This window comes from Stegodyphus dumicola, chromosome 2 (assembly GCF_044657685.1).
Source record: "Stegodyphus dumicola isolate Sdum_Otavi_A_Nest chromosome 2, ASM4465768v1".
In the NCBI taxonomy this organism is placed as follows: Eukaryota; Metazoa; Arthropoda; class Arachnida; order Araneae; family Eresidae; genus Stegodyphus; species Stegodyphus dumicola.
This window is the reverse complement of record NC_140769.1, coordinates 129,335,959-129,624,316: the sequence shown is the minus strand read 5'-3', so window position 1 is coordinate 129,624,316 and position 288,358 is coordinate 129,335,959.

Here is a 288,358-nt window from a genome sequence, read left to right as displayed (position 1 = left end):
CCTCTTAACACACCCTAATTTCAACTCTAAACCCTGAGGTACTATTCTAAAAGTGGCTAACTCTAAAGTGTAGCGTCAGAGAGCCTAACTACATCATTCAACCTTTAACACATATTCGCCATGCTTTAGTCTTCTTACAGTCACACGAATAAAAAAAAAATTTAACATTCACTTTTACCATATCACGGTATTTCTTAACATTTAAAATAACAGTTCACATTGTATATAAGAACATATTAACATGCCGTTAATTTTACACATTTGAAAACATACATTAGTAGTACATTGTTAACTTCTATTCTTTTCAAAGCAAGTGCCAATTCTTTCTACATTGAAATACTACATTTCAAAAAGTCTTTCAGACTAAAACATCTTTCTTGCCAGAATCTTTTAAATAAAATTTTATACAATAACTTTTACAATATTCAAGTATTTACACATTCCTATTATACATTAATTTTAGTTTTACTCGCGAGTAATTGAAAAACATAATACCAAAATAGGTAACAACTCATTTCTCGCCTTTTTGGCGATAAAGGTAGAACTCACATGAGGTAAAACGTCTTGAATTCTGCCACTTGCAGTAAGAATGAAAGATTAACTTAAGGTTTCAAAGTAAAATAAAGTTTTACTTATCTTTGTGATGTTCGGACATCCTTTTTTCTGCCCAGTCCTGGAAGGTAGCGAAGATTACGGTTTGGTTTATCTTCCTTCTTGTGCGGGTTTGCCCTTCAATTTCTTCTTCCATGAGCTTTCTTTTCCCTCCAGTTCGGTCACCCTTGAATACCTTCTTTTTCGCCTCTGCCTGTGGTCTTCGCCGTTTGATGGCAGCTGGTCTTGGCGGAACCGGGAAACTTCTTTCGTGTTCCTGCTTGGACCTCGTTGCTGGCCGTTCAAATTTTCCTTGTAACTTTTCCTCCGCCGTTGATGGCCCTTCCGCAGTTCGGCGATATTTGCTGCGGAGAGTCCTGTCGGATGAGTAGATCTTCCGTTTTAGAGCCGGGTTATAGTTGCCGTCATTTCTCCTGGTTCTCTTCACATACGTCGTCCTTCTCCCTTCTTCATTCTGGGGGTGTTCGTGAACTCTCTTTTCTGGACGGTGGAACGGCTTCTTTTTCTTGCTACCTTCAATTTTTCCGCGGGGAAATTTTCTTTTCACTTGCTCCTGCCTCTTAATGGCTTGCCCTTGTACTTGTCGTTTTTCCACCTCTGGAGCTTGTGCCTACGGTGTCTGCCGTGCCGGATTCTGCAAAAGATCTGAAAATATTTGCATTTTATTACGATCGAAGTAGGGTTTGATTTGATCAATGTTTGCGGAGCAGGTTTCACCATTTCTGGCTTTTAACACTACTACAGCGTGAGTAATTTTTCTATAACATATGGTCCTTCAAATCGTGGAAAAAATTTGGCAGTCTTATCTTCTGGTGCTGAAGAAAGTGAATGCTTAATTTTTAAAACTTCATCCCCTACTTTATAAGTTACTCCCCGTCGTTTCAAATCATAATAGAGCTTCTGTTTTCTTTGTGCTACTTCCGTATTCTTCTTTGCTTCCTTAATTAGTTTTTAATCTCTGTGCTACTTCAGTATTCTTTTTTGCTTCTTTAATTAATTTTTCTATATCACCCATTTTAAATTCTGGGGCTCTTTTTTGCACATAAAATAATTTATCTAATATATATCTGTTATAATCTTTCTGCCTAGAAATAACTCAGCAGGAGTTTTGCCCGTTGTATCATGTTTTGCGGTCCTAAGGGCGAAAGCAAATTCATTGACATAGTTATCCCAGCTTTTATGAAACTTTTTAACATAACTACGGATAATTTTCACTATATTTCTATTGACCCGTTCCGCTATATTTGATTGCGGCCGATACGGGACCATTTTTAAATGACGTATGCCCAGTTTTTGGCACATGTCTTCAAATATATTACTTACAAATTGAGGACCATTATCCGATATAACTTTTAGGGGCGCCCCGTATTTTAAAATGTATTTATTTAAAATAGAATCAGTAACTAATTTCGCGGAGGCTCGTTTTAAGGGAACAATTTCGGTCCATTTTCTAAAATGATCAACTATAACAAGGAGATAGCGACTTTTATTTAACTGACTTTTTGGGAAAGGGCCCAATAAATCGATGCCAATTATTTAATTTGGAAATTCGGATTTAATACTATTTAGAAACACGGCCGGGCGGAAATTAATATAATTAACTGCTTGACATGTTGGGCAGGACTGGACATACGGTCTTGTTAACTTTTGCAGTTCAGGAAAGTAGACTGCCTCGCGTACGCGTTGGATAGTTTTTCGAATACCAGCATGAGAAGCTAAAGGGCTGTCATGGAGCTCCTGCAGGATATTTAATCTAAGACTAGCTGGGATAACAGGTCGAAATTCGTTGTTGGAATTCGTAGATTTTGCATAAAATAATAGACCATCTATTAGTTCGTAATGGGCCGCCCTATTTCTTATCGCCACAATATCTTGGTGGCTAAAATTTTCAGGATCCTTTAAATACTCATAAATGCTTCCAAACTCAGGATCCTTACCCAGTTCGGTTATTACAGTTTCTCGGGAATTTATTGTACATGCTGTGAGCATTGCCACCTTTACGGTATTACCTTGTTCATCTATTTTAATTCTTGATAGGGCATCTGCTACGATATTTTCCTTTCCGGGGGTATGCTTGATTACCAGATTATATTCTTGCAGCTTGAGTGCCCATCTTATTAACCTTGGGGATCAATTTTTCCCTGAGTACAATCTAGTTACCGCCGCATGATCAGAGTACACTGTTATCGGCGCCCTTCCAAAATAGACTCGGAACTTTTGCACTGCTAACAGAACTGCAAGTGCCTCTCTCTCGGTCGCGGAATAGTTTCTTTGTGTTTGATTTAAAGTTCGGCTAAAAAATGCCACGGGCTGCTGATTTTGCGAAAGTACCGCTCCTACCGCATAATCCGAAGCATCCGCTGAAATTTCTAAATTCTCATCCTTTTCAGGAAATTTCAACACAGGGGCTTGCGTTAATGCTTGTTTTAATTTTTCGAAAGCACTATTGGCTTCGGCCGTCCACGAGAATCTTGCCTTTTTCCTTTTTAATTTTAACAATGGCTCAGCGATAGTCGCAAAATCTTTTATAAAGGACCTATAATATGAACAAAGTCCTAGAAAAGAAGAGAGCTTCTTTGCCGTGTTTGGAGTCGGATACTTTTGTACAGCGATTATTTTTGATTCGTTTGTCTCGATTCCTTTTTGAGATATTTTGTAACCTAAATATTTTAATTCAGGGGCTGCAAATTTGCACTTTTCGACATTAACTTTTAAACCGGCCTCATTTAATAAAGAAAACACCTGTCTTAAATCCTGTACATGTTGGTCGAGATTATCACTAGCAATAATGATATCGTCTAAATAGATAAATGTGGACTTTCCAAGAACAGGTCTTAACACAATGTCCATGCATCGCTGAAATGTTGCCGGGGACCCTGAGAGGCCAAACGGCATACGCAATAATGCATAAGTGCCAGACTTGGTTATAAAAGCAGTCTTAGGCACGTCCTCAGGCCTAACCCCTATTTGAAAATAACCAGTCGTTAAGTCTAAAGTCGTCATGTATTTGGTGGATTTTATGTTCCTTAGAATTTCTTCAATGATCGGTAACGGATATACCGGATATTTAGTTATGGAGTTTAATTTACGGTAATCAATAGCGAATCTCCACCTTTTTGGATGTGTCAATGGATAGTCATTATTTTTCTCACATAAAACCACCGGGCTAGCATAACTACTTGAGATGGGCGTTATGATCTTTTTACGTAGCATATCGGTGATATGCCATTCTATAATTTTTTCCTTATTCTTATCATACCGGTATGGTTTTTGGCGAACTGGCATTGCATCTCTGGTGTCAATACTATGGTTAGTAACCTGAGTAAATCCTGGAATATCACTAAATAACGAAGCAAATTCACTTACCACTTGTCGGATTCTTCCCTGCTCGTCATTAGGGAGGTGGTCAAGTTTTAACATCGGCGGTTCAGTCTTTTCTGCACGAACTGGTTTCATTGTCAGCTTAAGGGACGCTTCATTAAAATCCAGTGTTGCTTGTGCTTCTGAAAGAAAATCTATTCCTAAAATTATATGTGCTTGCAGATTCTTTACTATAAAAAACATCACCTTTACTTGTTCGTCCTTGATACGGATATACAACGGTACTTTACCTATGCACTTACATTTTTCTCCTTGCGCCGCTAACACTGTCGTATTATCCGAATTATATATGCGGTATTTGCGAAAATGCTTCCTAAAAAAATCTTCTGCCACACAGGAACACTGCGCGCCAGTATCCAGGAGTGCGGTGGCTGGGATATTATTCACCAACACTTCAATCTTCGGAAGAGTCAAATTTTTCACCATTACTGTATTTAACTTGTAGGAAGAGGGGTTTTCGTGGCCTTCGGATTTCCGCACCCTCCCGTCAGCAGAAATCCGTTTTAGTTTAAATCCTTTTTTGTTTCCATGCTTTCCTTCTTTTTCCACTGGTCTTGAGACTTTTTTCCTGGGTTGCTATTGAACTGTCGACGTTCGCCGGCTGTTTTTGAATGCTCGGGTTTCCTTGCCCACTGATTCGCTTTGCCTCCGTAGCCGTGTGCTTGAGGTTGCTGTAGTCTTGGCGCACCAAATTCGTTTCGCTGTTGATATTGGCGTCTTCTTTCAACGTCCGCCGTTCTTCTATTTTCAAATTGGATTGCTAGCTCAAATAACCTTTCCAGTGTAGTCGGATTTCTTAATTCAATAAAGTCTTGCACTTGGGTCAGTAACCTCGGCAAAATCACTTGAATTATTTCAGGATCCGTACGGTTTCCATACAAGAGTTTGAAGACGTGAATTTTTCTTAAAATAAAGCTTGAGAGGTTTTCGATTCTTTGTTGATATATACTAAAAAGTTCCGTTTCTAATTTCGCACGATCCCTTACAACAGGGAAGGCTTTTAGTAGGGCAGTCTTGAAATTTTCGTAAGTACAGGTGGGACTTCCTGCTTGACCCAAGAGACTTCTGCCTATACTAGACTAGAAGAGAAACACGCTAATGTGACAATCAAAATCGTAAAAAACAACCTTATATTTAGCGTAGATATAATGAAACACTCAATCGATTTCGAGGGCAGCTAAAGGTCCCTCCTGTTCAGGAGAAAGAAATACATAGAAAGAAGAAAATAGGAATCACAGAAACACGTGGTGCTTATCAGCACTGCACGTGGTTATAACTAGATTTTTAATCAGAGTTGCACTGGCCGCCTACTTTTACTGAGCCAGGCTGTCTGATCAAGCATAAAGAAATATTAGCGAAGTTAAAATAGGGAGCGAGGGGCAAATGCACATTACGCTCAAAATCTGAACTTCAAATAATGGAAAGCAACCACTGAACGGATTTTTATACCCTCTGGTAGTACCATTGCATCGCTGGTGTCAATACTATGGTTAGTAACCTGAGTAAATCCTGGAATATCACTAAATAACGAAGCAAATTCACTTACCACTTGTAGGTGGTAAAGTACTTGTAGGTGTAGGTGGTAGGTGGATTCCAATAGGAATCTTTCGGAGGATCAGTTGAAAGTATTAAAATATAATTTCAACTTTTCAAAGACATCTAAACCTTCAATTCCTCAAATCATCGCCCCTATAGAGAAAGCCTTTAAATTCTCCAAAATTTCGGAAACGCAGAAGGATACAATCCGCCACCTAATTACTCATAACGTTAATTTTAACAATAAATCTTTGGGTTCTAATCTTAGCAAAAAGGAAAATGAGATCTTACGTGAAATTCATTCTGATACTAATATCATTATCTCTAAAGCTGATAAGGGCGGACAGATCGTTGTTATGGACAAACACACATATATTAATGGAGTCTCTAAATTGATAAATGAAGGCCCATACTGCTCGATCCCTAAAGATCCTTCAACTTCGGACCTCATGAAAGTAAAAAGTGCTATTAAATCTTCCCACATTCTGCCAACTCAGTTGAAGAAATCACTTATTCCGCCTATTACTAATTGCGCTAGACTTTATGCTCTTCCAAAAGTCCACAAAACCGGTATTCCTTTTCGACCAATTGTTTCCAACATAGGTACTGCTTCATATCCTTTGGCCAAATATTTAGTTTCGAGATTTTCTCCTCTACTTGATAACAATATTCACACTGTAAAAAATTCTGTTGAAGTCATTGATAAACTTAAAAATATTTCCCCACTTCGTTCCATTATGGTTTCATTTGATGTCAAATCATTGTTTACTAATGTTCCGGTCGAAGGAGCACTAAATTGTCTTGAAACTAGGCTTCGGGAATTTCACTTCACACATACTGAAATTAATGAGTTGGTTTCGCTTACTAAAGTTTCTCTAAGTCAAACCCACTTTGTTTTCCAAAATGCATATTTTCGTCAAGTTGAAGGATTGGCTATGGGTAATCCTCTCAGTCCGGTACTTGCTGACATTTATATGGACTATTTTGAGATGAAATTATTTGATAAATTATCTTTTCGTCTTTGGATTCGGTATGTTGACGACACTTTCGCACTTTTTGACGGTTATAAAGAGGATTTATCCGAGATTCTATCTATTAAGAATTCAATTGATCCAGCCATCCAATTCACTCTTGAAATTGAATCCAACAATTCCCTCCCCTTCCTCGATATTCTTATAATCCGCAATGAAACCGATTTTAGCACCACTGTGTACCGTAAACCCTTTGCAGTTTGCTTACCACCCCATGCCAAGTCATGCCACCCTGTGAAGCAAAAAAATGGCTTCTTTTTACTATTATGTTTTCCGCGCGCTAAAAGTTTGTTCCTCTGAATCTTTGCTTACCAATGAACTTAATTATTTGAGAGCAGTTGCGATTGACCGTGGATTTTCTCCCGTGATTATTGATAAAGCCGTCAAAAAATTTTCAGATTCCCATCAAAGAAGACATTCCACTGTTAGAAATAATATCAATGACCTTGTCGTGCTTCCATTTTATCCTTCTGTTAGCTATAAAATTGCACGGATTCTCCAGAAATTCAATTTTCAAGTCGGTTTCTCCCCTATTAATAAAATTCACCCTTCGATTCTAAAAGATTGCGTTTCTGTCTTGAATTCTTGGGGAATTTATAGTATATCATGTCAGTGTGGTTTAAGATATATTGGCCAAACAAAAAGAGGGTTGAAGTTTCGTATCAAGGAACATGAATCTTATGTCAAAAAAGGGGAAATTAACAAGTCTTCAATAGCGTATCATAGCTGGACTTTTAACCATAATTTTGATTTTGGGTCTGCAAAAATCATCCAAAAGGCTTCTTCCATAGGCGAATTGGATTTTCTTGAGGCTTTTCACATTCACAAAGATTTTGAAAGTTTAGTTAATGATTTGAAGTCCAATCCAGTCCTTCCTAATGCCTTTAAAATTCTACTATCTTAATTCAATTATTTTTGCCGATAGATGGCGGTACCTCCTCGCACTTGGTACTACCAGAGGGTATAAAAATCCGTTCAGTGGTTGCTTTCCATTATTTGAAGTTCAGATTTTGAGCGTAATGTGCATTTGCCCCTCGCTCCCTATTTTAACTTCGCTAATATTTCTTTATGCTTGATCAGACAGCCTGGCTCAGTAAAAGTAGGCGGCCAGTGCAACTCTGATTAAAAATCTAGTTATAACCACGTGCAGTGCTGATAAGCACCACGTGTTTCTGTGATTCCTATTTTCTTCTTTCTATGTATTTCTTTCTTCTGATGAGGAGGGACCTTTAGCTGCCCTCGAAATCGATTGAGTGTTTCATTATATCTACGCTAAATATAAGGTTGTTTTTTACGATTTTGATTCTGCCTATACATTTGAACCAGTTAAGCGCTTGGCCCCTCAAAGCGCTGGTAGCTAAGGTAAAATTTTGAAGCTCGTGCACGGGGTAGAGCATGAAGTGGTCATCCAATTTTTCCAAAAAACTGGTTACCGGTGAGTTTCCATTAAATGTTGCTTCTGGTTTCATCGAAGCGCGCATGGTCTGGACGATGTAACCAAATCCTTCCAGGGCGGCAGCTGGCATTTCTGGATTTTGAGCCGTTTCTGCAGGCAGCACAGGTTCTTCTTGAAACTCGGCCATGGTTATTCTTCTTCGTTGGGCGCCACTATCAGGATAAATGTTCCTTCTAACCTTCTTCGGGAACATGCAAGGACCTGACTCGGAACAGAGAGCTTACTAAAGCTATGTTCAGAACTGTGGGAAGTAAACAGGATACACAAGAAGGGTATACAAAACCCTTTATTTTTCTCTATTTACAGTGACTTCCGTACTTCGGAATACACCGACCCGCTACTTGGGGTCAAAACGTAAAAGTATAAAAATAAAACTAAACTCTAATTTAACTTTAGAATAATAAACGTGGAAGATTGGCCTTATATTAACAGGAAGCGTATGTAGTACAGAGAACTGTGAACACTACAATACGTTTAAATTTATCAAGAGGATTGAAACCTCTGGCCTGGAAGGCAAACAGCAACTGCGTAACTTCTAAGGCAAGCGACCTGCTTCGACTCACTGCTTCCTCTCTCTCGCTTCGCAAAAAGCCCCAACTTAAATACTTGGCGTTCGCCAGACAAACTTTGCATAAAAACCTTAACGCTTATAATTCTGGCCGGAAGTAGAAAATAAGAAGTGATAGTAAAGATTTAAAATAAAATAAACGTTAGTAAAACTTAAGATCCTTACAAGATTAAATATTATTTAAAGCAACGGCTTTGAATGTTTTATAGATATAGATATAAAGCCTTTGTCAGGGTATCGCAGCTTTATTTTCTCTCTCTTAGCTCTGCCAGTTACTATTCCGGCATTATCCATTTTGCTATCGGAGTATACATCCCGCCATCGCAAATTTTTTAGGCAGCACTTAATTAGGCAAATTTGAGTTGTCTCAGGCTACGAATTCTTTTCAGACTATATTTCAATGCTGTTAGTTAATATTCGTAAGGGTTGGAGTCTGATTTGTATGTACAATGTTATATATGTCTTAATCTTATGTTTTTAGAGTTATTTCTAAATGTTGTGGATTCCTTGGCAGGAAATTTTGAGAAAATTGGGGTTGAGCGGTAACATGCAGACGGCAGAAAAACTTAATAATTATATTGTGAATAAAGGATACTTTCGCTTCTGTGTATGTTGCAGAAAGAGACAGAGAATGCTTTCTGTTTTCTTAAGAAGTTTGCAAGATATGGGAAGCATGCTGGAAACAGACGTGCGCTTTAAATAAGACTTCTTACGAGTGAATTATCTGAAAGCCTTGAAGGGAAGGTTAACATTTATTTCGTTTTAGGTGGTAAACGGATGAAGCAGATTTGAAGTTTTTATTCGCGGCTTGGCTTGGAGCAAAATTGTTTTAAATGGTTCTTGGATTATCAAGCAAACAGAACAGTAGACAAACTTACTGTTTTTTCTTGAGAAACGTTTTGTTGGGGTTGTGAAAATGTTCTGAGACCTTCCCTTGCGAACGTGGTGAGAAAGAAATATTTGTGGCGCCTAATTTTAATTCCTACATAATTATAGTTAGTTTGGAAAGGGTTGTGGCAGACCGCGACTGATCAATTAATTTCAAGTAAGGAGTGGCTCAGAAGATGGCTCTTAAAAATAATTGATGCTTAATAAATTTTAAGAAATATTTAAGAAATGACTGAGCGTTGAATGTTTCTGCTCTGCACTAATGAAGAGCTTCAGCATTATGAACGTTTAAGGAAATAGCTGAGAGAGAAGGACTCCAAACATCCGCAAAGGAAGTGCTCCTGGTTTAAGGACACTTAAGGAAAAGCTGAGAGATAAATCTCCGTGACTAAATTTTGGCAACATTTTTGTGTATACGAAGGATTATAAAGAAACGGTTCTAGCTAGCTACTTAGAATATTGGCTTCCTGCTGTTATGAAAAGCAAGGATTTTGGCAAGGCTCCTACCTACAAAGTATAATAAAGAGTTCCATAGGAGTTCAGACATTTTTGAATGTCATTATGTATTAAGTAGTTTTGTCCGAAGATTAGGATAAAGTCCTTATTTATAAGTTTATGGGGAATTTGATATGTTAACCTGGTATTCAGGGATTTTGACCCTATGAGTTAACATACATGTGTGTGCTCCTTTTATTATTGAGTCATATAAATTTTAAATGCATTTTATTTGACTCTTGCACAATATGTATGAGTTGAAATCTTCTTGAACATATGTTCGTGTGCAAAATTAACCCTCTAACCGGCAAGACCGTATATATATACGGGTTAGAATATTTTTTGCGATATCTGTAAGAAAGTATATATGCGTGCATATTAAAACATGTCAAAGATAATAAGGCAGTATATTAAAAGTACACAAATCCAGGTATAAAATAGCAGGAGAGTTTTTAAATTAAAATACAAAAAATAATTTGTTCTTATAGTAAGTTGTTTTGGAAAATTTATGCTTTCTTAGCAAAAACCCTGGCCAGTCAGAGGATTAAGAAACTTTGCACATCAAATCGAATTTATGGAAAACTAATAGACAGATTTTAATGAAATTTGGTATGAATATGCATTTGTAACATAGAAAGAGATGTACCATACAAAATCCATTTCATGTACGCATGGTTATCAGTAAAGCTTAGTGTAAGATTATCCGAAATCCACGTTGTGATATCCAACTGAACGGGTCTAATATGGTGTATAGTCTTCTCCCACAGCCTGACAGACGTTATGACAATGTACCAGTACGTTATGGCAACGTACTGGAAAGGAGGCAGCTGAGGCTTCCATGTGGTAATCACTTTGGCCACGCCTGCAGCAAGGCAGTTTTTAGCATCGTGACGGTTTTCGGAGGAGGTTGGCGAGATGAAATGGCTTTTTTTACGACTACTCTATATGGATCCACTTTCCTGAAATTGTTGCCACTACGTTGTAAATTGCAGGCGGCGCCCGGCGTTACATTTAGCTCTATGATAACCTGCGCTTGTTAATGGCTTACATCCCTGCCGCCTATTACCCCTCACCTTCCTCATCCATTTGTTCGCGGCTACTCATTTTACCTGATACTTTATAAAATTTGCCTAACTCTTGCGGAAAACACGGCGAATGTCGTGAAAATGCATGAGAATACACATCGCCGAAAACCTCTCGCGCACTTATATTCTCTCCACATTCTCAGCTCCGAAGAAATAAACATCTATGCTCACGTATTCGACTCTGAATATTTGTACATAATTTACCGGCGTCATAACTAGTTCTTTTGGTTCAATACTTTTTGTAAAAATAGACATAATTCACAAATTCGTTTAATTTTGAGGTATTTAATTTATGAGGGTATTTAATTTATGAGGGTATTTAATTTAAACCTTTGAAATTCTATAGTTGAAGAATATATTAGAATAATTATATAATACTTCAAAGAGAATAACAAAAAATAAGTTATAGTTCTCTGACAATTAATCAGAAATATTTAAGATTTATGCGAATCATCCTCGTAGCTAGAATTATTAACAAACTGTGATTAGAATATAGCGTAACTAATGCTTTTATGTAGTCAAGCATAAATGGGAGGGGGCGACACAAATGAAACTTTTAAGTTTCGAGCTTCCAGTTCATGCTTTCAGAAGCGTAAAACATCCAATATCCGCTGGTTAAATAAAGCACTGAATCACTTTCGAAACGAAGATCCTGTTTTCCAATCATAGCTCATAGCTTTATCCCGCAATTTCTAATGCATCCAATAACCTACTACAAAGCATATAATACACACGCGTAATGTAAGTGGAAGATGAAAAAACTGAATCACACAGAGTTTAAGAATCTAGACGTAAGTTAATTTACTGCCGTTGTTGTTTCTCGTAGATAATCGTGCTCCATTTTTTCCAATAATAAGTACGCGGCGAACCAGAATAAATGTCATTATTGGTTTAACACGAAAGTCGACAGTTTTCATTGTTTTTTTTCGGAGTCCTTGCGTCATGGCAATCGATGTTAATTAATTCGCCTTCATTAATCAACGTTCTTTTTTTCACCTTGCAAAAATGTGTATTTTTCATTTTCCACTTTCATTGAAAGAATTTTTATTGTCTTCCGCTGGGACAAGTTTTGCGTCGATTGAGCTGGTAAAATATTTCTGTGGGAAGTCTGAAATCCTACTGGAGTTTCCTTTAAATCCCTTAAGTCTTCCATTTAGATTTTTCGCCAAATGCAATGAACCATAGTATTTGTGTTAAATCAGAAAACGGATTCTGATTTAATATGATTATTATCAAATGGCGTTTATCTTACTTCCCTGTGTCAAATAGGGTGGATCATAGTTAGCGCTGTAACTGGAAAAATTAGTAATATTTCTTTTAAAATTATTTAATTTTAAAACTCTTAACTTTAAATGCATAAATTGCGTCTTCAAAGTAATATAATGTAAATGCCGGGTATTAGTAATCTCGACCTGACGTGGTTTTTCTCAAGAAATTATTTATAAGGTTTATTAGAATTTCGGGGAATTATTCTTGGATAACTTGCCGAATACTGGCTTGAAAGTGTTGTATGGGGTTATTTCTGGACAATCTTCATTTAAGTAACACCATAGAAAATTTCTCCTGCTTTGAAATTAGTGATCGTAATTACCAATTCAGATTCAAAATTAGAAAAGTATGCGATTATTGAAAATTTCCCTCAAGAATGTCATATTGTTCCTTGAGAAAGCTACACCAATCGGAAAGTTATTGGAGCATTAGACGCCTTTCGCACATTAAAGAAGGTGTGGTATACTTATTGCGAAGAGAGCTGATTTTCAAAGAAAATTTTAACAATTTTCTTTCTTTGATAAGTGATGAGCATTTCTATCACTAAATATCCATGTGTTGGTTATACAGTCCTTAGAAAGAAAATAATAAAAACAATAGCAGGAAAAGGTACGTAATTTGAATATTTATATCATAACGCTAACTATACACAACCTTATACAACCTAGGTTTAGCAATGAAACACTGCTTATCTGAAACAATTGGTATTAAACTATGACGAGTTATGCACTTTCTCGGTCAGGTTAACTGCTCTGCCTTTGACAGCTAAATGTAGAAATGTCCTAAGCGAATCTGTTTGTCACGACACATTAACAAACTTGTGTATGTAAACATTATTTGTATCATTTTTATATATTTGTATGTATAATATGCATAACCATCGATATGCAAAATGTACTCAAAATGATAAATACATACAAAAGACCAAGCAGAATTTTCTTAACGAGTCGTAGTGAACGCTAAACAATGAGCAAAGACTCTTTCCTCAATGCAGAAGTTTGAGCATTCCTCACTACTATTGATTAAGATCAGGAAACAAAATTGATAAATTATAGATCAGGAAATTGGTGTTCTCATGAAAATATGAAACGATTTATCTGACCTATAAAAAGGGTATGTATTGAATATCGGATCGAGATGGGCAGCATTTCTGAAACTGCATAATATGTGATTTAATCGCGTGCAACTGCGGTGAAAGCGGAGTATGAATAACAAAATGGCGCTGTGGCACATTATGAAAATTGCGGAGAATCACGAACTATACATGAAAAGATCAACTGTGCATACGGTACTGCGTTCTGGTCCATCTTATGCTACAGTGCAGTAAAGTGTATTACGTAAGCAAAAGAGAGAGAACCACAGCCTTGTCCCAAACGAGAGTTCAGCAAAACTGAAAATATTCAGAAAGTTTTGCTTTCTGAATTGCAGACAGATGGTGCTACGTTAAAGATCATTAATAATTGAACAAGGGTTGAAATTTGCACAGGAACAGTGAACTTTCGTTTAACAGTGAATTTTCGTTGATTGGAAAAAGTGCTTTTCTGAGGAATCACGTTTTTGTTCACGTTTTTAAAGATAGGTGGAAGTTGACGCATTAGGGCAAACAAATATAAAAAAGCAAACTCCTCAATCATTTTTAGACGAGTACAAGTTAACAGAGATGAAGTTGTGATTTGGGCAATGTTTACGTGCCATTCTCGGGTCCTTTAATCTTTGTAGATATCACTGTAGAAGTGCGCATCAACCCTTGCAGTCCACGTACACCCATAAAGCCATCATTTTACTCTGCAAATGATGGGATCTTCCAATAATAACTTATGACGAGCTGCACAGCTACAGATGTACGTGAGTGTTTACAAGAGCTCAAAAAAGCATTCCCTGATCATACATTTCTCAAGTTTGAAGCCCATCTAGAATCTGCGAGCCCACCTCCGTCGGTTTGTTTGCTTTATGAGTCCTCCGCTAAGCACACTCCTGCATCTGTCAACTGCACTGCAATCAACATAGCTCCATATCTTAATCAACAGTTTCCAGCTCTTAATTGAGTTCTTCCTAGCTCATCTAGCTCATGTTCGCTTTACACACAGTGGTTATTATGCTTATTAACAAGTGGGCACATTAATGTGGCTCGACTATGTAAGCATCAGCGCATTTTATTTCAAAGAGTAGAACATAGGTTTTACAAAAACAAGTGTGCTGATCAAATTCTATAATCAGTTAATCGCATTTAAAGGAATCTAACTTTGTATTATTTTATTAATGTAATTTGCATTCAATAGATTTACAACAGTAAACCGTATTTTCCAGAGTTAATCATTGTTGCGTTTTCTTTCTGAGCTTTAAATGTATGAACGTATTATGAATTAATATGTGGTTCTTAAATGCACAATGGTGATTTTGATAAGAGTTAGCATGCCTTAGTAACTTTGGGATGTGAGTAAACACCACTTCAAGCATGTTAATAATAGTTAAAATTTCGTAGAGATGAAATTGAGAATAGCGTAACAATGAGAGACATTCACTCGCGAAAATTACTTATATCAATAATATGAATCTCAGAATGTAAACAGTAGAAAGTTCTTCCTGCCGTTTGCGTAACTACAGATTATTCGCAATCAGTTGGTAATTAATATGATTAAAGTACACATATAAACGGCTTCCTTATTTTAAAATAGAGAGAATTACATTCCCTCTGACCACATTATCGATTTTGAAATGTGTTTAAACGCAACTGACTGTTCAGTGATTCAACAAATAATCAAATCCATTTTATATGCAATTTAACATACCCTCAAGTAAAACTTAAACACTGATTACTGTCCATGTATCTTTATAGCTATAGATATATGTGAATAGAGATACTAATCCAACATTATCTGTCATTAGATTTTGTCTCTGCTCGTTATTCATTCATTAATTCACATTCTATAGGAAAAGAAATGCCGAATGTATATATACATGCAAAATTTGAACTTGCTTATGGTTTGATGCTATGCTTTTGCAATTTTTACACGACTTACTTCGGCCTGCAAAGGTTGGACTAATGAAAAATCGACAACTGATTGCTTTTCTGACATTATTTTAATTTTTAAACTTTAATTTGCGTCTTTTTTGCTTTAGAAAAAGGCTTATTTATGTACTTTTTCCTTTGCACCAACTCCTGATGACGATGCAGCAAAAGATGCAAATTTAGTATGTTTTCGTATTTCGTAGGTTTGGCATGTTTTGGCTCCTTTACCTTGCAGTTTGTAACTGTGCGTCTGATGTTTTTTTCATTTAGTTTATTCTGAAATGAAAATGCGATGAATTTTAAGGATATTATTTATTTAAATTTATTTTGCATTTTATATATGCCACATTTTCTGAGCACAGTCGTGATAGCTGGAACTCTCAACAGTTTTCGATGTCCGCCATGGCTGTGGTTAAGGCATATAGATGAAGATAATAAAACATGAACTTGAAAAATTTGCAGTCTTTATTTCCACATATATAAAATCATCTGCATACATGTTTATCCAATCATAATAAATTCCGATATATTTCTATGATTCAATCATAATGTAATATGATACATTTCTATTCTTAAAAGTTAAGAAGCAGGCAGTTTGTGAAGCAAGGCGTTATTAGCAAGGTGAGAGCTAGCCGAAGAAGTGACGTAACTAACTGCCAGAAGTTTTATACCAGAGTGGGTTCGATTTTAGAGATAAGTTTTGATTACCCTTTTCAAGCAGCGTTACGTAACGTTGAAAAATCTCGAATTTGGGAAAACAGATGAATTTAGGAGGAGATCACCAATTATTTTTTTAAAGCAGAAATCGTATTTTATTATATCTTAGACACACATATATATATTCCACAGTTTAAAAATTGCAAGGTTAAGAATTATTAAAGTCTAGCATTATGCTCCGAAATTAATTAAATATTCAAGAGATAATTGATATAATAAATCATTCAAAAATGGCAAGTTTCTTCAGTAAGTCTCACTGTTTTTGATTTAATCAATAATTAATTTGTTAAACCATATATTGATTCTATATATATATGTTTACAAACAGAACACAATAAGATAGAGTAGCATATAAGAGAATAAGATGAATAGTTAGTTACTAAATCTGCAAGCTGCCTAATACGAAGAAAACAAATATAAAGCTAAATAAATAATTAACCCTGCAACAGAATCCTGGAACAGAATAAAAATAAAAACAAAAGCAAATCTTCTAAATAACAGATGTTGATTATTCTTTGGTCTTTATCAAGAGAGAGCCAAGGGAATTATAGAGCCTTGTTTCTGAATTATATCTGGATGAATTGCAATAAAGGAGTAATTAACATAATAATTAATTTCTTTCGCAAATGTCTCGACTATTACGTTTCCCAGTTGACCAGTGTTAGCTTTAATCTAAATATGTTTGGTATCAAGTTGTGGATTTGATCTGCTTAAACAACTAGCATTTATAATAATTAGTGAGAAGTGAATTGGGTTTTGAATGGCATAGATAGGAAAAAGTCTATCCGATTAGATCTCGTAGATTATGAATAGTTCACCTTTTATCGATTTTCTCCTAGCATTGAGTCTTAACTGAAAACCACAGCTTCATATTAGCATTAAAAATGATTCTGAGTGCATACTTGTTTAATGTGGATTCAAGAGTTTGGATAAAATAAACGAAATACATACGCGCCGCTTCTCGATTATAATTTCACTACGAGGGATAAATATTTTCGATCATTTATTCAGTGATGGTTTAGTAAATTTAATTAAAATTACCTGGTTCAATAAATTTAACTTTTTACATTTACGTTATCGAGCGAGATAAAGACAATTAGCTAGTCAGATTTCTTTTAATAATTAATTGAAAGGAAACTAATATCAAACAACAACGAGTAAGAAACTACAGGTGTAATTAACATATTTTTCGGGGGCATACATTTTATATTAATAGCAAATGCAATCACCTCTAGGATGTACGGCAGGTGAAAGAAAAAAATAAACACTTTAATTCTTTTCAGTTATATACATGTAATTTTTTAGGGTAATTGTTCTTCTGGTGTTACAGTTATTTTCAGGCAGCATCTGTTTAATCAATTACTTATTAAAACAATTTATATATTTTGTTCAGATGAGGTTTTCTGTGCTATATACATGTTATTTAATAGCGTTATGGATATAATCGCACACTCAGTATTTTTATGTAATGTTGTTCCATGTTTAAAAGTAATATATAAAACATGTATAGCTTATCTTTCGGCCTGCTAAACTTCACCAAGACGGGACTAGCGAATTAGGCGAGCTACACATATATGTATAAATAAGGACACAGGTAATCGAATTAAAGCTAGCAGGGATGTAGCAGATAATCGTGAATGCACTAATTGCTAGCAGTTGTTTTTGTTGCATCAAATATTTCATGTTGCTGTTGTAGCTCTTTTGTTACATTATATTTCGTGCGGAATGGCACAGCTAGTGCGGGACTATAAAGTATTTATCCTGCCTTCTTAGCAGGCCTTCGTGGTATAGCGGTCAGCACACTGGGCTTGTATTCGAAAGGTCCGTGGTTCGAGTCTCGGTGAGGGCATTGCTCATTCTTCACAACTCCTGCTTAAAAAAACCCTAATGCCTCTACAGTGGCTTCTGAACTAAAAAAGTGAATCGCTTTCGAACAATCGCCAAATGCTGGTGGTGGACAATGATTCTCCACCACCAGCATTTGGCGATTGGGTCCCCAATCGCCGAAAGGGGGAGTATATAAGGTATTTCTCTCGCCTTCTTAGCATGCCTTAGTAGAGTAGTGGTCAGCTCACTCGGCGCGTACTGCTCACTGCTCATTTTTCACAGCTCCTGCTTCAAAACAAACCTAATGTCTCTACAAGACAAACAATGAATATCTAGTGTCCTGCCCACTTCTACTTGTACATGTAAATGTGTTGCCAATTTTTTAATGTCCGTTGAGTGAAACTTGTGAACATGTCTTCTTAAAAGTCCTTTCCAGCACCTGAAGTTGTTTATATATTTCGGTACTGGATGGGATTCTATATTGTATTAATGTTTTATAATAATAATTTTAGGCCAAGTTACAACTTTGTGTTTGGCGATGATTTTAGTCAAAACTCCATCTGTCAATTGTACTCCAAACACAAGGCTGTTGTTTTGCCTAATCTTATGTTTTTAGTTTTGTGTTTCTCTTATCTCTAACGTTTTGTTATTATCCAGGGCTGAAATGAGAACCTTGGAAAAAGGACTGCATATGATTTGCGGGTCGCGAATTTGATATGTCTGCCTTGAATGAAGAAATGTCATATTTGCAATTTCAGAAACTACTTTCCTCCTCATCTGTTAAAAATATGCACTTTAAATTTTATCTAAATTAAATAAAACTTTTATATTATATGAGAATAAATTTTTGAAATTTGAGTTATATGAAAATATTGTACATTGCATAATGAAAAATGCACGCTTTTAAAAAAAACAAATTGTAAAAAATAAGCTTTTTTACAGAGAATTTATTTTAATATACATTAAAACTCGCTTAGAATGCTCAAGACTTTCCAAAGAATCACAGTTTGCCCTTTTCTGACATATATTGGGTCCAGTACCTATAGGTATAAATGGCATTTTTAAATTTCCAATTTTTGTAAATGCAAGTAAAGGTTACATTGAAAAATCCGTGAATCAGAGAACTGAAAAACCGAATAGTTTCTAACAGAAGATTTATGAATGTTTTTTGATTTCTTCTTGAATGATATAAATGTGTTTGAAATGACATTAGAATTTCTTAAACTGTCGAAATTGAAAAATTAATCTTTCCTTATAAAATATCTACATAAACTCCTTAGATATCTTGTTCTTCATAAAGCTTTGAACTATTTATTATTTCAGAATTACATAACGAAAATAATTTCAGTTCACTACATGAACACTACCCATTTTGCTTCATGAAGACATCTTTTCCCTTTGGCTTGGAAGCTGACTAGCGTCCTAGTCATTACGATCACTAATCACTGATAGTTCGACTCGCATTCGAATCCTGGCGAACGAATTGGCTACAAGATTATTTTCGTGGATTTCTGCATGTGTAACGAAAATATGAAGCAATTTCTCTTAAAAAGCTCTCCCCATGAAGACATTCCTTCATATAGATATATAGCCCTCCTGCGTTTTGTCATTTTAACATAGGCAAACAAACTTAAGAATCGTCTGATTTATTGTATTCTATTATAAGAGCAGGAAACCAGTTCACTAAGTCCATTCAGCCCGTTAAACATTTGCAGATAGAATAGGAATTCACATTTTCTCACTTTAAAATCAAAGGATCTAAAAGTGAAAGACTAAAAGTGTTTGCTCTGTAGATCTTGCTTCGATCTCAGCGAAAGCAAATCAGTCTCCCCAGTCACGTTATATTTACACTTATTCAAAGGGTGAGATAAGAAAACTTCAGTTTGTAAAGATTTTTTGGAAGCAGGAGATGTGAAAAAATGAGCAATGGCCTCGCCGGGACTCGAACCACGAACCTCTCGAATACACGCCGAGCATGCTGACCATTACACTGCGAAGGCGGGGGAAATAACTTATATACTCTCCCTTTTAATAAGCAAATGGGGTTTTAGGGGACCCAATCGCCAAATACTGGTGGTGAAGGATCATCGTTCACCACCTTTTAGTTCGGGCGCCACTGTAAAGACATTAGATTATTTTGAAGCAGGAGAGAGGAAAAATGAGCAACGCTCTCTCCGAGATTCGAACCACGGATCTCTCGAATACGCGCCGAGCTTGCTGACCACTACACTACGAAGGCATGCTAAGAAGGCGGGAGAAATACCTTATAAGTCAACTTATAAGGTATTTCTCTTAGAAGGTATTCTTCTTATACGGTATATGAAAAAAGCGATTAAAAATTAATATGTTAATGTCATTCAGAATGTGGTAGTTAAAACGCACAGTATCTGTTAACAAAAGGGAATGATAAATTCAATACATGATTTTCCAACGATCCCTAGAGAGGGTAAAGTGTCGAACTTTCTATAGAAATAGATGGATTTCTATGATAGACTTGAGAATTCTCAAGACTGTTGTATCATAAAAGACGTAGGTATAGAAAGCAAGACCTAGAACGATATATTTTTTCGTTGACCTGCGAATAGACCAACTAGAGATAATATTTTGAGATCTCGCAACAGGGCGCGTCTCAGAAAAGGTGTTCGGAATCTTAATCTAAAGTAGGAGCTGAAAGATCGAAGGAGATTTGACAGTACCTGAGAAAGGGGAATAAAAAGTGAAGACATTCACCGGAGTGAAGAATTCCCGAATTACTTTGTCTCTTTTTTCAGCTTGACATGCAGTACTGAATAAGGATCAACTTTCCCCTCTTAAAACTGACTCATTTCAAGTTCTTGTCATTCTACTGAAAACTAATAATTTGTCATTTCAAATATGGGTGGGATAAGGAAAATAGTCAGGATATCGAAATACTTTTAATCCATTCCTATATTTCTGCATAAGTGCATTTTATTTTGTATATTATTTATTAATTTTGTTAGCTGAACATGTTTTGAAGATTCTATAGAATGTGTATTTTGTATCAAAACTAGTTCCTTCTGATCGAAATACAAATATTCAATGCACAGTATAAGAGTGTTAGAAATTTCTTCTTATAATAGATTGTAAATTTATATAAAGCTAAGAACAGAAAAAAAATGTGTTTTAACCCTCTCACTGCATACTTTTTTTTATCAAAATAGGTTCAAAAATTTCTTATTTTTTATTACACATTTCAAATCTACATACATTTTAGAGTTAAAATATATAGAAAAATTTTTTGTCAAAGAGTTTTTTTTTTTTTTTTTTTTCAATATAGAATTAGATCATAGAAAAAGATTGTCAGAATACTGAAACTGAAGAATTATGATATAAAAGAAAAATTTTAAAAATTAATATTGGTTAAATTATGATTTATTTTATAAAATACAAAGCTAAAAAATATATACTAATGAAAATATTTGCATAATATAATATTTTCCATATCAATTTTGCACCACTGTTTTCAATAGAAACTGAATTTTCAGATTCATCACTATCTGCAAAGGAATCCGAGAAATTCTCATCAGTTTCGCTATAACTGTCTTCAATATACTTGAAATGAGAGTCAAAACTACTATCAGTGTCGGAAATATCATCAGGAATATAGGTTATATCACTCGCGAAACGCTTCCTGCCAGACATCTTTGAACTCTGAAAAGTGCTCGTGATTCTTATATATTTGGCAGAAATGTGGACAACTAACGCCATCTATTAGCCCACATCTAAATAAATTAAAACTTCACAGAAAAGTTGAAAAGAAACCTTGAACGGAGAAAGAGCGGTTTGCACAGTTAAATAGACGGCAAAAATTCATCCTCTCGGAAATCGCGGGTTGCGCAGATTTTGCTACTTCTACGTTGCCCGTAGAAATCGCGGGATGCGCAGCGAGAGGATTAAAAGCATCATCATCTTCCTGGAGGCAGAAGCCAAAACATGTGCGAAGATTGCTCTTTTAGCTAGTGTTTAGCAATAAATAAATAAATAAAAAAATTTAGCTTTAATTTTGTATAAGTCTGGATATCTCAAAACAGTAAAAACAAATTTAAAAATGCTTCCAGCGATTCAAATTCAGAATTAAGCAAAATTCAGCTTTTTGTTTTTCATCTGTTACTTTTGGTGGCACAGATTTTTTTCTTTCCAAAATGAAAAATCTTCTGAAGGTCTTTTTGCTACTTAAGGAAGAGGAACACCATATTTTCAAATCTCTTCAAAATAGTTTCCTTTCCTTGAAGAAAAGGAACACAATGAATTTTGATCATGGAATGCATAAAATATTTCTGTAAAGCCAGTTAAATAAAATTTATTTAGTTCTGAATATATCCTATTTACTCTAAAATAAGGTCCATGAAGTACAAGTTTCTTCTCCATTTTATTTTAAGAAATAAAAATCTAGGTGAATAATTAGAGACAACGTGGTTTTTATTATACTTCATTTTTTTATGATTAGAATTACAGGCAAGGTGGTAGGGTTAATAAAATATTCAAGAATCTTAAGAACTGATAAGCGAATAATCGCTTGAGTTCGTGTGACAGGAAACGACAAGATGGAAGGATAAATAACTCTTTATTATTCAAATAAGATTTAACAGAACTCCGTCTTGGAGTGTACAATAAAAGCCGTTACTTGGGCTTGAACTTAAGAGACTAAGAATTAAACTAAACCTAATCTAAACTAAAGAGATATAGCCGAAGCTATCAAGATTCTACCAGAGTTGGCCCCTTAATGTTAATAGATTGAGAAGCTATCAAGGGCCTAAAGTACGGCCGAGCGTAATAAAGGCTTATAAGAGAGTATCCTAAAAAGGCGGACGCGTGCAGACAAGATACTTGGTAACTTTCTCTCTAAGACCGAAGAATTTCGCGGTTGAATATCGCTCTTCCTCATTATGTATTCAGACGTGATTCTAAAAGTACGTTCTGGCCGGAAGTAGTAAGTTGACGTTAAGAATTGGTAGGAAAGGAACTTAAAATTTAATTGTTAATAAATTAACATAATCCTTATAGCATGCTTATTTTTCTTTTTTTTCCACCGACAGCGGAGCAGCCGGACCACTGGGGCAGTTAGCATATTGACTAGGTCCTTCCGGTGAAAGCCTTAACTTTGCTATAAAAGTTTCTGGATTGCAGGGTCTCCAGGAAGAGGGGCAAATAAACTATTTTGTTTCAATCCTTTTCAAAAGTCCACAAAACGTTTTGGTCTGTTTCGTGCAAGACTAGTGCTTAATGAGAGCTGAAAGGTGCAAAAAGAGTATTGGATGAGTCAATGATTTGGACAATAATAAGAACATTTGCAGTTTCTACATGTACAGAGTTGGAGATGGAAACATATAATTATTTTCCACAACGGGAACAATTAATGAGTTCTTTAGATAGTTACAATAGAGGTAAAAGTATGACTGAGTTACATGGCTATAGTTGGTACAATCTACTATATAATACATTGAGTGAGACAGTGAGCATTTAACAGAGTTACTGATGCAAAAAGAAAAAAAAATAATACATTAAGTGATACAGTAATGTATTATTTTTTCTTTACAATTCCTTAAAGTTTAAAGTTGCAAGTTTACAGTAATGCATTATTTTTTCTATTCAATTGTTTAAATTTGCAAGTTTAAAGTTAGAGTACATGACGTTAATTAAAAGATAATTAGCATATTTATATATATACATCCAGACATACCTATTATCTGATTGTAACGAAAGTTTTACTCCTAATCGAAAAAAAAAAAAAAAAATAGAAGCAGTACTTTTAGTGCGGGTAGCACTAAAAGCACCTAATTTTATGATTTACTGCCAACGTTTTGGTAGGTTTTTCAAAGCCTTCATCCTAGAAACTTTGTGCTCGCGTGTCCAAAAACGGATCACTCTCATTTCAAAGGCCCTATGCAAAGTGGTAGATAACACCATCAAGATGTAGCCGTAGGTGTGAATAAAGGCAGATGTCCGAAAGATTGGCCTAGGGGCTATATAGTGGTTGTGGCAAAAGATCTCATTCAAGTACGTGTAGAGTACAGTCGGTGAATGCAGACACACGTGGGCTTGATGAAACTGTTACTTTCTTGCGCCGGAGTTCATTTCAACAATTTCCTTGATAATAGCATCAATACGGACTAGCATATCGCTGTACACTACTGTCAAGGGCTTTACCTTTTCTCAGATATTCTTTGTGTATGATAGCACGGCAATCCCACCGGATACAAAACATGATCCTTTTGTTAGTTAAATTGTGTTTTGAGACGCTGTGCGCAGGCTTACCGTGCGCAGGCCAAACCCCATTTCGGCCTGTGTTGTTGAAGTAAATCCACTTTTCATCACAAGGAACGATCCAGTCCAGAATTTTGTCCTTGCGTTGATATTCGAGAAGACTACTGCAGGCCCGAACACGTGTTCCCTTTCTGCTTGAGTCAGGTCATGCGGCACTCAGCGGCTGAACTTGAACGTCAAGTTTATGCGATTAATGGACATGAGACTAACGTCTAACTTCTTAGCAGGCTCTAGAGTAATTGCATACTGATCTTCTTCCACAAGTTCTCTCAAGCTGGCCTTATTAACATCAGCAGGTCACAGTCCTTGTTTTTGAACTTTCGGTACTAAACCTTCACAACTTCATAATTATACAGCATTAGTACCTCATGATTTGGTGACATTCTGTAGCTGACATTTTGCAACAGAACTGGTTCTAATCTAATGATGATTCTAATCTGGTAGCTTAATAGTTCCATTACAGACACCTTGTACTGATAACATATATGATAACGGTATTTTTTACAATTTTCACAGCACATTGTTCTAAAGCAAATCTCTTTCTTTCAAACGTCAAAAATTGTTTGACAAACTATGATCAAACGGTGGTGTGCCTGCAGCGGACGTGGTCAGAGCGGACACTTCGGAACTCATCGTGGTTAGCTAGGACACACCTTTTCCCTATCTTAGAACAGATAAATGGTGCAGATAAATAAGTAAATGAATACTTTTAAAATCACAAGTAATAATTTAAAACAGTATTTTATGTGGTAAATCTCTTTCAAGTGGGACAACCTATTGTTTTCATCGAAGTTTTCTGCTTTTGAGCTCGGTTATCGAATTACAAGGATAAATACATTTTTGCCAATCAAATTTAATTATTTATATTTAAATTGTTATGATATTATAGTACAAATGCGTTTTAAACATAGCGAAATGTAATAAAAATAAAAGCTTTTAGAGAAATATTTAAAAATTAATAGTAAGTAACAGTATAATAAAGGGTATGAACAAATTTCAGGGATTTTGTGGAAAACTGTATTTTAGAGTCAAATAAATGTTAGAACGGGTGCAGTTGCCATAAAATTAATTAGTTTCACTAATGTAAGTAAAAATAAATACTAGAAGTAAAATATACAAAACAGATATAAGTAAATAAAAGAAAAATAAATAAATACTAACTACCCTTTATTATAAAGGCATAAATATCATTTACTATTGGATTTAGTCCAACCTAGTTTTTAAACTTTGTAGATTTTAGACATTTTTCTGAATTATTTGATGTTTCGAATTCTTTTAGACTGTTTCAATTCTTTCATCCAATTTTACATATGCGTTTTTCCTTTTTATTCTAAGGTCGCCTAATTCTCTGGCTTTCAAAATAAAAGACACTTTTTGTGTTTCTTCTTTTAGTATTTTAACTAATAAGTGCACATTAGGCTGGTTTCTGCCAGTGATTGCTTTTAATTTTGAATTCTACCCTTCAACAGAATTATTTGTCGTATGACGCTGTCCATAATCATTCCATACTTTAATGGGCATATTTGGATTGTCCATCAACTGCTCGGCAAAATAATCAATGAATGTGGTAAGTTTGTCAATGCTAAAAGCTTTTTCCCATACATGCAAGCATTATCTATGTGTTCTATTGGCAAGTAAGCTAAGGCAGAAATCCTTTTACAGGCATTTCTTATAACACTGCAATGTACGTTGGTTGTTTCGTTTCAGGAAGAAATGCAAAAACTGCTGGATAAACGTTGCTCTCAGTTGCTAAACTCCTTAAGTCGACGTGTATTGAATATATTTGAGCAAACTGTTTCGGACAGCTTTTAAATGTTTCCATCTAAAAAGATCTTTCCATTTTCCAAAAGATACAGAGATTCATCTCCTCCAAATACTAAAATCCTGTTTTCTTAGAAGCCTAAGCAAAGAAAGTTTTCTCTATTATAAAGCCTAAATCTCTCGTTTGCAAACTGAATGTCGATGGCATTTTGGGTAGCTCCCAAAGCCGTACTCCTTTCCTTACATAAAACAGTCTTGGGATTCGAGAACGTCAGTATTTTAGTAACGAAATTATAATCTTTTTGATATAACTCTGAAATTTCTTCTCGAAATATCTGAGGAACAAAAACTGATATTTCTTCTCGGACTCCTTTTCTACAAGTCTCTAACTTCGATCTCAGTAATGCTGGGCACGCAGGAATGTTCAGTTTTCTTCAGTACTTCATATTGAAAATTTGTCTTTACATTTCCTTTACAACCACGTGTCTTTTCTTTTACAGATACTCAACACGTTCCTAATTTATTTTTTCGGTGTAAACGGTGTGGGTAATCATCTACAACTAAACATTCGTTTCCTTTTTTTGCAGAGAATAATTTTGTTGAAATGGCTATGGGTTCCCTCTCAGATTTTTTCGACGCTATAAAACGACATACACACTTCGTACACTTCGTACATAGGATCGAACATATACTGAGAAAATGAGAAAAACCTTTTCTCTTGAAAGCATCAGCTTATCATTACATCAGGTGCAAAGCTCGAAACCACACAATATATGACATGTGACTGATTAGGGAAACAACACAATAGGTGCAAGAATGCCCGCTCTGCCCACGCAGCTACCCTCACGTGTCCGTTATAGCCACTGTCCACTCTGACTACGTAACCGATCAAACACGCAAACGTGAACTGTTTGCACAGACGATATTTGCAGCGGTGGGAAACTTTCCTTAAAATCTGATAAACCAAAAATACATGTTTATCTATATTTATCTTATTTTCAGGCTCAGAAGTAACCGTTATAATGAATGCAGAAGTAAAATTGAATCGCTGAGCTATACGTGTTTGTTATATTTAGCACTAGTTATGGAATTTATACATATGATACCTTCTCAGGTAGGCTTGATCACTTACTTATGTTACTTACTTATTATTATAACTTATTTATTATTACATATTTATTACTTAATTAACGGTATATTTATGTTAATTACTCAGTTGTTATGATATGGATCTTTACTATTGACTTTTTCCTTCCATATTCCTCATGAGAATGTAAGTTTGCTTTTAGTATAAAAGCTGAAGTGGTGTGACCACTAAAACCAGTAGCAGAGCAGTTTAAAATAAAGACTTTATTTTATTAAAAATATTTTACATACTACAATTGATGTTATTATTTAAATATCGAAATACACGAGGTAAAATATTAAAATATTATTTCTGATTAAATCATATTTTTACCCAAGATATTAGGTCCAAATCTGGTTTATGAGTATTTATTCTGTTAATGGACTCCATTAAGCTTTAAAATTAAAAGAATTACCTACCTGTAGATGATTTGATCTATTTCTATCTATGCTTCATATACTACTGCTATAACTGCGTTTTTAAAGTTTGCAAAACAGAGTGGTAAGAATTATTCTGAGAGCTCCTTGGTGCATTAAGATCATATTTATTAAGTTGCAAGTTTTAGTCTTCGTTGTTAACATGCTCTGCAATAAGACCTACTTGAAAGTCTGTGCTGCAGCTTCTTGCAAATACTGGATGATGAATACAACAAGGGAAGGGTGTAAAAGAGCTTTATATTGAACTCAGTTATTTACAGATGGCACGGACATATGCGCTTACAGAATAAACAAACACTTGTGGTGAGAAACGTAATGATAATATAATAAACTAAATTTACAGGCAACTAATACAGACACCGGCATGATAATGATTTCGGCGGCAAAAATGCGAAGCCGATATTGAAATTTCAAACAACTGGGAGCAATAACAACGTGAGCACTCAATAGCGGTAACACGTTCTGAATAATCTTTTCGCTACTTCAGTTTAAATAGCATTCAGGTTCACCCTAAATCGTTTACATACTGGCAAGGAAACGCGAGGGACATCAGAAAAGACAGGAAAGGCTAACAAATTAAAATAATTGTTAGTAAAAATGATAGAAATCAGACAGAGTCCTGCATCGAGATCTATATATTGAGTAACTGTGTTCTTGTGACTTAACTCACTTGTCTGACTGTAACATTAAAACAAGCCCACGGAATTCCTCGTGACAAGCAGTGCAAGACTGCGCCTATCGTTGGCTAGAGCTTTGGCAGGTGGCAGTACGGCTTTGCTCAGTACCGCCCCAATTCTGACGGACAGCACGCAGGGGTGATGTGTCTGAGGATCTCCCCCCCTCTTACCCTACCATCAGCCTTTCGAGAGGATTTTCAGCTTGCAGCATATTTAGAGTGCCTCCATGCAGCACAGACAATATATATTTACAAACATCTATGTCTTCTCCGGGATTCAAGCCCAGGCCCTTGGGTACATATTAAATCTACTACACTCCATAGTTTCGTCTCCATGGCATTGAACTGAGATTCACAGCTCTAATGTGTAGTCTAAAGGATTATGATTTCGTAACTGAATAACAGTAAAAGCAGCATAGAACTATTCAACATAATTAGAAGATAACAAACGTAGCAGATTTCGACCGTAATTAGGGGGTTCAATTGAAGGGATACTACTAAAAGCCACCTTTAGTTAGTTTTATGTTACAGAATATTTGGTTAACAAGGTGTCATCACCGATTTCTGACACTATGACTTCCATTATGTATACGTTAATAGCTCGTATTCCGGAAGATGGTAACAATTTAAGATTCTATACATTGATTTTACAAATATTAGTTTAATACTTGAAAATACATTTAAACTTACTACAACACATGTATAATAAAGAGCTTATTGAAAAATGCAAACGAATTTGTTTTTCATTTTCTGCGCAAAAGAAATAAAGAGAAATGACTCTATTTGAGATCTGAAATAACTGAAAATAAGTTACCGCAATAAAAGCGAAATTAAACATTTTATACCCTTCTTTTATTTCTGAGACTGTAATTAATATTAAATGCGGAATTCAAAAGGATATACAAGAAATATTTCATTTTTCTCTAAACGAAAATGAATAACTTTTCTCCAAATGAAATATGCTTGAAGATATTTCACCTGAGTATATTCTTCTCGTTTTTCCAACATGTAACATAAATAAAAGCCAACTTCCATTAGAAAATTAACCTCGCAAGCCATAAATTTTAAGGTAGATAACCTTCGTGTACTCTGTCCTAATAAATAAGTCAAAAGAGACTTCATCTCATATTCTTTCTCCCACGTTAAACAAGCATTTCTCGCATTGTGAGCATTTTCCTCTTGTCCCTTGAGGGACTTCTTTTTCTGGCCCGAATAGAGATGAATCAGCTGAGACGAGGGTTCTTCACGTAACATGTGCTGCAAATCGTATTTGCGATGAAAAGAAATTGCGCTGACGATGATGCTAGACTGCAGAGTATATTTGCTAATTGGACGAAAGTGTTGCCATTTTAGGAAAATAAATCATTTAATATCCGTTGCTTCTCTTTCAAATTTAGCGATTTTCTTTAGTAAGATAATAAATTAAAATTTTCTTTAATCTTTACTTCCTTTTCTGGAAGTTTAACTTCCTTATAGATATGAGCGTGTTTGAGAATGCACAAATCAGGCAAAATTGTTTTTAATTTCGATTTAGATTTTATAGATCCTGGAAAAAATTGGCAATAGGCTCTCTCTTTTAGTTAAAGAGCCACTGATGTTTAATGCGTAGGATAACTAGCCGAAGTGTGATCATGTTACAGAATAAACAAAACAAACACAAGATTTTACACACAAATATGTTTTATTTTAATTTATTTTCACTCCAAAGAAGCAAGTTGCCCTGAAGGACTGTTAATTTCGTTTTGGCAATTTGCGTTAAAAACTTTAAAAGACTGTATATCTTTTCAAATCGTTTCCACCATATATTATCGCTCTGTCTTATATTTAAAGAAATTAAATAATGAAAAATCTGCATAAATGTATGTATGTTTCTCGCATTGTGACAAAACAACGGTACCTAGAGCCATCAAAATTTGAATAACGTAATCTTCCATAAAATATGGGCATGTGGAAGCCCTAATTTGAATTTGAAGTTTGTTTTATTATCGATTTTAGATTTTGTAACAGTTCAAAGAATTTTTGATTAAAAAACTAAACGATTTCAAAGCAAGCAATGGCAGCGCTGTACAAAAAAAAAAAAAAAAAAAAAAAAAAAAAAAAAAAAAAAAAATGTCTCCAGCGCACGAGACCTTGTATTGGAAATTCTAAAGATATGCTCTTTTTAAAATTAATTTGCAATATTGCTGTTGAACTGAATTTTTTAGTTAGAGTGCATGATTTTATAGTTTGAGTACATGATAGTTGATAAATAAAGGTCACACACAAAACGTTTAAAAACGTCTCGTTGGACGTAATTTAAAATCTGGAACCTTTCAGATTTTTTTATATATTACATTTATTCATTCAAAGTGACCCTATGTAAAATTGGGATGTGAGAGATAAGATACCTAATTTAAAATGTCTGCAGTTATATTCCTAATAAATATTAGATCTATAAATGAATTGCCAAGCGTATTAGGAGAGTTAATTTGCACCATACTGAGTTAAAAAATTATGTTTCATACAATCAAATGTTTTTTTATTTGGTTTGACGTTCCTATTGAAATCTCCCATCATAATAATAGGAACATTTGTATCTACAGTAAACCTTTCGTCGATCAACAAAGTAGTCCCAGAATATTTCATCAGGGCACTAAACAGGAACATCTTCAAGTCTTCTGATTTAACAGTTGAATGACTATACTCGGTTGCTTGGCTGTTCATTAAAAATTTCATTAACCATACAAATATTGCCTACTTCTGAATAGTATACTCTCTTACGCTGCTTAACAGTAAATTCTGTTATTACGCAGTGTGCTATACTATTCAAATTTATATAAATTCACAACACCAGTACCTTAGGAAAATGAAATAAAGTACAGCAAACACCACCCGAACAAACCGACTGTTTATGCGCGACTGGTTTACCAGACGACTTTGCCACTCACACGCGGTTACTCATGAACACGAAGCTTTGACTTCACCCAAATTTTGCTATTTCTGACGCCTTGCTGTGCGTACACGCTATGTGCAATTAAATTTTCTTTTGTGTTTGCTAATGTGCCATTTCTTTTATCTAATTATGTATTTAAATTGATTTTAACATTTGTACTTTCGAACATACAAACATTCTCGCACGCTTCAATTACTCGTAAAGTCTACATTTTTTGCTTTCACATCAGATCATAATAGAGAACGTAATCCTACGCTAAGAATTGAAAACGAATTCAAACTAGGAGAAAAATTAACTTGATGTTTAGCTGTATTGCTTTTAAGTTTTGAAAAGATTTCTCCTATTATTTTTGTTTTATAATTTATCTTATATTATTTTAAATCTTCAGAATAAAAATGCTACTATTTACTTTTAGAGTGCTATCCTTTCTTACTGTACCGAATTTTATTTCTTCTCTTAAAAAAAACCTGTTAATTCATACGATATACATTTACATACTTTGATGAGTGTCAAATTATCATACAGTGCCTGATACTTCAGAATTTGCTTCTACTGTATTCCTCAGCAAAATTTTTATTACATTTTTATTATGATAACGTTTCATTGATATTTTACATTTATTCCGAACTTCTTGCAGTTATTGCTAATTTGATTGATTTAAAAGTCTTTAATATGAATAACACGTAATTGAAAAGGTCTCCTGAGTTGATTTCTTACTAAAAGATAACTGCATTCTTGTTTCTGTTGAAAAGGTCTTTTTTGACAATTTAATTAAATCTGAAGTGTAAAAATATTTATTTAGAATTATTTTAATAGGAAAACAATCATGCTTCATTATAAATTGGTTAATGAGTTTAGTGCTACAATAAAGCATTAAAGCTACAATAAAGCAAGTTTTAAACTAAAAAGTATAAACAGAAAAGTGAAAAAAAAAAAGAGTTTGAAGACTTACTCAAAATAGACATAGAAAATGTTTTATATATTCTAATGAGCGAGTCTGAATGCATAAACATATTTAAGTAAAATTAAGAAGCATAAATTAGAGTTTATCTTTACATTATTAAAAAACACTTCAAAATTGCAAATGGCTCAAAATCGAGTACAGCGGTACAGAAATCCAGAAAATAAGTGTATAATGCCAGAGTATTTATCTGAATGGATGTTATAAGTATATATGTGGATGAGATAAAAAAAACAGAAAAGCACATCTGATTTCAAGGACAAACATATAGGACTGATATAGGACAAACATAGGACTTATTCAAACAAGGACATCGCATTTCTTGATTTCAAAGGTACAAAGGAAATTCTTAAGAACAGATTCAATACTGTAAGCGTTTGAGGTCACACTAAAATCAGCGTTGAATATAAAACCCATTAATCAAGAAACTGAGTACTGAGGCTTGTAATTAATTGTTGTTTCCTCCTGAATGAAAAAGATCTCGATCGAGACTATGAATAAATCACAGCCCCGAGATAGTAAGCGCTTACCATTGCTTACAGCCTTGGGCATTATGCTGGTGAGAGTTCGAATTTTGACCATCTTGTCTAAGATTTGAAGCAGAATAGTCCGGGTAGAGGATCCGAGAGTCTTGTACCTCTTTTTCTTTACCAAAACTTTCTCAACAATACGTTTAACTCAACAACATTTCAAGTGCCCATGTCAGACAGAGATTGCACATTTACTATAAGCATCCATGCATTCTTCGGAATTTTCTCCCGGGACCTAGTCTATGACAGCCGGCTTACCTATCTCGATACTAACAGAGTGGCTTGTTATTAGTTGTAATGTAAAAACATTCAAATAAAAAAGATGACATGGTGAATTTTATGAAGGAAAAATACATGTTTTATAATTACACCCACACTTTCGCCATATTTTGCTACTAATAGTGTTCAAGATAGTCCCAAAAGGTTTAATTTAGCTGAAAAAAATAAAGCATGGTAAAGATCACAATAACATGAGTTTTCACTAATTTTTAAATATCGGTTGAAAATTTCTTCAATGCCATAAAGTAAAATCTCGAAAATCGCAAACATTCAGAAAGAAAAATGCTTAATAAAAATTATTAAAAAGATAAAAATGCTTAAAATTATTAAAAAGATAAAAATGCTATTAAAAAGATAAAAATGTTTAATAAAAATAGAGGATTTCATTTTATTACTTCCTGAACAAAATGACGAAATTAACTCTGCTTTAGGTTTTTCAAATGATAATACACTGAATGCAATGTTTAGCATTGATTAATAAAAATGAAAATGCTATGCTAAAAATTTTAAAAGTACAGAAATTTTCTGTTTCTAAAATATTATAGTAGAATGCAGTATTTTGATGAGACACGAAATATTATAATTGTTTCTTATGGCTTTATTCGAAAATCAATCCATTAACATCAAGCCATTGGCCAAAGAACAAATTATTAAATTCAAAATGGCATCACCAAAATATTGAAAACACTTTAAAAATACAACACTAAAATTCACGTTTTTACGATACCAATGAAGACATAAAAATTTAACAGTTAAAATCTTAAAAATCGTCATTGATTAGAGGAGAAGCAAGTGTGCTTAAGCCGCCTTTCCTGCCCCTAAGATCCTTGGTTATCCAGTACAGCAGAGAAACATCACCACTTTGTTGTTGTGACTTAGGGCCAAGGTCTGGACAGATGAGCAAGTGCCGCTTATTCGTAGTGCCTGTTTTACAAATAGAGAATTGGCTGTTAGTCAGTATGTCTTCTGCTGAGATGTTTGGCTAAGCAATCGTGCCCTGCCAGTCTGAAATTAGTCATAGTCTCTTTATGTGCCCTGGGACTGAACTCATTCCAGGCATTCCTGATGCCTTTCCAGAGTTTACATTTCGATTTAATTGATAGTTCTATATTGTATAAGCAGAATTTGCCCTATTCAAACCGGCAAAATTCGGTTTGAATTCGTCAAATTTTCTCGTTTTAAATATAACCCTATTTCTTTCAGCAGAGCAGGCTCCCAACTCATATTAAATTGAGAGCAATAATTTTTTTTCTTTCACCTCCATTTTAACTTCTTTTTCACTTTATTTCATTTAGTTGCTTTTTTCATTTCAGAAAATAAATAGGAACTTTCTTTGGGGTATTTCTACTTTGAGCTTGATTTTATTTCCTATCTTTTCTTTCGTCAGACTATTTTTTCTTACATACGAGTATAAGTTTCTCAGTTTTTCTCTGTTTTGCACAATTTTGCATTCTTATCCAATGCGCATATTTTCTTTTTCAAAACGTTGCAGTGAAAACTCTGATGGCCTGTTCCTGCTAATATTTTCCCAAAGATATCTCAAATCCAATACTTCTGAAGGTAGTTTTGGAAATGAGTAGGAAGTTTTACGATATTAAGTAACGCTGAATTTATTTCACTAAAAGGTTTGTTTAACGAAAAAAAAGGTTTGCGAGGATTTATCTATTTATTTTTATCTAATAGTTAATTTTAAGTTTAATTACTTTTTTGTCCCTCTCTTTTTACCCATACTTTTCATTCCAGAATGCAAGTGAGATAACGAGCTATTATTCAGATTAAGAGAGAAAGAAGAGAAGTGCTATTTAAGTGAAGGTTTCGCAGGTAATTTTAGAGCGTGTTCTGCCAATTCCAGGCCACGTTATTCCCTGACTATTATCGATTTGATTCTATGGCGTTGATTGTTTCTAGCTATTTGCCTTGTCTCGCCGGTTTTCTACAAACCAGATCCTTTCCTGCGCGTTACTTTATTCTGTGAGCCTTTAGTCTAAGCTAATACATTTGATTTAGTTCAGCATTACTATACCAGAAGTGTTGGCTTGTGTAAACAAGGGTTGGGACATTGTTATTTCTTTTGTGTTCAAATAAAAGTGTCTGTGTACACCCTTCTACTGATTTTTGTTTCTGTACTTCACAAGAATTGAAAATAATTCTTCAACAGTCCTTTTTTTAAGTCTTAGTTCATGCTCCCAAAGAACACTAAACTTAGTTGTTAACAATCTGTGGACAGTTAAAATGCTGAAATGAAGAATAACAAATTAGAATAAAATATAAAAAAGGTTTTTAAAAAGCATAATTCTATTTAAGGGCATACTGTAAGATATAAAAATCATTTTCTTAGCTCTCATAATATCCTTAATTATGCAAGATTAAAAATGAAATCGTAAAGCTCTTACAAGCGGCTCATTTTAAATGAAAATTATCAAAATAATTAAGCGAACTATGCTTAAATATCCTCATTTGTGTCATTTCTTATGGCTTTCTTGAACTCCTTAAAATTATGGTTATATCATAATGAAATTAATATATGAAAATTCCACGCTTTTGTTTCTAGCTATATTCTACTAAAATTATTATGACAGCTAATCATTTTGACATTTTTATTTCATTAGAAGATCACTGAATTTGGACGAAGAAAAATTATTTTCTACTCTATTGAGCAACGAAGGGGGCATGACATCATTCCCCGCTTTTAAAAATCTTCCGAGTAAAGATGGCAGAAATTTTCATTCAGTTTATTTTAAATTTTTGAGTTATTTACAAGTCCTATCTCATCATCCAATAAAATCATGAGGCTTTCTACAATGGAGACTTTAAAATCTAAATCTATTAATTTTAAAACCGACCGTTATAAAGAATTTAGCAAATTTATAAATAAACATGATATATAATATCTATTTGCCTGTTTTGTAAATAAATATAAATAGACAGGTTTTTGAAAAACAGGAGCTATTGAAAAAAAAAAAAATCTGAAAGTTTTGATATTTTAACAGTCGCCCAAAGGAGTTGTTTCAAAGTTTAATTTGCTTTATCAGTAGAAATTATCGACAGCGATGACCCAGGTGGAATAGCGAAACATTCTTAGGACGCTAGATGCACATGCATTTAGATTATGATAGAAATGTTATATATCTTCTTTATTTTTAAAAATTATGTAAAGCAATTAGTACAAAAAGAAATATTTTCTAAAATTTTTTAAAAAGATTATCCTATCTAATTATCCTATCCTGCCTATAGCGAAAGGGTGTACTACCTAAAACTGCCTAGGGAAGTAAAATTGTCTCATGTTAATTGGAAGATAAATTAATTCGGTTAAAAAATTTCTTCTAAAGGGCAATAAAATTTAAAATAACACAATAACTGGAGTAACAAATAAAAAATAAAAACGATTAATTACCCTATGTTTAATGTTTCAAACAAAAATTTCAAGGGGTTCGTAGTTAAAACATTAAACCATGGACGATTAATCAGTTACCAACACATAGTTTATTCTTCCTGGCATTATGCGTCTCAAACTGCTGTTAGTTAACTGTTCGCGAGTGCAAAATAATATTTCGAATAGTCTTGTAATGCCAACGAACTAGACACTACTGCTACCCCGAAGCACTACTGCTGACGCTGTTAGTTACAAGCAACGAATAAAAGTAAATTTAAAATCGAACTAAATTGAATTGAAAAAATACAGAAACATAATATACAGAAAGAAAAATTTAGCAAAACTATGCACATATACATTCGAAAACGTCATTTGTTTCGAACAATTACGAAAACGTACAAACGAGCCCTATACACATCATTAAAAGAGTTACGCTTAAGAATACAAAGATCTAAACGTTTAATTTAAAACATAAACAGCAATTTCTGAAATTTCTTCATGAAATTATGTATATATATATATATATATATACACATATATATATAATGTAGTTCTACAAAAAATATTTAGTGTTTTCAATTTTGCTATCTGAAATTAACGTATATTTACTTAAATGAATCAGATTAGAAAGTAAAAAAAAAAAATATATTCTTAAGAACTGAATTTACAGCTCTTAAATAGCTTAATTTATTAATCAATAAGAGACAGAGTAAACTGGAAAGCTAAGTAGCTTATATTTGGCCGAATCGCAAAAGAATTGAATGAAAAGTAAAATAACAGAAATCGTTTTGCAAACTTTTAACCGTTTGGGGATAAAAGCTTAATTTAAAACATTTTTGCTTCTATATCTACCCTATGTAATAAGATTTAAATCACTATGTTAGTTAATCAAATGTGTGTGAAAAATATGCATTATTAAAACAAAATCTATATTTAATAAAAATTCGGTCAAGTTCAGGTTCGAAAAATTTGAAGAAAACCAAGTGGGTCAAAATAAGTTTCAGGATTTGACCCAAACTGAAAAATCAGTTAATCAACATATAAATTACCCAAGTCAAATAAAAACTTATATTTAATGTAACTATGCATTTAAATGTTTGAAACTGATGTATAAATTGATAATTAAATAATTTTCTTTTGATCGCATATTTTCATAAAAAATATTAATTAATAATTTACTCTTACGAATTTTGAATTATGTTCTTGAACCGCATCAAGAAATGCAAACCTATGCCGGAGAAAAACCTATGCCGGTGTTGCATGCGTACGGGTTTGCAATAGATTGAATGCATACAGGTCCGATTATAAATTCATATTTTTTTATCAAAAGAAGTATTTCAGAGTTCTGGAATTTTTAACAGAAATTACTGGTACAGTTGTTCACAGTATCACATGGTACAATCAGTAGTTACATTTAAACTACTAAGAACGTTAAACACAACGAATGCAAAGCGAATCTAAAGGCAAAAGCTAATCCGCTCTCACGCTGAACTAACAACTGGCAAAAATAACTACAGCAACTAAAAGCAGATGCTCTCTCGCTGGCCTTAAATACTTTTCACCCAGCCGCCAAGAGATTTCTAGTACTTTTCTGCATCTCCAAATTACTGGAAGGCAATACGAGGATCTAATTACGGCTACAACTAACATAGTAAATCAGATACAATTACAGTACAATACATTTATACAATAGTGTACAATAGTGTACCTACAATATCGCCAACTTTGGCTGATTTTGGCGATTTCCTCGGCTGATTGGGCGACAAATAAGTGGCTAAACTATTGCCAGCTTGGCGATATCTCGCCAAATTACCGAGATACTCATTTACTCAATGTTAAATGCACTTGCCATTTGCACTTGACACGGAGAAGAGTATTCTTATTTTTTCAGCATTGTTATCTCTTTTAGATACTTCTTATGTTACATTATAAGGTATTTCTCCCGCCGTCTTGGCATGCTTTTGTGGTATGGTGGTCTGCACGCTGGGCGCATATTCCAGATTTCAGTGGTTCGATTCCCGGCGGATGCGTTGCTAATTTATCATCTTTTTTGTCTCCAAAAAATATCTAATGTCTCTACAAGATTAACCAGAAAAAGACAACCATTGCACCAAAATCATCTATCTGTGTACAAATTCATAACCATACTTTTAAAGTCTGAAAATTTTCAATCTTATGTTCATGAGTGACTTGCCAAAGGAGTTCATTGTTCGTATTATTTGAAAAGAACTGCGAATATAGCAAGCGGAATATACCAAAAAATATCGGTAGGTAAAATAAATGAAATTTAATTTCTTATATAGTTATTATTATGGTTCTCAAAATTATTAAACATTGTTTAAGCCTAATATAGCATTGAAATGCAACTATGATTGAAATGGTCACCAATTTATGTAAATTAGATCGATGTCGGTGTCAATTAAAGCTGATAAAGTCCAACTTCATGAATATAAATGCGTTCAAACTAATTGATTTCATTAACATTTCATGAGCGCAATGAATGACTGCATTTGTTTAAGCCTTTAATTACACAAGACGACTATTAGATTTATGATGGATTTTCAGTGAATTTAGCAGTATTAAGTTAAAATTTAAAAATGTCATAAATTGAAATGTGCTTGCACAGTTGTTTTTCAATAAATAAACTGAATTTTATACATCTCCCATGCATTTACTTGTATCAGGAATTAAAGTATGTAGCAAAATACTTAAATTAGTTCTTAGCAGGTTTATTAAGAATGTTAAATCTACAGATAAAAATATGAACACAGAGAAGAAAGTTTCGTTTTGCATCTAATTTAATATTCTAAATGACTCCAGGTATACACTGAGGATTTTGGTTAGTTTTTTTTTTCTTTAGTGATCTCACGTATAAAGACTGGAGTCATTAGGATGTTTTTTAAAGGAAAAGATGTGAAAAATGAGCAATGCCCTCGCCGGGACTCGAATAAGTGTGGGGTGCGCTACCGTTACACCACGAAGGCATGCAGAAAAGAGGGAGAAAATACTACATTACAAGTCTTTGGTTAGTCTTGTCCGTTATTAACCTCAAGTATACAATATCCCTATTTAAAGGAAACCGGGAAGACAGAAAAATCCCAGTTTACGAAATCCATATGATTATGGGCTATTGTCCATCACACCTCTGCAGTTGTTGGGGAGAGGAAACTAGAAAAATAAAGCGAGCACAAGCTGGAATTCGGACTACGGTTATTTCAGCGGCTAAATGGGTATTATAACGCTTATAACATGAGAGCACATACAAGGGAGTAAGATGATTTTATAATGATGTAATTTCTTACATTACCTCCTTTAAAGGATTACAGAAGTAAGACACAAGACCAACTCAATCAAATCTTGGTGATGCGGAGTTATTTTCTTCCATAGTTTACTTCTGTAACCAGTGTCGAAACTATTAGATTTCGTTCGAAGTCAAAAAACGGTGAAGAGATTAATTTGAATTATTGATTTCAATCATGGGTCTTCCGGTTGTTAGCTGATTGTGTTAACCTCTTCACACTACTACACTACGCTACGAATGCGACAATTCAGTATAATATGTTGCTGAATTATTATATTGTATTCAAAATTATCCCAGACGCAGTGATCTTCTTGGGGCGGAAGGGATTTAATTGAATCGCTCTACCTCCTCTTGATAGCACTGAATCATGTTTTAATTGTATTCCTTTTTCTGTAGACTTTACATTTTTGTATTTCATATATATGTAGTTTCCGGAATTCTTCCGGTTTGGGGAACATTAGTTGATATTTTTATGGGGAACTATTGATTTTATTGGTTTCCCTGGGTTTGAACTTCGTTTCTATCGTGTTTTTGTGAATTTGGTTCTAAATTCCTTACTTTCTGTCAATAATTGTATATATATATATATATATATATATATGTATGTGTGTGTATATATATAGTATATATATATATATATATATATATATATACATATATATATTGTAATGTATTTTGCAGTAATTGACGAAACAGGCAATCTTCTTATTAGAACATAAATTTTATTTCTAGTTCACGGAGATAGATAATTTTATACAATTCTTAAGTGACAAAATTTTTATACTACTACTAGCTGGTAAAAACTTCAGAAATCTAATCTTTTTAAAACAATATCTCACGCTGCTGAGTAACGGTTTAATACAAATATGGCGTTGCCACTTCAACAATAATTATATTTATTTATTAAATAACAAAATATTACAATATATATATATATATATATATATATATTATATATATATATTATATAGTATAGATGATTACGATGCTCTGTTCGTAAATCATCTGTGAGCAAATATCTTGAGAAATTATCCGTTCTCATAAGCGAAGTTAGACATCGCAATGTCTAGCTGTGTGTACTAACCAATACACAAGAAGTGTGGGAGAAATGCCTTTAATTCTTTATATGATAATAATAAACTTGGGATATGCTTAGAAGTTTTAAAATACAACAGTAAGGTTAGAGGCAAACAAACGCAGATGATTAAATTGTGCCCATCAAGTGGCCTAATGCACACATTCGCCACGTCGCAGTAAAAAAAAGTACTAAAATTCGGGACAATAAAATAAAATTTGCTTGTGTCACATAACAGCTTTGATAAAATTATTAGAATACGAATCAGTAATGTCATTATTGTTGTATAGTAAGTTTGACCAGTTTTAAATTTTAAAGAGTAAAAGAAAATGCAGTCAGATTTTTTTGTATAATTTGATAAAATCCTTTCCTATTCTAGAAATATTTCCAAGGTAAAATGAATTTTTATTTTCCTTTTAAAATACATTTCGTTGTGGCCGAATACATCCAGGACTTCATGACTGATGGACAGCTTCATACTGCATACATTTAGATATAAGAGAAATTTTGCATAAAGCCATAGTATTTTGAAGTCTACCGTTGCGAAAACGGGTAACTACAGCAACTGTCAAGCACACGTAGTTTTCGAAAGTAACTTAGATTCTTGGTTTGAAAAAAGAAACTCTTTCCGTAAAGTACGCGCTCTCGGTGCGCTAGAGTGCTCCCTCTAACAAGCGGAAGTAGTGAACTTTCTAAGGTAACATCTGAAGTTAGGAGAAATAAATCATACAATTCAAGTTCTATTTTCTTGGTCAAGATTACAGCAACCAAGGAAGCAAGTGATGCTATTTTCAGTTTCGCACTTACTTGCCTCCAAATAAATTTTAAACATAGTATTTATGTTAGTCTAAGAGGAATAAAAGTCTCCTTGGATTTCAGGGAAGTACATTTTTGTCTTGTCAAATAAATAAATAAAAAAAAAAATATAAAAATAAATAAATTAATTCAAAATAAAAATAAATAAAAAAAGCAAATAAATAAATAAATAACATTAAAAATAAATTAATAAATAAAATAATATGGAACGGTGAAAACTGTTGTTCCAATTTTAAAATTTTTATTGTTTTCTTTGCTGCAAATTAGAATTTTAAAGAAATTTTTAGCCGAAACATTGGTTGGTTTATTCCTAAAAGAATAATATTTTCTAATCACAGGTGAATAAATATTGTTGCAATGTTCATTTGTTCCGATTCTTACTTTAAATGATTTCTTTTTATTTTATATTATTGTGGTGTGATACTTGAACTATTTTATATGTATGGATTGATTATTCCAAAAAAGCCACATGTAACAACAAATATTGTTGCATTTTACGGATTCCTGCGTTTGGAGTGATTAATAACAACACTTGATGAAGAATAAAAACATGAATTTATTGGCCAGTATTACACAGGAGAGTTCCAAAAACACGTTTACAGACTTCAGAAAACTACGATAAACAAGGTGAAACAATCAGCAAACACAGCTGAATCAATAAGTCCTCAGGCTACAACGGTGAAGATATCTTCGTGGCAAAGCTCTAAAGTACAGCTCCCGACTCGGTTCTGTCGCTCTGAAGGTAATCTCCGACTTTACTACTGAACTCAAGATACTCCTCTACTCCACCTACAAGCAGGATATATACAGCTTTTGGCCTGCCTTCCAGAACATTCTTGGGAAAACCGGTAAGAATTCGTTCTGGAACGTTCTCACTCAGTCTATGGCACTTCGTCAGTTTAAAGCCGAAGCGGCGATTTCGAAACAAATCTGGCAACCCTGCCTTTCTCTTCCACTTTCTGGGAACTCTAATCCTCACTTTGCAGGGAAGTTGTCTTATCGCAGCTGGGCATTAGATAACAATATATTTCAATAAAATGGAAATTTCTTGCTTGTAAAAAAGCGATCATGTGTCATTAAAACGAATGTCCATGTGTCCTCACGTGAATGAGTGATTGATCATTTGGTAGGGGTCACACCTTCTTAGAAAAAAAATGGGGTAATTTATACTTATGTGTTTCATTATATATTATGTTAACTAAACAATATTTGAAATGAATAATGAATTTTGTAGTTTTTTCATTATTTATGGTTAGAATACAGATCTATATACATTCGTTTTGCTTTAAACTTAGTCTTTCAAATCTGTATACAGAAATTAAGTGCACAACTTTATCAATAAATACAAATTTAAAATTCTGAAAATTCTAAACTAAAAATACTATTTTATTTTTTAAAAACAAAACAGAAATATTCAGAGTCTTACAGTATTACTAATAAGTATAATAGACCAAACTTAGGAAATGCTGAGAATAGCAGTTTGCATTTCGTGACAATTTCATTCATAACATTTGTCACATAATTTTACTGACATATTACAATGTTCTATCTAAACTATCAGAAGCAACCAAATAAGAGAAAAAAATAACAGGTACGAAGTGTGACATTTTGCAATCACCCTCAACTCTAAAACAAGGCTTATATAGAGAGCAGAACGCGTCCAAAATACGAGGGCTATTCATAAAGTAAATTACGTTTTTCAGTTGCGCGGCGAGACATAGTGCTGGTATCCCCATCTTGGTGTTGGAGTATCTATTGAATTCTTACGCATCCAGTTGTAATCGTTAACGGCACGTATTGTCTTTGCTTTGTTCACTGTGAACCTTTAAAATATGTGCGACAAATAGAAAACCCCGCCAGCTGTGAAGTGCGATCAGTGATTAGATTTTTGTTTGCAAAAAACTAAGACGAATTGAAATTTAACGGGACCTTTTTACGGTGTATGGAAAGAACGTAATGAGTGAAGCCGGAGTGAGACAATAGTGCCTCATGTTTAAGAATGATTGCACAAATTTTCTCGAGGAAGCGCGAAGTGACCGGCCGAGCATTTCGTACAGAAAATCGAAAAGATTCAAGAACTCCGCCACTTCACAATTTCCGAGCTCTCACTAGAGTTTCTTCAATTTTCAGGAACTTTGCTGTTTGGTGATGTGACACAAGATCATCTAGGCTATCACAAGTTTTGTGCCAGATGGGTACCAAAGGTCTTCTCAGGAAACCACAAAAAACAGCATTTTTTACATTTCTGTAGGCGTACCGCGAACAGTGAATCACTTCTCGATTGTGACGTAACAGAGACGAGACTTAAGTAAAGTTCGTCTCTTGTGAGACACTTGTGTGTGCCTGGCCTGCAACACAGAGTTCGACGAAGACGAGGATCTGCATGCAGGCGTCCTTGCATGGTTAAAGTCTCAGGCGGCAGCATTCCATGAACATGGAATTAACAAACTCGTGTACCAAAAGTGTCTTAATTTATACGAAGATTGTGTAGAAAAATAGCTGAATAATGTGCCTTTCAAATGTAAGTAATAAAAATGTTTACTTTCATTTTTTTATTATAAAACGTAAGTTACTTTCTGAATAGCCTACGTACTTGTAGTCATAGATTAGCAAACATAATGCATCTGTGAGATTTTAGACAATCTGTCGTCAACATAGTTGACGTATCCTATCCTACAAATTAAACATATGGCCATGCACGGTATGGTAATGTGATGTTAGATGTTATGCTTTCGGCTGCGAGCAAAGTTGATGTGTGCACCACTAGTAAGTAACGGCGTTAGACTTACATACTACAGAAGCGCTAATTACACTCGTGTGGAAAATGAAGATAATTTGTAAATTATGTCTGTTTTTACGTAATATTGTGATTTAAAGACACTAATTATGCAGCTGAGCTGTATGCTGCGACTGGAACCCGAATTTCACAGGCTACAGGTGCCCGGAGTAAACGCAAAAAGTAAAGGAAAAAAAATATGATACATATAACAAGCCACTCAACCTGCTAGGGGGATAACTTCTGTTGTAAGTTGTGAGGTTTATTTATTTATTTTTGCCTAATAGATAATTTTTAGTACTTTCCTATCATTCTCTTTTCACCCACGCTTTTCATGCCAGAGTTTAAATGAGATAGAGAGCGTTTATTCAGATTCAGGTAGAAATAAGTGCTACTTAAGCAAGAGTTTCGGAAGTTAGTGTTAGAGGTTGTGTGCCTATTCCAGGCCACGTTGTGCCGTTATTGTTAGAGATTTGATTCTGTGGTTTTGAGTACTTCTAGCCATTTGGCTTTGATTAACCGGTTTCCCTACAATTCAGAGCGTTTCCTGCGCGTTAAAGTACACTATGAGCCTTAGTCTAATCTACCACATTTGAAATTGTTCCACGTTACGTATTTCCGCTAAGCCAGAGGTGCTTGGCTTGGGTAAACCCAATCTGGGTAATTGGTTAATTTTCTGTTTGAATAAAAGTCTTATACACCCTTCTTCAGACATTGATTTGTTTCACAAGGCTAGAAGATAATTCTTCACTAGACTTTTTAAAGTCTATAGTGAAGAATAGACTTTAATACAAACACGTAATTTTTATCGTTACAAATTTATATCTTAATGTTTATTATTAAATTTACTAGAAGAATTTCTTAAAAGACGAAAGATGAATATATATTCTAAGTTTTACTTTCAAAGGAGTCGTTACGTAGCAATGTAACAAGAGCCTTTAAATTTATTGTATCAACAATGTCAGAATCTTTTGTTTTACACATCTCTTCTCATCATAAAACTCTCATGAAAGATTCAGAATTTTAGTCTCTCTTTTTATGGTCTTCATCTAACTTTAAGTAACAGTTCCGCAAAGGTGACCTGAACATTCTTTAGGTGTTACAAGGCGTGGCAACATTACTTCTTATCGGAATGGAAATTATCAAAGTTCGTCCATCGGGTGTGGTCTCCAAAAGTTTGGATCTCTTGCATATTTGTACCACCTTTTCAATCGATGCTTCTTTTAAAGCTCGTTTTTGTTACAATGTTATGATTATTTAAGCTGAAAGTTATGATCAAAATGAGATTAATAATTTAATATGAGAAAAGGCCACATATCTTTATTAATGATGCGTACTAATACTTCATAATTATTTACTGGGCTTGTTTTGAAATATTCTAGCAAACTACTGTAATCATTTTAGAGATATTTGTGAATTTTAAAGAGTTTTAACCCTTTGTTGCATCATGTCCACTCTAGTAGACAAAAGTTTAAATTTGTTTATTCTTATGTACCTTATATCTTATATATGTACCTGTATGTTTATTCTTAACAGATTCCATTCCTGTGTTTATTCATTCTTTATTGTTAGAACGTTCAACTGTCGATCATAGATGGCTGTACAGCATCACTAAGTAAAGCATTGCTATTTAGAAAATGGCTGCTACTTCTGTTTCCAAGTTAGTACAATTTCTCATAGTAAACATTATATACTATTGCTTACATTTTCTTATACTGGCATTTTTTATTCATACTTAGTAATTTTAGACATTTTATTTTAAATGTCAGTTTGAGCAAACTGTAGTGTGGGTAGGTAAAGATCTACCGAAAAGAGTGAATTGAAACCCAAATGTACTGCTCATTAAGCCAAAACACCATTGGAAATGTTTGTGTTTGGCAAGGAATTTCTAAAATATTTGACATTTGAATCCAATAGGTACAGGTTACAAAATCGTAGCAAAATGAATTCAATCACAATCGACGAAATGAAGGTATTTTGGGGGATCTGTACGTACATGTCTGTTGTAGAGTTACCATTTAGAAGATGGTAATGATCACTCCAAACATGGCAGGAAATGATTTCAAATGCAATCACCGTAAATCGTTGGGAAGAGATTTGTATGCATGTACGTATATGCATGCTGTCCACTGTTGTGGACAAACTGTAGCAATTATTTAAAACGAAATTTGAATAAAATTAATTTTTTTTATTATTATTAAGGTCATTTTAAGTAGAAAAAATACAAACATTTTCGTTTAACTTCTCTAAATTATTTGTATGCAACAAAGTGTTAATCTGTTGCAGGATACGCATTTTTTCCGAATGTGTAAATCTTATGCAATTATAAAATGTTTTGCACTGAAGGGAAACAATTTCAGTAGAATCCCATGCTTTACGAATTAATATGCGCAGAGGTGATTAGAACAATACTTATATTTTATGAAAGACTTTTTTTCCATAGGATTTATATTCCATAATTTAAAGTTGAAATATATATATATATATATATACATATAATATTGCTTAGGGAAATTAAGTATTACATTACGTTTATATCTACGATTCTTAAGTTCTTGAAGTCCTTCTTGGATCTTATGATTTCGAAACTGTGCAGAATAAATTCAACTATAACGTGTCTCCATTTTTAACAGTTAAATTTAAGTTTCAGTGGAAAATCATGGAGTAACAATTGGTTGCTTGGCACCTTTATAAGGTATTTCTTCCGCCTTCTTAGCATGCCTTCGTGGTGTAGTGGTCAGCATGATCGATGCATATTCGAGAGGTCTGTGGTTCGAGTCCTGGCGAGGGTATTGCTCTTTTTTCACCTCACCTTCTTCCAAACACCTAATGTCTCTATACCTTTACCTATTATTTTATGTAAGTAAAATCTCAGCAACGGACTAGTTTACTGACTGAAGGTATGTTTTTCAAAATTTGTCAACTAAACGGAATTTTTGGCCGACTTTTATCGCTTTTATAATAAGCAAATTTTCATTCAATTTTTTCTCTTAATGTGTAAATCTTTTTATATTAAAATACCGTATTTCTATTTAATTGTTTTCTTAATATTTAATAATAATTTTTATTATTATACATATTTCATTAACTTTGGGGAGAGGCCCAGTCATTAATTTTCAGATTGGTGTAATGTGACCCAATACTGGAGCAGTTTGTAATGAATATTATTTTTGAATTATAATATCTTATATTTAATGGATTTTATAAGAAATGTTTTATAAAATTCATTCAGCTTTATGACAATTAAAATAAGAAACAGGATACATGATCGTCTAAGTGACTCACTACTAAGACGGCAAAAATGTTTAGTCTTCCTGATATGGTTTATAATATTTCAGTGTAGGACAATGGACCAAAATAAGAGCAAAATTATACTGAAGGACAATCAAGAGCAATAATGGATGCTGAGAAAGATAAAGCGGTCCATTCAATAATTAATACATGAAAGATTAGAAACATTTTGCAGAAGAAACTGCAAAATGCAAAATTAGTCATATGAAAAAAGAATCTGGACGCAAAAAAAGACAAAAAGAAACTGTAAAAAGGTGAAAAAAGGAGCTGAATTTGTAAAACGGAAAAAGGATAAGAAATTAGTATTGTTTTATAGATTTCTTTTAGAAGGTTCAAGAAATTAGTACTGTTCAATAATTCAAAACTATATCATAAACTGGGTTTTATGTTTCACAAGAAGCACTTAAGCCTAGTTTAGCAGAATAACCGACCAAAAGTTAAGTTAATTTCTCATGAGAATTCAATTGTCAGGAAGGAAAATAATCTGAGAAATTTTCAAAAGATTATATTGGTGTTAGAATGCAGACTCGTAAAAATTCAACTATGACTATTAAAGGAGTGACAGATAAAGTATAAACAATGCTTTTCTAGAGGTTGGCACTTATTTAAAATGCGGCAAACTTCAAGATGCTTCATGTAATCTGAAAATGGTTTTATCAGTAATAAGACTCCTTTTTAAATTATCGGGCTAAAATAAGATAAAAATAGTGCTTACTATTGCAGGAGTTGGTGAAAATTTTAAATTGACTTTTCCTTCATTAGCCAGCTCAGCTGCCGAACTTGCACGAATAACGGTGTCTTATAACAAAACAGGACTAATATTTTGTGATTTAATTATGGTGATAAACTTAGAAACTCTTATCCTACCATTCTTCAGAGAAGATTTAGTTGAACCTGATGACAAAGAATACAGCGGAAATGTTGAAGTGGTTCAACTATGCAAGAAAGAAAATTTGCTTATGTTAAAAATTCAGTGCCTCCAGTGTCACTGAACAATTATAAAATTTATTGTGTAACTACAGTTTTTTATTATTTTGTATGTGTAGCAGTGAATGATATATATGCCGATGAATGATGATATATTTGCCGCCCAGACGGTATAGTGGGTTAGGGGGCCTACTGCGGTACCGAAGGGCCCGGTTTTGAATCTCGGAAAAGGCATGGGTGTTTGTAAATTTATAGTGTCTTTGCAGCATGAGTGCAATCTAAATGTATGGCGAGCCGAAAGTCGTCTCGAGAGGTTGGCGGTAAGAGGAGAGAGGTGTAAGACCCTCGGACTCGTCCGAACCCCAGGGTGCTCTCCATCAACATCGGGGTTGGAACTGAGCGAAGTCGTACTATCATCTGCATGGTGTTCAAAGCTCGTGCCAACGACAGGCGCAATCTTGCACTTCTTGTCACGATGAATTTCGTAGGCTTGTTCTGATGTTACTGTCAGAGAAATGAGATATGTCACAACAATATAGTCACAACAACGCATGATGATATGTGTTTTGTTATCGTTTTTATAATGATATGTGTTTATGAAATGTAAATGTTATCTTTTCAAATTTTATGCATTTAAGTGGTCTTCATCAAGTATGCGTACCACAGGCACATCAGACATGTGGAACCTTCACTACTAGAATGTAAATAAATTTAAAACGTTAATATTTTTATAAAACTTTGAGCAATTTATGTATGATTCGATGCGATAGTTATAAAAAACAATTATTTAAATAACGATATAAGATATACTAGAATTCTCAAAAGTTTCGACCATAACTATCTGAAGCTATCGAATGGCTTCCAACCGTTAACGTTACCTTATATTGACTCAAATAAGAAAAATGAAAAGTCATCAGACTTCCATCCCTGCTAGTTTCTTTACAGATTACAATGTTAATATCGTGTCTTTTATCTTTTCAGCTATATACAAAATTTTCAAGTTAAAGAATGTGCCTTTGCGATAGATTTCCGTACAGCATTAAATTTTCTGTCTACACATTCAACAAGCTGTTCGTAACTGAGCCAATAAAAATGTTAATCTAATTTCAGAAGAGTTTATGCTATCCTCCACTCTGATAAATTAGGTTGGACAATTCGGTTTGCATGTTCTTGAGTTTTTCGGTTTTGGTATTATTAATTTTATTGAAAATGATTCGGTTATTCCTAGCAGAGTACATTTAAGGGTGTTTTCTAATGTATTGCATGAGAGTTTTCAGCTGCCTAAGTACTATTTATTCGAGAATATGATTTCACATGTAAGGCTTTTATGCAGTAATACCTCTATTTTTAGAAATTCAATTAAGTAGCTACATTATCTGGGCTAGAACTAAGTTACGTTGGGTTAGAGAAAATGGCGTCTTAAAATTCATTGATTCCCTTTCCTATCTAGTGAGCATCTATACGATCAATCTGTTCATGAAGACAGTTGTAGGAGATTTCATAATTTGTCCGAACACCCATTTCTTAGATCCACCAAAAGTTGTGGTCTATATAAGGCAAAAAATGTCGTCTATATAAACAATGTGTCATAATAAACACATTGTTTTAACCAGGCAAAGAAAATAATAACCTCTTTTGTTGTAGTCGCGACTAATCTTGTTTACCTGGCAGTAATATCTGCACAAGCGGACTAAATTCATTATGGCCAGGAGTGCAAGATTGCGCATGTCGTTGGCAAGAGCCTTGAGCACTATATAGGTGACAGTAAAATTTTGTAGAATCGGAACTTACTGTCTAGGAATATGATGTCTGTAAACTTACTTCCGATGTGGCTGTCTAGGGGCTAATAAACTAGTCCGATTTATGTAAAACTTGAATATTTAATGAAACATGAATAGTTGCAACAAACTACAAAGTAATTACATACGTAGAAGGAAATAGATGAGATTATTTACAAATGAAGAGAAGGAATAGTCTTTAATATGCAAACATCTTTTAATCGCGTCATCGTCTTAATGGCGGAATCGTCTGCCTTCTATCATCGGAAAAGTAAAAGATTTATTTTCACAGCTTGTCGCGTCATCATAATTATAATGAACGATGCCATCCCACAAATGCTCGCCCATCCTGATGGAATGCGGCCTCGCATTCTCGTAGCACCACCATCTACATCTAGGGATCTGAAAAATAAAATTAAAAAAAAAAAAAAAAAAAGTTTTTAGTTACTATTGAGGGAAAAGTCGTCTTAAAAGGTTTATTTCAGCCATCTTTTCTCATCATCTTAACATCTACAGAAATAACGGCTTTATCTCTTCTTCAATGCTCTTTCAGTGTTCGTTCATCTTTAACAGTCTATCTGAATACATACATTTCACAAACACGTCTTCATTGATGTTGTCTGGTACAATTCGTCTGGATTCGTCTTTACATGCGTCTTAATATCGTCTGAATGCGTCTTCTTAGATACCGTCTGGATACGTCTTCTGAATGCGTCTTAGATATCTTCAAGATTCGTCATTCGAATGCGTCTTCTCAAAATCTTCTTCTTTAAGCCGTCTTCCTTCATACATTTCATCCTTAGACATCATCTTCAGTCTTCTTAAATTAGTTCACGTCTTTAAAACAATAGTCCATAGTCAAATCGGGAGAAATTTGTCTAGTCGAGAAAAAGTCTAAATCAGGAATAATCAAAATCGTTATTTCATTATCAAAGATTTTCGATTTTTTTCCTGGGTCTTCTGAATCTGCATTTCCGCTTCTTTTTTCTCACCGTCTTTAATTTCCTTTGTTACGTCTTTGCTTTCCGTATCAGCGTCGTTGTGATAAGGTTTTCTGACTGACTTCTCCTTTTCAATCTTCTCTTCTTCTTCGGTGGTCTCTGTAGTTTCTTCGTCTCCAGTGGCATCTTTTGCTTCTCTATTTCAAGGTATTTTACTGAAATTGTTCTAGTAGAATTTACATTTGATTCATCATTTTTAGCAACTGACTCTTCTTCGGAAAAATGATTCTCTTCAGAATCTCCTTCTGCAGTGTCGTTTCTCCTCGTTGGCTTCGAAGCTAATTGTATTGTGCTTGAGTTTCCTTTTTGCACTAATTCATCTTCAATAGCATCATTTTCATTTACAGCAGAATCTGCATCATTCGGGACATCATCAGAATTCACAATCAGGAAATCATTGCCACTTGCTTTGATTTTGGATGAGGTATCCAGTTTGATCACATTCTGTACTGTAACAGGAACTATACTAACAGGATCAGTTTCTGGCTTTGGAAGTAAAAAATCATAATTAACAACTTTTTCAAATCCTTCTTCAGAACCATTTCCATTGCAATAAGCATTTTTTTTGCTCTTCAGAATCATTCTTAGATTTCTTGTTTTCCGCGATAAAACAAATATTTGATCTAAATGAAGAACCATCAATTTGGAATTCACCTTCAAATCTCTCTATAGGTTTTTTGCCAAATTCCGTTAACTGCAGCTCTGCCGACTTAAGTTCAGAAGAACCTATCTTCTTATGTATATCTTCTGGGATTAGCGTTACTTGACTACCAGTATCTATTAAAGCATCAATTTGCAAATTACCAAAATTAACAGTTTTATGCATTTCTTTCTGACAAATCTGAGTTATTCGTGTTACCGTTTTGGCATCTTGGACATTTTTAGAAGATGTTTTGGAACAATCTACGGCTTTGTGTCCAAACAAATCGCATTTAAAATACTTAAATCCTTTACTCTTATTGTTACAGAAATTCGATTTATGGCCTAAATTTCCACAATTATAATAACACCTTGGCTCTTTAATCTTACTAGGTACAGCGCGTGTTTTATTTTGTGTGATAGTACTTGAATAACCCTTATTTTTCGTATCTGGAACGCGAATTTTCTCATAAATTTTTAATTTCTCTTTGAATTCAGAAATAGTTTTACACCCGTACAAAACAATTTTGTTACTACTCTAATCTGATATCCCACTGATTACATAATCAAGAATTGATGAATCATCAACAGAACTGCGACTGGCTATTTCACGCATGGCAATTAAATATTCGGAAAGTGATTCACCAGGTTTTAAGTGTCGTTTTTGTAACAAATTATGAAGTTGTGTTTATTTTAGAACCAAATTCAGATAAAAGATTTTCTTTTAATTTGTCCCATGATATTATACCTTTCAAAGACCTAATAAATACTTTAGCAGAACCAGTAAGCAATTTTTTAGCAAACACAATTTTCTGTAATTCCGATAACTTAAATAATTTAAAAGTTTCTTCTAAATCACCAATGAAGGATTCAACTGGATATGTATCAGTGTCACTGAATTCAGAAACAGTTTCTAAAATATCACGAAAATGTAAGGAAATATTGCTAGGCATTATAATGTTTTCATTCACTGAGTTATTTATGGGAGGTGATTCTGACTGAACAGAATTAATATCATCATTTTTATCAGAATCATAAGCACTTTCGTTTTCAGATAACTCATCATCGTCATCACTTTCGGATTTTAAAAGCTTAAAATCATAAAGACTATTCAATATTAAATCACAGTTTTGATCAGGATTTGAATCATAATTAAGATATAACAAATTACACACAGAAATAAAATCATTTGCAGTAAGAGTGTTAAGTAATTTTTGTTTTGTTTCTTCAATATTAAAATCAGATGGAAAACCACAAAAGTTACGCAATCTAGCTCTATTTTTTCGATCACCCAAAGTTCCAAACACAATTTGATGCAAAAGTTTAATTGACTTAGTAGGCCCAGTCTTTAAAGAATTTGAAATTCTAGGAATAGAATTTAAGGTAGTCATCTTAATTCACAGTATCATAGAACACTATTCTTAGAAGTAACAATGTGGAAATAATCGAAACAAAACTTACTTCTCTTATTTTGTAATATTCATAATGCTTCTTCCTAGGCTCATCGCGGCCTGAGTGCCCAAATCTGTAGAATCGGAACTTACTGTCTAGGAATATGATGTCTGTAAACTTACTTCCGATGTGGCTGTCTAGGGGCTAATAAACTAGTCTGATTTATGTAAAACTTGAATATTTAATGAAACATGAATAGTTGCAACAAACTACAAAATAATTACATACGTAGAAGGAAATAGATGAGATTATTTACAAATGAAGAGAAGGAATAGTCTTTAATATGCAAACATCTTTTAATCGCGTCATCGTCTTAATGGCGGAATCGTATGCCTTCTATCATCAGAAAAGTAAAAGATTTATTTTCACAGCTTGTCGCGTCATCATAATTATAATGAACGATGCCATCCCACAATTTTGCTGAGTTCCACCCTCCAATTCTGATGGAGAGCATCCTGGGGTGACTTATCCGAAAGTTTCCCAACCCTGTTCCCTTACCATCAACCTCTCGAGAGGAATTTCGTCTCACTGCATATTTGATACCCCATGCCACACAGACACTATACATTTACGAACATCCATGCCATCTCCTGGATTCGGACCCGGGTCCTTCGGTACGGTAGTCAGCGTTACGAACCATTGTTCCGGCTGGGCGGCTTATTTCTTTTAATGAGCATAATTAGTAGTAACTTATATTTTACTTTAGTTTCGTTTTGTTTTTATTTCATTTATTGCGTCAAAGTTCGTAAGGTCTATTTTTTATGGGTAAATTTTCGACAGGTAAATGTATCTTCATGGAGAACTTTCGAAAGGACATTGGTTCATTTTTACCAAAGTCATGGGTAAAGCCTTGAATGTGCCAACACACAGTCCGTTCTTCGGATTTCCAACCTCTGTTGGATCAGAGGTCTTATATACTTGGTAACATATGTATGCAATTTTTAATACTTCTCCAACGAATTTAGTTACTTAAAATAACTTGGATTTAAATATAGCATGAAGGTCTTAAAGCCAAGAAATAATTCGGGATTCTAAGAAAATCAGGTAATATTGTGGGTTATGAAAATGCATTTAAAGATTCCGATGATGATGTAGATAATTTGAAGATATTGTATAATATTATTGAAAGGTTAGATATATCGAATAATCTGTCAGTAAAAATAATAACGATAGTGTAAAAGCAAAGGCGATGATTTTAGATAATAATTTAGCTGTATATAACTATAATAATGTAAGAAATTCGAGTGTATCAGTCACAAGAAAAGGTTTGAGAAGGTGTTTTAAAATATTGCTTTAGAATTTGAAATTTATTCTTTGTAGATCAAACTTTCTTAGCTGGCAGATTATTGAGCAATTATTCGTCATTGTAATTCTGAAGTTATTATGTATTAATTTATGTTAGGAATATTAAGTAATTTTTCTGCAGTTTCAAGAATACAAATATATGCTGCTGAAATAATTTTGAATTAAAATAAAAATATTTCCTTACTTTTATATAAAATATAGAATTACATTCATTCAAATTATTTATCCAATGACAGAAGTGATGTTAAATACTTACCCAAAGCAACTTTGAAAAATATGAGTAATGGAATATGGATAAGTATAGCTTATAGATAAGAGGAAAATTGCAAAGCGTTCTTACAGCAAATTGCAATGTCTACTTATTCGCTAATGAAAGAGCCATGTATCTATAAAATCCACTTATCTGAGCTTTGAATAAAGAAACCTGAATTTGTTTTTGATATTTAGGTCATAAGCCTAATGCGAGGTCTTATTAAAATATCATTTTAGATAAGCAAACATGTATATCTAATGATAATATAACGGATTTTCTCTAATTGATTAAACATTATCTTGGTGCATTTTATGAGTATCTACGTTTAAACACTGAGAATTATTCTTACAGTAAAACAAACATTACTGTAACAATATATTCCCAGTGTTTAAACCTAGGCGCACATAAAACGCACCACGATAATATTTAATTATTAGCGCATAATATTTATGTAAAAGCTGCAGCATGTGCATCAGTATACAATTATTAGATTGTGTAAAATGTTTAAATATCAGTTTAAAATTCTCAAATTTCAGTGTACAGCACCAACAAAAGTTTCTATTAAGCTCCAGACGCCACGCTTTCTTTCCTAACTATACGGAGTTCATCTTTCGTTAACCATATTCATTTGTAAATGATATAATAGGATCAGCTGTATATTCTCTTTGACATATTTCATGAGAGGCACCTGCATAGAAATCCCGAAAAAGCCAACAGGAAGAAGTTTCAGCGTACCCAGGTACTAATATTAAATCACTCATAAGACGCTTTTAAAAGACAACAAAAATTTATTAAAAGATAAATCGTACTTGTACCTTAAAAGACCTATTCGTAACTTATTCATAAACATATATACCATAACAGGCGTTCTTATTGCATCGTACCTTTATATATTGATCGTACATCTTTTTTGAATATAAAATAGAATGACAAGCAGGATTAGGCATGAGCATTTCTCAACTGATATTCTGTCTAATATCAATAAATAATTTACAATCATGGTTTCATGCTTACCCTAATGGAAAATATGAATTCTTAGGATGGTTTAAAAGTTTTCAAAGTAAAAAATTAACCTTTCAAAGTAATATAGAAGTAAGAAATGATGAAATAAAGATCATGACAGAATAAAAAACAGATAACATCAATAAAAGAACAGCAGAAATGCTTCGCTGCCCACAGTGAAATGCAATACATCAATCGAAATCAATAGAAAAGTTATCTCGCAGTGATTTGTGATACACACGTGAAATCATTGTTGAAAACCGACAACAACGAGTTGAAAACCGACAACAACGAGTATCGATTTGCTTTTCTATGTTCACAAAAACAAAATGGAGTCTTTTTAGGCATATTGGGGTTGGAGTTGAGAAATGTTTTTATGTTAATGCTCCTCGAAAGGACACAAAATAGAAGACAAAGCTCCCAGAAAAACCAGGAGTGGGTTGAAAGAAGATTCTGGCTCTAGGTATGGTGAGATACGAAAGACGCGGATCATTTTGAATGTGTTTTACTTATTAGAAAGTAATCAAATCTGTTGTCCTCAGATAATCTGAATGGTCTTTTACCAGCATGCGGCCACAGTTGATCAAAAAAACGTTATGTGATTCTTCACCAGCAACACATTAAATTACGTAGTACACGTGTATCTCAGTATAACTTAAAGAACGAAGAATTCTCAGTCTAATATTCTGTTTCCTACCCAAATTTAGCTATTTAAATCACTGCACCGTTTTCGCTCGACAAAATCTTCCACAGTAAACATGAAGTCGATTATGTAAAAATGGACATATATTTCGAAGTCAATAGAAATTTTTGGAAATTTGCTGAAAGATGGAGAGAAGTCATAGAAGGTGATGGATATTATGTTAATAAATAACCTTTATGCATCAAGACTAAGACCAAATCTAAAATTTGCTGTTTCAATCTCGTATTACATTCCGATCAATATAATACAACAATTAGGATGATTTATATCGTATATATACTTCGTATATTTATATCGTATATATATCGTATATATTCTCGTATATTTAAACATAGTACGTAATTTAAATAAAAATAAATACCGATTCTTGGTGAAAAATCCCTGGTGTACACGCTTGCTACAGAATTATTGGTAACAACATAATACTGCATGTCTTAAAATCTTCATTTAATGAAATCGTTATTTATCATCATTTTTAATTAATCATTATTTACCTTAAATTCGTATTTAATGTTTATATTTATCATAAAAATTTACATCGTTCTAAATTTTAAAATTTTTTTGAATCATAATTATGTTGCTGAGATATGCATGCAGTTTGCATTTTACTTTGATTATATTATTAAAGATCGTAACTAGTTTCAGTAACAAATATTTTGGTATAAAGCCCTGCTCATATTTAAGAAAATAATTTCTTTAAAATAAAATTTTTTGAATTACAGTAGATCCTTCTCTGACGTTATAAAAATATTTAAAATCTAGAAATCCGAAGTTATTAAAAACTGCATGATTTGAATACTTAAAAAAGCAAATCGTTTCTGAAGTTAATCCAATGTATATAATAGCATGTATAAAGAAAGGAAAACTGATAAACCTCATGTTTCAAGAAAACTGCTGTGTTTCAAGTTGTAACTATTTATTAATTAAAAAAAATTCGCAAAACTTTCCCAAAGATATATTCATCGACACTAGTGACAGTGTCGTGCTAGAGCTTTCATCAAATTATAGGGCAATTAAATTTTAATAATAAATTTACTTTCATGCATAAATTACTCAAATTAGTAAAACGTCATAAAATTTTTCGAAAAGGTTTTATGAATTTTAATTGCAAATTATACAATATAAGCACTTTTCACTAGCATTACCTAATTACAAATAGAAAACTTCATAAAAGAAATAAAAAACTATTTCCAGCATTTAAAAAAATGAAAAATGCAAAACAAATTTTATAAAAAGTGCAAAAATTGAACACAAATAAAAAAATGTCTGTTCTGGACACCACATGACTTCCTTACATTATTTACGTTTGATCCCTCTCGTCAAAAGGACACTGAAAATGCAGAAACTGACTTAATTCACCATTCTTCTGAGCTTCAGATGTAAGCAAATAGCGGTTCATTAGGCTTAACTCGCCAATAATGCTTTTAAATTATTGATAATTCCACAAATATTGTATGTAGACTAACTAAAGGCATAAAAACCTTAACCGAAGCATAAAAACCACATAATTCAACCACTTTTAAAGCAAAAGATGCACAATTTGCCAATATATAGGAATAGGAAAACTAAGCCAACCGATCCAGGTAACAGAGTGGGAATGTATACATATATATGTATGTTTAACATATATATAAACAACATATTGTATAACAAACATATATATATATATATTCCATTCATTATAATATAAACCATTCATAAAAAGCAAATTTAAAGTTAATTAAATTTTAAATGAAATTGAATTACAAATAAATGATTAATTATTGCTGCGAACTAATCTACAATATCACTTAAATTCTGAGAACATGTGTAAATCAAGTGCAAGTATAAAAATCTATGAATAAATATATAATAATATAATTCAATACATTTTTTAATCCTTAAAATTATTAAAAATTATAAAAGTGAATCATTGTTGTGCAGGCAGGAGACAGACTTATCAAGGGGAAGTTGTTTCCAAACCTAACTCTTCAATTATTCAATTCGTGTTTCGTAGACAATAGAAAATGTAGGCAAGGGTAAAAGGAAAATTCATGACCAAAAGTAAAACCAAATGTTGTGAATTACTAAAAAGAAATTTATACAAGTGTAATTTAGAGAAATTAGCAAGTAAAGACTAGAATTAAAATCAAAGTCAATTAAAAGTAGAAAATCAATTTTTTTAGAAAACCAAAGTAATTTAGAAACTTTTGCCTATAAAAAAACTTCCCCGACACGAATTATGCAAATAAATCAAAAAGAAACTAGATACTATTTATATTAAAAGAAATAGGTACGATTTATAAAAATACATAAACTATACAAAAATAATACTAAAAAGGCAAGTAAATAATAAGTTTTAATTTAACTTATTATTTATTATTATTAACAACTTTATTTGTATCTGCAGAGTGGAGCAGCATGCGAAACTAAGTGATGATAAGTAGTGTGTTTCTTCTAACTTTATAAAAGAGGGCACTAATATAATGTTAAGTTTTTTGAAGTAAAATTACTATATTCTTTTGAAACAATATATGTATGTTTATATATGATTGGTGCAGCCGATTCCGACAAAAAGGAAGGTGTAAAACTACATGTTATGGCAGTCCCATACATAAAGCTTCAACGTTCAACGGCTGCTTATTCTTGAGTTATACGAGATACTTATATACGTGCATATGTACGTACTGAAGTCAAGGAAAGAAAATATCTTCTGAATCCATTTTAAATCCATTTAAAAATCTTTTCGCAAAAACACTCCTTTATTCTGTCCGTACGTACAGATGTCACGCAAAAACATAGTTATGTGATTGTTAAAAAAAAGAGTGTCTCAGGATGTGGAACACTTTATTTTTTAATGCCCTACGTTTGGTTTCATTAGATTATGCTTACAGAACGACTTGAAAATGTTCAGAGTGACCTTGGCCAGTGAACTTATTTGTTTTCACGAAGTCCAGACTGCTGTTCTCTGCTTTTGTTCGTTTTATTTACGCATCTAACTTTTAATGTTTTAGTTAAATTACTTCTGTAAGCCCTCTGTTGTACATATGTGGTGCACGGGGAGCCTGTATGTTTTCAAAGAAAAAAAATGGCTTCGAGGATGATTGAAATGTGTATTTTCTTTAAAATATGTTACCCGAAAATTTTCGCGATTACAGTGCTTCCTTTACTTCGTACAAGGAAATAAGAATAACTTTTATAAGTAAACTTTCTCCCTTCTAAGAATCGTCTGAAAATGTTTTTGTTATTATGTTTCAGTTATTTCAGCTTTTTAAAATAACATTCGCCAGTATGGGAAAATATTAGATTTATTTAGAATTAAATATAATTGAAAATGTATATAAACAGACACATTTTAAATCACATAATTAGGAAACATAGGGTTTGAATGGCAAGCTAGAGGAACTCTGGATTAACCTCTAATTGCAGTAGTATGGTTGAAATGGCTTACAATAATGCCTTTCATTCGCTTTTTAAATTTAAAGGCGTACCTCCAGAAACTCCAAGCAGAAAGTGAATGAAATTAACATTATTAAATATTTAATTAGAGCTTAGTATTAAATATGAATAAAGATAAAGTCGCTTCTCCGTGTTGTGCTTATCTGCAGTCGAATGATTTAATCCACTGAAAGTTGCTTTTAATATTTCAGGTAGTGCAGATTTCTCTTTCCACTGGCAGACAGCTGCATTGGCCATTCATAATTTCATATCCTGAAACAATATCAATAATTATTCCTTAATAATTTCTTCACGAACTTTTCGCCTAGACAGAACGTTTCCCATATCCTACTACGAATGATATCCGACACGACATGCCGAATGAATACAAGTCAAATAATGCAATATGTCTCCAGCTTTCGGACTCACGGAAGCTCAGTTTTGGAAGGATTCATTTTTAAGGAAAACGAAACAAAGAGTTTGCCATTATGAAAATGAGGAAAAATATTTGGATTTTCGAAAAAATGCATTCCATGCATCGTAGAGGTTACTTTATATTTATAAGAGTTTAAACATGCTTTACGGTCTATTCTCATCTCCCATCTACTATTCCCTAGCAGAATGAGTTTTTAGCATCGCGTTGTATGCAAGTGAGTTAGAAGGAGTATTTAAGGATGGTTTAGATTACTTCATGAAGAGCAAGCTTAGGAGTCCTTAGTGGGGTGTGTTTGCCGCGAGGATTCTTCTTTATTAGATTTACTACGCTCGGCCGTATTGTACGTGCATGTTTGTAATCGCCGGCTAGGCCAACTACGTTAGTTAGTTGTGTCTAGCTTCGGCTAAGACAGTTTAGTTTAGTATTAGATTAGTTTCTTATTTTTCTTATCTTGATTTGAAGCTCGAGTGGAGGCTTCCATGTATGCCCGAGAAGGGGCCGTCTGTAAATATATCAACGAGTGAATAAAGGGTATTTTAACCCTTCTATGGACTTTGTAGTTATCTAGTTGATTTCAGCGAACCACAGTTCAATCAGTTTCTCTACATTCAGCATAAACCAAGCAATGAGGAACATAATAACATTAAAACAGAACCTCCGAAAGTTTTCTCATTTTGACTTTAAGCCCCATCATAACACACCTAAATGGTTCCGTCAAACTGTCAAAACTGTTGTAATATCGACCATGATTACATTCTCTACATCTAAAACAAATTTTACAACATACTTGCGAAAAATTATAAAGTACGCATTTTCTCCAAATGGATATCTTAGTGGTTCATTTTTCTATACCTAATTTTGTAGTTTCATTTGGCGAATCCTTGTTTAGTCTACAACTAGCATTGTACTTGTGAGAAAGAAAGGGATATGAAGACCGTAACAAAATGGCAAATTGATTTCAACAGAAGCAGAAGGTATTTAACTCATGATTTTCAGAACTAATCTTAGAATATTATGAATCTCGCGCCATCCAAAGGGGATAGTGATTGGTGACTTCGATTACCGTGAGGAAGGGCTGGGGTTCGAATCCCGGAGAAGGCATGGATGTTTGTAAATGGATACTGTCTTTGTGGCATGGAGACACTCTAACTATATGGCGAGTCGAAAGCCTTTCTTGTGATTTCGGGGTATGAGAAGAGGGGTGGGTGTGGTGTATTTAATTATGGCAAAGCACACCAGGGTATCTGCCTAAGGGGAGGGATGCCTTCGTGGAGAACTTTCTAAGAGAAACTGGCTTGTATACACGTTACACAAGATTAAAACGACGAAAAAAACCCATGCAGCCATCCTGTTCGCGGGATTCGAACGAAAGAGGGGTGGGAGACCCTCGGACCAGCCTACTGGGTACTCTGCCTCAAAAGTGGTGTGGAGCTGGAGCAAAATCGTTCTGTCACATATATGCTGCCTAAGGCTCTTGCCAACGAGAGACTTAATGTTGTACTCCTTGTCACTATAAATTTCGTGGGCTTGTTCTGATGATGAGGTCAAACAAGGCAGATCAGTAACAACGCAGATCTAATCTTAAATTGGGAGATTCTCCAAACTGGATCTCAGCTGAACCTTCCATTGTAATCTTCTAACTAACGTTAAGGTATATGGTTGGGGTTCATGGTATGTGGCATATGGTCTTCTCTTTAAATCCTGCAAATTTTAGAAATGCATGCTAAATATTTAAACTCAATCACATCTGATGGATTCCCTTTCAAGATCAAAGGCCTTTATAAGATTTGTTTTTAAATTTAAATATTGGGCATTTGATTCGTCTCGCACTCATGCCCTCAGCTTTTCCCATTTTTGTATTATATCAATAGCTTCAGGATTCGGCTTTTAAAGGGTGGCAACAATTTATCTCTGGTTGCAAAATTACCAAAGAACTGAAGATTTACGAGACGAAGAGTCCAGGTATCTGTTAATAGGCTTAAGTAAATCCATGTAGATTTTGAAATTTTCAACTTCTGCCTGTTTTATGAAATTTTTCTCGTAGAATGTTGTGAAATTTCTGCTTCAGTTTAGTATTATATAAATTGCTGTTCTTCCTTTGCTGTTCTCATTCAACGTAAAAGATAGGTCGAACAGATAGAATGATTTCCAAATTCATTCGGCCCATGCATTATTATGGCATAAGAATAGCTATACCTTACTTCATGTCTCTGTGTATTTCAGTACAATTCATAAGAGCATAATATTACTTCTTTGTACGAAGTAAACGAAGTATTGTATCGCCAAAAATTTCGGGTATTATATTTCAACGAAAATATTCATTTTGACCGTTCTCGAATCCATTCAAACTATGTTTTTACGTGACATCTGCACATACAGAAAGAAAAAAGAACTTTCCCCCCCCAAAAAAAATTGAAAAATGGATACAAAAGGATTTTTTTTCGTGACGTCTGTACGTACGGCTGTAGGTATCCCGCATAGCAAGAAAACAAGTAGCCTCAAAACGTTGAAGTTTTCTATATGGAACTGATATAACATGTAGTTGTACACCTCCCTTTTTTTGTTGCAATGGGCAGCACCAAAAAGTATACATGCACACACACATATAAACTCTATTACCTGCCTCAACGAGCTCATTTTTACTTCCGTACGAAGTAAAAAGAAAGTATTGTAATCGCGAAAAGTTTCAGGCAGCATATTTCAACGAAAATATCTATTTTGACCGCTATCGAATGCAATTTAACGATGGTTTTGCGCTGTACGTAAGGACAGAATAAAAGACTCGTTTCCTCCAAAAAATTATAAAACTGCTTTGAAATGAATTCTGAAGAGAATTTTTCGTGGCGTCTATACGAACGTATGCACGTACGTACGTACATATCTCGCATAACTCAAAAACGAGTAGCCTCAGAACGTTGAAATTTTGTATATAGGGACTGCTATAACATGTAGATGTGCACCTCGTATTTTGGTTGCAATAGGCCTCACCAAACGTATATAAATATATTTATATATATATCCACTCTGTTACCCGGCTCAGTGATCTCAGTTTCTTTACTCTTATATGTTTGTAAATTGTACATTTTTTGCTTTAAAAATGATTGAATTATGTTGTTTTTATCTTCCGATTAAGGTTTTTATGCCTTTAGTAAATCTTTATGCAATAATTTTAGAATTATCAACAGTTTTAAAGTTGTTTAAGTGCCGCTAAGCCTTTCTTTTTATGGCCGACATTGATTACTTACATTTGAAACAGCAGACTAGTGGACTTTTTGCCAATCTAGAGAAACTTAACTTCGCGACAACAAAGATAACGCCTTCATTTATTATTGCCAATTAAATCATGCTTAATCCTTTCTGGAATTTTTTCGAGGAAATAAGTGTTTAAGATTTACTTCGTAATTTTTAATATAGATATTTTGAGTTTTTATGTATTTTTGCCTTCTCGCGAAGTGAGAACTGAATTAATTGAATGAGAAATACTCAATCGTCTGTGAAAAACTGTTTCTCTCTTTTTTTTTTTTTTTTTTTGCTTAATTTCTTTTATACATCATTCTAGCTTTATTATATTATTTGAATAGAACATGTGGCAACGATTAGATAATTCTATTCTTTAAATGATATAAATTTTGGGTGCTACTTTGGTAGACGATTGCACGAATTTTGGCGATTCTTTGGCGATTTTCTTTTGGCGAGTAATACAACTAATGGTAAACCCATTGCTGGATAAGTTATTTATGATAACCGATACTCATACTCATTTTATTTAAAAAATAATATGTTTTATTGTGCATAAATTTTATTTACACTTGCCTGCCATCTTAAAAAACGACATTTTCAACAAAAAATTAATCCATTACTTTTAACGATATTTATTTTTTTTAAAGTTTCGAATACTTTACTATGCGTAAAAACAGCGGTTTTCAAGATAGCTGACGTTTGTGAAAATCGCGCCAACAATTGCGCCAACGTAAATCGCCAAAAATCCGTGCAACCGTCTACCAAAATAGTACCAAATTTTGTGCATTATGAGTTATAATATGAACGAAATATAATACTATTAAGTGAATCTAGCGCCAGAGTGTCGCTATGATAAACAAATACTAGAGTGAATTTTAAAATATGCATTTATTCTATTGTGGTTTATGCGCTGTCGGCGAAGTGGATTTAATTCAATCCAATAAGTTTAAATGAAATACAAGAAAACAATGCGTATAATGCAATAGCTATAGGATTATCAACAATTTAAAAGTTGCTTAAGTGCCACCAAGCCTAATGAAACCTCCATTTGTTTACATTTGAAAATTCTTAGTAGAATAGAGAATAAAATTAGTTTCTGCAGCTTCAGTGTTTTTTTACCGAGTGGGACAAAAAGTAAACTTTCAGTTTTGTGCACCGAAAAATCTGCCTTCTTGTTCGCTGGCCAAATTACTTGTTTTTGCTTAGAAACTGTAGTTTTAACTGTAATGTTTTTTTAAATGTGTTTGATGATTTATATCTTTCTGTATTTTAAAAATTTGATGAAGATGTTTTGAATTTCATGTATTTTTGCTTGCTGCGAAGTGAGAATTGAATTAACAGAATGAGAAATATATCTCTAATGAAATTCGAGGAAATAAGTTCAAATGAAATGCACTAAAAGTATGTAAAATTTAATAGGCCGTACAATAGAATGTGTCCGCATCAGTTTTTTTAGATAGCAATTATCTCACTAAGCTTGGAAAAGTTATTGGTAGGCATCCCATTGGCATTTCTAGAGTCAGCCACTAATGTCTCAAATAATTGTTTGGAAACAGAAATTATTTACCTAAGTACATTTAAACTATGTAAGATTATTTTTAAAACTGCTATACAAAAATTTCTGTTGATTAATCACATTTGCTTGCTTCTTTCGGTGTGAAATTATCTTCCAAGGGATGCATTTGACATAGATGAAAACTTTAAAATATCTGCTTAAATACTATAGAGTACACATCTATTTTGTTTAGAGTACTTGAAATTAATTCATTTGTTATATTAAATATGAATGCCTATTAAAATGAAAATTTATTATTTCAAAGTATTTGTAATTTATCCAATAGAATAGCTCTGTTTTTTGGCAGAATTTTCAAGTTTTTGTACTTAAGATGTAAAGAATTGTTCTTCCAAAGTGGTGTTCCTAGTTTTCCGAGAAAGAAAAAGTTTTGCAAACTAAGATATTGAAATATTTTCTTTTGTTGCAGAGGGAATTCTCGCAATTCTCCCACTTCTGCTTTGCTTTTATCTTTATGGTATAGGTACGTTTTGTCTGTGTGTCTGCAAGAACTGAATCCCTGTATTTGTTTTCTTTTTTTCCTTGTGATTTGAAAAAAAAATGTTTCGTTTATCTTGTTGATTTATTTTCTTCCTGGATACTACGTTTTCCAAGAGGATTTGAGAAGTAAGACTGATGATTTGAAGCACTGCAGATATTTTCAATCTATATTTTAGCTGTAATATAAGATTAAATGCACTTGTTTCTGAAACAAGATTTAAAAAAGTAATTGATAAAACATCCACAGAATTCAAAGTATTACTAAATAATCACTTGAATCACTGCAGGTACTTTCAGTTTATATTTTAATTGAAATATAGGATTAAATGTAATTGTTTCTAAAGCATAGTTTCAAAAAGTAATTGATAAAAGAGCAAAAGAATTCGAAGTATTACTAAATAATCACTTGAAACACTGCAGATATTTTCAATCTGTATTTTAACTGTAACATAAGATTAAATAGACTTGTTTCTAAAACAAGATTTAAAAAAGTGATTCATAAAACAGATACAGAATTAGAAGTATTACTAAATATTTCCAACATATATCTTTAACATGTATAAAAAAAAACAAGCATGTGCTTTAAAATCTGTGAGAACATTCTGTTTTCATCTGTGTCAAGAAATTAAGAATTTTTGTCTAAAAATTTAAAAATATTCACTTGAAATATTTAATACCAAAATATTATCATAATTAAATTACGGAAATCTTTCATATTTAGTAATCATAAAAAAAATTTGCAACTACTCGGTGGGATACCTCAAATCTAGGTTATTCTAGTATGTTAGATTATGATAAAGCTTAATTTTATTGCTTTTGTTATGCACTGAGTTGGCAGAAGCGTATCATTTAACTACATAAAGCTACATAAAGTAAAATGTTTAAATCTTGTGGCAATAATCATACTTTCACAGCAATAGAGAATGTCTTAAGAAATGATTACAAATATATAAACTTTGTTGTTTTATGAACTGAACTAAACGTGACCATGATTTTAACAGTCTGATGAAAATATTAATTTTATGTTATGACGGTAACGATACACTGCATTTGCAAAATTTAGGAGTATTTGACTGATTTAAGCGACTTTCTGGTCTACATAGCTAATGACAGATGTATAATCTCCTCCGCTTCACTAGATATGAGAGGTGTTTGCAACGTTTGGAACTATTTCATGGAACAAAACATTTATTGCGAATGAAACAGTAACATTCCAGAAGAACAGAATACATAAATATTGAGTAATTTTGAACCATTCTAATTCCTTCTAACTCATTGCAAATTTACTGGCCGCCTACTTTTACTGAGCCAGGCTATCTGATCGAGCATGAAAAATTAGCGAAGTTAAAATAGGGAGCGAGGAGCAAATGCACCTTACGCTCAAAATCTGAACTTCAAATAATGGAAAGCAACCACTGAACGGATTTTTATACTCTCTGGTAGTGATTTAGATATATTTAGATGGTGGAGAATCATCATCCAAAACCCTTTTAGCTCGGGCGCCACTGTAGAGACATTAGAATATTTCGAAGCAGAAGTGGTGAAAAATGAGCAACGCTTTCGCTGGGACATGAGCCACGGGCGTCTCGAATACGCGCCGAGCGGGCTGACCATTACACTACGAAAGCATGCTAAGAAGGCGGGAGCAATAACTTATAACTTAAAGCTCACAATTTTGAACAACTAGAAGTAACACTACCTTCAGCTGTCAGCATCATTTATTTCAAATAAAAAAAAAAAGATAATATTTCAATTAAATGGATAGAGACCTTTGAAAAATACAGTGTAATGAATTTCACACTTTTCTTTCTATAACAGAGCCGAGACATTTTTTCAAACTTTCTCTCAGGATATGATGTTGGTCAGTGGATAATTTGGCGCAAAAGTTAAAAGTTATCACATTCTGTAAATCTTACTAGACGCTTCATGTTCTATAATAAGAATTTTTTTCTTCAACAAACTTGTCGGTATTTAAAAACACAATTATTTACATGAGTGGAGTCTAGTTTCTTTTAAACTTAATCTCCTTTTATAAAACGACGATTGGAAAAAAACAAAAAATGAAGTGGGGGTTTAAGTTTTAAAAATCTAAATTCAATTAATAATAACGTAAACATTATATGAAAACATAGTAATCGTACCCGTAACTTAAATGACTGGAAAGCAAAGTAGTGAAACGGGTATACCACGCTTAAAGGTTAAAAATTTAAAACCGTTAAAATCGCTAATACCATAAAATATGATAATGATAATTCTGATGACGCAAAAAGAAAAAAAAAACGAGTACATTTAGTCTTGAGCAGCTTAAGCACATTATGTTAAAAAAAAATTCCTTGTGCACGATTAAAAGAATTTGCACATTATATCGAATTATAAGAAACCTAATAGTCATGTTTTCATGAAATTTGGTATGACTACAGTATATTTATAAGCAAGAGAAAGACAGAATATATATCTATATATAATGGGACAATTCTATTTCTCCCGTTCAACAGGGCCAATTAACAAAATTTAACTTGCGTTTTTCATGTCTCGAAGGCGCAACTAAGGATATATATTAGATTTATATATAGCAATTTTCTAGCATAGGTATTTTGACACAAAATCGGACTTTTTCTGAAATAACATACCAATTGTTTTTACATATTTCGATTCTACGGCTTAAATTATGTCAGACTCCCAAGTTTTGTAAAAATCGTACGAATAGTTTTTAAAAAATTAGCTCTCAAAATTTTAACTCCTCAATGTTAATTGAATTTGGCATATATTTATTAATATCTCTATTTTTATTCTTCCTTTTCAAAAATTTTTGAATTATAACCTATAAAATTTTTATCATCATCTTAAAGTAGAGGTAGTAATAAGCATACCTGCAAAAAATTAGAGTTTTGTATTTAAACTTTCCTAGGATATACGTGAATTTACAAATTGGCGCGTTTTGAAATTTGGCATCTATGTTATAAGCGATAATAACACCACATGTGTTTTACGCACTTTGTTAATATTGTTTGAAATAATGAACAATGACTTTTTTCACCGCTCGTTTACAATATAAAAAATCTGATATGTACACCACATGACTTCCTTGTACGGAATATTAAATTATACGCATTTTTTCTTGCATTTCATTTAAACTTATTGGATTGATAAATCTACTTCGATATCTCATAAACAACAATAGAATAAATGCCCTCTTTAAAATTCACTATATATGTTTACCATAGCGACACTCTGGCGCTAGGTTTACTTAACAGCGTTATATTTCGTTCATATTATAACTCAGAATGCACAAAATTGATATCATTGGAAGAATTATCTAATCATTGCCACATGATCTATTCAAATACTATAATAAATCTAAAACGATGTATAAAAGAAATTAAGCAAATAAAACAAAAAAGAAACTGGTTTTTCACAGACGATTCAGTATTTCTCATACAATTAATTCAGTTCTCACTTCGCAACAAGGCAAAAATACATAAAAACTCAAATATCTATATTAAAAATTACGAAGTAAATCTTAAACACTTATTTCCTCGAAAAAATTCCAGAAAGGATTAAGCATGATTTAATTCGCAATAATAAATGAAGGCGTTATCTTTGTTGTTGCGAAGCTTAGTCTCTCTAGATTGGCAACAAAACTATTATTCTGCGGTTTCAAATGTAAACAAATATTTCCGCCATGTTATTTAAATATTAGGCTTAAACGCACTTATTCAGCTTTTAAATTGTTGATAATTCTACAAATATTGCTTGCAGATTTCCTTAAGGCATAAAAACCTTAACCGGAAGATAAGAACAACATAATTAAATCATTTTTGCAAATGATGTACAATTTACAAACATATAAGCGTAAAGAAACTGAGATCACTGAGCCGGGTAACAGAGTGGATATATATATATATATATATACTTATATACGTTTGGTGCGGCCGATTGCAACCAAAATATGAGATGCACATCTACATGTTATAGCAGTCCTATATACTAAATTTCAACGTTCTGAGGCTAATCGTTTTTGAGTTATGCGAGATACATACGTGCGTACGTACAGAGACCACGAAACATGCTCTTCAGAATTCATTTTAAAGTAGTTTTATAATTTTTGGAGGAACAGAGGCTTGTTTTCTGTCCTTACGTACAGATGTCACGCAAAAACATCATTAAATTGCATTCGATAGCGGTCAAAATGCATATTTTCGTTGAACGAAAATATGATGCCTGAACTTTTCGCGATTATAATACTTCCTTTTTACTTCGTGCAAGGAAGTAAAAAGGCGAGGAAATAGGTTGCTACAAATTAAGAAGTTCGACAAGTGAATTAATCTTGGCGCAAACTGAAAAAAATGCTCTAGCATAATTTTTTGAATTTGTCTGCAAACGTCTCACCAAATTTTACAAAATTTAATATTTACGCTTAATTTGAGTCGTAGAACAGAAATATGGAAAAACATTGGCATGTCATATCAGAAAAAGTCCGATTTCGTGTCAAAATAACTATGTTAAAATAGAGCTATATATATAACTAATATACATCCCAAGTCGCTCTTCCGTCAATCGGCCTAGTAGAACGGGAGATATAAACTTTATATAATTATTATATTAATTTCAAAACTGATATATTTGAAATTTATGTCATTTATAGCGCACAATAAATGAAAAAAACATGTTCACTTCAGTATATGTGAAGAAATTATGCGAGATCAAAGACAACCTAAGAAAATGAAATTGTCTATTTGCTTCGTCTGCTTTAAACATCACTGTCAGTTTAGAAAATATCTTCGAATTTATTGGTTTCCCAAACAAGGGGAAGAAATTTTTTTTTCTGCCGAAACTAACATTAAAATGAATTGACAAATTACAATTTTAAATGCCGCTAAATTATAAAATGGAATTTAAGTACATCTTTTAAACTTTACGTAGTACACCTTTTCGAGGACAAAAACTTACATTTTTAAACAAGAGAAAAAATTAAATCTTTTAAGGAATCATTTCAAAAAGAATTCGTTAAATTGTCAAAATTAACGACCCATACCTCAATGATTTAAACCCTCGTAATACCAATAATTTAAGAAGTTTTTCTCAGTATTATTAACAGGAAGAATAATTCAGCTTAATGCATCAAACTGATAACAAAGCTTTTATTATTATTATAGTTTATGCTTTCCTTATACACTGATGAGAACAAAAACAACAAAAACAAAAAATATTTGTATTAAAAATGTTTAAAGGATTTTTAAATAGGTCATTGTTTGCAATGATGAATAGCATACAAAACACAGTTGATAGTTAGAAAATATTGCTGTTAGTTTACCAAAATCAACATATTTTGAAACATAAGAGAGTGAAAATGCCGCGATGAAAATTTATTTTGAGGCGGCTCAACTCAGAACCGAAATTCTAAAGACAGCTGAAAAGACTTACTTCTCTTGTCCTCTATCCTCAATATTCAGACATTGGTACTATGTCCTCTTGATCGTTAATATCCCGCAGCGGTTGCCACCATTAAATATTTCAAATGATCCATCAAGTTCCTCGAAAAGATCTGAGAGGAAGATGAAGTGACCGAGACAAAGACGGCCGTCTTAGTTTTAGCTTACACATTGAAGTGAAGGGATGCTTTGAATATTTATTATCGACATGTGCCCAACTTGTCAGGGTAAACATGTTCGTGAACTTATTATTCATTAGATTCGCATAAAAATTATCCCTTCGCAAGATTCTGTCAACATGTGTTTGTTTTCAAGAATGTTGTTTCTTAGCTTCAGATAGGGAAAGGGATAGGGGCAGTTTTAAGTAACTGAATTCGATGCGTCAGAATAAATTCTCATTCTTAAAACATGTTTCTTGAGTAATTAGATGTATACTATTAAGTGTTTGATAAAGGAATTGCAAATTAATAACAAATTACATAGATTTTAATAGCATTCTTCAACTAAGAGTTTTAAATTTCGCTTAAGAAGTATTTTTCTTTTCTTTAATAAATACGTCCTGGGAATTTAATATATATATCACGGTTAAAGCATGTTAGGAAGTTTCTGAAATTATTTGTATTTAATTGGATGACAAAAAAGAGAAATTTAAAGGCAAAAAAACAAGCGTAACAAATTAGAATAGTAAACTAGCTTATATAAATGATAATGTACATAAATTAGAATATAAAGTGCACCAAAACATGAAACCGAAGCTAAGGAGTCTCATGTGGTCCATCAATTCTGTTTCAGGAGCATCAAAACGATTAATAAAGCATATAATTATTATTAACTATTGAACTAACTTCTTAATACGTGTATGTTTTCATGCAATTTTCTTATGAAACATACATTCGCAAGGGCACTGTCTAGAGTCAAATGAAGAAATGGATATTGAGAGTGGAAAACTAATGCCAGAAGAAAAAATATGACCTATATTGAGTTAATGCATCAGAAGATTTAAAGCAATAATTAGAAATACATACATGTAATAAGCAATATTTTCATTTACAAAGTTGGTTAAACCAGCACGTGTTAACAGATAGACATAGGCACGTAATTCGCATGAGCTAGGCTTTAGAATAGAAAAAATAAAAAATAAATAAACAAGCAATAATAATAATAAAATGAAAAGTAAGGTTTAAAATAAATGTTTACTCATACACAGTATATAAGGTATTATTTTTAAATAACATAAATAAATATCATCACACCTCTGGATAAAGTCATAAAATTAAGTTCGTATAAGGCTGTATCAAAGTGTAGTGGGTGCGAGCTATGTATACATGATAACCATGCATTTATACACTACCCGACACTGAAAATGCAACACCAAGAAGGAGTAACCCGAAAAGTATGCAAATTTCAGAGTAGAAGCACGCCATCGAATTATGCGAATGATGTGAAATGCGCAGCTCTCCAGCGCACTTTGAAGAAGATATAAAGGGAGGAACCTGTAGATTGTTTAATTTTCGTGTCGTTATTTCTTCTAGAAAAATCATTGTAGAAAATTTGTTCTTGTCTCAGAGGACGGGTGTAATAGCAGAGAATGCCAGGTCGTTGTCAACGGAGGCAGTTCCAGCAGACACACGATTTTACGAGGTGCATGGTGACTGTATAAGGTATTTCTCCCACCTCCCTAGCGTGCCTTCGTGGTGTAACGGTAGCACGCTGGGCCGGTATCCAGAGGTCCGTGGTTCGGTTCCCGGCGAAGACGGTTGCATATTTTTCATCTTTTCTGCTTCCAATTAACCTAATGACTCTACAAGTCGATACAGATAGACATAGGCACGTAATTCGCATGAGCTAGGCTTTAGAATAGAAAAAATAAAAAATAAATAAACAAGCAATAATAATAATAAAATGAAAAGTAAGGTTTAAAATAAATGTTTACTCATACACAGTATATAAGGTATTATTTTTAAATAACATAAATAAATATCATCACACCTCTGGATAAAGTCATAAAATTAAGTTCGTATAAGGCAATGACTCTACAAGTCGCGAGAGAAGCCATCTTTTGCTCTCCACTCATAAATTACTCATAATCCATTAACCTAATGACTCTACAAGTCGCGAGAGAAGCCATCTTTTGCTCTCCACTCATAAATCAGAAATCACTTCCTATGTTTATAAAGAGAAGCGAGGGAAGGGGAGTATCGTCCATTCCACTCAGCAGCTGCTGGCGCCGGTTAAAGAAAACAAAACTACTAATTGCTCTTTGTAATGTAATACATCCAAACATGTTACTGAAGACTGTGAATCACTGACAGTTGATGAGAAGAGAAATTTATTACGTAAACATGCCCGATGTTACCTTTGTCTGAAATTAAACCACCACCTAAAGCAGTGTCGAAGCGATCTCGTCTGCTCCAAGTGCAAAGGTCGACATAACCGTTCAATATGCTTTCGCGCTGAGAAAGAACTAAATGAAAAAAATAAAAGTATAGAAGATTCGCATGTTCTTTCAGCATTCCCACGCAACAAAATTAAAACTATTTCGCTTCAAACGTGTTGCGTAACACTTCGAACGAATACGCAGTCGGTTTCAATTAGGGCTCTACTGGATTCAGGCAGTATGCGTTCCTTCCTAAGAAAAGAAATCGCGGATAAATTGAAGCTTCCTGTTATTCGAACAGAGACTCTTTCGGTATTTACGTTTGGAAATAAAACACCCATTAGAAAAACATTTGACGTTGTTAAGATAAAATTACAGAACAAGGAAACACCGAATTTGAAAATCGAAATTGAAGCTCTCGTGACTGAACAAATTTCAAGTTATGATTTACCACCTCCTAATCTGGATAGACACATTTTAGGCAAACAGTTAGAAGGTTTACAACTCGCAGATTCTTGGGATTGCAAAGAAAAAATTACTCTTTTGATAGGAGCTGATCATTATTATGATGTAGTAACTGGGAAACTTAAGCGTTTAAACAAACATTTAGTAGCTGCTGAAACGTTATTCGGTTGGTCTCTGCTAGGTTACACTAAATTTACAACACGCACGTCCACAGCCTTTAATATCACAGTTGAGGAAGATATAATATCTGATCAGATAAAGAAATTTTGGGAGCTTGAAAGTTTAGGAATTAAACCTGAAAATGAATCATCCGACCCATTAGACAATACCATAATGGAAAAATTCGAATCGGAAATTTTATACAGAAATTCTCGTTACAAGGTTAGGCTGCCATGGAAGTCTGATAGACAATATGAGTTACATGACAATAAAGCGATTGCGCTGAAACGATTTGAGAAACTTGTAAAGCGATTTCAGAATAACCCTGAACTCTTTTATTCGTACCAAACAGTTCTAGAAGATTATTTACAACAAAACATCATTGAACCAGTTCCAGACACTGTTGATAGTGAATCTCAAATCACATTTTATTTGCCTCACAGAGAAATCGTTCGTAGTGATCGAACTACTAGTAAACTACGTATCGTATTCGTCTTCACATGGACCTGGTGAAGTCTCGTTAAATGACTGCTTGCATATTGGTCCAAATTTGTATCCTGACATTCTTGAACTTCTGTTGGCCTTCAGGCTTCATCCTGTAGCATTCACAAGTGACATAAAACAGGCTTTTCTTCAGATAGAAGTAGATGAGAAGGACAGAGATGTAACGCGTTTTCTGTTTACTAAAAACCCATTCGATGATCCACAAAATTTTATAATTTATCGGTTCACACGTGTGTTATTTGGCGTAAACAGCAGTCCGTTTTTTTGGCTGCAACCATTAAACACCATTTGAAATAATATGAGAAAACCTACCCTGCCACTTGCGAATTTCTAAATGATCACATTTATGTAGATGACATCATTGGAGGACACCAAAACGTTGAACTTTCTTTCAATCCCAGTTCAGAATGCGTTAAAATTTTTAGAGATGCTAGTATGATTCTACATAAATGGCACACTAATTCTCAAGAACTGCGAGAATTATGGATTAAAGAAGGCATTGAATCCGAGGAATCTCCTCATGTTTCGGAAGCTAAAAATCCTCCATTGAAAGTGTTAGGAGTCGCTTGGGACAACCAAGGTGACATAATTTACTTTGATGTAAAAAATTTGATAACATTTCTCTCAAAACAAGTTAATACTAAACGTTTTGTCCTACAAGCAATAGGACGGATTTTTGATCCTATAGGTCTATTATCACCGTTTGTACTTAGAGTCAAAATCTTATTGCAGCAAATTTGGACACTTGCTTTAGATTGGGATGATGAACTACCAGAAAATTAATGTTCTGTATGGAAAACATGGTGCAAAGAAGTTTCCAATTTGGACGAAATCGGTATTCCACGATATTATTTTTCTGCAATCGGTAAGAGTGATGTGGAAAGAATTGAACTGCATTGTTTTTCTGACGCTAGCAAAAAGGCGTATAGTACAGTAGCGTATCTGCGTATAATTTTTAGCAATGAACAAATATTTACGGCTTTTGTTGCTTCAAAGACTAGAGTAGCGCCTTTAAAACCGCTCACCTTACCTAGGTTGGAACTAATAGGAGCTCTTTTATCCGCTAAATTAGGCACTAGCATCACTAAAGTTTTGAAGTTACAACTTTCTTGTTTTTTCTGGACTGATTCGAAAATCACACTTTTCTGGATAAAAGGCTGCGCAAAGAAATTTAAGCTTTTCTTTAAAAATCGTATTCAGGAAATACAAAATTTGACATCCCCAGAAAGTTGGCATTATTGCCCCGGGAAATGTAATCCCGCTGAATTGGCTTCGAGAGGAGCTAAACTTCACGAGTTGAAAAACAATCCTATCGGGTTTCAAGGACCAAAATGGCTTAGAATGTCAATTGTGGCCTCGACAGAATGAAGAGAAACCTGTCATTGAAGAAGAATTAGAATATCGTAAGAACATTAATGGTATTTATGAATTTGTGTGCACGGCAGTTGAAGAAAGGGTAATAGACATCTCAAAATATAGTAATTTAGAAAATTGTTGAGAATAACTGGTTGGATGAAGCGATTCACAAACCATTTGACAGGTCCATTAACGACTGAAGAAATAGTGGATGCCGAAAATTATTGGATTCGATTTGAACAAGAACGTTTCTATCCCGAAGAAATTGAGTCTCTGAAGAAAGCGAATAAAGTCGAAAAGAAATCATCCTTATATCTTTTTAACCCATTTTTAGACCAGAACGGGATACTGAGATCAGGTGGAAGATTAGAACATTCTAGTTTGTCACATGATGAAAAACATCCGGCAATTCTTTCAAGAGACTCCTGGCTAACGAATTTAATAGTAGAAAGTGCACATGTTAAAATGATGCATGGAGGAGTAGCAACGACCTTAGCTGAAATTCGAAGTCGCTTTTGGATCCCAAAAGGACGTCAATTTGTCAAAAAAATAATAAACAAGTGGATTATTTGTAAAAGATATTCATCGAAATCTGCTGACCAGACCACTCCTCAACTTCCAGAAGACAGAATCAATGAGATACCACCATTCTACGTGTCTGGCATCGATTTTGATGGACCGATTTACGTAAAAAACATCGAAGGAAGTCAAAAAGCCTATGTAACATTATTTACATGCGCTATCACTAGAGCCATACATCTGGAACTTGTACCGAATCTCTCTACAGATTCTTTCTTGATGGCATTCAAAAGATTCACATCTAGGAGAGGCAATTGTCGAGTAATTTATTCGGACAACGCGAAAACTTTTAAAAAGTGAGAAAAGGAACTCGAACATTTCTCTAAACTATTGTCGAATGAGAAATTTCAAGATTTTCTGTCGAATGAAGCAATCAGTTGGAAGTTTATAATAGAACGAGGGGCTTGGTGGGGAGGCTTCTACGAGAGATTAGTAAAATCAGTAAAAGAGTGCTTAAGAAAAATTCTCGGTAAAGCTTTACTCACATTTGAAGAATTGTCAACGGTTTTAGCACAAGTGAAAGCTGTTTTGAATTCTCGCCCTTTGACATATGTATACAATGAGCACAAGGAACCGTTGCCACTGAAGCCAGTCAATTTTTTGATTTTTGGAAACAAAGATTCTACATTACCTATCAACTTTAATTCCATTGTTAATGATGGCTCTACCAAGTCCTCTCTGACCAAAAGAAAGATTTATCAAGATTTATTGGTTAGGCAATTGTGGACTAAATGGAAAAAACAATATTTGATGGATCTTCGGACAGCTCATCACTTAAAAAATCCTAACGTTTAGGATGATCTTAAAGTCGATGATCTTGTTTTAATTGAAGGCAACAATAAGTGCAAGCTTTTGTGGAATTGTGGTAGAGTGATAAACGTTTTTCGTGGTGGTGACAACAAAGTTCGTCCTTGTGAACTAAAAACTGCTGATGGAACAATAATAAAACGACCAGTTCAATTATTATATCCTTTGGAACTTAAAAAAATTTTTTTTATCGTTTAATAATATGAATATTATTGAATAATTTTTTTATGCAATTGTTTATTTTGCTAATTTAGTTTCATATGCTTAGATTAAGAATAGTTTAGATTTACTGAAGTAGTGTCAAATTATATTTGATGATAACATACTTTTTTAGAATTTAGTATAGTGATTATAATTTGAATATATTTTCTATTCATTTAATATACTTATCAATTGTTTTATAATTATATGTTAAAATATTTATTGATATAAATTTGATTGTTGTTAGATTAATGTGAACTCTTGACGGAGTTCAGGTGGGGAGTGTGTGGAAATTATTTTGATTAATTGATAGATGGCGCTAGCGTTGCGTATTAAAGCGACGCGACGTGCCTTCTGAATTTCCATAGACTCTCCACCGGCAGCTCGATAGATGGATGTGTGATGGTTCGCACACTATTTGATTAGGAACACTTCGGTTGCTATTTGATTTCGATTTTCGATTATGAAAGCATATAGATTTGTTTGTCAATTGAACCACCATGTTTTGATCTAAGATCTGTAAATATTGTACATATTAAAAGCTACATTTTAAAAGTGATTGATGTCGATTTATAGATCTTAGAATATTTTGAAACAGTTCCCATATCGACCAGAAACATTTATCGTTGATTGGTGGCTAGTGGCCTGCCCTCGTGGCGTCCGTTAAGAAGACTGCCATTGAGCACGCATCAAAGATGCCAACGTCTGCAATGGTGTCGAGCTCGAGGGATGTGGACGACAGAATGGCACGTCGTGTTCTCAGATGAGTCGCGTTTCTGTTTCTCCAACGATAGTCGCCGCGCACGAGTGTGGAATCGATGTGGAGACAGGTTCAAGCTGGTAGCAACTGTGTAACTCCTTACCGCGCGAGAACCCAGCCTCACGGTTTGGAGCGCAATTGCGTATGATTTCAGGTCACCTTTAGTTCGTATTCAGGGCACTATGAGAGCCCACTGATACGTGGATGATGTGCTGTGGGCAGTGACACTTCCCTACCTTCAGGGTGTGCCCAGTGCCCTTTATCAGCCGGATAACGCCCGACCACACATTGCTCGCATCAGCCAACGTGATCTGCAAGGTGTACAGGTGCTTCCATGGCCACTGTTCTTTCCTGATCTGTCACAAATCGAACACATTTGGAATATGATTGGACGCCATTTGCAGACACTGCCATTATCGCTTTCAAGACTAACTGTGGCAAATGGTTGACAGGGAATGGGGAGCTATTCCTCAGGACACCATCCATAGTCTCACTGACTCTTACCTAGACGTGTTTCGTGTATCGCCGTCCAAGGTGGGCCTACAACCTACTGAGGCGACGCTGTTCTCGCTCTGCACTGCATATGAATTAGAAATAAAGATCACTTATTGTCTGTTGCTGTCTCTATTTGTTTGCTGAGTTTTATCATTTTCTGGTCACTCCTTCTTGGTGTTGCATTTTCAATGTCGGGTAGTGTATATTATGTGTTTGTTCACTATTCATTTCTCATCTATTGGAAGCAGGAGAGAGGAAAAATTAGCAACGCCTTCCGTGAATTGAACCATGGACCTCTGGAAATACCGGCCCAGCGTGCAAAACCACTACACCACGAAGACACTCTAGGAAGGCGGGAGAAATCCCTTATGTACTCCCCCTTTTAAAGGACGACTGGGGTTTTAGGGGACCCAATCGCCAAATCCTGTTTGAGGAGAATCATCATCCAACACCCTTTTAGTTCTGGCGTCACTGTAGATACATTAGGTATATTTTTGGAAGCAAGAAAGATGAAAAATAGCAGACGCCTTCGCCGAGAATCGAACCACGGACCTCTGGAAATACCGGCCGGCCCCAGCGTGCAGAACCACTATACTACGAAGGCATGCTAGGAAGTCGGGAGAAATACCTTATAAGTTGTTATTGTAACAAGCAATGTAAACAGATTTTCATTTATTTTCAGAGAAATTACAATTTTAAAACTTTTAGGGAGACATTCACTTTTATTTTCATAACGATAAAGAATGCTTTTTATTAGCAAGTGGATTTAGTAGTAATTACACAGAAGTGGTATACCCTAATTGTTGTTAGACATCTGATTTAACTTCTGTTGATCAACTTACTATCATACTGAACTAGTTGTTAGATAAACGCTAGATTCAAGAAAAGTATTTCAAAGATTGACTGCAACTATAAAACATTTACGGAAGCACTCATTGGCATGGGCGATAAAGAATATTTAGTATTGTCAGGTAGATTTAGTGGTAATTGTACTGAAGTAGTAAATCATAATTGTTGATTGTGCACTTGACATAACTCCTGCTGATTAACTTACTATCATACTGCGCTATTTATTAGATAAACGTCAATGCGCTGAGCATTTTCTAGCTTTTTCATTGGGAGAGTTTTCTAGCTGTTAGATAAATATCAATGTGAGAAGAGTTTTCTAACTTCTTTTACATTTCTAGCTTGACTCTTAACACCGGAAATTCTTAACTCTATAGTATGTTTTTCTTTTATGCAGGCAGAGTCAACTACGTTTCATCAATCTGTCTTAAGGTCCGAGGTCTGAGTATTTCTGCAACTGAAGTCACGAAAGAAGTTAACCGACTTAAAGATAATTCGATCATGAAACGAAGGATGATTTTGATAGCCTTTCTTTTAACAGATAGCCACTACTTGAGACTGATGTGTTTCTAAGACATATGATCTCGACAAATTATAATTTAGACTTGGTTATGCCGGCAAGTAAAAAATCCTACACTGAGACAGAACTGAGGATAGCTGCTTTGGCCACTATTGGAGAATGATTTCCAACAGCGCACCGGTTGCATGTATAAGCCGATGACTCTGCTATAGGTGCTAATAAAAAATAATGCTGATGCAGAGGTTTACTCTCGGAACTTTAGCTTTAGCAGGTTGGTGCAAATGGTACTAACTTAGGATGATAAAGTGGCTGATGTCCAAATAGCCTTGACTGAAATCGGTAAAAGAGATGATCAGAATATTATGATATTTATTGATTCACAGACCACTTTCAAAGTAATTTCTTAGGTCATACTTTCAAACAATGGGACTGTTCTAAACTGTCAACTTGTGATAGATTTCTAATAAAATGGTGGCAATGTTACTCTGCAATGGATCCCAAGTCATTATGGAATCACTAGTTATGAGTTTGCTGGCCTACCTAGACATGTCGGTGTCTTAACTTTAGATTAAAAACTGGATTACCTCATGAAACACCTTCACAGATTTGGTTTAGCAGACTCTCCATCTTGCCCATCATATGATACCGATGATATGTGCCGTGACCATTTGGACAATTGTTCTGGACTAAATAACGGGGCGCATATTTCATAAGTGCACATCTGTGTAGCCACCGAGGGAGTGGTTTCTAGGATGGACCAATGGACATCCAGTAATATTTCTGTCATGTCACATTACCCTCCGGGTGCTTTAAGATTTAAGCAAGATGGTTGAAAATATTTTACCACGCAATTTTCTGTACAAAATATTTAAAGCATCGTCGATTTCTTCTGAAAATTTTCACTGCGAAGTTAGATCAAATATAAGCAACTGTGAAGATTTTAATACCTAATACCTAATAAAGCATTTGAAATAAATAAAAATCCATGTTGGACACTTCGCAAAAATATCCATGTGAAATATTATTTAATAAATGGTAAATAAGATGAAGAAAGAAATATGTAATTAACATCTGAGCCCAAATGCTATCTTTACATAAAACTGTGCATATGAGAAAAATATTTACACCAATTACATATGTAAATAAAAGTCAGCACTTTTTATTGCAGTCTATATGAAAAAGATGTTCTATAATAATAGAAAATGCCGAATTTTATTCAAAGTGAACTTTACTAATTTGCATTTATATATATATATAGTGTGTTAAATTTCACATTCAATAACTGCTCACTGTTAAATATACTGTCTACACAAGAAATACTCAACAGAATGAAGTTATCTTATTCACAACGAATGTATTCAGTTTATTAACATATAACTTTTATTGTTAACAATGGATATAATCAGGTTATACACAATAAGTATTCTGAATCTTACACTTTAAAAATCAGAAGAATGCAAGCACTGAAATAAGAAAACACTAGATTCACTGTAACACTTCCAGTCCTTCTCAGCTCAATAAAAAAAAAAAAAAAAAAAAAAAAAAAAAAAAAAAACCTCTGCGCTTGAATTCTTTTAATCCACAGGCGTTAGTAAATGCATAATATTCGATATTCATTGTACCTTGAGTCATTTTCTCGATGTAAAGAGCTATAATATGCCGTGAACATCAATCCAACTATCAATGCGTGATAAAAATCGCGGAAATGAAAATATCAGCGATTAATTAAACTCATAAAACGAAAGCACTACGAGATTTTCTACTATTTACGCCATACATTTCTAACTTTGAAACAAATGCAAATTGAAACGTAAACAACATTGAAACGTAAACAACGCTCACATGCAGGAAGATTTAGCCTCACAAGAGCAATAGAAGCTCATTGGTCCATTTTCGAAGCCCCTCCCTCAGTGGCTACGTTGATGTGCACTTGTGAAATATGCTGCCGGTAAACGGTTAGTGCTGTCAAATATTATTTCTGAATTGTATTGTGATGCCCGTCATAGATTAATGACGGTCCTGCATAGGTCTGGCGTAGGATAAAAACTAATTTTGGCTTCTTTCATAAATCAATATAAAGTAGCTCATGTGAAACAAGAGTTTCCGTTTAATCCTCGAGCATGCTAATTAAGAATTTTGTACCAAATTGTTTATGAAATAATTTAACCTTTAAACAAACTCCTTAAATTTCTGTGGATAATTATTGACATATTTTGTCCCACATTTTGTACCACATTTGTCAATTCCAACTCTCTTTACAGCTCCTGAACATCATTTATACATAATAATTTTATTTGGTTTGAATTAATCTTACTTCATCAGTTAGGAGATTTTTCTATATTAATATCCATCTATTTTCAAAATATTAATGTAGCTGGAAGAAGCAGTAACAGCATACTTAATTAATGGTTTGTGTACAAAAAGACACGCTTTGTTGAGGGAACATTTTGACTAAAAGTTTTAGATTTATAAGTTTGCTTCCACTATGAATATCACTATGATTTCGCGAAGATTCAGCGATCTAATTTGAAAGGCAAGCCGCTGTTTAATTTTCAATATAATTTTAATTTAGATCAATGAGTTGCTGCGAAAGTAATTGAATGAAGTGAAAATCATCGATTCTGCTTATTCTGCTGGTCACCGATCGCGGGCTAATGGTATTAAATGTCAGTAATAATTAGATATCATTTTAAATGTTTAATAAATATAAAGTCTAATTTGTTACTCTGATCTTTCTACTAAATTGATATTGTTGCATACGTACGGTTTTTAATGGATTGAATGCACACAAAACCGATGAGAATTTGATACAATTTATTTTCTCAGATAAAAGTCTTTATAATTCTGGAGTTTCTCACAAGAGTACAGCTCTTCTCAGTGTGTCAGTAGCTGCCACTTCAAACTACTAAGAATGTTAAACACAACGCAATGCCAAGTGCATTTAAACAAAGAAGCTCACACGAAGATTTCTCAATATTCCGAAGTCTACGCGAACTGAAAAGGTAAGAAGTGTTAGAACTAAGAAGTGAAGAACTCTCCGCTTTTATACACTTTAAATTCAGCGACAAAAATTAGTCGCCAAAACCATCGTCAACTGGAAGAAATATTCCCGTTTTAACAACCAACCATTTTTTTTAAACTTAAATAGACTTAAGTTTTATATTTGAAAAAGAAGAATGTCTTCTGATTTTCTTGGAAGTTAAGTCAAAATTTTATAACATAACATGACCTTCACGTTTTTAAATTCCTAAAATTTGGGAAATTCTGAAAATTTATGCCGAAATTCGTATTTATTTAACGCTTAAAATTTCATTATATAAATTTATAGCATTGGATATTTAGTTTTAAAAATGTAACTGATATAATTGCAATTTATCGAATGAAAATATGTTTTAACTTTTGTAAGTTAGAGTATGCCAAACTACAAGTTTCCAGATAATTATATGAAAAAGACTGAGTTCTGTTTCGTGATTTGAAGGACACCAGCTACCCAAAGTATTTTCTTAAATACTTGAATCAGTTCAATAGTCGAAGCACAAAAACTGAGATTTCCTTCTTTCTCATTTTTATTTCAAATATTGTATTACTATTTTACAACATATGTATACTTTAAGATCTGAACTTGAGCTAGCAAGTTATGCATTTGAATGCACACTAAATGTTTAAATCACTTCCTGTGATATATATATATATATATATATATATATATATATATATATATATATATATATTGTTACGAAATGTACAGGCGCGGTGAGATAGCTTCCCCGCAAAACAGGTTTAGAGTTGCCACATTTGGCGAAAAATTACCCATTTGGCGACATTTGGCGGCAAAATCGGCGATATGTCATGGACGGATGGAGAATTTTCTTGAACGAATTCTTACCGGTTTAGCCCAGAATGTTCTCTAACACAAGCCGAAAGCTATATAAACCCTGCTGATTCCGCAGTCAGTTAGTGTGTGTATGCCTCGTCTAGCGAGCTGATAGTCAGTCATTGAGCGAGTGTCTCGAAGTCTAGCGCCGAGTTGGTCATCGAGTGCATCGAGAGAGTCTTTTAGTGCATCGCGAATCAGTGCATCGTCGAGTTTTGTCTTAGATTGTGCTGAGTCGAGAGCTATAATCTTGTGTATCGTCGAGTGCATCGCGTGGAGAGTCTCGAGAGTACGTGGAGTTCCGAGAACGAGCAAGCAGAGTTGGGAGCTGTACTCGAGTGCTTTGCAGTGAAGCTGTCTCCACCGTTATTGTCTGACAGTGTGATGGCTGTGCCGCTGAACGTGTCAGCGTGTTTATAACAGTTCGATGACTGTAAAAGTGACTTTGGACTGTCCTGATTAATATTAGCCAAATAAAAGTGTGTTTCGATACTTCATCAAGTATTGTCATTTTTGACTCCAAATCTACGAACCCCGTGCCAACGTAAAGGAAGAAAATAACGTAACAATATATATTCAAAATGATTTACCATGAGAAGCAGCGGGTGTGTCTGGAAATGGTCGTCTTGTGCAAAAAATTTTAAATCTTTACCTAAAGTTTTTACCTTTGTTCTTGGCTTGAGCTGTAGATCAATTTTGATCCATAGATTGGATTTGGATTTTAAATCTTTATTTACACTCAGAGGCAAACTGAGTGTTACTATCTTTGTGTAGTCGTTGACTTTATTTTACTTACCGTTGATTTCCATACCATTGATTTAACCTATCAATGCTGGTTTCTGCAAGCTCGAGTGGTACCTTTTGTTAATCTTTATTTTAGCTTAACTTTATTTTATGTTAATCTTTATTTTATTAATCTTTATTGTAGTTATTATATTATAATCTTTATTTATTAATCCTTTTGTTAAGTGATACCTTTTGTTATTATTATTATTTACTATTTATTTTTATATTACCTTTTGTTAACTTTTATTTATTTTATCATTCTTTTGTTAATCTTATCTTAGTTAAATAAAAGGGTACTTTAGACCCTTTTTCAATGTGTGTGGTATCTTACAAAATATAATGATAATTCTCTTTCAATCTTCAGACATTTCGCATATTTTATGCTTCCAAAAATATGAAATGTAATATCATTATACCTAGCTACTCTTAATATGAAGAGGCAATGTCGTTTAAAGTCAGCGAAGGGATTGCGTTTGGGAACTTTTAATTCGAAATACTTTCGAATTCGAATTTATACTTTATGCAAGACCACAAGCTTGTTTTCAGCTTCATGTCATTGTTCATTTATTATGGATAAGTTTCATGCCATTTTAATTAAATTAAATCAAATTTTATGAAATAATATTGCAAAAGAAGAAATCCAGGGTAGGAAAAAGTCTTAAACACTTTTTACATGTGTGCGACATTAAATATATTTTCTCCAAATTGTAAACAATAACAAAATGTTTCATTGAAGTAAAATATTTTTTACCTAAAGAAAACTACAATGGTTTAGCATTATTAATAGCTAGAGGCAGTTTTATGTTTCGAAAAAATAGAAATCTGAAATTTACAAGATAATAATCTTCCGTGCACTTGACAGCATTCGCTCTTAAACTAAGTGAATATGTTTTTAAAAGATTTTTCAGGCATTAAAACATCTTTAAAAGAAGAAAGATTCAATAAGTAATGAAAATATATTTGTTTTTATTACTATTTATTGCGCAAGAAGAGAGTTAAACATTTAAGTTGACTCGCAGCGTTTATATTAAATAAACAACATTATGAAAAAAACAGTGTAAGAAATATTTAGTAAAAATTAAGGAAGTACTTCAATTATTTTACTGTGCGTTAATAGCAAAAATTAAGAATTTTTTTAGGCAAATTGAAAATTCTTTTAAACATGAGAAAAAGGAAGATAGTAAATAACAGAGCTTGAAAATAATATTGGCAGACTTTAATTTTTAATTTTGTGGTATTGAAAAAACTTAAGATCTTCAAGAAAGGTTTTTGTTATAAACCAATATTTTAAACAAAAGTACGTTTTTTTAACAACCACACATGCAGCTGTTTATAAATTTGCTCTCATGAAGTCGACCGCCAAAAACACCACAGCTGTTAGTTTTTCTCACATTTACTAGTTACCCGTTCGAGGATATGCGTAGATTTGATCAAGTACTTACAAGTGAATGGTATATAAATTATCATACATTACATACATAAATGTATGATATGGGTGTTTCGAAACTCACAGGCAAAAACTTAAGGGGTGTAAAGATGCGTGTTAGAAATGCCTTCATGAGTAAAGGGGTTACAGCCGAAAACATCGCGGATGAAAACGTCGCAGAGAAAACAACGCAATGCGAAAACGTCGTGCTACAAAACATCGTGGGAGAAAACACCGCAAAGAGAAAACATTGCAGTTCTAAAACATCGTGGTACAATACATCGTCGTCGAAAATAAAGCGTTTCAAAAACTTCGCAGTTTGAAAACATCGTCGTCGAAAATATCGTGGTAAAAAATAAAGTGTCTACAAATCATGGCGTGACGATAACATCACAGACATGCTTTTTTCAGGCTTTAATAACTGTAAATAGATATTCCTATAATAATTGAGCGCAAGATGTAAAGAAGGATAATTTTTACTTTCACATTTTTTTATTAACTAAATTTTTTCGGAAAACGTAAGAAGGAAACTTAAGCATAGAAAATTAAATGCAATTTATAGATTATACTTTTTATGAAAAATTACCAGTAAAAACTTTATAAAAAATTATTTATTAATGGTCTTTGTTAGTTAACTATGCCGGTGTAAAATTCTATTAAGTGCTGTACGTTGCATTAATTTTTTATGCTTAAGTTTCCTTCTTATTTTCTCAGCAAAAATTTATTAGTTAATATAAAATATGAAAAACAAATTATCCTTCTTTCTATCTTGCGCTCACAAATTATTATGGGAATATCTATTTACAGTTATTAAAGTCTGAAAAAAGCATGTCTGCGATGTTATCGTCACGCGATGATTTGTAGATACTTTATTTTTTACCACGATATTTTCGACGACGATGTTTTTAAACTGCGAAGTTTTTGAACCGCTTTATTTTCGACGACGATGCTTTGTACCACGATGTTTTAGAACTGCGATGTTTTCTCTTTGCGAAGTTTTCTCCCACGATGTTTTGTAGCACGACGTTTTCGCCTTGCGTTGTTTTCTCTGCGACGTTTTCGTCCGCGATGTTTTTGCCGCGATGTTATCGGCGGACACCGAGTAAAGGTGTATTCATATATGAATAACACATGTGCGCTGAAATCAGGCTGCTCTGCTAACTGTTGCAAAACCAAAGTACAAACTGAAAATCCTGAAATCCATTGAGTTGGCTTCCGTCTCAGAGTATATTATTATGTAATACATTATCCATACAGAATTGGTTATCAGCTCAGCAATTTGTGGCCTTTGAAAATATTAATTGCACTGCGTTTTTTTTAGGAAGCCGAAGTATGTAAAACCTTGATAGTTATGTTCACGAATTCACGATTCTATTTTTCACGAGTTGGGAGAGCAACAAATTAATCAAGAATATACTAGTATAATCAAGAGTCAATATACCATTTTCACGTAAAGACTCAACTTGAAAATACGAACTTCCATTTGAAACACAGAAATATTTAATGAAGAGCTTATGTACATTATTTACATTATTCAAAGCACAAAATTTACATATATTATAAATTTCCCCATCATAGGGCCATGATTAGTTTATCAAGAACAATTATTATAATTGTTGATTACCGCTATGCGGCCAAGAACAGATCATTTCAAGCGTCGCACTCAAGCTAAACTAAAAGATTTATTACATTCTTTCTCTGCCGCCAGTTACGAGACCTAGTCGGCGACAGACGATAAATAATAAAAGACAAATTGGTTCCATCGGAGGGAAAAAGAAATAATTTCAACACGAAGCGCATACTCATCTTAGTCATCGTGCATAATACATGCCATACTTACTAATACATAATACAAATATAAAATATAAATCCAAAAATGTGATGCAATTACGTAACACAAATACATAGTACATTCTTGAATAAATGAAAATACATTCTTGAATAAGTACTAAAACATAACTGAGTTATTAAAACAATATACAGAAAATGATTCCATTTTATGAAACTAAAGTGTGCTTCCAATACCTATAGTTTATACCTGTGCACTATACATTTACCAATACTTGATAGACCATATTATTACAGAAATGTGTTATACAGCATGTGCAAGTACAATGTATTATCAATCTACTTCTTTACGAGTATTTTTGCAAACAAATTTTTTACAGCAGGTACAAATACAATGTATTATCAATCTGCTTCTTCACGAGTATTTTTTACATGGAAATGCATTATACAGCAGGTACAAATACACTGTATTATCAATCTACTTCTTCACGAATATTTTTACATAGAAATGCATTATACAGCAGATGCGAACTCGACACGTGGCGCATAATCTGCAGATATCAAGGCTTGCATTTTCTGTACATGGTCGAGGTGTAATCCTTCGTCCCGTAATACTCGCCAAACAGTTGAGTGGGGCACATTTACGGCACGAGAAACCTCTCACATGCTAATACCCAGACGATATTTCTCTCACCTCTACAACTAGTAGCGCCCGCACACTATTGCCACGCCCTATGTCATGCATGCCGGTGACAAAGGATCCCGTTTCATACAGGTATCCCTGCAATCGCCAGATCAATTTTCGATCTAGCGTGTGTCTTCTCGGGAAAGGCTACCTGTTCAGTCTTTCGACTTCCAGAGCATTTCCTGATTACTGTATGTCGATATGCCTTCTGAAATCCATGCTAGAAATGACGATGTGTGTTTCATTTAAGTCCAATACGCCTTTCACGAAAGACAAGTAGCTCAACAAAAAGTTTTACAACGATACACTACCTTAATAAAATTTTTATTAAAATTTCATATGCAATATAAATTTCGGGCTTCATATGTTCGGGTGGAAGACTATGATATTCAAAATTTGATGGCTCTGGGCACCGTTCTTTTTTCACATTGCAAGAAACATTCATACATTCATAAAGATTCTTCGTTATTTAATTTCTTTAAATAATATAATAGAGGCGATGATATTTGGTGGTAACAATCTGAAAAGTGATTCAACGCAAAATGCCGTTTCGAGACTAATAGCCCTTCTGGACTAACGCCCCTTTTGGTTTAAAAATAAATACTTTAGATTAGGGGTCTTCAACCTTTCACGCCCGAAGTCCACATCAATAAATTCACAAAGATTCGCGGGCTACGTGTTTGTCAAAAATATAGTCTAGTCGGAAAATTGACATAAAAAGGCTAGGTTTCTTTTGCAAGATTACAACCGATTCTAAGCGAAGAGATAGTGTTACAAATGTGTATATGTATACATTGGTTCCATAAAGTCAATGCAAAAGTCGTAAATCGAATTAAAATGTTATGCAATCAAAATGAATGTTATGAAATCAAAATTTCTTAAAAAATTTTCAATTTCTCTTCAATATCAAATGTGGGGCCACTAAAATACCTTCAGCGGGACACGGGATGAAGACCTCTACTTTAGATTATTTAATTTTCCCATTTCGTTTTCAGTGACCTAGGTAGATATTAATTTATTAAAGTAATAATAAGTAAAACCTGCTTAAAAATCTGTCCTAAGGGAAGCAGCGTAAAGACACAGTTTAACTTCCCCTGCTCAGAAAACAACGAGGTTCTGTGACAAATAAAATAAAATGTCGAAATTTACGTTAATTTTTTATTTGACTAAAGTGATTCTGCATAATACCTGCTTATTATGAACAATATTTACGCCATCATTTATAACTTATTTTTTTTTTAAATGCGTTTTAAATCGAACTAACTTTAGTTGCATTAAGACGGTATTTTGTTTAATAGGTGCGTTATTAACTATATCCATAAATTCATTTGCTTTGGGTATGTGTCAACTCACTGCTGACACTACTGGCAATCATGAATATACCTATGGCACATGGACCAGAAATCTACAACAAGAGTTTTATTCTAAATAGCTACTACACGGTTTGAATTTTGAAGTTATGCTATGTAACTCAAAATCAGGTTAAATAAACTAAATGTCCTCATGCTCTAACAACTTGTTTATATTATAATAAGATGTTGCTAATATACTCTAAAAATGAAGTGTCAATAAAAAAGGAATATATGTTATCAATTCATTAAGCGTCTGCATCATACGCACAAAAATATAAGCATTTTATTGCATAGCAGACAGTTCTAAATCTGTGCATTTATTTAAATGAAATAGTAACTAAAATGCATTAAAGTGTGTAGTTCACATCTTACGCATTTTATAAATTTAATACTACGTAAATTGTTCACCGAAGCTTGAAATAACTACCAGTTGAAGTTACCCACATAAGTCTCGAATAAACATTAGCTAATTACTTCGTGAAATAGTCGGATAACTTCGCATTTCCCAAAAGAGAGGAATATGTAATGAGTTTTGCTTTGGGATATGCCTGAGAAAATTTTCCAGTTTACCTAATGTTCAGCAGATTAAAGTTGAAAGTAAATTGTCGATTCCTTATTTCACAGCTAAAATCTGCGCTTCAGAGATCAGAATGAAAAGCCAGGATACCAACCAAATATTTAAACATTATTATTTTTAAAGAAACATTTTCTCCATTCATTAGCAAAATATTTAAAATACCTCATAATTGATTTATTGAGAAATCTTCCTAATCCACAATGGGCTTTCCGAGGTAAGTTAAATACAAACATTGAAACTACTAAATAAATCAATGTGAAGACAGATCGGATTTTTCATTTAGAAGCAGAAAATTAATTTGGTCCTTAAACCGATTGTAAGAGAGGAAAATGTGAAGTAAATTAAAGGAATCCTCTAAATATTTAATTTAGCTTCAGGAAAGTTTGCCTGAATCTAAAGGACATCCGATGCATCAAAGAATTCACAAACAGAATTGAAACTTAATCTAAAAACAAGACAAGGAAAGTAATGCTATCAGTTTGTTAATTAAGTAAAAGTAATACACTGTTATAAATTTCGGTTAATTTTTCTCTTTAACGAAATAAATTTCTATGAAAAATTCGTATTATCTTTCCTGCTAAGAGTAAGATTTTTAAATTCTGTAGACTGTAGTATAAGATTGATTGCATCTGAAAACGAAGAATTTTTACATAAATACGAAATTTCTATTCTTATTTATAATATTCCTGATCGCAAACTATAGCTAGACTAGGCTTAAATTTTATCATAAAAAGGTAATGTTTTGGCTTAGGGTTAGGAATGCATACACCGCATAACGGTAAATTTAAAATTATGAGAAAAATATAATTAATTTTTATATCCATCGTAGAGTGAAATCCTTATTAATTACTTTAAGCGTATAGCTTTACTTTTGCAGAGTCAATATGTTTTCCTGATGCAGGACTCATGAAAAACGAGCAATGTCGTCGCCGGGACTTGAACCTGGATCTCTCGAATACGGATCGAGTATGCTAACCGTTACACAACGAAGGCATGCCGAAAGGAGGAAGAAAATACCTTATATACTCACCGTCTCAAAGGGCGACTGGAGATTAGGGAACGAAATCGCCTAAGCCTAGTGGTGAAAATCATCACCCACCACCTTTTAGTTCGGGGTCACTGTAGAATCATTACGTTATTTTGAAGCTTGAGACGTGAAAAATTAGCAGTGCCCTCGCTGGGACTCGATCTTGGACCTCTCGTATTCACGCCGAGTGCGCTACCGTTACACCACGGAGGCATGCAGAAAGGGGAAAGAAAATACCTTATACATTAAACCATCGATTTATTTAGAATGAGAAATTAAAACAAAAATTAGTTACGCCCTATAGAGTCTTAGCAGATTCTGCCTCTGCATGCTGTCTAAATATAGCATCGTTAACGAAATACACATTTTACGCGCGCTGAAGCAATTTTTCCTTTTCTCTCTTTTCCTTTTGTAAGAGTGGGGGGAAATCTTTTCTGTTTGCATTCTGTCTCCTTATCGCTTGCGGATCCCATATCTAGTGAATTTAAAATTTTTATCTTGTGTATTTCATTACTTTATGTGCTAAGCAATATTTATCTATAGATCATCAATAAGAAATACTATAGCTAATTTTGGAATGCATTTGATTCTAGTGTCCATTCATTAATCTAATATTTTAAAACTTTCGTGCTCAGCAGAATGTCTTTAATGAATATTTACGCCTCTGTGCTTATCTCTAGCTATGGTGAATTTGAATTTGCCCAAAACATATCAGGTTACTATATTCCTCTGAACACATATTTCTGTTATCTGAATCATAAACTGAAGCATAAGCTGAACCATAAACTGTAAACTAGAGACAAATTCAAAATTATCAAACGGAAACTGTCTCATATGCAGCTAGTAGTATAGTTGAATAGTTTTAGATTAACCCTTTTCAGTAGGAATTAAAAAAATTATCCCGTTTCCTATCCAAGTGAAAACATATGTCATAATTAAGGTAAATTTAACATTTGAGATTTTTTTTTGACAAACGGTTTTCAAGCAAAAGGCCAAAGCTTTCAAGCCACACATATGTCCCAACCGTAGTTATTGGTGGGATACATATGTCCCAGGCATAGCGATCGACTTACTATAAGCACACCTATTTTTCAAGAAAACATCGTTATATGAAATAGATTTTACATCATACGGTACAGCGTAAAGCATTATTTTCATAACCTAACATTACACATTGCGCAACTCATAGCTGTTCCTTTCTTTATGTTCATTTGTGTACAACGAGCACAGCGGTGTCTTATGTTACAACTATTGGAAGATGATCCCCAACATTCAGGAGATTCCAAGTGCTTTTTAACCTAGTAATAAGTTTTAAACTTTTAGTGGGAGATATGCGTTCCGTTAGTAGTCAAAGGTTAAACAATTAGCCGGACATGCATAAAGGAAGACGAGAATACCTTATATCATCATGAATTGGGCGGGGCATGTTATGACCATAAGATTCACTTGTTTGGTTAGGATTGTTGGGCTTCGCGTGCTTCTGGTATATATCATCACCAATTTTACCACAAATAGTTCCAGAGTCTGAACACCGGATGGAATTCCACAAATTGTAATGAACAAGACGAGAAGGTCGTTGAAATAAGTCGTTGAAGATAGGGATGCTGCTCATCACATTCCAGAGGTCGAATATCATCACCTTCTTATATAGACGTTTTTCTCTTAGTATTTTTAAAAATATTTGAAAATGGGAAATACTTCATCACAATCAGGTAGGTTATCACTCAATTACTTCTTAAATGTCTTTAAAACTATAACACTTCGTTCGTGTAGGATACTAAGTTTTATGGTCCAGTGATGATTTCTTAAAAAGAACGAATAGCTAGAATAAATTTCGAAATACGAGATAAAAGTGCATGTCATATCTCTGCCATTGTATCAGGTTCAATGTTCCGCCTTACTTTCTTTGGGAACATGCAAAGACCTGACTCGGAACAGGGAGCTTACTAAAGCTGTGTCCAATGTGGGAAGTAGACAAGATACACAGGAAGGGTATACGAAACCCTTTATTTTTCACTCTTTACAATAATTTCCGTACTTCGGAATACAGAGACCAACTACTTGTGGTCTGAACGTAAGAATATAAAATATTAACTAAACTCTAACTTAAATTTGGAATAATAAACAACGGCCTACGTGGAAGATTGGCCGTATATTAACAGGAAGCCGTATGTAGTACAGAGAACTGTTAACACTACAATACGTTTAAAATTATCAAGAGGATTAAACCTCTGGCCTGGAAGGCAACCAGCAACCGAGTAAAACTGCTAAGGCAAGCGGCCTGCTTCGACTAACTCCTTCCTCTCTCTCGCTTGGCAAAAAGCCACAACTTAAGTACTTGGCGTTCGCCAGACAAATTTGCATAAATAAGTTAAAGCTTTTAATTCTGGCCGGAAGTAGAAAAAAAGAAGTGATAGTAAAGATTTAAAATAAAATAAACGTTAGTAAAACTTAAGATCCTTACATACTTCCCGCCAGAGTTAATTAGTTTGAAACTGAGGTCTAAAACGACCTTGTTGAAAACTTTTAGCTCTAGAATCTAAATCTAACGCGAGGCCAATCTTTTACAAACATCTCTCACTAGAAACTAGAAATTAAAAAAAAAAAAAAAAAATTCGTTTTTACATTATCAATTCCATGGACAATTACTTTTCATCTGTACTGCATCTAAACAGGAGATTCTAGTTGAAATCTGGTTCCTTCCAAAGATCTGGAAGGAAAACTAGTTTAATGAAATGTTACACAATGAAATGGCAAGTAACATGAATATTTATATTTCCCTTAACATTCTTATTTCATTCATGACTTTATTTAATTATCTCTCCCCGTGCTCTCTGACATGTGTTGTAAAAGAAAACACCAAACACGAATGTGTTTATGTACAAGTGTTCAACACTGCCACCTACAATCAAAACACTAACGTGTTAAAATTCAACATACCAAGACCTCGTAACACACCTTATATTCATCTCTAAACCCTAAGGTACTATTCAGAAAAGTGGCTAACTCTAAAGTGTAGCGTCAGAGAGCCTAACTACATTCAATCAACCTTTAACACATAGTCACAATAATTTGCTCTTTTTACAGTCACACGAATAGGTTAAAATTTTTGGCATTACTTTCACTTTTAACATATCACAGTATTTCTTAACGTTTAAAATAACAGTTCACATTGTATATAAGGACATATTAACATGCCGTTAATTTTACGCATTTTAAAACATACATTAGTAGTACATTGTTAACTTGTATTCTTTTCCAAGCAAGTGCCAATTCTTCTACATTGAAATACTACATTTCAAAATTCTTTCAGAATAAAACATCTTTCTTGCCAGAATCTTTTAAATAAAATTTTATACAATAACTTTTACAATATTCAAGTATTTACACATTCCTATTATACATTAATTTTAGTTTTACTCGCGAGTAATTGAAAAACATAATACCAAAATAGGTAACAACTCATTTCTCGCCTTTTTGGCGATAAAGGTAGAACTCACATGAGGTAAAACGTCTTGAATTCTGCCACTTGCAGTAAGAATGAAAGATTAACTTAAGGTTTCAAAGTAAAATAAAGTTTTACTTATCTTTGTGATGTTCGGACATCCTTTTTTCTGCCCAGTCCTGGAAGGTAGCGAAGATTACGGTTTGGTTTATCTTCCTTCTTGTGCGGGTTTGCCCTTCAATTTCTTCTTCCATGAGCTTTCTTTTCCCTCCAGTTCGGTCACCCTTGAATACCTTCTTTTTCGCCTCTGCCTGTGGTCTTCGCCGTTTGATGGCAGCTGGTCTTGGCGGAACCGGGACACTTCTCTCTCGTTCCTGCTTGGACCTCGTTGCTGGCCGTTCAAATTTTCCTTGTATCTTTTCCTCCGCCACTGGTGGCCCTTCCGCAGTTCGGCGACATTTGCTGCGGAGAGTCCTGTCCGATGAGTAGAACTTCCGTTTGGGAGCCGGGATATAGTTGCCGTTATTTCTCCTGGCTCTCTTTGCATTCGTCGTACTTCTCCCTTCTTCATTCTGGGGGTGGTCGTGAGCTCTCTTCTCTGGACGGTGGAACGGCTTCTTTTTCTTGTTACCTTCAATTTTCCAACGGGGAAACTATCTTTTCAATTGCTCCTGCCTCCTAATGGCTTGCCCTTGTACTTGTCGTTGTTCCACCTCTGGAGCTTGTGCCTGCCGTGCCTGCCGTGCCGGATCCTGCAAAAGATCTTTGAATATTTGCATTTTATTACGATCATAGTATGGTTTTATTTGATCAATGTTTGCGGAGCATGTTTCACCATTCCTGGCTTTTAACACCACTACAGCGTGAGTTATTTTTTCTATGACATATGGTCCTTCAAATCGTGGAAAAATTTGGAGGTTTTATCTTCTGGTGCTGAAGAAAGTGAATGCTTAATTTTTAATACTTCATCTCCTACTTTATAAGTTACTCCCCGTCGTTTCATGTCATAATAGAGCTTCTGTTTTCTTTGTGCTACTTCAGTGTTCTTTTTTGCTTCTTTAATTAATTTTTCTATATCACCCATTTTAAATTCTGGGGCTCTCTGTTGAACATAAAATAATTTATCTAACGGCATTATAATCTTTCTGCCTAAAAATAACTCAGCAGGAGTTTTGCCCGTTGTATCATGTTTTGCGGTCCTAAGGCCGAAAGCAAATTCATTGACATAGTTATCCCAGCTTTTATGAAAATTTGTAACATAACTACGGATAATTTTCACTATATTTCTATTGACCCGTTTCGCTATATTTGATTGCGGCCGATACGGGACCATTTTTAAATGACGCATGCCCAGTTTTTTGCACATGTCTTCAAATATATTACTTACAAATTGAGGACCATTATCCGATATAACTTTTAGGGGCGCCCCGTATTTTAAAATATATTTATTTAAAATAGAATCAGTAACTAATTTCGCGGAGTCTCGTTTTAAGGGAACAATTTCGGTCCACTTACTAAAATGATCAACCATAACAAGGTGATACCGACTTTTATTTAACTGACTTTTTGGGAAAGGGCCCAATAAATCGATGCCAATTATTTCATTTGGAAATTCGGATTTAATACTATTTAGAAACCCGGCCGGGCGGAAATTAATATAATTAACTGCTTGACATGTTGGGCAGGACTGGACATACGCCCTTGTTAACTTTTGCAGTTCAGGCAAATAGACTGCCTCGCGTACGCGTTGGATAGTTTTTCGAATACCAGCATGAAAAGCTAAAGGGCTGTCATGTAACTCCTGCAGGATATTTAATCTAAGACTTGCTGGGATAACAGGTCGAAATTCGTTGTTGGAATTTGTAATTTTTTATAAAATAATAGACCATCTATTAGTTCGTAATGGGCCGCCCTATTTCTTATCGCCACAATATCTTGGTGGCTAAAATTTTCAGGATCCTTTAAATACTCATAAATGTTTCCAAACTCAGGATCCTTACCCAGTTCGGTTATTACAGTTTCTCGTGAATTTATTGTACACGCTGTGAGCATTGCCACCTTTACAGTATTACCTTCTTCATCTATTTTTATTCTGGATAGGGCATCTGCTACGATATTTTTCTTTCCGGGGGTGTGCTTGATTACCGGATTATACTCTTGTAGCTTGAGAGCCCATCTTATTAACCTTGGGGATAAATTTTTCCCTGAGTACAATCTAGTTACCGCCGCATGATCAGAATACACTGTTATTGGCGCCTTTCGAAAATAGACTCGGAACTTTTGCACTGCTAACAGAACTGCAAGTGCCTCTCTCTCGGTCGCGGAATAATTTCTTTGTGTTTGATTTAAAGTTCGACTAAAAATGCCACGGGCTGCTGATTTTGCGAAAGTACCGCTCCTACCGCATAATCCGAAGCATCCGCTGAAATTTCTAAATTCTCATCCTTTTCAGGAAATTTCAACACAGGGGCTTGCGTTAATGCTTGTTTTAATTTTTCGATAGCACTATTGGCTTCGGCCGTCCACGAGAATCTTGTCCTTTTCCTTTTTAATTTTAACAATGGCTCAGCGATAGCTGCAAAATCTTTTATAAAGGACCTATAATATGAACAAAGTCCTAGAAAAGAAGACTTCTTCGCCGTGTTTGGAGTCGGATACTTTTGTACAGCAATTATTTTTTATTCGTCTGTCTCTATTCCTTTCTGAGATATTTTGTAACCTAAATATTTTAATTCAGGGGCTGCAAAATTTGCACTTTTCGACATTAACTTTTAGACCGGCCTCATTTAATAAAGAAAACACCTGTCTTAAATCCTGTACATGTTGGTCGAGATTATCACTAGTAATAATGATATCGTCTAAATAGATAAATGTGGACTTTCCAAGAACAGGTCTTAACACAATGTCCATACATCGCTGAAATATTGCCGGCGCCCCTGAAAGGCCAAACGGCATACGCAAAAATGCATAAGTGTCAGACTTGGTTATAAAAGCAGTCTTAGGCACGTCCTCAGGCCTAAGCCCTATTTGAAAATAACCAGTTGTCAAGTCTAAAGTCGTCATATATTTGGTGGATGTTATGTTCCTTAGAATTTCTTCAATAATAGGTAACGGATATACCGGATATTTAGTTATGGAGTTTAATTTACGGTAATCAATTGCGAATCTCCACCTTTTTGGATGTGTCAAAGGATAGTCCTTATTTTTCTTACATAAAACCACCGGGCTAGCATAACTACTTGAGATGGGCGTTATGATCTTTTTACGTAGCATATCGGTGATATGCCATTCTATAATTTTTTCCTTATTCTTATCATACCGGTATGCTTTGGGGCGAACTGGCATTGAATCTCCGGTGTCAATACTATGGTTAGTAACTTGAGTAAATCCTGGAATATCACTAAATAACGAAGCAAATTCACTTACCACTTGTCGGATTCTTTGTTGCTCTTCATTAGGCAGGTGGTCAAGGTTTAACATCGGCGGTTCCGCCTTTTCTTCTCGAACTGGTTTCATCATCAGCTTAAGGGACGCTTCATTAAAATCCAGCGTTGCTTCTGCCTCTGAAAGAAAATCTACTTCTAAGATAATATGTGTTTGCAGATTCTTTACTATGAAAAACATAACCTTTACTTGTTCGTCCTTGATACGGACATAGCGGTAATTTACCTATGCACTTACTTCTTTCTCCTTGCGCAGCTAAAACTGTCGTATTATCCGAATTATATATGCGATATTTACGAAAATACTTCCTAAAAAAATCTTCTGCCACACAGGAACACTGCGCGCCTGTATCCAGGAGTGCGGTGGCTGGGATATTATTCACCAACACTTCAATCTTCGGAAGAGTCAAATTTTTCACCATTACTGTATTTAACTTGAAGGAAGAGGGGTTTTCTTGGCCTTCGGATTTTTGCACCCTCCCGTCAGCAGAAATCCGTTTTAGTTTAAATCTTTTTTCATTTCCATGCTTTCCTTCTTTTTCCACTGGCCTTGAGACTTTTTTCCTGGATTGCTATTGAACTGTCGACGTTCGCCGGCTGTTTTTGGATGCTCGGGTTTAATTGCCCACTGATTCGCTTTGCTTCCGTAGCCGTGTGCTTGACTTTGCTGTTGTCTTGGCGCACCAAATTGGTTTCGTTGTTGATATTAGCGTCTTCTTTCAATGTCCGCCGTTCTTCTACTTTCAAACTGGATTGCTAGCTCAAATAACTTTTCCAGTGTAGTCGGATTCCTTAATTCAATAAAGTCTTGTACTTGGGGAAGTAACCTCGGCAAAATCACTTGAATTATCTCAGGATCCGGACAGTTTCCATACAAGAGTTTGAAGACGTGAATTTTTCTTAAAATAAAGGTGGAAAGATTTTCGATTCTTTGCTGATAAATGCTGAAAAGTTCCGTTTCTAATTTCGCACGATCCCTTACGAAAGGGAAGCCTTTTACTAGGGCAGTCTTGAGATTTTCGTAAGTATAGGTGGGACTTCCTGCTTGACCCAAGAGACTTCTGCCTATACACTTGAACCAGTTAAGCTCTTCGCCCCTCAAAGCGCTGGTAGCTAAGGTAACTTTTTGAAATTCGTGCACGGGGAAGAGCATGAAGGGGCCATCCAATTTTTCCAAAAAATCTGGTTACCGGTGAGTTTCCATTAAATGTTGCTTCTGGTTTCATCGAAGCGCGCATGGTCTGGACGATGTAACCAAATCCTTCCAGGGCGGCAGCTGGCATTTCTGGATTCTGAGCCGCTTCTGCAGGCAGCACAGGTTCTTGAAACTCGGCCATGATTATTCTTCTTCGTTGGGCGCCACTATCAGGTTCAATGTTCCGTCTTACTTTCTTTGGGAACATGCACAGACCTGACTCGGAACAGGGAGCTTACTAAAGCTGTGTCTAATAAATGTGGGAAGTAGACAATATACACAGGAAGGCTATACGAAATCCTTTACTTTTCACTCTTTACAATAATTTCCGTACTTCGGAATACAGAGACCAACTACTTGTGGTCTGAACGTAAGAATATAAAAATATTAACTAAACTCTAACTTAAATTTAGAATAATAAACAAGGGCCTACGTGGAAGATTGGCCGTATATTAACAGGAAGCCGTATGTAGTACAGAGAACTGTTAACACTACAATACGTTTAAAATTATCAAGAGGATTAAACCTCTGGCCTGGAAGGCAACCAGCAACCGAGTAAAACTGCTAAGGCAAGCGGCCTGCTTCGACTAACTCCTTCCTCTCTCTCGCTTGGCAAAAAGCCACAACTTAAGTACTTGGCGTTCGCCAGACAAATTTGCATAAATAAGTTAAAGCTTTTAATTCTGGCCGGAAGTAGAAAATAAGAAGTGATAGTAAAGATTTAAAATAAAATAAACGTTAGTAAAACTTAAGATCCTTACAATTGTATTATACAGGTTGTTCTTTCTCTTTGTCTTCTCAAAGAACGTGACCATAAATTTGATCATTTACAAAGGCAACAGAAATGAACCTGCGTATGTGTATTATACACCTGGCACGCGTTATATCAGGTTACCATGGTGTGAGGAATAATTTTACCTTTTGATTTTATGATGAGTCAAAGTCTGATTCCTTGGACGTGAAATTAGAAGTAAAGAAAAATTATTTAAATAATAAGCATTAAATATTATAAGGTATTTCTCCCGCCTTCTTAGCATGCCTTTGTGTGTAGTAATCAGCACGCTCGGGGCATATTCAAGAGGTCCGTGGTTCGAGTCCTGGCGAGGGTATTGCTCATATTTTACGTCTCCTGCTTCGAAATAACCTAATGTCTCTACAATATTTAATTTGTCGTGAACATTTTGTGAACTAAATCTTTGAATAATACCGCCCTCAAATCTGCCATTTCATCAATTAGGAATATTTAAACTTATATCAAGCTAACTATTCTAATACATTCAATGATGTATGATTTTTATACTTCTCTTAATATGTACGATAATGAGCGAAAGAACTATTCCCAAAGTATATTCAAAAAATGATTAAAAAATAATGCATTAGCTTCCTCTGTCATCCAAAATATCCTAATCAAGGTACTGAATTTTTTTCACAAGAAACGACTACTAATATTTGTCATAACTATTCAACATAGCGTTTGTAGATATCGGAATTGAAAGCAATAACGGAATAATTATTAGTTTGGTACTTTCTATTTCTGTTTCATGAGCTATCTGTCTTTACATTATTCTTCATCATCCTTCAAATTTTCTATCTCAAATAGCCTTCGAGCGATGGAGTAATAATATATTAAGTTTGATTAATTAGCTCATTTTGGCTCTTACAACTAGTGATTAGTGAACCAGGAAAATGATTAGGCGCGACAGAAATGATTCATGTATTTGGCCACGAGTTCATTAACTTCGATTGCTTTCTGCATCAGGAAGCAAAATAGAAGGATAGCTTAAAGATCTGGCAGATACGAGTTTTTTAAATTCAGACTGAACTACCGAAGTAAGGTATTTGATTTTAATACTCCGCTTCATAAAATGTCATTTTTATATAAATAATTTCTATTTTAAATTTCTACTGTGTGCTTCATTTTAATGAAATTATTTTCATAGAGTGAATTCGATGCCACAAAAGGATTTATCTTCTTCATCAAATCTGATTTCAATCTCAGTAGCAGTATGAATTTTATTTAATATTACTAAATTAGAGATATGAATATACTCATAAAGATATTAAAGTTATATACTTACCCTCAATATTAATTAAAGAGCAAAATAAAAGAATGAATTCCATGATTATATATAGTTTGAGATTTTGGTATTTTAATTGTTTTTTTTAATGCATGCGACCTTAATAATTACTACATTTCCTGCAAATAGTAAAGTGCTATCAAAAAATTATTATCGGTTAAAAAAACAAAAATCCGAAAGGTTTCAGATTTTAAATTACGTCCAACGAGGCGTTTTTTTAACGTTTTGTGTGTTACCTTTATTTATTAAAAATAACGTTCCTTGCATTTAAAACATAAAATTCAGTTCAACAGCAATGTCGCAAAATAATTTTCAAATGAGCCTATCTGTAGAATTTTCGATATACAGTTCCGCGCGCTGGAGATAGAAAGGCGTTCCCCCCATAGAGTGTTGCCATTGTTCGCTTTTAAATCGTTGAGTTTGTTAATAAAAAATTCGTTAAAGTTATGTAAAATATGAAATCTATATTAAAACAAATTCCAAATTTCAAATTTGGTCTTCCACATGCCCATATTCTCTGTAGGATTACGTCATTCGAAATTGCATGGCTCTATGTACTGTTGTTTTATCACAAAGCGAGAAATATACATACATTTATGCAGATTTTTCATTATTTAATTTCTTCAAATATAATGCAGGACTCTAACATTTGGTGGCAACAGTTTGAAAGTGTTACAGCGTTTTAAAGGTTTCAACGCAAAATCGCAAAACGAAAACAATAGTCCTTCAGGGACAAAGCCCCTTTGAACTAATAATATCAATTTTAGAACGATGAGTCTCCTTTTCAAATACTTTGAAAATATATTTTTTAAGAATGACTTTATCTTCTTTTCTGATACATTGAAAATATATTTCTTCATTTACTACATATAATGCAGCCCTGATCAGTATGGTAGTTAACAATGCTGATTATTAGAACATGGAGTTTGGGTTTGAAATACGGAGGAAATGTGAAAGTTGTAAATGTAGGGTGTCCCTGTGGCATGGAGGCACTTAAATTATCGCCGAGCCGAATACCCCCTTGAAAGTTTGTTGGCAGGAGAACATGGATAGGATACCCTTGAATATTTCTCCATGTTTGTTTGCTGTCAACCAAAACTGGAACAGAGCTAAATAAACTCCTACTGATGCTTATAAGACGCCTTCAGCCTGTGGAAAATTGGTGGACCTGATATAGAATCTGTTCTAAGGTCAGGGGGATTACAAACAACAACTCAGAATTCGGTTTTAATCTTTTGATTTGAAAGCAAATCATTAGTTTTTTCCACTTTTATTTGAAACTGTCATTGAGAGTTATGTTACTTTGCATGTTTATCACACAAACGACAGACGTCAAATCATCTTTAAAGTTGTTATCTTTATACACAAATACGAAATGATAAATGAATTTATCTTTGAAGTTCTCCATGTCACATAATTGATATGGCGATTAGCAGATACAGCTGCTGTGACGGTAAGTCATTATGTGGATACTGGAAAAGGCAAAACATTTTATAACTATCAATTTGTAGAGACATTAGGAGTATTTTGGAGGATGAAAAGATGAAAAATAACATCGCCGGGAATCGAACCACGGAACTCTAAAATACCGACTCAGTGTGCTGATCACTATACCACGAAGTCACGGTAGAAAGGCGGGAGAAATACCTTATAAAGTATATATCGAATAAAGGCACCTAACGTTAGTTTCCTAAAACATTTCTTTCGTTTAATTAGTGGAAAAGGAAGAGGAATATGAGATTCTCCAATACCATCACTTTTTCTTAACCTAAACAACAAAATCTTGGACTTAATGTCATACTGTTACCATAGGTTATAGGTTCATGGCAAACGACCAGTGCAGACACTGTCACAAATGTGATTTTACAACAACAGTGACATTTATCTGAAGCTGAAATTTGTTAACAATAACATACTGATACATAAATTATAGGTTTCTTACAAGCCTGTTTAGAAAGAATTTGAGAAGATAAATACTTAACGAATTTTCTACCTTTTGAGTCGAAATAACGATCGGAAATTAATCCTAGATAGTTAATTTGATTCCTATAAATAAAAATAATAAAAAAAACGTTAGCTAGTGAATGAGAAATTTAGTTAGCTAAATAATGTTAGCCAGTGTTAGTTAGTGAAGGAAGCTTTATGAAATTTTACAACAATTTAATGCACAATACAAAATTGATTGTGGTTTGAAAACAACAGAAACAGTCTGCTTATAAAAGTTGGATGTTAACGAATCGTTTTAAATATTGTATTAATATGAGAAGTACATAACATAAAGATTATAAGTTCTAAAATTTCGTGATTCGATATACATATACTTATTATTATGAATTTTGTACATAACTAGATGATTTTAGAGCATTTATATGTGGAATTGCTGTATTTTTCTGTGTAATGTAACATAAGAAAAATCTAAACGAGAGACAAGCTATAATGAAAAATCTTAAGAATAGGGAATGGGTCTATTCGCCGTGGCCGTTTCGTTATTGGGACGTTTCGCCGTCGGGAGGTTTCACCGTCAGGATGTTTCGCCGTACATTCTTTCTCTATTCTATCCTGCCTTTTTAAGTTGATTCAATTTAATAATTCTGTTTAACAGATATATTTAACATATATTATATAGATTTTGTTATATTTAACAGATATTATTCCTTATATGTCTATATTATATCTTGCCATATGATATTATTAAGTCTAATTAATTAAAGATTTTCTTTACCTATTTTATACCTCTGGCTCTCTTAAATTTTAAAAGAAAAAAAAAAAAAAAAAAAAAAAAACATATTGCAATTGAACACATGTTCTAGAATTACCAAAATATTACCTAGAATTAATGACTGTTTTCCTGGAAAATAATTTATTTGGAAGAGTTTTCTCAGTGTCATAATTTGGTGTATTGTATGCATATAATAGTGCAACAATAAAAACATTATTTCATAAACGCTTAAAAGACAGCGGTCGAAAAATTGTTCAAAATTGCAGTATTTCCAAAAACGGCTCCGAAATATCGGCCAGAGAATAATAGCACAAGATATAATACAGTCATGTAAAGAAAAATATGTCTTGACTTCGAAACGTCCCAACGGCGAAAAGTCCTAGACCTTAAGAATACACCGGCAAGTACGTTTAACATTGCGTGCGTAAATGGGTATCTCGTTAATTTGGTGAGATATCGTCAAGCTGGCAACGACTTTGGTGATTTATTCTGTCGCCAAATTTAGCGAGAAATCGCAAAAAGTTACCGCACTTGGCGACATTTGGGTCCGCTCCCTGTATCACCGCAATAGCTATTGTAATTGAATAAATGTAATTGACCCTATGTTAGATGTAACCGTAATTCGACTCTCGCCTTCCAGTAATGTCGAGAAGCAGAAAGTACTAGAAATACGTCGGCGGCCAAGTGAAAACTGTATAAAAGGGAAAGAGAGCATCTGCTCTCAGTTAGTTGTTTTGTTGTTTGCGAGTTGTTAGTTCAGCGCGAGATTGGAGTACTGAAATATTTGAGGGCTAACTTTTTCTTTAGATGCGCTTTGCATTGCGTTACATTTAACATTCTTAGTAGTTTTAAGTGTAAATACTACTAAGACATGATTGTTTTTGACATGATTGGCATGATTGTGATTGACAGTGGTTGTACTCTATGACACTGTGAATACCTGCACGAGTATTTCTGTAGAAAATTCCATAATCTTGAAGTGTCCTTAAAAAAAAAAATTCTATTAACCTCTCATCGGACTTGTGTGCATTCAATCTGTCACACGCCCGAACACACGCAACATTATAATCGAAAAATTATCTACATTATAAAATTTGAGCTGCACCTTTTGGTTTTATTCTAATTTAATACGTAATATAACCATTCTTAAAGAATATCATGACGTAGGTGACGAAAGGAGATTAAAATATTTATTAAAAACTGTTCTGAGAGTTAACTATATTTGTTTAAAATTATTTTAGACATGATTATCTCATATTGTAGGTAGCTTTCGTGGTTTCCTGTAATTATCATTCCTGAAAGACACCTCATTTTATACTGAATTTTATTTGAATGAGACAATGCACATTTTTATATTAAAGATCTATTCGATGGAATATTTATCATGGTGTAGCTTTCTATAAAAAATATACAACAGTAACGTAAGAAGAGTGAGTACAATGACGAACGGGTAGCTGCATGGACAGTTCGTGATTTTTCTCATGTTTAATTGGAATACCAACCAGTTTTTTCTAAAACAGTCTTCCCCTTAAGCGGATAATTCTGTGAACTCTGCTGTAATCAAACAATCTTTATGACAGTCCTCATCCAAAATAATATTGAGTATACTTCTGACTGATAAAATCTGTGACGTTGTTGCACATTAGTACCTTAATAACACTATATTATTTTACATTTAATATTCCATGGAATTCAGTAATTAACAAACTTAGCACTTCCATAATTACACAATCAGAAACATTATACAGAATAACTATTGAATCGGAAAGCAGCTCACTGTGACATTACGTTTCTCGTAAAGCAGAGCAACTGGAATTTCTAAATGTTGTTCAATCATCGACAACTGTAGGTAGTCAAGTAGAGTGGTGAAAGATTACTTGAATGTTTAGTTGTTCATCATATCCAGCGTTCTCATTAAGGGAACAATGCTCCATTTCGATTAAACTCCAGCGAACAGAGTTGCGTCCTTTTCTCCATTGATCACCAGGAAATCAAAATCTTACCATAAGGGAGAAATGAGGAGCTTTAGTGAACTTCAACAGATGTGTTGTCGAAGTAAAACTGAAGTGGAAAATGACATCATTTTATGAAAGCAAAATCAAGCATTTCTTGAAAGCACTGACTATGCCCACTCTTTTTTCTGTTAAATATCTAAACCGTAACCTTTGTATGACCATGATTTTAATACCCCTAACGAACATATTTTTATGGACGTTAACCATTAATTCACAACTGAAAGCAGCTTGAGAACATAGAAGGAACAAAATTATGAACATATCAGAAAAGCTATAAAATATATTAACAATGACTAGTTACATGGTTTTATCTAAATGCTACGACAAATGAAAAATAACCAACCCTCCTAACTGCTATGATATTGTTGGTCAAATGAGGCTAAAAATAAAATTGTGCAGCAATCATATAGTAATCGTATAGAAACTTTAAAATGATTTAAAAAAACACAAAAGTGGCCTAAAAATGATTGCATTAATAATTTGTGTTTGATAATGTTGATTTAAAATTTACATTGTTAGCAAACGCGCGATTTATTTTATCCCTAAATAAAAACAATACGGCAGTTAAAATTTTAACTCAGGTTTTAATGCATTTAATTAAAACAGTGTAACTTAAAATTATGAATCCATTTTATTTCATACCTTTTAGTCTATAGAATGCAAAAAAGTAATAGAAAAAAGAAATTATCCCTTTGGAATTGAAGAAAATAACTCTTTTTAAGTAATACTAGAGTCTCATTGTAATTTAATGACTCTACGTACTAATACCGTACACCTAACACTAAGTAAATTACAAGTAAAAGAAAAAACAATCTGAAAGGTTTCAGATTTTAAATTATGTCTAATATGGGGTGTTTTTTAACGTTTTGTGTGCTACCTTTATTTATTAAATATTATATTCTACTTACTCAAACCATAAAATTCAGTTTAACTGCAATATCGCAAAATAATTTTCAAATGAGCATATCTTTAGAATTTCCTATATAGTCTCGCGTGCCGAAGATAAAAATGTTTTTTTTTTCGTACATTGTTGCCATTGCTCGCTTTGAAATCGTTTAGTTTTGGAATCAAAAATTCATTGAAGTATTACAAAATATGAAATGGATAATAAAACAAATTTCAAATTCAAATTAGGGCTTCCACATGCCCATATTCTATGGAAGATTACGCTATTTCAATTTTGATGTTTCTAGGTACCGTTGCTTTATTACAATCCGAGAAACATACATACATTCATACAGATTCTTCATTAGTTAATGTCTTTAAATATAATACAGGGCTGTAATATTTGTTGGCAACAATTTGAAAAAGGATTCGCCGTTTATAGTTTTCAACGCAAAATGCCAAAACGAAATTAATAGTCCTTCAATGCACATTGCCCCTTTGGCCTAATAAAGACGTTACGAATTTTGATAAAATTCAGTATTATCTTTCTTATATACTAGGAATCATCAAACTTCATCTTAGTAAGAGCCGCATGCTGGACACGAAAATTCGAAAGCTGCAATGATTTTAAAGCATCATTTTTAAAAGTAGTGAAATCAATTTCAAGTGAAAAGAAACATACGCCAAAATAAAGGAAGAGTTTTTATTGTTACTGTTCTTTTTCTGTTACACAATTTTTTTTATTCCACATATACTACATATTAGTTTAATTTTAAATCTATAATACTCTTATAAAAATTCATTTTTAAAATTTTAATTTCCTTTTTATTCAAATTTTAATTTTTCACAATTTATTATCTCCATTTGAAACGTTTAATTTTTCATTTTTAAATCCGTTCCTTTCTGCAACTAAATTTCAGAACTTAATCGCTGCATTACAATCTCCATGCATTTTAATTTACAGGCTACACTATACAACTCAACTCAGTTCTTGCTTTTTGTTATTTTTATTTTATCAAACTATCCTGTAACTACTCAACTCGACTCCACATTTATGTATAGGAAGACAGTTATATTTTATAGATTATACATTTATATTTAGCGCAGGAACAAATTATATCTTGATAATTAATTAAAATAAAATTATTTTTTAAATTTGTATATTTTAGTTTATTACTTTTCTTTTTCAGAATTTTGTTAATGGCTTTTAATTCGTAATTATTACTTTAAATTATTTTAATTTTATAATTTCTACTTCGGCCTCTTTTGAATTATTTAAAAACTTTACACTGGTTTCTAAAAATTAAGGCAAAACTCCCAAAATAGCAATAAAGTGTAAAGACATTAGGATATTTTTGAAACAGGCAAGATAAAAAATTAGCAACGCTTTCCCCGGGAATCCAACCACGGACCTCTGGAATACCGGCCCAGCCTGCAGAATCACTACACCACGAAGATACGCTAGGAAAGCGGGAGAAAGACCTTATATACTTCCCTTTTTTAGCCAAATCCTGGGTGGGGAGAAATCATCAACCATCACCCTTTTTGTTCGGGCGCCACTGTAGACACGTTAGGTTAATTGGAAAAGCCGGAGAGATGAAAAATTAGCAAATCCTTAGCCGGGAATCGAACCACGGACCTCTGAAATAGGCGCTCAGTGTGCTGACAAAAGGCACGCTAGTAAGGCGGGAGGAATACCTTACATACTCCCCCTTTTAAAGGACGACTGGTTTTTTTAAAGGGGATCCAATCGCCAAATCCTGGGTGGGGAGAAATCACCATCCACCACTCTTTTAGTTCGGGCGCCAACGTAGAGACATTAGGATTTTTTGGAAGCAGGAAGGATGAAAAATTAGCAACGCTTTCGCCGAGAACTGAACCACGGACCTCTGAAATTCCAGCTAACCACTACACCTCGAAGGCACGCTAGTAAGGCAGGAAAAATACCTTATAACTCTTGCAAAAATAAGCCAATCCATATAAAATTGGAATAAGTTATCAAATAAGAAATGCCGAGTACAACTTTGGTATGCAAATTAGTGGCACTGCAATCGAAGTGCGTCACATTAAGTAGCATAAAATTACATGTCAGAGCAAGCCTGCATATTTCGCTGTGATATTGAGGTAATGATAATGACCTCTTGGCATCCTTTGCCCGAAGAGCATTGGAGAGCTATTGGAAGAGTAGATGCAGGACAAAGTCAGACAGAAGTGGTCAAATGGTTAAATGTGAGTCTTTTTGTGGCTCATTTATTTGGGAAAAATTTCTAACCACAGATTCGGCACCTAAGAGGTCCAGCCAAGGACGGCGCTGAAGACTAATATTTGTTGTTATGAGAAAGAAGGAAGAGAACCTCAACTCCGAGTCAGATCTTTCCTTGCTGCAGGCACTGGAAGGTTGATGTTAACGTCAGCCGTGCATAGAAGGCTTCAGAAAGGAGACCTGTAAGTGAGGCGACCAGTCAATTGCGTGCTGCTCACGTCACGTCATAGAAGGGAAGGTTTGATGTGGGCACGTCAACATGTCCTTTGAACAGCTGATTAATAGGGGATGTTCTCTTTACGGAGGAGTCTAAGTTTGGCCTCCGAAGCGATAGTAAGGGTTATTTGATTTGGAGAGAGCCTAGAAACATGTTATCATACATCAAACATCCTTTAAAAGATGCATGCGTAGGAAAAATCAGTGTCTGTGTTTGGGGTGGACACTCTTTGGGTGGACGCACAAACTTCCAAATACTTTTACATGCAACCATGGGTACTCATGCTTACAGAGATGACATTCCTGCTGCTTATGTGAGTCTTTATGTCGGGCCAATAGCTGATAATTTCCTGCTACAGGACGACAACTCTAGACCGCACAAGGCTCGCAAAGTGGAGGATTATCTTCAGCAGCAATTCAACCAGTTCGATCACTGTATCTGAATCCTATCGAGTATGTTTGGGATGGTTTAGGAAGGCGTATATAAAATCTACTCTCAATCCTGCTCTTCAACCCCTTGCCAAGCTTCCAATTATTTTGCAAGCTCCGTGGCTCTCATTTCCTATAGAACTATTTAGACTGCATAAGTGACAGCATAGCACATCTATGTATGTGTTGTATTGCTTCTAGAGAGGGTTATACTCCATACTCAAGACAATTTTCCTAGAGCAAACTGGCATTTTCCTATACGAACTGACTATACCAAACGTACTGTTTTATTCATTTTATACATATGCTAATTTCTATAACACCATAATTATCTAGTAATTTCTTTTTATTTTATTTTGTACCTTATCCTGTGTTGTATAAATACTCTAGGTCAGATTCATTAAATTCTACATATAACCTTTTGAGTAATCGCCAGTTTTGTGATTTTTCCTTAATTAATGATAACCAGTGTATTATCATCCTGCTATAATTGAGAAACTTAGTTCTGTTGAAAATCCTTCGGTTGTTGAGTAAGACTGATGAATGTTTCAACAATTTGTTATATTGTATTTATTAATTTATTGAAGAAATAAATGAGCCTAAATAGATTGTAATATCAATGAACATTTTTAATGACAGAGATTAACTTAAACATAGTTGCGTACAGCAGAGAAAAAAAGGCGAAGAAGTAAGAATGGTATACACATACATAGATACGTAATAAACAGTTACGTCATCATCACCGCGCGGATAAACGCGAACGGCGCATGACTCAGGAGAAGCTCTCTTAAGCTAAACGTCGTATTATAATTTATGATACAACATTTATTTTATTATTTTCCCAAATTTTATGTTTCCAATTCCTGTTACATTACTAACAATTTATTTTGATTTACTTATTTTTTCTTGGTTATTTAATTAATTTCGTAGCATACTGAGTGACTTCTTACTTATATAATAATGTATAATCTTGATATGAAATTTCTAATCAGCCGAGGCATATTTAACAAGAAGCTGTCGTAGTAAATTTAAATTATCTTCCTTTTATCTTAGTTAAACATTTGCGATCTCAAATAATTTGACCCACTAATCGTACCGGTTTCAAAATATTTACATTTTTTGATAGATTTATGTATGGTAAGAAGAGGCAGTAAGTAGAACTCTAGCTTGGACGAGGAGCAGAAGCAAAGTGCGATGTGCTCAGAATGAAATTTTAATTCAAAGTGGGTTAGTTTAATTTCGATTGGATAATTAATAAAATTTCTGAAATTATTATTGGCTTACATAAGTTATGCTTCTTACAGCGTTAAATAAAATAACTTACGGTATGGTTTAATCTAGAAATGACGCAGTTCAGAAAAGATTACATTTGTTATTTTTGAACGGAAAGGGGAAATACTTGAATTAAAACAAAGACTTAAGGGGCTATTTGACGTTTATGTTACAATTTTGATCTACACATATTTTCATTGTTTAATGTATTTTTTTATCTTATCTCTTTTGATGTATGTACTTCCTGTTAGACAGTTAATCCCTTTATTTATTTAATTTTTATTTAATTATTATGTCTTGATCGCTTAATTATTTTCTCAGCATCCTACGCGATTTTATAATCTTAACATAGTTATATGCAGAAAAATTGCTTAAATTTTACACGCACTATATATATAACCTATATTATAACTATAGCCAAAAAATAATAAATTCCGAGCCAATACCACACAGATATGAAAGAAATGAACATATTTTGATTGTATTCCTTTTCTTCTTTTAATGTATTTTTTAATCCTGTTTTCAGGATTTCTTTTCGACTAAAAGGACTGAGTTAATGGGGTAGGTTTACATTTTTAATGAGAGATTTCGGGATTGTATTGGGTTTAAATTTAATTTATTTTGGTATTAGTGGTATTAATTCGAACTTTATTACTTTTTGTCGATAATGAACTTTTCAGCAGTATTTTGCGCGGAAATGATATTGGGATATTTTTGTTTAAAGCATTTTTCTTTAATACTGTATATATATATATAGGCCTATAGATGACATCATTGTCATTAATAAGTATAATGAAACTGAAAAAGAAGGTATTTATCCTAAATGCCTTAATAAAACTAAACACCGGAGACTATTATCTTGACCTACAAATTTACAATCTCAACAATATTTCTTTGTTTTTAGGAAAGAACGTTTCAGTTTCACACTAATTAAACTATTTGATTGGAATTTCAATATATCTGGGAAAATTATTTCTAACACTATTATTAATCAAACAAAAAAGAATCAGAAACATTTTTAACAATAGCGATGATTTTAGAAGAAAGCTAAATTTATTAATTAAAATTTTAAAATATTGCATAATTCCACATAATTTCATCAAAAAACAGCAAGCTAAACTATAGTTTCAATCTAAAATTTATTTTCCCCTCCAAATTGTAGTATTTCATAATAGACTACATCTAAGACATTATGGCGGTATAGTCTGGATGTCAGCTGAATTAAGCATTTTCTCTAAGTTTTTACATTACTTATATTAGACTGTCTAAGAAATAACTATCATTTTTATTAAGAAAATGGATCTAGTTCAGCTTCCAAATCTCAAGAAAGCCCTCATGAGTGAGTTGTATACTCTGCTACATTTCACAACTTTTTCTTTTTCTACTTTTATTTCTTTTTAGGCTTCCTATAATTTATATGTTTCTGCTTAATTAACCATTTGCATTCTAGAAGATTATACTAGATATTATTCTAGAAGATTTACACGTAGTTTACTAGACATTGTCCTAGCCTCATTACTCTTTTAATACAACACACTTCTTTGTCACTGCAATTACTTTTTAATTCGTTCGAATTAATTTTTATTCTTCAAATGTATTATAACTGCTTCGAAAATATTTTCACACAAACACTATAACTTTTTTTTTTATCGCTGAATTTGACAAATTTAATTACTTGGTATTAAACACTGCACCGTTTTCCATTCATTGAACTGAAGCGAACTAAAATTTCACTAAATGCTTTGGCGGGTAACATGTGGAGAACCATTTCGGTTTTATAATCCAGGTAATTCAATATTTTTCTTTTCACAAATTATTTAGTTTACACATTATCTAATGCTACATTAGAAGTTTTTTCTAATTTTATGTGTTATTATTAATCAGTGTAAAATTTGTAGTTATTCTAATTTCATCACTTGACACAAATACTGTTAGGCTTAACAAGTCTTTTGTAAGTGGACATACGAATTAATATTTTTTTACTTCAATACTTTTGTTGCCATAATGTTCAGATTTTAAGTACTTTTTTTTTTTTTTTTTTTTTTACTTCTTCTTCCGACCGAATTTTTACTTGTTATCATTTTTTTCATATGCTGGGCTGCTTCTGTTTTGTTTTTTGGACCCAGTCAGCTTAAACAGAAAACAATTTTTATTAGATTTTTAAGCGCTTTTGCATATTTGTGATTTTGATGCCATAATTCTGTAACAAATGTTTACTCTGACCTCTGTATGGTTTTACATCTTTATATGTTGTTACATTTTCATGTATTGCATTGCTTGTAATTTACATGATTTGATTTATGAAATAAGTCTGCTAACAAAAAGTTAGATTTTTAAATTTTTGTAAACTTGTTTATGATTTTAACGTTATGATTTTGCAATTTTTGCTTTGTATACAACGACCTGTAAGAGTTGGACTGATAAAGACACAGATTGCTTTAGTGAAATTTCAACAATTGTTTTTAATATTAAACTTTGGTTTGTGTCTTTTTTGATCCGAAATTAGTATTTACCCCCTGATGACGATGCAGCGAAAACGAAAATTCCTTTCCTCTTTTCTTTTCTTTTTTTTTTTTCTTTTCATTTTTGAACCTATCATACAGTTTGTCATTGTGCATCTTTTTTTCGGGAGGTTACATATTTTTTTCCGAATTAAGCATGGGATGTAATTTAATACATTTTACATTATATATATATATATAAAAATATATAGAGGGAGAGATATAAAATAGATAGATAGATGGATGGATGGATGGATAAATAGATAGATAGATAGATGCATATATGTATCCTATATGTAAACGTTTCGTTTGGCTTTGATTCTTCTTTTATTTGCATTGCAGTATTATCTTTATGCTGCTCTAGTAAGATTATGAATTAACTTTTTTAATTCTATTTATTATTGCTTTCATTACTGACGTATGATTTATTTCCAGTTTTGAATATATATGTATTGAATAAAATTACTTTCATTTACATTAATCATATTCTTTTATCTTCTGTTTTTAGCCTTGCAGGGATTTTCTGCTTTACTAACTTGTTTCTAAACAATACTTCTGAAACAAAGAAGCAAATCTTTACTCTAACCACCTTCCGTATCTAAGCACAAAATTTCTAATTAAAGTTATCCACTCGAAGTAACATTTAGCATCCAACAGAGAAAACCTTTCTATGGCTTCTTTGGATGTGGGGAGTTAATTAATATATCCCAAGGATACATATCTCAGGCTAAGAATTAAATATTTCGTGAAATTACCTACGAATCACATCAACGAAGTTCAATTAACACATTTTTTAGCTCTCTTCTTGTTAACACATTCTCTAGCTCTGAAATATATGCTTTGTTTTAATGGCGTTACTGCAGTGACATTTTCAAACTGTTTCATTAATTTACAAATAATGTTGAGTTACATATCTTAGTCCCATCAGAAGTTATCTAACCTAATATTATACAAATGCTATTAAATGCAAGAATTACTTAAACGGAAAGTATGTTGAGCTTAGTAAGATTTTCGAAGCAGGAGATATGACAAAACTTTGATTGCCCATGATCTGGACAACAGATTTTTCTTCCCAAGTTTACCCTGTTAACGAATTAGGTATTGTGATACTTTCTTACAAGTAAGAATGCTTGTGGGGTTATCATAATGCTTGTACTTTCATGACTATTTTCGTCTGCTTCCACCAGGATGCAAATTTTCTTATGTACGGAAGTGCAAAGTTTTGAATTTCAGAAGAGAGCCTTTGACTTGTTACTCTCTTACTTCCAAATGCATTAAAGTACTTAAGCTTTTAGCTTCTCTACCTTAAATGCACTAGTGGCTAAGTAGTAAAAAGTGGTTGAACACTGGTAGTTCGGTCGGTGGTTTGAATAACGGCAAACGGGCTGGCTGCATGGGCTTTTCCGTGGTTTTTCTCATGTGTAAAGTGTATACGAGCCAGTTTCCCTTAGAAAGTTCTCCACGAAGGTATACATACCCTTAGGCAAATAGCCTTTGAGTGCTTTGACATAATTGAATAAATGAATAACTAAAGTCTAGCTTAATTGCTTCGTGGAAGATTGAGAATCGAACCAAAGCATAGTTGACGCAAATTACATTTTTGTGTTTTAAATAGATTCCAACATTCGTACAACCTGTTTTATGGTATTGGGTGAGCCTTAGGAGTAAATATGAAGGCTTATTTTAAATCTTCATTTGAGTTTGTATTTACTGTACATTCCAACTGAGTCAAACGTGGCAATAAGTCATTGTGTACCAGGATCAGGTTAAAGCTTAACGAAAGTAGAAACGTACACACTAGTGTACTTTAATTTTTTTTTTGATGATTTTACCATCTGCATCGCTTTTATTTCATACCGCTCCAAATTTTTTAAAATTTAAAGTGCGAAAACTATATCGTTTTAAAAATAGTTTAAAATTGCTTGTGTTAGACAGTTGACATGTCATTTTCCCTTACTCGTACTATATTTAAATTTCGGTGGAATTGATATTTTACCTTCACAACAGAGATACTATTTCGAATAGTATCTTTAAATTGTTGGTAGAAGGAAAAAATAACCCTAGCTTCTGAAAAGATGCTTATTTTAAGAATTTTAATAAAGAATCGAGAAAAATAAAGTTCGTAAAATCAAATGCAGTGAAAAAAGTAATATTTCAAAATCTTTCATTGAAAAAAATAGCGCTACTTCGCTTCTAACGAATGCTCAAAGAACTCCTTTCTTCGCATGCATAATGTCCATTCAAATAAGGATCTTTTAACATTTGTATAAAGAAGAATTTGTAGCAAAGACTTAAATTACGCTGTATTTCTCAAATTTAGTTTTCTTTTCAGAATTTTTCCTATGAGGCAATTCCTTTCATCTGTAATTTTGATAAAAAAAATAGATAAGAGAACGAAGTGATTTGTTGTGGGTTCAGTCTACCAGGATCAGGTTTTATTACATTATTACTATAAAGTACTCCAAGATGTTTACAGATTTCATGGAAAATGTGCATTTTTCCTCATTCAAAGTTAGGTTATATTTCTTAGCAGCACTTATATATCTTTAAGGTATTAGCAGGTTCAGATATATTTTTACCAAATATATTGTTACGAATTTGGTATTTAAAAAGCTAATGTTAGTTCAATTAGAAATTAAATGGTTTTATTTCTCGCGCAGTGCAGCGCGTGACGAATATTAAAAGAAAGCTAAGCCGGAAAATTGAAAATACAAGAGCGCGTGCATTAAATAAATAAATATCTCTTTTTATTTCGAGAAAGTACTAGAAAATTCTAGCGCGTGATTTTAAAATCTTATAAAAGGAGGAAAACATCTCAGTTTGTAGTAGTTGCTTAGTTTGTTGTTGTTTAGAAAACTACTGTTGTTGATTGTAGCGAATTCGCGGATTAGCGTTCTTTAGCTGTTTTGAATTACGTTCTATTGACATTTGAGTAGTTAAAAGAAAACTACTGTGAGATATTGTAATACTGCATGATAATTTGAGAAAATTTAAGCATTTTTGTTGTGATAATAATAAATTTTTGTTCATTTTTCATCGGACTTGTGCATTTATTTCATAACGAACCCGTACGCACGCAACAATATTGTGGGATTTTCCTTGTTTTAATTAACAAATTATTTTAAGTTTGGTACCTTTCCTGAACCTCTCATTTCCCCCTCACATTTCCTCGCCAGGATTGGCGATTGCGCCCCTAATCATCCCCAGTTGCCTTTTAAAAGGGAACGTATATAAGGTATATTCTCCCTCCTTCGTGGTGTACCAGAAGCACACTCGACGTGTATTCGTGAGGCCGAAGTTTGAGTCCCGGGTAGGGCATTGCTCATTTTTAATCTCTCCTGCTTAAACAAAAATCCTAATGTAAATAATATGCATAAATAATCTTATTTATTATCTAATTAAATTATTATCCTAATTATATTATAATAATAATTATTATCCTAATTAAATATAATCCTGATAATTATCCTCCTATAATTATTATCCTAATTATACTATAATAATAATTATTATCTTAATTAAATATAATCCTTATAATTATCCTCTTATAATTATTATAGCTTTACGTCCCGGATCCCATTATGTCACAAAGTTTGTTATTTCTGAGTAACATATTCTTAAACTGTGCAGTAAATATAGAATTATAAAAGTATAAAAGGATTTCCATTAAATTTGAATCAAGACTTTCCCTTGCTAAAAGGAGCTCATAAGTTCAATTTTCGACATTTTAAACGTGGCTTTGCATATGTCATGGATGTGCAAAATTTCATATCGAACCGGAAAGTGATTCAGAACGCAGATTTCAGAGAATCTGAAAACTTACATTTCCATTGAAACTCTAAATGCCAAACTTACTTTGAGATTTTTTTTATATCACCGCTAGAGGGAATAATACAGGCTTGCGTTTTCGCCAAAGCAATCTTATGCGCATTCTGTGGAATAAATATCGGTTAAATTTGAGCTTGAAATGTAATACTAGAGTCACAGTGAAAGTGAAATCGTATGTTCTTGAAGAGAAGAAAAAAGCATGACAAAAAATAGAATCGGAAAATATTCTTTGAAGACAAAACTCGGAATACATTCTTATTTTGACTGACTGAATATCAGCCTTTTATTCTATAAAAAAAGCAAATAATTCATATAAATGGAATTTCAATGAGCCCAATGGCATCGGAATACATTTCTGTAATTCGATTTCGATCGCATAATTCTATTTTAAAAGCACAGAAAAATGTGTTCTTCTATAAAAAAACCTTCATTTTTCTGCATGATTTCTCGGATGAAAAAATAAAACTTATTTTCGCTGTAGTTTCAATCGTGCAAGCGAAAGCGAATATCTTTAACCGTAACTGAACTCAATCGTTATTACATTAACTCGCCGAAGTGTGAGAAAAATTTCCGAAACGAAGTTGTAGTAATTAAAGGTTCAAGACCGAGATATATATTACACAATAATACTTCTCTGAAACCACTGCACATCCTGAAGCTTAAAAATTCAAATTTTTTGAAAGTGAATTAGAATTTTTGTCATTTCAAGGGACTCTATCGAATCAGAAAGCTTCTATCAGAGGATTATACTGTAAGGAAGTATTACTTTGAAAAAATGTGCTTGGGAACTTTTCTAAATCTGTCTTTCATTGATAGTTAAATGTAGTTGAATTTGGAAATCGAAAGCTCTTATGAGAGTATAATTTACTTTCCGTTAATGAGCACCATGAGTTACATAACTTCAGGAGATGTAACTGAAATACATGTACAAAGATTCCTGCGTGCTCTCAATTTTACTGAAAAGGGACATAAGTGCCATATATGCCATAATGCCATAATAAATGCCATATATGTGTTTTTAAAGTAATTTTAAAATGATAGTTCTGCCTGCTTTAATTAGAATTTAATTTCAAATACTATTCTAATGAAACTTTTACTTTTTATTTTTTTATTTTTTTCACAGTCACCGGGTTAATTGCTCACAACGCTGCTGTATCCCGTCCATGATATAAAAAAAATAACATTAGCGTAATGCCCTCCGGAACTGACTATATAAAGTGAGGAATGTTAGAACGGGAACAAGGAAGGAAAGCGCATGATGGGGTATTACCATTACAGCATTAAAGAATAATTTGGTCATACAAGTATGATATGGACCGGGTGTGGCTACAATTACAGATGCAAAGTTGTGTCAGTACAAATGTTTAAACATTACATATCAAATAAGAAAATTTTACCTTGAGTTACCAAGAATGTACTCGGTTTTGATACACGGTTTGGTACATACAATAATTTGGATACAGCTTAAAGTATTACATGGTACTATACAGACCATTACAAGACATTCAAGCGTGGCTGGCGGCATTACTGATTATTACAAATTTTATCTCCTTATAATCGTGAGTGCATGAGAAGTATAGGTCTTAGAGCAGGATTTTCGAGGGTTTCTTGTTGTTGATGTTGGATGCCAATGCATGAGAATCCTCTGCATTTGGCCTTCGCGTATGGCAGCTGGCTGAAAATGAGAAATCAAATGCTTATTGGTTGGGGTACCCAATCTCACCATATACGCAAAAATTGTTAAGAAACAAAGCCGGTTAAGGTAGCTCATAAAAGGTCCATACCCAGTGAAAAATTGTATTAGCTCTGGGATGCCGCTTTTGAGAACGGCAGCCGCCTTTTAAAATAAATTCGAAAATGTTTCTGCCTGTTATTTTATTGTTACAGTCTAGTCTATTATAAGGAAGTTGACTTCCGGAAAATTTCGGATGAGAGTCTGAAAGTTTACAATAGCTGTTGCCGTTAATTTAGCAATCTGATTAGCTATGTCATTAACAATGTAACAATGATCACAACAAAGGCGGGTACACATTGTAGCTTTAATCTCAAGTTAGTGGACAAATATTTACCATTGGAGGCTCGTAGTAATTTCTGACAGTGTTGAAATTATTCTAAATTTAAATATATTGTTTCCGCATATTATTTAAGGAAGAATTAATGGAAATAATCCATTGTGGGATTAACTGGAATAAATTATCAGAGTCACCCTATTAGCGTTTATTAAAGCATATAATTTTCAGAATTGTAATAAAGGCTTGTGATCTCTTTTCCTACTATAGTCTAAATGAAGAGGATGACCTGATTTTGCCACTTTTATTCATCATCTAATCAAGACAAAAATTACCCTAAATATTTAAGTAAGTTTGACTGCATTGCTGTATTATTGTGATATTGTGCAATTTTAAATTTTTTAAATTTAATATTGATACTTAAAGTAATAGTTTTAGACTTTTCTTGTGTGACTGGCTTTGTGGCTGTATGTTTTATATACAAGTACGTATTTATTATAAAGAACTGTAGATGTTTTAATGCTGAATTTAATAACGTTTAAATTTACAAAATAGTTCAAACGGAGCACGAAATATCAGCAAAAACCTTCCTGATGGGTCTTGGAGAGGATATTTGTCTCCGTGTATTTGGTGAGTTTTGGATGTATTGGGAAAATGCGTTCTCCAAGTTCTAGGAACAATTCTTTTTCTCGAAGCTACTAGAAGGCCACGTAACAAATACATACGGTTGCCATATAAATACCATATAAATACGGTTGCGAAAGTCAGATGGCGTCTGTTGTTAACTGGCTCTGAGAGTTTGCAGTTCAAACAGCATTAGTTGATTTGCATCGAAAATTTAGGACATGTTAGGAAGGTAGTTCTATTACCTGTGCTTTCCTTGAATTTTTTACAGCTATTAATGTTCATTGTGCACAGTAATTTTCAATAAATTCTCAACTTCAATTCTGTATTACCGAAAGTACATCACGTTGTACAATGATAAATCTAAATAAATACGTGAATCGCATACTCAGAGTAGTATGAGAGCAACTAATGAGATGAGCTAACTTTATTCGCTGTTCATCTTATGAAACTTTCCAAGAAGTTATTTTTTTTCTTTTGGTAAGTGTTTTCCTGCCCGAAACTGAACCATAAAAGCCACAATGCTCGTGAGCCCACTGTAGTCTCCATAGTCTTCTCCCTACTCCCAATTTCTCTGAACCAATTTGGCATTCAAGATTTTCCTTGGAGGCTTAGTAGGTCCCTGATCCAATAGTCTGTAGTACCAAATCGAGGAAAATGACTGCTTTGTCATAGCTGAAATTCAGACATTAGTTCTATCTTAGGGTCACAAATAGCCATTACCTCGCCATCGAAATCAGCTCTCTGCGTACCCACGAGCATGTAAAACCAAAACTAACGTTTCCCACTCCGGCAACCCTCATAGAATGTGTCAACTATCACTATTTTTGAGATATATCGAAATGTGTGATTTTTTAAACTATGCTGAACAAAATCTGAATTGATAATTCTCCCAAACAGGTCCAATGGTATGTGTTTCAGACAAGTCTGTGAAGTCTCATTTTCCAGTTCAAGGTCTGATCTAAATTTCGTCACATTCTGGAGGAATCCATCTTAGTTTATAAGATTCCTATGGTAATTTCTGTAACAATTCCAAAAATGGTTCCCATTTCTCATTAATGTTTCAAAATGCAGCACGGCTTTCTCTTCGACACATGGTTTTATACTTTTTATAATTTTCGTAACAGTTAATAGTTAGCTTTAACTTAATTTTTTATTTCGTGTGTTCTACGTCTTCTCACGGCATTCACTTGGAGCCAATTAAACAAATTATGTGAGAGGAAGTTCAGTTTAAATCTAGCATGTAATCTTAACTCTAAAGCTGATTGGTAGCTTTCCTTCGATTCCGTTATCTTCTTTCACAGAGAAGTAATAAAAGTTACCGAAAGTTCGACAGAGTTCAGAAATTGTTAAAAATGTTACTTTTCTTTCTGATCCAAAGTATGCTGCAAATTGGTTAAGCTTTGCATTGCAGTTATCTTACACATCTGCAAGCAGTTATTGTTGTAAGCTGACGAGAAATCTCAAACATTGTTTCCATTTTAGTTATAATACCTATAAGTGGTAGATAATAAAGTTATACATAATTTTGCCTTTGAATGTTATCTTATGTTTTAGTAACTAAACAGCATCGGAATCAATAAAATGCCAACTATCCGCTGTGGTAGCTGTTAGTATTGAGCATATGCAGTTTAAGTTATTTTAATACTACAGAAGTTTATGAAGTAAACTATTGGGTTGGAAAGAAAGTAATTTCGGTTTTTTACCGTGAAATAAAACTTATTTTTTCTGTATAATAAATGAAATTTTAATTAGTCAAATATTTTCCCTTTTGCCGGCTTCTATTCTTTTGCCATCTTTTTGGTAACTTCCTGTTTTTGCATTCAGCTTCTGGTCTTTAACAGGAAAAAGATCAACAAAGTGCGATTTTTGTTCATCGTTATTACTAAATTTGGTATTTAAGAAGTTTTTAAACTTCTTAAATACCAAAAAAATAAATAAAAATCCGATGGTTTCACCGATAGATGGATGGAGACAGCGTTTTATGGGTGAATGGACATGACTTCCCAACCGAGCTCAACAACCTAAAGAATCAGCTGCCAAATCACAAAAGAGAAATAATATGATATTAAAAGAAGAATAAAAAAAAACGAACATAATGCTAGGTGTTAGTGCAAACCGAAATTACTTTCTCGCCAGCTCCATACAAAAGTAGAAATATATTTATTTCATTTAATGTAATAATAATAATATGATATTCTGAATGTACTGACCAATCATTGAAATTGCTGAATAATGTAGCAAAATATCTCATTAACATTTCTCAAAATTTACGTAGTTCTTTTTAAAAAATTCCCCTTAAAAAAATTAGCTGAAATAATAATATGGAACATTTTAAAGGAAATAAAAATAAAAGCTCTTTGGTGAAGATTTAATCGCAGAAATACAGTATAGAGAAGAGTAAAACTACTATTTTCAATAAGCAATGGCTTAAATGCAAGAAGCGGTATAACGAGGCAATTGGAAACATCTTGATGCAATGATGTAAGAAAAGAAATTTTACAGAAAAAACACTTTATCAAACTGCTCTAAGCAAAATATCCATACCAAAATGTGAATTTTATTCGGAAAGGTATAACCTAAACATTTGCGTTAATAATCTCAGCCATCACAAACTTGCGTTAGCTGATCAGCCGCCCATATAGGGAAAGTGGTTAGTGACTCTGAATGCTATATCGAAGGGGTCCGGGTTGGAATCCCGGAGAAGGCATGGGCGTACGTTTCCTTCCCTTTATAGGAGCAACGGTGACCACCTATTTAGGTTCCTACATAATAAAGCGATTACTGTTTCCGGCCTTAGAAGTGGCCAGCATCTAGAAACGAGTAGAGACCGCCAGTGGGGAAAAAAGTTTCCTGTATCATCAAATGCTCTTAATATTATGTTAGATGGAGTTTTATATTAGGATAACAACTCAGCGCTTAAAACAAAAAAGTGTAAGCTAAATATGCTGATTAACAACAATCTGTCAGCATTGCTGTTAATACTATCATAGATGTTTTTTATCTGGGTGTACCAATTCAAGACATTATTATTTGTTATGATGTTGACATGCTGATGCTGATGTTATTAACCATGTTGTTGTGAATATAGTGTTATAAGCGAAATTAACGACAGCCATTTCACGCAAAAAAAATCATAGATCTTCTGTTCATATTCAATAGAGAACGCCGTAGCTAAACCTACGATTACTAAAAGGAAAATAATGTTACGTCATATAAAAAAACCATTAAAACGTTTTATGAATAAATTAGCACATATAAATATAAAATTCATTGTAGAATACAATTTCACTGGAAATCAGGAATTGTTACTGCTAACGCTTGTAGCAGAACTTAGCATCTGAATGATTGCCCATCACCCATACTCTCTGGAGCTTGTGTAATGAATTGAAAATTCAAGATATAATAGAGGCGCTGTTTATTTAACGCCGAATGATCATGCATTTGGGGAATGGGAATGACATCTTCTCGAAAATATTAGCTTTCTCAAGTTGAATCTAAACCTTTAAGAAAATCTAGCAGTTATTTTTTGAAAACTTTGCAATATTTTTTAAACAGTTTCCATCCATTCTGAAAATTTTCGCCATTCTAGTGACCATCTCAGTTACAAATGTTGTTGCTGCGACTTAGCTCACTTGTCTGACAGTAACATGATAGCAAACCAACGAAATTCATCGTGGCAAGGAGTGCAAGGTTGCGCCTTTCGTTGGCAAGAGCCTTGAGCACCGTGCAAGTGACAAAGATGACTTTGCTCTGTTCCGCCTCCAATTTTGATACAGAACATCCCGGGGACACGGTTCCGAGGGTCAACCATACTTCTTTCCCTGCCATAAACCTTGGAGCATAGATACCGTATATTTACAAATACCCATGCCTTGTCCGTGATTCGAACCCTGGCGCTTCCATACGGTAGTTAGCGTTGCTAACCACTATCCCGGTTGGGCGGCAGTAAAATTTTAATAGAGTTACATCAGAAGTAAATTATATTGTGCCATTTTATAATAATTAGGTGATGTAATTCAATCTGTGGAAATATCTAGCAGCCATTTTACAAATATTACAATTTTTTAAAAATGTTTTATTGAGACTATTGCACCAATGTTATGCTTTCATGAACATATAAATATCAGATTCATAAATTAAGTAACGGTACTCGAGACTGTAATAATATATCCGTTTAATAGCAATTAAGTCATATGTTTCACACATTCTGATTAGATTTGCTCGAAGGTTAAAATTCGAATTAATATTCGTATATATATTTGAAGACTTTGAAAAGCTAATTAAACTGCATTTTCATATAAGTCACCAAACAAAGGATTTTAAAAATGCTAAAATTATACCATAAGCTAAACTACTTTTTATCCGAAGAATAGTAGTCATTGAATCTTCTAAGTTACATTGAGTAGCAATGTAATTTAGAAGATTCAATGAATTCAAATTACATATGTTTTTTTTTTCGTAGATGCAGAATTCTGAATCGTTGAAATATTTGACATCAAAGAAATAACGAAAATAGTTTTAGAGCTTCTCATAAAAAATGATGATATTAACTCGAGCAATCCATTCTTCAAGGTGGATAGCAGTGTAAAAAATTCAATTTATTTCTCCTATTTGCAAACTGGTAGTCAAAGTAAAAAAGAACTCATTAATAATATGAGCTCACTATTCAAACTTCCTATGCATAACAATAACGGTTTCTTAGCTCGTCAAGAATAACTTTTATTCTTTCCAATCTGCAATCTCATTTAATTTTTTTTATTATCTTCCAAGGAAGTTCTATGTTTTGTGTGGATAGTCACGACGAAACTTCGGTCAAACTCTTCGATGCAACTGAGAAACTTATGTATCGAAAATGTTTTCTCGAAGAAAAAAATCAGGTAAATAAAAAAAATCTAATTAATTTCTGCAGACCCCTCTGTGCCTCGATACCCACCACCTTATTTGTCTTCATTTATTCGTCGGAGGAAAATAAATATCAATTTAATTAGACTCTCCTGGAACTTGAAGGAACAGCTCTTAACGCCTGGTGGGACGATTTTCCGTGGCTCGTGCGAATATTGCCTTTTATTAGCTATTTTATTGGAAATTCAGTGAGTTTCCCTTGGCAGCTGTAATATGATTAGCGACCACTTAGTGTAATAAAATTTCAATGCGGAACATAACATTTAGGTTGCCGCCTTAATTAATTTAGGGTCCCTTTGATACACATTTTCGAAACTATGTTTCATGATAATAATTTATTCGGCACAATTTTCTTTTGTCCAGATATGAGGTTAAATTAATGAGAAAGTACTATGTCTGGCTAAGAGATGATTGTGTACAGCTTCGGGCAGGAAAACACTTACCAAAAGAAAAAAAATGAACTTCCTGAAAAGTTTCAAAAACTAAACAGCGAATAAAGTTAGCGCATCTGATTAGTTGCTCTCTTACTACTATGAGTGCACGATTGATGAATTTATTTCAGTTTATTCCCATACAACATGATATGTTTGCAATATTAAAAGCTAGGAAAATACTAAATATAACACTAGCTAAGATACTGTGAATTACCCGTATCTCTAAGCGTCTTTCTTCTCTTCTACGCTTGTTCATTTACCTCTATTCATGGTTCTAATTTAGGTAAGAGCAAAAACGGTTTTTTTATGATCGTGCGTCTCGAGCGCATTATTTTGTATGTTTCGGTGTTTTAATAAGTATCCGAGGTTTCGAGATACTCTCCATTTTTACTTGAAAAAATAAAGAAAAAACCGTAGCTCCCGTTTTATTGCAGTTACAGTCATGCTCTTGCAATAAATTAAAGAACTTCTCTTGCGGAACATTTTGATACCATATGTATGATTGTAGGTGCATCTCGAGATGAAATGACAGCAAAAAAGGTTCAGATATTATATAAAGGATTTCCAGAGATCTATCTCTTCACTCTGCAAAACATAAAATCAATAGGAGGTTTAAAAACTTCTTTTGTAATGTTGCTGTTAGTGCTACTGAAAATAAGTCACGGAGGGTGCTATTAAAAGCCGAATCTGTCTCGGACCCTCCTCGTGCTACTCCTGTGACTAAGTTTAGACTATTGACTGGACATGACTGCCTTGGTATTCATTTGTCTCGTTTTAATCTGACTACCTCACCTTTATGTACTTTGTGTGATTCTAGACAAGTCATGGACGCTGATCATCTGGACGTGTGCTCTGCACTTAAGAGTTTGGACTGTATTGTAAAGAAGTATCGGAGAGCCCGTGCCCTAATGACCTGATGGTCAATGGCCAGCCATTTAATAAATAAAATAGATCTGGAGATAGCTTCAATCGAATTGAACATGGGATTTATACGAAGACCGGTTTCCCAGGTTCAAATAACCGCAGGGTCGAAAAATTGTCAAGATATGATAGCCCCCCCTCAAGCGTCCTATTTCGTATATTTTTCATTTTTAATAAGTAACACAGTTATTTTTAAATTTCGGGCCCGATCCGAGAAAAACGAAAAAATTAAATAGAAGAGCGACACATATTATAAGATATTAGATGACCGCACATTTACTCTAACATGAGAAGGTTATATATATCTCCAATCAATTTGAAAAGTGAAAAAATATTTAATGCAATTCTTTAAAAATATTTGAATGTTTTTAATTATATAGATATATTATGAATTTACCGCATTTTCGTTTCAGTCAATCCGATTCAGAAGTAAAAAAATAATATTCTTAAGAACTGCATCTATTGATTTGAAATACTAGTTTAGTTTGTTAATTAATAGCGATAAGTTAGGTGTACAGAATAATATATTATATTTTCCGAATGGTAACGGATTCGAATGAAAAGTGAAACAACGCAAAGTCGTATTTCGAGAATAATCCTTTCTGGATTAATAAAAAAATATAAATACAATAAACAATGCGAAATATAATAATGAAAAAGACTTATTTTTCTCACTATAAATAAAAGGGAAAAATTGTAATTTTTAATCTTTCCTAAACATCCTAATTTTAAAATGTCCGTGTCAGCAGTTTTGAACTTTTATTCAGTTCTTGTGTTTTAAACCTCTGTCTTAAGTTATATTTATATTTATATTATTTTAATATTTTTATAGGGTAAGTTACATTGCTGTAAATATAACTATATACCTAACTGTAGTAAGACTTTTATTCTGACTGCCATTCGGTATACTGCTTTTATATAATTTATTTAATAACGGAGAAATTTCTGAAATCGGCATTAAAAAGAAAAAGTGATTGGTAAATCAAGAGTGACTGGTAAATCAGCTGGTAAGAAAAATCATTTTTGACGAATAAAATCACTACTCTCTTTGTTCAAAATGTGGATAAATATTACATGGTCTGTCGGAACATTAAAGAGTCTTTCTTCCCACTTTTCATGAACAGCATTAAGAAAAGGAATAGAGTGCCGAACTATATGCAGAAGAAATCTAGATTCCAGGTTCTCCTTCCTCAATTAATTGGCACTTCTGTAGTAATCTGCATTATTTGGGGGATGGGCTCTATCGCTTGGGTGGAGATGCCAAAAAAGTATGTGTTAGCAAACTGAGTAGAATCTCATTGCGAAGTTCGCGGGACTTGCTACAAACTAAATATAAAAGTAAACGATAAAAGCATTGCACACAAAATTTGTGCGGGACTTATAATTATTTATACAGTTAAAATATGTGCGTGTTTGTTTGTAGCATTATCTCCTCCGGAACGGCGGGGAGTTGAGTTGCGAGGGGGGTACCCCTCCTCCAGGATTCCAAACGTTCGCGGCAGCCATTTCGACCGTTCTCATTTTCGTATGACTTTAATCAACCCAAACATTAATTAAAAACTCTGAAAATGCTAATTTTTGCCCTCATCTTTCCGAGTGGCAACATTCTGGCACGCTAGAGATAAAATATGTGCTGAATTTTTTAAAATGTTGCCAATACTAGCTTTCAAATAGTAGAGCTTGTTAATAAAATGTTTAAGTTTTACAAAATCTGAAATAAAAATAGCATTGGCAAACATTAAATATATTATTAAAGGTCATATTCTGACATTGAAGAAGGTACACGTTTGGATGTGATGTCATTTTACGTCGAAATTTTTTTATTAAGGTGAGCATTTTAAATAAGCAGCTGCTGTTGGCAACAGTTTTGCTTCAGATTAAGATAATTGACACGATATTTTATTGCCCCATTAATTCGTTTATTTATATTGAAAAAAGGTGTTATATTATATATTAAAAACTTAAATATTGATATCACACCTATACGTATTAATCAGAAGTGTCAAAAGTATTTGTATCCCAATTTGGCAAAAATTGGTGTAGATAATTGTCTGATCTCGTTATAAAAAACTAGGTGAATGATTTTCTGATTTAAGAAAATCTTAATTTTATTTGATTCTGAATTATTTATTTTAATGCTTTAATTTTGGGGAAAAACAGATGCTAAGAATATTATTTAGTTTCAAAGAATATTATTTATTTTCCTTTTATTTGCAATTTTTATCCAAGCTTTGATTCATTGCCAAAAGAAGCAGGGAAGGGAGGCGATTTTGCTAAGTCATGGTTTCGCGCGTTTTGTCCTTTAGAATGTTCTAGAAGAAATTTCTTTTGTGCAATTGACCTTTAGGACTAGGACTTAGAAGAGAAGGGCTAGCTCATAGAGCTTTTCCCCCTGAAGCAGAAAGTGAGAAGTGATGGCGTAGCCATGATGACACCTGAGCGCACCAATATAATTCACAGCTTGGAAATTAGCGTTTTTGAACCAGCGTTTAAAATGAGCTGTGTGTGAAAAATAGCTATAATTTGGAAGAGGCAATGTTACTGCTTTATGCATTTTAGACTGAACCATTAAAAAATTTAATAATGCTTACTCAATTTTAAAATAATAGATAAAATGTGCTACTCTTTTAACATAAAGTTCAGTTTTTTTATATTTATTTATTTATTTATTTATTTATTTTTAATTTTCAGGTTTTTTTTATTTAATGCGCGTTTATTTCTAATCATTTCTTTATTTGCATGCTAACTGAGAGAATTTTTATATTGCTTCTAAAATAACTATAATAGCAGCTATTTAAATTTACTCAAAAAACAACTTTACATTGGCATAGGTTTAAACATATATGATATATATGGCAACATTTCTGCTAACCTACGTTTGATTTTTTGCTGTAAATTTTACATTGTTATAATTCTCTTCCGATTCAATATAATAGATATTTTTTAAATAATTTTGTAATTTATACTTATATCTATATTACAATTAAATAAATTTATATAAGATTGTTACCTTAATTTTGACAAAATAGCTTTATTCAGAGTACCTAAAACAGTTATTTAATTTTTCAAAAGTGTGAGTAAAGGAAGCAGGTCTTTTTATGCCAATTACTTTGATGTTTTATTTTATTATATTTTATCTAGAATGCTAATCTAGCACAACATCTAATCAATAATTAGTTACAAAGGATAGAATAACTTTAACAAGTACTTAATAAAATTAGTTTGTTAAATACTTGTTATTCTTGTTGGTACTATTTTGGTACTATTCATAATACCGAAGATATTATCGATTAACTCATAGAAGTCAGATGCTTTCTGATTTCCTGTGGGGTAGAGTTTACCTTTTGCGGTACTTTTTGAAAATAATGTTTTCTCTGGAGCGACTTTTTGTCTCTCGTTTCCTTTGACCATTAAAGAATATGGTTTTAGTTTGTGACACAATTTGATTTCTTCTCAATCTCTATTTAAAACCTCTTTAATAATATCAAAATTTAAAACAGTTACATCTTCTAAAACAAATTCTCTATCTAGAACGCGGTTTCTCAGTAATTTGAGGCAGAGCGCGAAATGAGACCTCTGATTAAAACAAACTGCACATTTTGAAAAGAACCAACTTAGTCCAGTTTAGAGTCATAGCAGAGTTTTCAACCTATATGCATTTCGTCGAAATTGAGAACGCATATTTTTTCTACGGAATACAAATAATCGCCTCTTTCCTTCTTTACAGTAAGAACATTACTTTGAATTCTTGGACTACACTAAAATTTAGAAAACACTAAAAAATAAAATAAACACCATTTCTTTAATTTGATAATACTAGGTAAAGATATTCCAATTTTTTTCTTAATTTTTTTTCTTTCCAAAAATCATAGCTTTAAGATGACAGAGCTCTAATGACGATGCAACATGAAATATTTTCACTAGTCCACCTGATTTTTTTCTTCTTTTTCAGTAATGCATTAATCTGCGTCTTTATAAAAATAGGCTTTAGACATTTTTCCAAATTCTCCGATTCGTGTCCCCCCCCCAAATTTCGCTATTTGAGATTTTAATTTCTGATACCAATTTCTGTCTAGATGTCGTCTACCTTCTTTGTCGCTGAACAAACTTTCTAAAATTTTTCTTTTCTCTATTTTTCAATACATTTAATACAATTTAATCCAATTTTCTAAGGATATTATTTTGTTCTTCAAATTATCAATGCATTCTTGTTTATCCTTAAACATTCAGGATGATCTACATTTTCATTTGTGAGTTTTATTTCAAAATCATTAAAATTTGATTTATTATTGTCATCATCAATTTCGATTTATTATTGTCATCATAATTTACTTTCGGCACAGCATTTCATTTCAACAGTTTCTTTTTGTGGCTATCCAAACAAGCGATTTTTCATATCATCTTCATAAACACTGCACAGAAAATGTTCGCTGCAGATTTTTCCGCTCTTCACATTAATAAAATCTTCTCTTTGACATTTGTGTATCCATTCTTTCGTCAAAAGCAAACTCTCATTTGGATCCTTTGGTCCCATGAAATAAAATATCTCATCCTTTCATACTTCTTTAAGTGCTACGGCACGTTACTGCAGCGCAAAAAGCCATATTACGTAAACGATACTTTACAAAATAGAATTTAAAATAAAAACTGACTAAAATTACATATATATAAATTATTTTAAATATATACATTATTATAAAACATATATATATATTATTAAAATTAATTTGGGATATGTAACCTCTAGAAAATCGTCTCGCAGCTCAATGAAACTACTGTTTTAAACGCGGGAAATCAGGACAGGTGGCATCACAGTGACGTCAGATTATTGCCTGTTACGTCCCCCCATTAGGCTCGCGTCGGCGAAGAGTCGAACAAAGAAATGATCTAGCCCTTCTATTTATCCCTGCTTTAGGACAGGAAGTACCTGACAGAAGGGTCAGAGGTTACCACTTAACTTTCAATGTAAGTCATTCTGGTTTTGGCGATCGGGGATCCGGTTGTTGGCTAAGTGAAGAGGGGCGCGCATGTGTGATCACCCTAAATCTGTCATTCGGGGAAAGAAACGCAAATTTTGTCCAGATTAAGTGGGCGATAAATGAAGCCATTGTGGGAGCCCGTGTTTGTGAAGGAGACTAAGAAAATTCGAGTTTGAATCACTTTTGGGACTGACCTTTGACTAAGACTTGGGCTTCAAACTTGCTCTTGTGTTGAGCGATAGAAAGGAGGAGATGTAATTTCGTCGTGAGATGTGTCTCCGGCGGGGAGCGGCAAATATGCTTCTCGACCGCGTTTTCGCAAAAAGGCCAAATTGAAGAGTGGGCGAGTTATTCTGATATATCTAAAAAGACTTCGTCGTCAAGGAGGACTTTTTCAAGTATCTTAAAAATAAGAAAGTTTATATAATTTCTGATACCAATTTCTGTCTAGATGTCGTCTACCTTCTTTGTCGCTGAACAAACTTTCTAAAATTTTTCTTTTCTCTATTTTTCAATACATTTAATACAATTTAATCCAATTTTCTAAGGATATTATTTTGTTCTTCAAATTATCAATGCATTCTTGTTTATCCTTAAACATTCAGGATGATCTACATTTTCATTTGTGAGTTTTATTTCAAAATCATTAAAATTTGATTTATTATTGTCATCATCAATTTCGATTTATTATTGTCATCATAATTTACTTTCGGCACAGCATTTCATTTCAACAGTTTCTTTTTGTGGCTATCCAAACAAGCGATTTTTCATATCATCTTCATAAACACTGCACAGAAAATGTTCGCTGCAGATTTTTCCGCTCTTCACATTAATAAAATCTTCTCTTTGACATTTGTGTATCCATTCTTTCGTCAAAAGCAAACTCTCATTTGGATCCTTTGGTCCCATGAAATAAAATATCTCATCCTTTCATACTTCTTTAAGTGCTACGGCACGTTACTGCAGCGCAAAAAGCCATATTACGTAAACGATACTTTACAAAATAGAATTTAAAATAAAAACTGACTAAAATTACATATATATAAATTATTTTAAATATATACATTATTATAAAACATATATATATATTATTAAAATTAATTTGGGATATGTAACCTCTAGAAAATCGTCTCGCAGCTCAATGAAACTACTGTTTTAAACGCGGGAAATCAGGACAGGTGGCATCACAGTGACGTCAGATTATTGCCTGTTACGTCCCCCCATTAGGCTCGCGTCGGCGAAGAGTCGAACAAAGAAATGATCTAGCCCTTCTATTTATCCCTGCTTTAGGACAGGAAGTACCTGACAGAAGGGTCAGAGGTTACCACTTAACTTTCAATGTAAGTCATTCTGGTTTTGGCGATCGGGGATCCGGTTGTTGGCTAAGTGAAGAGGGGCGCGCATGTGTGATCACCCTAAATCTGTCATTCGGGGAAAGAAACGCAAATTTTGTCCAGATTAAGTGGGCGATAAATGAAGCCATTGTGGGAGCCCGTGTTTGTGAAGGAGACTAAGAAAATTCGAGTTTGAATCACTTTTGGGACTGACCTTTGACTAAGACTTGGGCTTCAAACTTGCTCTTGTGTTGAGCGATAGAAAGGAGGAGATGTAATTTCGTCGTGAGATGTGTCTCCGGCGGGGAGCGGCAAATATGCTTCTCGACCGCGTTTTCGCAAAAAGGCCAAATTGAAGAGTGGGCGAGTTATTCTGATATATCTAAAAAGACTTCGTCGTCAAGGAGGACTTTTTCAAGTATCTTAAAAATAAGAAAGTTTATATAATTTCTGATACCAATTTCTGTCTAGATGTCGTCTACCTTCTTTGTCGCTGAACAAACTTTCTAAAATTTTTCTTTTCTCTATTTTTCAATACATTTAATACAATTTAATCCAATTTTCTAAGGATATTATTTTGTTCTTCAAATTATCAATGCATTCTTGTTTATCCTTAAACATTCAGGATGATCTACATTTTCATTTGTGAGTTTTATTTCAAAATCATTAAAATTTGATTTATTATTGTCATCATCAATTTCGATTTATTATTGTCATCATAATTTACTTTCGGCACAGCATTTCATTTCAACAGTTTCTTTTTGTGGCTATCCAAACAAGCGATTTTTCATATCATCTTCATAAACACTGCACAGAAAATGTTCGCTGCAGATTTTTCCGCTCTTCACATTAATAAAATCTTCTCTTTGACATTTGTGTATCCATTCTTTCGTCAAAAGCAAACTCTCATTTGGATCCTTTGGTCCCATGAAATAAAATATCTCATCCTTTCATACTTCTTTAAGTGCTACGGCACGTTACTGCAGCGCAAAAAGCCATATTACGTAAACGATACTTTACAAAATAGAATTTAAAATAAAAACTGACTAAAATTACATATATATAAATTATTTTAAATATATACATTATTATAAAACATATATATATATTATTAAAATTAATTTGGGATATGTAACCTCTAGAAAATCGTCTCGCAGCTCAATGAAACTACTGTTTTAAACGCGGGAAATCAGGACAGGTGGCATCACAGTGACGTCAGATTATTGCCTGTTACGTCCCCCCATTAGGCTCGCGTCGGCGAAGAGTCGAACAAAGAAATGATCTAGCCCTTCTATTTATCCCTGCTTTAGGACAGGAAGTACCTGACAGAAGGGTCAGAGGTTACCACTTAACTTTCAATGTAAGTCATTCTGGTTTTGGCGATCGGGGATCCGGTTGTTGGCTAAGTGAAGAGGGGCGCGCATGTGTGATCACCCTAAATCTGTCATTCGGGGAAAGAAACGCAAATTTTGTCCAGATTAAGTGGGCGATAAATGAAGCCATTGTGGGAGCCCGTGTTTGTGAAGGAGACTAAGAAAATTCGAGTTTGAATCACTTTTGGGACTGACCTTTGACTAAGACTTGGGCTTCAAACTTGCTCTTGTGTTGAGCGATAGAAAGGAGGAGATGTAATTTCGTCGTGAGATGTGTCTCCGGCGGGGAGCGGCAAATATGCTTCTCGACCGCGTTTTCGCAAAAAGGCCAAATTGAAGAGTGGGCGAGTTATTCTGATATATCTAAAAAGACTTCGTCGTCAAGGAGGACTTTTTCAAGTATCTTAAAAATAAGAAAGTTTATATAATTTCTGATACCAATTTCTGTCTAGATGTCGTCTACCTTCTTTGTCGCTGAACAAACTTTCTAAAATTTTTCTTTTCTCTATTTTTCAATACATTTAATACAATTTAATCCAATTTTCTAAGGATATTATTTTGTTCTTCAAATTATCAATGCATTCTTGTTTATCCTTAAACATTCAGGATGATCTACATTTTCATTTGTGAGTTTTATTTCAAAATCATTAAAATTTGATTTATTATTGTCATCATCAATTTCGATTTATTATTGTCATCATAATTTACTTTCGGCACAGCATTTCATTTCAACAGTTTCTTTTTGTGGCTATCCAAACAAGCGATTTTTCATATCATCTTCATAAACACTGCACAGAAAATGTTCGCTGCAGATTTTTCCGCTCTTCACATTAATAAAATCTTCTCTTTGACATTTGTGTATCCATTCTTTCGTCAAAAGCAAACTCTCATTTGGATCCTTTGGTCCCATGAAATAAAATATCTCATCCTTTCATACTTCTTTAAGTGCTACGGCACGTTACTGCAGCGCAAAAAGCCATATTACGTAAACGATACTTTACAAAATAGAATTTAAAATAAAAACTGACTAAAATTACATATATATAAATTATTTTAAATATATACATTATTATAAAACATATATATATATTATTAAAATTAATTTGGGATATGTAACCTCTAGAAAATCGTCTCGCAGCTCAATGAAACTACTGTTTTAAACGCGGGAAATCAGGACAGGTGGCATCACAGTGACGTCAGATTATTGCCTGTTACGTCCCCCCATTAGGCTCGCGTCGGCGAAGAGTCGAACAAAGAAATGATCTAGCCCTTCTATTTATCCCTGCTTTAGGACAGGAAGTACCTGACAGAAGGGTCAGAGGTTACCACTTAACTTTCAATGTAAGTCATTCTGGTTTTGGCGATCGGGGATCCGGTTGTTGGCTAAGTGAAGAGGGGCGCGCATGTGTGATCACCCTAAATCTGTCATTCGGGGAAAGAAACGCAAATTTTGTCCAGATTAAGTGGGCGATAAATGAAGCCATTGTGGGAGCCCGTGTTTGTGAAGGAGACTAAGAAAATTCGAGTTTGAATCACTTTTGGGACTGACCTTTGACTAAGACTTGGGCTTCAAACTTGCTCTTGTGTTGAGCGATAGAAAGGAGGAGATGTAATTTCGTCGTGAGATGTGTCTCCGGCGGGGAGCGGCGAATATGCTTCTCGGCCGCGTTTTCCCAAAAAGGCCAAATTGAAGAGTGGGCGAGTTATTCTGATATATCTAAAAAGACTTCGTCGTCAAGGAGGACTTTTTCAAGTATCTTAAAAATAAGAAAGTTTCCTCTAGTGTTTTGTTAAATTCCTAACATTTATCGGCCAAGTTCCCCCACGTCAATGTGAGATTCTATCCTCGACAGCCGGCCAGCGAATTTTGAAGGTTCTTCTTTGGTGCTTGTTCCAGTGGCAATTTTTCTTCGATGCTGAGCATGCGGATGTGTTGCTGGAAAATGATGGAGGAATTCTTCAATATCTCGGTGCTGCTGGAAAATGATGGAGGAATTCTTCAATATCTCGGTGTTGCTGGAAAATGATGGAGGAATTCTTCAATATCTCGGTCCGTGTTCCTGAAAGCGTGAGACTCATTAGTCGTCAGTGTTCCTCTTACGGATTGTATTTCTCCCAGGACTTAAAAGAGGACTATTTATCCCTGATTTCTCCTAGAATTCAAGGCCTGCCCGAGACATTTCCGGGTGCGTTTCAAGTCGTCTACATAACAGATAAGAATTTCTTTTTGTTATCAATTTTTGAATTTGGACTTTACACTTAAATTGAATCTTTAAATTAATTCTAAATGGCTAAAATTTGCCTCCCTTTTTCCCCTTCTTAATTTACCGAGACAAACAGGAAAGTCAAAATAAGTAATTGTGGAGCAAAAATATAATTTGTTCTGTAAAATCATCCTTAGAATAGATGTTAACTTTCAGATAATGTGTTTCTTTTAACATCCTAGAAATTACAGCAGTAGTTCAAGTTAAATTAAGTGAATCATAAAGTAGATTTGAAAATCCTTGATTTAAATGTTTAATAAATTATAAATTGAAGAATTCACTTGTGTAACTAAAATAAGAAAATTGAGTATCTAGTTCCTAGGATGTGAAATTTAATTTTAATTGTTGAGGAATTTGAATAAACTTGTATTTTAATCTGGAAACCCTATTTCTTATGTTTTCTTTATATCTTTTATGTGTTTTCTTATATGTATACTGATTTTACATCTTGTTTGTACGATCCTCTCACGGCACAGTTCCAGATGCTTAATAAACAACGCAATGCACTATATTTCCACTTATACGATCTCTAGAAATATGGAAATTAACTAGCCATAAGAGTTAGTTTTCTGTTTGATATTTAGTTAGTTACGGTTTCAGCAGTATCTGTTTCTGCATCAGTTTCCTCCCTAAGAGGAAGCAGAAATACAACAATATCTTAAAAACTTAAATATTGATATCACACCTATACGTATTAATCAGAAGTGTCAAAAGTATTTGTATCCCAATTTATTTGTGAATTGGTTGTTGCTTGGAAAGAATGCACTGATTTCGTTCATACTGAAATGTTTTTATGCATTTTCTTTTCAGGCGTAAATTGAACTTAATGAATTTTTCGCTGGCTGCAACACCTCATCTGGCGGGATCTTCCTCTATTCTACTTCTTAAATGTTACAGGTACAATGTATAGCTTTTGTTTTGTGTTCTGATTAAGTCTTCAGATAATGCAAGGCATTCATAAGACAGAAGAGAGAGTGTTAAATGCGAACTGCGCATAGGAGGCCTTTCAGTTTCTAGAGGTGAGAAATGGATCCTAGTATACGGTACGCGAGAGCTTTGGCGACTTTCGGCGACATTATGATGAGCAGTAAAACAGCCATTTTGGTGCTGGCGACAATTTTGAAAATCGCGCCATACTGTATGCTAAGTAGCGTCTAGCCTTAGCGTGGTTTATGCTTCACGCATGCGCAATGGCAAGCTTGTTGGCGTTATTGGCTGACGTAATTTATACAGAATTGGCAATGTATCATGAGATTGGCAACTAAAGACGTATTATCCCACTCAATTTTGTCACGTAGCAGAAGTTAAGCCTGAGTAAGAAGCTTTAGGCGTTGAAGAAGTTAAGCTGTTACTGATTTCTTATATTTAGCGTGATTAGTATGAAAGGTAATATTGTATATTTGGAATGTTCGAAGACCTACTTTCGATTACCTTTTGGATTACCACTAAGGTAAGTTAATGTGATAAAGAATACGAAAAGAAACTACCAAAGTATGTTATTTTGCTGAATGCCTGTTAAAAGGTAAACTTTTATGATAACTGTAAATATGAAATAAAAAACAAGTTTGTAAAATGAGGTTAAATTAATTGGTTATGTTAAGCTCTCAAGAATCAGTTGCCTAGGATGAGACATGCCTTTGTGGAAAGCATGAATTTGAAAAGACATTTTATGATAACCATAAATATAAGATGAAACATCAAACAAAAATACATTAGGAAATGAATGTAAAATACGATTAAGTTAATTGATTATTGCGCGTTAAAAAACCTACAGCATTAATGTAAGCAGTTCATAAACATTCACACGAGTGAAAAAATAATAAAGTCTATTTCCCCATATGCTTTTTCAAATCCCCAGCAAATAATTGCTCGCATAATTTGGGACAAAGTGAATAAATTTCACCCGCAGCACTTTCGCGAAAGTCTCACAAGTCTCAATTATGAATTCATCGCCAAGCCAAACATACATAGATGTTCTTTGGCCAAGCGACGAAGGTTACCATGATGAAAATATGCCTATTGCGCATGCGTGAAGCATAAACTATGCTAGGGCTAGACGCTACTCTGTATACTATGTTTCAAGGCCATAATCGTATACTGGGATTTTGCCGAGAAATGCATAACTCTTACACATGCATATACTTACAGGTACTCGGACCTCTGAGTAAAGGAGTTGTGACGTTAAGAAATTGAAAACATGTGATTTCTTCACAATTGGAATGAAGCCATTTTTCAATTCTTTATATTTCCTGATTTGATTGTTCTTTTCAGATTGGGTGTAAATAATAGTGCATGTTCATTGTACTTTTAAAACAGTACATCACTCTGTGTATCTATTTTCAAAGAGAAAACTTTATTTTAGGCCTCACACAGGCTTCTTGTTATGTTGGCACTAAAAATTGGGTTTCAGTATCTCTGCATTAAACTATATTTTTAGATGTTTTAAACAATTTTTGTATCACGATGATGCCATCTGTTTACAGCAAATGCTGTGATATCATTTACAAAACACCGCTTTTAATATACAGTGTATATATATGTTCTCAATGACTAAGTATGTGATGAATAGACATTTACCATAAGAGGATCAAACACTTCGTCTTTAATGCAGTACATTGAAAGCCCATTTCATAGCTTCACCAGATATCCATATCTTATCATGGATTTCTGGTAACAAGCCTCAAGTAAACAATGTAAGAACAACATAAGTAGCTTAGATATTTGTGAACAATAAATTTAAGCTATTACTTAAAAAATGAGAACAATCAATATAATAAATATATCAAAAAGAAAAACAATATCATAATAATTGAACTTTAAATGGCAATTGAGAACTGATTTGGAAGCCTGGGTATCTGAATTAAAGCTATAAACTTGAAAGGGAGGAAAACATTGCAAGAGACTTTAAATGAAACGATGTATTGACTACCTATGGCTGAGAACGTTTAAGCGAAAAGCATGAGAACAGTAGCAATAAAATAGCTTTAGCAATAGCAATAAAATATTGTTTTGTATTTGTGTGTGAAGCAAATATGTTATTTGAATGATAAGACAACGCATTTCAACAACTGACATCGATTGAAGGTGGTTAAAAGTTATAGCACAGATCCTATAAATGGCAGGAACAACTGCTGCAAAAATGAAGAAACACGATTTTATAGGAAAAGATTTGAATACTCGCTTTTGAGTTAAGGTTGAGAATACAAACTTGTATCTAAAAGCAAAATTGAACTTCCCGCTAAAGTCTAAAAGAGGTGACAAAATTCTGCTTAGCCTGTTTTAACGGTACCTTTTTAGGCATACATGAAAATTCTTTGAAATTCTTTTTATTCTTATGGGACTTCATCTCTGAAATTTTCCGAAATGTCACAAATTTTGACGAAAAACATCTAATTTGCCACCCAGAAAAGACTGGTTTAAAAGTCGATAGTTCGTATTTTTCTTATCCTATTCATAAAAAGCGAACAGTGATTTTGCAAATTTATATACATTATAAAATTATAAACTTGTAATGTTGCGCGCTTCTAACCTGCACGCAACAATAGTGGTGACTGGTATGAACTGGAAAGTATACAAAGTCTTGCGAAGGGTTTAAATCCCTTTTTATTCAACTTTAGAAATTACAGATGCGTGCTCTTGACGCTCACAAACTACACCGACCCGGCGGTAAAATAAAAATAAGAAACTAAAAATGAATAATAACAAGTGACTACCTACGAGGCTCTCTAAACGTAACTAACCTAACCACGTTCTAAGATACCGCTGACAATTCAGCAAACTTCTGAATATTACGTTAAAAGATTTAACTATCTACCGAGGCAAGCACACAGGCCGAAACGCGTGGTTCTTCAATTTCTACCAAGCCACCTCCACGCTCGTGAATCAAGAAAGCACACCTTCGAACTCGTTTCCCTTCTACTTTACTCAGAATCCTTCCGCTGACTATTTAGAATACTTTGCGCGTTCTACTAAAATTTACATACTCTTTCATTGGCAATTCCAGGGGAAAGTAAGGCTTGACAGGAAAGATAGTTTAAATTAAAATAAATGTTAGTTAAAATAAATATAAACCCTACATTTGCCGCTGCCAGAATTTGGTAAACTCGGAAGCAGGTCCTAGAAACGACCTGTTGAAAAGTTTCCACAATTCTGAACTAAAATTTAAGAGCCCCGTTTACAAAAAAAAAAAAAAAAAAAAAAAAACTGTTTTTTCACAAAAGTTAGAATAAATTTCTGTAGATACTTATTTAACCCTCTCTTCTTACAGCAACCTTTCCTGGACTTCAGCAATCAATCTGTTCTCTTCCTTCCAGCATCTGGAAGGAATAAGTATCAGTACCTTTCTAAATACATTATAATCTTGACACTGAATAAGTTTTTGTTTTTGATCGATTTATTTTCCTTAGTTACTGCTTAATTCACATTCATTCAAGTATTCAAACATGAATTTAACTTTACCCTGGCTCTCCACCATGTGTGGTGTCAAACGGGAATATTCGTGTTTTAGTATTGCAACACTTCCCCTAACCACAATGATTTGTTAAAATTCAACGACCAAATAGACACACCTTACTCGACATTCTAAAACTCGATGAGCTACTTTTAACATTCTTAAAATTCAAGTGTAGGTGGAGAACCCTACAAAACACATTCATTCTAAATTCCCCCCCATTCATCTTTCGACATGCAGGCTTTCGCTCTAAGCATGATTTTATCTACAGTTTAATATTTAAATTTGAATTCATTTCTTTTGAGCATTTACTTTTAGCATCTAAAATTTTATGCTTCTAGACTAAATTTTACTTTTACATAACTTTCAAGTATTTACGTATATTTACAAAATTCTAATACATATGGTTTTTTACAATTTACCATAAAATGAATAAGAGAAAAATAAATTTTTACTTTACGCATTCTTCGCCAAGCTGGCGCCATTGAAACTAAATTTCTTATTAGTACAAGAATACGAAGTTATTTTTATTTTCGGCCAAATTTTGGCTTTAAGATAACAGAATTAGTCTTTCGACCAACAGAAACTGTTTATTCTTAGATTTTATACTTATAGAAAATAATACTTTTGCCTTAGCTAAATAAAGTAAAACAAAACTAAGTCTCAACCGAGACAAATTGACATCCGTCAAAACATAGAAGTTCGTATTTACGCATAACATTTCGGAACAAAAGAAAAAAAATTATAGAAGATTTTAACTTATCTTATAGTTTTCGATGAGTGGAACTCCGACATCCTCTTCTGGCAGAACTGCTCCCACGATATGGAATTCATCGACGTCAGTCGTCTCCTTTGTGTCCTTCGAGTGTCGTCCATGTTGATATTTCTTTTTCGCCCTCTCCATGCTGACCTCTTGGAGTGGTAGTCGTCGGGTTGCTGTCTTTTCCGTTTTGCCCCTGGACGGCTGGTCTTGGCGTCATCCGGTCTGGAATCATGCTTGAATTTCTTCTGTTGGTGGTGGTCTTTTCGTTCCTCATGCTGTCTTTTCGTTCTCGGGAACGGCGGCCTTGTTTGCACCTGACACTCTGGTCCTGGAAGCGTTTTCCTCGATGCAGAATTTCTACTGCGATACGTTGTAAATGGTCTTTTCCTCTTTACCAAAGCTTCTTTACGCGGCGGCGTTGCTTTCTTGTATTTTTTAAATGCTGGAGTCTGAACGTTTTCATTTCTTCTTTTCGGTACCGTCGCATGACTTGTAGAAGGGCTAGGTTTCTCTTCAGTTCTCTGCTTCTTGGGTGGTGGAGCGGATGACGTTACTTCTGGACCTTCTACTTCTTTTACGCTTGAGTCCTGCAAGAAACGTTTAAAGATTTCAAAATCATTTTGATTATAATATTTTTTCAACTGGTCGGGACTTGCTTTACAGATTTCCCCTCTCTCGTTCTTAATGTACAATACGACTCCTTTGATTTCCTGAATTACATAGGGGCCTTCAAATTTTGGAGCTAACTTTGCAGTAAAATTCTCTGGGGCACTTGATAAAGAAAATTTCCGCTTCAACACTTTATCTCCAACTTTAAGATCTGCTTCACGGCGTTTCTATCATAGTATAATTTTTGTCTATTTCTTGCCGTATCCGAGATTTTAACCGCCTGGTCAATGAGTTTTTGCACATCTTTTTGTTTAAATTATTGCTCTCTTTGTTGCACAAAGAATAATTTATCTAATGGCGTAATTAACTTTCGTCCTACAAATAATTCTGCTTGAGTTTTTCCCGTAGTATCGTGATTTGCCGTTCTTAAAGCATAAGCTAACTCATTTATGTAGCCATCCCAGCGCTTGTGATGTGTGCTAGCATAACTTCGATTTATTTTTACAATATTATTACTAACTCTTTCTGCGATGTTTGCCTGGGGTCTATACGGAACCATTTTGATATGGCGTATGCCAGGTCCAGTGCAAATATTTTCAAATATTTGGCTAACGAATTGTTTACCGTTATCGCTAATGACTTTTATTGGAGCACCGTATTTTAAAATGTATCTGTGTAAGAATGCATCTGCGACTGTTTTGTTTCACGCGCGTTTAAGTGGAACAATTTCTGTCCATTTTGAAAAATGATCTACAGTTACTAAAGGAAAACGATTTTTATTTAACTCACTCTGGGGTAAAGGACCAAGAAGATCTATGCCTAAAATTTCATTCGGAAATGTATCGTAAATGCTGTTTAAGTACCCGGCCGGGCTGTAATTATTATCATTTATTAACTGACATTGATTGCAGGACCTGACATACGCAGTTACTATTTTGTATAATTGCGGGAAATATACCGCCTCGCGTACCCTTTTTAACGTCTTTCTGACCCCTAAATGACCCGCTGTTTTCGCGTCGTGTAATTCCTTCAAAATGCTTACTCGAAGCGAAGCTGGGATGACTGGTTTGTACTCGAGATTTTCGTTTGTTGTTTTCGTATAAAATAATAAATTATCTATTATTTCATAGTTTTCTGCATATTTCTTATCGCATCGATATCTGTGTGCTCAAAGTTTTTGGGGTCTTTCAAATATGCATAGATACTTCCAAATTCAGGATCAGCTTTCAATTCAGCAATAATTGTATCTCTAGAATCTAAAATTTTTGAAGTCAACACAGCGCATTTAAGTTCATTGCCTTCATCGTCCAGTTTTATGCGAGAAAGTGCGTCAGCTACATTGTTTTCCTTACCCGGTTTATATTTGATTATGATATTATATTCTTGGAGTTTTAAAGCCCATCTTATTAACCTGGGCGTTAGGTTTTTCCCCGAGTAAAGTCTACCAACAGCCGCATGATCCAAAAAGACTGTTATTGGCGCTTTGGCGAAATAAACTCGAAATTTGCGTACAGCCATTAATACGGCTAATGTTTCTCTCTCTGTAGCTGTATAATTCCTTTGTGTAGGTTTCAACATTTTACTAAAAAATGCCAAAGGATGGCCATTTTGCATGAGAACAACATCTACAGCATCGTCCGACGCATCTGCTGCAATTTCCAGGTTTTCGTCCCCCTCCGGGAATTTCAAAACAGGGGCATTGATGAGCGCTTCTTTTAACCTTTCAAATGCGGTATTTGCTTCTGCTGTCCACGTGAATTTACTTTTCTTTCTTTTAATTACTAACAAGGATTCAACAATATTAGCAAAATGTTTTATGAATGACCGATAATAAGAACATAACCCAAGGAAAGAAGAAAGTTTCTTGGCGGTGTTGGTAGGTGTGAAATTCTTGATGGCTTTTATTTTTGAATCTTGAGTTTCTATACCCTTTTGCGAAATTTTATAGCCCATATATTTAAGTTCTTTAGTTGCGAACTTGAATTTTGAGGCGTTAATTGTACGACCGGCCTCTTTTAATAATTTAAAAACTTCTTCTAGGTCTTTAATATGTTGTTCCAACCTACTACACGTTATAATTATGTCATCTAAATAGATTAAAGTCGATTTTCCTAGGACAGGCTTTAGAGCAATGTCCATAGCTCTCTGGAATGTTGACGGGGCCCCACACAACCCAAAGGGCATGCGTAAAAATGCATAAGTGCCCGATTTTGTTATAAACGCGGTTTTATGTATGTCTTAGGGTCTCATAAGTATTTGATAGTAGCTAGACGTTAAGTCCAACGCAGTCATGTATCTTGTAGATTTAATCTTTCTAATAATTTACTCTATCACCGGCAAAGGGTAAACTGGGAATTTAGTAACACTATTAAGTTTTCTGTAATCGATAGCAACCTCCAAGCCCTTTTATCCGAAGGAGGAAACTCGTTCTTTTTCCTGCGTAGTACGACTGGACTCGCGTACTCACTATTTATGGGCGTTATTATTTGGTTCTTTAACATTTCCTGAATGTGTTCTTCTATGATTTGTTCTTTCTGTTTATCATAGCGGTAAGGTTTAGTCCTACAGGGTTTGTCGGCAGTTAACTTTATCTCATGCGTAACTATTTGACAACTACCAGGCCGTTCTGAAAACAAGTTTGAAAAAGTACTCACCACTTACTGGATAACTTGGCTTTCATGGTCATTCAAATCGCTAAGGTCGACTTATGGTTGTTCCACTGGTTCCACCACCCTCCGATCCATCTCCACCACCATAGAACTTTCCTGAAAATTCAGTTTGGCCTTCGCTGCTTTTAAAAACTCCATACCTAAAATAAGTGGACTTTGCAAGTTTTTTACTACAAAAATTAATACTTTAAGGCTTTCGTTTTGAATCTGTATTTTTAAAGATAGTTTTCCGATACATTGACAAGTTTGTCCTTGCGCTGCTATGATTTCTGTGTTTTTATTTTTAAATAATCGTAAACTATTAAAGTTCTTCTTAAAAAAAAATCACTCAAAAAATTACCTTCTGCTCCTGTATCGATGAGGGCTTCTACTGGTACATCGCCAACCAGGACTTGTATAATTGGTAACTGTGAGTTCTTTACGATGAGCGTATTTAAGTGTCTTCTTGAGGGTTTTTTCAAAACTTCCGGGGTCTGGACCCTCGCTTTTACAGTCCCCTCTACTCGTTTAAAGCTTTCCTTTCAACTTCTGCCTTCTGGGTACGCGGACGGTTGTTTTCAAATTTCCTTTTTGGGCCTTGACCTTCGAGCTTCGATGAGTTAGCTTGATAGCTCTTTTCCCCATAAGAACGGTTTGCTTTTCTGGTCTGCTCATTTGAAGATTGCCTTCGGATACTTTGAGAATACGATGTCCCTCTAGCTTTTTCCGCTATTCTGCGATTTTGGAACTTGACCGCCAATTCGAAGAGCTCCTGCAATGTGCTTGAGTTTCTAATTTCGAAGTAATCTTGAGCAGCAGGTAGCAATCTTGGTTAGATTATTTCAATAATCTCCGCGTCGGGTTTCTTCCTATACAGCATATCCGTCAGCTTAATTTTTCGCAGAATAAAGTCCGTCAACTCTTCTATATCCCGTTGATAAAAACTATACAGTTCGGCTTCTAGCTTTGCTCGATCTTTCACTATGGGGAAGGCCTTTAATAACGATTTTTTGAAATTTTCAAATGTATATGTCTGGCCTCCGAATTCCCTTAATAAAATTTTGCCTATATTCTTCCACCATAGCGAGGTCTGTCCTCTTAGTGCAGATGTGGCGATGGCAACTTTTTGTCTTTCAGACACAGGGTAGAGCTGGAAGTGATTTTCGAGGCCTTCTAGAAATATCGCCACCGAATTTTTTCCGTCGAAATTGACGTTTGGCTTGATTGACGCTCTCATCGTCTGGACCAGGTATCCAAATCCTTCCAATTGGCTTGCCATTTCTTGTTGTTGTCCAGCAGCTTCCATCCAGTTTTCGGCCATTTCAGTTCGACATGTGTTCGGACGCCAATGTAATGTTGCGCGCTTCCAACCTGCACGCAACAATAGTGGTGACTGGTATGAACTGGAAAGTATACAAAGTCTTGAGAAGGGTTTAAATCCCTTTTTATTCAACTTTAGAAATTACAGATGCATGCTCTTGACGATCACAAACTACGCCGACCCGGCGGTAAAATAAAAATAGGAAACTAAAAATGAATAATAACAAGTGACTACCTACGAGGCTCTCTAAACGTAACTAACCTAACCACATTCTAAGATACCGCTGACAATTCAGCAAACTTCTGAATATTACGTTGAAAGTTTTAACTATCTACCGAGGCAAGCACACAGGCCGAAACGCGTGGTTCTTCAATTTCTACCAAGCCACCTCCACGCTCGTGAAGCAAGAAAGCACATTTTCGAACTCGTTTCCCTTCTATTTAACTCAGAATACTTCCGCTGACTATTTTGAATACTTTGCGCGTTCTACTAAAATTTACATACTCTGGCATTGGCAATTCCAGGGGAAAGTAAGGCTTGACAGGAAAGATAGTTTAAACTTAAAATAAATGTTAGTTAAAATAAATATAAAACCTACAAACTAATTAATGATGTACCGGTATTCTAAAACTAAATTTAATAAAGAATACTAAAAACACCAGTGTACAAAATATAAATTAATGAAAACAAATAAGCACGTATAGTTCTACAAAAGTTCAACTGCGCTAACATCAGTACACATCTACAAATCAACGTATAATAAGTAACTAATTGATTACCTTATTTCATGTAAAGGCTTATGAACCCATTCTAAATCAGACTTGCGTAATCGTGGCTAATGTTACTGTTATTTAAGTGATAACAGTTATTTCATATTTCTAAATTCAAATTTATAATTATTTAAGACCCAAAGTTAAATGCTTTGCAACCACAACTGATTAAATACAGTACAAATTCCGTAATCCGGACTCGTCGGGCTATTCCGGATGAGGGGTTTTTACGGATTATAGATCATCAATTTAAATCTGGTAATATGGCATGCAGAAATTATACAATTAAAAATATTAAACCTTAATTTATGAAATAAAGAGCAATTATGATCTAAAGGGTATCAAAATTTACAAAAAAACTTAATATTTATTTGTTTACTTTATTGAACATTTCTTTCAATGCAAGTTATTTTAAGTTGCTTCTTTTTTGTGCTAAACGCGCGTGCATAACATTAAACACGCATGCGTAAATGCATTACGTGCATGCGTAAATCATACAACAACAAAAAAATTTTGTGGCTTTGAGATCCGGATTATAGATCATGCCGGATATAATGGACATCCGGATTACGGACTTTGTTCTATACTTAGTTTGAAAAGAACCAAAATCACCTAAGTTATTTTGGAGGTATTAAATAAAAATCCAATTACTGATGTCTAGAGATTACATCAGACAATATTTCTGTTATTTTTGGAGAAATATGTTTTCAAGGAATTATTAACTGTCTTACTTTTATGAAAGGAATAATTAAACTAACAGAGTGGTTTGATTTTAAACTTGCATTATAATGCTACTATATGCAATGAAAAATTTTGTAGACATCTTTCTTTGAATGGCAAAACTTATGCTGGTGTCTAGTATAGTGTAAAGGAAACAATTATTTCATTATGACAGAAAGGTGGATAAATATTTAGTATTTGTAAAATTAATAAAAGTGACTACACAGAAACTTTATTGAAAACCTATGTTTAGACTACATTATTCTAATTAACTAATTATTCGAAATTTTCACTGATAAAGTTTCATGCATTCTGCTTCCTCTAATACGCACGCACTATGAATGAGAAACAAGAGATACGTAGATTAAAACTTTCCTTTATCATAATTTTTCCTTCATCCATTGACTTCTTGAGCAATTTAGGTGTTTGTATGCAGTACTTCTTTTAAACATGTCTTCGAAATAATGTATATTAAATAGGATTTGCATTAATCGATATTAATTAATTGTTTCTATTTATTTCCAGAATTTCTTCATTTTCGTTTCTTTGGCTAATGGAGAAGCATACGAAAGCGTGCTCATTATGTTTTGTCACAATACGAATTATGCAAACGACTTCTGCATTCAGAGCTCATGGTACAGATATTTAGCTAATCACACTTAAGTGTTATTTTTAACATTATTCTTTTTACTTCAAGAGTAATTTAAGAGCTCTTTAGTTCTTAATCACGAGAACTCTCTTTTTTCAAGCACCAGTTATAATATGCCATCTTTGCAAAGTTCAAGTATCCGCTTTAACGTTTATCTATTTTTTGAAGCACTCTTTGAACTAATTTCTCTAAGAATGTCAACATGAGTGTGAAAAAAAAAAAAAAAAAAAAAGACTTGAGATTTATATTCTAATCTATCGCTTAAACAATCTTCAATACATTGCGTTTTCTCTTATTGTTAACTGCAATCTTTATGACTACAAATCCCTTACCTGTAAAGGTTTCATATCAAATCTTGATTAATGGAATCAAAACCTTGACGAGTCGATTAGTATCTGAAGCAATAAAAATACTGTTGCGGTTTTTGTATTGATTTAGCTATTTTTAAATAGAATTAATTAAAACTGTTTTATATTACCATGCAATGCAACACGAGACTTATGTTTAAAAGAAAGCTAAGCCGGAAAATTACAAATGCAAGAGCACGTGCATTTAACATTTCATAAATAAAATATCTCTTTTAATTTATATTTAATTCAAATAAATGTTAATTGACAAGCCGCAACCGTAATTATACTCTTTTTGCTTTCGAGAAATTGCTAGAACAATCTCGTGCGGCCGATTTAAAAAGCTATAAAAGCCAGAGAGATAACATCTCAGCTCAGTTGTTTTAGAAAACTATTGTTGTTTACTGTAGCGAATTTGGGGTGAAATCGAATTAGCTTTCTATGTTTTGAATTAAATTCTGTTGAATGTTTGAGCAGTTTAAAAGATAACTACTGTGAGATATTGCAATATTGCACGCATATCTGTGCAAATTTAAGTATTTTGTTTTTATTTATTTTGATAAAAATAAGTTTTATTCACTTTTCATCGGACTTGTGCATTCAATTTATTGCTATTTGTACAGCAGAAAGGGGATATACCCAAATCAAAATAAAGAATTAAGGAGCTATTTCTAATTTAAGCTATAATTTAATTTTAAATAGATTTCTATCTGGCACCCGCGTACACACCACACTTATATATATGTGTGTGCATATCACGTCATCATTGTGCACTATATAACCCATGATTTTATACAGGTTGCATTTTTTAGACAAATGGACAGTAACTAGCAAAGGCTAAGTAGCAGCGACAGAAGTAGAAGAAAAAGGGTACGTAAAAAGGCAAAACGCTAGAAAATACTAAATTATTTCTTTTATCTGATAGTCTGAGATTTCATCGCATTGCAGGCATGATTACATAACCAGATTAATTTTGAACTACGTACTTTAGAAAATATTATTACTATTTTTAAAGTGAAGATGGGTTTTACCCAAATTAAAGAAAAAACGAATTAGGGGGCTATTGCTAAAGTATGTTTTATAATTAAATATTATTTATATTACCTACATATGATTACTTCTTATATAGCCTAAAATATAAAATACATTGCTGATAATTAGGTCTATAAAGCGTGCACTTTAAGGATATGAGAGATGAAAAAGAAATTTAATAACTTAAATTTTATTAAATAATGTAAAAATCTAATAATAATATTTTACAATTAATTTGAAATTAATTATTCTTAACAGTAAATAATTTCTTGATTGATATAAAAATTTTTTGTAGTATAAACGAGTGCAAAATTATTGTGATTAAATTTTTAAAAATTAAATTAATTTTTTATTTTCAGAGTTCTGGTAATTACAGCACAAACAACTAAATATTTGCTTTCGGTGAAAAAATCAGAAAGTTTAACAGCTGTATTTGAATTCATAATCTGATATTTCACTTAAAATGAATCATCTTGGGAAATGCGCTAAGCAATCGCGCTAGCTAGATCTAAACTAAATGTTAAAAATCAAAATAACAGGAAATTGGAAATATAATTAAACGCAATAAGACGAAAAATTTAAGCTTTTCTTGTTTGTCAAACTTGTCAGAATATAAAAAATAGTAATCCTCTTAAACAAAGAAAAGTGTTCTAGCTTAGCTCTGAAATCAAGAAGTTTCCCCAAATGCCATTAATAAAGGGTATTTTTAAATTATAATTCAAAAATTACCCTTTGCCATTGTATCTTCATCCATTTTCTCTAAATATACATCCAACCTGAAATCGGATCTGACCTGGCTATGGAAAATTGACTTTGAGCATGTTCTATTAGAGGTTTAATCAAAACAGTATTAGTAGTAAAATTTGCAGAACGAGTAATGAGCTTAATGATATTTTCTGAAATTTATGTTTGGTTACAAAGTAACAAAATGACTGAGAAGCTGAACTAGAAAAAAACATTACTGTTCACAGCACTAGGCTGACTTAGATTCCATGTGAGAAGTGAGAAATCTAAATGCATGTTTTTGTCTACAAGAAATTTAGTTCCTAATAAAGCACCGTACTGAGATGAAAGAGGTGTGTCAGCAATCAAAAATTCTGTTTCAAAATATTGTTGTTGAAATTCTACCGTTAAATTGATCTTCTTAGTTACTTTTACTTTTTCTGAAGCTATACCCTTTAAATATATATTACAAGTGTCCAATGAGATTTTTCCTCCAAAACAATCAATGTATTTAGCTTCTATGATGTTTACGGTTGCACCTGAGTCCAATAAAATCTTAACTTTATTCCCCAAAATAGATCCCTCTACTATAGGCAAAGAAGTCTCACTTGTGGATACAGTAAATACTGATGGCACCTCCAAAAGGGTTTTAGGAGACGAAACGGAGACTGGTTTCTCCCCACCCTGAATTAGTTTAAATTAAAACTTGGTGCTTGGGGATTCAAAGCATTAGTAGCCACACTTGTGGTATTTGGAGTACCCGAAACAGCTGGGGTGGTGGTATTAGGTTGTCTCCTGGCTGTGTGGTTATTTCTAAATCTCTGTTGACCCTGTCTAGAGTGCTGATGAGGCACAATATTTGCATAGCAGTCCCTGCTAACATGCCTTATTCTGTTGCATCTGTAACAACGAGGCTCTATGGGTCTTGAACAAGTACTTTGTGATAGTAAACTTTGCACCTGTGTCTGAAGAGAACCCATCATTTTAGTAAGCTGAGCTATATTTTCTTGTTGCATTTTAATAGCCGTAGTGAGCTCTGAGTTGGATACCGATGGTGTTGTACCTGACTTTTCGATTGCTGGCTTAGCAGCATTCACCGCTCTAACCTCAGCTGTTGCAAAATCACTACTAGCATGGCTCTTAGCCCACATGTCTTCTTCAATAATTGCATGCTGTTTAGCAGATGCAAAAGTTTTGTGATTTTGTGGCAGCAACAAACGTCGCAAATGCAATTGCAATCCTTCGATAAATACTGACAGAAGTAAATCCTGCCTCTGTGCTTCCGCTGCAGGGTCACTGCTTCTTTCCACTGGTACAGTTTTGTCCGAAAGAGCCTCTATACGTGCTGCTAATTGGCGCACTGACTCGTGTGGTGTCTGAAAAGCCTGGATAAGAGCACGGATGTTAGAGTGCAAATTGTGCACTGAACTGAACCTCTCCTTCAGAGCTTTTACGACATATTCAAGACTGGCTTCTTTTATTAACCTAGGGTTAATCCTACATAATTCAGCAGCCTCACCTGCCACCTTGACTCTGATCACCGTTAACTTGTCTTCATCTGACCAACCCACATGAGTGTCAATGAGATCTATCCTATATAAGAAGTCATTTTGACTAATTCCCTTGTCTGCACCCGAGAAAAGAGAGACGGAATCCAGAGGATCAGAACCAAAAACTTATAGAGCCATGACTTCTTGACTCTCCTCCCAATCCAACATATTATTACCAGCCGCTCGGGCTGCTCATTTTGACACTTTCTTTGGCATTTTAACCTGCTAACAGTAATTGCAAGCACATAAAAGGTAGGGATGTATCCCAATGTGCGATCAACAAGGGTGCATTTAAACCCTATGAGTCAAACATACAGTTGGAAAATGGGAATGAGTAGTAATTCTGCCACACATAAAACATCACAATCAATATGTAAAAGTGTAATACAAAATTCTTCACACAAAAGAAAATACTTAACTAAACAAATTAAGTTAACTGCATGAAAATGTTTGCGTTTGGATACAATAGAGTTTCAAAGTCCAAGTGTGTATCAGTAGTACATATCTGGTATGCAACCTCAAGTAATATGTATGAAATAAAGCACAAAATACTACCACTGCATAGGCCTGTCACTGTAACCAACTAACGGGTAGGGTTTCAGTAAAAAGCCTAGACAAGTGGAAGAAAAATTTCACATGTATATGCAATATTACACATGACAATCACCAGTCACAAATTCAAAATTAAAGCTCAATTATAAGTGCAAGCCAAGGTGGTGCGAATGTCACGGCACCAAAAATGTTGCGTACTTTTGAGTGGCACCAAAATGTTTGTTATGTGCCTGCTAAGTTGACAAGTAACATTTAAATTTTCTAGCAACAGTTATATATACTAATTCCAATTAAACGAGGACACTGCGTTGTGTTCGGATTAACCCTGAAATAAATCTAAGTAGTTGACTGGTGAAAGACAGGAGCACACACACAAAAAAATAAACATTTGACTGATCCAGAAAAGTAAGCCTATTTATTAAATTCTTAAACAGTTAATTAATTAATTAAATTTATATGCAATTTATATTTAAGCAGAACTTAACCTGTTAAGGTGAATATATTGATTATTGAAAAATGTATACTCCTACCAAATAATCTTACAATTTCTTTAAGACTCTATAATATCAAACAACTATTTCAATTTCATACAGGTAAGCATAATCAAATAAAACTTTTGGATAAATTAACAATACCCTCCCCGGGGGAAAAAAGAATATTTAACAAGTTACATTTTCAAAAAAAAAAAAAAAAAGAAAAAAAAAAAGAAACATTTCACACATAATAAGCTATAAATGAACTGGGTGCAGAATCAAATGGAATTAAGGTTATTGCACATTGTAATCAATTATTTTACTTAAAAAAATTAAACCGGGTAAAATATTAAGTAATAAAATCAGGCTTTTACATTTTACAAATGATTAAATCCGTAAGCGAAGCAAAGAAGCTCAATTAATGGCATCTTACATAACAATCTTTACGATGAAAGAAATTCACTGCTTTAATTAAATAATTTAATTAGGGATATATTTCCTTAACCAATATAATTCAGTTACTTTTAACAACTAACAAAAATTATTTCATTCGAATTAAGTTAATTTTCCTCAACTACAAAATTTATTTCATTCCAATTAAGTTAATTAATCACTACCAACTGAAGTATTTTCTTTAGCAACCAAACTATTGAAGAAAGAAAAAAAAAAACTTATCTGAACTTCGGGCTGGATGGATGGTGAGGGGAAAAGGAGAAATCATCAGAATCTGGTGCTCGGAAGAAGAGTAGACAAGTTCCTTACATTATTCTTTAGGTGAACTCGGAGTCAAAATTTTCCAAACTATTAAAGAGAAGTTACAAGACTTTAAAGTTCTAACGTAGAGAAGATAAATTAAATAGGTAAAAATCAACATTTCTGCGGAAGACTTGAACTTTCAGCACCATCACGGAGAGTAGAAGCATTAGATTACATGGAATTAACATCAGCTTTGCAATGGCGTCCCAGGAGGGATCAGTAGAATTTCCAGCATTGAGAAGATTAATTAAATAGTTGAAAATCAGCACTTCTGCGGAGGAGATGAACTTTCAGCACCATCACGGCGAGTAGAAACATTATAATTTTAACGGTACAAATTTTGAAGGCCTTTTTTTTTCCATTTTTTTTCTTATTTTAGTTAAACATTAAACGATTCAAGTGAAACCAAAGATAAAAAGAAATCAGACGGAGACATGTTGCCGACGCCATGCTCAGCAATTCATTATTTTACGGGCAAGAACCCCGTAGATCCAGCGGTCGGTAATCCATTCTTCCTTCTTACCCAAATTCCAGCTTACTTCGCGGCCTGCGAGTAGCAGTCTCTCATGTCAAGTCAAAAGTCCCAAAAAGTGACGTTGTCCCTCAAAACCGCCCGTTAAAAAGAAACGCGCGGGAACACCAATTTGTCATAGCTCACGCCCCGCCAAAAGGAAACCAGTTACAACACTCAGCATTCCTTCATGCAAACAATCTCGCCAAAACAACCACTTTGAAACCCCAACGGATTTTCCAGCTCGCCAACCAGCCACGCCTAGCGGAGGGGAGAAACGTGGGAATCTCAATAACCCTGTAAGAGTTCTCAGTGAAAGTGCACTGAAAACTCGAAAAAACGACCATTCTACCGGAAAAAGGGAGATTTCTCCCCGCAGAATAGATATCACAATGACAACGGTAAAAATCTATTAATTAAAAGCTCATAACTAAACTGTAATTGAAGTTAGGAAAATAAAAGTTATCTCAAATTAAAGAGCTAATTTTTCTGCAATTATTGATATTGAATACTAAGAGTTTAACTTAATTTTTATCATGAAAAAAATGAATTTATTACATGAAAATTCACCTATATCCATTGTCTGAGTGTACAAGTTTGAAGACGCTGTTCGCGTAAAACCAAATCACCCAAATTGATTGCAATAATTAATAATAGCCAAATAAATGAATATATCCAAACTTGTTGTGTAGCTAAAATTTTGAATATTTCCAAATTAAAATTTTGATTTCTGTGATTCGTTTAATTACATTAAATTTGCTACACAACAAATTTTTGAAATTCTCATTTTGCGCTGAATTCAAAATGCATTTCTGCAACAAATAAATAATTTTTTTTCAATCACGTGTTTTGCTTTGACTCATCTTTTAAGTGCTAGTGTCAACTAGATTAATCATGTCAATTAAAATTAGTTTTTAACACGATGTGGTATAGTAAAAACATAAGCACGACAAAATTGCTTAGAAAAGGCTATAATATGTTATTTTAGAATAGAACCTTCGGTGTCTTCTGACATGCCTCTTAAGCATAGTAACGACTGCTGAAAGATGGCTAAGTCTCTTGTTTTCTAAACATCTCCCAAATTGGTATTGACAACACATGTTACGTAAAGATTACTACGACTTAAAATTGTTGTTTTAAAATAACAGTCTATAGCAAAGTTGTTTCTGTGCGCTAGATCCGCCAAAGAGAAAAATAACTAATTAAACATTTCCGATACATTATAAATATATACTTACACACATATATATATATATATATCTACACATATATATATATATATATCTACACATATATATATATATATATGTATGTAAGTATATATTTATCATATATATATATATATATATATATATATATATATATATGATAATATTACTTTCATTCTAAGAACGGCATGCATCATCAGCGGTGCAACAAAATCTCCCGAGAAGTTCTGCGTGAGATTTCTGATTTCTCTAAGGAAACTAGACTTTGACTTTTAATTGCAGAGACCGTTGTGGATTTAAAAAAGAGATAAGCTTGTCAATATTGCTAAGATAAATAACAGGCCTTCTACTTTTATGAAAGGAAAAGAAATTGCTCCATATTTTCTGTGACATGTGTAATGTGAAACTCCGTCTCAGAAAAAGTCCACCAGATTAAAAGATTTAACTCAGGTTACAGAACTTACTGAGCTTTAACTAACCGAATTAAGTGCTTAACAAATTCAAACTGCAAGTCATTTAGTAAGAATTTGAAGATGTCTTTTTAACCTCGCCTAGGGACGTTTTCTCGCGAATGTGGCACAACATCATATCGACACTGGAAACCATTCCCTTATTAAGCAACATCCTCGGCGTCTTCCATTCGCAAATGCATTTCAAGGCTTTTTGCATCATCTATCGTCTTAGTTCGGGAAAAGCCTGGTCCGCAGGATTTTTTGGCCACTGTATGAGTTTACAGAAAGACAGTTACCCTTTGCCTCAGATCGACGACACATTAGACACGCTTGTAGGAAATAAATGATTTTTCTTTTTGGATTTGAAAAGCGGCTATTGGCAAGCCGAAACGGACTCTCAAGATCAGAGATTTCATATACTACCGGCCAAGGATTCTTTCAGCTTAAAGCCTTTTCGAGTATTCAACGCTCCAACGACATTTGAACGTCTTATGGAGACATCTGAAAGCATACTAAGCAAGTTTTGTGCATTTCGGCATACGAAGCATGTCCTTTCATAAAAAGCGTGCCTTGTGTATCTCGACGACATTATTTTAGTTTGATGCGCTTTCAAAGAACATTTGTAAAATATTCGAAAAGTACTATGGAAACTTTGAAAAGTCAATTCAATGCTCAGTCCTTCGAAATGTAAATAATTTCGCTGAGAAGTTATCTATCTTGGTCATATTTTCCCTAAGGGAGTTGCACTCACAGATTCTAAAGAAATCAAAGCTGCTCGTGACTAGGGTCGCCCTCAAGATGTTCATCAGTTAAGAAGCTTTCTCAGCCTCTTCACTTACTACCTAAGATTTGTCAAATGCTTCTCTCCATTTATAAGGCCTTTACACCACCTAACTAAAATAAAACAATTTCCGTGGACGGATGAGTGTGAAGAAGCATTTTAAACCCCGAATGATGTTTTAGATTCGTCTTCTCTACTGGCTTATCCCCAAAAGGAATACGAAATTATTCTTGGTACAGACGCCAGCAATGAAGAAATTGGTGCTGTCTTTCACAATTGGTGGCCAGGAGTACTCCATTGCCTATTTTAATAAAAGTCTCTAAAAACCAGAAAAAAGTTATCATCCGACCGCTAAAATGCTGTTAGGCAGTAGAGCGTTCCCCCTATCTCTACGATCGCAGATCCCTGTTGCGCACCGATCATGCGTCATGAAGCTGCTTGCTTAATTTAAAAAATCTGGAAGCTGAAGTGGCTAGATGGATACAGCGTCTACAGAAACATGAAATGGAAGTTTGACATCACAAAGGAACTTAGCATGGGAATTCTGATGATCGTTCAAGAAGACTTTGTCCAAAAATGTGCTAAAAGTGTTCGAAAAACCTAGCTTATATGCGGGTAAGTTGGAGTTATCAGAAAAACTAACGCATACTACTGCATATCTGTGACTGAATTATGAAGCAGTGAACTGAAGAAAAGTCCAAATGGAAGATACTGAATTGAAGCCATAATGGAATTAATGTAAACAACGAACAAGAATTCCAGCTGGCAAGAAATAGCGCCTTTTAGTTCGACGACGAAACAATACTCGACTTCATGGGACTCGATTCACTTGCGAGATGGACTTTCTACTTCAAATGTGAAGCTGACGACGGAAAGAGTTGCAAATGGCAGCTTATCTATCATATGAAGATCTCATGTGCTTAGCCTTTTGCCAGAGTTTCATAGCAATCTTATTGGAGGTTATTTTGCTCTAACGAAGGCATTCCAAAGTTTATGAAAGTTTCTTCGGGGACAAGTCTAAAGTGGTGCAAATCATGTCATGCATATGGAAATCAAAAATGCCCACACACGCGCACACGTGGAAGATAACAACGCTACAGTGTGGCAAAGATATTGCTGTTTTCTGTTAAATTAATAAACGTGAAGTTTGTTTACTTTTTAAAAAGGAACATATTGCTTGATTTGTATTGGTTAAAGAAATGGTGGACACTTTACCATACCACAGGGTAAAAAGACTTCAGTACCACCTTTTGCCATTACGTGCGTGCATGCGTCTTCAGCACCATATTAAAATCGTATTGACAGTTTTGAAATGATGCATTTCCACAATATTTATTATATGCGCATTTCTATTTTTAGACAGAAAGGAAAAATATATATGACAATTTCAAAAATAATAAAATAATGCCACAGATAATTGTCTTTTTATGTAGGTATATTGATTAATTAAATATTTTGGTTGAATGAACTTCCTACAACAACGGCGAAAGAAGAAAATATCCCAGCATAAACTTTGCAAGCGAAAAATAGTAAACAGCCGTAATCTTTCAGACTAAAAAATATATATTGCAAGCAATTAGAGTAGAAGCAATAGATGCGTTAACACCTCCATAACATCGTTATACAAACGATACCGGTAAACACAAAGCCGATGAAATTTATCATTAAGCTTCAATTCTTATGTTTAATAAGTTAAAAATAAATCTATGAAAATAACTTTCTTGCATATGCTTTGTTCCCAATTTCCTCGTTGCAAATTTAAGTATTGAGTTTCTTTAATTCACAAAGTGAATATAGTTATGGAAGAAATAGTTATTATTGCGCTAGATGCCATGCTTGTAAAACTATAAAATCCGGTACACTATTATTCTCTAATTAAGTAAGCAATTTTTCTTATATTATGTAAATGGCTTGCAAAATTTATATGCAAAATGTTACTCTCCCTAAAAATTTTTTACAAGTCATTCATTCATAATAACTTCACCTTTTGAATAAACTTATGGAAATTACTTTTCAATGCAATTAGATCTAGAAATTATAAATAAATCATAGCAACAGTTTATTTTTGAAGTAATTCTATTTTTTTTTTTTTTTTCAGAAATAATTCTTTTCTCAATGTTTCTAACACTGCAAAGCATATTTCTAAGAATTAGAATAGAAGCATTGCATGATTTTCTCGAAGTCATTTTGTTCCAATTTCCATGCTTCAGCATTCTTAATGATTATCAAATTACCAGCAAAAAAAAAAAAAATCCTTTTTCTCTCTTTGTATCTTATCTTGTTAAACTAGGTTTATTCCTTTTCAGGAAAATTACTGAAATAAAATATTTTTTTTAATTTTCGCTTTCATGGTGATTTCCCTTTTTCATTATATGTAATTAATTTTAAGTGAATTCTAATATAATTCAGTTAATGTTTAAATGTATTCATTAAAATCTATTGACAAAAATTATATAATTTTGTAGTCAGAGATAAGCTGTAAAATGCATGTGATGTTAGATTAATAATACTCTAATGCTTTTTGAGTATCTTTTCAGATTAATTAAGCCAGTACTTTAATGACTTACTATTTTACATTTGTGCCAATAAAATCTTTGAAATATTCCTCAAATAAAAAAAGAATGCAATGTTAAATTAAACCATAACATTTAAGACAATGAAATAGCCATATACTAAATTACCTAGCCATAATTGTATTCAGCAAGAATGCAGAATGGAAAAGAAGCGAAACAACAACAAAAAATATAATAATGAAAAAATAATATCACAGTTTGAAAGGAAATCTTAAATATCAGAAATAATTGTTGATGAGTTTAAGCCATTACCTCGATTTGCTGTTTTAAATTTAGAAATATATTTCATGAATGACGTGTTTTCCTGTTCATTGCTTCTTTCATGTAATCGGAATTAAATTCTCTCAATAAATTTATTCTCGAATACTCTAGACCAGTGGTTCTCAACCTTTTAACTAATGCGTACCATCTAAAAAAAACTGAGAAACATAAGTACTAACACTATATTTTAACATGATTGTTTTCCAATTTTACCATGACTGTCCTCCAATCCATTTAAGTTACAATGATTCCACCAATGTAACTTATTTCTTCGAATTTCATTCGAGATACATTTCTCACTCTGTTCAATTTTGACTTCGCGGCAAGGCAAAAATGCATAAAGATTCAAAACATTTTTTTTAATTATAAAATACAGAAAATCAATAGAAATATTTAAAAAATATTTTGCAATTTGCATAATCTATTGGCTGCTTGTATTAAATACGCACACATAAAAAACATTGGAATAAAAATTGGTTGCCACTTTTATTGCCAAAATTTAAGTTATAATACTTTAATTCCAAAATTTAATGCGAAATTTGGGCCTATTTAAGAGAGATCAGTTTCTTTATGTCTGGTCTTACTAGCCCAAAGGGACAATTTGACAAAAAGGGCTTTAATTTCGTTTTGGCATTTTATTTTCGTTTCGACAAGAAGGGCTTTATTTTCGTTTTGGCAAAAATATGTGGCAAGCAATTATAGTACTCGTAGAAGCAATAGATGAGTTAAAATGTCGGTTCGCTATAAATGTCTGTTCACTTTTTAAATTATTGCTACCAAATACTAGAGGCCTGCACTATATTTAAAGAAATCAAATAACGAAGAATTTGCATGAATGTAAGTATATTTCACGAGCTGTGAAAAAACAGCGGCACATAGAAACATCAAAATTTGAATAACATACTCCACCGTTCGAATATGGGTATCTGGAAGCCTAAATTTGGAATTCGGAATTTGTTTCCTGTTCCATATTTTGTAAAACATTTATGACTTTTTGATGAAGAAACTCAACAATTTCAAAGCGAACAATGGCAACACTGTACGGGGGGAAAATATTTTTTTTTTTTTTTTTGTCTCAGGAATCATATCCCGTAGCGTAAATTCTAAAGAAGATATTCTATTTTAAAATTATTTTATGATATTGCTGTTGAATTAAATTTTATGGTTTAAGTGCGAAGAACATGATATTTAGTAAATAAATGTAACACACAAAGTGTTATAAAAGTCCTTTTGGGCGTAATATAAAATCCGAAAATTTTCAGATTTTTTTCACTTAGTTTTGACCGTAAATTAAAATCCACTTCTAATTTAGTTCTGGATTTATTTTTCAATTATAACATGGGAGAAAATCCTTGTTCACATAAATGGGTTGTGTTCAGCGTCTTTACCGCTCGGCCGCTGGTGAGCCCTGATATTAATGTATCGTATACTGTACGGTATAGTCAAGCAATGCAATTTATTATATAATTTACTGTATTGTTTCTCATCTGCATATTTTAAATGAAATGTAAACTGCACACTAATCAATGTATTCTGCACCGCACTGTATCCTTATGTAATGTAATGTATCGTATTCTGTACAGTTTTATCATCTGCATAAAGTGCAGTGTTCGCCTTCTAGGCAGCGCATCTTTATTGTAGGAAGCATACATCAGCGAATTGTACGCAGCATCACCATGCAAGACGTCTACGGTACTTAAGAGACAATCGTTACCTCAGTCTAAGTTACAAATGTCTAGTCGGCCAGGTTCTCTCAAATTTTACTCTGAGCTGGCATTACTCCGCTTGGTTTGTTCATAGGATGGAGGCTTTCTCAGAGAGTTTACCGTTTACACCCCCTCCTTTTCCAAATTCCAAAAATCTGATGTGGATACCACATGACTTCCTTCTACGACCTGTCATATTATACGCATTTTTCGCTATATTTCATTTAAACTTATTTCTTCGAATTTCATTCGAGATACATTTTTCATTTAGTTCAATTTTGACTTCGCGGCAAGGCAAAAATGCATAAATATTCAAAACATTTTTTTAAATTATAAAATACAGAATAACATAAAGCACGAAATATAGTTAACAAATTTTACAATTAAAATTAAAATTTCTAAAAAAAAAAAAAAAAAAGAAAAAAAAAAAAAAAAAAGAAAAATTCGGCGAACGGACAGAAACACAGTCGGAAGTTTACTTTTGGTCCAACTCAGCAAAAAGACACTGAAGTTTCACTGCAAACTGATTTTATTCACTTTTCTACTAAGAGTTTCAAATGTAAACAAATGGCGACCTCGTTAGGCTTAGTGCTACTAGAACAACTTTTGAATTGTTGATAAATCTACAACTATTGTATGCAGATTAACTAAAGGCATGAAAACCTTAACCGAACATAAGGAAAACATAATTCTACACTTTTCAAGCAAAAAATGCACGATTTATCAACATATAAGAATTAAAATACTGAGCTCACTGAGGCGTGTAACAGAAGTGTGTATATATATTTTTGTTGTGGCCGATTGCAACCGAAATTCGAAGTGTTCAACTACATGTTATAGTAGTCCCATATCCAAAATTTCATCGTTCTAATCGCTAGCCATTTTTGAGTTATGTGAGATACATACCTACATACCTACGTACAAACGTCACGAAAAAATCACGTCTGAATCCATTTTTCAATACGTTTTTGGAAATAAAGTCCTTTATTCTGTCTGTACGTACAGATGTTACGCAAAATCTTTGTTTAAATGGATTCGGGAGCTGTCAAAATGGATATTTTCGTTGAAATATGAGACCCGAAATTTTTGAGCGGTTTTTTATTCCGTACAAGGAATTAATAATGTATATAAATTATTTAAATTTAGGTTACATTTTAGTGTGTTTTGGTATGCTAATTAAACAAGAAAAATGTATAAAATGTATATAAATACTAAAGCTTGAATTGAAGCAGTTTTGTTTCTGATTCATAAACTAAAATTAAATACTGAGTAAGTATAGGAATATTTAATTTAACCGGTAAATAAAAGTCTGACTGCATTCTCTCCTCTCTGTGAAATTTCCCTTTGGTTGAGAACCTCTGCTGTAAACAGAGTTAATTACTCTACTATATAGAGGACTTAATGTGTATTTAATTATTTCTAAGACGCTTACATTAGCGTCTCTTTCTTGAAGTGCTTTATCATACAATGCTTAATTTTCAAGAAAATAATACTATAATTTTCAAGTAATAATAATATAAAACTTTCCACCAAACGTTTTCTAGATTCTTCAAACAATAGTTGTAGTTTAAAAGGAATACTACAGGTCTGAACATAGTGTTTTTAAAGATTTACAGATAAATATTTCATTTCACTTCCGAAATAATACATAAAATACTTTTAGATGGTTGGGGGAAAAATTATAGATCAGAACAAATAATAATTTGTTTACTTGTAAGTAGTACCTATAACTATTTCTTAACAACATAACAATCAAAGTCATGAACTTAACGTGAATTTAAAAATATTTTTTCTAATATCACTTTGCTTTGTTTTTACTTATTCCTTAAAGGAAATTTTCCATATATGCCTACTGAAAAATAAATAAATTCTGGAGTTCTTTCTTATTTTTTTAATCTTAGTGATTGAAACAGAACGTTATTGCTGAAAATTAAAAACCGATTCTGAGCTCGGCGAAATTTAATTTTCTGTTACGCAAGGAAAGCATAAAAAATTTTCTAAAAAATCACAAATTATTTATCGCTTTTTTATAAAAACTAATTTAGTCAGGAAATGACATTTTTCATTTAATATATGTTACAGTTTTAGAAAAGGAAACAAGAGAAAACATTTCTTTGCATAGCTCTCACTTGTTTGTCATAAAAAAATTACCAATTCATTTATGACATTTTAATATTGACACAAAATTTAGGTGGTGTAAGCAACTCTTTTGTCCCGTGTACTATTTTGTGCCATGTCATGATGTATAACTTAGAGACGTCTCTTTTTAATTAAAATAATGCATCATATATTGTAATTTTCGTTAATCAGATATTTTATCAAAAGTAAAATAATACGTTAACTATCAAGGAATTGTTTTAGTCCTTTTTAATTGCTCAGACTTTTAAGTAATTACAGAATAATCAAATTTAAAAGATAAATTAAAGATCTTGAATTTTGTCATATAGTCTGTCATATTCTAAAACATATTGTTTTGTCATATTATAATAAATATTTATCGGCAAGATATGTAGAAGAAAAGGTCTTTTTCGTACAATGGTTACATTTGTTCAGATGAAGTTATGATATGTCCATGGTAGCGTAAAGTAATAGCAGAAAAAGTTTCGAACGGCTCCCATAATTTTTATGCTATTTCATAAATTCATTTTAAAAGTTTTATCGTAGGACATTCGTACAAAATTCAACCGTACCTAAAAACGAGTAAGTACAAAAATATTTTATTTCGTAGCATGTTTACCTCCAAGTTTGTGATGCAAAATACAGTGCCAGAATAAAGCATTATTATAGGTTGTTTCCGAAGTGGAGACCACAAACATCATTGCATAGCTCCACAGTAATGGATAAATGATTGTAAGTGAAATTAATGATAAGAAGTCCAAGGGAATGAGTTTTGCTAAACATGAAGGCATAGCATCTATTCTGCCACATCCAATCCACCTTATAAAGCATTCCGTTTGTTATGCACAGCGTTGGGAAAACGTGCGGAGGAACTATCGTGCATGATTAAAATGTTCATCAGTCAGCCTGGAAGGTTATGCCTCAGGAAACGGTTGCGCCATTGAAGCGTTTGGGAAGATGGTAAGAATCCAAAAGACAATCATGGAAGATTCCTGCCCGGGTTATGATTCCCTGAACCACCCTTGAACTTTTCAAGGGACACCGGTGTTAGGCTAGGTGTAGGGCTTATAAGGTATTTCTCCTACTTCCCTAGCGTGCCTTCGTGGTGTAACGGTAGCACGCTGGGCCGGTATTCCAGAAGTCCGTGGTTCGATTCCCGGCGAAGGCGTTGCATAGTTTTCATCTTTTCTGCTTCCAATTGACCTGATGACTCTACAAGTGGCGCCCGAACTAAAAGGGTTGTGGATGATGATTCTCCGCACCCAGGATTTGGCGACTAGGTCCCCTAAAACCCTAGTCGCCCTTTAAAAAGGGGAGTATATAAGGTATTTCTCCCACTTCCCTAGTGTGCCTTCGTGATGTAACGGTAGCAAGCTGGGCCGGTATTCCAGAGGTCCGTGGTTCGATTCCCGGCGAAGGCGGTTGCATATTTTTCATGTTTGCTGCTTCCAATTGACCTAATGACTCTACAGGCTTAAACAGTAAAGGGAATTGCTGAATTAATTATCGGGGTATCAGGTATTCTTGCTGGTGTCAAAAAATCATCTCTACTAGTCATGGACTGATCTTGGCAAAGGTGATGTGGTGCGGACAGCTCATGCTCGTTTATTGCTCTTGGTACATCTGTTGCTATAAGCCTGCAACTCTCGGCCGTGTATTTTTTTCCGATGGCGGGCACATGCCTATAAGGCTATTGGCCACTACTGAGGCCAAACGTGGTGGACATTTTACTTGGCCGCATATTAAAAGCATATCCGCATTTCATTGTTTGTGCAGTTTGTTTCCCAAGTGAGCTACCTGACTACTATCGTAATGACGTTATCTTTCGTCAACCGTAATTCGTACTCTTAAATGAGTGCAGGCCCACCAGCAGCAGAGCAGTAAAGTCGCTAAATACTGGTAGTTCGGCCCGGGACTCGAATTCCTGCGAACGGGTTGGCTGCGCGGGCATTTTAGTGGTTTTCCTTATGTCTAACGTCTATACGAGACGTCTATACCTCCACGTAGGCCTTTGGCAGATAGCCTTTGAGTGCTTTACCATAATAAAAAAAAACCAGAGCCTAAACCTGTGAATGCATTGCTCATTGCTGCTCACGACAGATATAGTGAGAGAACTTATGAACAAAATCGGCGATTAGTTGCAGTCTTCTCTTCAGACACTTTCTTATTTCTATTTTTTTTTACTGAGCAAATGTGATTTGCGATAGTATATTCCACGGAAAATATTTTTCCTCTTAATGCCTATTGCCACCTCAGTTTGCTACTGCATTACGAGAACACTTTATATACAAACGTATGTACACTGCCCTCCCCCACCAGGAAAAGGGACAGTTATTATATCTCCCGTTCTACTGGGACGGTTGACGAAATTCAACTTGCGTTTTCTATATCTCGAAAGCGCGACTTCGGATATGTATTAGATTTATAAATATCACTGCTCTAATATAGGTATTTTGACACAAAATCGGACTTTCTCTGAAATGACATGCCAATTTGTTTCCATATTTCGATTTTACGATTAAAATTATGGCAAACTGTCAAGTTTTGTAAACATTAGGCAAGTACTTTTTAAAAAAATTAATTCTCAAAATTTTAGTTCCTCAGTATTAATTGAATTTGGTATATATTTGTTAATATCTCTTTTTTTATTTAACTCATTTGACATTTTGGAATTTAGTTCCGAATAAAATTCGCCAATTTTTTATTATTTATTTTTAAAATTTGTATTTTTAAATAATGTTTATAAATTTTTCGAAAAAATTTGAATTATAATCTATAAAAAATTAATATCATCTTAAAGTAGATGTATTTCTAGACATAGCGCAAAAAATTAGAGTTTTTTATTCCAAATTTCCCAAGACATACCTGAATTTACATACGGGAGCGTTTTGAAATCCGGCATATTTGTTATAAGCAATAATAACGCTAAATGTGGTTTACGCACTTTGTTAAAATTATTTGAAAGTCTGAACGATGACTTTTTTTGTCCACTCATCTGCAATGAAAACAAGGGAAGGAAAATAGGTTGATATAAATTAATAAGTCAATTATTATTTTAATTATAATAATTAATCAACTTATAGATATTATATTAATTATAAGTTCGCTGAGTGAATTATTCTTGGCATAAACTGGAAAAAATTGCGCCAAGTTAAATTTTTTAATTTCTCCATAAATTTCGCACCAAATTTTACAAAATCTAGTATTTAAGAATAACTTGAGTCGTAGAATCGAAATATGGAAAAAAAAATTCCATAGCATTTCAGAAAGGTCCGATTTTGTCTCAAAATGAACAATGGTATATAGAAATCTAATATATATCCTAAGTCGCACTTTCGAGGTATGAAAAACACAAATTGAGTTTCGTCAATCGGCCCAGTAGAACGGAAGATATCGCACTGTTCTTTTTTTTCCATAGTGTACATTACCATATGCACTAGCGTACGTAGAATGGTGTAATATGTGCATATATTTGAAGCTAAACATACCTCATAATTTACACTCATGTCCATAAATTAAGGATAATTCGGAGTAACGCGGAAATTGAACACTAAAATAAATATATCACCTGTAAAATCACTACATACATCTTCAAGAATCATATGCAAATTTCAGGAAATAACCAGATGACACCGATGGTACGTCACAAAGACGAGAGTGTAAGAGAGTGATATATAAGGAATACAGGCAAAGAAGTAAAATTGTTCGCAGGCGCTTTATAAGCATTTCAGTGAAATAACCGAATAGTTATGACACAAAGGATGCATTTGGATGATTTTTTACGTGGTAGAATTATCGGCCGTCAGGAATGTGGGCGTACCCAACTGGAAGTATCAGACGAACTTGGAATTGCCCAGAGTGTCATCTCCAGGCTTTGGCAACTATTCCAAGATGATGGTAATGTGAGTAGACGTTACACCACAGGTCACCCCAAAGTTACGAAGCCGAATGAGGACCGGTATTTGGCAGTTATTGCCAAAAGAAATAGGCGGAGCAAAGCCTCAGAGCTGTCTCGTCAGCTCTCTTCAGCCACTGGTACGACAATTTCAAGGCAGACCGTGTACAGACGCTTAGGGCAGATTGGTCTATATGCTTGTAGACCTGTCAGATGCGTTCCACTTACTGCAACTCACTGTCGCCTGCGGTTAGCCTGGAGTAGAAAGCATGCATTGTGGACACCGCAACAGTGGGCTTGTGTGATGTTTTCCGACGAGTCCAGGTTTAGCTTGCAGTCTGATTCTCGCCGGACTTTCATATGGAGAGATCCAGGTACCCCTTACCACCAAGAAAACATCATTGAAAGACACCGTTACGGTGTCTTTCAATGAACCATGACAAGCCAACTCGATCGGGACGTCATTCTGGAACAATATGTAAGTTTGTTTCGGGGCGCCATGGGCTCACAATTTGTGTTTATGGATGACAACGCGCGTCCTCACCGTGCTAATATCGTAAGCGAATGCCTTCAATCGCAGGATATCACCCGTATGGACTGGCCAACATTCCAACCGGACTTGAATGCAGTAGAATACGTGGGGAACATGCTTGGCCGACGAGTTGCAGCCCGTAAACCTCCTCCTACATGTCTACCGGAACTTCGGAGAGCATTGCTTTTTGAGTGGTGTAATATCCCCCAAGATCAGATCAGTAATTTGATACACAGCATGCCTAGGCGTTGCACGGACTGTATTGCATCGTCTGGGAGACATACAATGTATTAACAATCATACCAACCATGTAATATTGGTTTTTTGTAAATAGGTTACTTTTTAATTTGTTCCAGGGAGAAAAAATCGCTAATTTTTTTAATAATATCAAACATATAGCATCTTTTTTTGCTCTTTACCTTATGTTTAATCAATAAGCTTTACAAATAAGTCAAATTTGTTTTGCTTCTAACCCTTCCTTTGCCTGATTTTGCGTTATTCTTAATTTATGGACATGAGTGTATTTGGAAACTTAACTTTATTTTCTTTAAAGTTTTCTAAACTTACGGTTGTACGAAAAGATTTTAAAAGAAATATTGCATTGGTGTAGTATTTTATCAAATTTAATTAATTCCTTTCTAATTCAGAAGACAAACAACAAAAATCAGCGTTATATTTATAAAATTTCCACAGGACTAGTTTCGATGGTTTTACCGAACCACCATCCTCAGCTGCAAAACCGCAAATGAACAAGATAGGAAAAAATGATTAGATAAGATAAGAAAGCCTAGACAAGAATAAGCAAGTGGCGCCATCTGTCGGTGAAACCAGAACTAAAACATAATTTCTTTAAAGGCCGAAGGCAAATTTGGATTGGAATTAGGATTCTTAACTAGAAAGAAAGATTTTTATGAATGTGAAATGCCTCCAGAAAATCCAGTTCTCCAATGGAAGATGTTTTTTGAATAATTTTGGCAGCAGAAAAATTGAAAGTGTGATTTTCGGACCAACAATGTTGCGCAACAGAAGACTTCCGTGTTTCCTTTTTTCTAACATATGCCTCATGTTCCTTGACGCGAAATTTTAAGGCTCTCTTAGTTTGGCCACTGTAAATTAAACCACACTGGCAAGGAATCCTATAAATACCCCAGGAATTCATATCCGGAATGGGGTCCTTAAGCATGGAACTCAGAATTTTATTGATGGAAGAATAAACAACCCGAAAGTTAAATTTCTGCAAAATATGTACAACTTTATAGCTAATTGATGGAAAGAAGGGAATGACAACAGAATTTTTATAATCTCCTAAAACAAGAGTGTGCCTTATAGTGTGTTGAGATGAGAATTTTTTAACTGCTTGACTAATAATGTTGGGTGAAAAGCCCCTGTCAATAGCTATTGCTTTTAAATAATTTAGTTCTTCATCAAGGGCTAGTTTGGAGGAGCAAACTTGAAGAGCACGGAAAACATAGAAATAAAATGAAGCTAACTTTTGTTTAGTCGGATGACATGATTTAAAGTGTGGTGAAACGCAAACCGATGAAGGTTTACGGTAAACTGTAGTACTGAAGTTGGATGTGTTACGTGTGACCAGAATGTCGAGAAACGGAAGAGAATTGCAAGTCTCAAGTTCAAAAGTGAACTGAATAGCAGGATCAATAGAATTCATTGTTGAAAGAACTTGATTTAAATCATCATTGTTACCTTCAAACAGGGTAAATGTATCGTCTACGTAGCGGAACCATGGCGGGAAGTTTAAAGTTTCAAACAATTTTGATTCATAATAATGCATGTAGATATCAGCCAGGATGGGACTGAGGGGGCTTTCCATGGCTAATCCCTCAGTTTGCTTGTAATATTTATTTTGGAAAACAAAATGTGTTTGTTTCAAACAGAGTTGAGTGAGAAAAATTAGCTCATCAATTTCGATGCAAGAGAAATGAAATTCGCGAAGTCTGGTTTCTAGACATCTTAATGCACCCTCCACCGGGACATTGGTGAATAATGATTTACATCAAAAGAAACCATGAGTAAATAACTAGAAGAAATGTTTTTAAACTTTTTTACAAACTCTATTGAATTTTTTATGGTGTAAATGTTATTGTCTAAGAGAGTGGAAAATCTAGAAACCAAATATTTAGCTAATGGATACGAGGCAGTACCTAAATTTGATACAATAGGGCGGAAAGGAATACCACTTTTATGAATTTTGGGAAGAGGATATAATCTGGCACAATTCGCAACAGATGGGATAAGCGAATGTTTTAAGTTGCTTGATATGATTTGCGAAGACTTGATCGCAGTTTTTATTTATGACAGGTCGGAAGGTGAAGGATCTTTAGGGATCGGATTATATGGTCCTTCGTTTAAGAGTTTAGTGACACCATCGATGTAAGTGTTCTTATCCATGACGACTATCTGGCCACCTTTGTCGGCCTTTGAAATGATAATATCCGGGTTAGAATGAATTTCGCGCATTGTAGCTCTTTCTCTCGCAGATAGATTTGGTTTCAAAGGTTTATTATTGAATTTCACATTATGAGCGATAAGATGCCTAATCATTTCTTTCTGTGAATCTGAAACTTTACTGAACTTGAAAGCTTTTTCGATAGGAGCCAAAATCTTTGGAATCGAGGGTTTACGGGTTTGGGAGAAGTTAAAATTATATTTTAAAATTCTCTCTTGTTCTTCTGAAAGACTAACATTAGAAATATTAACTATAGGCTTCATGTTTACAATGGAAAGATTTTTTGAACTACTTGACCTGGAAGACTGTAAAAGGAGTTTTTCGAATTTAACTGCAATGGTGTTTTTATGACGGTTAACTGCATTCTCCGTTCTAGACCAAGACTTTTGTTCAAGGGCAGTGAATTTTGGATATGATTTAGCGAGTTCCAGATGAAGCTTATAGAGTCCATGTTCAATTTTGGACAATTGTTGACGTGTATCCCTTATGACGGACCGAAGTAAGGCAAGCTTGCAATTTAACAGAATTCTTGAAACGCGACTCGAAGGTTGTTGATTAAATTTGATTTGAATAAAATTGGGGATAAATTTTTTACATTTACATTTAAGTAAAAAGTCAAGATGATTCAGGAATTTTTGCCCTTGAACAAAAGTCTTGGTCTAGAACGGAGAATGCAGTTAACCGTCATAAAAACACCCTTGCAGTTAAATTCGAAAAACTCCTTTTACAGTCTTCCAGTTCAAGTAGTTCAAAAAATCTTTGGAATCGAGGGTTTACAGGTTTGTGAGAAGTTAAAATTATATTTTAGAATTCTCTCTTGTTCTTCTGAAAGACTAACATTAGAAATATTAACTATAGGCTTGATGTTTACAATGGGAAGATTTTTTGAACTACTTGAACTGGAAGACTGTAAAAGGAGTTTTTCGAATTTAACTGCAAGGGTGTTTTTATGACGGTTAACTGCATTCTCCGTTCTAGACCAAGACTTTTGTTCAAGGGCAAAAATTCCTGAATCATCTTGACTTTTTACTTAAATGTAAATGTAAAAAATTTATCCCCAATTTTATTCAAATCAAATTTAATCAACAACCTTCGAGTCGCGTTTCAAGAATTCTGTTAAATTGCAAGCTTGCCTTACTTCGGTCCGTCATAAGGGATACACGTCAACAATTGTCCAAAATTGAACATGGACTCTATAAGCTTCATCTGGAACTCGCTAAATCATATCCAAAATTCACTGCCCTTGAACAAAAGTCTTGGTCTAGAACGGAGAATGCAGTTAACCGTCATAAAAACACCATTGCAGTTAAATTCGAAAAACTCCTTTTACAGTCTTCCAGGTCAAGTAGTTCAAAAAATCTTTCCATTGTAAACATGAAGCCTATAGTTAATATTTCTAATGTTAGTCTTTCAGAAGAACAAGAGAGAATTTTAAAATATAATTTTAACTTCTCCCAAACCCGTAAACCCTCGATTCCAAAGATTTTGGCTCCTATCTAAAAAGCTTTCAAGTTCAGTAAAGTTTCAGATTCACAGAAAGAAATGATTAGGCATCTTATCGCTCATAATGTGAAATTCAATAATCCTTTGAAACCAAATCTAACTGCGAGAGAAAGAGCTACAATGCGCGAAATTCATTCTAACCCGGATATTATCATTTCAAAGGCCGACAAAGGTGGTCAGATAGTCGTCATGGATAAGAACACTTACATCGATGGTGTCACTAAACTCTAAAACGAAGGACCATATAATCCGATCCCTAAAGATCCTTCACCTTCCGATTTGTCAAAAATAAAAACTGCGATCAAATCTTCGCAAATCATATTAAGCAACTTAAAACATTCGCTTATCCCATCTGTTGCGAAATGTGCCGGATTATATGTTCTTCCCAAAATTCATAAAAGTGGTATTCCTTTCCGCCCTATTGTATCAAATTTAGGTACTGCCTCGTATCCATTAGCTAAATATTTGGTTTCTAGATTTTCCACTCTCTTAGACAATAACATTTACACCATAAAAAATTCAATAGAGTTTGTAAAAAAGGTTAAAAACATTTCTCCTAGTAATTTACTCATGGTTTCTTTTGAAGTAAAATCATTATTTACCAATGTCCCAGTGGAGGGTGCATTAAGATGTCTAGAAACCAGACTTCGTGAATTTCATTTCTCTTGCATCGAAATTGATGAGCTAATTTCTCTCACTCAACTCTGTTTGAAACAAACACATTTTGTTTTCCAAAATAAATATTACAAGCAAACTGAGGGATTAGCCATGGGAAGCCCCCTCAGTCCCATCCTGGCTGATATCTACATGCATTATTATGAATTAAAATTGTTTGAAACTTTAAACTTCCCGCCATGGTTCCGCTACGTAGACGATACATTTACCCTGTTTGAAGGTAACAATGATGATTTAAATCAAGTTCTTTCAACAATGAATTCTATTGATCCTGCTATTCAGTTCACTTTTGAACTTGAGACTTGCAATTCTCTTCCGTTTCTCGACATTCTGGTTACACGTAACACATCCAACTTCAGTACTACAGTTTACCGTAAACCTTCATCGGTTTGCGTTTCACCACACTTTAAATCATGTCATCCGACTAAACAAAAGTTAGCTTCATTTTATTCCTATGTTTTCCGTGCTCTTCAAGTTTGCTCCTCCAAACTAGCCCTTGATGAAGAACTAAATTATTTAAAAGCAATAGCTATTGACAGGGGCTTTTCACCCAAAATTATTAATCAAGCAGTTAAAAATTCTCATCTCAACACACTAAAAGGCACACTCTTGTTTTAGGAGATTATAAAAATTCTGTTGTCATTCCCTTCTTTCCATCAATTAGCTATAAAGTTGCACATATTTTGCAGAAATTTAACTTTCGGGTTGTTTATTCTTCCATCAATAAAATTCTGAGTTCCATACTTAAGGACCCCATTCCGGATATGAATTCCTGGGGTATTTATAGGATTCCTTGCCAGTGTGGTTTAATTCATATTGGCCAAGCTAAGAGAGCCTTAAAATTTCGCGTCAAGGAACATGAGGCATATGTTAGAAAAAAGGAAACACAGAAGTCTTCTGTTGCGCAACATTGTTGGTCCGAAAATCACACTTTCAATTTTTCTGCTGCCAAAATTATTCAAAAGACATCTTCCATTGGAGAACTGGATTTTCTAGAGGCATTTCACATTCATAAAAATCTTTATGTTCTAGTTAACGATCCTGATTCCAATCCAAATTTGCCTTCGGCCTTTAAAGAAATTATGTTTTAGTTTTTTTTCACCAACAGATGGCGCCACTTGCTAATTCTTGTCCAGGCTTTTTTATCTTATCTAATCATTTTTCCCTATCTTATTCATTTGCGGTTTTGCAGCTGAGGATGGTGGTTCGGTAAAACCATCGAAACTAGTCCTGTGGATATTTTATAAATATAACGCTGATTTTTGTTGTTTGTCTTCTGAATAATATTTATTCGGCGTGTTATTGTGTCTTAATTAATTCCTTTCTGTTTCAATATTTTTTGCAGGTGATAGATTTCAAAATAAATAATTCCTTGGTCGCAGCTTAGTTGCTGTTTATGCCAATGATGCCTGTTTGACTGGAGTTTTATTACTCTTACTTTGCCTGATTTTGCGTTATCCTTAATTTATGGACATGAGTGTAGTATTCTAATACAAAGAAAGTTTCTGCATTCTTTCTGTTTGATTAAACATTTTTTCACTAAAAATTCCTATTGTTAAAATTGGAACCATGACAGTCCAAATCTATCGGGATGTCGTTCTGGAACAACATGTATGTTTGTTTCGGGGCGCCATGGGCTCACAATTTGTGTTTATGGATGAGAACGCCCGTCCTCACCGTGCAAACATCGTAAGCGAGTGCCTTCAATCGCTCACCCGCATTGACTGGCCAACATTCTCGCCGGACTTGAATGCAGTAGAGCACGTGTGGGACATGCTTGACCGACGAGTTGCAGCCCGTCAAACTCCTCCTACATAAAAACTCCTCTTACCGGAACTTCGGAGAGCATTGCTTTTTGAGTGGTGTAATATCCCCCAAGATCAGATCGGTAATTTGATACTCAGCATGCCTAGGCGTTGTACGGACTGTATTGCATCGTCTGGGAGACATACAATGTATTAACAATCATACCAACCATGTAATATTGGTTTTTTGTAAATAGGTTTTTTTTTTTTTTGTAATTTGCTCCAGGGAGAGAGAATCGCTAATTTTTTTTAATAATATCGAACATATAGCATCTTTTTTTGCTCTTTACCTTTTGTTTAATAAATAAGCTTTACAAATAAGTGAAATTTGTTTTGTTTATAACTCTTCCTTTGCCTGATTTTTTATTATCCTTAATTTATGGACATGAGTGTAGTATTCTAATACAAAGAAAATTTCTGCATTCTTTGCTGTTTCATTAAAGATTTTTTCACTAAAAATTCCTATTAAATTTTATTTTGGTTCCAATTACCTCTAAAACTCATTACAATACCTACGATAAAACAAAGAAGCCAAGTGAACATCATCAATATCAAATAATGCAAAAAAATATCATCTCTGTAAATAGCTATTTAAATACCTCAAGTATCATTTCTCGTCATTTCAGATTATACACTCTTTTTTGTAAAACTATTACTAGCTTAAAGTTATCCTCTGTAATGATATTTGTCTCTTGCTACATTTATTAACTTTAATATTTTCCACATTTCTATTTTTTTAAAGTAACTCACTTACAAATAATCAAGTTTAAATACGTTCTTTTTCAGCCAAAAGCCATTAAAATTTCTGCTTCTTAAAATGTATCACAATAAAACTGCATTATAGCTACGGAGTTATTAGATTTGCCTTAAATCCTTAGTCTTCCATCAAGAGACTGAAAATTCGTAACGATCTTTTATTGCTCCATCGCTCTTTACTTCATCATATTATCCTCCCGCCCTCAAGCATCTCCTAGTCCAGAAGTTAAGCTTTATTAAAATGTGCTTCCATTAGTCTGGCTGGTAGGATCAAAATCCACTTTAGTCGCGACTGTTTTCGAGAGAAGATTTTTAAGACCATTCTTGTGTATATCTTACTTGTTTTCGCTCTCTTATTCAACTGAGAAGTTTTAACGTCAAAAATTACGAATTTTATTTGAAATCAAGCTCCGTTTAATGTTATTGACAAGGCCGGGTAGGATGTAGCAAGCGATCAGACGCTATTGCTGTTATTATTATCATGATTATTATTATGATAATTAGCATTCAATGCTGTTTAACGGGTAACGAAGTAGATTAAAACGTAGCAGTTTGTTATTGAGGAGCATGCTTATATGACAGCTTAGGTGATTACATCCTCGTTTGTGACTTTCGAAGTTTAATGACTCGTAGACTATCCAAACGGTAATTGCAGTTGTCACCGCGTGCTTCATCAAGTGCCATTCTCTAGATAAGGTTGTTTAAATGCGTTTATGGAGCAATGGCTCAAACGTTGATTGGACGTGAGAGAGTGCGCTTAATTTGGCTAAAAATGTGATCGTCTAAAGAAAGTTGTAATTTAAAATGTTATGATTATACATTAAAATTATGAGTACCATATATATATATATATAAAAAACTGCATTTTGACCGCTTTCGAATTCAATATAATGATGCTGTAGCGTGACATCTGTACGTGAGGAGAGGATAAAAGTAAAAGAACTCTTTTACCAAAAAAATTATAAAAGAAGAAATTTTTTATGGCATCTGTACGCAAGTACCGACGTATCAGTTCGCACGTACAGACGTATCAGTTTTTCAGAACGGAAGTACGTATCTCGTATAACCCCAAAAAGAGTAGCCTCAGAAAGTTAATTTTTTTATATAGAACTGCTATAACATGTAGATGTGCACCTCCCTTTTTGATTGCTATCCGGCAGCACCAAAAGTATATATATTTCCCCACTCTGAGCAAGAGATATATTTATACCCAAATTATATATAGGTTTTACGTCTCATTACTAGTTAGCTTTACATTTCTTTTTCAATTATATATATATGTGTGTGTGTGTAATTTGTATATATATTTATATCCACTTTGTTACACGGCGCAGTGAGCTCAGTTTTTTTATCATTATATGTTGGTAAATTGTGTATTTTTTGCTTTAAAAATTATTGAATTGTGTTTTTCTTATCTTCCGGTTAAGGTTTTTATGCCTTTGGTTAATCTGCATGCAATATTTGAAAATGATCAACAATTTTAAAGTTGTTTAAGTGCGGCTAAGCCTAATTTTTTTTTTTTCGGCTGTAAAAATTGTTTTTTCTTTTAATTGTATTAGTTGTATTTGGTGTTTTATGTGTTTCTATATGTTTCAATTTTGAATGAAAATATTTTGAGTTTTTATGTATTTTTGTCTTGCCGTGAAGGGAGAACTGAATTAATTGAAAGAGAAATATACCTCTAATGAAATTCAGGGGAATACGTTTAAGTGCAGTGCAGGAAAAAATGTGTATAATTTAATATTCCGTGCAAAAAACCTCATATGGTGTACACATCAGCTTTTTCAATTATGATATAATATTTAAATAGCTGGATATATAACACAGAAGAAATTATTTTTAACACAATCAAAAGGATTTAAAATTTATTCCTTATCATTTTGTGAAAGACAATCAGATGTTAATTTTATATACAACAGCGAATGATTAAAAAGTTCTGTGGGGATTATTTTTATTTTCTAATAGTTATTTTTAATTTTGAAACCTTTTCATTTAAATTCTTGTTTCCCACCCACATGGGAAGTTCAGTAACTTCCGCAGAAGAGCTGAGAAGTTCTCAGCAAAGCGTGTTCTGCCTTCGGGTCACGTCGTTGCTTTAATACTTCGGCCTTAGTCTTACGGGCTTGTAAGTTTCCGCCAATGATGTTTGATTACTGCTCAATTGAATTAGTTACCTTTGTATAGCTTCTGCTAACGTTTAGCTAGTTAGAATTAGTTTAGTTTCTTATTTTCTGTCTTAAGTTAAAAACATAATGGAGGCTTTCTTGTAAGCCGGAGAGGAGCCGTCCGTTAGTATTTGTTTCAGTGAATAAAACGGTACTTCTTTGGACTTATATTTCATAGTTGTAAGAAGACTAGCCGATTAGTCGCTAGACACTCCCCTAAAGTTCTAATAGCCAAGGACACGTAAATTAAATAGGACTTTATAGTTTCATATTAGTATTAATTTCTAGATTAGAGAAAATTTAACCCTAGATTGAAACCATTTTTTTTAAAAAAACATTTCTTCTTGCAGCTCTAACGAACACTTCACCCCAGTCTTAGTGAAGACAGATTCACCTGGACTGCTTATTGAAATACAAAATTACTTCTTGAAGTTATAATTCAAGAGAAAGCTAACTTACAGAGGTAAAATATAACTTAAAAGATACACATAATTTTTCTTTTCAACTAAGAGCAAATGCAAATTTAGATTTTAATAAAATGTTCCAGATTTCCAGGGCGACTGCTGTTGAAGAAAACGGCCTTCAAAATCGATGGAATTTTATTCAAAATCTTCACTAATGTGAGATTACTTTTTGCCTTTTGCCCAGTTTTAATTTAAAGAATGACTTTTAAGCATAAACTAAATATTTGTTATTATAAAATATATCGCCATATATACAGAATTAAAATATTATTTGAGAAACTACTTGTAGACGGATGCTAAACGAAATATTCGTGGCTAATCTTTGGAGTAGACATTAGCAACGAATAGCGTCAACTTAAACCTGACATACAGTAGAAATTTACTAGAGTTTAATTTCCTTCAGCACTGATTCCATACATTAACTTTCAATTGCAAAGTTATCTAAAAGCAAAGGAAATTTTCAGAAGTTTTGCAAGAATAAAATCTGGCATTTTATGTTGGCTTAGTAGAGTGACAAAATCCCAATACATATTCATCATGTTTTAACTTGTTAAACAAACGAAATATACATCTTTACACATAATCTTCAAAGAAATATGCCTCGACAAATATTTTCATAGGCCCATCTGCAAAACTAACGAATGTTCCTTTACCCAGTATGGAATGATTAATCACCAAAGCTGCTTTTATTTAGTTGCTGGTCACACCATTTTCTCAAATAAAAGCAGAATTTTGACTGCCACATCCATGAACAATGATCTAAATGAGTAAATTTATTTTCATAGGTACGGAACTTTAATAATTTATCTCTTTTGAACATGATAAATATTCTGTTGCTGATCAAATTTTCACAGTGTTTTGTAAAATGTGAGATTTTACGTTTTTGTAAAAAGTAAAATTTTGTATTTCCATTCACGTTCCGTAACTTTTGTTATGTAATGTTATAATTTATTTTATAAAATTCTACACTTGGTATAGCACGTTTCCGAGACTCATATTTACTAAATAAATAACGCTTTACAGCTAATGTTTTTTAACAAATGTTTTATTTTCAGCATATAAACCTATGAATTTATAACAAATATTAAACAATTAAGAGTGGTTTTCCTGTAAAATGTGGTCTTCTTTTCATAGAAGATTATTGCTACTTGAAACTCAAAAGAGTCTCGCTAAAGTAATTAGGTAATTTTTATTGCTCTGAAGAATTAGGTAATTTTTATGACTTTAGACTTTTTTAACGTTTTGTGTATTACCTTTATATATCAAATGTCATGTTCTTCGCGCTTAAACTCAATTCAACAGCTAAATTACAAAATAATTTTAAAAAAAATATATATATCTTTAGATTTTCCAATACGCAGTCTCGCACGCTGGAGATAAATTTTTTTTTCGTACAGTATTGCTATTGCTCGCTTTGAAATCGTTAAGTTTGTTAATCAAACATTCGTCAAAGTTTTACAAAATATGAAATAAATAATAAAATTAATTCAAAACTCAAAATTAGGGCTTCAAGGTGCCCATGTTCGAGTGCAGGATTGCGTTATTCAAAATTTGGTGGCTTGGCTCTAGGTACCGTCGTTTTACACAATGCGAGAAACATACATACATTTATGCAGACTCCTCATTATTCAATCTCTTTAAGGAGACTCCTACACCTTAAACCCCTCATGACCTTCAAACATGTGACTGTTGCAAGAATTGGGATATTTTATTTCTTTTAAAAGCAATTACTTCCAACTTTTTACAGCTGACTACATAATATAGCTGCTTTGTAAACTAGTAACCAGAAAGTTTGCGTTGCCACAAACATTTTTGTAATTTAATCCTCTTTGTGACAAAATATTTCGCCATGTTTCCACCTTGCGCGCATGATATTTTAAAAATGGCTAATGGTACATACTTGAAATTGGATGGAATTCTTTACATGGGTACTATTTTCTAACCGAACCAACAATCTGATGAATATTTTAATATTGAAAAATTTTATGGACGAAAACATTACAAATTTTTTTAATAAAATACATTTTATAAACTCAACTCAAAATAATATAAAAATTTAACATGGAATTTTTAGAATTTTAGGTTCACAGTAGTTTCTAAATGTTATAAAAGCTATATATTAAATATGGAATTAAATTATGAAACACAATGTTTTAAACTGTGCGCGCAAATTGGAAACATGACGAAAAATGTTGTCACAAAGCGGATTAAATTATAAAAATATTTGTGGCAACACAAACTTTCTGATGATTATTTCAGAAAGCAGCTATATTATGTAGTCAGCTTTAAAAAGTTGGTAGTAATTGCTTTTAAAATAAATAAGTTATCCCAATTCTTGCAACAGTCACATATTCGAACATCTTATGGGTTTTAAGGTGTATGAGACCCCTTAAATATAATACAGGGCTGTAATAGTTGGTGGCAACAGTTTGAAAAGTGAATCAACGCAGAAAGTGAATAGGCGTAAAAGGCCAAAACGATATTAATAGTCCTTCTGGGCTAACTCCCTTTGGGTTAAAAAAAGCGTCTAGCTAAGGTCATGTCCTGGGGTAAGACAATTTAGACTACTTAGTATATATTCTTTATTATATCCCCTTTCTGCTGAACAAATAGCAATTGCTTATGATAACTTTTTCTGGACTGCGTCATTTCGAGAATAATCTATATCATATAATTATCTTATAACGCTGATGACGTAAATGGAAATAAAACTAAAACAATTAATAATAATTTTAAAGCATTATTAGTTATTTAACAATATGCTTTGAAGGCCAAATTAACTCCTACTCAATTAAAATTTCATCCTGAACACAAGGCACTTTTTTCTACTTATGTTGCCGCGAAGAGTACTCCTTCCTCAAAACAATATAAAATATGTATCTGTTCTGGAACAGGCTCGATTAATATGCTGTGTGTTTGTGGCCTCAAACGTAAATTTAAATAAAGAGAAATATTTAATCCGGCTCGGCTGCTACGTTTGTTCTTCAATGTGGATCAACATTTCAGTATCTACGCAATCAAAATTTCTACTATAATACATATAAGTCTGCAATATGACATACAAATATATATATATATATATAAGATATATCAAAATAAGTAGCTGCTTAAAAAAATAATTGGATACCTCAAAATTAGCGTTCTAGATTTGGTGATCGCCACTAAATTCATCTGTTCTACCAAATTCGAGATCTTTCGACGTTACGTAACGCTGCTAGAAAAGGGTAGCCAAAACTAATAACTAAGCAATCATAGCTTGTCTCTAGAATTGCGCTTACTCTGTTATAACCCCCCCTGGCAGTTAATTACGTCACTTCTGCTAGCTCCCACTTCGCTAATATCTTCTCGCTTTGCTTCTCCGTCTAGAGTGACTGCGTCTTAATTTTAAGAATCAATGTAAATAGCAATTTATCATATTTCATTATGATTGACTAAACATCCATGGAGAGGATTTTATATGATTAAAAATAAAGACTGCAAATTCTTCAAGTTCATGTTTTGTTATCTTCATCTGTAAGCCTTCACGCTCAGCTACGATGACTGCAAGCTAATTCCTCTTCTAGGTTCCCGGAATCATGACATATATATATAATCATTACGTTTCACAATTAATTGTTCTACTTACCGGCTTCACCAATTAAATTTTAATAATTTAGAATGTTTTATATTTTGTATTTTTTGACATTTTTAATCACTGGCACTTTCTGCCTGCTCTTGTCTCTTGTTTATTATTGATAATATTATTAAACTTATTTTGAAAATTAATCCCTGTAAAATGAAGCCATCGGAAACTTATAAGCAAATTATAATAGTTGTTATGAGACTGATAGAGGTCTCTTATTGGGTCCGAACCATGCCATCTGTTTTGATTTTTCGGATTGGCTGCTTATATTTAGTGGCTTATACTATTTATAACAAAGTATAATGTATTTCGCTCAAACCATGTCATGTGTTCTGGCATCACTGATTTGCTTAGTACTCGTAGCTCAGAGTAACTTAAGAAGAAAATTTCCCCGTGTAGACTAAATGATGTTAAGAAATAAATTTGCGAGGAAGACTTTATTGCAGCGCTGCGTAATTTTTTCTCCTCTTGCAGACAAGCCTTAATAAGAAATTCAAGTTTTAAGGATCCAGATACCGATATAGCTTATTGAAAGTTTGAAATTTATTTAGAGAATTGTTTTCGAATTCTCCGAAACTTCACATCCGAAGATAAAATAATTTTATATTTGTTAGAAACAACAGTTTAACTTTTTGCTATAACATTTTTAAAGGAAATTTTAAACAATAAGTAAATTGAGATAAAAATTATGTATTTTTCAAATATTTTGGTGTTTTGAGATTTATCCGTAAAACCCATCAACATTGTTTAGCATGTGTCTATAATTTTAATTTCATATAAGAAGGAAATTAATTAAGTTTTATACAGTAATCATGAATAAAAAAACTGTTAGAATGGTTATTGTAGCGTAACATACCATTACATAATGATACAAATTTCAAGAAAGCATTATATTTAACAAAATTATTGCTACATGCTACAGGTTTCTAGAGAGAGCCTTAAAAAATCAGTTAGATGAAGCGGAAGGCTTGAACATTTATTGAAATAAATAACAGGTCATAAAAATAATAAGTAACTATAACATGTCCTTCGAGAAAAAAAAATCAATTAAAGCGAAATTGTTCTTAATTTGCGAAGAATATCGAAGAATTTCTAAACCTCTCGCACAACAAAGCTCAATGAAGATAACCGAACAAGGTGATATCTTGCTGAAGTATCGTAGACGCTGAACTAATTGATTTTAGCTCACGGCCTTCTAATTTTGAGATCGTTGTAAGAGACAGGTAAATACTAATGAAAGCTTGCTCCTCTAATGTGTCCATAGGGCGTTTTCTGGAAGATTCTAGAACCTCGTCAATTTGGTGACTAAAATTGCCTCCTTAAAGCTAGTATGAGTTGTTTTTAAACCATATATGTGGAGAACTATGTCATAGAGTTAAAAGGTGAATTGAATTAGAGGCTATTCAAATACTCTAACTAACTATATAATATATATATATATAGAGAGAGAGAGATCAGGCTATGCCTATGACTTAGAAAGGCTAATGACGTAACTACCGAAAATTTGAAGTAACTAATTCGGAACTTGAAATTTCGAGAGCCTATTAAGAGAGGAACTGAAACCCTTCTCTTAATAGGCTACCATACTGGATAACTGCGCACTTTTGCACTTTTGCTTCAGCTGTCTTTGCGTTGAGACTAGACGTCTCTCACTGACGTGTCGCTTAATCTCTGCTAGCTATTGTCCATCTAAAATATAATCTGTATAATATTGTTGTTCTAAAAATGTAATCTGTATAATATTGTTGTTCTAAAAATATAATTTGTATAATATTGTGTGGTACATAACGCACACGCAACGATGATGTGCGATGAAAACGAATATGTGTCCCAAGAATTATTAGAATTATCCAAGCAGCATGCTTTAAAAAATATAAGTATAATTTTGGTGATGTAAAGGCGCGGTATCTTTTGCAAGTTAGTTTTACGAAAATTATACAAATTAAAGAAAACCTGAAGACATTGTTCGACATTAAAAAAAATTTCCCACACGTTATTTTTACGAAAATTAGGCGAAGCCAAATGTGCTAAAAAATACTACCGGCATCATCCTCCTTTCATTCGTTATTTTTCGAATATTACATGAATTCTAAAAACCGTGACTAAATGCATCATTCAGGGTATCTGTTTATTATCTTTGTATATCATTTATATGTTTCCTTATTTCATCTCTCTCTATATATATATATATGTGTGTGTGTGTGTGTGTGTGATATTTTCCAGAAAGATCCTAAATTGGAGGAGTTGCGTGTTCGCGTAGAGCAAAGCCATCGTATTTTTTTCGCCATTGTATATATAAATGAAATAATTTGAATAGGAGTATAATGAACATATATATATATATAGAAAGAAATAATTTGTACATATATGCATATATAACAGATTTTTCTAAAAATATTTATATTTGACGCATTTGAGAAGAAAATTAGAATTCAAGAATAGAAGAGAAAACAAACAAAACGTAGTTTTAGGATAATTATGTTTATTCTTCATATTACAATACATAATGCTATTTTAGTACTGAAACTAAATTCTATTATAATTAAATTTATACAGATATACTTCGATACATGAACGAAAAATAACTGCATCTCTTATCCGAAAAATTATCCGCAAAATTGGTTTTTTTGCAGATCGTGAACGAAGAATATTCCCAGCTAAGCGAGATAACCTAGCTAACAGAAATAAAAATGCAACAAGATTTCTCTTATCAAAAATGAGAGGAGTTTTGCAGCTGAGTTTGAACGTAGAAATGTATATTCTGTGAGAGCACATAGCCATGCGCGCAATCTGCTGCATCCCAATGGAGCCCTGTAAAGAGTAATGAAGCGTAGGCATAAAACTACGTGATGAGTTTAGTAAATCATGTTTGGGACAGAACTGAAAGAAACTAGTTAGGTGTGAAATTATCCGTCTCTTTGCGAAAGAACTCAGCTCTAAAAGATCTAAACTTAAGTCTGTTATGAGTCGCTTTAACAAAATATCTTAGTTCAACCGATAATACTGTATCTTATACGAATGTCATTACACTATAATAATGTATCGCATTTTCTCGAGACTGTGGAGAATATATCCTGATTTTAGTAATAAATATTTTTTGGGTTAAAATACTGATAAATAATGTGAAATTTTAAACTAGTCGAAAAGTTTTGCTTCACTTATAAATAATTACAAATAAATAATTGAAATAATATCATTAACTATAATTTATTTATAAATTCCGAACTCGGAAGATGAATCACAATATATGCATTACAATTATATGTTAACAGATTTGAATATTACTTCAAATTTTCTCAAATATTTGCTTTGTTTCACCACAGTTTAGTTTTTAGTGTTGAGTATTGCGCTATTCATTTAAGTTTATATTCAGAATACTTTGTACAGTGATTTTACGCTTAGTTATTGTATATTTTGTTTAATTTTGAATTTATTATCAGTAATGAAATTGATATGAATATATTTCATACAATATTCTGTAAACCATTATATCTAAGTCGAATGACAGTTGAAGCGTAACGATTGTACAAGCAAAACCGCATATGTAAATACTCTCCTACGGTTCCTATTTCTAAGGAACTTAAGATCAATCTTACAATTTACAATCTTACAATGATCAATTTTACAAGTTATACTTCAAAAATATGTTCGAAAAATTTATAAAAATTACAAAGAACTAGAAATTTAAATAATAAAACAGAAAATGTTTGCGAATTTTATTTGGATTGAACCTAAATTTCGAACTGTGAAAGACGAAATCAAGTGAATTTAGTAAAAAAAGACATATTAATAAATATATACTAAATTCAATTAACATTGAGAAGCTAAAATTTTGAGAGCTAATTAGTTAAAAGCAGCTCGTGTGATTTTTACAGAACTTGGCACTTTGGCATGGTTTAAGTAGTAAAATCGGAAACTGAATATATATATATATATATATATATATTATATATATATTATATATACTATATATTATATATATATAAATATATATGTAATTTATAAAAAAAATTTCGGTTTTGTGTCAGAATAATTATGTAAGAAGAATGCTATATGTAAATCTAATATATATGCTAAGTTTCACTTTCGAGACATGAAAAACGAAAGTTCAATTAATCGACCCAGTAGAAAGGGAAATATAGGACTATTCCATTTTTTGTGTGTGATTATTTGCAAGGTGTACCTCCTTAGAGCTATACATGATCAGGAGGTTGTGAGCGGTTGTTAGTTGGTTCAGAGTTTACAATTTTGAGATCTTTTTGACGATTATTGCTTTAGAATTTTGCGATATTTCACTCTTATTAAGACGAGTTTAGCCCTGTTCTATTGTTTATTAGGACTATTTACAATTGTTTAGCTTAATGCACGAAATGACATCTATCTCGATAAAAATCCAAGCTTTCCTCTTAATCTGGTCTTAAGGAAATCTTTACCAACATGCAACATGTAGGAACACACACTTTAGAAAATTTGGATTTTATTATTTTGATGTTTTTATAATAAAAGTAAGAATTACATGAAGTATGATTATTTTTAAAAATTTAAATAAAAAATAATAAATTTTTTAATTTATGAATTTCAATTTTTGGTCTTAATGAAAATTTGGTTCTAAATTTCTTTCTTTAAACAAATAGAAAGAATTTACATGATTAAATTTTTGAATCTCATTATATACTTTATATCAATTAAGGTTCTAAGACTAGAATTGGATTTTAAATTATCTGCTGTTTTTTTTTTTTTTTTTTTTTTTTTTTTGTCAGCATAGTAGAATCGAAATTCATGTTTTCCCATTAGATAATTGATATACCATATATTTTCTAATATCGGATAGAATAAAATTTGCTTTAAAATATTAGGTTCGAGTCTCTTTAAATATTAAAGGTAAAGAACTGCATAATATAGTCTGTAATATTTACAGATTCTTGTTTTTAGAATTCTTTCTAGAAATTACTGCACATTTCTAATTCCATGAATGTAAAAAGTGTGAAACTTTCAAATTGCTAGGACAGTTTCTTACATACCCTTTAATATACTAAGTAGCATGCCTTATTTAATTACGAAGCTGTTAAAATTCTGATATTTGAAATTAAAAGAATTCTATTAGCTTCTCCCGTCTAGTATGCAACAAAAATAAAAATGAGTGTAAATGCTAATGCTTTTGTTTATTCAGGAAGCAAATATAACATTTAGGAGTCTATAATCCGAAAGATACATTGAGCTGTATAAATAAATAAAAGAGTCTAGGAAATGTTTTATGCTTTCAAAATATTAGTACATTTTTTTTTGTTTAAAATATCAATTAATGCCTTTCTTGATTGGGATATGTGTAGAAGATTTCCATTACATAAAAAAAAATTTTAATTTGTGCATTTGAAATGTTAATCGATATATTAAGAATATATATCGGTGTTGAATTCTATGAATGGATTTAATCTAATGTTTAATTAATACATTTCAGAAAATTTCGTTAATATATAATTTAGAGAAACTATTTCTGTTGTTTCAGTATTGACAATGAGGGTAAAACATCATTAAGAAAGTCTGAAATAAAACTATTGGCTGGAAAGTTTCAGTTGAAAGTAAAAAAGAATAAAATTTGCTTCTTCTAATTTTTGATCTATACTTTGCTTATTAGTCCAAAGGGACTTTGTCCTTGAAGGACTATTCTTTTCGTTTTGCGATTTTTCGTTGGTTCACTTTAAATGCCCGTTTCACTTTTCAAACTGTTGCCACCAAATGTTAGATTCCTGCAATATATTTAAAGAAATTAAATAATGCAAAAATCTGTATCCTACTGCGAATATGGGCATGTAAAAGCACAAATTTGGAATATGCTTTATTATCGGTTTCATATTTTTTTCACGAATTTTTGATTAACAAACTCAAAGATTTCAAAGCGAGCAATGGCAACGTTGTACAGAAAAAAAAATTTTTCTCCAGCGCGTCAGACTGTGTATCGGAAATTCTAAAGATATGCTGATATTAAAATTAATTTGCGATATTGCAGTTGAACTGAATTTTATGGTTTAAGTACGAAGAACATGATATTTAATAAGGTAAGAGACAAAATGTTAAAAAAAAAAAAAAAAAAACTCCCCTTTGGACGTAATTTAAAAGATTTTCTTTCTTTTTTTATTTATTTAATTTTCTTTGTTTAAAATTAATTTATAATTAAATATCATGCACTCAATTATGTTAAGCACCTAACAAGGAATTTCACACATACAAAGCCAAGCACAAAACGTTTTGGCTAACCGCATTTTCCTCCTCCAGGCAAACATCTCCCCATCTCCCAAGACAGCGTTATAGCAATTTAGTTTCCTGAATGGAGACGTTGCTATGCGGTTCCAAGGAACAGCTGTCAAAGGCCGCATACGTAAATTACTATATTTACGTATATATATATAATATATGTATTTTTGTGGTGAAAAATCCTCATCTACCACCTTTTTTGTTCGAGCGCCACTGTATAGTCACTCCAACCTGGACCTTTCGAATAGTCACCGAGTGTGCGATCGTTATATCACGAAGGCACGCCAGGAGGGAGAAAGTACCTTATAGTATCAATATAACGTATGTTCAGTTCTCAAACTCTAACAACATTACAGCGGTAGTTAAAAGCAAGAAATTGAAAAGCAAAACTAAAATATGTAACACAACATTAAAATTAACCATAACGAACAAAAGTTTTAAGAGCAAAAATTCAGCTGTGTTTATAAGAGATACTGAAAACGCAGACTATACCTCTTTTTGAAGTGAAATGTGTTAGAGATAGATACTTGTCCCCCCTGAAAAAAACGAATCTTAGCAAAAGCAAGCAAAAATCAATTATTAAACGGATTAATAATTTGTTATCCTCTTTACTGTAAAAGGCCTTCATTCCTTAGTAAGTGAATCAAATTTAATACAGCGGAAATTTATTGCTGTGATTTGGTAATCTTTTAAATGACTCTTCACGCGTTTTTAGAAAGTTAGTGGAGAAATAAAAAGGAAATGTAATTTTTTTCCATTAATTCTTTCTAGCATTTACACTTTATAAGGAAAGTAACAGTGGTGTAATTTTATATTCACTGACTTTGATAACAAAATAAGTAGTTCTGTTAGAAATTTCTGTGATGATGTAGAAAATATCATCTTGAAATGACCCCGCAAAAAAAATTGTAAGCTCTAAAATAGAAAAACCATTTGCAAAAGCCCAGTAAGAGGGCATCTTAAAATAAAGATAAGTGGCATGAAAAATAATCTTTCAGAGAACTTTTTTATTTTAAGTGTGGTCCAATAACTTCTATTAAAGTGGAAATGAGTTTTTGCAAGCAAAAGAAGGAAATTGTGGCACACAACGCGCGTTTAAAACTTTCTTTAATTTGTTTTTTCCATGCCTATGAACATTGCTATTACTTCTTTCAAGTAGTGTTTTGTAGTATTACTTTAAAAAATGAATCTAAAGTATGATTAATCTTATACTATGGAAATTTTGCAAGTCTATGCAAATATCTTTAATAACGTTCAAGTAGTCTTAAGCTTTCTGTTCTTCTTTTAGAAAATTCTCTGAAATTTCGAGCATTATAAATGATGCCTCGTCGTAAATATTAGACGAGTAGTTCCTTACAAATAAATGCCTGAGTATTGTTTATTTTTTAACATATTTTTAATCCGAAAATATTATTTTAGCAAGCATTCAGTACCAGTTGTGCGATTCTTTTCTGGAAAAAAACCATAGAAAAAGTTAAAATACTATGAAACTTATAGAAGAGGAGAATTATAATACTGGAAAATAACGTACGGAAACTCGGAAATGGTATATTCATTCATATGTGAAAAAATGTAATATTCAAATGTAACTTCTTCAAGAGAGAGCAAAATTTTTTTATTTTTGATTGGTACTATAAAGAGTTTTAATTTACAAGGTACATTCAGTGGATTACACTACCACTAATGTTTTATTCAAAATGTAATTAAATGCTGAGAACAACTTCTTATTTATTCTATGATATATAAATCTGCGTAAAATAATTATTCCTAAACATATGATAAAAATTCAATCAGGTGTTATTTTGCTCATATTATCAGGACAGCTGTTCCTTCTAATTTCATTTGAAAACATAACTGGAGTCCTGAGTAGGAACAGGGAATTTACTCAAAACTATGTTCGTGCGTGTGTAGAGTATACACTTCAAATACGAAGGATTAATTTACCCTCTATTTCTCACAACGTACAGCCGTTCCTGCACTTAGGGATACAGAGAGCAGCACTTATGGTCTAAAATGTAGAAAATAAGAAATAAACTAAATAAGAACTAAACGTAGATGTTCTACAGAGAGTAATAACGCGGAGATTGGCCTTTTAACACTAGGTATGTAGTGAGCAGAATGCTAGAAACTACAATACGTCTTCAAATATCAGCGAGAACTAAGTTCTGGCCTAAAAGGCAGACATGAACTGACTGAAAGGCACGCGCTAGGTACGGCAGCAAGAAGTCTCTCTCTCTCGTTATTCTGGCCTCCGGAAACGGAAAATAAGAGAGGATAGCAAAGTTTTAAAATAAAATAAACTTTAGTAAAACTTAAAAATCCTTACAATATAACTAACTTTATAACAAAACAAATACTACAAAAGTTTAAATTTTAGAATTAAAAAAATATACTTTCCTTTCCTCAAAAGTAAACTTGAACTATGTACTATATAAGCTTAACTGAAAGCTTAATTAGAGATGTTTCGCATTTGCTGCTTAGAAACTCTTCTCTTTTTTCATTATTTGATTTTCCGATTATACTGTCAGTTCGTGCTTGTAAATTTGTTATCCTCGTTTTACTCCTTGATATTTTTGCTGTTCCTGTGATCTAAAATTAACCGTTTTTCTATTTCAAATTCTCCCTCTTTTTCTTTCTTTTTTATAACACACATTCGAATGTATTAAGCTGACAATACACAGTGCGAGATTTAGGTTTTATTAGGATGTTTTTAATACGGTGCATAAAAGACTTGAATTTTCTTTTATTGGCTAAGGCTTGTTAGCTTTTAATTGGCTACTCAGCTTAAGGAGTATAAGTTCTAATTAGAGTTAGAAGAGTAGGGCCTAGAATATATTCTCTATATATGTAGCAAAATTCTCTAGGATGATAAACCCACTTTTTCGACCATTATTTTTATCTAAATTGCAAAACAAAATAAAAAGAAGAAAGGGACTATGTAAAGAAATTTGGTTAATTTTAACTGTAAAAGATAGATTACCTTAACAAAATATAGCTTACACAGTTTTATAATCCATTAACAGATTTAAAAAAATTAGAAAAAAATGACAAAAATAAACACACATGCACCTTTCAATAAACCTTATCTGAATAGGCCGAGCAATTTTGAAATATACAGCTGATAGAGAAAAACTGTTTTCATATTTTGAATCAGATCACTGATATAGACAGAAAGTTCTATTGTAACATTCTAGGAGCCAAATAAGATTTTCTTGGGGAGGTGGAGGAGATGTTATTCTTCCTATATTTCTTTATTTATGCTGCGTCATTATATTATTAACTGTTTCACCATTACTGGTTATATATCTTCGAAATCAGGAAACGTAAGATGTGGGTCTTTAAATTTTTTATTATATTCTTTTTCTATAACAGCTATGTATCGTTATTAACCTGTAGGTTTTATAAATACTGCAATACTAAATTGAAGTCGAAGTCGTAAAATGCACTGATTTTGTTCTTAAATCAAAACCGTTACCGAACAGCAGGCATCCATTTAGAGGCAAACAAAATATCTTTAGATGTGACATGAATTTACATTTTTGGCAATCGAAAGAAGATTTTTAAGATTACACAAATTTTAGTAAATTGTTTGACATTTGTTAATGTAATTTCATTTCCGCAGAAAGTAAATTTTTTTTGAGGCATTTTTGACTATAACTTATTTTGTGTTATTTTAAATGTTTATTAGCTCATTATTTTGAGAATGTTCAGTTCTTCATATTTGTATAGGTTCCCTTGAAATTATTTATTCCAAAAGATGTACATATAAGATGATGTACAAAAAAACTACTATGCGTTGAAATTACTGATTGTACTTAAATAGCGTTGCTATGAAGTTTTCTATACTGCATGAATGACTTTCGTACATTTACCAGCTTGCTTTAACAGTATGCGCTGCCAAGGAAAAAGTAATCGACTTATCAAATTCAGCGATAAATAGTTTGCTTTCAAACATTTATGTTTTTCTGTCAGTTGATCTTTTACATCTAAGATTCAACTTAAAATGTTATTTTTTTAATAATTATTCTAGTCAAGAGGAAATTTGTGTTTAATCTTTAAACACAATTGTAAGTGCCTCTGATGAATGAAAGCTGGTGAATAAAAGTGACCCAGGCAAACTGAAGACTAGGCACGATTTAATATTATTATTTGTGGTGGTAATATTTATTTAGGCTTATCTATAAAAAACAATGATAGATCAGTATGAAATAAACATAAAGTCATTGTAATGTAAGTCAAGACTTAAATAAATAAATTGTGCTCACTATATTCTACTCTTGGAAACCATTAAAAGAAAGATTCGGATGATGAATCATAAATTAAAATAAATGCTTTTTACTATCTCTGGAACAGCATTATGACATAAAAGTAATGTCATCTATCTAACCCTTTTTTATCTGTTTGATTAAGAATTCTTGATTCATATCTCTTAGTACTAGTTCGTACGTTATGTGCATTCCAAACAAGAAAAAAACACATAACTAAAAAAGGAAAAAAAAGAAAAGAAATGGGTCTCGGAAATAATGCGTATTGGCATCTTATATTTGGGTGACGGCTGATAATATATTGACAAACGGCGCTGACAATATGACGGCTGTCTCGCTCGAATGTGAAAGAACCGATGGAATTCGGAGCCTTCGTCATTTCATTCCTGCAGCTCTCGGAAGAATTTGGAATTCGTATTCATAATGGCTTATGCGCAGGAGTAGTTGAAGAGTTGATTGCCGGTTTGGAAATAACGGCATCTTCAACGACACTCACGTATATCAAAATTATACTCACAACGTAATTCATAAAATAATGCCATAAAATATTTTCAGGATGTACTCAAAATTTGTTTTACTTTACTGTTATCTTGTAGAATGATTCTTAATTTCACAACGGATTCTTCACTTGCCTTTAAGCATCTGTAAAAAAAGTGAAGTAAATAAACAATGACATGTTGAGTCACTTGGATGTAATGCTAGAATTCGAGACTGGTATATAAAATTATGCAGTAATATTTGCCAGTTTACCAATTCATATCCAATAAGAAATCGCACTTCCTTTCTTTCTTTTCGTCATGGATAGAAAAGATGTTCCAGTGGGTTAGGTGCTTATCGGCCTGCTGAATTCCTTCTGTGGAATAATAATAAAACTGAGAACCAGATTGTAAGAAAAAGACTATAAATATATAATAAACAAATAAAAACAAATCTGAAATGTTTCGGATTTTAAATTACGTCCAAAGGGGCGTTTTTTAACATTTTGTGTGTTACCTTTCTTTATTAAATATCATGTTCTTCGCACTTAAACCATAAGATCCAGTGCAACAGCAATATCGCAAAATAGTTTTAAAACGAGCATATCTTTAGAATTTCCGATACAGAGACTCACGCGCTGGAGATATAAATGTTTTTTCTGCACAACGTTGCCATTGCTCGCTTTTAAATAGTTGAGTTTGTTACTCAAAAATTCGTTAAAGTTTTACAAAATATGAAATCGATAATGAAACAAATTCCAAATTTCAAATTTGGGATTCCAGATGCCCATATTCGTAGTAGGATTACGTCATTCAAAATTCGATTGTTCTATGTACCGTTGTTTTATCACAATACGAGAAATATACATACATTTATGCAGATTTTTCATTATTTAATTTCTTCAAATATAATGCAGGACTCTAACATTTTGTGGCAACAGTTTGAAAAGTGATTTATGAGTCCGACGCAAAATGCCAAAACGAAAGAAATAGTCCTTCGGGACTCAAGTCCCTTTGGACTAATAAAAAGTCTAAAAGGTTTCAGATTTTAAATTACTCCCAAAGGCGCGTTTTTTTAACATTTTTTGTGTTACCTTTATTTATTAAATATCATGTTCTTCGCACTTAAAGCATACAATTCAGAGAGCAATTTCGCAAATAAAGAGCAATTTCGCAAAATAGTTTTAAATTGAGCATATGTTTAGAACTTCCGATACACAGTCTCACGCGCTGGAGATAAAAGTGTTCTTTCTATGCAACGTTGTCATGGATCGCTTTGAAATCCTTGGGTTTGTTAATTAAAATTCGTTAAAGTTTTACAAAATATGATATGGATAATAAAACAAATTTAAAATTTGGGCTTCCAGATGCCCATATTCGTATTACGTTATATAAAATTGGATGGATTTATGTACTGTTGTTTTATCACAATGCGAGAAACATACATACATGTATGCAGACTCTTCACTATTTAATTTCTTTGACTATAATACTGGGTGATAATATCCGGTTGCAACAATTTGAAAAGTGAAACAACGCTTGTAGTGAATCAACGCAAAATGCTAAAATGAAATTAATAGTCCTTCTGGGCAGATATTCCCTTTGGAATAAAAACTTTGACTGAAAAACCAAACAATAAACCAGATTATAGACTAAAGGAGTGTAAAATTCTACATCTATGCCTCTGGATGTAATTTAGCAGATGAAGTCCAATTTTATGTTCCGTTCACATGAGCGTACAAATAATATAAATATATGTCTTTCCAAATTCAAGAATTTGATGGATATGCTGCAGAGTCATTAGGTTATTTTGAAGCAAGAGATATGAAAAATGAGAAAATAGTTTTACAGTAAAGCGCGAACAAAAACAGATGGATGATGATTCTTCACCACCAGCTGGCGATGGTATCCGATAATCCCCAGTCGCCTCCTTTTGCATGCATTTGTGGTGTAACGGTAGCACACTCCGAGCGTAATCGAGAGTTCCAAGTTCGAATCCCGGAGAGGTCACTGCACATTTTTCTTGTGTTCCTACTTCAAAACTCCCAATGTCTCTACAACGTATAATAAAATTTTAATTTCCTAAACAATGATTGTTTATTTAACACATGATACTTATCTCATGCTTTATAGTTATATCCGTCGAGTTTACTCTTATCACTCTTTAAACGTAATAAAATGTAATGGTATTTCTTTGATAATTTATAAGATTAGATCAAAATTAATGTTACTATTTCAATAAACTGTTTGAATCATGATAGAAGATTCCAGGCTAGTAACAATGCGAAGAAACAGCATGATAATTTCATAAGCATAAAAATTTTTTCCGAGAGAATGGCATGATAAATATTTTTCACTAAATAATTTCAAAATCAATTATGACTTATAATTCTGTTCTTTAATTTTTACATAATTTAATGTAAAGATTTTCACCCTATTTAATGTAAATTTGTGGATTTCAGATTCAGTCATTTTATGCTTTGAATTATTACATTTTGCAGAAGGCGAGCTATCAAAATCAAATTTTCAGAAACTGTCACACCTTGGAGAGTAAGAGACGAGTACGGAAAGAATATAAAGGCAGCCACTGTTGCCACTACTATAAATTATGCGATCTTCTACATGACCTCTGACATAGCCAGTTTTGAGAGATTGCCAGTTTTCAGCAATTTCAGATTCAAATTAAAAAATTCGATTTTTAATTTGCCATTAAAATTCAATTAATTTTATTGCTTAGCAAACTGAGCCATTTAAAAGTAATAAAAGCCATTTTTATAACTTGAAATCTTTATTTCAATTTTCTTAAAATATGTCCAATTTTTTAAAAATTAAAATATGTTTATTTTATAATACATTCGATAACTGTTAATCCGATAACCTGATTATTGGTATAATGAATTGCAGTATTTTGTAATTAATAAGAGATGTTTCTGTTGCCATATATGTTACTGACGTAGGTTAAATTATTAAAAAAATGTGTGATATTTTAATTTTTCAATTTTGTGAAACTTTTAATAGTAAACTCTTCTGAGAAAAGTAGATTGTTTTATAATGTGTATAGACTGTAATTTTATTACTTTATTCATAAAAAAAAATCAAACTTTTAACTCTAAGTCTGGAGTTGGAGCATTTCTTAGAAATCGACAAGATGTTTTCATACACACTGAAGTGAGAAACGTGATGGGATATCTCCTAACATCATGTCGGACCTCCGTTTCCCCGGCGAAGTGTAGCAACTCGAAGTGTCGCTGGAAGTCCCTGCAGAAATATTGAGTCTCGTTGTAAAGGCACTCGACTCGGTCTTCTGCTGCCATAGCTTATTAAAGCGAAATTTCCCCGCACTGTCCTACCTGACACGTCCGTCGTACGTCCCATATTGATTTTTGCGGTTATTTCACCTAGCATTGTGTGTTACACTTATAATTCTACGCCCATAATCGCGAAAGTGTTAGCGGGGAAGGATTTAGTTCATGAACTAACACCTCTGTATGTCTCATAAATGTTAGATGAGATTCATATCGGCCAATCTAGGTGGCCAACTCATTTGCTGGAATTGTTCAGAATATTCTTCAAAGCAATCGCGAACAGTTGTGGCCCGGTGACATGGCGCATTTTCATCCATACAAATTCCATCATTGTTTGCGTATATGAAATCCATGAATGGCTTCAAGTGGTCTCCAAGTAGATGAACAGAACTATTTCCAGTCAATGATCGGTTCAATTTGACCAGAGGACCGAGGCCAGGCCATGAAAAAACAGCCCACACTATTATGGAGCCACCACAAGCTTGCAAGGTACCTTGCTGACATCTTGGGTCCATTCTTCATGGGATCTGCGCCACACTTAAACTCTACCATCAGCTCTTAGCAACACAAATAGTGAGACATCTGACCAAGCCACGGTTTTCCAGTCCTCTAGGGTCCAACCGTTATGGTCACGAGCCCAAGAGGAGTGCTGAAGTCGATTTGTTCCGTTATTAAAGGCACTCGATTCGGTCTTCTGCTGTCTTAGCCCATCAAAGCGAAATTTCCCCGCACTGTCCTTCTTGACACGTCCATCGTACGTCCCATATTATTTTTTGCGGTTACTTCACACAGTATTGATTGCTTGTTAACACTTACAATTCTAAGCACAGGTAGTTTTTCTCGATCATTAAGTGCAGGCGGTTTACCTAGGTATTCTCGGCATACTCTTGACACTGTTGATCTCGAAATGTTGAATTTCCTAACGATTTCCGAAATGGAATGTCCCCTGCGTTCAGCTCCAACTACCATTCCCCGTTCAAAGTCTGTTAATTTCCGTCGGGCATAATAACGTCAGAAAACTTTCACATGAATAACTTGAATACAAATGACCTGCCAATGCACTTCCCATTTATATATTTTGTATGCGATACTGCTGTTATATATATATTTGCATATTGCTATCTCATGACTTTTGTCACCTCAATGTATACTATAGAAAAGCTGGCAAGTGACTATCAAATGCACCATTGAGATTCTTTGTTCAAATATATTCACTTATAGAAAGGATTATTAGATAGAATGTTACACTAAATGAATTTTTATGTTATTTTGCAGTGCAAGGATTATATTATGTTTTCTAATAGTTAAATTTTGAGTTAAACTTCCTTTCCTATCATTTCTGAATTTCAACTTACAACTTCCGGCCAGAACTTAATTTAAGAATCACGTTTGAATGCAAATGAGGAACAGCGATATTTAACCGCGAAGTTCTACTGTCTTAGTTAGACAGAACCAGGGATTCTGGCTAGCACGCGTCCGCCTTTTTAGGCTACTCTCTCTTAAGATATTATTTCGCTCGGCCGTACTTTAGGCCCTTGATAGCTTCGCAGTTAATCAGCTTTAATGGGCCAACTCTGTTAGACTTTTGATAGCTTCGACTATCTTTTTAGTTAAGATTAGTTAAGTTCTTAGTTTTTAAGTTCAAGCCCGAGTGTCGGCTTTATTATAAAAACTCCAAGACGGATTTCTGTTAAACCGTGTTTGAATAATAAAGGGTCTTTAACCTTTTTCAAGTTTTGGTTACTGTCTCACGAACTCAAGCGATTATTCGCTTACTAGTTCTTAAGATTCTTGACATTCAACTGTAACTTAAAGTACACACTACAGAATCCTACAGCAGTGGCGACATAATTTAAATGTTCTTTTGTAACCAATAAGATTTACCGAATGACAAAGCCTAAAAGAAAGGTGTGTTATTAAAAGTTATTGTTAAATCTTATTCGTTTAGAAAAACGATATATGCTATATTTGACAGTGAAATGAGTATCTTAACATTCTGATGTAGTTTATTCGAATAAGTAATACATCGCCGTTTTCATTTTAAAACTTCGCAAGCTATTTCCTACATAAATTATGCTATTTGTACTGCGCTTCATAATTAATTATAGATCTTAAAGGAGCATAACTTTTTTCTAACGGATATGAAAAATTAGAAAGTTACTTGTTTACATTTTATTTCCTAAAATTCTTTCTCACTATGTTTTGTAAAAGTGTTACTATATCAGTTTTCACTTGAAAAATAATTCACATTAATGTCTAGGACTCTGTAATACGGTTTTTAAGCACTATTAGTAGTTTTAGTTTTTGATAACATTTCTAGACGTAGTTATTGTTGGAAGATAATTCATTGAATTTTTTGAAGCAGAATTAACATTGCTGTTAACAGGGTAAAGTGTATATTGAAAAAGATCTCACAGACCGTTTTCTAAAAGAGTTTCCTATAATTACCGATATTATTGAACATTATCCTAATTACGTATTACGACGTTAAATAAATTTCTATGAAACATTTTTGAAGTATCCATTTATCGACTGACTTGAGAGTTCTTTGTTAAGGAAGCCAAAGCATAAGCCCTAGAGATATTTGAAGGATTAAGTTAGTCAAATAGTGATTTAGCTCAGTGGTCGCTTTAACCAGGTAGTACCTATACTTTTTCGTAAATGTTTCCTGGTAAAATAGAAAGAATAAGAAAGTTGATATAAATTACGTACTAAAAATGTATCTAAAATGCTAACAATATTTCTTGAAATACGAGTGAATTATATTATGAGGCAAGATGAAGTTATGCAGGTAAGTTTTGTCACGAAAATGTTTTAAGCATTAATATTTGGCAAAATGAGCTAATTTCTATCAAATTAAGACAAATCATTTGCAAGGTTTATTCAATTTACATTGTATTTTATCTTTTGAATATTTACTGTCATTTCTCTCTTCCCTTTTTTCCCCAGAATGAAAATTAGCCCGAGTTTATTTAAGTGAGGGTTTGAATTATTGAGTCAGAGCGTAGCCACATTACTAGTTTTACTCTTCTAGATAAGGGTTCGTGTCTAGATAAGGGCGTTGCTTTACGCTTTGCCGATAGCTTAAATTTTTATATAGTTAAATTTTTATATAGTTTCACGCTGGTGAGCTCCAAACCAACTTCGCGATTGAATTGTTCTGCGTAGACCTTGAACAGCAGGTATTTAAATTTAGTTCTACATTTGAATTTCTATTTCGAGTTCCTCGCGATAACTGCTAGTGGAATTTTCAACACCAAAAGTGGCTTCTGTTCATATTATTGAATTTATAATAAAAGAGCCTTTTACAAACTTCTCAAGTTTCTGTATTTTGATTTTAGACAAAGCGATACTAAATTATTTGGCTCTTCTCATTAAAGATAACTATAGCTTTTCCTGCATGTATCACAGGATATTTTCTATCAATTTTGATTTTTGCGCTGAAGTGTATGCATACTCATATTCAGAATTTTGAAATGTACAAATTTGCAATTCATATGAGCCTATTAGGAATTTATGGAAATTCCCAATAATTCGCATATGCATTGTAAAAGCAGAGATCTTTAACTATATAAAATAAACTCAGATCAAAAGCTCGAAAAAGCATACTCTTCGTAAATTAAATACTGAAGAAAATTATGCTAATATGTGTGAAATTATTTCTACTTTATTCAATATCTCTAAGAATGCTCTTTAATGTAAGGAAAAAAATAAGTCCATACTAATTTCAATGTAGTTCGATAAATTTAGTTTCCTTTGTAAAATAACACAAGTTAAAAGAAACATGTCTTTGTAAAGCATAAATTTTGAGTTCAAGGCATTTTCAGCTAAAGATTTCGTCTTAAAAGGAAGCTTAAAAGTTTGCACTAAAGATTGATCGAGGTATTTGATTTAGTACACATGAAAAACTGAATTACATTCGGCTTTTTCCTGTCTTAAGAACTGCCATGATATTAAAATCTTAAAATTATTAAATATCAATACAGAACTAGTTCTTGGCAGTCAGGTAGTTAGATTTTACTACGGTAAAAATGTTAATGTGTTTTGGCTTAAATTTTAACTGTAAGTTCTAATATTAATCTCGCGTTTACCTGATTTGCTGACGTTTCCAGTATAAAATCAATACAAAATATAATTTCATTATTTGAACTTGCTCTCAAGAAACATTTTCTAAAAAAAAAAAAAAGAGAGAGAGAAATAGTACTGTCAATCAGTTAAGAAGTAAAATTGTTACTGTTTGCTATAAAATAGTTCAATAAGTATTATATAAAATTGACAGTGGAAATGTGGAGAATATTTTCTATCTAATCTGTATTATATTATATTATTATTGTATTATAAATAATTTAATTACCGTATTTCTCCTTGCATAAGATTCGCCTTGATTTTACGAAACGAAAGTTGGAGAAAAAACTTATTTGATTGAAGGACTTATTTTTATTAACCTGCTGTATTACAGCTTAATTGAAAAAATGTTTTGTTATGTTTTTGAAATCAATTTTTATTCAGTATACAGCTCGTCATCACTGTCAGAATTCTCATCCATTAGTTGCACCTCATCTGTTGTGGTTCATTATGTCATTATGTTTAGATTAAAGGTGATTTAATATACACTCAGGGGGCAGCTTCTTTTTTACGAACTAGTAACGACATCATTTGAACCTTTACGTCTCTTTGTTCTTTAAATATTGAGGGAAGACATTGCAATGCAGGTGTTTCGGGTGTTTTTAAAGAGACAGGTGTGCGAAGGCCTTTGCATTCTAATGTTTAACACGCATATCACGCGTACGTCACAGAAAATATTTCCCCCTTGGTTTCGTACTCCACAATGCCACCACTGACTTCGCCAGCTCCACTGTTGCACTTGACTTTGCTCCACTGTTGCACTCCACTTGACTGGCGCCAGCTCCACTGTTGCATAATATGCACCCAATTTTCAGACAGGAAAAATTTTAAAGAAAACGTTCGTGTTATACACCGTGGAATACGTTATCGTATTACATAAGACTGTATTATTTATCAAAGGATATTTGGGTCATCTATTTGAGGGGAAGGTTACTGTCAGGAGACAATTTAAAGAACAATGACTACTTTCCATGATAGACTTGGGGGGAGAGCAAGAAAAATATTGCTCGGTGGCCTTTTCGACTCTGCGACTGATGACCCAATCGTATGATATGATCTATAGCATAATAATATTTATCAGTAAACCTCGGATTCTCTAACAAATCGAATAAGCAAACTTGAGAACTTCGCTACGGTATGAATTATACAAAAGGAGAATTAGTGAATTAGGAATAGTACACAATAAATTTAGCGTTAAAACTGTATATACACTTTGAGACTTGGCGATAAAATTAAACGAAATGTCATAATAAATAAATAATAATAAATAAAAATTAAACGAAGGTGGTTATCATTTTACTTTACTATATAACTCTGCGCAACAATAAGCAGTAAAGTCAACAAAATAAATCAGCTCATAAAATTAATCAGAAACGGCACTGTGAATAATATTTCAGGTAAACGCGTTGTTAAACATTGAAGCACTAAAAATAACACCTAACGCGCAATAACAAATTGCGCCTAACTGAATATTAAAGAAGGCGCTTCCACCTGACGCGATAAGAGCACCTCGTGCAGATAGGGTAAAGCTGGCCGTTCTTTTAAGTTGTAGGAGGACAGAAGGAAAGAGCTTTTTATTCCTTTTTCACTTTATAAGATCTGATGAGTTCGTCCACAGCACAAAACATATTTTACTCTTAGCCTTTCTGTAGCGGTATGAGCTTAGGAAAATATAATACAGATTTTAAACATAAATGTTATAAAATTTTACGTTAAATTCTTTTAATTGCGTCCCATTTTATGAACAAATATTAAAGAATAAAGAAATAATGAAGCATATTCGTTGACAGTCTGTATGGGGTTTTGCAGATGAACTTCACATAAGGTAGAAAAATAAACCGTATATTCTTAAGATATATAATTTTATAATGACCATGCAGAAATGCTTTACTAATTACAGGTAATATATTTAAACTCACATTTTAAACTTCACGCTTTATTGTTTTTGAGGCTTTTTAAAACAGACCCTTCAGTCTGCTGCGTAGCTTTTGTTAAAACGTTTTTGAGATATCTTTGGAATTTTATCTATCTTCTATTAATTCAATATTCCAGGAATAAAAATGCGTAACTTATTTTGTGCTCAACAGATTACGATTTCAAAACTCAAAGTGTGAATAAATACTAAAATCAAGTCCTAAATTTAAAAATTAAATATCATGCTACAAAAATAATAGGTAAAGCATGATTTTATCTTTACTGTTTACGTAGTCTACTGATTGAATCAAAAAATGTTATTTTGCGAAAAACTGAGATATGCGATAAAACACAGAATGGCCGTACGTGAATAAGTAGGGTTTGTTTAAAGCACAACGCCGTATCTTTAACTATTTTACTGTGCATTGTTTTCGATTCAATCTATTTACATTCTATGTAAATATTTGCACGGATTGTTCAGAATGTTTCCAGGCTTCAATACTTTATACAGCATTTGATATAATCAAGTTATCAAAGATTTAAACATTGACTTCGACTGAAATAATCCCTAAATGTTACTTGAGATAAAATATTTCTAGAATTAAATGAAAAATGAGTTTGTAAATTATATATTTGAAACGCTAGCAGGTTAACTAAACATTGCCAAAATATATTATATATTTTAAAATGCTTTATATTTTATTCAGAAAGATCTTCTCAATATAATTTATTTCCTTTCCCGTCAAGAAATGAATATTTTACTAAATTGAAATTTTGGTATTAAACATTCCTTTTAAATTAAAATGCAATAATTATGTTTTTTTCCTCCTTTGTGTATATCGTGAGATTTTTATGTTGCAATCCGTTAATGCAGAAAATGAGGAAAATCTGAATGGAAGAGCATCGTGTGAAAGACTTAGGATTTGAGATTCAGGAAAGGAATTCAGGGGTTTATAGTTAAGATTTTAAACTCCAGAGAGTTACGCATAGAAGACATATAAGCATATTTCCAAAGCTAAAGAAAATTACAATTATTTATAACTATAGATAAAATAAATACTAATAAAATCTGTGCGAGTCTGTCTGTTTGTTTGTCTGTTTGTGGCATCATCTCCTTCGGAATGGTGTTGAGATTCGAAAGAGGTACACCTGAATATCAAAAATTTCGTGGAAAGCTATTTCAATCATCCTGATCTTCGTACGATTTTAATTAGCCGAGATATTAATTAAAAACTCTGGAAATGCTAATTTTCAAACTCATTTTTTTCGAGTCGCACAAAACTCTTGCGCTGAAGATGAAAATATGCTTTATTTCGAAAAGAGTTGTCACAGCTCGCTTTCGAATGGTAGAGTTTGTTCGTAAAACATTTGTTAGATTTACAAAATATGAAATAAAAATAGCATTGCCAAACATTAAACATATTATTATTACATAAGGTCATATTCTGACGTTGAAGAAGGCACACAATTGCATGTGACGTCACTGTATGTCGAAATATTTTAGTAATGATAGTAATTTAAATAAATACCTACTGTTGGGAACATTTTTGTTTCAGGTGACACAATATGTTATTGCCACATTAGATCTTTTATTGATTTTGATAAAAAAGTTTCTATATTATATCAAATTTAAATCATTATGTGATACGTATTAACCTGATGTGTCAGATGTTTGTGTTTCCTGTTTTAGCTGCACAAAATATTTACGAATTGATTGTTGTATGGAAAACATGAGCTGATTTCATTCATATTGAAATAGTTTTATGCATTTTCGTTTCAATTTCGTGAACATTAGAACTTATAAATTTTTCTTCGGCCTCCGCCCACTTATCTGGCGAGCTACTCGGCTAGTAATGCTGTTACAATATGCCTAGCTGCGGTAAGGTAGCTTCCCCACAAGGCGGGTTTAGGTTTGCCGGAAAATGGCAAGAAAGGAATAATTCCCATATTTGGCACGAAATCGCCTATTTGGCTACAAAATTGCGCTATGCCGTGGACGAATGGAGAACTTAAACGAATTCTTACCGGTTTGGCCCAAAATTTTCTCGAAGGCAGCCCAAAAGCTATATAAACCCTGCTTGTACAAGGAGTAGCTATAGAGTGTCTCGTAGTCTACTGGCCAGTTGGTCGTCGAGTGTATCGTGGGTTAGTGCATCGCGCGAGTGTCTCGTCAGCGTATCGCGAGTTAGTGCATCGCGAGAATTTATCGGCAGTGCATCGAGAATGTGCATCGTTGAGGCTATCAAGTGTATCGTCGTTTGCATCATGAGTTGTAGCGTGGTAAGTCTCGAGAGTACTTTGAGTTCCGAGAACGACCGAACTGTGTCGGGAGCTGTACTCTAGTGCTTTGCTAAGAAGCTGTCTTCACCTTTATAGCCTGATAGCCTGAAGGCTGTGCTGCTGATTGTTTCAGAGGGTTTGTCGACAACTGTAAACTTGTATTCAGAGCTGTCTTGAGTAATACTGTCTAAAAAATTGTGTTCTGGTACTTGTGTGTCATCAATCACTCCAAATCCACGAGCACGTATAAACGCAACAATACAATAAATATTGTAAATGATATCATAGTATAAATTTATCTTATTTAGTTCTTAAATAAAATGCAGAATTAAATAAGACACTTTCATATTATGATTGATAACAATAGATTAGTTATTGACTTGCTTTCTGATTCTGTATACAAAATATCTAAGCAATCTTTGCTCGTTCTTATCAAGGCATACAGTATGTTTCTAAACAATAATTAGCTTTCTTGCTTTCTGTTTTTTTTTTTTTTTTTTTTTTTTTTTTTTTTTTTTTTTGCTATATATAACGTGAGAATCAAACATTATTTAGTGAATTTTTGTCTGAATGTTCCTCTGAATCAATGGCAAAGATGAGTTTTAACTTTTCGATCTAATGAATTAAATACCTTGTTTTAAAAATAAAATGAAGATGTTGTAAGGATCTTAATTTTGGCTAACGTTTAGTTTGTTTTAAAACTTTATTGTCCTCTCTTATTTTCCACTTCCAGAATAAATGCGTTAATCTGTTTATGCAAATTGTACTCGCTAACGCTTAAGTATTTAAATTGTGGCTTTTCGCCAAGAACAGAGTTAGATGGAGAGAGAGTAAGCCTTCTTGCCCCTGTATTTCACGCGAGCTTTCAATCAGTTGATGTCCGCCTTAAAACTAGAGGTTTAGTCCTCTTGATATCTAAGACGCATTGTAGTTTTCCGCAGTTTGCGTTCTACATACGTATTAACCTGAAAAACCAACCTTAGTATTAGTCATCTGTGCAAAGTATTCGAAGTTAGCTGCTATTTAAATCTCGTTAGTTAGTAGTTCTTATATTTTTATGTTCAGACCACAAGTATCTTTGTATCCCGAAGTGCGGGAATACAAGTAATATCTTGGAGAATAAAGGGTAACTTTAGCCGTTCTTACTTGTGTTGTCCATTCCACACATACACGAACATAACTTCAGTAAGCTCCCTGTTCCATTCAGGAGATTAGATGTTCCCTAATCAGATTAGAAAAACAAGCAGTCCTGATAATGTTACATTAAAAGAATTAAGATATCTACTTGTTAAGGAAGGACTTCAGTATAAAAGTTGTAAAAATGCGCAAAGCTTTAAAGAATTCTCCCTAACTGCAAATTCGATGAAATCTAACTTTTATGAAAATGTGCTGCTTCTAAAGGAAGAGATCCAGGACAAATTCTTCCATGGCTCTGTTTAGGACAGAAACAGCTTTTACTCTTAAACGAGATCTCTACACATAGAAATTTGGCAAGTTTCTAAGCATGCAAACTCAGTGTCAGATCAGTGCGAGCAATAATTTCGGCCTCCGATAAACCAAAATATTTGTTCTTTTTCGAACAGTGAGACGTTATTCAAGGTATGTGTTTGCCTTCTGCTTGCCAAACCAAATATGCTCCTGAATTTTCAAGATCTGTCACTTTGTGCAACTTAAGCAAAGCTGCATTTATTAAGAATTTATAATTTATGAACACGCATTTAAAAAAATTGCGTTTCTGCAACTGAGTTATTATGATTACGATACTAACAGGTACATTTTCTGCAACAGAACTAGAGTTTGTTTCCAAATTTAATAGAAAACCAGAAAGCTGTCTGAAGTATTGCTGAAGCATATTCTCTGAAATATTGCGCCGTCTACGCCGATACTATGATTGACAGCCGTACCGATCTGGGTCCGGTTTCTAACTCCAGAGAAGGCAAAGCTATTTATAAACGCGTAGTGTCTGTTTGGCAAGATCGTGTAGGTCGGTGGTAAGGGAAAGTGGTGGGAGACACTTGAACCGCTACCCGAGGTGTTTTCCTTAGGAATCCTGTTTGGGGGAGGGTGGAGAAACTTAGCATCGACAAGGCCCGACGATGAATATATGCCTCCATGGGCACTAAGGCACCGGCCGTGTTTCAATCTGAACCTGAACTTGTCTAAAGAAAACACTGCCAACATACCTAATTATTATATACTTTTTTAAATTAGCATACCTATAGTAATTAGCTATGTTGCTTGCCGTATCCTGCTTCGAAGGCCCGGTATAAGTGTGTCTACGTTGAATAGGGCAATTAGAATTTTGGCGAGCCTAAATTATTTAGAGTGGTTTGGTAGGGAAAGAACGGAGGGAGACTCAGATTGGGACGTTGTCTATTAAAATTGCCAATTGCACAGTTAGGATGGTAGAATTATATCTGTAAAGCCATTGGTGAAATTTTGGTATTCTCCCTACTTTTTTTCTGCCCTGTCTGAAGCATTTAGGGAGGAAAAAACTGTGTTTAGAGGCACACAAGAAAGAAAAACAAGCAGTACCATCTTCGCGAAAGGCCATTCATCTTCCACTGTGCTCCTGGTAGTAGCAGCATTTCAATAAGCTACTGGGAGCTCTAACGAAACTATAGTCAGAGAAAAATGTGTAAGGATTTGCCTGTTCGTGCTAATTTCTACTTTGTACCTCTTCATTTAATTACAAGTAAATGCGTAGTTATCTATTTACATGAATAATTAGCGGGTAATATGGATTTACCTCTAAAAATATCTGTTCATGCTATGGATATTTTATTTTACCGAATTCTTACAATTTTTGATAGTTCTTTTGTAATTCTCTTCAAATCCTTGTTAAGGGTTTATAGAGTGTATTTTTCCTCCATAACACTTTGAGAAATCATATCGCAGTCAGAGCATTACAAGGTACATATTTAGAATTTTTTACTAAAATTTATCCAAATTCATTAAAGCTGTCCAATTTCGAACTAAAGAACAACTTTATTTGCATCAAATAACAAATTACGTTTAGCTGTGCGAAAGTTTTCTACACGTATAAAATCGGAAAATATTTAGAGAAAATTTTTAGATTGCTTAGATTACAGGGAAGTAGACATTTATATTTGTGATGTACTGGTCAGCATATGTTGTCACTTATCTCACCTGTTTTTCAGTAACATCAGAACAAGCTCACGAATTCATAGTGGCAGGGAATACAAGACCGCGTTTGTCGTTGGAAGAGCCTTAAACACCATACAAGTGACAAAACGAATTTTCTCATTTCCGCCCCCAATTTTGATGAAGAGCACTCCAAGGGGGAAAAGGTTAGAGACCACCAGCCCCTCTTTACCTTCCAGAAATCTCTCGAGAGGACTTTCGGCTCGCCGCCTCCCATGCCCCACGAACACTATACAATTACAAATATCCATGCCTTCTTTGAGCTTCGAACCTGGCCCTTCGGTACTACTGTGGGGGCTCCTCTAATCACTATTAAAGTAATATGGTCTCCTGGTCAGCATATTTAGTTGGTAAGGGGAAGATCGTGGATATAATACCCGATCCCTGGAACGAGATTGTGGGTTTTGCAAAATTCTTACTTCCAATTAACAAAACGACTCTTCAGATATAAATGCATAATAAATTAATCACACAGATATAAGCATATTAAAAACGAATGCACAGATTTTTCTTCTTTTTCAAACACAAAAGCACATTTGTTTTTCTTTTTTTCATGAATGGGAAAACTTACGAAACACTACATTTTTCTCATATTCTGAATATTTTACAAGCAAAATATGTTGTTTGTAAGGCTCTTGCCACAGAATTTGTTTAAAGGATGGAAAATGGCAGGCAAAATTGTTTCCTTTGTGCAAAAATGAATTAAATTAAAGTTGATTTTCTTATCAAAGAAAGGAAGTTTTCTAAAAATGAAGCAACATAAAACCCTTTAATAATGAGGGTGTAACAACTTGGTTATAGACCAAATATCCGACTTATTTCCAGCTTCGTATTCCTGTTATAAATTACTTTAAATGTGGTAACAAATTTTAGAATTTACTAGGCATTAAAGGATCATCTATAATGATATAAAGCTATCCTAAAATTTTATGAAGCTGTTCTATAATGTTATTTTAAGCTATTCTATAGTGTTATCAATCTATCTTCTGTATTAAAACTTTATACTGTTTGAAAATGATTATATTTTTATGAACTGCCTTCCAGACGATATAGGGGAGCTTACTGCAGTACCGCAGGGCCCGGGCTCTGATCTCGGAGAAAGCATGACTGTAATTGTTCGTCCCTTCATAGGAGGCAGTGGTGGTCACCTATTAGTGGCCACTACTTCCGACTTTAGTAATGGCCAGTGCTGAATAGACAAGTGCTGCCCAAAACGTATATTTTCATGAATTTGCTACAATCAAAAGACAATAATTATTGAGAAAATATTTTATTACGAGGCACTTTTTATATTACAGATAAATAATGCTAACATAGATTAACAGATAAGTAATGCTATCATTCATATTTCGCAAGAGATGGTCTTGTAAGTAAAACAAATAACTTACCTGCGAAGATTTAAAAAATATATTGATTACCTTAAAAAATAACATGGCATTTCGTAAAAAAACAGGAAAATTTGAACTTTTATACATAAACATAATTCAGAAACAATATGCATGAAAAATGGCACTAAACTTGGAAAATACTTCACGCCTGATTTCCGGTTGAATATAGAAAGCCATCGCTTAAATTTGCTTTTAAAAAATAGCTCACGCGACATTGATTGATTGGACTTAGAGCAAGATAGAGTACGCCTGCTCTAACGCCATTTTTTCAACTCTTATTCTTTTCAAAATCCAGAAATTTGATGGATTGGAAATCGGTTCTTAGATTGCTTCAATGGTAGAAAAACCCACGTCTTTACATTTTGTAAAGCTCACCATGTGAAAATACAAAAACTTGGATTATCGAGCTGAACTATTCCTTAAACCTTCCAAAAATAGAAGAAAAGCTTTTTGACAACCTCTTAAACACTTCCTATTGAGTATTTAAGGATTCTTAAATGCAATGCTAATGGCCTGCCAAAGTGCAATTTCTCTTTTTGTTCCTTTGTCGAGTTCTTGCATGTTAAAAAAACTGCCCTCAGAAATTCTCTTTAGTTTGCTTGCAGCTACTTTTAGTGGATGCTTTCGATTTGAATATCAGTAATTTATATTTAAGATTCAAATGATGGAAAATTTTCATATTTTAGAATAAAATGTCTTTTTCGTATATACATAGAATTCCACGGCACAGTTAGAGATTATTAAATTTCTTAACCCAGTTCAATCAAATTCACACGAAAGAATTTCTGTTTCGGAAAAAATAGAGATCTGACATTCCTGATGCGTAAATACAACTATCTTTAGTTAATTCAGAAGGATGTAAAATATTCAGAGAAGAATACAGGATATTAGACGGGTATTCACGCTTATAAATTACATGCACAAAATCATTATTTCTTACAAAAAGATCTAAAGCAAATCTGATGGGGGCACAATATTACTTCCTTGTATGGTCTATTAAATTATACACATTTATTGCTGAATTTCCTTTAAACTTATTTCGTCGAATTTCATTAAAGATATATTTGGCATTCAATTAATTCATTTCTCACTTCGCGGCGAAGCAAAACTACATAAAATCTGAAAACATATTCATTCGAATCTGTAAAACACAAAACAATATAAAATCAAATACAGTTAAAACAGTTAAAGATGTTAAGGGAAAGGTGGACTTTAAAAAATAGTTTTTAAGTTTTTGTGTTTTCAACAAGAAATTTTATACATATACGTATTATAACGTCAGTTTATAAAATATATGTTCAAAATTTCAATTTATTTTAAATTAAAAAAAAATTAAAACAAATAATTAATGATTTTAATTAAAGATTTAAAATGATCCTTGAGCACTAATTTTCAATATATTTTCTTAATTTTTCCTTTAAATTAGTTATAAAGACTTGACAAAAGGTTCTAAGCATTCTATATTGATTATGATGGATTATAATTTTTTTAAAAAGGATTTTTATGGACTTAAATCCAGTGTCACTTTTTCTTAAACATTATCACAAGTTTAAACTTCTATCCTAAAATGAAAGCACAGATCTACTGAACAAGATAGTTTCTTCCAAATATCATTCATTTTTAACTAAAAATGAGATGCGTGGAGCATTTTCAAGATATACGAACTGCGAAAAAATGTGTTTTGAGAAAACCGAATTTAAAGTTTTTCTTACAACTTACCTTTAACACATGGTCATATGAAATAGCAAATTAACTTTAAATATGAATATGTAGGCACTAGGTAACATTTTCAGATTAACTATTAATTCGGATTAATTATTATTAGCATTAACTATTTTTAATCTTATAATATTAAATATGGAAAAAATAAACATATCGCAAATTGGTATGTGATTCGAAGTTTGAGGCAGAAACAATTTATGCATTATATCCAATGAAACTTTGAAAATGTACTCGCATCATATGTTTTACCTTCCTTGTTACATTTACATTATATTTGAATGCTTTAAAGTATTTTTTACTATTTTTGTTTTTTCCCAAGCAGGTAAACGTCCCTTTTTGCTTTGGCTCAAGCGACATTGATCACGCGTTTTTGCAACGAGTAGGGAAAACGAGTTTGTTTCTTCCTGTTCTACGCTTATAGCATTCACATAACCAAAGATAAACGCATTGATAGTTGTCAATATTGACATTTCTAGCCTTTTCTTTTTAGAAATAAACTCTTCTTTTGGATAAATATATAAATTATAACATGAGTACATAATTGTTGAAATAATGTTTTTTTACATTTTCTTCAAAATTTAAAGGGCAAAGTTTACGTTTTTTACACATTTTAAATACTGGTATCTTCTTTAAAAATTAGAATAGTTGAATTTGGTTTTATGCATACCATGTAGTTACGTATATGGAATATTACGAGAGTTAAAAAAAATTCAATAGTTTGGTTGATTCTTAGCTATTTTAATGTCCACCGTCCCCTTAAATAAGTTAAAGAAGATGCAGAAACTGAATTAATTAACTATTCTACTCAGTTCCAAATGTAAACAAATGGCAGTTTGTTCCGCTTAACACGCCACTTAAAATTTTAAATTGTTGATAATTCTACAATAATTGTATGCAGGTTAATTAAAAGCATAAAACCTTAACCGGAACATAAAAATTCCATCATTCATTCCCTTTTAGACACTTTTAAAGCAAAAAAAAAAAAAACGCACAGTTTACCAACCTATAAGAATAAAAAATCTAAGCTCAACGAGCCGGGTAACAGAGTGGGAATATATATATATGTCTGGTATACCGATTGCAGCCGATTTCAACGAAAAAGGAAGGTGCACAACTCCATGTTATAGAAGTCCCATACGCGAAATTTCAACGTTCTACGGATAATCATTCTTCACTTATGTGAGATTATAAGGTACTTATTCCACCTTCTTGGCATGCATTCGTGGTGTAGTAGTCTGCAGGTGGGGCACGTATTCCAGAGGTCCGCGGTTCAATGCGGTTGCTCAGTTTTGATTTCTCTTGCTTCCAAAAAGTGCTTAATGTCTCTACAAGATATATTCGAGATACATGTGAATACGTACGTACAGACGTCAAGAAAGAATCTCTTCTGAATCCATTATAAATCGATTTTATAACCCGTTTTGGCCAAAATAGTCCTTAATTCTATCCGTATGTACATATATACCACAAAAACATCGTTCAAATGGTTTCGAGAACGGTTGAAATTGATAGTTTCGATGAAATGTGATACTCGAAATTTTTCACAATTATAATACTACATCCTTTACTTCCTAAAAAGAAGTAAAATTTAGGAACGAAAAAGCTAGAGAAAAAGAAGAAAAGAGAAAACGACACTGAAGTTTTGCATGTTAAATAAACGGAGGATAATTATTTTAAGCAAAAAAAAAAAAAAAAAAAAAAAACTGGTGCATTGAATGTTTTTCTATATATAAGGCAGAATTATAAGTGGTTAGATAAGATCTATTTTAAAATTAAAATATGAATACCGATTAAACTAAAAAATAATTTATGAATATTAGGAAATATGTTTGACATTTTTACATAATTCATACACATTAATTTTAATGACTTAAATTATGCGCATTGATGAATGAAACATGTACTTTTACTTGTATTAGCGAGAAAAACATAGTAAAACTTAAGACCACCCGTAAGCCTTGTATTTTATACTGTAATTGAAGATAGTTGATAGATATGGTGAATTTTTTATTAGTTCGCCTTTTCTAACGCTCGTAAATTGAAATAGACTAAAGCTGATATTTATTACCCTACTCCAGACTATTTCAATATAGTCCAACCTCGTCATAATGACGAAGAAACGGGCCACGGATGAATTTAGAAAGACGACTCTCGGATATCCGCAAAATTCCCTTGTTTTGCCACCATTGGAAAGATGTTGATTTCATGTTTTTTCTTGCACCACTTTTGAAGAAAAGACGTCGATTTTATGTATTTACACAGAGCACATTTAACACAAAGACGTAGTTTTTATATATTTTACACGTTGTTTTAACAAATTGTGAATTAGATAAACGTGATTAATGAAATAATGAACTTGACTAAAAGCTGCTGTTTTTTTCAGTTCTTTTAGCATACTATGGCCTAAATCCTCATTACAGTGATTGGCAACATTCATCTTTGCATGAGACTCACTAAATACTTCTCACTTCTTTTTTTTTTTTTTTTTTTTTTTTTTTTTTTTTGCTTGTTGGTGGCCGATCTCTGGAGTTGGGTAGTGTTGGTGTTAATGTTTAAACACATAGTCTCTTGCGAGTGTCTTTTTCAAATATTAAATCGATTTTGTTGTTTATAATGTACTATATTTATATATAAATCCCTGCACACACACCTGTAGATGTACTAATAAAATTAATAAAATAAGCACTCAAAGGTTGCATCCCAAGCTGCATAGCACAAAGTTTCTTGGAATTTTCGAATAACAGAATGTAATGAGAATGCCAATAATCTGTGCGAGAGAAGGAAAAAAGAATATAATAAACTAATTTACCAAATCTGTAAATGCTGAGCATATCAATATAATGTATGTGTATGAAAAATAAAAGATTTCTTCATTAGCAAGCTCTAGCCCAGGCTGGTCTGATGGAAACTGACAATTAAAAAAAGAAAACGAATGTAAAACTAAAATAATATATAAATTACAACGTGAAAACATAAATGATCTCGTTAGCAACTACACTAACTTTATTGCAATTACAAAATCACTAAGTTAACGGCATTTCTACCTGTCATAGAGTTAAGTGCAAGAACAAATATGAGACGCACGGTTAGATAGAAAATAATTTTAATAAACTCACAGTCAAAGCAGATGGGCGTGCACTATCACTATGCGCTCTGTCTAGAGCTTCATACCATAAGCATGTGGATACTGTCTATTTAAAATAATATTAAGAATTTAAAAGAAGAGACCCATTCTATTTCAAGCTGCTGCAAAAAACTGCTAAAAACACTGCTACCAAAGAAATGGTAGTTGTTATTTGCTAACAGACAACTTAAAAGCTAAAATATAAGTAAAATAAACGTAAAAATAAACATTTTAATACAAAAAATATACTTTATTACAGAGTGAATATACAAAAATTTAATTTTATATGAGATTTCAAGTTATTAATTTTCCAAACCTTTTCATTTTTTAAGTATATGCATTTTCTACCCTAATTTCATATTGAATGCCTTGACAGAAATTTTTCATTTAATTGTTTTCATCCAATTTTTATCTTAAGTAAAGTTTGAATAGGGAAAATTTATTTATCATGTATAATTGCTTACATATCTGATGCGTGATAATTTTGCTTTTGTTTAAGCTTACAAATTTTTTACGTTCAGAATTATTTATGTTTTTATCTTCGTGCATAAACATTATAAACTGGTGATACAGAAATCTCTAAGAATGCACCTATAAACAGAGAACATATTTTTATACATCTAAATGCATTTAAATACCTCATTTATTGAATATGTTTATTTCGAAACTTGCATAAAGGAAACTGAGAGGGAAAAGAAGACTAAATAAAGTGAAAATAATAAAACAAAATAAAATTGGGAATAATTCACTGAGAAAGTTTCTTATGTTGCAGCTACATTCTATCAAAGATGATAAAAAGCATCATGAATATTTTTTTCATTCGAATTTGGATTTGCTGCGTTTTCATAGATAGCCTTATTTTTCATAAGACCTTTTATTCACGTGAATTATTTTCTTTGGAATATTTTTTGTTTAATATTTTATGTCATTCTTCTCGTTATTGAATCATATTTTTTTGGCACCAGTATGTATGGAATTTTTTTTTTCATTTAATTTCTTAGATTCGTAGCAAATCAATAAACAAAGTAAGTTTTAAAATAAATCTACAAATTCATATAATTACAAATATCGTAACGTCGACAGTTATTAGTGCCGAAAAGTGTGTAAATATTTTTTTAACATTAATCATCTTTGCTGCTCACTACATATATTTTCTCGCCATAGCGCGAGAATAAAATCTTGGAACTCTTTTGCACAGACTTTCTAATTATTTGTCACTTATTTTGCCCATTCATTGTCGATGTCTAACGTCAGTTCATGTGTATTAATGGTTAAATTTTTAGCCTGTTGCGAGGCGTGATTTCTTTTTTTAAATGTTAAATAAAGTTTGATTTCACTGTTAGCTCAAGTTCTTGTAATTCTTAAGCCTTTCGTATAACCTTCTCATGCAGTGTAATGGCGATAAAACATCGCCATATTTGGTGACATAAAGTGCAGTAGAAGTGCAATTATCCGAATCAATTGGGAATGGAAACCATTCATATAATTGGATTTTTTTTTTTGAAGAAAGGATCTATGTGCACTTTAATTACTGCAGGCACTGTATGTTGGAAATGAGAGGAAAAACTATTTTTAAAGAAAAAGAGGTTGTAATTAATTAAAATGAAAAGGCTTTTAATATTACTTTTACGTACATGTTATATAACGTACTTGTAACGTACTTGTGTTATACGTACTTTTAAGTACTGTGCAGTACTTACAAGTGCTGAAAGTCATTGCTTGCTCACAATTTCGGTTAAAATAAACTGTTTAACTGTCTTCATCTGTTTTAGGGCAGCCAAGTCGCGCATCCATTTGACAATGAGAAGTTGCACGTGGTCGCATTTGGGCTGACGCTCCAAGGCCGGCAAACGCTTCACTAAGCTGATGGTCCCGTGTATGCTTCAACTTCGACATTAAGGTCATCATCCTCGACACTTTCTTTTCTTACACTTTCAATAAGTTCATCATTTAGAATTCTAAGCCCAGGGTCTGACGAATCACACACTATATATTCTGCTGTATCCTCAGCATTGACTTCTGAACATCGAGGAATTTAAATAAGAATGTTTCTTAACTCATCAAGTGACACATCATCCTCATCCTCTCCTCTCTCTTCCCTTTTCCTTCGTTGAGCTTATTTTTCTTTCTTCTCCTTTTCCTTTTCTTCTTCAGTTTGTAAAGTTGCGCGCCTCCAACCTGCACGCAACAAAGTGGTGACTGCTGAAACTGGAAATTAGACAGAGTCTTGAGAAGGGTTTAAGTCCCTTTTTATTCAACTTTATAAATTACAAATGCGTGCTCTTGACGCTCACAAACTACGCCGACCCGGCGGTAAAATAAAAATAAGAAACTGAAAACAGATAATAACAAGAGACTAACTACGAGGCTCTCTAAACGTAACTAACCTCACCGCGTTCTAAAATACCGCTGATACTTCAGCAAACTCTGAATATTACGTTGAAAGATTAACAATTTGCCGAGGCAAACACACAGGCCGAAACGCGCGGTTCTTCAATTTCTAACTAGCCACCTCCACACTCGTGAAGCAAGAAAGCACACTTCGAACTCGTTTCCTTTCTATTTAACTCAGAATACTTCCGCTGATAATTTGAATCCTTGAGCGTTCTACTAAAAATTTACATACTCTGGCATTGGCAGTTCCAGGGGAAAGTAAGGCTTGACAGGAAAGATAGTTTAAACTTAAAATAAATGTTAGTTAAAATAAATATAAACCCTACAAGTTGATCCTGAAAAATTATAAAATTCTTAAAGCGATTCGGATAATCGGAAGTTCGGATAACTGAAGTTCTACTGCACCAGCCATGGTACAGTAGAAGGTAAATGGAAAGTATACATCTATATGTTATAGCAGTCCTATATACAAATTTTCAATGTTTTGAGGCTACTCATTTTTGACTTATGCGCGATACGTACGTAGGTACGTACAGATGCTAAGAAAAAAAATCTTTTCAGAATTCATTTAAATAAGCTTTATATTTTTTGGGGGGAAAAAGTCTTTATTCTGTCCTTACGTATGGGTGTCACTCAAAAACATCTTTAAATTGCATTCGGTAGCGGTCAAAATGGATATGTTTTTTTAAATATGATACCCGAAATTTTTCGCGATAGCATTTTTTCCTTTTTACTTTGTACAAGAAGAAATTAACCGCCCCCTGGCATTAAAAAAAGAACCAGAGAAAATTAATATTTGGAATTCAAAAAATACTTCATTTATAAAACTATTTTCCAAACTATCCCAAGAAGAGAAAATCAAAATTGTCAACTTGAATCCCTAATAGTGCGGTTTCTGCAATGCCTGGTAGCGTATGGTTTTGTTAATCTTTCTCTCTATACTATTAAAATTTATAAGCTGCTGTCTGTTTGTTTGTTTGTGACATAATCTCCTCTGGAAGGGCGAGGAGTTGAATTTCCAGAAAGGTAACCTAGGATTCCAAAGATTCGTCTGAAGACATTTCCATATTTTTCATCTTTATATGACACGTCATTGTATGCCGAAACGTTTTCGTTAATATTAGCATTTTAAATATACAGCTGCTGTAGGCAACGTTTTTTGTTTCAGGTTAGAATAATTGACATGATATGTTATTGCCACTTCAATTCTTTTATTGATATTGAGAAAAAGTTGTTATATTACATCAAATTTAAATCATGACTACATATGTATACTGAAGTTTCAACAGATATTGTTTTCTGGTTTGGTAACAAAATAATGGTTATTGCTTGGAATAAATGAACTGGTTTCATTTATATTTAAATATTTTATAAATTTTTTCAGCTGTACATAGAGTTTAAAAATTTTGCTTTGGCAACAGCCCGCTTATCTGGCGGGTTTTGCCTGCTAGTAATATCTTAAATAATGTCCTAGAAATACTATTGAGAGAAAACTCAAAGATATTCTTTCGATGCAATAAGGAAGAATACGTTTGAGATAAGGAAGAATACGTTTGAGATAAGGAATATTGTAAATACAGCGATGTATGAATATCACTTAAAATTTATATTAATGCTCATTTTAATCCAGATTCATGAATCATCTTTACTGAACATCCATAAACTAATATCTCTAGTCAGGTGATTCTCCAACAAATATAATTTGCTACATGATAAGATGTTTGCTTGTTTTCGCTATATTATTCATGGAAGTTTTCTATTCATAAAAAAACATCTTTGAAGAAGATTCTTAAGATTATCTTGATATTTATTGCAACTGATTTCAGAACTCTTAAAAGGTATAGAAAAAGCCATAAATTATTGAACAATACTTTAAAATTTAAAAGATGCATAACGTTTGGGATATTAGCTTTTTTAATATTTTGGATACTTTTAACAAATATCTTGAACTGCCCGTTTTTTAAACAATTCATGGCACAGAATCTGAAACACTCTTTTCCTAAAGACATTTTTTACTTTGCTTCAAAAGCATCCTGTGCGTGTAAAATGAAATATATATATTTTCGTAACTGAAATAGTTTCATTACGTGACCGCAGTATATCTATTCAGTCAGTGACAACTGCGTTGTCAGATTATAAACTATCGGTAATATCCCCAGAACAGACTTTTAGGAAATAAGATTCGAAGGAAAAGCTGTTCAGACATTTCTGAAAGAAATAAAATTTAAAGTCTTTTTCAAGCATCTTTAGAATCCTTTAGAATATAAACAAAAATTAAAACCCCGTTGCTTTATATTTCACAAACTTCAAATTTCCAGTCTCTTTTATTAAGAAGAAAACTCTTAGTCTGTAAAAATGGGCGAGTAATTGATGTACAATCAACGTAACTATCAACTAAAATTCAAAACCAATAAGCACCATAAATTTACACAAAAATTTAATATTCTTGAACTGTAAATTATAACTATATTTACAGTTAAAAATAACATTGTTTTGCTTACATGAAAAGTCCAGACATAGTTTTCTTTAACTACTTATATCTTCTGATATTGCTTTCAACTAATCATTCAAGAACTAACATCTCTTGGAAAAACCTTAAATCCTCTCATCAATTTACGCGCGCTCTCGGAATTTAACATTACCTGTTTTCAAAGTAGGAAAGCACTTTTATTTTATACTGCAGTGAGCATAAGTGAACACAATTAGGTAAGTCTAGGTCTATTGGAAAAGATAAGTTTCCTACAATATACCTCATGGTCTACATTTAACAATTTTAAAATTTAGCGTACTCATTAAAATAATCTAAATGTATGATGTTTCGTTTTCAGCTATAGTCTTTTACTGAATTCGGTAATTAACTGTATTGTAGTTTAGTAAATAACTGTTTGCTACAGTTATTTACTAAATTCAGTTTTGCAAAAAAACACTTTAAATAAATTATTTCTTTTTCTGAAGGACATTTTATTATGCCATGTAAATGAACGGTAGCATTAATTGATTTAAAATATAGAATTCAAGTTTACGAAATTTATTGCATATTTTGTAGTCACTTTGAAATGAAATATGAAATATTAAAAGTGATTTTCAGCCTTTAAGTGTAACGTAGCTTTTGAATAGAATTTTTTTTTTGCATTCACTCACTAGTGCATTTAAATTTTCCAGTTATATATATATTCCATTTTGCCGTACATACCTAAAAGGCGGATATGTAAAAATTTGATATAAAAATGACATTTTTACTTTTAATCATAACATGCAGAAACGTTTTGCATAAATTTATATAAAAAATATGAGATTAAAATTTGTACATTTTACGAAAAATGCAGCAAAAATGTATCTGAAGATTTATGCAAATTTTTACGAAAAATGTGCATTTATACATTTAGTTATTTTTATTTTATGTAAAGAGGACTTTGAAGTAAATTTTTACCAAAATCATTCGCATATGCAAAGAAAACAGAGGGAAGATTTAAGTAAATTACTATCAAATATATAAGTTTTTTGTACTGTAAAATACGAGGAATATCTACGTAAATTTCTATTAAATATATACGTTTATATACAATAAAAAATCTGGAAGATTTACGTTAATTTTTACTAAACATATACCCATATGTGAAGCAAAAAGTTGAAGAAATTTACGTATATGCGATAAAAAAACGTAAATGTTTACTAAAAATATACGCAGATCTTTGAAATTTGCGTATATTATATGTAAAAGTTACAAATGACCCGCAATCTTTCGCGTAAATATACCTAAATTTTACGTAAAACTTACGTATTTTTTTACCTTATAATATATGTAAATATTTACTATTTTTTCCCGGACACTTTTTATGCTTAGTTCCGCCCCCAATTTTAAAAGAGAGGGCTCAGAGATTCCCCCACCACTTTTACACTACCACCGACGTCTCAAAAGGAACTTTCGGTTCGTCGCATATTTAGAGTGCCACCATGCCGCAAAGACACTATATATTTACAAACACCCATGCCTTTTCCGGGGGATCTTCGATACAGCAGGCCAGAGTCACTAACCAATATCCTGTTTGGGCGGCATACTAGTCTCACCTTTCAGGATTGTAAATATTACCTTCTTCTGTAACTGCATTAAAGTAGATGCAAACAATATTCCCGGTTTTAGCTTTTTCAGCCTTTTGCTGTAAAAGCGAGTGTACTCTTTAAATTCCGTTTCTCAAATTTTAAAAGGCTATTAAAAAATGCGACAGTTAAAAATGTTTACTTTATAACAGCTGGAAATATCTGCATTCATTACTTATCATTATGCTTCTGTAAAATTTAATAAAAAAAATGGAAATTCTATTTCTTTTTCATTTTGAAGAATCATCATTCTATCTGCAAACCGGATAATAATAATCATTTTTAATAACACTGAATGAATATTATGAAATAATTATTTCCTAAACACTGGTTAATAAAGTCTATAATTTCTGTCATATAATAGAGTTTTCTATATTAATTTCTGTAAAATGATTAGGCTAATAACATCCGAATAGCTCTAATATACTATACAATGAATCCTTAAATTAAAATATTGAAACAGTAAAACTGTTCCTTTTAATTTTGAAAAAGGTTGAAAATTTTACTTTATCTATTCAATCGATTGATTAATTTCCTAGACCTAGCAATTCGTTTCAGTAGATGTAAATTACTTTTGTAAAAAAGAGGGGATCGAATAAAATTAAACACCAGCCCGATCATTCTTCTTTCTAGCGCAGTTCTTCCGTCAGGAATTTTTATATTGCATTGCAACTCGAATTAAATCGGCGAAAATTAAGTAAGTGACATTTGTCTAAGCATACTAGTTTTAACGATCACAAAGATTTGGTTAAATCTCACAAAAATCAGTTGCAGGTAATAATTGGTTAAAAACCCTGCAATTTAATAGGAGACATTTTTAGATTTAATTACTGGACTGGATTTATAAGATTGCACTAAGTTTAGCTGCCTAGAATTAGATATGTCTTCAAGGATTTTTTAAAAATTCTAGCTCCTATTTATTTGCGGTAAGCGATGCAGCCAACCTGTATAAGCTTGTTGCTTGTGCAATAAGTTGACTTAATTAGCAGAGCTGAAATAATTACTGTTTATAACTGTTTCTCTTGGTAACTATTACTCTCAGATTTTCAGCCTGCAAATTTCATTAGAATTCCGTTTGTAATTCAGATTTAAATTAAAAATTATAAGTATTACTGACGAATAAAATTTTAATTTTTCTCTACTTTCTGCTTTTTAAATCGCGTAATTTTCAGAGATTAAAACCAGCGATTTATTCATTTGAAAAAGTTTTCGAAATTCAAAATTAAATAGATTTCCGAATTTTAATTTCTGTTTTTATGCTAAAGATTATCTTATGTTAAAATTATTAACTCATAAGTAAATTTGTAAACAATAGCAGCTCATAAGAAGAGTAATTCAAATTACTAAATGCAATTTTTAAAATATATTTAAAGGCAATTTTTATACCCTCTAGGAATAACCAAACATTTCCTTAATGCACGGCATCCATGGTATGTTCAAAGAGAGGGAAAAAATCTTAAGAATCCGGAAAAGAAAGGAACTCTTTTATTCAATAATTCATATTAAATGGAGAGGATAAGTATCGGCAAAAACGGGATTATAGGGATTTGTTATGACAAAATATTTTGTTTTATAATTACATTACTTTGAAACAGAATGTGCATTTCATGTAGAAAACGTTTAACAAGGGAATTAATTATTGAGCAGGAGAAATAAGACTTTCAATACCCTATTTAATAAATTTCGATTATAGACGCATACGATCTGCATTATTAGTGTAAAATCAGTTTAAAGATTTAGACAGACTGGAATGCACGAGGATGAGAATTGTAATAAGGGTAAATATGTATTAATACAGATACAGAACAAATAATTATTCCCATTTTTTTCTTTTACTTTAAAATTATTTATAATGCTTTGTCACGATATAGAAATACTAGAATCCCTCTGTGAACTAATAATCTGTCGATATATATGAAGGAATTATCAAGAATTTGTAAGCTAAATCTGAAAGAAAGGAAATTGCCGCGAAGCTGTTTTTTAAATTTAGGAATCTCATCGAAGCCCCGGAATATAAGTAAAAGATGTTTGGTAGATTGTAGAGAACTTTCTAACTTCATTTACTGAATAAATCAGCAGCGACTTGCCTTGCATAAATCCAAACACTACTGTGCAAAATAAAGGGAGAATTCTACAGAACCTACAGCCATTTGTTTCTTTAAATTAGAGTCAAACTGCAATCAAAAATGAAAAATAACACTGCGATGCATTAGTGATTTTTATCTAGTTACATAAGCATTCAGAGAACACAATCGCAATCATATACAAGAATCGGTGTAACTTGAATCACAATCATATATAAGAATCGCTGCAACCTCTGACCAAAATTTGGTCTTCGTTGTAAGGCACAATGACTGCACTCTTCCAATAGTGATTAGTATTTTACTGAAAACTTTTATCCATATAGCTACTATGCCGCGTTTACTGTCAGGTCTTCTGAATAACAACAATAAAATAATATGAATGAGTCAAACGTATTGTTGAGTAATGCCCAGCTGCGATAAGTTAGCTTCGGGTAAGGGTTGCCAGACTTGGCGTGAAATCGTCTATTTGGCAATATTTGGCGACAAAATTCCCTATACACTATACGCTAGACGGAGGGAGAATCTTAGCGGGTTTCTCGAGAATATTCTCGAAGGTAGGTTAAAGCTATATTTACTTTGCCTGTACGCGGGGTAGTATGTTGAATTCATTAATGAAGTAATAGGGATATGAGCTCAGACATTAGCTTGAAAGATATCGACTGTGTCGAGATCTGTATGTTAGTGCTTTGCCGTGAAGCTGTTCTCGCCATTATATCCTGATAGATTGAAGGCTGTGTTACTGATTGTTTCGGAGTTTCGACAACTCTAAACTTGTCCTTGGAACTGTCATCTGTAATATCGACGAATGAATTGTGTTTTGATTCTTTATCAAGTGTCATCATCAATTACTGTAAATCCACAAACACATAGAACGCAACAATATGAATCTATATCTTAGTTTGGGTGTAACAGAAGAGAGCATTTGGCAAGATAAATCACTTTTAATTGCACTGCAAAATTTCTTAAGACACATTCCTTCGCTTAGTATTAATACTGCCATATGTATTTAAATTTAGGACATCACGTTTGGTTGAATTTAGGTTTTGCCTTCGAAAATCATCAACAGGGAACAAAATGGAAAATATCATAAAAAATGTTATGAAAACTAACAAGTTACAAACAGTACGGACCAAAAAATAAATCTAGTTTTTCAGTTTTTAGGTACATGCAGGAGCGAGAGTGGAACCTCTCCTGAAATGAGTTTGGATGAGAAATTAAACACTTTTAGTAAAATACTTGTCCATCTATGTTAAGTGCTTAAAAAGCTTTTAATTTTATTAATTTTAAAGGTTCAACTACAAAGCAGATATTGAAAAGTTCCATTATGTTGAATTTTGAAATACACAAGTTCTCACTTTATAATGACAACTGCATGGAAATTTTTATTTCAAGTCTTACTGAAGAAAATAGCTATGAAGGTACTGGCAGAGAATAATAGAGTGCCACAGAAGCAATACAAAATGTCAAGATTTCGTTATGTTTTAGAATAAATAATTGAATAAAAATATTACAGAAGGATAAATGCTTCCATATAACAATATTATTTTAAAATGCATTATGCCATTTTAATTCGTCAGCATAAAATGAAAGAATATTTCCACTAACGGAAAGGAAAGTAGAATTAAAAAAGAAAACTATAAACTTTTCTTGAAGAAATAATCCTTCTGACAGTGAAAAAACTTAACTCTTTTATCAGCAATATATCCAAAAGTCTCTTTTAAGTCTTCAATTACACTATTATACTATACAATCTCTCATATACAGTATGTTGGGCAAGGAAACTGAAATACCTGCGCCTACTCGTAGACCGTACTGGATTGTTTTCATTACGACAAAGTGTGCAAGAGTCATCTGCCTAATCTGCCTTCACTAACTCTTTACTCTATATAGGCCATTAAAAGGCTATTTTGTTACTTTATTTATTTTTTTTAATTAAAGAAAATTACTTTTCATGTTCAAGAGGAACAGTTTTTCCGTATGTTAAATAAAGAACTGTTTTACAAATTGCGATAGACTTTATCTGTGCGATATTAATCGATTCTCAACGCTGTAATAGAGTGTTTAAATGCCCGTACATAAAACACCACGTAAACGCTCACTCAGTCAACTCTGTTGCCAAGATTTGAAATGCGATGGCCCTACTAAATGCTCAGCCATTTTATCGCTCAGCCTGCCCTGAATCTAGATTGTAACGGCTTGAATCTAGATAAGGCCTGAATCTAGTTTGTAATTGCAGATGTTGCCTTTGGAGGGCGATTCGCTTTTATAAATTACAGATAAACTATTTTTAATTATAAAAAATATTGAAATTTGTCTTCTAGTTCATCAATGTCAATTTCTCTTTACTGCTGTGAAAGGGAAAGTCATTTTGATGTTCATTCCTCAAACATGCAGATAGTTTCAATGGTAATAAAATTTGAAAACTGAGCAAATAAGTGAAAGGTATTCAAACGCACATCTTCTCTTAAATTAAACTTCGTATTACGCTGTCAATAGTTTTACAGAGTGAACTTTGTCATCCTGATACGCAGTACATCCTTCGAGATATAAATTTTGACAAATGAAGTAGATAAGTTTAAATAGATAATGCTTATCAGATATGACTATGAAAAATTATCAGTGACTATGAAAAATTATCAGTGACGCAGGTCTATGAGTAGGCTCAGGTAAATTCTAATGAATTTCGTGCCTTCCATAAAACTGCGGTTGATACCGCATCTGATTCACCTTCACGCTTTATTTCAGGCATGCTGCAGTCCAGGTTATAGGCTTTTAAAGCAGTGTCCATACATACACTTTCCAAAAATTGGAGTATGTAATGAAGGAGGACTCATTCTTAAGCCGAAAACATTTTGCACAACGCTCAACCCAACTTTCGTATGCTGACACCCACAAAACTAGCATTTAGTACGGGTGCCAGTTATCAAGAGCTTTCTTGAGCTGCTCGCCCGTGGATATTAACTCTATGAAACTGCCCAAAAGCAACTTTCGTGAAACTCACTTAGTAGGTAAGAATAGTAAGTTCTCAGTAGACGTTGTTTTATATTTTTTTTACTTCAATAAGTTATTTTTAATACTCTAACATCCTGTACAGATAACAACCTCTTACGTCTTAACAACCTCGCAAATGTACCGTGACAAAAAAATATAGCATTGACACGTCAATGTAACGTCATTCCAATTTCAGTACTGCTGTATACTGTATACCTTCATTTATTTGCCTCCCATCAGACTTTAAATCACATATTTCGACTAAACACATGTTAGTTTAATTTTATTCCTCTGTTTTACGGACACTTCTAGTTTGTTCTTCCAAATCGGCTTTTGATCAACAATTAAGCTAATTAAACGAACTTGTTATTTTCAGAGGATTTTCGCTTAACGTTATCGATCAAACGGTTAACAAATTACCATTTCAACGCATAAGAATGCATATAAGAATTATTAGCCCAAAGGGCGTTAGCACAGAAGGGCTATTAATTTCATTTTGGCATTTTGTGGCGTTTCACTTTTCAAATTGTGGCCACCAAATGTTATAGCCTTGCATTATATTTAAAGAAATTATATAATGAAGAATCTGCATGAATCTATGTATGTTTCTCGCGCTGTGAAAAACAACGGTACCCAGACATATAAAATTTTGAATAACGTAGTCCTCCATCCGAATATGGGCATCTGAAAGCCCAATTTAGAATTTAGAATTTGCTTTATTATCTATTTCATATTTTGTTTTATTATTATTCATTCATAACGTTAAATAATTTTTGATTAAGCAACTCAACGATTTTAAAGCAAGCAATGACAACACTGTACGTAAAAGAACATCTTTATCTCCTGCGCGAAAGACTGCGTATCGGAAATTCTAAAGACGTGTTCTTAAATTATTTTGTGATACTGCTGTTGAATTAAGTTTTATGTTTTAAGTGCTAAGAACATGATTTAATAAATAAAGGTAACCCATAAAACGTCTTTTTTGACGTAGTATAAAAGCTTCTAGATTTTTTAATTTTATTCCTATGCATTCTTTTCACCGATTAGCTATAAGATTTTACGCATTTTGCAGGGACATAACCTTGCCTTTCTATCAATAAAATTTGCGCAATTCGATACTTAAAGACTCCTTTCCAAATATCAACTCTTTGATGTATATACAGGATTCCTTGCCAATGTGTCTTGTGGTACCTGTGTGGTGTTTTAGTGACAAGAACAGCTTAGCAAAATACGGACGTACCCAAGGTAGGATCCTGGTCTTGACCATCCCATGGCGAGCTGTTCTGTAGAAAGAAAAGAGGATAGAAACTCGGTTCCAAATTTTTTAGAGTTTATTTATTACTTTATTCTAGACTTTGTTCCATAGTGATCGTTCGAGATTCACTACTGAAGACTCCTCCCACTTATTCCAGTGGCCAAAACACAGCATTTTCCGCTCTAAAAGTAATTCCATTGCTTTCGTTACAATAGCCAACATCTCAAAAATGATGAGTGAGGATGAAAAGTAAAATATACCTCAGAAGAAAAAGGAAGAGGGCCGTGTTCTTAAATGAAGTAGACGGCTTCAGCATGCAAAGTATATCTGGCCGTAGACATTCAGATGAGCAGTCAGCAGCAGCAAGCAACACGAACCACGTGATACACAAAAATGAATTATCCCTGGCTTATTGCTCGAAACGTAACGATACCAATTGAAAAGCCCAAAGCAAATAAAAAAAAAGGTTCGCCCCACAAAGTTAACACAGAAAGCCATGAGATTGGCAAATTCCCGCTATTTTTAAGCTAGTACAGTTAAACCAACAGTTAAACAACATAGCCAATGAAAATATTCTTCAGCGCGAAAAACAACCAATCAAAATATTTTTCCCACTTAAGAAACAAGCTGAACTGAAATGATTTCTTGTCTGATGAAAATCAAATAGATCAAACCCAGAAAATAACTCTCCAAAATCGACTCTCCAAGGAAAATAGTATCTTCCAAGCAGAATTACACGCAATTCGAATGGCAATAGAATACTCAATCGATAACAATTTACAAAAAATCAATATTTTCTCAGATAGTCAATCAGCAATACTAGCTCTACAAAATCTCAAACACGCATCTGAAATAATTCAAGATATTTTTAACAAAATTATTCAATATCCTCAAATATCACCAAACATTTATTGGATAAAGGCTGACGTGTCGGAGTTCTTGGTAACGAAGAAGCCGATTCAGCAGCCAAATCAGCTACTACCAACAATAATATCCCTTCAAGAAAAATCTCCTGGCCGAAATCATACCTCAAGAAATATCTACATAAAATCAGACTCCAAATGTGGGAAGAAGAATGGACAACAATAAATGCAGGAAGATAATTACATCAAATGGCACCTCATGCAAATGATACACGTACAATGGTCAATGGTTATATAAACGGCTTTTTAACTGGTCATGCGCCACTTCCCACATACTTCTTCAGGTTCAGCATTTCAAACTCTGAGCAATGTGTATGTGGAAATAAAGGTGATCCAATCCATTATATTACTCAATGTCCCTTAACAAAGTCAACTCATATTAAATTGCCTAATTCAAATATCAGTGCCTTCCTTCGTTTTGCAATTACCAACAAAAATTTCAAAAATAAAATAGAAAATACAATCAAATATCTATCTTCAATAGGCAAAAATTTATGTGAGCACTAATGTAATTAATGTCTATATTCATTTTTGAAGCTGCAATTCATCTAAAACTTTTATTATCTAATTATCTTAAAAACAAACCCTTGCAATAATAATGATATAGTAAAAAAAAGGAAAAAGAAGAGGAAGAAGATACAGATTCATATAATAAACTTTATCTCAAGGAACTATTATGAACTATTATAAATTATGACTGTTAGCCTACTATTATTATACCTATTATATCTACTATAATTATATCTAATAGATATGATAAAAATCAAAATCTCGATGTACTATTTATATTGTTATATTATACTATGTACTATTTTGAATATTAACTTTAAAAATAAACCGAAGTGTAGTGGGACTATACCTACATTACTTATAGTAAACATTGGGTGTCCCACTACATTTCCACCTGAACCTGAACCTGAACCTGTCTGATGAAAATTGTTTACTCGTGTTACAACAAATCTGTTGGCAAAAAACTCGCCAAAAGAAACAGATGAAATCCCTTACCTGTTTTCGAATGATTGTAATAATTCCAAAGGCTTTAATGTAAGCACGTCACAATGTGGGTTAATTTACATTAGTCAAACGAAAAGAGGCTTAGATTTTGCGCTAATGAACATGAGGCATACAATAGGAAAAGAGAAGCACATAAATCCTCTGTTGCCAAACGCTAATGGTCAGGAAATCAAATTTATCCATTTTTCTCTAGGGAAAATGTTTATAAAGCATCTTCCGTTTTTTAGAGGCGTTCCGCATTCAGACTGAATTCAAAACGTTTTCAGTCTTTTTAATGTTCCCAATTCCAACCTCTTTTTACCTTCAGCATTCAAGTATATTGTTTCATATTTCTTTTAGTCAACAGATGACTCTATACTCTTTCCGTTATTTGTACTTCTGAAGATGAAGAATACGGTTTTATATTTAAATCTTCGAAATTTGTCCCGGAAATTGATATATATTACGCTCACTCTTGTTGTCTTAGCTCTGTTGTTGCCTTAGCGCCTCCTGTTACCTTACACTCCTTAGCGTTACCATCGTTGTTCGAAGTGATTTTTTTGTCATTCAGAGCTTAATGCATTGTTGAAAAAAAAAAGTTATGAAGCATTTATAACACTGTTCGTTAAATGGTAATTCTGCTAAGCATCATATGGAACTGACGATTCAAATAGTTGTCATTATTATTTATTATTTCAACTACCATATATGTATAAAAAGCAAAACGATATTTTCATAACAATGTTATATATGTTTATTCATTACCTTTCGCCGCCGAAAATAATTCTTACTTTCCGTAAAAACCTGCCATGCAGAACGGTGTTTCTCCCTCTGTCAGTCAATAGGGTTCAACAATAAATGCCTCCGAATACGTGTTTCACTTTGTTTGGCTATATCGTTTACCTGATTTGATGAAAGCACCGTGACTGAAAAGTACCATGGCTACTTACATTAGTCAAACAAGGTCAGCCTTAAATTTCGATCCAATGAACATGAGGCATTTGAGAGAAAAAGGGAAGAACTTAAATCCCCTGTTGCGAAATGCTAATGGTCAGGAAGAGCTGAAAACGCTCCATATAAAGTGTTAGTGAAAGTGTTGAACACAAACTAATCACTCGGACAATCTTAAATCTGAGTTGGGTGAAAATGTCTCAGCTTGATTAGTGTTTCTCTCTGTTTGATGCACGGTAAATGTTTTTAATGTTCCTATTAAATACACTGGTTATCATAAATTAAAGAAAAATCACAAGAATCACGATTACTGAAAAAGTTACATGTAGAATTTTATGAAACTTACCCACAATATACAACACATAGTAAGGTATCCAATAACATAAAAAGAAATTACCAGAGAATTATGGTAGTATAGAAATTAGCACACGTATAAAATGAACAAATCGAAGATGTCAGTTTGTTATAGTAAAAGTACCTTCAATATGGAATATAATCGCCTCTAGAAGCAATACAGCACATTCAGCGATGTGTGATGCTTTCAATTATGCGGTCTATCAGTTCCACAGGAAGAGAGAGCCATTGCTCTTGCAAAGCAGTTGTCTATCTTGCAAGCCCGGCAGGGGTCTAGAGGGCGGATTGAGAGCAGCTAGACGTCTCCCTAAAGCATCCCAAACGTGCTAGATAGGATTCAAGTCCGGGGATCGAGCTGACCACTCCATGCGTATAATTGTTTCCTGTTGAAGGTAATCATATACGTTGCTAGCCCTGTGTGGTCTTGCATTGTCATCCTTTAACAGGAAAGCATCACGTATTGCCCAAGCATATGGGCGCACAAAAGCATCAAGGATGTCATCTCTATAAACATGAGCATTCATGGTTCCCCTTGGAAAAACATGGAGGTCTCTGCGTCCACCCAAAGAGATGCCACCCCAAACACAGACACTGCCTCTTCCATCTGCATCTCTTTTACGGATGTTTGATGGATGATAATGGGACATGTTGTTGTGCCCAGTGAAAACGGTCCCTCCTATGGCGTGATGTGAGCGGCACACAAATGGCTGGTCACCTCGCATACAGACCACCTTCATGAAGACTTCACGCACAGTTGACGTTAACACGAATCTTCCGGTGGTTGCAGCAAGGGAAGATCTAAGAAGAGTCGGAGTAGCGGTTCTACTCCTGAGTGCACATAATGTCAAATATCGGTCAACGGCGCTCGTCGTAGCAGTTGGCCGTCCTTGGCTGAACATCCTAGGTGCCGAATCTGTGATTTGAAATTGCCTCCAAAGTCTATGAACCACAGAAGAACATTTAGCCATCTGGCCACTTCTGTTTGACTTTGTCCCGCCTCTAGGCTCCCAATGGCTTTTTATCGTAGTTCTGCAGGCAAATGATGCCTGGAGATCATTGTTATGAATTGGCTATCTCCGATTTCTGATGTCAATATCACAGTGAAATATGTGGGCTTGCTCTCAAACATGGACTTTTATGCTCCTCGCAGATGACGTATTCCGAGTGCAGCGTCACTAATTTGCATATTGGAGTTTTACTCAGCTACTCTTACTTGGCAACATATTCAAATTTTACACGGTTTGGCTTATTTTTGAGGGAGTTCGCTATTTTTGTGATTTTTCCTTAATTTATGATAACCAGTGTATCATTACTACAATTACAACAGGCTTACAACATTATCCGTTAATTTTTATGACACTTTCTAAAATTTACTGCAGTGTTCGTAAATATTTTACTCTACATTTCACAAATTACTGTGAATAAAAGTTGCTGTTAGATAGTATAATGGATTGCTTATTCATTTTTACATTTTGTTACTTATTTCCCATCTTATTTATTGTGCATTAATATATTAAATTATGCAATGAGAACCATAAAACGTGTGACTAATTCATGTAGAACTATCGATATCATAAGTTGAAGTCTACTAGGATTTAATGAATAGACAAAATCTGGTTAAAATTTATGACATTTTGGCATGTTCTAAAAACGCAGCTCTGACACTCTTCTTAATATTGAGATAAAACTATGAGTAACTGACAGACCCAGTAGTTCTCTACTCAGTAGTGCGATTAGAGTGAACAAAATGGGCAAACAATTCACTACCACGAACCCAAAGGACGAGATCGTAATTTTATTTCGTCTTTTGAACACCAGTATTTAAATTTTTGGCATCAAATAATACTGCTTTCCCAGAGTTCAGATAAGAATCATTAAATTTTCTTCTTTTCTATATTTTTCATGAGATAAATTTTCAAGTTTTCTTTCTCTAAAATTATATAACCAGAACATATGCTCAATAGCGTAATCTAAAGGCAAACTGTTAACTGTAGAAATAAAATTATTCATATATTTCATTCTTGAAGGAAGATAAATGCTTCGAAAAATAGACATAAATTAATAGAATTTTGGAAGTCTAGAAGCTTTTGGAGATTAAGACCTAAAAGGCTTTTTGTTAAAAATTATTACTGCCCAAGAAATGATTCAACCAAAATAGTATGTTTCAACAATGAGCATTTTAGACATTCAAAGCATGCAACATATATGTTTTTTAACGTTTATGTCGAGGAAATGTTATTTTTACAGCACAATAATCTAATGTTATAAAACAGACTTGTAAAATATGATCATTTTTTAATTCCTTTTGTTTGGATTATGCGTGTCATATAATACTATTTTATCTATTCTGAAAAATTTATAATCAAATTTTTTAGTAGATTCCATTTATAAAAAATATTCAGTATAGAAAACAGCGCTAAATATCTTAGAATAGTTATTCGTGAAATTTAAATTAATTTTTACAGAAATATACATTTTAAACATACAGTTACCCCGTACGCATGCTTTTTTATTCTTTTAATAGTATAAGCATTTTCGGTGAAATCCTTTGTTTGCCTGTCGTACAGATTTCATTTTAGATGATTTCTTTTTCCTGTTGTATACAAGTGAAATCAAACTTGACCGAAAGTTTGTGAACAATAACAAAAGAGGAGACGTAAAATGTTTCTAAGCTTTTTGAAATGAAAGCTTTGAAAAATTCGACAAAAGAGAACAACAGCTGTCCTACATTATAAAAATTTCATTTTTTCTCTACCTACCATATAGGTGTAATAAATTGCTCCATATCATTTCTCGCTTTCGAAAATATAAAAAGAAATCCCTTCAGGGACTGAAAATTCAATTTCCTTTTCCTAAGTACGAAATATCAGTAAAGAAAGGAAAAAAGACCCTTTTTTTCGAAACAAAAGGTGACGTGTCATTAATTTTCCAGTGTTGGCAACACCCGACAGATATAAGATACAAGAAGGCCGTCTAGCGCGAAAAATATAAAAAAAAAATTTAAATAAATAAATCAAAGCAAAATGTTCACTGAGTCTTGATAAAAATTAAAGGATAATCAGGAAATGATCAATAGTACCAAGAAAATGTTAAGAGATTAGGAGACTGACAATATACTTTTTTTTGTCTAGTAGACTGTAGATTTTAATATGTGTACCTAATAATAAAAAGTTTAATGTAATATAGAGCATTATTTCTGTATTTGATGGCTAGACATTTAAACACTTAATTGCATCTGTTTCTGGGGAAAAGATACTTAAAAAATCATAGCGTTTGTAGTAGTGAAATGAAAATAATCTTCGAAAAATTTCAGTTTACAAGACTTTTGTAAAGTCAGACATACAGAGAAACTAAAAATATTTTTTGCTGTGAACAAGTCAGATTAATTTAAAAATTTAATCAAGTACATGGAAGCATTTCCGAATGGGATCTCTGATTCATGCTAGAGTTTGTGCAAAATTTTCTAAGATACTTATTACTACGTATCTCTGATTTCACCATGGATTTAAAAAAACATGATTTCTTATGACACTGTACGGAGAAGTAAATTTATTAATTAGTTATTTCTTATCTAAGGCCTTTAAACACATCATCTATGCAACATTATACTCCATGGAACAGAGTAAAGTAAATACTTTAAAGAAAATTGTTAGCCGAAAATTTTATATTATTATTTTTTCTTATTGTACATCTTATTATCTTACATAACCTCAATCAGTTTGATATTAAATTTAACAAAAAATATCCTCAAAAACTTAAAAAGTTTAAAATTTTTAATTTTACGAAACTTTATGGAAATTTAAAAATATTATTTTTATATTTTTTAAAATTTACGTTCGAAATTCTGCACGAATAATAATGCTTAAAAATTTTAAGTTAAATGATTACGATTACCCGACTATTTAACAATTAATCCTCTATGAGTTCAAAATAGAACAGTTTTATGAAAATAGTGGCCTGAAATTAGAATTTACGGAAATTTAAGAGCTGTATTTACATATGTTTTTTCATTTTGTTGCCATTTATCTCGCTTGTTTGATAGTAACATTACATATTACATATTTGACACTCCATGAATTCTGTCATGGACAAGAGCACAACTCTTGCACATGTCGCTGGCACAAGAAACCTGCCGCGTGATAATATCCGGACGATCTTCCTCTCTTTACAGAAAGTCCTCTGCAATTTTAGCGTCCGCATGCTCTTGCCATGCCCTGTATCATGCATGCCGGTGAAACAGGAACCCCTTTCATGCAGGCACCAATGCAGGGGCTCGAATATTTTTTGGTCTGGCAAGTGTCTTCTCGGAAAAAGCAAACCTGTTCAGTCTTTCGTCTTTCAGAGGGTTACAGCCGAAAACATCGGGGCAGAAACATCGCGGAGAAAACAACGCAAGGCGAAAACATCGTGAAATATGTGTGTGTGTGTGTGTGATTATTGCAGAGCCTCGAGGGCTATCTGCCTAAGGGGAGGGATGCCTTCGTGGAAGACTTTCTAAGGGAAACTGGCTTGTATACACGTTACACATGGGGAAAACCCCATCGTGAAATAAATCATCGCAAAGAGAAAAACATCGCAGTTTAAAAACATCGTCTTCGAAAATATCTTGGTAAAAAATAAAGTATCTACAAATCATTGTATGACGATAACATCGCAGAGATGATTTTTTCATGTTTTTAATAATTGTAAATGGATATTCCCATAATGATTTGTGAGCGCAAGATGGAAAGAAGGATATTTTTTACTTTCATATTTTTTATTAACTAATAAATTTTTGCTGAGAAAATAAGAAGGAAACTTAAGCATAGAAAATTAATGCAACTTATAGCACTTAATAGAATTTTAAACCGACATAGTTAACTAACAAAGGCTATTAATAAATAATTTTTATAAAGGTTTTACTGGTAATTTATTATGAAAAGTATAATCTATAAGTTGCATTTAATTTTTATATGCTTAAGTTTCCTTCTTACTTTTTCAGCAAAAATTTATTAGTTAATAAAAAAATGTGAAAGTAAAAAGTATCCTTCTTTACATCTTGCGCTCACAAATCATTATGGGAATAACCATTTACAATTATTAAAACATGAAAAAAACATGTCTGCGATGTTATCGTCAAGCAATGATTTGTAGATACTTTATTTTTTACCGAGATATTTTCGACGACGATGCTTTTAAACTGCGAAGTTTTTGAACCTCTTTATTTTCGACGACGATGTTTTAGAACTGTGATGTTTTCTCCCACGATGTTTTGTAGCACGACGTTTTCGCCTTGCGTTGTTTTCTCCGCGACGTTTTCGTCCGCGATGTTTTTGTCGCGATGTTATCGGCGGACACCTTTCAGAGCATTCCCATTCGTAAGCACTATACACTGAGTCTTGATATATATTATTATTAAGCATTCTATACATAAAATGCATGGCTGCGTTTTACTATTTATTCTGCGTGGACGTACATTATGAAACTCAGGCTAGAAATGATGATGTGTAAGAACACTCACATTTTATGCATTCCATAACAGCGCCTTCTAGCGGCTCACCGCTTGCTCTCCCCCCATGCATCGTATGGTGAAAACTGTTTGTTTAGATGTTTTCTATCAGCCTTAAATTTTTTGCCCATGAGTTTCGAAACACTCTGTATATTGTTATAAGTGGTTCAGATATCAGATATACTTACAGAAATTTTCTCTGTTTTAACTCTTCTTTTACAATAAACCGTTTAATTAATTAAAAATGTAATTTATTGCAATTGTAAATGTTTATATCATAATTTGAAAAATATTTTCTTTCATTTTACTTGCTAGCTTATAAAATGTATTCCTTAACTATGATGGAAGTTGCATAATTCGTAAAAGTTGAGCATATCGTGGTATAAAATGCAATTTTTAAGCATTTTTCTCGCGTATTTCTCTTTAATTTCATAATTTTCCGTTTTATTATGTTTACAGAGAGCTTCGTAACGATAGTGAAATCATGACTTTTATTTTACACATAGTATTTTTATTTTAAAGTTACTTATTTCATTTTTCATTCCGTATGGAATATATTTATTCATTTGGGAAACTCTCATGATATATATTGCTTTATTCATCCCGGAAAATATGTTTATTTCATATACAGTGCTTTTATAATCTACCAGTTGTAAAATTAATATTCCATAATACTATTTCTTAACTTCGAAATAAAGTTAAATATAAAATAAAATGCCTTTAATACTGCAACAACTAAAAATTATTTTATCCATTTCTTACAAATAATCCATGCATTATTAACGTCTTCTGCTTGTTGAACTAAATGAGCAAAGCTCTTTCTTATAGATTATGTTTTGTACAAATTGCTCTACAAGAAAAGCTAGATGTTTAATTTTATTTCCAGAAGATTTAATTACAAATAATTTTATAATTTATCCCATCTTACAATCCTGAGAGAACGAGTCCTACTTAAATAAAAGCAAGCCATAAAATTATCTCTAACTTGAGAATCTAGATCTATAGTAATTAAATATTTCTTTTTATACCAATTTAGACTCTTATCTTCGAAATGTTCGGAAGTACATATTGTGATAAGCCATGCATAGGATGAATAGTCATATGCTAATATTAATTGAATTTTGCTTACTTCTTGTTCGGAAATTTAGTTTAGATGCTTTTAAAATCGAGCTGAAAATCGAAAAGTGGTCCAATTTCATAGAGGTGCTGTAGATACATGCGCTTTGAAAAAAAAATGTTATGAGTTTGGACTCCCCAAAATTGAATTGCTATTACGCTACTCTTGATTGAAGCCCAATCATTAACCTAATTACTTGATTAATGCATAATTACCGTGTTATACGTATTACATAACATATACCTAGGGTTAACTTAAGATATGGAAAATATCACATTTAAAAAAAGGAAAAGGTACGCTTAATCATATCATAACCCATTTATCCATACTGTATCCTTTATGCTTATACATTCTGTTTGCAAGATGAAATCTCTTCCTCTAAGCACATGGATCAGTATTTTTGTATGATTCGAAATAGAGCAAAATGTTGCACGGATTACTGTTCTTGTTATTGTTGTGAATAATCCCGTTTGTCTGATATCAGAGCAAATGCATGAAATTCATCGTGGCAAAAAGACACGATTGCGCCTGTGGTTGCAAGAGCCTTGGGTATCATACAGATAACAGTGCGACTTTGCTCGGTTCAATCCCCAGTTTCAAATGAGGGCAACCCCGGGAGCACAATAGGGCCTCTCACCCCTATTCCCCTATCACCAACCTTTCGAGGGGATTTTCGCCCCGTCGCATATTTAAAGTGCCCCATACCACACAGACTCTATACATTTACAAACATCCGTAAATTCTCCGGAATTCGAAACTTAGCCCTTCGCTATGGCAGAATCACTAACCACTGTGCCGGAAGGGTGGCACACGCATTACTAAAACAGATTTAGAAGTGAGACATTGCCGCAATAATATTTTATGCATTTTAAAAAAATAATTCGCAGAATAACTCGTATTTACATAAATTTCATCTTATTATAATAAAATCAATTTTTTCTTATTTTTCTTCCAAAATTTCTGGGTTAAAAATTTGTTTCAAATTCTTCCCACTTCCGTAATGCTCCAAAAATTTTAAATATATTTGTTAAAATGTAAAGCTAGTATAAGCGGAGCCGTGTCTAGCAAAATTGTATTTTTCAAGGATCAGAGTATAGTCAAACTAGTATTCATATTATCTTCCAATTTCTTGTGTCTAAACATTTATCGTTATCAGAAATATTTCTTTTTCAAGTCATATATGCGCTTCATTTTAAAATATTTCTTTTAGTTAAATCTCGTAAGAGAGTATTTTTAGCGCAAACCAATTACATAACCTAGAATAAAATAGTAACTTAATTCTCAAACGATATAATATATTAAAACTAACAAAAATTATACAGACATCCTTTATTTCGCTTATCTATATAATTCTGCATTAAAAATGTCGCCAAGCATAGGAATTCTATTATTTTATCTCACATTTATTAAAAATATTTCCCTAAAGAAATTTCTTTTTGCATATCAGCAAAATGAATTTTATTTTATATGATCCGTCTATAAATTTTAACAATTTCAGCGTATTTTGCACTGTAAAGCAATAAAAAAGATATTTCATATGTAGCATACAAAAGTTTTTTGTGATATCAAAAACGTTACATTAATCTATTATCTTTGTTATAATTTTATATTTAACTTTTACTGGAAGATTAAGCTTTCATCTATTAAAAAAAGACAGTTTTTCCAGGTAAACCAAAAGCAACAGTTGATGCAAGAGTATGTTAAGAGTACTTTGTTGGGCTAGTACGAAAAGTATTTGCTTCAGTTTACTTAAAATGTTGTTTATTTATTAAAAATCATAAAAAATTCACTGGACAGTTCAAAGATTAAAAGTATGAGATAGGAAAAAAGTTTTATATTTTTTAAACTTTATTTTAAAGAGAACTAGAGGTGATTCAACGGGTCATTGTATGATGATAAAGAGGTTTAGGAAGACCTACGGAAATGATGTTTTTATGCTCAACGAAATGAAAAATAATCCCATATAGTAGTTAGTTAGATAATAAAAACGCTACACTTTATCCTTATAATTTCTTATAGAACCGGATCAATTGTTGACGTCTCGCGAAAAGCTGACAAAGATGGTTTGGCAATATTAAAAAATATATATATTTGGATACTTTGTGATAAGAATGGATTAAACGGATATTTTTGGAAAAAGGTTGATATTATTTAGAGGATTAGATTAATCACCTTTTATATTTATATAATATTCTATACTTTATTTCATTTTATGCATTACGCAAAGAAGTTTATGTTACATCGGAATTAAAACTTTTAACGGATCACTTGAGATTAAATAAGCTCATACAGATTAAGGGTTAGGCAAATTTTCAGGCATAAAGCCTATAAAATTTACAATTTTTTCTTGCATCCGACTCTTAGCCGTAATAAAACTGAATATTTTGCCACGTACATTAAAATAAGTAACTGAAACTATTATGTAGTCTTTATATTTTAATAGAAATTATTATTTAGTCTTATAATACTACAAATTTGAAACAAAATTTATTTAAGTATGTTTATTTCTTAGCTTGAACAAATAAACGTACTATCTCGTGCTGCATATTCGAGTTTTGATTTTTCTCCTTTTTTGTAAGTGTGAGTGTGTGGAAGCATAAATTCACAGCGTTGAAATTTGATTCATAAGTATGTAATGAAGTGTTAAATGTGCAAAAAGCATTACTTGGCACATAGATCAAAGATTCCCATTGCTTGTGGTCCAAGCAATATCTCATAACCCTGTGACTGCTAAATTGGCCGTAGCACTTTATACCTGTACTTAACCCATTAGCCGCTGGTGTTGTGTTGAAGCAACGGTCAAAATAAATGCGTATACAAATGTAACTACCTAAGATATTTTATACCAACAGATGATTTTGTGTAGGGAATATTATGAAGATTCTTTCCGTAAAAAAATATTTGCCTTCAACAATCATTTTGTTTATAATAATTAATCTCATACTTTAAGCAAAATTTAAGCAAAACTTTCGACCGGGTATTTTTGCTGAAAATATTTAACGAAAGAATCGTCGTCTTTACGAGTGATCTATTTGTAGTCAAGGTCACTGTTTATCAGAACATTACAGCAGTCAGATGTTTATATTTGTGTTGGGAAGGTAGGGAAAACAGGTGTTGCGTTGACGCGACGTCAGCGGGAAACGGGTAGTCAATCTCTTTTTTCACTTATTCCTTTCGATGTTCTGGTTGTTTAAAAATGCCTAGAACGAGGTATCTTACATTAGAAGAAGCAAAGATTTTTTGATGAAGAAACAGATGATGATAATGTTAATAATGACCAGAATGAAACTGATATTGTTGTTGTTCCCCCAGAAATTGCAGAGGCTAGTGACGAAGAAGATAGGAATGGTAAAGTTTTAAATAATGATAATGATATTTTACCAAATGATACTGCTGGGGAAGTTGAAATTCACGTAAGAAGTAAGTTTCAGCATTTTAAAAGCAGTTATAGTCATCCTAAAAAGTTTAGAAAGCAGAAGACTTAAATCTTGAAGTGGATAAAAAAGGAACTGTTAGTTATGTCTCAGGAAGAACATGAAGAAAGAGATAGAAGAGAAATTATAAAAGACAAAACGCAAGGTAAAACTAGTGCAGAGATTTTCGATTTTCTTTTTGGTTTAGACATTTACTCTCTTTTCTTGTTGAACAGACTCTCAGAAAATATACCCTCAGGGAAAGAAAAAAAAAAAAAAAAAAAAAAAAAAAAACGCTCAGAAAATACGAAAATACGCTCAGAAAAAAAAGTGCCCAGAATTTATTGCATCTGAAGCCTATATGAGAAGCTTTATTGGAATATTATTGCTTACAGTATATCATTCTTTACCTCAAGAAGAAATGTATTGGTCACTTGATAAGGACATTTATGTTCCTATTGTACGAGAATCGATATCAGGTTTGCAGTACAGGAATATGAAGCAGAATTTGCATTTAGCTGACAATAGTCAAATTGACAATACTAATAAATTATAGAAGGTAAGACCGTATCTAAACTTACTAAATATCACGACTTTCTACTACTGGAAACAAAAAGTGTCTTTTAGATTTTAGACGCGAGATTGCATTATTCTTTTTGCAAACTCCTATTCAGAGTGCAGAATTAGCCAGTAATAGATCAGCAACAGGAAGATCTAGTAAATTCAACATTCAAAAACCATTGCATGGAGATGGTACACATTTTATCGTAAAGTCCGTTGATAACAAAAGTGTTGTACAGAGTACCATAGCCAGGCTGTTTATAGATGCAAAGTATGAAATGTAGCTTTACATCATGATTGTAATCAAGCTTTTCATGTTTGAATCTTTCAAATGAAATAATCTGTATTCGTAAAAGAAATACAATGTATATCTTAATATTAAATTAATTACAAGTAAAGTGATTTGTAGATTTATAGAACGCTATACAGCTAAAAAGTAATCCTGCGCTCCAGTCAAAAGAAACGTTGCGCGAACGCAACACTCGCTTTTTCCACAGGTAAAAGCATTTTTTCTATTTTCAATGTAAATTTATGTTATAAATGCTTAATTTAATATTTGTTATTATTTTCATGAGAAAAGAAACATTCCTTGTAGTTTTGGTGGTTAATGGGTTAATGTACGTTTAGTGAATTGCTTTAATATCTTGGACATATATTAAGATGCACGTATTTATATGTTCTTAAAAAAGTAAAAAAAAATGCAAATATATTCTAGGCTGTATATATAAGGCTTTGCCAATCAGAGGGTTTTAACTATCTTGTTCGTCAATGATTTAGTATCATATCCACCCATTTTGCTCAATTTCTCCAAGCGCTCTCATATGCCATTTTATTTAAAATTTCGTTAACATGAAAGAAGAAGAATTTCATTTTGTTATGGTTCCGCTTTTGTCTTTTCCTTTTCTTCTTTCGATCAACACGGATGTGCAGCATGAAAACGAATTCGCATGTCAGTCATGGAACGCTCTACTGTCAATAATTGCTCAACTATACGAATTTAATCTTCTTGATTATCACAGAATGGATTCATGGAATATCGCAATGGCCAATAAAGTTAGCTGTTATGTTTCAAATGTTCATTTGAAACGCTTACAGTGAATAGCTATGCAATTACAAAAACCAATGGTATTTTAGGTCTCTGCATAAATATTCCTTCCTTCATCGTTGCAGGTTCTTTGGTTGTGTAATTAAAAAGAAAATGTTGCTTTCAATACTTTCAAAAGTTTTGTAAGTTTTGTTTTCGTTCTTACATTAGGCGACGTGTATGTATGACCAAAAGGTAAAACCAGTGCACAGTACTCTAGGGAAAAGGTACCTTACAGAACTAGGCTACAAAAAAACCTTTATAAAGTTGTGATGCCCCAATGATTAGAGGAGATCCAAGGAGGAATACCCCCCCCCGGTAACGATGGGGACAAAATTTCACACAGTCAGAGGTTGTGAAACGCAAGTCGAGACGGCTGCCAAGAAGCCTCCAACAAAGAGAACATAGTACAATGTCAAAGAATGTACCCCAGTCTTGACCCATGGAGGTAGGAAGTCCTTTCTTACTTCCATGTCTTGACCAAAGGAATAAAACCCCAAGGACAACATTCGATATCTAATCATGAAACGCCCCCACAACCAAGGGACCAAACCAGACAGCCAGCCGAATCTGAACCTACCATCTAATAAGCGATGGTTCTAGTCACTATGAAAACTGATCATTTATGCCCACATGTGAAGTCTGTCTGAGTACTAGGCTCACCCAGAACGCTAGGAAATTCTGCCTTCAGCCCTCGTGGGTGAAGTTCGCTCTGTCGTTGCTCTCATGGCGAGCCATGATCCCAAGTCGATTTGCGATGCTCCTCCGCTGGACAAATGCTTTTCCGATTGGAGTGCGCTTATAGATAATGCCAAATACAATTCAGATAATGCCAAATACAATTCAGATAATGAAAATGTCCAAACAGTTAACCAGAAAATCCTGAGGAACAAATACCTCCACTACCTAAGGAAAAATCTGTACCACCTATCATGATCAAACCTCCAGCTAACATCAAACAAAATGTCTACTTAAATCAACTCGCCATTCACTCCTCAACAAAAGTTTTCAGTAAAGTTAGTGGAGACTTTTCAGTAAAGTTTTACCAAATACCTCTGACAACCACAGAACACTGACCATTTATCTCAAAAATCACTCAGTTGAACATTACCTCATCAATGCACAACACGAATAAAACCGACTAAAGTTGTAATCCGAGGGCTACCTATCGACACGGACATCACAGAAATTAGTGACATTTTAACAGACCTAGGTTACACAATTCACAAAGTAGTTCAAATGACACGAATACGTACACGCCAACCCATGCTACTTTTTCAAGCACAACTCTTCCCTACACCCAATATCGACACAATTTATATCAGACATTTCTAACTGTTTATAGTACAAATGCAAAAATACATAAACAAAAACCTTATCTCACAGTGTCATAACTGTCAAAAATGGCATCACTCGTCCGAAAATTATTTTCTAGCACCACGCCGCATGAAATGCGCAGATCATCACAAAACTACGCTTTGTCCCAAAAGAGAATTTATAGAAAACCACTCTGTGTAAATTGTAGTAATTATCACCCGGCTTCTTTTCGTGGATGTTTAAAATTCCCCAAACCTAGAACAACTAACCCAAATCAACCCAGAAAATTTTACTCTGAATCAATCTCAAATAACTCACGGAAACCAAAATCTCAGCAGCCAGAACCTAATTCAAATCAAATCACACACAAAACTCTCAAAGTAACTCTTCCTCAGGCTTCCTAGAATTCTTCAATGCGATTAAAGAACTTGAATGAATTTTTGGCATACAACTTTCAAAATTAACACATTTAACTAACCAAAAACTAACTTAGAAATGCAAATCCAACTATGGAAAAAATTTACATATTATTCTTAATGTTCGAAGAATTACGTAACTCAAACAGCAATTAACTCTATAATTCATCTACTAGTTATTCATTAATGTTTAATCAATTTAAACCATTAATTAATATCGTAAACTTTAAACTTTCATCTAGTAGGCTAATCCCTCCCTAACCCCACTTTCGGCTATCCCTCTAAAATTGTATGGCAATGAAAACAGCCTTTCTCCCCCAGTACACTGAGTATCTCTCGCTCACCAATCACATTTCTCTTCCTTGGCTGAAGGTTGTACTCAATCCTTCCCAGTCTTAAGATCTTTCTGGAATGGTCAATAGAAATGACGCCACGTATGCTGCGCTACCTAACCTCGACCCAGTACGCAGTCGATACTGCTAGCCTTCGAATGTGAATATTTGTCGATTCTTGCCTCTGTGCTCTTTTTAGAACTCCTGTCAACAACATCGACTACTTCTATCCATTATTTCAAGGACTTTTACATCTTTATTTTTATGCTCGACAACATTCGAAAAATGGAAAAATTTTGCTAGACGGATAGATTTCTAACTGGGTGCCCATTAACCCTTTGCGGCATAGTGTGTCCGGTCTGGGCACACCTAAAAATTTCCTTCTGTACGCACAGAAAAATTGAATGAAAAAGGATTTATAGGTTACTATAGGTTACTCTGAACCTTCTTTATTTATAGTAGATGGCAGCTCAACACAAACCAGTCCATATATTTTAGCCATGTTTAGTTTTTGAAGACCCTCAATTTTCAAAGAAATCTTCCAGATATTTTTTAGGGTATAAAAGGAATTGCTTGAAAAAAATGTCTATGTTATTTTTTGGCTGTATGCTAATCTCCTTATTCTATATTAGTTTTAAATTTTTACCTTGAAATCTTGCCTAAAATCAAACGGTGAACCCTAAGTGTGCCCAGACCGGGCTCACCGATAATCTAGAACAACTGAGATACTGTATTCTTTGTTTCTCCGCATTTCATCGGTCAGTTCATTGACAACAATGCTCGTTTCAGCACTCTTTTCGAAGCTCTATCCAATCAGTTTGCCACTTTGGGCACACCCACAGAATTAAAACGATAAGTGCTATCTTCATAAAATTTTACTTGTGTACTCCTCTAGCCCTAATTAGACTGCCTACCATTTTTTCATCAAAATTCCGACTTTAAAAAGTAGCGAGCCTGAAAGGGTTAAACTGTACGTTCGGTTCACCGAGGCAACGCTGGGAATTGGCCGCAGCTGACCCCCGGGTGGAGCCAGAAAGAACAAAATACCTCTCTTTAATCGTTCTCTTCATCGGCCATCTCGAATACGTATAAGTTTCGGGAGGATTTTTTTAATATTCTGTTTTTTACTCCCAGCCTGAAGTTGGCTTTCGTTTGTGAAAAACTGAACGAAATTTTATTTGATATATTGAAGGATATAGTAATATTACTGTAACGTAATGATCATGTAATTTTCTGTTTTTGCTAGAAAGTTTAGTTGTAACGGAAATTTCAGACGATGTGTAACATAAGTTACCAGAAATTCTAATTGATTTTATATTTGGAATAGCGTAATGATATTTAATTGTCGATATCTTTCTGAGCATATTGAAGTAAATGAATCCTGTTGCAGCTTTGAACCTATAGGCAACAAATATTTCTTTCTATTTTTGTAAGGAGAAGAGAGATTCCATCATTACTGCTATTAAAATTTGATAAAAGCATAAATACTCAAGCACAAATTTGCGATGATATATACGGGTTGTCAAAGCAAAATTCTGTCTCGGCGCTTTTGAAATCATTTTAAAAATATCTCTTTAAATGTGGTTAGTTAAAACAGATCCAATGATTGAAAAAGGGCGTATGAATGATATTCCACTCACTGTGAAATTGGCTTAACACGGAAAAGTTTTTGAAATTTTCATATTGACATAAAATATGTATTCATTTATGTGCTCATATATTAAATTTTTATCTGAGGTGAGAGTTTAATATCAAAGTGACTGGTTTTAATTTATTAATATTTTGCTTTCTAAACCAGCCTCGCTTTATTTTACGACGCTTTGCGTTTTTCGGTCAAAAGTATGGAAACGAGAGTTTGAAGCATCTTCAAAAATTTTGTTTCAAAGAAAATAGACAATCATGAGTTTTCAAAAGTATCTTGAAAGGTATTTTTTTCGTACTTGATATTAATTCTAGAAACAGCTGGGTTTAGCAGCCTTTCAGCTGAAATTTGAAACCATTAATTTACATACTCTCTCCTAGTAATAATTTATGCCAAGCAGACATGTCAGTTTTTAAGCCGGAAATTATTTCAGAAATGGTGTCTCGTCAGCTATACTATCATAATAACTTGGAATTATCGCTAGAAAAGAATTCATTAATTAATAAATATAACGCACATCCTTGCAATCTTCTCTACGTGACTTTAACATAGAAGCAATCTTTGAGACATTTATTAAACTAGTACCCAAAACCATTTTGTTACACAATGAAAGAGACATACGTTATCTAAAAAATATGATGTGGACAACATATGACTTGTCCGAATACTAAATTATACACATATTTTCCTGCATTTGATTTAAACTAATTTCATTTGAAGGTGAAACGCTGTCCTCCGTTCTCTAAATATAATAAAAGAAAGAGTTTGTCTGTGTGGTGTGTCTTTCATTCATGCTGCGTGTAAGCTAATAGACCAAGGGCTACGAAATTTGGTACATGGATTCATCTAGACAAAAGCCAGTTCACCTCAAAGCGATTTTTTCAAAATTCGAATCATATTTTTAAAATTTTATCTTTTTTAATGAAATCGTATCATTCTGAATAGTTTCATTCTGTTAGAAATGTGGTTTTGGCAACAAGTTTTCATTCAATGCTTTGTATACTGGACTGCTGACTGTTGAAAATATGAGATAAAATATTTATTGCTTATTTCACTGTTTTTAAGATACTGAAAAGTTTAGCATGATTTTTTTTGGCAAACGGAAGTAGGTTAATATATTTATTAGGATAATTATTATTTTTATTAAGGGATATTGCTTATTTCATGCTGCTTATTGTCTTTTGATTTTTGCACCCGCACATCGCAATTTCTCATTCTGATGCGCAAGGCATAACAGAAAGAATTCCCTTTTTCTCTCTCTCTCTTTATTAGGTAATGGCAAAGAGGTTTGTATATTTTGAATTATGTCATCCACAAAGCAAAATTTTGATTGGATATTGCTTTCTGATGATAGTTTCATTCATTTAGAAATGTCGTTTTGGCAATAGGTTTTCATTCCTTGTTTTGGATACCTTACTGCTGACTGTTTTCTCTTGAAAATACGAGATTTATTGCTTATTTAATTTTAATTTTTTAGATAATGTTTTAATTATATGCAATTTTAATTATATATAAAGTTTTGCATGATTTCTTTTAGGAAACAAAGTTTTCAACTTCCTTTATACCATTTGAATTTTTAAGATTTTGCAACGGGAAGTTGCTTAATTTATTTATTAGGATAATTAATATTTGTATTAAGGGATATTGCTTATATCATTGTAATTTTTTAATATGTGATGCATTTTTATTGATTTTCTTTGATAAATTTGTTCTGCAGAGTAAAATTCTGTGCAGGTTTAAATTTAATGTTTAGTGTTTCCTTTAGGCATTTTTACGATACATTTAAAAGCCAGAGCAAGGCTGGCCGCGTAGTGGCCAGTTGTTTAATAAAGCAAACAGTTACAAAACTGCTAACACATTATTATTTATTAATATCAAATATTTACACAATTATTAATTCAACAATCTTACTTGAAATATTAGAATACAGTTAAAAGTCCATTTATTACTGGTGTTTCTTTATAGCGGCTGGTTAAAACAAAGGAAACACGTTGAGATGAACTGTAATCCTTTTATTTCTGCTAGAATAAACAATACAGGGTTTCTTCCTCTGAATTTACATTCCTCGTAACGGTTGTTTACCCACAGTGGGAATTGCAGGCCACTTAGTGTTCCACACAGGCTGTGTATATGGCGACCTCTCGCTTACTCTCTTTCACTACAAGCTTTGCCCACCACATACCTCAGATCTTCTTGTAAACATATATAACAGGAACCCTCCTCACTGCTTGTGACGAGATAATTACTCTTCAAATATGCAGAAGTCTTTTATCTATCTAATATTTTGTTTTTTAAATTATTATGATGTAACCATCAACAAAACGAAATCAATACATTACAAGGTTACTAAGTTTTTAACTTGCATTTGTAAATTTCTTTTTACTAGCTATCAAAACCCTTTGGTATCTTGCTCTTTTGGCACTGCTAAAGCAGAAGTGTACGACTAGATAATGTAAGAGTCCCAAATGCAACATCTCAACATTTTACGGACAACTGTTTATGAATTATGCCAAATAATTAAGCATAGACGTCAGGACGGAACTAGTCAGAATGGATTTGGGAACAGTCAAGATGGATATTGGAAAGGAAAAGTTAAAAGGAATTTGAAAACTAAAATTTTTACGATTGCAGTTCTATCTTTACTTCGTACAAGGAAGTAAATATCAGAAAGGTGCCTATTTAGATGTTATAGCAGCCCCATATACAAATTGCCAACATTCTACGGCTAAGCATTTTTGAGTTAATCGAGACACATACGTACCTTCATCCATACGTATGTACATATGTCACGAAAAAAGTGCCTTTTGATCTCATTCATTTCAAATCTTATTTATTTCAAAATATTTATTAATAAAATTGATTGACGCAAAGCTATATCATGTAGTATGGAAGAAATCCTACACATATTTTAAAAATGAATAATAAACTTTTTAAACATATGCATTTTTGAAGTAATAAACGCAGCATAAAAAATTAAATAAAAAACTCAATTAAAATACATGAAGAAAGCAAAATTATTAAACTACAGAAAAGATATGATTATTCTTTCCCACTTTTCGCCGTAGAAACAGAAGTTATGCACTTATATATTGATGACGCTAATAGCAATTGCGTCATTAGTATGTAAGTGTGCCCTTTACATCTGGCAGTTAAACGGTAGTGGCACCACAGACTTCGCTACAGAGTCGAATAGATATTGCCTCAATACTCTAACCAGCTAGAGTTTGAAAACTTAAAATTGACTGTATGCTTTTTCTCATAAGGAACGCTAGAGTTATACATCGGAATTGTTTCATTCAAACATAAGGGTATAATAACATAAAATTAGACGAAGTTGCATAACAGAAATTGTTGAGTATACTCATTACAGTACTGGTTTACATAAATACAATAGAGCTGACGCTCTGCAGATCGTTGCACTTGAAGTTTTACATTTTTATGTAAGTATATAAACATACAGCATTTGTTTTGGTTAATATACTGAATGTTTTATTCTTGTTATATATCATATAATAAGATATAATATTTGTTTCAGGTAAGACAGTACAGCATCTTTCAGTCCAGAGTCCATAAACGAAGTTCATGGACTCAGCTCAATACGTTTGGTGTTTCGAAAAATTTTACAATTTTGGATGCTGCTTGGAATCAATTATTGAGCTCTTGCCTAGTCATTGCTCTCTCCTCTTTCTCGTATCTTTAGGTCTTACGGTGTGAGTTGGCTTAGATCCAATCCTACAGAACTGAGCTTCTGGTGCATGTTCATGATTTTTGGATATAGGTGGCGTTGAGATACCAGATGTGCAGGTCACGAGTGCAGAAGAATAGGTAATGGTCCGGATCTCCTTTGACACCTCAGGTGCAATTTTCGCTATTAGAGAGGCTCCATTCAAGAAATTAATCTGGATATGCGCTGTGACCGGTGAGATAATAAGTTAGGAAGAACTTTGAGCTTATGATTTCTGTACTAAATTTTGAGAAAAACTGGTGGATGCGCCGGTCTGCTTTGGCGTTATTCCACAGTTGTCGCCCCTTGTGGCTTAGGTGTTTGTTTAGGATTTGTCGTAGTAGCGATTTCGGAAGTTTGATGTTTAGGAACTCACATTCATAAAGAGCTGCTTCTTTCGCTGGATTGTCGGCGATGTCGTTGTCAATATTGCCGCTGTGCCATTTGATATAAGTTATAATTATTTAGTTATTAAGATCTTTATCAATTCGATTAATTTCATGGCCCATGTGAGAAAGATTATCTGGATTTCGGATAGAGATTATGCTGCTTGGCTGTGGGAATTAATGAATATTTTGAAGAAGCTGTTTTGTTGACTCAAAACTGATGGCAGCTGAAAGAGTAAAAGAGTGCTATTGGACTTGTTTAAGTAAGCTTTACAATCTGTTTCAGAGTTCAGATGTTGTTGGATTGAAAATAACGCTACAGAACCGTCTTCTCCTTTGACTTTTGATCAATCAGTGCAGGTTTCAGTTCTTTTTTCTTGGAAAGATGTACTGTTGGATTTTTATTTAGTTATGGGGATCGGTCGGATGCCTTTTGTAGGGAGTAGAGCGTTATTGGTAATCGTCTGCAGAATAGATGTAATCCTTGAAGCTGATGCTTTTTCGAAGTTGAAGGACTTATCGAAATAGCCTTATCGATTGCTTATAGATGTAGCGGCATAATATCTACTAAGATATTCAGGGCTGCGCTTGAGGTAGTTTGTAAACAAAGGTGTTATTTAGTACGAACTGTCACTGTGTGACTGTTTGTAATCCCCTTTTCTTTCCGTCCATCGGTATGGCCCACATAGTATCTTCTTATTCTATGATCTTTGTGACGACGGTTTTCTTGCTGTTGTGAGGGTTGAATTCTCAGTTAAATTCTTGCATCTTGCTAAGATTTTCCTCAATAGTGCAAATCTTTATATACTGGAGAAGTTCTATGAAGTTGAATTTTTGTCGAGTTGTGATTCCACTTTTCTAATTTTACTTGTTTCTATTTTTATTCCGAATTGTTTTGTGAGTTTCAGTTCCGGCTTATGAATGATCATTACTTGTGACGACTTAAAGATGGAGCTATCTAGTTTATGTCTGTTGCAGCGATGCTGTTGTATATTACCTATTTCTTGGCAATTTCTCTGAACACTACAGGCTAACTACCTTTCCCCACCCATAGGGGAAGGAATGTTTGCACTTGTGAGCACGTCCGTTGCAGAAAGTGCTGCTCAAGAAATCCAAACTACACAGTAGAAAGTTACCATATAATTATATCCATGGTGTATTCGCAACTCTTGGCTTTACTGTAAGAAAAGTAAGTAAATTTGTATATGTTCACTTTTAAATTTGGTACTTATGGCTCCTCAGGAATTAATAATGTCAGAAGGAAAAAGAAAATGCCTAAAGTATTCTGAAGAATATTTACTGTTTGGCTTTGTTTTTCCCCAATAACCGCAATATTACATTTATGTCTCAAATGATAGAAAGCGTTTCACAAGGACATAGTAAAAACATCAAAAATGAAAGATCATTTAAAATATATGCATATAAAAAGAAAACAATAAGGAGTATTTTCGAAATCTAAATTTTATATAATTTTAAAGCCTCAAAGAGAGGAAAAACAGCATTTTTGAGACCATTGACATCTAACAATCATAAAGGAGGAAGTTTCATATAACGATTCCTATTTAACTGAAAAAGGAAAATACCCGTTTGGAGTTAGTGAAAATGTATTAATACTAGTACTTCGAAGAGTAAAAATTACAGTTATAAAAATGAATTCGGATCCAATTTTACATAGTTTGGCGCTCAGTAACAATACAGTTCAATCTTATATGAGTGAAATGGCCAATATTTGTGAATAACAACTTATCTCTGAATTAAAAGTTAAAAAATTTGCCATACAGCTGGATGAATCAACTTTTGGAAGGAACTGCCTTAAACGGCCTGTGTGATTTACTATAGTAATGCTAAAGGAAATATTATTGATGAGGGTTCGTTTATTTTCCAGGAAAGCCTCTCAAAGCATACACTAGGGGAGATAATATATTTCATTGTGTTGGAAACATTTTCCACTAGTATGTCATACCTTTGTCAAACAAACTGCAGCTTTATGTCACTGAGCACCAAAGAGTTTGTATAATATCGAGGAGTTTTGGCTTATCTCAAAAACAAGATTTTTGATATTTAGACTCTTCATCGTGTTTTGCACAAGCAACATTTATTTGCGAAAAATATTCAGAAAGAGCTTCATACTGTTTTAATATATAAAAAAGAACTGAATGGATCGTTGAAAGAAAAAGGATGGGATTCCCTGTGTTAACTACTTCATTATTTTTATGTTAATTATTTTCTGGTACTTCTGATTCTTCCATCAGCCTTCATAAAATAAAAGTAATTAAATATTAAGCAAGTTTTAACTAAAGTTCTAAGAAATGTGCTCTACCTAGCCAATAAATAGATTGATGAGAGATATTGTAGTATCTGATAACGTTTAGAACTAATTTACTGGAGCCGAGTAATTAAAAGTTATTACGTGAATGTCTTGAAGCTTTAAATAGTTGGGTATTATCTCACTTTCACTTCAATTGTTCAAATACCGTATTTCGTCCTTCTCATGCATATGGATTTACATATGATTTACATATGCATGTTAAGAATTCCACTGCACAATGTATCATCTCCTGTTCTAATTCAGTTAAATTTGCTAATGCATTATAATAGGAGATGATGTACCGTGGAGTGGAATTCTTAGCATGCATATGGATTTCTAATTTTGGGAAGAATTGCTAATATTAAAAATCATAAAAAAATTTAGGATTACATATGCATGGGAAAGACGAAATACGCCGTCTGAACATTTGAAGAGGAGGTGAAATAAGCTAATTTCCTCTTATGGGTCGGAATTATCTCATTGACTTTTGTGTTGCTCATTTTTAAAAAAAAAATAACTAAATTTTTACTGATTTTGAATGTAAATTTTTTAATTGTTCTTGTTTTAACTCCTAGCTCTAGCTTGACAGAGAGGTAATTTCTAAAAATGCGCAATTTAATAGGAATTATAGTTATTTTTAATTTAATTACATTGTTTATAAATCCAACCTATGCACCCAAGGCGCAGGATTCCAAAAATATGCAAAGTATGAGATCAAAAAGTATAAAACTCAAAATTACTAATACTGATTTGGCTACGCCCTCTTCCTGCAATCTGACTGTATCACTGGAAAACTAGGTCTCATTATGCCATCTGCAATGCCATAAAGCTCTTGTCCAATAACAGTCCAAAATTTAAAAGAAGGATTTAAATCTTAAATCGCCCTTAGCTGAAATGCACAGTCACTTTTCTACTAGCTTTTACCCTGCTAACGCTTATCTCATTGCATCGTTGTATTGCTGTTGTCTACAAATGTGATAAGTTTTATATAAATCGCGGAATGCTTCTCGCCCCCATCCTTTTGTGCAAACCAAGAATCTAAGATATCAATGAACAAAATTATGCGGCGAATATGAAGCTATTTGTCTTTTTCCGAAATCCATCCATCTACTCCCTATACGTATGTCAGCAACATCTCTAAACATCTCGGCCACGACTAAGAATTAATTGGTGTATATATATATATATATATACCGATTATATATATATATATATATACCGATTATATATATATATATATATATATATATATATATATATATATATATATATATGAGCTCGGGCGCGTGTGTATCAAAGTAAAATTAAAGCATGCCATTCAGATGGCAAATGTCTACTCTTTATATCTTTGTAGACTTATCACATTTGTAGACTGATTATATATCTTTGTACCTAGCGACTTTTCTGATATCTCTGTAAATCACGTCTCGAAACATTGCACTAGAAATGAAACGATCGAGTTAACGAACCGATTCAATGAAAATACCAGATATACGCTTCATTATGCAACTTGCCTATTGCTTCACTTTCGGCAACATATCCTAAAAAACTAACTTTTTGAGGTTTCTCTCTGAATTAATGCTTAAATCTCTCTCTTTCACTCAGTTCTGGATTAATGCTTGGAAGTAATCCTCAGATGTGGTATTTACCAAATTGTGAACTTTTTGGTAAATTGGTAACTACAATTTTGACCGGAGTAGTGTAGTTTATTAAAAGATTTAAAGTTTCTTATTCTGTGTTTTACAAATTGTTTATTGAAACATTAACTGAATAACTTGAGAATCGCAATTTATAAACTCTGTACTTATGGAAGCAGGCTAATTAGGAATAAACCTTTTACCACTTGTTAAATTATTTCCAAGGAAGGGAGCGAATCGTAAATTCGTTCCCGAATTAAATCCGGATACTAAAATATTCTCGAATCCTTTGGTATAAGAATAGAAAAATTAAAATTTAAAAATATTTTACTTTGTATTAAAAACTTGCAAAATTTCAAAACTTTTTCTAACAAAAACACATTTGACAGTGCAGTTTTCAAGAATGCAACAATATAAATTGAGGACAACGAATGAAATTTAGTAAATGAAATGCACTGCTCGTCAGAATTAAATGATACCTGAAACAATATGATCATGAGTTTAAGTTTTCAACCAGTCTTCATTAGTGTAATTATTAATTTTAATTATCTGCAACGGAACGCAAAATTAGAATTTGGAACTTAGTTTAGCGCATTAACTATGCATATCAAGATTTTAGACGACTGAGGACATCTTGAATAGTGGAAGCCTGTTGGATTTCTGATGCATAGTATCGTTTAAAGTTAATGTAGTTACCGAGAATGATAAATATTCATTATTTATAACTTAAAGACATCATTTAAATGAAAGAAAAAATGGCGATTAATTGCTAAACTCGAGGAGGTCGGCAACACAAATTAAGTTTGCTCAGAATCTTAATACATCTTAAACTATCACTTCAAAATTTCAGAATCGCCTTTAAGCAATGAATCATTTAGTTAGGCTGTCAACGAAGGCCAGTGGTATCACTGCCAATGAAGGCCAAGGACTGTGAAATAGGGTGGGGGAAAATTTTCAGATTTTATTATTTCCTGACCCAGCAAATGATTCTGCTCGATGGGAAAGCACAGTGAAAGTTATTGCAGCTCAATCATTCGTCGTCCTCAGATTCCACGTGAGGTAAATGAAAAAAAATCAATGTTAATCTTAATGAAAACATGAACATATTTTTAACAATATATTTAAAGACATTTTTATAATATTTTTGTTTCCTGACCCAACTTATGGTTTTAATTAATAAAACATAAAAAAAAAAAAAAAAAAAAAAAAAAAAAAAAAAAAAAAAGTTTCAGCTTAATCACTCGTCATCTCGTCGCTTAATCACTCGTCATCTCGTCGCTTAATCACTCGTCGGTTTCACAAGAGAGCCAAATAAATTCATCTTCATGAACTTCGTAAATACATTAAGGGACTTGATTCGATTGTGTATGAATCCATTTCTGGCTTATGTATTATATGTTGCCATTGAAGCTTCTGTCACCAGTCTCACATGCCTCACTACTATTTGAGAATGGCAAGAGAACTTTCTTATTTCGACTTGAGAACCGATGCTAATCAATTCTACGTCTCCGGTCCTGAGGTTCAAGATAGCCGATATTTTCAAGGGATTTTCCCAGAGATTCATGTCAAAATACTGCAAAGATTTGAAATTAAATTTAGGAATCACAGATTGTCTAATTTTGCCCTTGCAGTCCGTTTTTCTTGCTTTCAGGATTCTTCTCAGGCCAAGTGCACGAATATGTGCTCAATCCTCTTCCAGCATCGTCAACAGCATTTTTTCAGAGTGAGCAAAATAACAGTTCCCCTGAACAACTTTGTGAACGATTGCTTTAAATTTTTCTGGCAGGAATGAACTTTTCTTGATCATTCCGTGGAAATGACGTGTTGTATGTATTGCTCTCGGAATTTACTTTATTTAAAATCAGGATGAAGCATCAGGATGAAGCATTTATAACCTATTCGGTTAGTATTTTGACAGCGTCTGCTGGTACGACGGTTGATACGTAAAGGCGAAGAATTCTATTGGCTGTAGTGAGCCATCCTAAATGGACTATCTTCCTGAGACGCCTGTTTATTAGATCTGAAGGCCACTTCTCTTAAGATACTGTCTTGGAAATATCAAGGAGTTAGTTTTGATCACTGATGATTGAGGTCTCTTTTGTCAGTTTCGAATAAATCAACTGGAATATGGACATAGTCAATCACGGGAAGGCCTTTCACATGTTTTCATGTATTTTTCCATTGTTCTAGAAAACTATTGTGTCTCAGATGCATTTCTATCAAACTTCCGGAAAAGATGACAGAGAGACAATTCATTGGTGTGGAACAAGCATACGAACTAATGCAGTTTATAACCAAGAAAGATCTCAAAAGCATCCACTTTTAGTTTACGCCATCTAATTGCAACGTAAACAATGATTGATAAAGCAGAACTGACCAAGCACACCGAAAAACCAACAAATTAACAATAAAACGTCGTTGAAATATGGAAAGCATGTGATTGCTTACCCCAGGCTAGAACCAATAGTCAGATTAGAGCCCTTTCTTCATCTAGCAGCGTATTTTGGCATCCAATTTGATATATTGATGTGGGAAGCAATTTCTCGCGTTAATAATGGCGTTTTGGCAAAACAATTCATGGAAAAAGAATAAAACCATTAAAACGTTCAGTACAGATATTTCAGTTAAGGGGTGGAACCTCAAGATGTCAATAGTCAGGTCGAAATTTGAACATAATTTGTTTTAGCTTATTTGAAACCATATAATGACTCTGGCAATATGAGTTTAAAAAAAAGGTTTTCTCCCTCTACTGTAGAAAGACTTCACTAAGTTGCACTTCGAGAGAAGGATACATTGCTCTGTTTAAGATGGCATCGTTGCGTTCACAAAGTAGATCCAAAAGGAACAGGATCGTATAATGGCTACTATTTGAAGTGGATGAAAAGGAGAAAAACTTTGTAATGAAATTTTGATTGCGATGAAAAGTCTCTACGGATAAGATCTACTTCTGGGTTGAATGGGATCGGGGCCACATTGTTGAAGATTTTGTTTGAGGGTTGTCCTTCAAGCATATATGTTCATGGTGTTATATAATATATGCTTGAAGTTGGGGATATTTCCAGGTGCGTGGAAAATTGGAAAATTCATCTTGATTCCTAAGGACAAAGGAGGATTTCGTTCAATTTGTCTACTGAAAGCATTTTCATATTTATGATAAACCTTTAGTTAATAGACTGCAATATACAGTAAGACCCCGCTTAACGCTGTTTCATTTAGCGCTGTTTCGGTTTAGCGCTCTTTTATTTCAATCCGGGGATTCCACGAAATCGCTCTCAGCATACGGGGATTCCCCGAAATATTATGCAGCGATAGGTTTCAAATACATATCCGAAAGAGTGTACTTGTATTTCTTGTTTGGTGCGGTATTGTACAGACATATTTTGAAGGGGTAAATGTGGAAGATGTCGAAGAAATAATTCAAGAAGTAGCGGCTAGTCTTTCTAATGATGAGCTCAAGGAATTAACTGAACAAGAAGAAAACAAAAATGTTGGCAGCAGTGATTCAGAAGAAGAGCAAAAAGAACTTTCGATGGCGTTTGTAAAAAGGAGTTTGTCTACCATAACTGAAATAATGGATCAATTCATTGAAAATGATCCGAATTTTGACAGGAGCTCAAAAGTAAGGCGTGCTGTTAGAGATGCTCTATCCGTTTATAAAGAACTTTTAAGAGAACAACGCAAAAGAAAAAGGCAAACAACATTAGATGCTTTTGTCACAAAAAGGCAGAACACTGAAAACGCGGAAGGCTAACTAAATATGACTGACTGAGAATTTTATTTGTTTTTTTTTAAGAATATTCGTTTTGCTATTTATATTTTGTTTTTATTTTTGCAAGAATTTGGGTGGAATTAATGGAATTAGATTTGGAATTAATTTGGGTTTTAAGAAATAAATGTTTGGTTTTATTTTTATTAAAAAAACATACTTTTTAAATTTAATACCTAACCAATTTCCTAGCCATCTTCCCCTAACCCCAATATTTACATGTAAAGATAGCCTCGTTTAGCGCTGTTTCGCATTAAGCTCTACTTTGATGGAACGTATCCCCCGAGTTAAGCGGGGTCTTACTGTATTTTAAATAAGAATAATATTATTTCTGGAAGACAATTTGGTTTCAGAAAGGAAAGTCAACTGAATTTGGCTCTTTATAGAGTCATATCTAGCGTTAGACAGAAAAGAAAGACTAAGCATGTGGCTCTGGTTTCATTTGATGCCAGGGGTGCCTTCGACAATGTAAGGTAGTTCTCCCTGATGGGACACTTGAAAAATATTGGAATTACTAAGAATATTTATGAAAAGTTACTTTAAAATGCGAAAGATAGTTTTTAAGAGTCCATCTGATAATCTGAACCTGGTTTTTGACATTTACATAGGATGCCCCCAAGGCTTTTGTAGCGCTTTTCTGTTCTGGGCCCTCATTGTTAATGATTTACTCCAGAAAGTCAATATTTCGAATGGTGAGATTATCTGTTATGCCGACGATATACTGGTTACCGTGGAGGCTCTCTTGAAAAAATGGAGAAAGTATTTAAAAATGGAGAAAATGATTTGAAAGAATGGAATGAGAGAGGAAATATATTTTAATAATTAAAAAACTTGTGGACAATTTTCCTCTGCGTGGGAGAAAGACTAGACCCCCAAAATTGAAATTTAAGGGTAATCGTATCAAGTTTGGTGAAAGTATGAAATACTTAGGAATTATTATTGATAGTAAATTGAATTTTGAGGAATATTTTAAGCATAGACATAGAATCACTGATAACATTTTTAAATTTTATAAGTATAATTTTAGTGCTGATACTTTGAATAGAAAGAGTTACACCCTGAGAGAGATAGAAATGTGGTCATCCCTAAAATATTATAATGAGTCGGAACTTGGGGCTGCCGGGCAGAGGAGGTACTTAGGATTAGAATGGAACTGGACACCCTGCAGAGATGCTGGATGCTTGCCATTACAAGAGCCTTCACAGCGGTTCCGACTGAAGTTGCCTGCGTCCTTGCGGGTGTTCCGTCCCTCTCGATTTTATACAAATTATACTACAAAAAGTTCTTTTTAGCTAATAAAAATTATTATAGATACTGAAATTGGACAAAAAGTATTCACAAGTGAGGCCTTTCAACAAAAGAATGAGGGTATTGTTCACCCAGTGACAAAGTTTGGATTATTTTGTGATATTGATTTTCCTTCTGGTGGCGAAATAGACGTTTTTACAGATGGTTTTGGAACTGATGGGAAATTGGGTAGTGCTGCAGTAATTTATTTTCTGGGGTGGAGATATACAATGTGAGAATAAAACTTAAACCAATGAATTAGGTTTATCAAGCAGAACTATACGCATTGACAGACGCTTTGAATTGGATTAATAAAAAATTAACAGTTCGATGTTTTATAAATATTTATAAGGATGCGCTATCTGCGCTACAGGCACTCGCTCAACCAGATCATAAAAATTGACCGATTAATGAAATAAAAGACTTGCTTAAAAAGCCTGAAAGAAAACATACTGTTAAATTACACTGGGTAAAAACACACAGTGGAATTGTCGGAAATGAAAGGGCGGACACCCTTGCTAAAATGGTGGCACTTGGGGATGGGACCGATAATTTTGATATCCAAGTTTCAAGAAAAAAGACAATTACTGAAATGAAAAGCTGGATTTATACAGAATGGAATTTTTGTTGGGAGTCGTCTAATAAAAAAAAGAGTTAATGAAAAATATAAAGTTAAACAAGAAGATGGATATTGTAAATAATGTTGATACAAATTAAGGTACTGACTAAACATGAGCGTTTCCCGGCTTATTTTAATCGGTTCCATCTACAGAATAATGATGAATGCTTAATATGTGATAAGTTTGTGGATGCCAGGCATTTCGTCAATGAATGTACGCTTACCCGGAGTGCAAGAGAGAAATATAGAAAGAATTTTAAGGAAAATTTTAAAAGGAAATATTCAAATTTGAAAGATTTTGCAGAGAAAATAATGAAAACTCTAAATAAGAACAAAGGTAGAATTGGAACTCAACACTGTAATTTTGGACTTTTTCCCTACTTTTTCCCTACTTTTTTTTTTTTTTTTTTTTTTTTTTTTTTTTTTTTACTGGCCAGTCCCATTTTTGATCATACGGCCGGATTGTGCCAGCTAGGAGGATCGGGCCATCGGGCCTATGCCCTCATAATGATAATGATAATGGTTACTATTGAGTCGAGGTATAGCCTGAACTTTGATTTTAAATATAATTTAATATAAAAAGAAGCAACATCCCTTCCGTTTTCTTTAAAAGATCTCGATCTACGGAAGCGGTTTCATGGTTTGGGGTGAAATCATTACAAATGGCCACACAGAACTGCATATATCTTTGATGGAAGTAACAGACTAGTGACCGTTTAATACATGAAATTCTGGAACCCTATTTAATATTGTTTAGGGTTCTATTAGCCCATAGTTATGTTACTGGAAAAAAAATTTCATCTTCTGCACTGTTCTACTGCCAAAATACTTTCTCAAACCTTCTCAGTAGACTTTCAGATGAATGGCATGCATTTCCACAAGATTTGGTCAAGAATTTGTTAAGTTCTACGAAATCAAGATGTGGAGTCTGGATTTATGTCAAATGAGACCATACACAACATTAAACCAACTTTGTACGAATCAGGAGATATAAATTTTTCTTTACTATTAAAATTTCATAATTTTTATTTCAAATCCAATCTTTTGAGAGCAATCCATTGGTAAACATGGGAATATATGGTAAAACTTACTTTTGTGGAAAGTGATTTTAATTAGTTATCAACCAGTAACGAATAATTTTCATTCATTTCTGTCAACATTCTACTAACGATCGGAATATATTACTGAATGAGCTATTTTACCTATTACCTCTTAAAGACTAATGCGTGCAATATATTTTTTTTTTTAAAATCCAGAATCTGGACAAATTTTTTATATTTTTCCAGATTTATTTTAAAACAAAATCTGTGCAGAGTGATTAGTATTCTTTAAAGACGTTTTATACATAAATTTATTAAATGAGTTGTAGGATTCCTCACTCTTATTCTACTAAATGAACATTGAGGAACCTAGTGAAGTGTAAAGGGACTTTTCTCTGAGTTCAAATAACTAAACTTGTAGACTCAAGAAGAGTTAACTACACTTTATTTACCTTAAAATAAGATGAACAGTTGGCCCTTTCTTAGGCTTACAACAAAGCCTCCACTCGGACTTGAACTCAAAATAAGAAATAAACTATAATTAAGTAAGAGAGACTCAGCCAAAGCTAAACACAAGATCCAAAGTAGTTGGAACTTAATTTAAACTAGCCGGCGAATATCAAAAGCACTTAATATACAGCCGAGCGTAACAGCTTTAAGAGGGACTTAGCCTGAAGACAAACACCCGCTACGCAGGATTCTTAGCTCTCTCTGGCGAAGTAAATTGAGCCTTCCTTAAATACTACTTTTAACTCATTTGCATTCAACTCGATTCTAAAAACTCATTCTGGTAGGGAGTTGTAAGTGGAAACAAGAATTGATAGGAAAGCACTTCGAAATTGAAATAACAGTTTAACCCTTAGCCTGTCGAGTGATTATCTGCGAATCTCTTTAAAACTGTCGCTAGTTTTGGACCGAACTTCCCGTAAAATGTCGCGAAAATAACCCTAAACCTCTGAAAATTGTCAAGCAGTTCTTTTGTTATTTCCCATCCCTCCCAGAATTTTACTTCAATGATTCCGCTAAGTGAGATTGATTGCTATATATTGTTCAGTACCTGTGAGCTCTCAAGAGAATTGCAAAAGGCTAGACTCTCCGTGATGATCGTCTTAATGCCGCAGGCTACAGCTGCGAAACTTGAAAGTTTCCTTCCCTTAAACAATCTTATCTCTACATATCTTCTCTACATATAATAAAAGAAAGAATCTGTCTGTGTGTGCGCGCCTTTCGTTCGCGCTGCGCGTAAGCTAATAGACCCACGGCTACGAAATTTAGTACATAGGTACATCTACACAAGAGCCAGTGCACTTCGAAGCGATTTTTTCGAAATTCGAATTCGATTTTTTTTTATTTCATGTTTTGTAACGAAATCGTGTCATTTTGAAACATAATGGGATATAGGAAAGTGAGATTTTACTCTACAGACTCCATTTTCAAATCGTCATGAAACGAGGCACTTAGATATTTTACGAACTTAAAATAAATTTCGTGTTTCAATAAATCGATTAAATACGAATTTATTTAACAAAGGGAGCTTAACACTTTTTCAATGGGATTTTTTCTAAAAAAGTTTATTTTTAAAAATGTACAGATTATTTTTCTTTGATTTTTGGACACGTTAAACTTTCATCCTTGCGAATGCTTTTACAAAATGAATTTTGGAAAAATGATAATATTTTGTATTTTTAAAATATTTTTTAAATGAAGCTTCCGAGTACATTTCTCACATCTCACATCTTTAAAAATGTGATTTGGGCAACAATTTTCCTGTCTTATTGTTGTTGATAAATTTTTGATGAAATCGCATCATTTTGAATAATTTCATTCTTTTAGAAATATGGGTTTGGCAACAATTTTTCATCGTATTTCTTATGTCACTGTTTTTAAGAGATTGGCATATTTCATTGTCATTTTTATATAAATATAATATATTTTTATTGATTTTTTTTTTTTTTTTTTTTTTTTTTTTTGATAAAGTTGTTCTGTGGAGTAAAATTCTGCGCGGAACTTTATGTTTTTTGAGTTGCTTTCATGTCATTTTTTTGCTTATTTCACTGTTTATAAGATATTGAAAAGTTTTACATGATTTTTGTTCTTCTACGGAAAGTTGGTTAATTTTTTAATTAGGATAATTAATATTTGTATTAAGGGATATAGCTTATTTCATTGTAATTTTTTCCCTTGAAAACATAAGATAAAATATCATTAATTATACTTTGCTTTTCAGAATTTTTTGTTTTTTGCATTCCTTTATTTTATTTATTGCTCATTTCACTGTTTTTAAGATATTGAAAAGTTTTGACTGATTTTTTTAGGAAACAAAGTTATTAACCTTCTTTATACCATTTGAGTTCTTAAGATTTTGCAAAGGGAATTTGGTTAATTTATTTATTAGGATAATTAATATTTGTATTAAGGGACATTTCTTATTTCATTGTAATTTTGTTATACGTAATAACTTGTTTTATGAAGTTGTTCTGCAGAGTAAAATCCTACGCAGTTTTTAAATTTAACGTTTGGAGTTCCCTTCAGCCATTTTTCCGGTACATTTAAAAGCCAGACGAAGGCTCGCAGCGAAGCTGATAGTTTTCAAATAAATTGGTTTTAAAATTTACCCGGTTAAATTTTAAATTATTACGCATTTTTAACCTAAGTAACCTAAATCTGTATGTCACTGATTATCACCGGAATTTCAATGCAGACTGATTAAACTGCTATCACTAAAATTATATTCTGACAAATATCTGGTGCAATTTTCATTCCTTCTGAGATATTGCAGAAACATTTCGTATTATTTCCGATTTTCTGTATTTTTGTCATTAATTAAAAATATTTAAAACCTTCTGCATTTTCCTATATTCTTCAACTGCAGGCAACTAATAATTATTTTAAATAATTTCTTTTAACTTAATTATTGCGTAGTTTTAAGAGAGTAATAAACGAAATATTTGGGTGTTTTTAAGGGTGGTAATATTAATATTAAATTTGCATTTTACTTTTTCATATACATTCAAGATATTCAGAAAGGGAATTATAATATGAAACCGTTTTCAGTGTATCATAAATTTATGGATTCAAATTAAAAATTCTTGCTTTCCTGTCCAAGAAACACTAGTAAATTTTATCTGAAATAGGAAGGATGAGACATATTAATAACAAACAAAGAAATTAATTTGGAAGTCAAAGAACAAAAATCAGCGTTATATTTTCAAATTTTCACAGGACTAGTTTCGATGGTTTTACCGAACCATCATCTTCAGCTGCAAAAGCGCAAATGAACGAGATAAGATATAAGGAAAATTAGATTGTGAAAATTTGAAAATATAACGCTGATTTTTGTTGTTTGACTTCCAATTTAATGTTTGTTCGGCTTGTTATTGTATCTTAATTAAACAAAGCAATGTTGTTACTTATTAGCTTACAATATAATTTATTCAATATGGTATTTTTGTAAAGAAAGAGTGTTGCTGTACATTTGGTAAAGTATAAATAAGCATTTCATTTCATAATTATAAAAGTTATTAATTATTTAATAATTAATCATAAGAATATGAATAATTAAATATTTTTTCGAAGATATATTTTCCGGCGATATTTTTTTTTCTAGGGATCCCAGCATACATTTTTGAAGCATTATGCTCTAAATAAATTTCTTGTTTAAACATAGCATTTATTGTTGACAAATCTCCAACCAAAGGAAATACCTTACTAGGGAGGATATTCAAACAAAAATTTTTATTAGAATAAATATTTTCGTTATTTTAATACTACTAATAATATACAAACATTAGTTTAAGTTCACTATAGTTGAGTGAATAAGATTGCTGGATTTTGGTATTTTGTTGTTGGCAACCGACCAGTTTAGCTGCTTGTGGTATTTATGATTTTCTCGATGCGTAACGTGAATTCAAGCCAATTTTATTTAGAAAATTGCCCACGAAGGTGTTCTCTTAAAGCAGATAACCCATGACTTCTTAAAAACTGTAAAATATAATCTGTGGATATTTTCCGTTATACGATAACACGAAGAAAATGATTTCCTATACGAAACATATGATCAGCGCTGTTATTGCTTGCCGTTTAATTAAATGCATCCATCTTATTCCTTACAATTAATTTTCCTTTTTCAAAGAAAGTTTGATTTCAGTAAAATGTACTATTTACAATGTGTCATTTTATTTTGCTCGTTTTTTATGCAAATATTCAAATTCAGATAGATATTGCGTAAGTTCAGAAAGCCAACTAGTCTCCAAGCGGTAAAATAGCTGAGCACCGGTAAATTCTAACGGCTGCATGGGAGGCTTAGGGGTTTTTCATAAGTACAATTGATTGTGAATTAACAGTTTGTTTCCCACAAAAAAAATCTACTCTGAAGACTTCCTTTTCCTTAGACAAATAGGTCCTGTGTGCTTTATCATAATCCAAAATCTTAAGCGTATAAATCTTTTATCATAGCCGATGATGACGATAAAATATTTTCTATCTGATGTGTCAAGTTATCATAATTGTATATTTCTAACGAAAATTGTTTGGTTTATGTTACCCTATAATGAAAAAAAGATTCAAATCGGTTTTTAGCTTAAACAGTATTTTCATTATTAATTATATCACTAATTTTATCAAACGGCTAATTTTTATATAAAATTTTATAGTATAAAAATTTAGGTTCATAGGTCAGCCATATTTGAAAGAGTACTTGTGTATTATAAGAAAAGAGAGAGAGAAATTTAAGAATAAAAAAATTTACCACGAAGTAATATAAAAATGCAATAGAATACAAAAGAGTACAATACTATTTCATGTTTTGTGAATATACTTGAAGACAGAAACATGTTTCAGCTGTATTCGTTCATATATTCGTTCATATATGTAAAACAAAATAAACTTTCACCCATTCCAAGATTTCAAGAACTCACAGAGAGAGAAATATCTATAACAAATTTTATTGCTGTCTGACTTCGGGAACATCTTCCAACTCAAGCTTTCAAGCTTCAAGCTATTCAAATACGAACGCTTCTCAGAAAAGCCATTTGGACTGCATCTGCTTTGTTAAAGAAAACCTTTTGGGGGTAAAATCATCCACTTCATCGGGTTTTTCAAACAAAGCAGTCAGTGGTCTTGTTACTACCTGCTGACCTAGAGAAATTTCTCAGAAACTTTTGTTCGAAAAAAAACGAATTTCATATTTCTAAGAATTTCCATTCTGACAGCAAGATTTTGTTATTTTTTATATATAGATGAAAAGAAACTAATTTGTTTTTAATAAAGAAGAAAAAATTAATAAGCTTATTTAAATTTTTTACACAGCACCGAGTAAGGAGACGAAATTTAATTTTCTTTATAAATATTTTTCTCAGACAATACTTTAGTGTTTTTCAAATTACGAGAATAGCGCGTTAGTGCATGCATTTTCAAATCAGATTTATTTAATTAATATATATGGATATGCCGAACAAGCACATTTTCGCACACATACACTGTATATTAGTACATACATAAAAATGAAATAAAATTTGAAAACAAGCAATTTAAAAACTACTGTATTGAAAAATTATTGAAAATTTGTTTTTACCTCATTTTTTTTTCCGTTATATACATTTACTTCAGTTTTTTTATATGCATTTACTTAATTTATTTTCTTATATGCATTTATTTAATATTATTTTGTTATATGCATCTGTTAGTGTTTTTGAAAAATTTTTAGATTTTTTGAGTATGGCAAAGGAAACGAGATCGATCAGCCGAAGGCAATGAATGTCTCCATGGACGACTTTCTAAGTAAAACGTACTCATGTTCATGTTACACATAGAGGAAATCACAAAATTCAACCAGTTCGTTTGTTTGGGTTCGAATACGAGTCGAAATAGCAATAATCAGATATCTTAGCCAGGAGGCCATTGATTGGGTTTGACAGATTTGAAAACCTAATAAATAGTATTTAATAAATATAATATTATTAAACGAATCGGATTTATATAAACCAAATAAAATTCTTATATCGAACACAACTAAAACTCGATATAACTTACACTGATAAACTGATGTGTAATAACACTGATAAATTAAAATTCTAAATGGAATATACATTAATTCTACATAGATAATTTTTTGTAATTTATTTCGCTGGGAATGTCTGGCCGCAAAATCCTGATTATATATACCCTTATTTTAAGGTTATCACATATCTGATGGTTTGACTTTTACCTCAAAACACAAAGAATCCACAAAATTCAGTAAAATTAATAACTTTATTTCCATGTTGAAAATTCTCTGAATCTTTTCAAATATAAAAGCACACGCGCCAAGCAGTTTGCTTTAAATAAATATATGCACCAACGAGAAGATGCGCTTTTGACAGCAACTCGTTTCGAAAATCGAAAATTTTTCTAAATGTAAGAGATTTGTCGCTTAAATTAATTTTTCATTAAACAAAAAAACAAAATAGAATCGCATATTATTAAAAGAATTTTATTGATAATTCAGATTCTGAAAACAAGAACATTGCTATTATAAAAAACAAACAAAAAATAAACAAAAAACATTCAACGGGGGCCAACTTTTGCGCATGAACTTTTCAACATAAAAATATTTGAAGCATGTTATGGATAAAGGTTTATTTGATTATGGCAAAGTACTCGATGGTTACTTGCCTAAGGTGAAGGATGCCTTCGTTCGATGACTGCCTAACGGAAATTAGCTTGCATACATGTTACACATATGGAAAACTAAGAATATCATCCTGGCAACCAGCTCGTTTCCCGGGATTCGAACCCCGGACAGAACCACCAGTTGTTCCGTTAGACTCCGCTCAGTCCCTGGTGGGCTGTCCGATAACGGAAAAGTTCAAAATTTCATATTAGAGGAAAAGTAGTAGCATAGTATAATTCGAAGTTATTGCCATTTCAGTAATGTGAAGAGATTTCAAGAATGTTTAATTATTTTATTTAGCTTATGACAAACTAAATAAAATAATTAAACATTCTTGGAATCGCTTCTCTTAACATACTGGTAGTTTGACCTGCATTCAAACCCCCGTGAACAAGCTGATTGCATGGGTGTTTTTATGGTTTTAACTTTTTGTAGTTACTCTTTGAAAAGACGGGGTTGTCCACTTTAGTGGCCATGCCTTTTTCCCCTATTTTCCAAGCTGAAAGTGGAGTGAAATGTCAAATTTGACGTCCCTAGGGTTTTAACCACTTATCTCTTTCAAAGGTCTTCCTTTTGCGATATAGATGCACCCAGGACTTAAAAGAGAAGGGCTAGCTCATAGAGCTTTTTGCCCCTTCATTAATTCCAAAACTTGAATTTGTTTTTCATGATGTTCATTTAATCTAAATGCTGATTTAAGTATTTTATCTGAAGAAGGGTATGGCTTGGTACTATTCATAATATCGAAAAAATTTTCGATTAACTCAAAGAAGTCGGATGCTTTTTGATTTCCTGTGAGGTGGAGTATACCTTTTGCGGTAGTTCTTGAAAATAATGTTTTCGCTGGAGCGACTTTTTGTCTCTCGTTTCCCTTGACCATTAAATAATTTGGTTTTAGTTTGTGACACAATTTAATTTCTCCCGAATCTTTATTTAAAACCTCTTTAATAATATCAACATTTAAAACAGTTTCATCTTCTAAAACATATCCTTTATCTAAAAGGTGGTTTCTCAGTAATTTGAGGCAGTGCACTAAATCTGCAAAAAACCATATTTTTTTCGTTTGCAATACTGGATTTGGAAACTGAGAACTATTAATCGAAATCTGTAACTCTTTCCACAAAGTACTAGATCCTCCTAAATCAGACCCTATTGCTTTCACTTCTACTCCAGATGATTGAATATGTCTTATGAATGAAAAAAGAAGTTCTTTCTTCATTGGAGTGTTACAATAAAAAAATCTTGTTTGTGTTCACTCCGAAATGAGACCTCTGATTAAAACAAACTGCACCTTTTGAAAAGGACCGAGAATTTGGTCCAGTTTAGAGTCATAGCAGAGTTTAGGATCTATGTGCATTTCGTCGAAACTGAGAACGCATATTTTTTCTACAGAATTCAAACATTCGCATCTTTACTTCATTACAGCAAGAACATCACTCTGAATTCCTGGACTACATGAAAATTTAGCGCACCGTCTCTTTAATCTGCTAGTGCTAGGTAAAGGAATTCCCATTTTTTCTTTCCAAAAATCGTAGCTTTTAGATGACAGAGCTCTTATGACAATGCAACGTCCGATCTGTGCTGTTTTTTCCAAAATTTCGCTGTTTGGAATTTTAATTTCTGAATTTCCGATGCAAATTTCCTTCTAGATGTCGTCCACCTTCTTTGTCGCTGAGCAAACATTCTAAAATTTTTCTTTTCTCTATTTTTCAATATTTTATTACAATTTTCTAAGGATATTATTTTTTTCTTCAAATTATCAATACATTCTTGTTTATCTTTACACTTAGGTCATTCAGGGATATTGTCACATAGGGCATTGTCCCTTGTGAGTTTTATTTCAAAATCATTCACATTTGATTTATTATCGTCAGCTTCAATTTTGTTCTCGGCCTCAAAATGAATTTTCTTTGGGCTTAATTCGTGTAGTCTTTCAAAAGCACTCTGCATTAGTTTTCTTTTCAAATGTCTCCGATTTCTTGGTGTTATTTCGTTTACTGCACACGATAAATTTACTTTTGGCACAGCATTGCATTTCAACAGTTTCTTTTGCGGCAAGCGATTTCTCATGTCACTTCATAAAGCACAGTAAATGTTCGCTGCAAATTCTTGCGTTTTTCACATTAATAGAATCCTGTCTTCTACATTTATGTATCCATTCTTTCGTCAAAAGCAAATTGTCCTTTGGGAAAGCATGAAATACAATATCTATTCCTTTCGTATTTCTATAAGTGTTACGGCACGTTGCTACAGCACAAAAAGCCATATTACATAAAGGATACTTTAAATATAGAATTTATAAGGAAAACTGACTAAAACTATATATATATATATATATACACAAAATTATTTTAAATATTTGCATTATTAGAAAACAAATATGTATGATTAAAATGAATTTGGGATATGCGACCTCCAGAAAATCATCTCGCAACTGAATGAAACTACAGTTTTAAACGCGCGAAATCAGAGCAGGAGCAACAGAGACACGTCAGATTACTTCCAGTTCACCCCCTCCATGAGGCTCGCGTCGGCGAGGAGTCGAACAAAGGAATGACCTAGCCCTTCTATTTATCCCTGGATGCACCCCTCTGAGAATCCATTAAAGTACACACAAGGATAGTGGTTAGCGCCGCTGACTGCCATACAGAAAAGCCCAGTTCTAAATGCTGGGATAAGGCATGGATATTTGTAAATGCATAGTTTCTGTGCGGCATGAGGACACGCTAAATATATGGCGATACGAGACTCTTCCGAGAGGCTGATTGTAACGAGAGAGGGGTGGGAGACCCTCACACCCGGCAAAGTCTTATTGTCACCAGTATGGTGCTCAAGGTTCTTGTCAACGACAGGCGAAGACTTGTGCTCCTTGCCACGATTAATTTCGTGTTATTATCAGACAAGTGAGGTAAGCCACAACAACATGATTCATTGCTTGTATTAAAACAACGCGTTTTTATCACTGACGCAAATCACTGACGCGTTTTTATCACTGACTTCAAAATTAAATTAGATGAATTTTGAATTTTTGTTTTGGTCGTTGTAAAAATTAATTTTTGTATATCGAGCTGTCAGAAGTCGTACATTACTTGTATTCTAAATACATTTAAGACTTGCGTATACATATAGGCTGATATTAGGAGCCAGTTACTAGGCATAAGAATGGATTTCAGGTACAGGCCAAGCATCAGAAACGTAGTCATCATTCATAATTTAAAAAAAATCTTTGTATCATTTGATAAGGGGTGCCAAAATCTATCACCTAGAGTGGCTATTCTGCCATAGAAAGTACATTTTATACTAAAGAAGAGATAGTGTGGTTTATTCGAAATTTTGAGATTTATTTGAAGCATTAAATGTTTCTGTACTTCCGAAATGGCGTCTCAGCAACCCGCAGCCTCCTTTCTTTGTATCCAGAATAATTTGAAAACCATGAATAACATTTCATTTTATTCGTTTTTCTTCAAAATAACATCAGGTCATTTCAACAGGATAGCTTAAGGTTAAATGAAACGTAACTAACATTTTCCCTGCATTCTTTTCATTTTCTTAAATACTGCTAAATTGTAATGGAATTTTCCATCTAAATCCAACTAAGGCACATTAATTTTTATTATTATTCACTAAATCAGTGCCAAGCACAAGGTTTTATGCTAGTTTTATGCTTTTAACTGCATTAGTAATAAGTCCGAAATTTAAGCGTTACAATGTTTATGTATGTGAACGTGTATAAGAGTAAACTGTCAATAAGACATCTGTAACTACGATTAAAATAAAAAAAATCAAAACGTAAATTATGTAGAATTTACGTTTTGATTTGTTCATCATAAGAAATGACGCAAAACTCATTTTTCTGTAGGTGACTCATTTTTCTGTAGGTATCTGTAGGCAAAACTCATTTCTTTTTATTTCTAGTGAATATTTGACAAATCAGGTTTTATGCTAAGTAACATGGGAATTGAATAATTTGCAGAACGAATGATTTGATTTTAAGAATGATTTGCAGTTGTAGAAAAATCGAAATACTGTTAGGAAGTTAGCGTAAAATGGTCAGATTTAGGAAGCAAAATATTCTTTAAGCAAACCATAACAATAAATAAATAAATACAATAAGAAATAAAGAAATAAAAAAAACACTTAACCTTCTTTTATTGTATGGAGCTTAATACCACTTAAACAAAAGTGCATCACGCTTAATGCAACTTTACGGAAGTACTTCACACAAGGTAAACAAATTATTTTAAAGCACTTTGGACAGTTTACTGCTAATAATTTTTGAAAATATATGTTTTATGTGTTATTAATAATAAAAGTACTACTACAATTTTGGTAAACAGTGAAACTGCAGGAATTAATTTATGGTAAATTATTTTAAACTGAAATTTAAGGAAATGAACATTAAGACATAAATTAATGTTCAAATTAAAGCCGATTTAAAAAAAAATAATAGATATATTAAATTAATGTATCAAATCAACAATATAATATGCAAAAATACATATTCCAAATATTTAAAAAAATGTTACCGTTATTGTAATTTTTGAATAATTAAGCACAGAGTTTTCGGAAATTACATATAAATTAAGCACAACTTTTTTGTTTATAATCACCTGGAATCTTATAAGGTATTTTCTACCTCTTTCAAGCATACCATCGTAGTGTAACAGTTAGCACACTCGGAGCGTATTCGAGAGGTCCAAGTTCGAGTCCCCGAGAGGGCAATGCATATTTTTCGAGTCTCCTCCTTCCAAATAATCTAATGACTCTACAGTAGTGCCCAAACTAAAAAGGTGGTGGATGATGATTCTTCAGCAGCAGGATTTGGCAATTGGGTCCCTTAATCCGCAGTCGCCGTTTAAAACAGGGAGGATCCTTTTCCCATGGTCTAAAGACACTAATTTTCCATTCATTTTCACCATTTAAACAAGTATTTAGGCAGGAAAGTAAAGAAACACGATTTGATAAGCTTTTCTGCATTCGATTCCACTTTATTCAACAATTTTTAAGTATATAAAGTGGTCTTAAAATCCTTGAGCCTTATTTAACGTAATTGATGCAGAGGACATATATGTCCCAGCCCCCGGGAAAAGGATAAGAAGTAATATCTTCGTCTTTCAAGCATGCCTTCGTTGTGTAACAGTTAGCACACTCGGCGCGTATTCGCGAGGTCCAGATTCGAGTCCCGGAGAGGGCATTGCTCATTTTTCATGTCACCTGCTTCCAAACTAACCTACTAACTCTACAATATTTATATTTTATAAATTAGTGTAAAAATGAATTTTAAAATGTATTTAAAAATTTAATGCTATTTTGGGCAATTTGTAAAAATAAAATTGTATTCGATTCCTGTTATGTAATTTAAAATAGTTATTATAAAATAATTACATATTTCAAAGCTTTCTCATAACTTATGCTGTCATAAAACTTTTTATAGCATCATAATTCTAAACTTCTTCATAAACTCACATTTATTTATTATTTCATTACTTACAAAGCCAGAAAGTAAAGATCTTTTAAAATTAACTGTAATATAAATTTTTAATGTTAGTATTATCTCAAGTTCATGCAGATTATTTCCATTGTCTTTCCGGCAGCAGAAAGTATTATGAAAATATAATTAAATAGCATTTAAAGTGTTCCCAGCTTAGTTTCTTTCCTGAAACCAATATTCTCTAAAGTAAAGGTGACTTAACATGGTTTCCTCAGCAATATAAATCAAATGATAAAAGAGTATACTTCGGTGTCCTTCATATTATGACGAAAAGACATGTTTAAAACATATCCTTTTAATTAAGTTTAACCGTTGCGACACAGACAATCTAATTTGAATTTGTGCTGAAAATCAGCTTATACGTCAAATGCAATTACATGTTAACAACTGCAACAGCTTGCACAGTGTTATGGAAACTTTAACGACTAGTTTTCCGCCCTAGAATTTCTCTGCTTCAGCACCTTATCTTCATTTATGTTTAACATGCTGTGACAATAATATGTTTAGGGCCGTAATGGTGTACTGTCTATTTGCACGCAGTAAGTTCTTCAGAGTGAAATTAGATTGGCATAATAAATTTAATTATTTTACGTTTCTTATTCCTGAACAACGTAAGTATTTCTCAAAAGAATTTCAACTCAGGTATTTATCCAAACTTTAAAACCAACTCGTTAATATGTGGTATTATATAGATACAGCATATCAAATTATGCACAGTATAGAAACGTTGTCTATTTAAAGTTTTCTTCCATTTATGGATATTAAGAATTTTTTTCCTCAATGTAAATTTTTGTGTTCAGGATTATGGTAATTCCACTTGGATCTAACAAAAATATGAGCTTCTGTTTCAGTATAATATGAAGTTACCTTTTACAAATTCGAAAATTTAAACATTCCAGTACCATGCCATGGCAACGCAGTTAATGAATCTATAATTAATCATAAAAGAGTCTCAAATTCCAAACTAGCTCTAGATATAATTTTGCTGGTTAAGGTGTGCATTTAACAAGGTATGAAAATAATTTTAGAGAAGTATCAAAATATGAAGAGTAATTTATTTTATATTTCAATTAGTTTACAAAGTGCAATTAATATTCACTATTTTATTTTTCGTAATGGACAGACTCATAAGTGAATTGATAAGCAAATTGTTTACCTATTCTTTAATACGAGCATAAAATAAATACTTTTTTAAGCACAGTGCGCATAGAAAAATGTTAATTCCCACAATCAAAATATTCCTAAAAGGTTATGAGCATTAATGCGTGACTCTCGGGTAACGTTAATTTGAGATTCAAATATGTAATGGGCCAATTTTCGGAGAAACACTTAGAGTTTTGATTATATTTACTATTCCTAGATTACCATTTTTATTCTTTATTACATGGCTATCCTTTCATCATTTTCCTGAAGCAAACATTCGTAAATTTCGTTAACTTAAGTAGAAGATATTTTACCAAAACAATTCGTCTGTTATAAAAGGCCGGCAATTGGAGCAAAAACCGTAATTTTATAATAATTTTATAATAAATGCAATTTTTAATTTAATAATGATCATTTAATTATTGTTAAATTATTTAATTGCAATATTTATAATTAAATACTGAAACCCAGTATCTCGAGTCGATGAAAAATAACACATAAAGAAAGACATGAGTGTATCAAGAATGACTTCGTAAAGAAACCAGTAATAAAATCATTTTTCACATTAAGACGAGAGATGGTGTTCTCCCAAAGGAAGAAATTAAGTTTACTATTGAAAATTTCAGAAGATGATAGATTGCCTTAGATAAATATAATCTCTTAGAATTAATCAACACCTTGCAAGTAACGAATTACGAAATTTTCAGTGCAGTTCTTTAATATTTTATGAGTCTTTACTCCTTTATCCCATGAAGCTTATAGGAAATACTGAATAAAGTGCACCTTATTTTCTGTCCCAAAAATACAAAAACCCTTGCAGACGCCGAAGACTAATGGTCTATCTGCTTTCTGTACATAGGGTAAGGTTGTAAGAATCCTAAGTTTTACTGACGTTTATTTTATTTTAAAACTGTACTATCACTTCTTATTTTCTAATTACGGACAGAATTAAATGCTTAAACTTGTTTATGCAAATTGTCTTGCTAACGCCCAAGTACTTAAGTTGTGGCTTTTTGCCAAGCGAGAGAGAGAAGGAGTTTTAGGAAGCAAGACGCTTGCCACTGTAGTTTTACGAGTTTTCACTCGGTTGCTGGTTGCCTTTAAGGCCAGAGGTTTAGCCCTCTTGATATTTGCAAACGTATTGTAGTTAAGCAGCTCGGCGTACTACATACGTATCTTTTTAAATAAAGGCCAGTCTTAGTGCTAGGCATTTGTATACTAAATCAAAGTTAGTTTTTTTAATTAGAGTATTAGTAGTTTTTATATTCTTACGTTCAGACCACAAGTGGTTGGTCTTTGTATTCCGAAGTTCGGAAGATCCTGTAAAAGACTGAAAATAAAGGCTTCCGTATACCCTTCCTGCTAGTGCTGTCTACTTCACACCTTCTTGAACTTAGCTTGAGTAAGCTCCCTGTTCCTTTCAGGATCATTTATGTTTCCAAAGTAAATCAAGAGAAACACAAGTCCTGACAGTGGCGCCCGAAGAAGAAGAACAACCATGGCCGAGTTTCAAGAACAAGCTGAGGTGCCTGCAGCAGCAGCTCAGAATCCAGAAATGCCAGCTGCCGCCCTGGAAGGATTTGGTTACATAGTCCAGACCATGCGGGCATCGATGAAACCAGCAGCAAGCTTCGATGGAAACTCACCGGTGACCAGTTTTTTGGAAAAATTGGATTACCACTTCATGCTATATCCAGTCCATGAGTTCCAGAAAGTCACCTTAGCTACCAGCGCTTTGAGGGGTCAAGCGCTTAATTGGTTCAAATGTATAGGAATAAACCTCTTGGGTCAAGCGGGAGGTCCCACCTATACTTACGAAATTTCAAGACTACCTTAGTAAAAGCCTTCCCTGTCGTAAGGAATCGTGCAAAATTGGAAGGGGAACTCTTCAGCAAATACCAGCAACGAATCGAAAACCTTTCCACCTTTATTTTAAGAAAAATTCACGTCTTTAAACTCTTGTATGGAAGCCGTCCGGATCCTGAGATAATCCAAGTAATTTTGCTGAGGTTACTTCCCCAAGTACAAGACTTTATTGAATTAAGGAATCCGACTATACTGGGAAAGTTATTTGAGCTAGCAATCCAGTTTCAAAGTATAAGAACGGCGGACATTGAAAGAAGACGCCAGTATGAGCAACGAAGCCAATTTGGTGCGCCAAGACCACATCAAAGGCAAGAGCACGGCTACGGAAGCAAGTCGAATCAGTGGTCAAAGAAACCCGAGTATCCAGAAACAACCGGCGAACGTCGACAGTTCAATAGTAAGCCAGAAAAAAAGTTTGAAGGCCAGCGGAAAAAGAAGGAAGGCATGGAAAAGAAGAAGATTTAAACTAAAATGGATTTCTGCTGACGGGAGGGTACGGAAATCCGAAGGCCAAGGAAATCCCTCTTCCTTCAAGCTAAATAAAGTTATTGTGAAAAATTTGATTCTTCCAATGATTGAAGTTTTGGTGAACAACATTCCAGCCACCGCACTCCTGGATACAGGCGCGCAGTGTTCCTGTGTGGCAGAAGATTTTTTAGGAAATACTTCCGTAAATATAGAATATATAATTCTGATAATACGACAATGTTAGCTGCGCAGGGGGAACGATGCAAATGCATAGGTAAAATACCACTCTGTATCCGTATTAAGGACGAGAAGGTAAAAATTATGTTTTTTATCGTAAAAAATCTACAAGCACATGTAATTTTAGGGATAGATTTTCTTTCAGAGGCAGAAGCAACGCTGGATTTTAACCAAGCGTCCCTTAAGCTGAGCATGAAACCAGTGCTCGAAGAAAAAAGAGAACCACCCACGTTCAATCTCAACCACTTGCCTACGGGAGAGCAACAAAAAATTCGCCAAGTGGTAAGTGAATTTGCTTCGTTATTTAGTGATATTCCCGGATTTACTCAAGTGACTAACCACGAAATCGAAACAGGAGATTCACTTCCAGTTCGCCACGAGCCGTATCGGTACGATAGGACTAAAGAAAAAATTATAGAGCCACACATTCCAGATATGTTACGTAAAAAGATCATAACGCCCATCTCAAGTAGTTATGCCAGCCCGGTGGTGTTATGTAAGAAAAATAACGATTATCCAGTAACACATCCAAAACGGTGGCGTTTTGCAATTGACTATCGTAAATTAAACACCATTACTAAATATCCGGTATATCCGTTACCTATTATTGAAGAAATTTTAAGGAACATAACTTCTGCGAAATGCATAACTACGTTTGACCTAACGACTGGTTATTTTCAAATAGGTGTAAAACCAGAAGATGTGCCTAAGACTGCTTTTATAACTAAGTCTGGCACTTATGCATTCTTGCGTATGCCGTTTGGCCTTTCAGGGGCACCGGCAACATTTCAGCGATGTATGGACATTGTGCTAAAGCCTGTTCTAGGAAAGACGCCATTTATATATTTAGACGATATCATTATTACTAGTGATAATTTGGATCAACATATAAAAGATTTGAGAGAGGTGTTTTCATTATTAAATGAGGCTGGTCTAAAAGTTAATGTCGAAAAGTGTAAATTTGCAGTCCCTGAATTAAAATACTTGGGATATAAAATATCTCAGAAAGAAATCGAGACGGACGAATAAAAAATAATCGCTATTCAAAAGTATCCGCCGCCAAATACGGCGAAGAAGCTGTCTTCTTTTCTAGGACTTTGTTCATATTATAGGTCCTTTATAAAAGAATTTGCAACTATTGCTGAACCATTGCTAAAATTAAAAAGGAAAAAGGCAAGATTCTTGTGGACGGCCGAAGCCAATAGTGCGTTTGAACAATTAAAACAAGCGTTAACGCAAGCCCCTGTTTTGAAATTTCCTGAGAATGATGTGAATTTGTGCGCCAGTAACAGTGTGTTCTGATCATGCGGCGGTAACTAGATTATACTCATGGAAAAACTTATCCCCAAGGTTGATAAGATGGGCACTCAAGTTAAAGGAGTATAATGTGGTAATCAAACACACCCCTGGAAAGGAAAATATCGTAACAGATGCCCTATCCAGAATAAAAAAAAAAAATGAAGAAGGTAATACTGTAGAGGTGGCTTTTTGCCAAGCGAGAGAGAGAAGGAGTTTTAGGAAGCAAGGCGCTTGCCACTGTAGTTTTACGAGTTTCGATTGCTGGTTGCCTTTAAGGCCAGAGTTTTAGCCCTCTTGATAGTTGCAAAAGTACTGTAGTTTAAACAGCTCGGCGTACTACATATGTACACTGCTAAAAAAAAAAAAAAAAAAAAAAAAATGGGACAGTTCTATATCTCCCGTTCTACTGGGCCGATTGACAAAATTCAAATTGCGTTCTTCATGTCTCGAAAGCGCGACGTAGGATATATATTAGATTTATATATAACACTATTCTAACATAGGTATTTTGTCACAAAATCGGACTTTTTCTGAAATAACATACCAACTTTTTTACATATTTCGATTCTACGACTCAAATTACGCCTGAATATGAAATTTTGTAAAATTTGGAGCGAAATTTACGGAGAAATTCACAAATTTATGTTGGCACTTTTTTTTCAGTTTTCGCCAAGAATAGTTCACTTGGCGAACTTCTTAATATATGACAACCTAGTTTCCTTTCCCGTAAGAGGAAGAAAAGTCACCATCGTTCTTTTTTTCCAAATAATATTCTTTATATTATATTTTTAATTATAACTTATTATTTTAAGTAATTTTTTCTTTTTCGAAATTCTTTTTAATTGTTTAAGTTGCATTTTTTTTCGATTAACTGTTTTAAAAATTTCTATTTACTTATTCGAACTGCGTAAATAAAGGTGCAGCGTTTATTTATTTTTTTTTTCAAATAGTTTTCTTTATATATACTTTTTGTAATACTTGTTATTTTAGGTAATTTTTAAATTTTTATTCTTTTATCTTAATTGTTTGTGTTGCATTGTCTCTTCAGATAATCTTTTTAAAATTTTCTATTTATTCCTTCGAACTGAGCATTTTAAATATATTTATTAATATAAATTTTCCAGAATTTCATTTTATTTATTTGAATTGCGTTTCTTTCGGAAGAATACTTTGTAACCCAGCCTACGATGCATTTGAAAACTGCATATATTAAAAGAGAAAATACAGTAAAGCACAGTTAACACGCCTTTCAATGTTCCGTTCAGAAAAGATATGTATAAATAAGAGAGATGTATAACCAGCATTTTAACTTAGGATGACTTGCATACACTGCTTTAAACAGCTTTATCATTGTGCTCATTGCTTTACACAATTTTATCCTACATTTGGTTACTTAAAATGTTATTCATATTTTAGTCAAATATTTTATTTTTCAAATCGCAAGAATCAAATATCATAAGATGAAAAGGTTTTAAATTAAAATAAAATACTAATACTAAATTTTACGCAAAAATTTATTTTTCCTTCTCTTTTTCTTCAGGCATTCTACTTTATTCTTGCACTTTTTCTTTAGGCATTCCGCAAGTATATTAAAAATCATCCAACTTTTCGAAATATCTTGATATTTCTGACAATCATTTTAAATAAAGTTATCATCTTCCATTTCATAAAGGCTCACAAACGGCCGAGCGCTAAAGTCGCTGAACACTGGTAGTTCACTCCGGGGTTCGATTCTCGGTAAACGGGCTGGTTGCATGGGCGTTTTTGCGGATTTTTCTCATGCGTACCGTGTATGACAGCTGTTTTTTTTTAAAACGTTCTTCACAAAGTATTTTGTCAGAGCCTTTATCAGTCTTTAAAGGCTAAACATTTTGAAGGTATGAGATGAAAGGAAAGACTGGTTTCATCAAGAGGTTCTGGTTTATTTAATTATGATAAAGCACACTAGGGCTATCTGCCTAAGAGGAGGGATGCTTTCGTGAAGGGCTTTCTAAGGGAAACTGGCTTGCATACACATTACACATGGGGAAAACCACGAAAACGCCCATGCAGCCAGCCCGTTCGCGGGATTCGAACCTCGGACCGAACTACCAGTGTACAGCGACTTTACCGCCCGGCCGCTGTTTCATCAGGAGGGGAAAAAACGCCTTTAGGTGACATCCACATACAATACTGGATAAACTGTTAAATCCTCAAATAATTCGATTAAGAAAATCATGGGATTCTCCATTTATGATACGATATGATGTTCTAGAACGTAATTTAAATTTATGCAACCATATAGTCTAAAACCAGTCGCTCTTCACTTTAATCTGCAATGATATCGTTTTTGTCTTTTCTGTTAACACAAGCTCAATTGATGGCATTTGCTGGTGTACACGTCCAAGTGTTTTCTCTTTGAACGCCTAAATTCTTTGAAGTATCCTGAAAGTATATTCAAAAGCGTCCAACTTTTTTAAGCATCTTGGTATGTCTGACATCCAAATTTCCCTGCAAATTTTTGCTTACTTTTCTCCCTAATTTTCTTGTTTCCTTCTACAGTGAAGTCCAAAGGATTAAAAATGGGTTTTAATTAAAAGATTTTTGCTAAATGACAAAGAAATAAAACAGTCCAGCAGGGTTTATTCTGTACCACCGAGTAACCCGATTCTTATATCGGCTGAAACAATCTAAATCATATTAAAGATCATGTTTTTTTTTTTACACAATCTATAACACGAGAGAAAAATTAGCTTCTTAAAACATTCTTTCTAAGAGAATTAATATAAAAGATTACATCTATATATATATATTTAAAGCTGGGACTTGAACCAAACTGTCAAACTTTTAAAGTTTAATTTACATGGTGGTTATAATTAAAGTTTCAATTTGAAATGGTCATAGAAGGAAAACTACCGGACCAAAGGTTTTCAAACTTAGGAATCGTGTAAAGGAGGTTATGGGAAATTATTTTCCGCAGAAAAAAAAAAAAAAAAAAGAGTTCAAAAACTCACCCCCAGGGGGAAAATGGCGCTGTATACAATATTGTTAAATGAAATAAGACACGTAAACATCTGTTTAAAATGTGTTTAATATTTTCCGAAATGTGTTACAAAGCATGTTCAATGTAGCGTCCAGCATTTTCCGAAACCAAGTTAAATCCTGTTACTGCATTCTCAACAGCAGCTCTTAGCATATGAGGAGGAATGTTACGGACATGTCAGTGTATCACATTTGTCATTTCTGCCAAATTGTTTAGATTATCACCATAAACAGTGCTTTTGAGATAACCCCATAGCCAAAAGTCACAGAGGTTGAGGTCTGGTGGGAAGAGGGGAAGTGTTGGCCTATAAGACGTTCATTCGTTAAATGTTGCCTAAGTAACCGACACAGGTGGGGCCCAGCCCTGCATAAAAATCGTAGTATCTTAAATGCCACGTTACTGCAGTTCATGTATCACGAAACATTTTAACATTGACTTCTAAGTGAACTGCAATCACAGTGGTCCAGCTGTCGACTGCTCTTCAGAGAAAAATGGTTTAGTTATAAAACTAGCTGTCATTTAACACTAAACGGTGTTGAATGACTGCTATGCAATCGAATGTAGTAGGAGAATGCAATGGAACTAGATAGATAACATAAGGGATTTCTTTGGCCCAAATCGATTAAAAGCGTTTTGAATCAGTATCTTCATGTTTTACTGCCGAATTCAGGCTTCAAATTAGCGATCTGTAAGAAAACGATTTCCAGATTGTACGCACTTGTGCGAGTGATTTGCGATCTCACATTTTCTAATCGCTAATTCGTTGTTTTCACGGACGAATTTCTCACTTACACGGATGGCGCACTCGACTTTTATCGAATTTAACGGCTTTAAATGGTAATTTGCCTACTTCAAATTGTCTTAAGGGTACACAACATATTAAACTCGTGTAACAAAAGGTTAAGTTAGATTCCGACCCATATTTCGTTTACCAACAGCGCCATTGGCCCCCCTGGTGGTGAGGTTTCCAACTTCCTTTTTTTTGGCCGAAAATAAATTCCCATGACCTCCTTTACACGATTTCCAAGTTTGATAACACTTGATCCAGTAGTTTCCTTTTATGACCGTTTCAATGTGGAACTTTAATTATAACCACTCTGTATATTATTAAATTTTAATTTGAAGCTATGCGTTATATGTATAGCATGCGTAAATTTTTCGCTTTTATGGAAAAAAAAAGAATCGAAGCAAATATACTTAGGATAATAGACCAAAACTGAAAAAAAATTACCCTCCCTCCAAAAATCAAATATTGAAACTTTGACCTTGAATTTATTGGGTTATCGAAATATTTCATTTGATTTATCTTCTAAGTTCTAGTTCCGACAAAATTTCCGAATTACTTAAGCTGAATTAAAAGATTTAGTATATATTCACTGTATGTTAATAAAGTAATCAGAGTGTAATAAAAATAGATTATAGCATTTACGCTGATGCAACTTTTTGTCTGACTGCACAACATATAATGGAAGAGAAGGCTTGTAGAATTCTGCTTTTGAAATGCCTCTAAAAGTAGATATCATACTCCTTTTGTTTTTCAATGTCAAAAAACTTTCCTTTGAGAGGCAACTTTAGTTTTGGGGAAAGAAAAAAAATCACAAAAAGACAAATTTGAAGAACATGCAGGACGACTGAGTATACATACTTATTTTCGGAACACAAGCGGTTGTCCGACTGGTTATTGAATAATGAAAAATGGATTGTCGCGCAATACAAAACATTTGGAATACGTTTTCTGACTGAAAACGTAAGATTAAAAGTCATCTCCTTAATTCACAGCCATTTACAAGTTAACTACTCGGGCAATTGCAGAATCGTTTTGATCCTGAGCTTGTAAGACAAACCTAATATCACAGGATTTAAACACTTCTTTAATCTTCCGAGAACGTTCCTTCTTTAGCTCATATTCCAAGAATATTAAGTGAATACAATTATTGCAAAAGAAATTGAATATTCATTTGCACTACGGCATGGTAGTTTACTAACGAGTTAACAAACTTAAATTCTGCTTTTTGTGTCTAAGAATACAACAATATTTTAGATATTTACAAATAAAATATTAAATTGGAGATTTAATTGGAGCCTCACCAGTTGCCTAGCATTTGAAGATTGTTAAATACTAATTGTTTGTTGCGAAGTCTAACCCAGGCTGCATGGTTGGTTTTCGTAGTTTCCTAGGTTAGCTTTACAAAGGTTCTCTATGAAAGCATCTTAATCAAATAGTTCCCATGTTCTTTCTATGTTCAAATAACCAACTAGCCTAGTTTAAGCGCGATTTCCAAGTGAAGTTACTAGCAAAACCCGAATAATCATTAAAAATCATGTAGCTTGCCAATCGGGAGTAACATGAAAGATAAGGCGCCAATAATTGAATTGCTGTTACGGTACGCTGTTTGTAAACTTAGATGGTCATTCCTTAATTAAATAGCCCACCAGCGGCCGAGCGGTAAAGACGCTGAACACTGGTAGTTCGGTCCGAGGTTCAAATCCCGCAAACGGGCTGGCCGCATTGGCGTTTTCGTGGTTTTCCCCATGTGTAACGTGTATACGAGCCAGTTTCCCTTAGAAAGACCTCCACGAAGGCATCCCTCCCAGATAGATAGCCTTCGTGTTCTTTGTCACAATTAAATAATCCAATCCAATCGAATCCTTAATTAAATATAATTGATTTGTAACTTCTTCTAGAACTGACGGTAAGAATTGAAGTGCAAATAAATAATATCCTGTGCAATCTTGATTAATATAAAATTTAAAATATTTGCATTCAGACAGAAAGTTTTTTGAAATATTTGCAATTACTTTATAAGAATGATTTTTTTAATAACCGTAATAATTACTTATTATATTACTGATGATTAGGATTCAGTTCTTGACAATTACATTCTAAATTAGAATTTTAAGGATAAAATGAAAATACGCTACACACAAAAATACATTTTAGAATAAAAAATTAGTTAAATTTTTATGCTTTAAAACTTCTTAAATTCATTTAATAAACATCGTATCCTCGTTGTTAATTGAATCCAGAATGTTGGGGCCCACCAGCGGCCGAGCGGTAAAGACGCTGAACACTGGTAGTTCGGTCTGAGGTTCGAATCCCGCGAACGGGCTGGCTGCATGGATGTTTTCGTGGTTTTCCCCATGTGTAACGTGTATACGAGCCAGTTTCTCTTAGAAAGTCCTCCACGAAAGGCATCCCTCCCTTTAGGCAGATAACCCTCGTGTGCTTTGCCATAATTAAATACACCACACCACTACACCACCAGAATGTTGAGTGTCGTTTATATAATTGTTCTTACTCGTCCACAGAACCTGCTGACTTATCCAGCGATTAAGTAGCTGCAGATCATTTCTACATAACCATTGAACTTCCATTAATTCAGTCTCTAGAAGGTTGTATGTTTATATCATAATTTGACTTTTATAAAAATTATTATTCTAAATCTTATGTTTCTATAAAAATATAGTGTGCTTTAAAAATATGGATGATAGTATCAGCTGCTCTTTCAGCCACTTCAAAACCAACAGTTTGTTTAGACATAAATTATGCAGTTAATGTCATAAAATTCAAATAAACATCAAACGACAATTCTCAGTTTTAGACAATTCGATTTAAACGAAGTAAAGTAGCAGACGATAAAACGCCGAAGGTAAAAATTTACTCTTATTTGGAAAAAAAAAAAAAAAAAAAAAAAAAAAAAAAAAGTAGAGAGAAATTTAAAAAAAAAAATAGTTAAAAATTTGAATAATATCATCTATAATTTTAAAAAAAAATAGCTTTTCATATAGTATTAATAAACATTTATTACGCATGATTGAGGGAAAAAATGTCATGTAATTAATTCTCCGTAAAATTTTACTTGAAATTTAAGGTTAAAAGTAGCTGTGGCAATTCACCGTAACAAAAATCCATAGACCACATTTGGCGTCATTATCGCTCAAAAAAAAGATGACAAATTTCAAAACGCGAAAATATGTAAATTCGTGTACATATTAGAAAATTTTGAATAAAAAAGTCTAATTTTTTTTGCAGATATGCTTAAAAATACACCTACTTTAAGATGATAGTAAAAACTTTATAGGTTATAAATCAAAATTTTTTTCGAAAAATTTATAAAAATTATTTTAAAATAGAAATTTAAAAAATAAAACACAAAAATTGGGTAAATTTTATTTGGAATGAACCTAAATTTCGAAATGTGAGAGAAAAAATCAAAAAAGTTTAATAAAAAAAGAGATATTAATAAATATTTGCCAAATTGAATTAACATTGAGGAACTAAAATTTTGAGAGCTAATATTTTAAAAACTACTCGTACGATTTTTACAAAATTTGGTATTCTGGCATAATTTGAGTCGTAGAATCGAAATATGGAAAAAAATTGGTATGTTATTTCAGAAAAAGTCCGATTTTGTGTCAAAATACCTATGTTAGAATAGTGCTACATATAAATCTAATATATATCTTAAGTCGCGCTTTCGAGGCATAAAAAACGCAGTTTGAATTTTGTCAATCGGCCCAGTAAAACGGGAGATATAGCACTGACTTTTTTTTCTTTTTTTTTTTTTTTTTTTTGAGTAGTGTACCTTTTTTAAATAAAGGCCAGTCTTAGTGCTATAGTGCTAGGCATTTGTATACTAATTCAAAGTTAGATTTTTAGTTAGAGTTTTAGTTAGTAGTTTTTATATTCTTACGTTCAGACCACAAGCGGTTGGTCTTTGTATTCCGAAGTTCGGAAGATCCTGTAAAAGACTGAAAATAAAGGGTTTCGTATACCCTTCCTGCTTGTGCTGTCTATTTCTCACCTTCTTGAACATAGCTTGAGCTCCCTGTTCCTATTCAGGATCATTTATGTTTCCAAAGCGAATCAAGAGAAACACAAGTCCTGACAAGGTCACTGGTAATTTAATGAATTAAAGCAATTTATATTCTTAATTTAAATAATCTCTGAAAAAATGTGAAATTTAAGTGTACATCCTACAATAAAAGACCACTAAATTTTGTAGTTTTCATTCATACATCAAATCATGAGAATTAATGTTTGCGTTTAATAACTTATGGTTATCAGCAATTCTTTCGAGATTCAGATTTTAAGCACTTAAAAATTCTTTGTGTCCTTCTGTATAACACTACCTGTGCACTTCCATCCCAGTTTTGATTGAGAATACCCCAAGAAACAGGATCTGAGGTATTATCCATCCTCGTTTCTGTACCAACAAAGGATTCAAGAAGATTTTCTGCTAGCCAGTGGCCCACCAGCGGCCGAGCGGTAAAGTCGCTAAACACTGGTATTTCGGTTCGAGGTTCGAATCCCGAGAACGGACTGGCTGCATGGGTGTTTTCGTGATTTTCCCCATGTCTAACGTATATACGAGCCAGTTTTCCTTAGAACGTCCTCCATAAAGGCATCCCACCCCTTTGGCAGATAGCCCTCGAGGCTTTGCCGTAATTAAATAACCTAACCTAGCCTGCGAGCCAGTGCTTTAGTTGCATTTATGCGGCATAAACACTTATAAACATCCTTTCATTCTCCCGGATTCGAAGCTGGGCCCAATGCTTTTGCGGACAGCATCGTTATCCAATATCTCTCAAAGCAGCATTTATTATCTACAGCATAGATTGTGTCAAAGTTAAGAGGCAGTATTTTAAAGGAGCACCATAATGATCAAATCGTGGCCCAGCACTTTAGAATAATTGAGACGATACAGCTTTAGAAACAGAATTAGCAGGGTGATATATATGGCACATTCTTTTTGGAAACGTATGTCCCCCAAATCCCTGTCCTCCATATCAGCTATAAAAAATTTGTTATCATCAATCGGAATCACTCACCATTCACTAAAACTGCATCACCTCTTTTGTCATGGGGGGGGGGAATTATCCTATGATGTCACTATGCCAAAACCTACGTCACACAATGAATTTTTCCAAATGCAAAGGCTTCTGTTGCACCTCTTAAAGATAGTTTTCATACAGATAATTTTTTACTCAAAACTAACTGAAGCTTATACTTGTCCATTATAAAGAGTCAGAGCATACGAAACATAAATAAAAATTGATGACCGTGATAACAGTTTAAACTTGATTATTGGGAGAAGTCAAACGACAGGAACAGCGTTATATTTGTAATTTTCTAGGACTAGTTTCGATGATTTAACTACCGAACCACCCTCCTCAGCTGCCAAAGTGCAAATGAACAAAATAAGATAAGGTAAGATAAGAATGTCTTTAAAGGATTCAAGCTGAGGCAGCTGAGGAAGAAGGTTCGGCAGGTGACAGGTGAGAGCAGGTCCAGACACCCGGACGGCTTACATAGACTAGTCGGGTATCGTCCGGATCCCGCAACTATCTGAAGCTACACTCCGAAAACAATACAAGGGCAAAGTACATGGCCATACAAGGGCAGAATATAGATTTTTCTGCATGCGAAATTAAACATTTTCCTGGCTACATCACATGTTAACACATTGCTACACATACTCGCTACAATATACATTTCATAATATGCATTGCGTTGATCATTGCACTGTACTTAAGGCACATTTACAACTCAATGCTACACTTAACACACTATATATTTTTTGCAACATATTTACGCTAAACATTATTCTTGACAATTCAACATAAATTCTGAACAATGAATTGTTTAAGTAAGACATAACTGGATTGTATAGTACATAACTTCGTTATATCAGACAGACTTAAATAAATAACTTGATACAACAGATAAATAAATTAAGAGCTCTTAAATAAAGAGCAAAATTGCACATTACAAACAAATTATACATTATGCACTCAGAAATCCTCTTTGTTTACTTTGTGCTGTACTTATACAAAATACAGGTTTAAGGACACAGTACAGCCCATATGACTTTTGATTAAATAACATGTTAAAAGTTAACTGTGGCATAAATTTTGCTGTATTCTTAAAACATACCAAAAATAACTATTAAACATTCTACTGGTTACATTGCACCTTAACATACTGCTATATATAAAACACTCAGTACGCTATTTATATAATACATATTACATTGAACACTGCACTATATTTAGGACACTTTACAAAACTAATTAACAACACTGTGTGTATTGGCTACATATTACATTGAACATTACCCTTGGTTAAATAACATAGACAGTGGTAGTAACTCTTTGTTATATACAACATAATTCTTAATACAAAGAGCTTATAAAACATACTGTTAGAAATACACATTGAGGGAAAAAATAACAGATTAAATTAATTGCAGTTAAAAAATTACATGTGCTAGATACATTAAATACCGTATTTACCATGCTTTATACATTTCATAATATGCACGTTAACACACTGCTATATATAAATCACTCAATACAATAAAATTTACGGAATGCAATAATATTTACATACATATAACTACTATAATAATTACTACTATAATATTTACATTCTGTGCTCTTGAATACATTAAGTTGTAGTACTACAGTTATAGTTACTATGCTTCTTGCGGCTCAAAGCATTCGGTTTGGCAAAGAATTCGGTTCAAAGCATTCGGTTCGGCTTCCTGCTGCTCAAAGCATTCGGTTCCTGCGGCTCAAAGCAAAGAAGGTTCGGCAGTTAAACGACCAAAACTATTCCTGGAAAATTTACAAATATAACGCTGATTCTTTTTATTTGACTTCTCTAATAATCCTTAGTCGGCGTGTTATTTTAACCTAAATTATAAACTTAGTTGCCATTTCGTTTTAAAATCCTATCATTCTTACTGGAATACCCTTCTTAAACATAGGCTTAATAATTAGAATAACTGTAGTAATAAAATGCAATATTTTTTTAAAACCTAAAAACTGAATTTCTATTGTCAAATTCTTGAAGCTGGAAACTGGCGTAGCATAAAATTCATATATTCGTTCGCAAAACTAATTAAGAAATAATATGAGTTTTAACATTTTGTTTTGACGCCATAATAATTGAACTCGTAGAGGAATAGATATAATGCTTCCAAATATACGATTTTTAAGAATATCAGTAAAAGGGAACTTTAAAATATAATTATATCGTAAATTTTGAGATTTTAAACCAAGCAGAGCATTTGCATCTAAATAGACAGTGTTCTTAAAATTGGTTTATTTAATATTATTGATGCCAGAAGCATGTAAGGTGAAGGCGAATAAAATTGGATGTCTGAATATATATGAAAGTGAATCAAATACATGAAAAATATAAGACTAAAACAAAATGTGTCCGGATAATTTAGCATTTAAGATAATGGAAATATTGCATAACGCAAATAAAAAAA